Below are 264,306 nucleotides of genomic sequence, written 5' to 3' on the forward strand. Positions count from 1 at the left end.
ATAATTTTAAATATTGGCTCAACTCTTTATAACTTAAACATGGAGAAAAAAATGCACACTGGCTCCTTTCAAAGAAGAAGGTGGACTGCGTAGAGCTGGGCCCAAGGCCTCTGCGGACACCTCAGTATATCTTCCAAGGGGAGCTCCAGGTCCTTGTCCCAATGCCGTGGGGCAGAGGCATACCGATCGCGGCCGCACGCCCCGGGCTCTGCGCCCCCAGCACTCCCTTCTCTTCCCCTCGCCCGGGCCCCACCGACCCCAAGTCCCACCAATCGCAGCCCGCTCCTTTCGCATTTGGAACTTCAGAGCGCCCAGCGTGCAAGGTCAGTAGCTTTCCTCCGGAGAAGCGCGTTAGGGGATATTCCACCAGCAGCCGAGACTTGAGGGGGAGGGGGACCCAGGCGCCAGGGGTGCTGGTTGCTGCGCTCCCCGCTCTAGCCCAGAAGGGCCGCCGGCACCCCTGTTCCCCAATTCCCCAGTCGCTCCTCCGCCCCGATTCTCGGACAGGAACCAGTTCCCAGTCGGCGGCGGCCCGCCTCGGAGCGCTCTGGCCGCGGCCAGGGACTCGGGTCCTGGCGCCCAGCACCCGCCTGAGGCCCCGCGAGCTCCAGGGGGCGGAGCCGAGGATCGGCGCGGGCGGCTACGGCAAGAGGCGCCACGGGGGCGGGCCGGGGGCGGGCCGGGGCGGGGCGGCGGCGGACTGCGGAGACGCGGCGGCGCGCGGGGCGGTGCAGAGCGTTCTCGGCGCGGCGCGGAGCGGAGTGGCCGGCACCGGGCCGCAGGGGGCGCGGGCCGGGGCCGGAGCGGAGCCGGAACCGAGCCCGGGGTCGGGCCCGGGGAGCCGGAGCCGGGGCCGGGCGGAGAGCAGCCATGGCGCCGCGCAGGGCCGGGGCCCGCGCCGCTGCGGGCGGCCTGGGCGCCGAGTAGCCGGGCCGGGCCGGAGCGCGGGCAGCGGCGGCGGCGGAGGCAGCTGCGCCCGCGCCCCCCGCCCTCCCAGGCCCCGCGCCCCGCGCCCGGGCCGCCGGCGATGGTGACACATGCGGCGGCGGCGCGCCGGCGGCAGGACCATGGTTGAGCGCGCCAGCAAGTTCGTGCTGGTGGTGGCGGGCTCAGCGTGCTTCATGCTCATCCTGTACCAGTACGCGGGCCCGGGGCTGAGCCTGGGCGCGCCCGGCGGCCGCGCGCCGCCCGACGACCTGGACCTCTTCCCCACGCCCGACCCGCACTACGAGAAGAAGTACTACTTCCCTGTGCGCGAGCTGGAGCGCTCGCTGCGGTTCGACATGAAGGGCGACGATGTGATCGTTTTCCTGCACATCCAGAAGACCGGTGGCACCACCTTCGGCCGCCACCTCGTGCAAAACGTGCGCCTCGAGGTGCCCTGCGACTGCCGGCCCGGCCAGAAGAAGTGCACCTGCTACCGGCCCAACCGCCGCGAGACCTGGCTCTTCTCCCGCTTCTCTACGGGCTGGAGCTGCGGGCTGCACGCCGACTGGACCGAGCTCACCAACTGCGTGCCCGGCGTGCTGGACCGTCGCGACCCCGCCGCGTTGCGCACGCCCAGGTGAGAGCCCGGAGCGACGGGGTCCCAGCTAGCGGCTGCTGCTCCAGCCCGTGCCCCCGCCGTGCTCCCCTGGTCCCGCTCTGCCCTCCTTGCCCTCCCTGCTCTCCTCTCCTGTACTCTTGGGGCTCCCACTCGCCGCAGCCGCTGTGGACCTCCTCCCGACCTGCTGGGCGACCGGAGCTCCCAGTTCCTCCGCTGCGGCCCGTTGTCACCCTGCCCCCTATTCTCACCTTCTTCACCTCGCCTTTCTACTTTTCCCCCTCCACCACCCCTGCCTCCCAGGCTGCGCAGTGCCTGGGCTTCCCTCGGGTCACAGCCCACTGTCCTGGGGCCGTGACTTGCCTTGCGTCGCGGGCCAGTGTAAAATCTGGCCCGCCCCAGCTGTGGGTCCGGGCTAGCCTGGTGTCTTCGGGCGGGAAAGTGGGTTCTTTTGCGTGTGTAGCCCACCTGGAGTGTTCGCTTGCCTTGGCCGCACACACACCCGAAGCGTAAGTGAGAGAAGTGAAGTGCCTCTCCCCCTGCACCTGTGAGGCCCCCAGCCCCCCAGCCTGCCTGGAGAGGGCTGGGGAGGAGCTGCCAGGGAGGGGGGTGGGCTCTGCCTGCCGGTGTGTGCAGGTAGAACAAAGGCCTGAGTGTGACCTGGGGCTGGGGGCGGGGAGGAGGCAATGCTGCCTGCCCTCACCAGTTGGGCCAGAACCGGTTGTAAGTTCCCTCCGAAAAAGGAGCAAAAGCAGACCAACGGCTAGATTGGGGGAGCTGAGTTGGTCAGGGGTACCTATGCAACCAGACACTTTCCTTGGGGGTCCCCCATTTCTGTGGAGGTTGGAGGCATAGGGCTGACTGTGTGGGGGGCAGCTCTCCTGGGAGGCACTTTGTAACCACAACCTCAGAGGGCAGGCTGGGTTTCCAGTGCTTAAAAATCGGATTCTTTTCTCCTGTTCATATTGGTGCCCTGGGGGCCTTCTCCCCATGATATCTGGGCTGGGAAGGGCCAGGAGTGAGGTCTTCTTGCCTGTGCCTTGTTTATATTCTGTATTTGTCTTAGGACTGCACTTACAGACAGGCTGGGGGTGGGGGAGTTTATGTGAGCTATGTAGCTGTGTTTGTTGGCACTCTTCTGGGTCAAGAGAGAGCAGGGTCTCTGATGTGTTTGGGGGATAAAGGTTGAGGATCTGGCCAGTCCACGGTGAAACGTGGTCCATGGCATTGCTCTCCTGCTCAGTTCTTCAGTCCTCCTGTGGTCTTTCCCTGTCAGGAAATTAGGGCCCTAGAGCTGGGGACAGAGGTCATCTTACTTTCCCTTGGCTGCCCCACCCCCTGCCCCCAGATGGCAGCTCGAGCCTGCGAGGTGATGTTCCAGGTCTCTTAAGGCCCAAAGCCCTTAAAGCCTTGCTTCCTGTTCAGCACTTGGTCTGCTTTGCATGGGTGCGCTTTCCTGGTGTAGCACCCACCTCCCACGCCTTTGCCCCTGTGGCCAGCCACTCTATGCTAGACTGAGCCAGGTCTGGAGTTCGCAGCTGCTGGCCTACCAGGACTGTAGTCCCCCAGACCTGGGCACGGACCAACCCAAATAGGCCCGGGTGAGCACCTCCCTGCCTGCGGTAGTGGGGATGGGGGTAGTCACCATCCTGTCTGCCAGAGGGAATTAGCGTGGGAGACTCCCAGAGGGGACAGTGTGCAGAATTTGTTCTGGGGGCTGCCAAGACCAGGACACTCTCTGCAGCCTGTCTCCTGAGGCTGTTTCCCTTTGGGTCACCAGGATGAAGGGCCCCCTGATCTCCCTTCTCTGGCGTTTGTCCACCAGAGAGGGAGGCCCAGCCACCCTTGCAGACAAGAGCCCGGAGACCAAGTGGAGCAGACAGAGCCCCCAGGTGCTGCACGAGGGAGGCCCAGCACCCCCTCCTCAGGGTGGGTGTGTGTAGCAAGAATAGAAAATGCCGTGCCTAGTCAGCCGGATGCCACTTGCTATGGTGGGCTGCCAGCCCCTCTGCCTCGAAGTTGCTGAGCTCAGCAGCATGCAGGCCAGGTGGAGGAGGGATTTCCAGGGTCCTCAGGAGGCCTTCCCTCTCCTGTCCACTTTGGAAGTGCGCTGTGCCGTGAGGCAGGTGACAGAGCTTCATCTTCTGTGCTGTTCTCCCCCGCCCCCTTCATTTCTGTTCCAGGCGCTAGGTAGATTGCTTTTTTAATGAGCTTCCCTGAGAGGCCCGGGTAATATTGGCTTTGTGTGTTTATAAGCCTATTGGACTGAGGTTCACCTGCTGAGTGTTCCCCTAGTCTGGGGCTGAACCAGGATGCTTTGAAGGTCAGGATGCAGTTCTCCCACCTGCCCCAGGGACCCAGCACCTCTCTGGACAAATATTGTCAGTGGCCAGATCCATGGAATGCCTGGTTTCAGGAGCTCCAGATGTTACCCTCACTCTCCTTCCAGCAGACCAGGGCTTGCCCTCCCCCATGGCCCTGTGGGTGCTGGAGTGACCACCTGGCTGGGTAACTGCAGAGGGGATGGGCCTGGCTCCAAGAGCCACCCTGACAGGGCCCTGGGGGTCTGGGCTTAGGGTGAGGACCTTTCCTTCCTCCCTGGTCCCCCGGGCCAAGCGTGTTACAGGGTGTGAATGAATGCTTCCCTGCCATAAGGAGTGCTTCTAGAAACTCCACCAAGCCTCTCCCAGCTCCTGGTGCTAGTGTCTGCAGTACTGGGGGGCCTAGGAGAGGCAGGCCTTGTGACTCAGTGGATTGGGGTTTCCACAGCTCCAGAACCTCCCTATCACACGGCATCAGCTTTGGGGGTTCTAAGCTGGGCAGGTGTTGAGGTGACAAACTTCAAGATGAGGAGATGTACCTTCCTGGAATACAGTTTGCAGCTTCTAGCAGTGGTTAGTATTTCCTAAGTTGAAAGAGAGAAAAAGGTGCGTGAGCAAAGCATCAGTAGGTCCCTGTTATGGACTGTGTCCATTGAGGGGGCTGTCACACCTGCTAGCATCAGCCAGTGTGCTTGAAAGGCCCCCAGGAAGGACTGACCTTGGAGTCGTGAGGCTGCCCACAGGCAGCAGGCGGGTGGCCGGCCAGCTGTTGCCGAGGGCCACTTCAGTTAGTGTCTCTGCACCCCATGCTCCATGTTACTTCATAGAATCAGGATAGCGCTCCTAACAGCCAGAATGTCTCTCCTTCCTCTCCCCATCTGCCTAAAGGGGACAGAAGAGGAGACACGGATCTGGCCTGGGTGGCCCTGGAAATGTTCCTGAAATTGTGTAGCCTTCATTCAGAGCCACCAGGGGCATTTGGGTCCCCAGTATGGCTTCCGGGAGCCCCTTGTGGGCTTCCAGCATCTGTGATATTGCTGTGTAGGAGCCCTAGAATCGATGGCCTGTACCCTCCCAGTCCCCAGCCTCTTTTCTGGTCACATACCCTCCGCTCTCCTGAGTTCCTCTGTGTTCCAGAAATCTGCCAGTGCTCTCAGCTGAGCCTTTGCTACCTTCTGCCCCAGGATGCTGTCCGCTCCTCCCACTCCTCTGCTGGCTCCTCCTCTCCCCTCAGCCCTGCTGCCCCTTCCTCCAGGAAGCCTTCCCTGGCAGCACCCTGTTGCTTTAGATGCCCTTGGCCATCCTGACATGTCCACAGCATGTTGGCACTCTTCGGATGCTGAGTGGGTACTGCCCACATGTTGGCACCAACTAGAATGTTCTCTTCCTGGCCCCACACCCTCTCCAGGAGCCGTGCCCCTCCATGAGTCCTCTAGTGAATGAGATTCGAGTCAGCCTTGAGTGCAGTGCAACCTGCCCAGCCAGGTTGGGCAGACTTAAAATTGGGGCATTTTTGTAACAATTCTTTCTGCGGCACTCAACAATTTCCAACTTGCCTTCACAATTACTCTCTTACATGTGATCAAGGGACAAAGCCCGCATTTGCCTACGCTGGGGCAGATGTTACCTAGAGCACGTGACTGGAACCCATGAATGGGCCCAGCCACCTAAGGGATCTGGTTGGAGTGTCACCATGGCCTGAATCGCCTAGGGAAGCCTTGCATGGAGATGAGGGCACTGTGAGGTCACGATGTTCAGAATTAGATTTACATTCATAGCCAAAACAAAACACATCTTTTTAGGCAAATGCGCAAGAAGGCAAACTTTCAAGTAGCTTACTGAAAATTATGTTAAATGGTGCTCTGGCTTGTGAAATTAGCTATGTAACTCATGCTTTCTTTAAAGCACCAAAGACTTGCAAGACCAGGGCTTCCTGACCTTCTAGACCCCTCACTTGTAAGAGCTGGGGTCACGCAGAGTGGGCTGGACCACTGTGCTATAGTGAGGCTGGCTCTGATCTGGGGACTGTCTGCTCCCGGGTCAGAGAGCCTACCCCTGGGGCCTGTGAGGCCCCTTGTCTTTTTCTTTCTTTCTCAGTTGGTGGTGTGAGAGATTTAGCTGCTGTATGTGGGGAGTGGCAGGCGGTCAGCAGAGGCCCGACTTTGTCATCCTTAAGGGACCCTGAGTCTTTTTCTTTCACATCTTATCCTCTTGTTGTTTTGTTGTTGTGATGATTATGTGATAATTGGGAGGAAAACATAAAAGAGAAAAGAAAACTGACTGTGCCTCGCATATGCTTTTCTTTTTTTACTATAATTGAAACCGTAATATGAATTCTCCATAAATGTTGTTACTTCTTATTAAAAACTTAATATTTTAGTAGCTGCAGACAACCCCCTCCCCCTGGGTGGGTTGTTAGTTCTGCTGTGTTGTTGAACGTGCAGATTTCCCGTTTCTGGCTCTCGTAAGTAATGCTGGAGTGGATGTCCTTGTGTGTAAATGTTTTACCTAGCTCTCATTTCCTTTGTAAGTTCCCAGGAGTGGATTTCTGAGGTGAAAGGTCTGAAGGTTCAAATACTGTCAGTGTAAGTGTGAAGTTACTTTTCAGAAAGTCTGTGCCTTACGATGTTGCCACGTGTGGTATTTGAGTGCCCGTTTAGTATTGAATAGTGTTGTGGGTTTGAAAAGAGTCTGCTTTCTTAAATCAGCAAAATACGTCTCTCTGTGGTTTTTATCAAAAAGTCCTGCTTGGTGCAAGCACTCTCAGGGCTGGTCTAAACTTCAGGGGGTTTGGGAGGATCCAGGCCCAGTCACCCCAGTACCTGCTCATCTGGTCACGGATATCTGCTTTTTGGCCCTGCCCAGAGAGCCGAGTGGTGGGCTATGGGGGACCCAAATCTGAGGAAGCCAGGGTGCAGAAAGGAGGCTGGCTCTTGTCCCCCAAGCACTCAGTGGGCACTTGGAATGGGTCATCTCATTTGGCCCCACCACCCCCAACAATGCAGATTGTCCCAGTTTCCCATATAAGGAAGTCAAGGCCCAGAAAAGTTGGGGAACTTGCAGAGTCTCGCAGCCTGGAGAGTGTCCTGAAGCCTGTGTGCCCCACCAGCCCTCTGCTGCACCAGCTCCCCGCCCCAGCCGGGAAGACTGTCGGTGGGTGAGAACAATAGCCAACCGTTCAGGCAGACCAGCCAGGTTCAGCACATGCAGCTTCCAAGACCCTGGGCAGACACGGGCAATTTCACATGCAGACCTGCGTCGTTGCTTTACTGGAAAACATCTGGCGGCCTTCACCAGAGTAGCAGTAAGACAAGAATCAGGCCACATCCACTTGGCTCTGGCAAGGTAGCACCGGCAAGGTTTGCTGATGTGCGTGCTGCTGGCTGCCATCTGTGGCAGCAAGCAGGGGCCTCCAGCACCGCCCCCCATGCTGCCACTCCCATGTGATCGGCTTGTCCCCAGGTGGTCCTGAGGGCCTGCAGCCACCAGCCTGCCACCTGGCCCTGTTGGAGGGGCTGTGTGATTCTGGCCAGGACATGATTCCGCTGGTCTGTGGAGAGTTCGAGAAACGGGAAGGGCACTCAAGCTCTCTCCTGAGAAGGTGGTTTCTGAGTCCTTCTCCTCAGCAATTATTTATAACCACATGGATACTTCTTATTGGCAACTCTGCTCTCCTTTTCCTTGAGACCTGTACCTTAGGCTCACTTGCCGGCACTCACAGATGAGGAAATAGGTTTGCAGGAAAATTTCTGTCTCTCCAGACTCTTGTTCTTGCCCTTCCAGAACTTCATTGGCTCTTTTTCTTCCTATTAAGTTTTTGCTCTCTGTTTGGGTTGCCAGGACCCTTGGGGTGAGATGCTGTCCCAGCTACAAAGATACAAACAGAGGCCCAGGCGCTGGTGTCCAGGCTGTCCTGGAATGTGGTCTGATGTCTCTCTTCTCCCAAGGTTCCTGGTGTGGCTGTGTCCCAAGTCCCTAGCTTGCTGGGCTGGTTATTCTGGAAGTGTGGCGTGCACATAGACACACACTGGAGAGTTAGCATGCTGATCCCAGGCCACCCGCCCGCCATGGGCAGCTGTTAGAGGACATCAGGACCAGCCGGGTGGCGGTGGGCATAGGCTGCCCAGCCACTGAAGACCACACACAATCCTGCCCCAGCCTGGGCCTGGGGCCTGTTTTCCTCAATGGGGGAGCAGAAACCAGCCAGGGCAGCCCTTCTCTCCCATGGCACCCGCTGCCCCTGGCCAGGCTCCGGCCACCTCTGGGTGCTAGAAGCTCTGCTTCGGAGGCACAGCCCCGCAGGCCAGCCAGCATCCCTTCCCTGCAGTGCTGTCTGCTTCCACCTCTCTCGAGGCTTCCTCCAGAGCGCCTGGACCGCTTGCAGGCCCCACCCCAACCCCAGCTGCTGGTCTTTCATTCGGTTAGCCAACCATCCTGGGTCTGGGGCCTCTGTTCACCAGGGCTGCCTGTGGGGACTGACATGCCCAAGTTCCACAGGAGCTCATGGGCTGTCTCTATGTAGACGGGGGCTCTGAGGCCCCAGTGAGGACAGAGAGACGGGTGGGACTCGACTTTGGGTTTTATCCAGAGGGTCCAGGCAGCAGCTTCCTCCACAAGGAAGCAGAGGAGGAGAGAGGAACCCCCTGGGCAGCCTTTCTCACCTTAGGTCTGAGCCTGTTTCCCCATCTCAAAAATGGGGCATGGAGTTTGTCATTTGGTTCTCTAGAGGAACCAGTGACTTATTACCCATGACTTCCATGACTGCATAGTCCTTCCAGCCCCAGATTGTGTCTGGGTCTTAAAGGAGCCGCTCTCTAACCCCTTAGAATTCTGTGGTCCGAGGTGGAGCACGGGCCTCATGGCCCAGAAGCGGGGCCCAGGCCCTCGGGTGTAAAGCGGGCTGTCAGTGGCTTGCCACAGCCCAGCGGGAGGCTGGCTGTGGGGACGGGACAGGGGCTTCAGTAAGAGGCGGCCCCCGACAACTGTGCATCTGGCCTGGCTCTGAGGGCCGCACGTGAGCTGCACAGCTGCCTTCGTGTCTTTACATGGGGAACGTTAAAAGGCCCAACGGGGGGAGGGAATCACAGCAAATCAGTAATTGTCTAGAAAGATAGTAACTAGAGAGATTAAAAGTCTGGAGCTAATTGTTTATAAAGCTGTAGAGTTGAAGGGAGTCAGTGGGCAGGCAGGAGCTGGGGACTCTGGTGTCTCTGGAGACGGCCCCGATGCACCAGGGTGGACATTTGAACATCTGAGCTCTTGAGTCACACCAGTCTGGGACCTGGATATGCCTGGAACTCTCTGAGCCTTGTTGCCCTTGCCTGCCTGGGTGTAGCAGAAGGCGTCGGACAAGCCAGACCCCAGCAGGTAGCCAGCGCCATAAGCTTCACTCTGCCCACCGTGGCATGGAGGGACAAAGGCCATCCACGGGCAGGCTGTCCACGGGCAGCCCAGCAGCGAAGAAGCCAGCGGGAGGAAACAGCTCAAAGCAGGTGGGAGAACAGGAACAGTGGGTGGTCAGGTTGGACAGCAGAGCAAGGGTGGGGGCCCAGGCTTGGAGCTGGACCCATCTGGGTCGAATCCTGGTTCTGCCACTCACAAGCTCTGTGACCTCAGTTTCCCCATCTGTAAAATGGGCATACTGATAGTGCCTGCCTCAGAGTTGGAACTGTGCCTGGTGCTAGAGACTTTTTTACAAGAGGCCACAGTGCATCCCCTCTCTCTGTGGACAGGGAAGGGCCCTTCAGGGCCAGCTAGGCATTTAGCACCTGTCTTGGTCAGCTTAAGGGCCAGCAGGGGCTTCCTTACAGCACCCGAAGTCTGGGTAGCTAGGGTCCCCTTATGTGGGACATTCACCAAGCATCACTGGCCTTCTGACATGACAACCTGAGATGCAAGATGTGCCGTGCTCTGGCCATAGGGGCGTCCTGCTCACCCCGGGCTTTGGCATTGGGGACCACCCTGTTCCTTCCCGTCAAGGGCTTCACTTTGCTTCCTCCGTGGATGTCGAGAAAGCCCCGGACTGTGCTCACCCTTCCACTGGTGTTGATGTGTGATGTGGCGGGCCTGTGTTTTCACTTGGTGATGGCCGTGGTCTGTGCCACCAGTCCCTCTGTCCTCATTGCGAGTTTAACACAGGGGCACCAAGGCAGCCTGCTATGGCTCCCCTCTGCCACCCTGCCCCCCTCACCACTGTGTGCATTTCGTGGTTTCCAGCCCCCTTTTTTAGATTTTCACCGCAAACGCGTATCCCTTAAACAGCACCCAGCACTGTTGACACACTCTCCAGAACCTGCATCAGACTGTACTTGATCTTCTTGCTTTCTTCACTCAGCCTTGTTGTTGAGATTTATCCACATTGGCCCATGACATGCATATTTAATTCGTTGACTGCTGGACTTAACATCGTTTGTCTAGACGCATCTCTTTTCCTCCCGTGCTTTGTTCCAAGAGCAGACAGGAGTAGTGTTTCACAGACCAGGTAGTAGTGGCCAGGCCTGGCCTCCCGTCCTCGCGTGTCCCTAGGAGTGGGCTGGAGGGCAGGTGGTCCATGACTGGTGCTCTCCAGTCTGGCTCCTCAGACTCCCAACACTGTGCCTGAGGTTCATCCCCCACACCATGCCGACGTGCCCCCACCGTGTGGCCTGTAAGACACGGTCATCTTTGTCAGGCCAGCAGCTGTGAGATGGACCGCTGTGGTCTTAGCGCCTGACCCTGTGGCTGGTGAGACAGGCATCCCAGGCATCCCATTACCAGGTTGCCACCACTGAGGTTCCCCCCCCCGCCCCCCCACTTACCTGTTTGTGTCTCCGGGCTGTTTTCTGCCCTGAGGGGTGGTGTGTCCTCCTCGCGTCTCCTGGTACTAAGTTCTGTGGGTGCCGTGCTTGCCAGGCCTCTCCTCCCTACTGTCCTTCCACACTGCAAGTCATTCTGAGCGTTTGGTTTACTGATGCCTTCGCTGGTGTGGGCCAGGCAGGTCCTCCAGGCCTCTTTCCTCCAGCCAATGGCACCGGGTGCACGTGCAGGGGATGGAGAGAAGTGAACCCCTGTGGGGCCCCATGTGGTTGGAGCTCAGCCAGAAGACTGAGTAGATAGACAGATGGCCGACTAACCAGCCATCCTTCCTACGGGAGGAACACCCCCAGGGCCTTCCTTGGAAGCCCTCAGCAGCAACGGGCAGCCGCTGCCTGAGCCCCGCCCAGAAGGCCAAACAAGTCCACGGTCCTCCTGCCTGTCGTCTCGCACCCATAGATCCTGGTTGTTGGGGCCCCTGTGAGACTGGATTGGGAAAAGGATCCTGCAGTCAAAACCAGAGCCTGGAACCCACTGCTCTGAGGTCACAGGAGCCTCCTTCCCGCCCAGTGGAAACCTAGGCAGGGCTTCCCCAGAGCGAGGCCTGTGTCACTCCCCAGCCTGGCCAAGGAGCCAGACACCACTGCCTTGGCCCCAGTCTGGTGCCTGGTCCCTGTCTGCTGCAGCCACACCCCAGGGCTGTCCCTGCATGGCCCTTCTCTGTGGATGAGGTTCCTGCACCCTCCTCTCGTCATCCCTGGGCCTTCAAATGTACCCCACCCACACTTAGCCCCACATGGCCCCAGCCCTGTATGTGCAGCATTTGCTTCTAGACCACATCCCCAGTTGGCCTATACATCACTGTCCATCTGAGAATTAGCTCCTGCCACCACAGGGCTCATGGGGCCCCAAGAACAAACGTGGGCAGCGGGTGGGCATCTCCCCTCTGAGTTATGAGCTTGAGAGCCTCATGTGTAAATACTGACTTTTCTGGAGCACTGGTGTCCTTGGGAGAGGAGGACCAGCAAACATTGAGTTTGGCGTCTGCATCCCAGCAGCAAGAGGTGGCATGGGGGTGTCGTCTTGGAGCAGTGAGGCCTGGTGAGGCCCCGTGGCATTTTCTCTGGAATCTTGCTCCCTATTCCCCGTGGGGGAAACTTTGCACCAGTAGGAGGAGGTCCTCCAGCCAGACGGCAGCTAACGAGGTGGGGGGCTTGTGTGAAGTGAAGGTGCTGTGCCGTGTGCACCCCGCTTACAGGACAAGCAGGTGTCCTCGCCTGGAGGGCACAGGTCAGGAGCAAAGAGTGATTGTACTGACCACCACGTCTGCTCATTGCCAGGCCATCCTTGCTTTCGCCTCTCTCTCAGGGGCCCCACTTGGCAGATGAGAAAACCGGGGCTCAGAGAGCCTGAGTAATTGGTCACTTGGCTGAGGTGGGATTCACACACAGGCCTCTGGCTCTGGGGCTTCCCGTTAACCCCTCCCCAGGGTCCCCACCTGGAAGGGGAGAGCCAGGCATCTCCTGGGCACAGGGTTCAAGCCCAGCACTCCGCCTGCCATGGTGAAGGGTAACAGGGCTGCTTCAAGGGTGGGCTTTTCCAGGAGCCCAAGATGGTACAATGGGGATCAAGGGCAGGTGGAACAGAGGAAGGGCAGAGCAGATGGCTTCCCAGGGGAATTTGCTGTGAGGCGAGGGCCTGCCCAGTCAGGCACAAAGCCAGGGAGGAGGTAGGCCACTGCTGAGGGCGCTCCTGCCCTATGTGGAGAGCCGAAGCCTCACCTGTGCAGCCTCAAACCCTTGCCACAGCTCTCCTTCCTGCCCAGCCCACTGCAGCCCTCCGGGACCCCTCGTCCCAAAGAGGAGTGACCACAGCCCCAGGCACAGGCCCCCTCCGCCTGTCCTCTGTTCCCTTGTGGCCGGCAGGCAGGCAGGCAAGCAGGTCTGGGCAGCTTGTTCTACTCGTACAAGTCCAGACAGAAGGCTGCTTGCCGGCCCACCATCTGAACCCTGGAAGTCAGGGCTTACCGAGTCCTGCTCTAACCCATTCAACACAAGCGTTCAGGAAGCCCAGTCTTGTAAGGGGAAGTTTGTTCCTTCGCTTTCCTGGAAACTAGGCTGACAGTGTGCCCAGTGGAAAATGCCATTTTTATCAAGTAAAAAGTGGTCAGGTTTTAGCCAAGTGGATAAAAGGAGGGTGGTGGGATGGATGTGGGGCTCTTCAGAGCAGAAGCAGACCCCTGTCCTCGAGCAGTTGAGTGGGAGGGGAACCCAATGAGCATCAGGCAGGGCTTCACCCAGAGGCACAAAATGCACACCAGGCCAGCAGAATCCCAGAATATGAGAGCTTTGCAGAGGCCCTGGTGTCCTTCTGGCTCATGGGCCCTCTCTCACCTCAGGGAGGTTAGATGCATAGAAGACTCGAGAACCAGAGACCAGCAGCCAGTGCCTTGGGCTCCCTCACACACCACCACGTCTGTCTGGAGGATGGGCACTGTCCATGCAGCCCAATCTGAACCACAGAGCGGTTCCGCATTTGGCAGGGGCTCCCAACAGACCAAAGAACCCCACCTGGCTGAGGGAGATGGGCCTTGTGTGGTGCGGCAAGGTTGAGCAGGCTCCTGTCATCCCTCTCACCAGCCCTCTGTTCTCTGCATGCTCCCCAGCCTGAGCCCTGCCGTCTCCGGCCACCGTGTCTGTCCGCCCGCCAAGCCAGAGGCAGCCTGTGGTGGGGCTAGGCATACAGGTCTGGTCCTAGAGCTGCAGACAGGGTTGACTTCACGGCCCTTCCAGTGCGCCACGAATGGGATGGCCGGGTTGCGGTGGCATTGCAGCCCAGCCAGCCTCCTGCAGAACAGTACCCTGTCCATTCAAGACACCGTGTGAGCTATTCCGGGTCATTTCCAGGGGAAATCCTCCCCGGGAGGATCAGTGAGTTACCAGAGAGCCTAGGGGTGATGGCTTCCCCTGGCCTGCTTCAGCTCTGAGCCCTGGCCAGGCCACACAGCCAGTTGGTGTAGGAGCCTGAGCCTTGTGGGCCGGCAGCTGTTGCCTACTGAGGTAACAGGAAATCCCGGCCTTAACCAGCCTGGGCTTTGTGCATGGAGCCTTGTGAGTTGTTTTAATTCGTTCGGTAGGTTTTTCCTGAGCCCTAATTCCGTGCAGTCTTGAGATGGACACCAACATCAGATCAAGATCGCGGTCCCTGCCTTTCCCTGCCAGGGCTGCCCAGCTGTGTCTGACAGGCAGCCCAGATGCAGGAGGGCCCAGGGGTCTTGGTAGTAGGCACATCCCATGGCTTACACTGTCAGCTCCCTCCAGTTCACAGGGGCAACATGAGGGTCTTGACCCCCTTGGGTAGCGTTTCTGCTGTCCGTCTGTCAGGCCAGATGCAGGTTTTCTCCAGGTTATACCAAGTTAGGGTCTTTTGACATCTTGCTCTGGCTTTAATCTGGATGTACCCTGGACCCCCACTCACCCTGCCAGGGACTTGGCACTGGCCTGCAGGGACCGAGGGGCAGGCACTGCCCAGGTCACTGGGAGGTGGCTCCACTTCTCCCATCACAAATGCCGAAGCAGAGGCTCAGAGAGTCCAGGTGACTTGCCAGAGGTCACATGGCTTAGGTAGCAGACCCGGGACTTGAACTCAGGTGTCCTGGAGCCCCGTCTGGACCCTAACCACACCCGTGGCTGCAGCTGCTTGGCAGTTGTCATTGTAGAGCGTCCTCAGAGAGGGAGAGACAGTCAGGATGGGCTCAGGTGCTGCCCCTAAGGTGCAGCCCCTTATTGAGGGCAGACCATTGTGGGAACGCACCTAGCCTCCTGGGCAGGGTTAGAGGTCACCCATAGCTCACCTGGTCGATCTCACAAGCAGCAAAGAAGAAACTCAAGGCTATGGAAAATTTTGTGGTAGACCTGGAAGCCATATTTTAAATATTTATCTGCAGGGTTTTTGCCTAGAACAGTAGTACACGCTATAGCTGAGACCTGGCCTGGGCGTCTTGGGCCCGGGACCAGGCATTCTGCCCTTGCTCTGCCTCTCTGAGTCTGTGGGACCAGGCCCCAGCTGAGAGCGCAGGGCCTGGCTGAAAGCCTCCGCACTGGGCCGGGCAATGTGCAGCAAGGGGTCAGGAGGGCCAGCAGCCTTCCGGGTTCCCGGTGCCTGACTGGTTTCCAGGTGGCCGGCAGGCATTCCTGAGGGACAGGGTTGGCTTTGTTGCTCAGGCAGGAATGTTTTCTCGTTGGGGCTTGACTTTAGCAAGGGAGAGGACCCTGAGGTCAGGAGAAACCCATTCGCCTCCCTCCTCTGCACAGATTATATACACAACCGGCAGCCACTGGGCTGATAACCACAGCATCTCCCCGGGCTCCCAGCCCCCTCCAGGCCTCATGCCTGCCGTGCACATCACCCAGGAGAGGAGGTGACAGGCACGTGCTCCCACAGCAGGTGCCTTGGCCTTTATCATGGCCTGTGCCACGTGTCACTGCCGATCACAGGCCATCCTCCGGCTCCCAGGGCCGCAGCCTCAGGCTGGGGCTGTGTTCATGGGGGCCTGGGGGATGCCGGCCCCTCCCCAGGAGGGAGAGCGGCTGACCACGGGCCACACGAGGCACCACACTCACACAGCCACGCAACGGCTGCCCACCCACACTCACACACGCTCCGGGCAGGAGCTCGAGCTGGGGAGCCAGCAGTGACTCAGAAACATCCTGGAACAAGAATTCCTTTTTTCCTTACGAGTGGTGGGCCCTTGGGGACGTTTCCTCCCATTTGAAATTCCTTTGTGCTAGCCCCCTTTAAGAGCTGAGGGATTTTTCCACTCCGTGGCTGGGCCATCCCTCCGTCCTCACCCCCTCAGAGCAGGCCAGGACTTTAAGGAAGTGTCTTTTCAAGGAAGATTTGCTGCCATTGCAGAGGGGTGGAGGAGCAGCCTAGAGCCAAGGCAGGCCACCCCTCAGGTGCCCTGTCCCAACAGAGAGGTGGGAGGGCCGGGCTTTGTGGGAGCCTTTGTCGGGGGTCAAAGACCAGACTCCTCAGACAGCTGGACCCTGGGGTTCCCTTCCTCCTTCCTGCCCTCCCAGGAGAAGGGGCTCCGGCTATGACAGTGACAGCCATCCTTGTTTCTTAGGCAGGCAGGACGGGCAGGGTACAGTGGGTGCTCTCTGTGGCTGCCATCACCACTGTCCTCACCCCATCTGCCACATGGTGGTTGTGCTCCCATGGGCAAGGACCCCAGGCCAGGACAGGGTAAGAGGCTGTGCTGCGTTTGTGGGCTGAAGCTGGAGTTGCCACCCTGGGGCTCATCCCTGGGGTGGCCTCCTGGAGTGAGCGTGGGGGCCCCTGGCACTGAGGGTCCTGGGAGCATGTATGTGACTGCGGGGCTGAGGGCATGGGTGACTCTGCCAGGCAGGAAACCAGGCTCCGGTCATGGAGCCTACCCTGAGCACCTGCATTCCCCCAGGTGTTTTTCAGGCCTGCTTGAAGAGATAAATACAAACAGGTAACTGGACAGATAGTTGGGTCTGAAGGCCCAGCTACCTCTCCCTTCCTCACTGGAGGAAGGGGACAGGGTGACTAGAGACAGGCCTGGGGCAGGGGTTGTAGACCTCCAGCCACAGGAGCTGCTCAGCTGCTGGGCCAGCAGCCCCAGAGACACCCCACACCACCAGCCCCCAGCGAGGCACACACCCACTATGCCCACATATAGCCCCCGAGGTAGACACACCCACTGCTCCCCATACCCCCCTCCCTAGTAGACGCACACCCACCACCCCCAACATGGCCCCCCGCAGTTAGACACACACACATACACACTACCACACGTCAGGTAGACCAGAGGTTCAGGGTCAGGAGGGCAGGCATCTCCAGGACACCACACCTCCCCGCATGGCACAGTGGTGGGAAAGGCCCTGCAGTGAGGCCAGTGTGGGGAGGGTGAGTGGGCCCACCATCTGCTCTAGTGTGCCCCATCCCTGCCAGGTTCCAGCAGGCTGGTGGTCTTTGTCCTGGGCAGCAATCTCTACTTCATCAATCCCAGTGTGAGCCCAGGGACTTGAGGGACTTGAGGGGCTGCCAAGTTGGGTTGGGGACCAAGGTCCCAGCTTCCCAACCTAGGAGCCTTCCTGTGCAATCTTGCCTACACCAGCCATGCCTTCAGTGCATGCCTTGTGTGCCTGTGATCCTGTGCAGAAATTTGGGGTTGAAATCTGTTTGGGGTCCCTGGAAGAGTCCCCCGTTTTGCATAAAGGTGTAGGAGAGAGCCAAATGAGGTTGGCAGAGCAGGGCATAACTCAACCAGACCAGGGCCTGACATCTCCCGCTGTCCCAACCTGGACCTCAAAAGAGAAACCTGATGTTGGTTGGATGGGAGGAAGGGGGCCAGTGGTCCCTAGCCCCAAGATGCAGTGTAGGCTTTTTGCCTGCTGGGGGCTGGTGTTTTTGCTGTTGTCGACCTTGTTTCTCTGCCTGGCAGAAGGACAGTGTTTGCGGGGCTGAGCGCGGGTGAGGGGCCCTGAGCTGCTTTCCACCACAGCCCCCACCCTGTTGGCCTCTGCCCCACCAACAGCTGGAGTCCTTCAAGGCAGGCTGGGCCACCATGATTCACTTACATGTCCTCGCCCTTTGCTGAGGACCTGGCACAGATTAGGTCTTGACCTTCAGAGACAGCCCTTCTTAAGCCCCACTGTGCCCCATACCAGTGTGTGACCTCAGGCAGGGGTGATCTACCTGTGCCTCAGTTTCCTCATCTGTCAAATGGGGCTGGGATGGACGATGCAGCCTGCTGGGGTGCCTGGAACCCAGGGAAGGGTCCTGGGTAAGAGAGCTGTTCATTCGTTTTCTGTAAGATGTCTAGTTTGGGATAAGATTGAATTCGCAATTTTTGTAGTTGGTAGTGCCTTCTTGCAGTTTGTTGAGAGCTGGGACAGAGGGCTGTTTCCTGCTGGTGGTACTACAGCCAAGGGCCAGACCAGAGCCTCCCAGAGCCTGTTCATTCATTCCATTCATTTCATAAATTCATAGGACAGGGGAGCAGAGCACCACCTCAGGGTTGTTAGGGGTGTGAGGCCCCCTCAGCCAGTGGACTTCGGGTCATCAGTATCACATCTGATGTGAGGTGTGGTACAGAGGCTGAAGAGCGGTCTGTGTGCTCCCTTGTCCTCACAGGGAGGGATGGGTGCTTGCTGAACTCCTGCTCTGTCTAGTTAAAGAACAGAAACGGGGTTCTCAGGTCACACCCGAGTCCTGGGCTGGGTCTTTGTGCATTTCTGCCCCATCCAAGGCCAAGCCTGGTGCTCTGGGTCTTCCCTTTGGTCCTGTTATTCCCCAGAAGAGCTGAGGAAGTACCCCTGCCTCCAACACACTCCCGCTGGGGGCAGGTTTCACTGCGTGAACTCCCTTTGTCACGCAGTCACTGAGGGTCCCTTGGGGTGACTCTACCCAGAGAAATGGCTTCTCTCCTGAGAAGCCTGCCATGGTTTTGTTCTTGAGGACTTGGCCTGGCCTGCGGCTGGCTGCAGATGCCCCATCATGGGAAAGCCTTTTTTTTTTTTTAATTGTGTTCGTATATGCATAACATAAAATTTACCATTCTAACCATTTTTTATAAGTGCACAGTTCAGTGGTTTTAAGTTCATTCACATTGTTGTACAACTATCACCACCATCCATCTCCAGAACTTTTCCATCTTCCCAGCTGAAACTGTGCCCATTAGACACTAACTTCCTAGTGACCCCTCCTCCAGCCCTTGGCAACCACCGTCTACTCTCTACGTCTGTGAATCTGATGACTATATACCTCACGAAAGCGGAATCTGCAGTATCTGCCGTTTTGTGGCTGGCTTATTTCACTTAGCATCACATCATCAAGATTTATCCACGTTGTAGCACGTGTCAGGGCTTCCTTCCTTTTTAAGGCTGGTCAGTACGCGGTTGTATGCATATATCACATTTTACTTATCCACGGGTCTGCAGATAGACACTTGGGTTGTCTCAACCTGTCTCTGTCATGGATCGTGCTGCTGTCAACATAGGTGCACACGTTTCTGTTCAAGTCTCCGCTTGCACTTCTTTTGGGTGTATAGCTAGAAGTGGGATCACTGGGTTATATGGTAATTTGATGTCTCATTTCTTGAGGACCCGCCGTACTATTTATATTCCCACCAGGAATGCTTCAGGAGTCCGCATTCTTCACCGGAGCGAGTTGGGCAGAGAGCCCTGACTTGGGGCCTCAGGGGAGGAGTCTGACAAAGCCCGGGCCAGACTCTGGGCCCAGAAGTTGGGGAAGGCAGAGGCGCAGGACAGCTCTCAGTGGAGTTTGGGACAGGTGTTTAGCAGAGGGGACGGGGTAGGTCCCCACCCTTGGGCCCACTGGCCACCGGGCAGAGCTGAGGAGGGGCCGCTATCACAGTTGGCTTGTCCCTGCAGTGGTCTCAGGCGGACCCCTCACTGGGCCCAGCCCACTGCCACCACCACCGCCTGAGAGGTCTAACGTGGCCATGCAGCTTCTGCCCAGCTCAGCATGGCCACAGACCCCTGCTCACAGAACCCTCGCCTCCATGTAGCTTCCCACCGCGGAGGGTTGATTGTCAATTCCCAGCGCCCATGGGCAGCCCTGAAAATGTCTGCGCTCAGGTGTATGAGGTGCCGCCTTTCACCAGTGGCCTAAGGCTGCACACACATGGGCTCTGCATGCCAGGCCACTCTGAGGTCCTCTCCACCTGTCTGTCCTGTAGGCCCTGTGCAAGCCAGCCTGCAGGAGGCTGGGGGTGCATGCCGAGTTCTCATGGCCTCAGAAACCCTGGATTTATGAGGGAGCCCTGCATAGGGTCATTTATGGCTCTGGAGGCTCCCGGGTCTCAGACGGTAAGAGACTCAGTGCTTCTCTCCTGGGTGCGGGGGCTCCTCATGACAGGCAGGATGCTTATGGCCCAGCTAGTGCCGCGTGCCGGCCTGCCGCCTTCACACTGCTGTGTTTCCTGATTCCCACCGAGGTTGGTGTCAGCTCGGGGATAGTGCAGTGGCCTTTGCCTCTGGGGACACCGCTCAGCAAACGAGGCCCCAGATGCACAGAGGGGAGCCTTCTCAGCTGGCAGGAAGGACCACGGTAGCCCCCTGGAGGGATGGAGGCCACCATCCTCCGGCTAACCTTCTAGACACTCTGTGGGCTGTGTGTTTATTCCCCCACTTTGAGAAGTTTTAGGAGTATGTACGTGTTCCCACCTCTGAGTGCCCCCTGGGGCTGGTGAGGCCACCCCTCCCTGTGGACTTCACCGCAGAGCCCCAGGCGGGACCAGCCGTGGTGCATGGAAGGTGTGGGCACCGTAGGGCATGCAGTGGGGCTTTCATGCCGCCCTCCAGCATGTCCTGACTCATACCCCATCTCGCCAGGCCTTCCTCTCCTGGGTCCCCTGGATACCATGCATGCCCTCAAGCTGTGGCCTCAGCAAGCAGAGGAGCCATCCCTAAGTCCCTCGGGGCCTATGGTTTGCTGCCGCTGCTGTGCCTTCCTCAGCAGAGAGAGGGCCCCTGCTCTAGTGAGGGGCGGAGCTGTGGCTTCTGGGAAGTCCAGAAGCTGCCCTGCTGACCTCCCCAGCTCTGTGCGAGGAAATTGGCTGATAGGTGGGTGACGGCCACCAAAGCAGCCACCACTGCCTGCTTTTACTCTTGGTTTTATGGAGCAAATGCCTGCTCTTTTGTCCATCTTAGTCCAAGACTTAAAGCCTTGGCTTTTCTCTGAGTCTTCACTCTGCCCAGGCCCCAAGTGGTCCTAGAGCCAGTGGGGGACAGGCCAGGAGGGGAAGAAACACCACGTTGTGTGACATGCCCGTGGCTGAGAGGTGGGTCAAGGCAGGAGGGTCAGAGGAAAGAAAAGGGGAGAAGGAGGTTTGCTAAAACTGGACTGGGACAAACAGTGCTTTTTGACAGGAGGCCAAGTGTGCAGGGGGCACTGGAAGAAGAGGAGAGCAGCTCCGCCGGGACCAGGAAGACAGAAACCCACAGGCCTTGCACAGCCACACAAAGGACCCCACACCTGGGCCTGGGCCAGCACCCAGGGTTGCCTCGGGGGCTCATTTGCAGCAGGAGTGGGAACGGAGTTGGAAGGGCAGGCATGGGGCAGGGCGGGCGGATGAGGAGAACACAGGGCCAGACAGGAGGAAGATACCCAGGGGAGGGAGGCCAGCCTGGACTCAGAGCCCTAAGGAGCTCCGCTCTGCTGGGGGCCTGGCAGGCAGAGGGAAACCGTTGGCCACACCCGATGGCTGCAGCTGTGCGGCGCCCCCCCTTGATGTGTCAGGCCTTGCTCCCAAACGGGTGATGTGGGGCTGATCGGGCACCCGTGGCACAGGCTGGGACCTGGTCATGAAAGGGGTGCGTGTCTTCAGATAACTCCTGAGACCCCCTAGAGCCCCGCAGAAGTGCTGAGAGGGCCTGCGTTCAGCTGCACCGGGCTTAGCGGCAGTAGGGGTGGCTCTCCCTGGACCCACCCTGAGCTCCCGGCCAGCCAGGCCCACAAGGAATTCCACAGACAGGCCTCAGCCATGGGCTTTGCCCACTCGGAAGCTTGGGGAGACACACATGTTCAGCTGGGAACCTTGGTGCGAGGGTGGGGCCCTCCCTCCAGGGTGTGGCCACTCTGTGCTGCAGCCCCTTGGTCTTGTCTGTGGACACCCTGGGGTATGTGACTTTCCGTGGTCAGGGCCCTGCAGTGTCCCGCTCGCTAGGTCCAGGCTGTGGCCCTCCTTCCCCGGCTCCCACACACTGGCATACCCCCAGTCTCTGAGCCTGGGAGGGAGGTGCCCATAGTTCTGTCTGCTGCCAGCAATGGGGAGGCACGGTGGGCACCGTGTGGGTGCTGGGGACCTGTCATTACCAGAGAGGAGGAGCATTGGTGACCAGGGGCATTCGTGTGGACAGCAGAAGCCCTTCCGCAGCCCCGCTGGGAGGCTGCCTGTTTCAGAATCTCCTGCGATGCATGCACCCTCCTGCGTGAGTCAAGCCATCTTTTCCAGCTGGAGCCCGTCAGCTGACGGCACCCCACCTGCCCCCTGAGCCAGCCCCCCATGTGCCCACTGAGTCACTGGCCCTCTTCCTCGCACCACGTGCCCTAGCCTTCAGCCCTTGGAGGGCCCTGACTTCTTCAGATGCTGCTCCTTTTGCTTCAGTGTCTCTACCCATGTGCTGGGCCCAATCCCTGCAAGGTGGCCTGGGCTCAGTACCCACAGCCAGGAGAACTCTGGCCCCGCTCTGCTGCCACTGCCCTTTACTGCAGGCGCCTCCCCCACCCCCGACCCTCCACCATCCTCCCCTGTCACCCTTATCACCATGCCCCAGAAAGCCCGGCTCATGGGCACTTCCTGCCTGCTTCTCATAGGAAGCAAGGTCTCTGAGCTTCTGGGCACAGAGGACACTCTCCCCTCCAGTTCAGGACTTGAGCCCTGGCTTGTTTCTGTGTTCAGGCTGGTATGGGCTGAGGCCTGCTTCTTCCTTGTCTGCACATGGTATGGGTGTCCCTGCCCCATGGGCTGCCGGGTTTCCTCAAATCCCAGCCTAGGAGCCTGTCCTAGCCAGTGTCCTACTGGGCTTGGACTCCAAGAAAGGATGGGCAGGTGGGGCACCTGGGTGGCTTAGTGGGTTAAGCGTCTGACTCTTGATTTTGACTCAGGTCATGATCTCCAGGGTCATGAGATCGAGCCCCACATCAGGCTCCACGCTCAACAAGCAGTCTGCTTGACATTCTCTCCCTCTCTTTCTGCCCCCCCCCCCAGCTCTTGCGAGTGCACGTTCCTTCTCTCCTTCTCTCTCTCTCAAATAATAAATCTTTAAAAAAAAAAAAGTGGGGGGGGGGATAGGCAGAGCCTCTGGAAACCGTCCCTCTCAGGCCCCTTGTCCCACCCCTTTCACCCAAGCTGATTCCTGTGCTAGTGGGAGGACCTGGGGTTTATGTGGCTCTGCCCTGCTCTCCTCTCCCAGCCTCCTCCCCCGCCTGGCTCCCTCCACTCCAGACGAGGTCTGGCTCCTCCGCCAGGAGCGCAGGGGTCTTCTCCTGGGATCAAGGAGCTTGGCAGGGTTTCACCCAGGTGGGCCTCAGGAGGACTATGCATTTGGAGGACCCTGAGCAGTGAGAGTTGGACAGAGGAAAGGGAGGATCAAGAACCATTTTCAAGGAGATGAGCCTGTGGGCCCCTGGCTAACTGAGATAAAAGTGTGAGCGGGGCCCAGGGCCTTTTGTGGTCAGGGCCCTGGGGCAAAACTGTTATAGCACATGTCCTTTCAGGGGTGGTCTTTCTGCAGGTCTGTCCAGAGGCCTTTCTCGGGATCCTGCTTGCCACCTGTTCCTGAGCATACCCACACCTCCCACAGACAGGGAAGGGTCCAGCTAATGTAAAGCAACAAAGGCTGGTGCCATGAAACAGGGAAACTGAGGCTTGAAGAGGCCCTGGCCCCACATCCTGCCTACATTGGACCCTCCCAATCTCCTTTGCTCCAGGAAGGCATCGGCCTCTGGAGACCCCATGTCATACAGCCAGGGGTTCCCCCTTGGGGCCGAGGCCAGCTAAGCTCACTCGGAAGCAGACACTCTGGCTGACGCACCTGCTGAGCTCACCTGGTGCCTGGGGCCCTTCCTGCCAGAACCTGGACCCCGGGAGGCTGGGAGCAGGGAGGATGCCAGCTGATGAGGCCGCTGCCTCTTGCCACTCGTCCGGTGGTTTGGCTGCCCCAAACCCCAGAACCTGCAGACCTCTGAGAGCAAGCCAGACCTTTTCCTGTCAGACCCTCTGGGACTCAGGACAAGGGCCCTGGATAGGGGAAGTAGGTCCCTCCTGCAGCTGGGACTCTGAGGGTGAAGCCCCCAGCCCAGTGCCTGCACATAGGTGTTTAGCAAAGATGAGATGGACAGACAGGCTCCATCTTGTCATTTTATTGTATGAGGTGAGACACCCCACCCCCGTACAGAACAGGGCGTGGGCATTTTCACCCCGTTCCTGTCTTAGAGGGAATGCATCTGACTCTTCCCTGAGGACTGTGTTGCTTCTAGTTTACTTTGTATGCTTTATCGGGTTAAGAGAAATATCATCCTATTGCTACATTACTGAGAGTTTTATCAGGAGTAGGTGTTTCCGTTAGCAAACGTCTTTTATACATCTGTCCAGATCTATGATCTATTGGTATGATGAATCTCATTAAGGAATTTTTTGGCATTAACCCATCCTTGCATACCTGGGGTAATGTGACTTGGTCATAGTGTGGTATCTTCCATGTGTTTTGCTGGATAGGATTTGGTAAGGTTTTTGTGTGGGTTTTTTACATCTGCATTGTGAATAAAAAGGGCTGTAATTTTCCTGTCTTCTCCTGTGTTTGTCTGATTTTGGTGCTGGGGTAATGTTGGCCTCTTAGAACGGGTTGGGCGGGGTTCCCTTCTTTCCTAGAAGCGTTTGCGTAAAGTTGGATAATCTGTCATTTAAAAATTTGGTAGAAATAGCCTGGTATTTTCCTTGTAGGAGTTTCTCCCCCCAACACCCACCACCTTTTTATTTTGAAAAATGAGCCTACAAAGTAGTAAAGCCTTTGACCTTACACCAGACACACCGAATGTTACTGTTTGGGCATTTGGGCACGCGCTCGTGCCCGTGAGCTCTCTTGCTCCACGTTTTGGCATGTATCTGTATATACGTACTTACATGTACACGTGTAGGTGTACTTATATGCGTGTCTGCTTTTTCTTTCTTTTTGGCAGAACAGTTTCAAAGTAAGCTGCAGGCATTTCTCAGTGCTGACTACTCGTAGGAGGATTTTTAACTACTGTTGTGATTTTTTTGTTGTTAAGGTGATAGGGCTACTTACACTTTATATATTTGACTGATGGCTTTTCTCTCCGTCTCTTGCATGTTCTCCTGGTGCCCCCACCCACGGCTGGCGAGAGCAGGTGAGTCCATTGTGGCTGTTTGTTCTCTAGAGGCCTTTCTTTCCTTTCCTCATGGCTGGGTCCAGGGGCCCTGGAATGGGCTACCTGTCAGGGCCACACAGCTGCTAAGTGGCAGAGCCTTTGGCAAGTTGAAAGACCACACACTCGGTACCCTGTGCCTTGCCCACCCCTCAGAGACCCTATGTCTGGGATTGCTCAGTGGTGTGGATGCCCCTGGTAGCTAGGAGACTTTGGCAGAAGAAGCTCTCCTGAGCCTCAGTTTGCCTATCTACAGAGGGGGTCTAATGGTGGTACCTACCCCAGAGGTTGTAGGAGCAAAGCTAGTGAGTGCCCACTAGGCCCCACTCCTCACACCAAGCATCAGCCTCTCTTCTCCCGCCCCCATAGAAGCACCTGTTGGAGGGGTCCGTGGTTCAAGACAGGTTGGTGTCCCCAGCCCCCAGGATTAAGGGTCGCTGCTGAGATGGCAGCTCTCCCAACACATCAGCCGGAGGTGGCCGCCCTCCCTGGGAGAGCAGAGCTGGGTCAGCAGGGACCACAGGGTGGAAGAAAGAAAGTGGGACACTGCAGTTAATTTGGGCCTCAAATGAGTCTGTTTAGCATGTGCTCTGGGGAAGAATAGTTTTCAGAGAACACACAAAGCTGCATCATTCCCTGGCACACTGTGTGCTTGTGCAGGTGAGGGGTGCATGTGGAAAAGGGAGTGTCCACCCGCTCCTGTCCATTCAGAGGCTCTGTGGGGTCAGCGGGTTGAGCCTCGAGGAAGTCCCAGTGGTCCTCAGACCAGCTCCGGCCCTCCTGACCCCTAGAAAAGCAGACAGCAGGTAGTCTCATGGCTTCAGAGATGTCCTAGTGGCTGCTGGGGAGACCCAGAGCTTCCCAGGCCTCTGACTCTGTACCTCCTATGAGAAAAATCAGATTGTATCAGGTGTATAAAAGGCTTTTACTCTTTGTGTCTTGTTTGTTTCATAATACACGCCTGGTCATATGGCAAAAATAGGAGAAAAATGAAAAGCAGAAGAAAAAGCTGCCCAGGGCACTAGGCCCTGGTACCAGCCCCCTTTGCATTTGCATTTCATCCGGTGCCCGGTTTATGTGTTTTCCAGAATGGCATCAAGTTGTAACACGGGCTCTGATGGGGTGCTTTTCCTCATCATGCACACACATATGCTCCCATGTTACTGCAGAGTCCCCAGAAGGGCCGCGTGGCCCGGTTGCCATGGAGCTGCTGGGCGCAGGTATCAAGCTGTGTACCCCTGAGCTCAAGTTAAGCCCTGAGCTGTTTGTAGCCTGTCAGGGACCGTACCCACCGAGCTGTATCATGCTGCATGGGCCTTCCATGCTCGGACTTAGCTGTAGGAGCTATCTTGGCACAGAGTCCCAGAAGCTGCTGTTATTGCCTGGTGAATGGCAGGAGCAGGTTCAGCCCGCACGCATGCTGCCCAGCCTGGTGGGGCCCAACACTGCCTCCTGCCTCCCTCGTGGGCCCCCGCCTCGTCCTCCTTGGGTCCAGGCGGCTGTGGCAGATCTGCAGGTCCGGGCTGTACGGATGTGGGGGAAAGAGCCTCAGCAAAGGTCTGGAAGCTGCAAGAGCAAGCCCACGAGCCCGGCTGGGATTCAAGCTGATGACAAGCAGAGGCCGAGGCTCTGGAGGCAGGTCTTGGGCTGAGTCAGCAAGCACACGGCCCCACCCAGGGAAGGAGTAGGGCACAGTCACCTTCCCTTTACCCCGAGGTGTGAGTGTGTGTGTTCAGGCAGAAGTCTCACCTGCTGGGTGTCAGAAGCCAGGAAGTGCCAGGCAGGCAGGCGTGAGTTATGAAGGGGCAGCCAATGTGCACCGTGAGCAGCGCGGTGGGGTCTGGAAGCCTGGCTGGGGTCACCTGCTGGTCAGCCCCCACTTCACTGGAGCACTGCCCGGGAGGGCAAAAGGAGACGTGAGGAGGTGGCTCTCACCCCTGGAGCAGAGCACCACTTGTGCTGCTCAGGCGAGAGTCCAGGGCTGGGGCTGACCCCAGCCATGATTGGTTTGGGGACCGCAGGCAGTCTCCCACAATGCTATCAGCCAGTCCTTTGCTCATGGGAGAAGAGCTCTCTGAAGAGGTCCACGCTTGGTTTGGTGGAGAGCAGCCCCAAGCCTGGCCTTGCTGGGAGGACGTGGCCCCGCCCTCCAGGGCAGGGCTTCCAGAACCCCGAGCAGCCACAGCCTTTCTGGTCACCTGCCAGGCGAGGCACTTGTGGGCCTGGCATCCCAGCCCCCACTGTCCAGCCCCTGGGCACCTCCGGTGTCAGTGCTGTCAGGAGAACAGCTCCCCAGCAAGAGGCACGTAGCCCTGCACATAGCTGGGAAGTACGTCTCCAGGGAAAGCAGCCCTAACCAGACTTCCTTGGCAGAGCACCCCTAGCCTCAGGTCCTAGATGTGTCCCCTGAGATGCTCTTACAGGGAAGGGGGATTATACCTGGTCAAGAATGGAGAGTGACTGACGCACAGGCTGGAGCCAGGAGGGCCCCTCATGGCACCCCAGCCCTGGTGTAGGACCTTCCCGCAATCTGTGGCAGCTCATGTGTGGTGGGTGTGGCACCCCACAGAGCATGTTGGCCTGATGGTTAAGTCACCTCCTGCCCCCCCAGGCCTCCCAGGGGCCTGGTGAGAGGCCCAAGGATCACAAAGGTCAGGGGCCTTGGGGAAAAAAGCTTGGGCTTCCCCAGGCGTGGAGCCGCACTCCCTGGTCGGTTGCCCCAAGGAAGAAGGTGAGGGCTTCAGGCTCCAGGAATGCACTGCTCTGGGGTCCAACCAGGGGCATGGTGCCTGCCCAGCCAGTGCCTCAGATTCTCTGTGCCACAGAGCCAGGGGGCTGAGGTCGCCTGCTCTACTTTCCTAAACCTTGGCTAACCTTGTTTGTAAACAAGGGAATATTTTCCTCTGCTACAGATGTTGTCAGGGGAGGAGGAAGGGGCTGTTGAGGTATTTCCTAAGCCCAAACTAACCCACTTGTTTTTCTTCACATTTTGTCAACAACTTGGAATTTCTAAACAAATTTTATTTTTCCCACTGTTTAATAACAGTGTCCTTACCTTACTGAAATCATGAACTCCCTTCTGCATTTGTGCGTTGCCCTTCCCCATCCCACCTCCTCTTCCTCTGGAGATTTGTCAGGAATGCTTGCTCCTCCCTGTCCTTCAGATGTCACACCTCAGAGGCCTCATCAGACCGGGAGCTGGGATCAGGCACCCACCCTTTCCGCTCCGGGCACTGGCCACTCTTCCAGCCCTTCCGGTGCTACAGGAGGGCAGAGCTATACTCGTCCTGTATGCGGCAGGTGCTCCTTTGAAGGAGAAAAGAAGAAGACCGAGGGGACCATGGAGCCCAGGACGGGGTGCTGAGCCCTGAGGCAGAGAGCTGAGGTCACCAGGCTTCCACCTCCTGTACCTGCCTGCGCTCCGTGCATCTGCCAGGGGCTCGAGGCTCCTCACCATCCGGGCTGTAATGCTCTTTTACCGAAAGCCTTTTACCAGGCCTTTACAGGAGGCTGGAAGGTCCGGGAGGTGGTAGGTAAGGCTCAGAGGGGTCCTCACTCTCCCCAGGCCTCATGGTAGGGGAGAGAGCCAGCAGAGTCTGATACTGGAACAGCTCCCTCCGTGAGGATGCCTCCGACCAAATCGACCTGAATGCAGAGAGCTCCATCTGACCCCAGTCTCCCCTTTACATTCCCAGCCTCCTAACCAGGAGGAAGCCTACCTGGGGGGCACGTGATGAAGGGAAGGGGTGGGGGCTCTTAGCTCCCAGTACCACTCTCTCTGGGGAGCAGGGCCTCACTCAGCTTGAGCTGGCAGCAGGCAAGAACTGGCAGTCAGGGGTGCCCATGTGCGTAGAGGAGTCGGTGCATGCACCTGCAGGCAGGGGATGCCTGAGGAAGGTCCTGGAAGGAGGATGCTTGCTGGAAGGCCCCATCCTCAGTTTTCATTGGTCCCTGGTCAGACAGCCCCCGTCACCCTGGCCTGCTGACACCCCCACGCAAGAGCCCTGCTTCTGTGTCCTTTCATTCTGACAACTCCTCCTAAACAGTAAGGGCCCAGCACCAGACTGAGGTGTGCAAACCAGCCCCTGGGGCGCGGGGGGTGCACAGCATGGGGAGCCATACCACCATTCCCCTACACACCATGCCTCTCTTCAAGACCTTTGATCCCAGAGACCCTGGAAGTTGGTGGGGGCAAGGTCAGAGAGGCCTGTCTGGAGCTGTGAGCCCACATGGCTCGTGTACCCTGGGCACACTTAGGCCTCTAGCTGGGCCCTCTTCCTCCCTCCGGTGGGGGCTCCTCAGGGCACAGACTTCTCCCTGGGAGCTGGACTGTGTGACAGCAATGGGGAAGGCATGGGGGCTCATGGCAGCCCTGCCTCTGCTCTGTGAGAGTCACGCCCAACACCCATGCATCCCGCAGCCCTGTAGGGACGGGTCTCCACCCACCCCACTTCCTGGCAGGGGACACAGTACAGCTCCGTGCCTGTGGCAGTGGCAGTGGCCATCTGCCCTCAGGCAGGAGGAGCTGGAGGGCCCTGCAGGACCTGCGGAGAGCAAGGTACTGCCTGGGTCAGACCAAAGTCCAGGGCTTCGGCTCTGTCTGCTCCCCGTTACTGGCGCCCCAGGGAAACCGTGTCAGGAGGACAGTCACAGCGGCCGTGTGAAGTGTAGTGCTCCGTGTCGGTGCATCCTAGCTGCTGGTCTGGATAGGTGTTTTTCTTTACGAAGACCGCTCTGACTCTTAATGAGCTCACTGTACTTTGAAGGAAAGGGATTGGAAATTGTGTTCATAGTTTACTTTAAAAAATACCACCGCTCCTGGCTATGGTTTGGTGAGTGATCAGCAGGTGGCTGGGGGCCAGCCTTGTTGGGCAACATTTGCATGCCTTCTGGGGGCTGGGGCTCTCTGGGGAAGCAGTTCTCATCAGGCACTTACGATCTGGGTCCAGGTGGGCCTGGGCTCGAACTCCAGCACCACCAGCAGCTAGCTTGGTGGTTAGGTTTGCTGTTTAACCTCTGTGGGCCTGGTTTTCTCATCTGTAAAGTGGGAATACTTCCTTCCACAGGATGTCTCTGAGTGTCCAGGATGACCATGGTAAAGCACTGAGGTACACCAAATTAATTAATTCAGTCGTTACTGAGCCCCTGACAGCCCGGGCCCCACCCCAGACCTGGCTGGCCCCACCCCAGGAGCTTACCCTCTGATCATGCCCCAGTCCTTATGCTTTGGCCCTGAATAGATGGATTAGGTTCAGAGACCAAAATAGAGTAGCCATTTATTCCCCTCCCTTTGAAAAGGAACCCAGTGTAAGCAGGCCTAAGTGATGGTGCAGCCACAGGAAGCACCGAGAACCCAGGCTCTGTCAGTCCCACCATCCCCAGAGAGTAGGGGTTCTGCCTCACGATCCAAGATAACTGTTGGCGCTCCGCAGTCACATCCACATTCCAGCCAGCAGGAGAACGGGGGAGGAAGCTGTCTCCACACACATCCAGAGGGCCAGACTTAGTCACACAGCCACACCTGGCTATAAGACATTTCCTGGGCTTCTTCCTCCTTGGCACTTCCTTGCTGTTTCCTAAGCCTGAGGAGTCACCTGGGGGCCCATGTGAGTGCTACTCCCTGTAGCCAGACTCCCTTCCCACTGGAGGAATTTAGCTCACTGGGTGAGGCAAGGAGGCCCTCCTCACTTTGCCAGAGGTGGGTGCGGCAGGCCAGCCTAGTGTGCTGCGCCCCCTGCTGGAGGGGCATGGCAGGGCACGTGGGTGGAGGCCCTGCTGCTCAGGCCCTGCCCAAGCACAGCTCAGCCTTCGGGGTCAAGTGGTCTTGGGGCCAGTCTTTTATCTCTCTGCACAAGCCACCCCCACCCCCCATCCTCTCCAGCTGGGCCAGTCACCTGGCTCCCACAGGTCACTGTGTGGTCAGTGAGGGGCTCGGTCAGACTTCGCTTACCCCAGAGCTCCCATTCTGGTGTTTCGCCAAGGGTTGTGTCAGCTGAGGGCTCTACCTATACTGGGAGGAGGGGCGGAAAGTCGCCACGCCTGTACTCACAGCCCCTGATCACAGACCCAGGTATTTTTGGGAGCAGAGTCAGTTGATCACAGCTGCTTTGTGGACACGTTACTTAAGAAAGGGATGGCTTTATGTAGGCATTTTCTACCATGCATTTGGAGAGGGGGCTCCCCAGCCTGCCACTGCCAGCTCAGCATTTGGTGATCTAGGTTTCCGCTGCAGGTGCCACGTGGGGCCTGCTCCCACAGCACTGGGTGTGGTGCAGGGAGGTAAGTCATGGCCAGAGCCAGTGGACAATCCGTTTGCTGCGTCAGGTGCTGGTTCACTCTTGTACTGCCTAGGAACTGGCCCATCTCCTCCTGTCCATCCTCCCACTGCCCATGCCATCACTGAGAGGGCCTCACCTCTCCCTCCCACTCTGCTCCCTCTCCCTTCGGCCTGCACTGCTCACCAGCCAGGCCCTGTTGAGGATGCATATGAGCATCCTGGCTCAGAGAGGAAGGGTGACCCAGCTGACAGCCAGCCAGCCAGGTGCTCCCCCTGGGGAGCTGCACCTGTGGGCCTCTTCCTGTCACAGGAAGGAGGCGACCGCCGGCCCCACAGAGGGCAATCTCAGGGAATCAGAGCTAAAAATCAGACTTGCATTTTTGTAAGGCGGTAAATCCCCCATCTGGATTCTGTGCTGGGTCATTTTACTGCATGAGCTCCATTCCCCAGAGGTGGCCTGGTGTACAGGTCACCCTTTCCAAGTCCAGCAGGCCAGTGAGAACAGCAGGACTGGGCTGCTGGGTACTGTCAGGTGTGGGTCTGGGGCCACCAGCACCTGGCCTAGAGTCAGCAGCAAGCAGTCCTGCTGGGGCTCAGCTCAGTGAGCTAACCACAGCAGGTCAGGCCATGGCTCCCTGCTCCGGCCACCCTGAAGGTTGTCGTTTCCTTCCTGTAACGCGGACCCAGGCCTTGGTGGGGGCGCCGGTTGCCCTGCCCTGCAATGCCCCACAGGCCCTTGGGTGAGACGGTAATCAGAGCAAGACTCTGGGGAGGCAGGGCTCCTGGCACACCAGCCCCAGCCAGCCCGTGAGCGAGGGCTGGAGTACTCGGGCCAGCTCTCCTCAGTCCTCCCTCTGAATTCCCAGATACTTCTAAGAGTAGATCCTGGCCTCACAGTGTGGCCTCTGTCCCCACGAATAGGGATTCCTGGACCCTGAGAGGCCAAAGTACACAGTTGGGGGTGGAAGGGGGCATGAGTACCCCTCATGGAGCTTCCCTGGCCACTCTGGGACCCCCCCCAAAGGTCAACCTTAGGGGGGAAAAGGAACTGGTCCTCCAGGGGCTCTTGTGACCCATGGCATTAATTTTCTTCCAGTGACTATGTATCCAGAAGTAATACAGTAGTATATCTTTTTTTTTTCTTTCAAAGACTGTAATTCTGGCTGTAAATGACAGTGTCCTCACTCGCAATTAGGGAGCTACAGCTCTGTTGTCACTGGTTAGACAAATCTGCCTTTATTTCAGGGCATGAGTTTAGAGACTGGTGGGTTGGACCCTCGTTCACAAAACTCCTGCTGCGCAAGCCTGCAGCCCAGGAAGGTGAGCGGCAGCGTGCCCGTGCCTCTGAGATGCCATCCAGCTCACATGTTGTCCCAGAGGATGAACAACGCAAAACTGGCCCTTTCCTGTGGCCTCTCCGTGCACCAGCACCCCATACCAGGCAGCAGAGATGTTTTTATAATGCCTGTTCTTTATTTCAGTTATTTCAACAGTGTGCACTCATTGTAGACAATACAGAAATGTATAAAAATGTTCAAGTAGGGACACCTGAGTGGCTCAGTCGGTTAAGCGTCTGCCTTCGGCTCAGGTCATGATCCCAGGGTCCTAGGATCGAGTCCAGCATCGGGCTCCTTGCTACGCAGGGAGCCTGCTTCTCCTCCTGCCTGCCACTCCCCTTGCTTGTGCTCTCTCTCTCTCTCCTTCTCTCTCTCTGACAAATAAAGAAATAAAAAATCTTAAAAAAAATATTAAAGTAACCCATTTGGGCATATGGGTGTTCCCTTGACTTTCAACTTTGCTGTGAGTTTGAAAATTTTTATAATAAAATGTTAGCAAGAATCCGTAACCTCACCATCCTAAAGCAGCCCCTTAATCGTACACTTGCCTGCTGGGTGGCGATCACAGAGTGCAGCTTGGGGGTTGGCAGGGGCTCTTCCACACATCTTCACCTACAAGTGGCTCTGCTCTGGCAGTCTGTGGTGGGTGTCTACGATCTCCTCCCTCCCTGGCTTACACGTCTCCTGGGTAGCCAACGCACAGCCAACATTCTGCAACAGCTTTGCCACATCCCAGCCCTTCTTGTTAGGGCCCAAAGCTAAAGCCCGACTGGCCCTTTACCCAGCCGTAGAATCCTGTGCATTCACCCAGCTCAGGGCTTCTCTCTGCCTGAGCCAGGTTCAAAGTCTGGTTTCTGGTCAGCCCTGGGCTGCCAGGGGAGGGTCGGGAGTGGGTGGGTTCAGGCATGGGGTTCAGATGAACCCCACACTCTCGGGGCAGGAAAGGGAAAGTGAAGCCGCCTCTGGCCACTGGTGTCACCCGTGGGAGGGGGCAAGGGGGCAGATGCGGGCTCTGGCCTTTGACCATTCATTCACCTCACCCCTGCGAGCGCAGTTGTCACATAATTGATAAAGTTTGAGCTATACAGAGACGGTGGTGGGCTGACTTGCCTGATGCCCATGGGCAGGTGGCGGGAGGGGGAGGGCCTCCTGAGGACAGTGAGAAGGTGCCATCTCCCTGATCCGAGCCCCAGAGCTGAGCAGGAGCCGCCTCTCGGCTGTCACCCACTTGCCCACCACCTCCTCCTCCAGGAAGGAACTCAGAGCTCATTCGCCGCACCTTGCAGAATTTTTCCAGAGACTGTGTTATGTTGTCAACAAAGCAAGGCTCCCAGACAGCAGGGGTAGAGTTGTCCTGAGTTTTTACAGGACAACTGTAGCACCCTGCTACAACCCAACACCCTGACAGCAGTGTTTGGACTCAGGAACAAGACACATTCCTTGCCCACTAGGATCTTACACGATTGTGAGATGCGCTAAACCAGTGCACACGAAAATGTCAGAACAGCTAAGTGCACAGAAAGCATTAAATCTAAGTAATCAAACACAAGAATGCATGGTACAGGCAATAAATCCTGTGGGCTCTTAGTAGTGATTGCAGCCCATGCAGACTAGAATTACTTCACAGCATAAAATTTCTCTGAAGTCCCACGTTTTATCTTTAAAATCCATGTGAATGCTGCACTCCATGCCGTTACCCATCTGAGCTGGTTTTCCTATCAAATGAACAAGACCCCTCTTGGTCTGGCCCTGCCTGCACCTTGAGCCTCCACTGCCCCCCTCAAGTCACAATAGGCTGTGCCCCCACCATCTCCAAGAAGCCCCCCTGACCCTGCCCCATTTGGGAGGAGTACCCTCCACCCTCCCCCCATTTGTCGCCTCCCACTGTCCTTGTGGGTCCCACCCAGCCCAGAGCACTTGGACACAATAACTGAGAGCCATAGCCTGCCTCTAAGCCTGGAACTTGTCCTCTGTGAAAGGGGAGAAAGGCCTGTCCCGCCCCCCCCACCGGGCCATGCCTGGCATGCTGTGAGCCTCAGTGACCATGGCTGCCGTTGCTGGTGTGACGGACCTGGGGGCGTTGCCAGTTTGTATCCTTTGCTATGCAGGGCACTAACTGGATGAGTGGCGGTGAGCACCCCCTGTGCCTGAGGCTTCAGAGGAGAAGATGTGGGCAGGGCCTCCTCGTCACCCCTCCAGTTCCAGTATGTGCCCTGTTTGGCAGTGTCCCAGCCACAGGCAGGACAATCTGGGCTGGGCCGTGCACTGGGCACCTTCCGGGCCTGTCCCAGGGCAGAGCAGGCAGTTGTGCTCCACAGAGACCTGTCCTGAAGGTCAGGGTCCCATGGACACCCATTTAGGCCAGGACATGGTTTAGGACTGTGCTCAGAGAAGGTGCCAGAGCTTGCCACCCCAAAATAGCATCCATCACTTGCCAGCCAAGTCAGTTAAACAGGGTCCCTGCATTGGGACTGGCAGTGCTGAAGGGGAGCCCCAAGAGTGGAGCTGACCCTGTTTTTGCACCCCAAGGCCCTCCTGGGTGGGAAGCCAACCACCAACTGGATGCTCCAGCTTCGGAAAATTGCAGTTCCTTCCTAGAGAGGCCACAGAGCAGCCCGCTCACTGATGCATGATTAGCTCACAAGCCAAAGCAGATGCCCATAGGGGTGCCCCACTCGCTGTGGTAGTGTTAACAAGTAGAAAGGGGGGTGGGTTGCAGGCAGAGGGAGCATGGGAGCAAATGTAGAGGGGACTGGTGCACTTTGGAGAACCGAGGCTCCTCGTTTGACAGAAATGACACCTGCAAGGCCTGCTAAGGAGAATCTTGGTTTGGTTTGTAAAACTTTTTTTAAACTGCTATTTTTTTTTTTAAGATTTTATTTATTTATTTGACAGAGAGAGACGCAGCGAGAGAGGGAACACAAGCAGGGGGGGAAGTGGGAGAGGGAGAAGCGGGCTTCCCGACGAGCAGGGAGCCCGATGTGGGGCTCGATCCCAGGACCCTGAGATCATGACCCGAGCCGAAGGCAGACCGCCAATGACTGAGCCACCCAGGCGCCCCTAAACTGCTATTTATCACAGAGTGTTTTATAAACATACAAAGGCATTTGCTTAATGTTTGTAAGAAGTAAAACATAACATAAGCCCCCACCCCCCCATTGCCTGCCTTAAGGAAGTGGTTGGTGCCCTGGAAGCCGCCATGAACTAGTGCTGTCCCCAGCACCCGCCCAGCCCAGCACACACCGAGGCCAACTTCTGCCTTGAATTTGTGTGTGTATCACCTCATCAACTTTTTTTTTAAATAATTTCAACATTTGTGTATGTATCACTAAATAGTACTTTCTGTGGCTGTGTTTATATTTGGAAACGATAAATAGTATCATCATACTCTATTGAATTTTCTTAATTTGCTTTTTCTTTGCAACATCTTATCCGTCAAACTGACCCGAGCTGTTGTAACTAGAGTTCATCTGCGTTGCTGAGCAGTATTCCATTGGAAGAATATGCCGCTGCTTATGCACAGCAGCCACTGTAGCAGACATTTGGGGTGGTTGTTGACAGGGCAGCCATGGACAGTCTTACCTACACCCAGTGTGCTGGAACAGGGTTTCCCTGGGTCGTGTGCCTACGAGAGGAATCACGGGTCATGGTACGTGTGCCTTCAGCTTTCAGTGAAGACACTCTGTAACAACTGTCCGCAATTCATGGGTGCCTGGGTGGCTCAGTTGGTTAAGCGACTGCCTTCAGCTCAGGTCATGATCCTGGAGTCCCAGGATCGAGTCCCACATCGGGCTCCCTGCTCAGCAGGGAGTCTGCTTCTCCCTCTGACCCTCCCCCCTCTCGTGTGCTCTCTCTCTCTCTCATTCTCGCTCTCTCAAATAAATAAATAAAATCTTTAAAAAAAAATTCTTTAAAAATAAAAAAACTGTCTGCAATTCACGTCCCATAAGCAATTGTTTACAGTTGGCATTGGCCTGCTTCTAGTTTGCCTGTCTAGTGGGTATTACACTGTGGCTCAATGTGCCATTTCCTCAATGACTAATGAAGGGGAGCATCTTTCCATATGCTTCTTTGGGCAGTTTCCTCATTGTTGTATTTTTAATGTTTTAGTTAAAATAATCTACGTACAGGCTTCCAGACAAATCATTCCAGGAGGCTTATAGTAAAAACCAGCAGATCTGCTTTTCCTTTCCATCCTCCCCAAATTATCACTTGCAGCTCTTCAGTATTCTTCATGTATTTACTTCCATAGTTCTAAATAAGTTATGGTCCTCTTTCTTGATTTATTGATTTAAACATTATCTGTTTGCTTTTTGTTTTGGTCGATGAAGATTAAATGTTCTTAAACCTTTGCACATCCTTCTCCATACCCCACCCAGCCTCCAAGTAGAGTAAAAAGCTCAAGTTTTTATTAAATCAGTAGTCACTGTTTACATCGTGATGTCTCTAAAAGCATTGTTTACTTCCTTTGCCTAATAGAATGCTTTATGTTCTTTTTTTATATTCTTGTTTTTTCCTGGAATTAATGATAGCCCTATTTTTTTTACTTGCTTTGTTTTTTATCTTCATAAATGTAGTTTTTTCCATGTGAATTTTTTTCCACGAATGTTCTGATGCAGCAGGTAATCTGTCCATGCCCCTTTTTTCCTGGAACCCCTGCCCCTCTGCTCCTGGGAGGCCCAGTGCGATGCACAGTTGACACCCTCGATCTCTCTCCTGGCTTGGAGTTCCTGTCTCCCATGCAAAATTTTTTGTTGTTATTGTTTACTAAATAAGATACCTAGTCCAATATCTTTCTAAAACAAGATTTATGGAAAATAAATGTCCTGAGTTTTTGCATGTCTGAAATATCTCCAGTCTCCCCTCACATTTGCTTGATGGCTGGGTGGGGTCTGACATGTCACGGGTCATTTTCCCTCAGCATTTTGAAGCCATTGCTTCATTGATTTGTAGCATACGGTATTGCTACAGAGAAAGTGGGTCCCTTTATGACAACCAGTCCTCTTTATGTAATCTGTTTTTCTGTCCAGGTGCTGCATGGGTCATCTCTTTAATCCTGGGTCTGGTCCCCACATTCACTTGCTAGGCACTTGGGGAGCCATTTCAGGCTAAATGAATTATATACTCCAATTCTCATTATTTCCTCAACTCCTCCCCTCTGCCTCCTCACTCCCCTCTTTCTGGAAACCTTGTTGGTTGGCACTGGGACCACCTGAATGGACAGATCCTGCTGGAGAGTGATAGGCAGAAAGCCCCTGTTTTAGGGGGACCCCAGATGTCAGTGCAGGAAGAACTGTGCCCTGGGGCAGGGTCTAGATTAGCCTGGTGGCAGCTCTCTGGGCACGGGAGGGCAGGTGCTGGGGACAACAGTGAGGGTGCAGACTGTTGTTTGGCCCCTGCCCAGTTCTTCATATCCCTGAGTCATGAGCCCCTTGGCACCTTCATAGAATGTACATCAGGTCACATCTTGGGCAGAGAGCTGCCTTATGTGGTGTGTGGTCGGTCATCTGGGGGCGTTCTTCTGCCTCACACCACACTCTGCCCTCTGTTCATTTCTGGACAGGGCCCCCATTCCCTCTTTCATCAGACAATAAACAGAACATAAACAGCCATTGTGTCTGGTGGCGTGTATAATGGGCAGGGAGGGCAGAGTGAGGGAGACAGGAGCAGGGCACCTGGGCAGAGGACGGCATGGGTACAGGCCTGTAGCCAGAGGTGCCTGCTGTGTCATGGCAGCAGTGAGTGAGGACCGGGGTGGACAAGGTGGAGGTGGGCGTCAGGTTCATGAGTTCCTGAGGAGGCCAACAGACTATGGGTGTGTGTATCTGCAGGGGCTCCCGCATTGTCCAGACGAGAGCTGGGGAGTGGCCTGGGGCTGCTCAAGGGGTCAGCAGAAAAAGAGCCCTTTTTCTCCACCATAGGCCATGTCTGTGGGGGGGACAGAATGGTGGGGCACATTCCCCAGGGCATGGCAATGTCCTGCACAGAGAAGGTGCCACATATCCATCCTGATGCCCTTCCCAGTCACCATAGCATCCATCCCAACTGGGCCAGCATCCAGGGATGCAGTGAGGAGAGAAGGCACTCCGCTTAACATGCACATGGTGCACAGGGTGCTATGGGGTCAACGTGAGCCCCAGAGGCTCAGGGGGAGTCAGCTTCTCAGGCTTCACCAGAGACCACAAACAGGAAGCTCCAAGGACCAGAAGACTCATCCACATCTTCTGGAACCTGCCAGATACACCAGGCACCTACTGTACCCTTGGAGACCCCTCAGTGACCCCACCCATGGGGCCTTAAGCCCTCAAACACCCTGGTAGCCCAGCTATCTAACCAGGCACAAGGGCAGCTCACACCACGGCTTCGAGGAAGCAGCCTGAACTCGTCCTGCCTCTTGACTTGCTGTGTGACCCTGGGCGAGTCACACATCCTCGTGGGCTAGGAGCAGAGGGACTTGAAAAGCAGGTGGGCCTGCCTCTGTGGACAGGACTCCCACCAGTCCTGGCTGTCCAGATGGTAGCTGTAGGTCACTGGGTAACCATTACCTCGATGGCCATCAGTGCAACAGGAGAGACTCACAGCCAAGGGCTTCGGGGACAGCCACACCTGGTCTCCCCAGGACCTGGAGGTACCAGCAGTGGGAGGGCTGGTGGCCCTGTTCCCATCACAGGGACCCGTGAGGCTGTGGGAGCAGCTGAGGCTCCGCCAGGCCTGCCCTTGTCGTGGGACACGGGACCTCAGCCTGAAGACTGTGGGGGCACATGCTGGGAGGGGTGCCCATGGTCTGTGTGCACGGTGTGTTCTTGCCCTCAGAGGTCACCTTGGGGCCATGTTGAACTCCAGCTGGCCTTGGCTGGCACCAAGTAGACAAGCCTCTCTATCAGTTGACACCTGACATCAAACTCTGCTTTTCTGTGTTCAGGAGGAACTACCAGGCTGGCCCATTTCCATGTGAGTGATCAGGGCCCCCCAGGCCTCCAGGAGTGGAGAAAGTCCCCATAACCCTCAGCCTGCCCTTAGGGCCTAAGGGCACATGCAGGACCCGGCAGGGCAGGCAGCGGACACCTGCACGTGGGGCTGTGTTTGTTCATAGGTGTGTTTCTGGGTGCATCCCTGTGTGTCTGTCTTGGACTCTTCAGAAGCACTGACATGGTCAGGATTTATAAATGTCTTCTACTTCATTCCTAGAAAGTTGACCCTTAAAATGAACTGACGTTTCTTGTCCTGGCTACATTTAGGGGCTTTCTCACCGAACCAGGGTCTGCAGAGGAGAGGCCACCCACCCCACCCCAGTGCTGAAGCCGCTGGGGACCTCCAGGCAGCGGCTTAACCTCTCAGGCTTGGTGTCCTCCACTGGGGGCTGAGGTGCTGTGTGAGGTGACCTCCCTGAGGCGCCTTCTGTCTTGGATCCTCTGATCATCTCAGTCTCGACCCTAGGGAGTCATGTTGGCCCTTCTGAGCACACACACAGGAGCCAGCTTCCTTCCTGCCCACTCCCTCCCCAGAGGAAGGCTCTGGTAAAGTGAGCTGAGAGGTCAGTGTGAAGTTACCGCTGGGACAGAGGCCCACGGAGGTGGCACCGCCTGAGGTCTGAAGGATGAGCCGGAGTCAGCTGATGAGAGAGAGAGGGAAGAGAACACAGCTTGTTCCAAGGCCCTGGGGTTTCTCCCCAGGAGCCAGGGAGAGGGTCAAAAGGAGGTCCACAGAGGGCCTAGGAGGATGCAGGTGGTCCTTTGTGCATCTGCCAAGGGCAGCAAGAGCCTCCAAAGTGTGTCCCACAGGAGCTGGGGTCAGATGTGGGGTGCAGGGCTCCCCACACTGCAGGAGCTGGAGCACCTGAAGCAAGCGGTCAGTGCCGAGGCTGGGGCCCGGTACGTGGGGAGGGCGCTTCCAGCGCGAACGAGGGCCCAAGGCGGAGATCACAGAGCAGACCCCAGGCCTCAGGGAGGAGTTGGCGGTCAGGATGCCTGCCGTCCTGCCCTCCACTCTCTGCTGAGGAAGAGGCCCCTGACCCCCACTGCCCAGGTGCTCTCCACTGTCTGCCTTGTCCCTAGGGTGGCCCAGTACCAGCCAGTGGGAGCCACAGGGAATGTCAGATGGCCAACTGCTGCCCTGTCTCCTCAGCAGTCTGCATAGAAGGACCAGTCTTTCCCCCTGCTGCCCCACCCCACCCCGGAGCCTTTGGCTGGCTACCCTTGGCTCTGTTTGGGGGATCCCGAGGCCCCTAATGAAGGTGTTTCAGAACTGCTCCCCTGCAGTTTTCTAGATGCTCCCCTCTCAGCCTGGGCTGACCTGCAGTTGTACCCCACCACCTTTGCTTTTGCCAGTTGCCATGCCCACCCCTCAGGGCCCCCTGGGAGTTGTGCAGTCAGATCAGCACACTGCCAGCAGGCCCCTCGAGGTGCTTTGTGCCCCTGCAGCTCTCGCAGGGGGGCAGTGTGAGGGTGGGGAAATTATTGGGTGCTCTTGTTGGGCTTCAGTGAGGAGGGGTAGTGTGGATGCGCTCTCACGCCGCTGTCTGGGGCGGAGAGGGGCAGTTCCTTCCGGAAGCTTCCCCGCCCCAAGAGTGGCGCTCCTTGGCCTGGGACTCCTTCCACCAGGCACAGGCAGCCAGTTCTCCCAGCCCTGGAGGAGAGGCTTCCAGGAATAACCTGTCGGGTTGACCCACCCACTCCAGGCCTGTCACAGGAACATCTGGCAGCTGCCCCACTGCCCGCTGTGTCCCAGTGCCATCAGGCCAGTCATCCTGCTGGGCAGGGACATGCCTGTCATACAGGGAGTCATTTCTCCCATGGTGTGGATGCCCCTTGCATACAACGTGGGGAGGTGGCATCTGGAGGGATGCCGGACTTCCTGGCGTGGAAGCGGTTCCTGGGGCACAAGATGATAAATGGTGGGTCACCCGGGGATCCTGGGTTGGGTGGTCTACTGGCGCCCCTGCCCCACTGGAGCGGGGGTGGAGTGAGCCTGCTGGAGGCCCTGACCAGGCCTGCACGTGCAGCCTGAGACTGTGAGTGACTTCTGCCGAGTGGCCCCTTGAACAGCACCTAGCCAACCACTGAGCAGCTCTTTAAACCACTGGTTCCAGGTGGCATCGGCTCTGGGGCCCCCTACTCCGCCCCACCGCAGCGCAAAGACAGGTTGTCTCTCCTGAGGAGTGAGCAGACAGGAGGGCGGCCTTGGGGCTCAGGAGAAGACCCTGGGCCCAGGGTTCAGGAGGCACTGAGGCCAGGCGCTATGGGACGACACCATGATGGTCATGGCTGACAGACACGAGGGTGACTGTGTACCCTTTGCAGGTTAGGTCACCTCTCCGATCCTGGGTTTCTCACTCGGAAGTGGCTGTTTGGAGGACATAATGGTTGGCCCCCCCCAGGATACACCCAAAGCAGTCAGATTTGTGCCCTTACCTTACCCCCTGTCCCCGTCTCATTACAGGAAGTTCTACTACATCACCCTGCTGCGAGACCCCGTGTCCCGCTACCTGAGCGAGTGGCGGCACGTGCAGCGGGGGGCCACGTGGAAGACATCGCTGCACATGTGTGATGGGCGCACGCCCACGCCCGAGGAGCTGCCACCCTGCTATGAGGGCACAGACTGGTCGGGCTGCACACTGCAGGAGTTCATGGACTGCCCCTACAACCTGGCCAACAACCGCCAGGTGCGCATGCTGGCCGACCTGAGCCTGGTGGGCTGCTACAACCTGTCCTTCATCCCCGAGGGCAAGCGGGCCCAGCTGCTGCTGGAGAGCGCCAAGAAGAACCTGCGGGGCATGGCCTTCTTCGGCCTGACGGAGTTCCAGCGCAAGACGCAGTACCTGTTCGAGCGGACGTTCAACCTCAAGTTCATCCGGCCCTTCATGCAGTACAACAGCACGCGGGCGGGCGGCGTGGAGGTGGACGAGGACACCATCCGGCGCATTGAGGAGCTCAACGACCTGGACATGCAGCTCTACGACTACGCCAAGGACCTCTTCCAGCAGCGCTACCAGTACAAGCGGCAGCTGGAGCGCAGGGAGCAGCGCCTCAAGAGCCGGGAGGAGCGACTGCTGCACCGGGCCAAGGAGGCGCTGCCGCGGGAGGATGCCGAGGAACCGGGCCGAGTGCCCACAGAGGACTACATGAGCCACATCATTGAGAAGTGGTAGTGGTGGCCGGCCGTGGGGGGGTGGTCCCTTGGGGGCGGGGGGTGGGAGAGGGGAGGTGAAATGAGACAGACAGACCACCCCACCCTAGGACTCTGGCGGGAAGAGGGTCCCAGATGCGCTCTCCAGAAGGTAGATGCGTGCTGAACAAGGCTGAGGGAGTGGGACATGGCGCCCGGCGGGGCTGGTTCTCACGGTTCCCTCCCAGACCAGGGCTGTGAGGAATCAACCAGTGCGACTCCCCCCAGGCCGGAGGAGAATATGCTTAGGGGACGCCCCAGGCAGGGACCAGGGGCAGGCGGCGTCCCTGTTTTCCTGGCCTCAGCTCACTCCCAGCGGCCAGGGGTCTGAAGACAAGAAAAAGAGAGTGGAGATGAGACTCGCCCCGCCAGGAGTGCGTCCTACACCCACTGTGCACCCCTGCTTGCTCTCTCACCACCACAGGCCAGCAGCGGCCTGACACCAGCTCCAGGCACCTTCCCAGGCTCAGGCCACCCGGGCAGTCCCTTGGCCTCTGGTGGCCCCGGTGGCCCTGGGCCTGAGTGAACCCCTTCCCTGGGCACACAGGGAGCCCCTTGAGGTGTCCTCAGGAATGGAGCTCCTAGCTTACCCATCTTCAATGGTGAGGGCCCACCTTGCCTGAAGCCGAGAAGACTCTAGTCATTTCCCTGGGAAGCCCACGCTCTCTCTGGCCCAAGGTCAAAATGCACAGTCTGGCTTCATGCTTTGGGTCAGGAGATCAAAGCACACCATCTGGGGCCCCTCCCCACCATTTCCCTTAGTCCTCAGGCTGAGGAGGGCTGCAGGGAGATGGGCCCACATGCACTACCCCCCATTCTGTGAGCAGAGTGCATCCCAGGAGTGGGAAGGCTGTGTCCAAGGATGCTGCCACCTGTGTCCAAGCCTCCCCCCAACTGGCCTTTGGGGGTGACCACCTAGCCAGACCAGCTAGACAGGAGAAGAGTTTCCCCTGCCCCATTTACCTTTCGGACCCTCTGAGATTTGGTAGACTGTCCCTGGCCCCGGGCTCATCGCTTGGACATTTATTCAGGGCTCATACCCCACTGTTCCCACAACCCCATGTGCAAAAGTACAATCAAGCCTCCATTGGCTAGAGCACGGCAGACTGCATGCTGCCCATGAACCATATCTTGGGGCCATGGTGATTCTGTATGGCCAGGAGAAGGGGCTCAGACTCTCAGATTCTCAACTAGAGTTGGAAGAAATGCTCTCGGTGGCTCCCTAGCACCCACATACACGGCCCTTCACACCCCAGGCCCTCCCTGTATTTCCCTTTGCCCACCCCCTGCCCGTGAGCTGGTCAGGCCCTGGTCCTGGCAGCCCTGCAGATTGGAGAAGCCATGTTCCATATCCGTTGTAGAAACATCCCCCCTGCCCTACCCCTCTTGTGCTCCAGGAGGCCAGGCCACTGTCTCCTCTGGGGGTGCTCTCCCCACATGAGGCCCAAGACCTGGGCTCTGGGAGCAGAGTGTGAGTCCCACACCCGAGGTGGATGAGTGCCCTGTCTCTCCAGGAGAGGACCCACACGTGCCTACAGGCACAAGGGCAGTGAGGGCCAGGGCTGGCCTGCTGGAGGGCAGCAGCCTCATGGGCAGATTCTACCAGGGTCTCCTCCCTGCCCCAGGTTCTCTTCAGCCATCACAGCTGCCCACCACAGAGGCGTGGAAGCAAGGAAGCTTCCACAGCACCCGAAATGCTAATGTGCTGGCAAATGAGGTGGCCACCCAGGAAGAAGCAGCCTTTAGTCTTTGCCTGCCTGGCATAGGGATGGTGCCCATACCTCCTGCTTCCTACACCGACCACTTCATCTTGTAGTCCAAGGGCAGTGGTCAGCAGCCTGGGATGGGCACCATGCCAGCCTGTCCCAGGACTACCCCGCAGAGTGGGTACGTCATGCTGAGCAGGCGAGCATCCAGGTGATTTAGTGGTTCTTTCAAGGGGTAGTGAAGGTCAGCATGGGGGATCTGTTCTGACACTCATCCTTTGGGATGGGCATGCTCCAGGGAGGAAGGTGGGACGCGTTCATGAGAACTCTGGGATCCTGCACAAGCACATCAGGTGCTGGGGGCTTGCTGTGGCCTCCATCAGGAGGTGGTCAATTCCAGGGCATACATGGAAAGCTCGGCCCTGTTCTGCCCCAGTCCCTGGGCACCCGGCCCTCCTCGAGGTGGGCTTCCTGTGTGTGCAGGCTTGAGTGTAGGATCTGTTTTGTACATATTGGAATGTTTTAACTTATGATCCGTTGTCCCAATTCACATGGAAACAGGGGTCTCTTCTTGGTTTCTTTGCTGCATCTGGAAAGTGGTCCCATCTGGGGCCAGCACCCAGGCCAAGGTGCCAGAGACAGCCCCAGCTGCCAGTGCCCCTAGGCCCCTCGAGCCTCCAGTCCAGTACTTCGGCTCAGGCCGCCTGCATGGAGGTGAAGGTTCCTCATGCCTGCAGCATCTCCAACGCTGCCCCCCACTGGGGCCCCACAGAAGGGGTGCCCCGCCCAGGGGCTCTGCCCAGGGCCCAGAGGACAGAGGCAACGCGCAGGGAGCAGACAGCCCACTCCCCACACACTGCAACGTCCCCTCCCAGAGGAGGAACCAGGGATGGCAGAACTGTCCGAGCAATGAGTCTGTGACATTTTTGGGAACTGGAAGTGTTTAACTTGAACCCAGGAGTGTTTAAAGCTTTATTTATTTATAGCTTCTTATTAAAAAAAAAAAAAAGTGTTGAGAAGAAATCTTTTGGTTATTCATACAAGACAAACAAGTTGGTGATGGAAAAGCAAGTCATAATCATCTAATTGTTTTTGTCTAGGTCAGGAATGAATGTTAGCAGATGAAATAAACCCTTGACAAGGAGAGCAGGAGTGCTGTGGTCTGTGACAATCATCCGCCCAACACGGTGTGGCCGGACCTTCGGGGTTTGATTGTCAAAGTGAGCACAGGGATGGTGGCGGCGGCGGGGGCCTCCCTCAGGTGCAGGCAGCCCAGGAAGGAGGCATTCACACACTTTCGCACTTACGCAACGCTTTGTGAAAGGCACCTGTCGTCACCACAAAGCACGGTTTAGTAATCACCCACTGCAGCACTTGAACACAGGACCCCGGCTCAAAGTAAGGCTGAGTAATGCAGACACCGTGTGCTTCTTGGTGACCTTTCTCCTCAACTTTTAATTTGGAAAGACTGCCAACGACGAAAGCGAAAGAATAACTCGTGGTCACCCACCAACCCTTAGCCTAGATTTGCCTCAGTCAACATTCTGTCAGGTTTCACTGTCCTGCACTCACACTTGCTCTCTCTGTACACACATGCACACACGAGTCCACAGACACACGTGTACACATTCACACATACACTGAGACGCACAGTTTTCTGAAATATTTGAAAATAAGTTGCAGTCCTCAGAATACTTCTAACCACATCAGCATGTAGCTCCTGAGAAATGACGTTCTGCTATAAAACTCAACCCCATTCTCATCTCCCCAAATTTACCATAAATTCAGCAATATCAGCTAACATACAGTCCGTGTCTACATTTCCCTGTTGTCCCCACAACATCTTCAGGCCGTACTTGTGAGCCGAGGGCTGTGCTATCCTGCTGCTCCGCTCTCCTTTCCCCCAGCCTCACCCCTTTCCCACCCCGCGCCGCCCACTTTTTCCCTTTCTTAGCGCTGACATTTTATCATAGACCAGTTGTCTCTTAAAACGTCTGCAGAAGTCGGGTTGTCTTCTCATGATCAGATTCCATCCAACACTGGGCCACAAATGCCACTCAGGGGAGATTGTTCTGGCCACTGACTCGGATAGATTTTAGTTCTCTGATGAGACAGGGAGAGCCCTTGCTTAACTTCCCAGTCTTGATGTGACCACAGGGCTGATAAAAGCAGTCAGCTCGTTGCCTTTTCTTCGGGGGGAATGGATCTGTTCTGCTCAGAGCGGGGAGCTAGCTGTTGCTGAATGGTGCTAGGGCCAGGGGCCCGAGTGCACCAACTTTGCATTTCCATGCGGGTCCTGAGAGACCCAGCAGGCTGAATCAGTCCCCAGTGACTTCACATGCAAGACCCCAGGAGAGCTACGTTGGAGCTAGTGGTTTGGACCTCAAGCCTTCCTCCCCGTCCCAAATTCTGTATCTGGATGCTCCTACCTCGTCCTGTCCACGTAGGGGGAGGAACCAGGAGGAAGGGCAGGGTGGCCTCATAGAGGAGCCCCTGAATGGCTGAGGGGTGGAGCAGAAGCCCAGGGGCGGGGGGGTCACTGCTGGTCCCCACAGCAGTCCCAGGGCACAAAGGTGGCCGCTGCCTGGTTGCTAGAGGTTTCCCACATGGGGGAGAAGGGTAGGGGCAGACATAGCTGACCCTTAAAACCCCAACCTTCAGATCCAAACAGAGCATTCTTGACCATGTGAATCTGTGAAGGAGCATCTCTTTAGAAACAGAGTCCCGCAAGGGAGGCCTTCCAGGTGGAACCCCAGTGTGGAAAGACCTGTGTGGCATGCCAGCCACAACCCCGTGCCCCCCACACCCCCAGCTTTGGCCTTCCCTGAACATTTCATCTGGAGCCTGCAGCCTGATTCCCCCAACACAGGATGGAAGTGTCTTCCCCTTTCCCGCGGTGCCACTGCACTCTGAGCTCTGTGGGGCCAGGGTCCTGATGAGACAAAGACAGAGTCAGTCCTGAGGATACCTCCCCTCAAAGACGAGACTTTTCATCTTCCTACTTCTGTTTACATTAGAGGCGCCTGGGTGGCTCAGTCGGTTAAGCATCCAACTCCTGATTTCGGCTCAGGTCATGATCTCAGGGTGGTGGGATCGAGCCCCGAGTGGGGCTCACGATGGGCATGGAGACTGCTTAAGATTCTCTCTCTCTTCTTCTCCCTCTGCCCCTCCCCCCTGCCCCCCCTGCACTGCTCTCTCGCTCTCTCAAAAAAATAAAAATGAAAATGAAAATAAAGTTAGAGGCCCCTTTCAGACCTTCCTGAGACTGAGGTGGGGAGGCTCCTGGGTCCTGCCCAGCCCCTCACCCCCTCCCTGCACTCAGCAGTAGCCTCCCCTGTGCCACCCAGCAGGTGGATGCCATCCACCCACTGTGGGCCCCGCCCCTCCCGCACTGCTGGGCAAACTTGAGTCTGACCGAGCTCCCCTGATCTCTGGGTTTGGACCAGGCCCCCTCCCTATCATGGCCAAGCCACCCCGCCCCATCCAGCCCACTGCTGCTTCCCCCACTGTCCCCTCTTCACACCCAACACTCCTACCGGGACCAAGAGCTGCCACTTCCTGGGGTGGGCCTGCTACTAACTTGCTTTCCCTGGATCCTCACCCCAAAAACCTTCTAGCAGGCACTTGTCCTCACATAGTGCTCTCTGTGGTTCCAATCTGTCTTCCTGGAGGAAAGTAGTCTCTACTCACCCCACCTGGGCATGGTCCCCTTTTTGGTGGCACAGGAAGGAGCCCATCTTCCACCCCCCATGCTCCCAGCCCAGAGCACACAGGCTTCGTGGGTGCTGAAGACCAACTCCAAGGGAAGGCAGCCCACAGTCCCCTCCTGGGAGCACACACCTGGTCTCGGCGACCTCCAAGCCTAGGAGGCCTCCAGAGGAAGGCGTGTATATCGATGTCATGGGGACTCTTTGCCCACATCCCCTTCTGGCTGACCAGCCCCCTCCCCACAAGCTCTTGTCCTAGTGCAGTGGGTGGGCACCCAGCCCCCTTGACAAGGCCTAGCTGGAAGGGCTTCACCTCCTTGGCCCAGGAGACCACCCACTACAAGGAGCTGGTCTTGGCTCCTCTCCCTGCTGTGGCAAGGAGAAGCCTACAGCCTGTTGTCAGATCAGGGTTTGGATTCTGACTGGACCACCGACCTGCCTTCAGAGCCTCTCTGTGAAATGAGAAGGAGGAGCCGGACCCGGGCAGGGCACATCGCAGACTGGGTCTTCATCTCCTGCTCCAGCTCTGACCCCGAACAAGCTGCGGGGGAGGGCGCACAGACTCCTGACCCTTCCCACCACCAGCTCGATCACACCGGCTGTGCCGCCCACCATCAAGCAAAGCCACACAGGCCCCAGCCTATGGGCACACGTAAGACCTGCTCTCTCCCTTCCCTTTCTTTTCCTCAAAGGACCATGCAATTTTTCAGGTCCCCTGCCTGCCTGCCCCATCCATCCCCGCCCGGTCAGCACCATCTTGTTTCCCGCTCCTAGAAGTTGGGTGGGTCACCCAGCCTGCCTTCTCTCCCTGCCAAACCGATACAAAGACCCTCCTGGCCCCACACCTGCTGGGCCTCCCACTTCCCTCCATTCCCAGCACAGCCCACCCAGTCCTGGGGCCTCCTCGGCTGTGGCTGTAGGCTCCACAAGGGACCTGGATTCCTGGGCAGGCCCAGGGGAGGAATTTACATGGCACTGCCCACACGTGCCCCAAAACATGCCCTTTGTAAAGAAACTGCTCACAACCTGACTTCAAGTCTCCAGTCCCTCTGACATGGGTTTAATTTTTTTTTTTTTTTAATTTGTTCAAGTTAACAGTCTCTACTGGTTAGAAATGGTGTGTTAGGTCTCTCCCTGTCCTCCCCTGCTTCCCCTCCTCTCTGGATGACATCGGGGCCCAGGGGACACTCCTATCCTGCAGTGATGGGTAGCAGGGTGCTCACACATGTACCCCCCCTTCGATGACCCCCCAGCCACCTTGTCAAGAAGGCCATCAGGTCCCGGTTAGGACCTCCAGCCTCTGTCCTCACCAGCTCCATTGCAGGGTGTCCAGGACAGTGAGGACTCAGGGTCTAACCTTATGTCTTGGGTGAGGCACAGAGATCCCTCCCAAGAGCCAGTCTGTCCCTTCTCATGATCTGCTGATGAGCCCCCACCTCAGCTCTCCCAGCGCTGCCGCCCCTCTCTCCAGCCCCTCCCCATGCTGCGGGGACCCCCACCCCCAGGGCAGGCACGGGTTCTTGTTACCCTCCCATCAGCCACAGGAGGCCTGCTTTCTGTCCGCATTTGCACACTGCCATTTCAACTCCACTGCAGCAGCCCCATCCTGCAAATGCACGGCTCCAAGTTCCCAAACAGGCTGGGGATTATCCCTCTTCCTGCCTCACTCTCAGCCCATCCATGTTGTTTCCAGTGCCTGGCCCTGGCGAAAACCGTGGACACAGAGCATGGAGCCCCAGGGTGCCTTCCCCTTCCTCTCTTCCTGAGTTGTCCCACCCCAGGGCCCCCAGCAGCTTCCCATCCTCCCTCCTGATGGGCTTGTCCTCACCAGCCCCCCCATCCTCCTGCCCCACTCTGTAGCTCATCAGAACCCTGGAGACTTCTCTGTGAAAGGAAGCCTAGGGAAAGAAGCTACTTTTCTTTCTCAAACATAAAGCCAAGCATTCAAGACGCAGGCTCTCCAGGACTCGAGGGAGCCAGCCTGGAGCCTTGCGGTGGGGGCCAGGCAGTGCTGCTTTGTTCTCGATGGTGCCCGCCCTTCCCCAGGAGCCACGAGGCCGGATTCGGGGTCCCGGGAGCTCGGGACGGCATTGTTTGTGAGGAGCTGAACATTTCAGCTTAGCAGTTCCACACTGCCATCTCCAGGGAGTGACCCGCCATGTGACAGAGCTGCACACACGAGGGCTACTCTGAGGGTCCCTGGCAAGAAGGGCCTCCAGGGGAACAAGGCTTCCAGAGCAACCAGACCTGCCTGTCTCACTCACATTGTTCTTGCCGAGCACACTGAGAGGTGACACTCAGGAAGTGGCCTGGAGTTCCTGCCTGTTTGCAGCCAGCACTTCATGCAGGAAGTGGATTTTAAACTCAGGCATCACAGGAGAGCCTGCCAGCTATCCCTTGATACCTTTCCTCCCCTCCTTCCATAGTAATAGAACCTTCACGGATCAATGGGACCACAGCTAGCCAGTGACTACCCTCCCCAGCCCCTCACGACAAGATGTGGCTATACCACTAAACTCTGGCCAACAGTGTGCAAGAGATGGCACTTGCAGCTTCAGGACACAATCCTGAAAGAGGAGCAGTGGACCTTTCTTCCTTCCTGACGCCTACCTAATGGCTAGGATAAGGATGTGATGGCTGGAGGTGAAGCAGCCATTTTGGACCATGAAGTGGAAGCCTCATGTTGAGGCTGGTCGAGCACCAGGATAGGTCCCTGATGATTGTGGAACCACCCTACCAGCTTTGGGCTGCCTGCCTCAAGACACGTAAGAGAGAAATAAACGTGTACCTTGCTTAAGCTGCTGATTGGAGCTTTTGTCTCTCTTAGCAAACCTAATCCTAACAACAATGGGCTACATGGAATGGCCACTAAAGATGGTATATCTGCAAAGGCAACACAGCTGAAGGCTGCAGCCCAAATGACAACACGTCCATTCCAGCAATTGCTGGGGAGGTACTGTTTTAAGACTGCCCACCTGCCGCTCTTGGCTCACACACGTGCCAGGGGGCGTGGGGAAGGGCTCTTTCCCGGGTATCCTTTTGTCTCTTCTGAATTTTGAAAACATGAATAAATTACCTGATCAAAACACAGATGGTTGAAAATTAAAACTAAAGCAAAATGGAAGATAAGAGGTAAATTCATGACAGTGATTTTCTCAGAGTTCACAGAACACAGAGAGAGTGGGACTCAGCTTAGAGAAATATGGGAACTTCAACTTTAGAACATTTTACATATTATAGGGTGAAAACAAGGTAGATAGAGGAATGGCAACTGTCATTTCTGGGTATGTGGGGGTTTGTCATGTTATGCTTTGTACTTTTCTGTATGGTTTTATGTTTTTCAAAATGAAACAATCATGGTAAAAAGCCTGCATGTGAGGCAAATGCAGACACTCGGGCTGCCACTCAGGCTCCAGGCCCCCAAAACAGGAGGGGACACCAGCCAACAGCCTGGACCAGGGTCTCCCAGGCTAGGATGTGGGGCACAAGGATGTGGGACTTTGCAAACATCTGTTTCACATCATTTTGCTGGATTAATCAGAGAGTAATCCTGACCAAGTCTGTCTGTCTGTCTTTCTTTCTTTCTTTCTTCCTTTCTTTATTTATTTATTTATCTGAGAGAGAGAGCAAGAGAGTGAAAGAGAGAGAGAGGAAAGCATGTGAGCACGAGTGTGGGGGAAAGGCAGAGAGAGAAGGAGGAGCAGACTCCCCGCTGAGCAGGGAGCCCGATGCGGGGCTCCATCCCAGGACCCTGGGATCATGACCTGAGCCGAAGGCAGATGCTTAACTGACTGAGCCACCCAGGCGCCCCCTGACCAAGTCTTGATTTTCCCTTCATTCTTGAAAGATATTTTCGCTGGGTCTAGGATTCTGAGCTGATAGCTCTTTTCTCTTTGCACTTGAAAAATATTATAACACTTCTTCCTGGCCCGTCAACTCCTGATGAGAAACCCACTGTCATTCGAATCGTTTTTTTCCCTATAGGTAATGTGTTGGTTTTCTCTGGCTGCTTTTAAGATTTTTTTCGTTGTTTTTAGTTTCAAAAAATTTAATGATGATGTCTCTTGGAGTGAATTTCCTTGTGCTTATCCTGTTGGGCATTCACTCAGCTTCTGGAATTTGCTGTTTTAGGTCTCTTGACAAATTTGCAAGGTTTTACAGCCATTATCTCTTCAAGTATTTAGTGAGCCCTGTCTTCTTTCTTCTCTCCTTCCAGGACTCAAATGACATTAATGTAAGATCTTCTGTTATAGTCCCTTAGGTCCTGAGGCTCTGTTTTGTTTTGTTTTTTTCCCCAGTCTGCTTTTTCTCTCTGTTGTTCTGACTGGGTCATTTCTATTGTCTGTCTTCCCATTCACCGATTCTTTCTTCTGTCTCTTCTATTCTGCTACTGAGCCCATCCACTGAGCTCTGTATTTCGGTTATTGTATCTTCAATTCTGAAATTTCCACTTGGTTCTTCTTTATATCTTGTGTTCTTTGTCAAGACTTTGTTTTTCAATGTCTTTCAAGAGTTCATAACTGTTCACTGAGCATTTTTGTCATAGTTTCTTAAAAAATCTTGACAAGTAATCTCTGTCATCTTGGTGTTGCCATCTACTAATCGTCTTTTTTCACTCAGCTTAAGATTTTCCTGGTTCTTGGTATGACGAATGATTTTCTATTGAAACCTGGACGTTTTTATATTATAAAATTCTGGACCTTATTTTAACTTTCTGTTTTAGCTGGTTTTCACAAACACTGCCGCTAGCAGGGAAATAAGGGGTGCTGCCTCGTTACTGCCAGGTGTAGGTAGAAATTCAGTTTCCCCATTTGGCCTCTCCTAACACATGATGAAGAGGCTCCTCATTACTAACACTCTCAGGGTGCTTTTACCAGCCAATGGTGATAAAAGTCCTGGCTGCCTGCTTGGCTTTCTCTGACCCCACTCTGGTAGGGATGTTGGGGCCTTGTTATAGTCTAGGATCCTCACTTGGCCTTTGTCATTGGAGGTGGGCATGGGGCCACAGATTTTCCTGTTGTGTTTGGCTGGAGTAGAGTGGCTAATGCCACTTTCTTCTGTTCTTCTGGGATGCTCTTTTACTGGTCTTTTGGCTAAGAGAGATTTGTTGTCCATGCCCATTGGCATTTCTGGGTTGCTGGCTGTTTCTGATCCAATTCTGGGACACAGGAGGCAAAAAGAAAACCTAGGGACTCACTACCATTTCATTCCTTAGGTCTCAAGATCCCTAGCTGGTCCATCTTCCCTTCTCTGCTTTCAGGGTCTAGATATGATAGATAGATAATAGGGGCACCTGGGTGCCTCTTGATTTTGGTTCAGGTCTGATTTCAGGGTCATAAGATCAAGCCCCATGTCAGGATCCCCACTCAACAGGGAGTCTGCTTGGGATTCTCTCTGTACCTCTGCCTCTGGCCCCCACTCTCCCTGCTCATGCATGTTCGCTCACTTGCTCTCCCTCAAATAAATCAATCAATCTTTTCTTTAAAGATAGATGATATAGATAGATGATATAAATCATAGATTATATAGTCTATATAAAATATCTCTATCTCTATAAAATATTTAGGGTTTTTAGTTTTACTTGGCAGAAAGAATGGGGAGAAGTCAGTCTGCTCCATATTCCCAGAAACAGAAGTTCCCTAACTAGAAGTATTTTATTTTAGCCAAGCTGCCTTTGGACATGGTTGTTCTTAACCTAGGACCGGCATCAACCTTTTCTTCAATCAACGTAAGGGAGGCTCTGTGCTGATAGACCTCAGGCACGGTCATGGAGAAAGTTGGGGTGAGAACAAACCGATGACCATATCAAGACTTCAGTGCCCAGCCCTCCTCCCCCCGCCAACAAATGCCAACTCAGCAGGACACTCGCAGCAAGCATCGGCTGGAACAGCCTGACCTCTGGCCCCAGCCCTCCTGATACTGCTTCCGACTTCCCGGCCAGAGGGAGGACTGACAGGCCTCACAGGCCAGCACCATCTGTCTGAGGGCCTGGCGAGAAGCCAGACCACCACCGTCCTCTCCCCTGGTTCTTGTTTCAGCTCCTTTAAGGGACCTGGTCCTTGGAAGGCCACACTGTGAGCTATATGCAGCCAGCTTCTCCAATGGGGGGTTGGCCTCCCTTCGGGGCTGGGCCACTGTGGGGCTGTAGGGCCTCATCAGACAGGGTGGAGTGAGGGGAAGGCACTGAGTCAGGTCGTGAGGTGCTGAGGGCTCATGCGGCAGCCCCACCTCTGCTCCCATCCCGGCAGATCAGGAAGGAAGGGGCTCTGGGGGTGTGCCCCACTGCCCTCAGGCAATCCTACACACTCACCTGTGGCCATCCCTGGGGCCCTAAGCTTCCCGGCCTAGTAACCTGCGCAGAAACCAGAGCTCCAGCTCCTCTACTTCACAGCTTTAGGGCAGATTCTTACTTCACTGAGCTTGCATTTCTGCTGTAAAAGGACAGTCAGATTCGACTTCAGAAGAAAGCAACCAGCAGCTGCTACTTGCCTGTGACACGGCATCTCTAGCATGAGAAGGAAGGGACAGACGTCCTGGGGTCCCAAGGGCAGTGACCTCTACGTGCCCTCCCTCACTTCCCCATTCACATACTGGAGCTTCCTGGGATCACCTCCCGGAGCCGCTGCTTGTAGTTGAATCCCTGATCCAGGTCCGCTTCTGGGGAACACAAACCTGAAGACCCTGAGTCCAGAGCAGCTAGAAACCCTCCTTCCATGTTGCCTCTCCCTTGATGGGGCCCCAGCAGGGCGAAGGGGAGGAAAGCCAGCCCACCTCACGCACTCAGCCTGGGGGTCAGGCCTGCAGGGCAGCCAGAGGTCTGGTGCTGCCAACACTGACCTCCACGTGCCCGTCCAGAAAGAGCCTCTGGGGCCATTCTGCTCATAGCCACGTTTCAAAAGGTCCTTCTCCATCCCAGCTTATTCCGGCCACATCTCAGGAAGGAAAGAAAGGGTAGAGCGTAACAGGTGGGGCCAAACAAGCGTGGTTATGCCCGCTAGAAAAAGCTACTCCCTGGCCAGCCCGGCCAAGGCAGATGTCCCTCATGGAAGGGCGAACCACAGCCGTGGGGTCTATGCTATGCATGTGTGATGCTAGATCTGGTACATGTTCTATGTGTTATATGCTATGTGCAACGTGTTATTGCTGTGCATATGATGCATACCTGTTAGAGGCAATGTACATTATGTGCTATAAATGCATGCATAGTATGTGTCCCATGCTCCATGTGCCATATGTTGTGTATGTGGTATGCTATGTGTGTTGTATGTGATGCGTGTTATATACCATGTGTAGCACATAGCACATACTCTCTTATGTGTCACATGCTATACATACTATATGCTATGTATGTTACAGGTTGTAATATTATTCATTGTTACATACTATACATGTGCACATGCTATATGTCACGTGCTATGCATATTTTACACTGTATGTGTTACATGTTATGTGTGTTGCATGCTATAAGTTATATGTCATATGTGTTACATGCAACTCTTTGCAGACACTGGCCGGTTGAGTCCAGTCCCAGGAGGAGATGGTGGCTGTGGCAGGCTGAGCCCTCTCCAGCTCTGAGCTCCCTCTACTCCTAACTATACCCACCAAGGTGCTGCTGCAAGATCCCAGCCAGGCCCAGAGCCTTTTAGCTGTGCTAAATGATGACAGCATGGCCCACAGCAAAGGACCTTTGTTCTTTTTTATATCAGTGACATTTGAATGTTCCATAATCTCTTTATTCATTCTCCTGTTGTTGGACATTGGGCTGTTTCAAATTTTTAGCTATTTATAAAATAGTTGTTATTAAGTTGCTTATGTTTTAATTTCTCTTGGGTAAATACCAAAGAGTAGAATTTCTGGGCCATATAAAAGGACATTTTGACTTTATAACAAATTTGCCCTGTTTCAAAGTGTTTGAACTAATTTACCATCACAAGCTGTTTCCATTGTTCCCTAACCTGGCCAACCTTTGTTCATCAATCTGTTCCATTCTAGTCATTCTACTCGTTAAATAAAGACATCTCACGTGGTTTTTAATTTTTATTACCCAGATAACTGATGATGTTAAGTATCTTTTCATATGCTTATGGGCCATCTGGATATCTTCTTTTGTGAAATGTGTCTTTTGCTCATTTTTTTTTAAATTGGGTTGTCTTTTTCTTATTAATTTATAGGAACTCTTTTATATTTTTGATAGAAATCCTTTGTCAGCTGTATGTATTCTGAATGTCTTCTCCCAGTCTTTGGCTTGGCTGTTTATTCTCTTGATGAACTTTTTTGATGAACAGAAGTTCTCAATTTTAATAAAACCTAAATTATTAATTTTTTCTTTCTTTTGGTTAGTATTTTGGGTCTTTTTGTCCAAATAAATGTAAGCATGAATGATATATAATACTTCCAGGAAGCCTCTTTAAAAGGGATAGGGCATGCTCTTCACTTTTCTTTCTCCTATCCTGCTGCCTGGAACACATATGTGATGGTTGGTGCACTAGCATCCATCTTAGACAATGAGGTGGTCTTGGGAATGGAAGCCACATGATAAAGGAGCCCGAGACATCATGAGGACACCAACTAGCCCTAAAACTATCTACTTCCAGACTTCCTTTATACGAGACAAAAAAGCACTTCTATCTTGTAAAAGCCTCTATGGCTCAGGATTTTGTTCCTCATAGCTGAACCTAATCATAACCGATATATAAAGAAAGATCAATTAGCAAACCCACTAATTATTCATCTGCTTTCACTTTAGTTTCAGAATTTCTCTAAATCAGCAAGTCTTCATCCTCATCATCCATCAGAGTCACATAGTAAGCTAATAATAGCGGGAATGCCCATGATTCAGTTTAGGCCTGAGTGGGAGGCCCAGGCACCCTGTTTTTCAAATAGGATGTAAGTCTCACCAGGGGGTGTCTCCATGGGCTGTCAAGGTTGTGAAAATTGGTGCTTGAAATCCATGCTGTATTCCTGGCTTGAAAGTGTGAGCATTATGATCTAGACAGCTGTGCTTTGGCCTCTGGTGGGAAATGGACCAATACTTCACAAGTTATATGAAGTACAATTGATCACTTAAGTTTTAACACGTGCTTTGAAATACAGGCAAAACCTGCCAGCCGGCCAAACGAAGTAGCTTATTTAGAGAGTATATGCAGTGGGGAGCAGTGGAGCACCCAGATCAGGAACCAGAAGGTCTTGGCTCCCAGAGGAAAGACTTTGGGCCAATTATGTGAGCCTCAGTTTCCTCCTATGAACTATGAGAGTCTATTAGAAATAATAACTGCCTGGTGCCCAGATTATTAGGAGGAAAAAATAAGACGGATGATGGACTTCAAAGGGCCAACATGCAGGCATGTTCCTGACATCTCTGTACTGTGGGCAAGGAGGTATTCTGTTCAGCCAGCATGTTGACGGACCCTGTGCACAGTCATGCTCCCTTCAGAACTTGCTGTGGGGCCACCAGATCTAGGTCCAGCTCCCCTGGCACCCGGAACAATGGTCTCTATCATCTTTTGGACTCAGAGAATCAAGTGAAATCTGTTGATCTTCTCCCTGGAAAATGCAAAAGGCACAGATGTGTATCCCCACAAAATATGCACACAACCTCAGTGCTTACTGACACCAGGAAGCCCACCATGAACTTAAAGTGAGAACATGTGTTCTATCATGTCACCTCCACTCAGGACCAGAGAGAGAGAGTGGCCACTCCAGGCGGTGAGACAAGCTGTTAACAAAGGTGTGGGAGAGAATAAACCAATGAGTGGTAAGTCCTCAGAATGGGAATTGCTCATGGATACCTTGGGGCAGGTGTCCCCCAGCCTCCCCTCTAACAGGAAGCAGCTCTCCACCTTTGGTGCCTGTTATAGACTGATTTATGTGCCTCCCAAATTCATATGTAGAAATCCTAACTCCCAAGTGACTGTATTTGGAAATAGGGCCTTCACGGAGGTAATCTAAGGTCAAATGAGGTCATAAGGGTGGGGCCCTAATCCAGTAGGACTGGTGTCCTTACAAGAAGAGGAAGTGACATAGGGTGCCTGGGTGGCTCAGTTGACTAAGTGTCTGACTCTTGATTTTGGCTCAGGCTGTGATCTCAGGATTGTGAGATCTCACTCCCCATTGGGCTCTGAGCTGGGCATGGAGCCTGCTTAAGATTCTCTCTCTCTCCCTCCCTCTCTCTGCTCCCCCCGCCTCTCCCCAACTCTAAAAAGAAGAAGAAGAAGGAGGAGGAAGAGGAGGGGGAGGGGGAGGGGGAGGAGGGGGGAAGAGGAGGGGGAGGAGGAGGGGAGGGGGAGGAGGAGGGGAGGGGGAGGAGGAGGGGAGGGGGAGGAGGGGAAGGAGGAGGGGGAGGAGGAGGGGAGGGGGAGGAGGGGAAGGAGGAGGGGGAGGAGGAGGGGAGGGGGAGGAGGGGAAGGAGGAGGGGGAGGAGGAGGGGAAGGAGGAGGGGGAGGAGGAGGGGAGGAGGGAGAGGAGGTGACACCAGGGATGTGTGACCACAGAGACAAGACCAAATGAAAATACACTCAGAAGGTGGCCATCTACAAACCCAGGAGAGAGGCCTCAGAAGAAACAACCCTGCCAACACTTGATCTTGGACTTCTGGCCTCCAGAATTATGAAAAATAACTTTCTGTCGTTTAAGCTGCCCAGTCTGTGGTATTTGTTCTGGCAGACCGAGCAAACTGAGACAGTGCCCACGCAGCCTGGGGTTTGCTCTGGACGTTGGGATGGGGCTGGAGCGCAGGCAAGTGAAGGGTCCACAGAGCACAGCTTCACCAGCCCAGCTGCCTCCAACACTGCCAGCCCCAAGCTATGCCCCTCTCCCCCAACTCCATTCACAACACCTGCTCATCTCCCAAGCCTCTGGGTCCAATCTGGGGACCATCATTTCTTCTCTAGTTTTATTCCATTTTTTTAGGATTTTATTTATTTATTTGACTGAGAGAGAGAGAGAGAGAGCACAAACGGGGGAGCGGCAGGCAGAGGGAGAGGGACAAGCAGGCTCCCCGCTGAGCAGGGAGCCATACGTGGGGCTCGATCCCAGGATCCCAGGATCATGACCTGAACCAAAGGCAGACACTTAACTGACTGAGCCACCCAGGCACCCCTTCTCTGGTTTTAGAAGGTAGATTTACTTAACAGCTTTCACCCAGAAGGAAATTATAATCCCATTGTGGAAATAAACAATGACCACCCAAAGAAGAACAGGCAAAGACGATTTACTCAGAGTTTGCTACGTGTTTTGGCTCTGCCAGCCACCATCACATGCATTTGGGCAGAGACTCAAAGGCAGCCAGAGAAGGAAGTGAGAAAGATTTATAGCGGAGCAAACATCAGGCTTCAGGTGCGCCCTGGCGCAAAAGCTGAGGGTTAAATCTGGGTAGTGGGTGCATGGGTGTTAAACTATTTTTTCAACTTTTCTAACTTTGTACACATTAGAACATTTTCAGAAGTTGGGGGAAAATGCTGGATCTGCAGTTTTACTGAAACAGAACACTGACCAGCAGTTGCAGAATGTGAGTCACCAGCTTGAATCGAAAAACCTACAACATTTGTATTTCCATGTTTACATCTTTGTTTTTACAGAGAAGTGCCCAAGCATCGGGGAGTGTCATCTGTGGCCTATCCACGCTGAGAGCCCTACCACTGCACTGCACAGGGCCACCCTGCTTCCCGGCCCCTACATATCCCCACACACTCTACCAAAACCCACAGGCAGCTTCCTGGGAAGCCACTGCTCAGCGCTCAGGCTTCCTGGCCCTGGGCTCCCTCCCACACACACACTCGGCCTCCCTTTTGGGTGAAACTGGCCTCCACTCCTACTAAAGGCATTCACTCCATCTCCAGCCACAGCCGCCCCACCGCACTCCAGAGCAGCCAACTCAACCCTCACGTGCCCCCTACCACAGAGCTCCTTGACCCCAGGCTCAGGGCGGCCACACAGGGCCAAGTGTTAATGAAGCATCTTGACTGGTGTTTCTCTCTAAGTGAATTAATCAATCAAACAATCTGTGTCTAACTTCGAAGCACAAGTAATCCCTCTCAGTCCCAACACCAGCACCCTGGTCCCCCAAGTCATGTCACAAGCCTCCTCCCTGGGCTCTGGCTAACCTCTGGGACCCTCCCTGTGTCCTCCACACAACAGCCAGAACAGCCCTGTCAAAAGTGAGCCATGCTGGTGATTTCTCTGCTCAAGACCCTCCAAGGGCTCTCAGAGGAAAGCAAAGTATTAAGCATGGCTCTCAAGGCCGTATGTCAGCAAACTACAGCCCAGGAGCCAAATCTGGCCCTCAGCCTGTTTTTGTAAATGCACTTTACTGGGACACAACCACACACACTCGCTCACAATTATCTGTGGCTGTTCTCCTGTTACCACAGTTCATCTGGGGCTGCCCTAGATGTCGCCGGGAAGACACTCAAGTGGTCCCAAGGATGAGCCCACTTAGAAAGCAGCCAAAGCCCACAGCCAACAGCCAGTACCACCTTGGAATATGGGTGCCCCACCGGCGAGCCTTCAGATGAGCGGGGCCCCAGCTGACATCTGACACCAAGTGGAAACTGCCCAGCTGAGCCTTTCTGCAGTGCCTGATCCCACAGACTCGCTGAGCATAATACATGGTTGTTGTATGCTACGTTTGCAACTGAACTGCTTGTGATCCCATTCTGCCTTCTTCGTATGGTAAATACACCTTTAATTACATAAAAACATCTGTTTTTCCTTGATAATACATATGTACATCTATACATATGTATAGATAGTGGGTTTTGGTTAGTTTGCTTCACCAAGTGGGATCTTGTTTCACACATTGTGCATATTGATTTTCTCACTCAATATCTTCTACAAATCCCTCAGGAATCTTTAGCCCCAGCATTCCTTTGGTCTCTTTCATGGCTGCCTAATGTTCCAAGTGTAGATGACTGTAATTTGCTCAGCTTTCTCTGGCAGATGGGCAGTCACTTTGCTCTGCTTTGGGGATAGTGGTGCCTTCCCTGTGCACCCAGCTTCATCCAGGGCACTTTATTCTGTTGCCATGGCTGGGCGGGAAGATAGATGGACTTTTAATTTTAACACATGCTACCTAAATGCTTTCCACATAGCCTGATGTCTAACCTCTGGAAGGCTGAGCTCTTCCTCGCTGTGGACACAGGGCCCCCAGGTGTAGAGGGCTGTCACCAGCTACACGGGGTCAGCATGCTCCAGCTCCGAACATATTCAGCACGGCTCCATGCGAACCCTCAGACAAATCCATGTCCCATGGTTTCTCAGACCCAGCTAAACTTCATCAGCTGATCGGCACCACTAGGTGTAGATAAAAATCACAACCCAATTCCTCTGTGGAGAAGAAACACTGCCTATCAGCGCCTGGTGGACAAGAACCCTGGGGACCTCCACCCCTGCTCCCCACTCCCCACCCCCTCATATCCAGGCCCCTCTGGTGTTCTCTTGTGCAGAGGGAACTGCCAGCCCACATACACCTGTGGCCACTCCTTCGGAGCACGACGTTAATTTTCCGAGGCACAACCATCTAAACCGGAGGTTCCCAGCTCTCTCATATCACAGAGCCCTTGGGGTCTCCAAAACACCCAACAAGTATGTATATGCTAATAACTTAGTAGCCGTTTCAAAGCCAAAGATCTAAGCTGAGACGGAACTACTTTATTTCACTCTGAAATAACTGCCTGTTAGCTTCTAGCCGGATATGTGTGCCCATCGGGTGCTGCACAACTTCCCAAGCCTCACAACTGGATGGGACGTCCCCTGCCCCATGGTGATCTCCACGTGCTGCTAAAACCCACCTTTACCAGGATGGGGTCTCCCAAAGGGCTGGGGTGTCATGTAATGTGGAGGCTGTCACAACAGTCCCACTGTGTTTAGCAGAGGGATCTGCATCCCCTGAGGCTGAGCGCCCGTGAGCCCAGAGGCTCCCAGCTCCCACCAGGCTCAGGAACTCCCCACCCCTCGCTCCTCCACCCACCCCTTCACCAGAATCCGGAGCCCGCAAAATCAGGAAAGCTCTGCAAGCAGCAGTGGGTCGTGGGCCAGGGCATCCGCTACTGGGGCAGGAGCCTGGCTCTGGGTGGTCATAGCATAGAGCACGCGTGCCAGGGTTCATGCTCCCAGGACCCCACATGCACATGAGAATGTCCCCGGATGCTTGCATGGCCATCACCCCACAGGAGAGCGTGGGCAACGGCACCGGGACAGCACCACTCTAAGGCGGGAAAGGGACCCCGGTGGTGGGACGCAAGCTGGCAGCACTCCTGCTACTCATGGTCCTGCCACCGCTGGGAACCAGACCCTGATGGACTTCAGGAACAATGGGCAGCCCCGTTCTGCGCCACTTGACACAGAAACCAAGACCAGACCCCTTCTGGCAACAAGCCAGCTGCGGTCCATCGTGTGGTCCCCACACACCAGGGCTGGACCAGGGTCTGTCCATCTCTGCAGGCCCAGGGAGCCCTCCAGGGCTCGGCCACATTCTTGAACACAACTGGGGGCACAGTAGATGCTCTATATAAAGACATTTACAAGAACAGACTACACAGAAAGAAGACAGGAAAAAATACACAAACAATATTCACAGTATTTCTGAAGTGAAAATATAGGCTATTTATTTTGTTTTCCTGCATTTTTCAGATTTTCTAAACTATATAGGAATCATCAGAATAAACTTTTTAAAGCAAGGGTTGACTCACAAAACCCTGAATTCCTCTCCATCTAAGAGGGCTAAAGTCTGAAAAAGGGGATCTCAAACTCACATGCCTCGAGGTGTCTGGCGAGTTGAGGAAATGAGGGCAGAGGTGGGCATGAGGCAATAGGGAGCGGTGCGACTGCAGAGAACCGGCTGCTCTGAGAGAAGCAGGCTACCCCCGTCTCCAGATGTTGCCTCTACCATCTTAAAGCATCATAAAAGCTCTGAAGGCAGGCCTATTCCGCAGACAGAAACAGGGTAGGCAGAGCCCAAGATGACACAGCAAGAAGCAGCGGCTAGGGCCTCTCGGGAGGACGCAGAATATACAGGACAGCGGGGCGCGGGCGCCACCTGCCGGCCACGGAAGGCCCGCCCGGCTGTGGCCGCGGCTGCCCGCGCCACGCCTGCCGCAGGGCTGAGCAGCAAGGCCCAGGCCGCGCGCGGGAGCCACCGACAGGGATGCCCAAGGGCCTCCTTTCAGCCGCTCCACACAGCGGCTGCCCAGCCTCACCGAGGCGTTGCCAGGGAGTGCGGGAGCGGCGAAAGCACTCGAGGGTGTGAAAATCTCCAAGCATCAATATGGAAAGCACATCAGGGAAACTTAAACGGGCACACGGAGCAGAATCTTTCCGGCCTTCGCGTAGGGGAAAAGATTGCTATTTAGAAATTGTCTACATTAAAATTAAGTTCTGGTCTTTAAAAGGCACCATAAAGAAAATGAAAAGAAAACAAGCGGGGTGGGGGGAAAACGATACTTGTGCAATACGTATACTTGAGAAATGATTCACACTCAGAATATATATATATATTCTTAAGTCTGAACCAAAAAGAAAAAAAACACAACTGAACGGCTTAAAACCTAAAACTTGCTACTTCCTAGGAAAGGAGCCAGGAGGGCCGGTAAATGGAGAAGATGTCCGACTTTGTTTTCAAGGAAACATCCATTAAAACTGATAATGCAATTTCCCACTCACTAAATTAGCAAAAATTAAAATCTCTGTTGGTATAGAGTTAGGAAAGAGTTAGAAAAAGAAAGCTTTCATACACAGCTAGTGGAAACCTCAAATGGAGCAATCACTGGAACTCCACTTGGCATTTAATAGAGGTGGAAATCTAACAGAGGGGTTTTCCTATGGCCCAGGACATCTGTCCTTCATGGATATACTCAAGAGAAATGCAAACACGAGTGCATTGGGATCCATGTAAAGAATGTTTGTAATAGCAAAAAAAAAAAAAAAAACTGAAAACAACCCACATGGTCATTTACTGGAGAGGGAAAGGGTGAGCAAACTGCCATGTCCCCATGTGGACTAGTAGATAACAAGGAAAAGGAATAGCTGCACACACATGCATGAACCCCAAAATCGAATGTCCACATACCTGACACATGCATAGGATTTACATAAAGCTCATTTACATAAAGTTCAAAAAAACAGTAAAACTAAATAAAGACAGTGTTTCTCCACCTATATTTCATTACCACCTTCCAAAGGAGACTTTTTAGAGATTTTTTTCCTTAAAATGCCAACCTCCCATGAAATTTTAATTCCACAGATACACTATATATCTGTTCGTAAATTGTGGCTCTTCAGGGCACCACAAATCACTGTGTTAGCTAAGTATTTTTTTTGCCTGTCCCCAACCAAGAACCAGTTTTCACCTCCATGAAATAATATTGCCTCCTTGAAAATGCATGGGTTAAACCATGTGAAATTGTCTAGACTCAATTTCATGTGGTTCAACTAGTACATTGCTTTAAAGTACTAGGCAAAGTAAGTCAATCAGAGGAAGACAATTATCATATGATCTCACTCATCTGTGAAATTTAAGAAACAAAACAGAGGATCATAGGGGAAGGGACAGAAAAATAAAATAAGATGAAATCAGAGAAGGAGGCAAACCATAAGAGAGGCTGAACTCCAGGAAACAGAGTTGCTGGAGGGAGGTGGGTGGGGGGATGGGATAACTGGGTGATGGGCATTAAGGAGGGCACGTGATGTGATGAGCACTGGTGTTATATGCAACTGATGAATCACTGACCTCTACCTCTGAAACTAATAATACACTATATGTTAATTGAATTTAAATAAAATAAAATTTTAAAAATAAGGTATATATGCAGGAGGGGAAACTATAAAGAAAAGCAAAGAATTGATTAAAACAAATTTTAGAAATATGACAACCTCTAGTGGGGGGGCCAGGATCAGGGAGGGGCCCATGAGGAAGGGAGAGATTGCTTCTAAAGTACTTGTTCTCCTTCTCAACCTAGGTGAGATACATTGTTTCATTATGAATCTTTAGACGCACAGATGCGTTTTATATACTCTTCTTTGTATAAAACGTAGTTCAGCATTTAAAATGCCAGAAGAATGTAATTCAGATGTGTACTACAGCACATTTTCTATTTTTTTGGTCCATGTTTTTAGACATAGCCAGGTGCAACAAGCATTTGTTAAACACCCGCCCCCTACCGGTTGTGTAATTGTGAGCAAGCTCCCTAACTTCAGGGTCTCAGTTTCCCCATCTGTCAAAATGGGGATAAAAATAGCATCTACCTAAGTGGGGGTATCATGAAGCTTAAATGAATGAACATCTGTAAGGTGCCTGGCACAGTGCCTGCCAACTAAGCTGCACAATAGAGCCCTAGGGAGATGACTTCCCTGGGGAGTTCACAGACCTCACACCGAGGAGATCAGGCAAGGGTAAGCTCAGCGATCAGAGCCAAGCTCAACTGGGGAGTCCCAACTCCTTTCTAACTAGCAGTCACTATATAGATCTATCAGAACCCATCTGAAGGTCCAGGATGAGGATTATTCTATCAGTCCAAACTTCAGCAGGCAACTTGTGAACTTTAGCCCCAGAAATACACCCGTTTGTTCATTCTTTCATTCCTTCAGCCATCTAGCATTTCCCTCATAACTATTGCTGTGCTCGGCTGGACGAAAGACGGAAAGAATCTTTACAACCCGAACTTCATTCTCAAGAGGCATGCCTGGCTCTCTGGCCCTGGTTCTTTAGTGCCTCCAGTCCCCACCAATATGACAAAAGATGTAAAAGACCCATACACTAACAACCACAAAACACTGCTGAGATAAATTAAAGAAGACCTACACAAATGGAGAGATAATCTGTGTTCCTGGGTTTAAAGACTCAGTCCTGTTAAAGTGTCAGTTCTCCCCAAATTGATCAAAGATTAATTCACTCCTAGTCAAAATCTCAGCAAGCTTTTTGTAGCAATTGACAAGTTGAGTCTAAAATTTACGTGGAAATGCGAAGGACCTAAAATAGCCAAAATATCTCTGAAAAAGAACTAAAAGAATTTATACCACTTGATTTCAGAAAGCCACAGAAATTGACACTGTGATATGGATATGAAGATAGACACGTAGGTAAATGGAACAAAAAAGACCCATAAATATATGATTAACTAATTATCAATAAAGATGCCAAGGCAATTCAATGGAACATCGTCTTTTTCAACAAATAGACATATGCAAGAAGAAAGAGTAGGAGGGTGGTGCGGAGGAGAGGAGAGGGAAAGGGGAGGGGGAGAGGGGAAAGAAGGGGAGGGGAGGGGAGGGGAAGGATCTCAATATTTACCTCACACCATATACAAAAATTAACTTGGAATGGATCGTAGGTGTAAATGTAAGAGCTAAATGTGTAAAATTTCTAGAAGGAAACAGGAGGAAAATTTAGTGGTCGTGTTGGCTTTAAAGAGATGCTCACAAACTCTCTCATCTTCCTTCTTTCAAGATGTGGAGTTTAATTTTCTCCCCCTGAATGTGAGACAGACTTAGTCAATCACTTCCAGCAAACAGAATATGGCAGAAGTGATAGAATGTCCTTTCCAAGATTAGGCTATTTAAAAGACTGTGGTTTCCATCTTGGGTTTTTCCCCTCACCGCCCCCAGCCCGCCCCCGTCTGCCCGTTGCTGGGGGGAAGCCAGCTGCCATGTCATGAGGTAGCCCTGTGGAGAAGGCAGCTATGAGGAGAGACCCATGTGGTGGGGAACGGGAAAAAAAAAATCCATACATCTGATTTTATAAAAATCAAAAACTTCTGCTCTGTCAAGGAAGCTTCAACAGCATTCCAGATAAGATGACACAGACAACATTTTTCCCAGTTCCTTCCACTAAGTACAACTAAAACCCTGGATATAACACAGTAGATGATCATAGGAGGGGTGCCTCAGTCAGCGCAGACTGCCACAGCAGAATACCACAGACTGACTGCTTAAACAACAGACTTCTATTTCTCACAGTTCTGGAGGCTAGCAAGTCCAAGATCATGGTGCTGGCTGATTCAATGTCTACTGAGAGCCCTCTTCCCGAGTTGCAGACGGCTGCCTTCTTGATACATTCTTACATGGTCTTTCCTCAGTGCACACTTATGAAGATTAAGAGAGCTCTGGTGTTTTTTCTTAGTTGTACAAGGGCACTAATCCCATCATGGGGGCTCCACCCCAGACCTCATCTAAACCTAAGCACCTCCCAGAAGCCCCGCCTCCAAATACCATCACACTGGGAATTAGGACTTCAACATACAAATTTTGAAAAGACACAAACATTCCGTCCAAAACAAGGACTCTGAAAGGTGGAAGGCAGATTGGTGACACACTGGTAGGCAGAGAGGCCCAGCCAGCCTAGAGACAGCACTTTGCAGCCCTGGGAACATGCAGTACGTAAGGAATGAGTAGAGAGACCTCCCCCTGCCCAGTAGCAGCAGGTGGCCCTAGATGGAATGCTTTCCTCCCCTCCAGGCATGGCATCAGCACAGACTGAGTGGACTGTACCCCCCACCAAGGGTAGCAGATAGCCTATGGCAGGACAGCAACAGCAGATAACCTGGGGCATTTTCTTCCCCCCTGCCAGCTGTGTTAACCAAGGGGGGAGTCTGGACTTCCACCCACCACTCAGCGGCAGCTGAAACCCCAGAGATTCCTCCCCTGTGGGTAGCATCAGTGGAAAACATGTAGGAAGTTTGGACCTAGCAGTGGTAGGCAATGCCCCTCGCTCTCCAAACTAGGAAATGGTGGGAGGATTTTGGATAGAACAGAACTAGGGAAAGGGATCCTCTAAACCTGTACAGGATATTTTGGCAGACAGCTGATTGACCCAGGTTTTCAGAGCAGCCTTTGAATAGCATACATTCAAAGTAGACCAGAATAGCATTGAAAGGACTCAGAAATGAAATTGTCATTGGAACCACAGCCCACAAAAGTAGACCAAGACCAGCATACTAACCTAAATAGAATGTCTGTTTGCTAAAATAGACTATTTCAACAGGATCCAGAGTCTCATAAAACCCACAATGTCCAGGATACAATAAAAAATCACTCATCATACCAAGAATCAGGAAAATCACAACTGGAAGGGAAAAGACTAACAACAGATGCCAACACTGACATGACTCGGGTGTTAGAATTATCTGACAAAGATTTTGAAGCAGCCATCCTAAGAATGCTTCAAAAAGCGATTACGAATACCTTTGAAACACATAAAGATCAAAAATCTCAGTAAAGAAATAGAAGATATAAAAAGAACCAGAGGGGAATTATAGAATTAAAGAATTAAAGAATCAAAATTAAAACCCACTGGATGGGCTCAATAATAGATCGGAGATGAGATATGAAAGAATATTGAAGACAGATCAATAGAATTTATTCAATCTAGCAGCGCCTCAGTGACTCAGTTGGTTAAGCAGCCAACTCTTGATTTTGGCTCAGGTCACGATCTCAGGGTTGTGAGATCAAGCCCTGCATCAGGCTCCACTCTCAGCAGGGAGTCTGCTTGAGGTTCTGTCTCTCCCTCTCCCTCTGTCCCTCCCCCTGCTTGTGTGCTCTCTCTCACACTCTCTCTAAAATAAATAAATCTTTTTTTAAAATAGGATTTATTCAATCTGACCAACAAAGAGAAAACAGACAGGAAAAAAATGAACAGAGAGCCTAGAGAGTCTCAGAGACCTATAGGACAATAACAAAAGATTTAACATTTGTGTTACTGAAGTCCCGAGAAGAGAAAGTGTGGAACAAAAAACATATATATTTGGAGGCATAATGGTTGAATATTTTCAAAATTTGGTGAAAAGCATAAACCTAATCATCCAAGAAGCTAATAAATCCCAAAAAAGGAAAACCTAAATAAATCCACCCAAGACATAATCAAACTTCTGAAAAGCAAAGAAAAGAAAAAATCCTGAAAGTGGCTAGAAAGAAATAATTCATTGCCTAGAGAAAAATATTTCAAAGGACAGCAAATTTCTTATCTGAATCCAAGGAGACCAAAGGAAGTGACACAACATTTTTCAAGTCCTGAAAAGAAAAGAACTGTCAATGCCGAACTACATGCAGATAATATATCCTTTAGAAATAAGTAGGAATGAAGTCACTCTTAGGCAGAGAAACACTTAGAATTTGTCACCAGTAGATCTACTTCTAAAAAATGGCTAAGGTCAATCTCCAAATAGAAAGGAAATGATAACAGAAGGAAGCTTGGAACATCAAAAACAAAATAGAAAAAAGAAAGAACAGTGAAATGGGTAAAAAAAAAAAATAGGGATAAATATGTTATCCTTCTCCTCATAAATTTTTTTGATTGTGTTTGATGGTATATAATTTTTATAGCACGATCTGATGTGATGTTCAATATATGTAGAGGAAATACTTACGACAACTATATTTTAAAGGTGGGGAAGGGAAAAGTACCAAAATGGAAGTAAGTTTTCTATACTTCCTTTGCAGCCTTAAAATGTCGGTACCAGTAGTCTGTGATAAGTTGTGTATGTATATGTCAGCCTTGGAGCAACCACTAAAATAAAAACATACACAGAGAAGTACTCAAAAAAACTACAGAGAAATCATAACATAGGCCCCCAGAATGTTCAAGTAACCCAGAGGCAAGCATGGAAAAAGGAACAGAGAGGAACAGGAAACAGAAGGAACAAACAGAAAAATATTAGAAATACTGAAATATTGGAAACATTGATGATCCCTAAAACTCTAATTTGGATATGTGCAAAACAATCACCTCCTCTGAGCCTCTTGACTTGAACTAAGCTTTAAAATCATATTTGTATAAGTAAATCAAGGTGGACCCCTAAAAAAATGCTCAGGCAAGAAAAGAGTAGCTAGCAAAAGAATGAAAAACAAAGGAAACAAACACAAGACAAATAAAATGGAAGATTTAAGCCCTAACATAGCAATAATTACTTTAAACATAGATGGTTTAAATATACCAATTAAAAGACAGATTGCTAAGGTGGATAATAAAAAAATACAACCCAACTATATGCTATAAAATACACTCATTTCAAACTTATCCATAGGTAGGTTGAAAGTTAACGGGTGGAAAAAGATACATCCTGCAAATATTATTTTTTAAAAAAAGCAGGAGTGCCTATATGTTAATATCACATAGAATAAACTTCAAAGAAAAAATTGCTAGTGACAGAGAGGAATATTATGAGATAAAAGAATTGATCCCCTAGAAAGATATCATGATCTTAAATGTGTATGCACCAAACAACAACAACAGAGCCTCAAAATACATGAAGCTGAAAAAATAAGTAGACAAATCCACAACCATAGCTGGGACTCAGGCACCCTGTCTCAGCAAATGATAGAACTAGACAGGAAATCAGTGAAGACATGGAAGAACTGAGCAACAGGATTTAACTGACATTTATATAAAACTCTAGCCAACAACAGCAGCATACACATGATTTCCAAGCATCCATGGAATATTCACCAAGATAGACCACTTCCTCCGTCATAGAGCAAACCTTAACAAGTTTTTAAAAATTGAAATCAGGGGCGCCTGGGTGGCTCAGTTGGTTAAGCGACTGCCTTCGGCTCAGGTCATGATCCTGGAGTCCTGGGATCGAGTCCCACATCGGGATCCCTGCTCAGCGGGGAGTCTGCTTCTCCCTCTGACCCTCTTCCCTCTCATGCTCTGTATCTCTCCTTCTCTCTCTCTCAAATAAATAAATAAAAATCTTTAAAAAAAATAAAATAAAAATAAAAATTGAAATCATATAGAGTATATTCCCTGACCATAATGGAATTAAAATAGAAATAAATAACAGGAAAATCTTCAAACATTTGGGAACTAAACTACACATTTCTAAATAACCCACGAGTCAAAGCAGAAGCCTCAAATGAAATTAAAAAACACATAAAACTGAATAAAAATGAAAACACAACATATCAAAACTGGTATGTACTCAGTACTAAAGCAGTACTGAGAGGGGAATATAGAGCACTAAATACTTACATTAGAAAAGAGGAAATGTTCATATCAATAATCTAAGTTCCCACCTCAAGAAACTAGGAAAAGAGCAAATAAACCCAAAGCAAGAAGGAAGGAAATAACAAAAACAGGAGCAGAAATCAATGAAATTGAAAATGGGGAAAAAACAGAGAAGACGAAATAAAAAGCACTTCTTGAAAAGATCAATAAAATTGACAAATACTGAATAAAATTGATAAAAAGAGAAAAAGACAAGGTTACCAATATCAGAAAAGAAAAGGGGGTATCAATATGGATGCTGCAGCCATTAGAAGTATAAAAAAGAAGTATTATGAAAACTACCCACATAAATCCAACAACTTTGATGAAATGCACCAGTTCCTAGAGTCACAAACTATCAAAGCATACCCAGAATGAAATTGATAACCCAAATAAATCTTATGTCTATTAAAGAAATTGAATCTATAAATACTTCCAAAAAAGAAATCTCCATGCCTTGATAGTTTCCCCAGAGACATTTATCAAACATTTAAAGAATTAACACCAATTCTATACACTCTCTTCCAGAAAATAGAAGCAAACACTTCCAAACTCATTTTATGAGGACCTGAAACCAAAACCAGACAAAGACCATATTTTTAGTATCTCTCATGAACTTAAATATAAAATTCCTCAACAAAACATTAGCAAACTAAAATAAACAATATTTAAAAATAACTATGCTCCACATCAATTTATTCAAGGGACACAAGGCTGGTTCAATACTTGAAAAGCAATCACTATATATATAATCCACTATATCAGTAGGCTAAAAAAAGAAAACTCGTGTGATCATATCAATTATGTAGAAAAAGAATTTTACAAAATTCAATATTCATTCATAATAAAAATTCTCAGAAAACTAGAAAAAAAGAGGAACTTCCTCAACTTGATAAAAAGCATCTACAAAAAAAAATCCTACAACTAATATCATAGTTAAAAGTAAAAGACTGAATATTTTCCCCTTAAGATCAGGAACATGGCTCTCACAAATCCTATGCAACATAGTGCTGGAAGTCTTGGCCAGAACAATAAAGCAACAATAAAATGTGTACAAATGAGAAGGGAAGAAATAAAACTGTCCCGATTTGCAGACAACATGATTATCTACATAGAAAATCCTAAGGCATCTATTAAAAATAAAATTCCTGGAATAAGTGAATTTAACAAGGTTGCAAGATACAAGATGAACAAACATAAATCGTTTCTATATATATATGTATAATAGCAACAAAAAGTGGAAACCAGAGTTAAAAACACAAAACCATTTACAATCTATTCAAAAAGTTAAACATCTAACTACAATATAACAAAACATATATCGAATTTGTATGCTGGAAATTACAAAATACTGATGACAGAAGTCAAAACTTTAAATAAATGGAGAGACATTCTATGTTTGTGGATTGGAACACTCACATAGTAAAGATGTCAATTCTCCCTAAACTGATATACTCAATCTATCAAAATGGATTAATTCAAGTCTGTGAAAACACCAGAAAAATTTTTTTGTAGATGTAGAGAAGATTATTTTTAAATGTAAAACCATCTCAAAAAAGAAAAATAGAAAGGAATGACCTAACTGAGGTTAAAACTAACTCATAGCTACAGTGAGTCAAGACTCTGTGCTACTGAAAGGGGGATGGACACAAAAAAACAGTGGAACAGCACAGGCTACTCCAGAAATATGGAACCCCAAATAGATTCATGCAAATTCACCCAAGTGATTTTTTATGAAGGCACAAATTAGTTCAATGGAGAAAGTATAGTCTTTTCAACAAATGATGCCATGACAATTGCACATCCATGGGCAAAAACATGAACCTCGACCTAAGTCTCATGCATTATTAAAAAATTAATTCTAAGTGGACAATGGATTTAAATAGAAAACGTAAAACTATCTAAAAATTTTAAGAAGAAACAAAACACAATATCTTCAGGACCTAGAGCTAAGCGAAGTGTCCTGAGACATGATGCTAAAAGCACAGAGAAAACTGGATAAATTGAACTTCATCAAAATTAACATGTCTGCTCCATGAAATAAGCTAAGAGGATGATATCCACAGTGAGCTATCAATACACATCTATTAAAAAGGCTAAAATTTAAAATAGTGACACCACCAAATGCTGGTGAGGAAGCAAAGAAACAATTTCTCATACATTTCTGGTGGGAATGTAAAATGATACAGCCAATCTGGAAAACAGTTTGATGGTTTTTCAATAAGCCTAAACATGTGCTTACAAAATAACCTAGTAATTGCACTCTTGGACACTTATCCCCCCAAAAATGAAACCTTACAATTACACAAATGATCATCCCACTTTATTCATAATAGCCCAAACCTGACAACAACCAAAATTTCCTTCAGTGGGAGAATGATTAAAAAGAAAATCTCTGGTGCATCCACACAATGAAAAACTATTCAGCAATAAAAAGTAACCATTAATACCCACAACTTAGATGGTTCTCAAGGGAATTATGCTTAGTGGGAAAACGTGAATATCAAAAGGTTGCATACTGGGCACCTGGGTGGCTCAGTCGGTTAAGCATCTGCCTTCGGCTCAGGTCATGATCCCGAGGTCCTGGGATCGAGTCCCATATTGGGCTCCCTACTCTGAGGGGAGTCTTCTTCTCCCTCTGTCCCTCCCCCTCCCCCTCATTCTCTCAATCTCTCTAATAAATAAATGACATCTTTTTTTAAAAAAAGATACATACTGTATGATTCTATTTTCTGTATGACACCATATGACATCTTGGAAATGATCAAACTCTAGAAACGAAGGACAGTTAATGGTTGCTAAAGGACAGGGGCATGGGAATTTTTCATGGTGAGGGAAAGTTCCATATCTTGATCATGGTGCTACATAAACACTACATATATGAGATCAAATTGCATAGAAACACACACACACACCATATGACATCTTGGAAATGATCAAACTCTAGAAACGAAGGACAGTTAATGGTTGCTAAAGGACAGGGGCATGGGAATTTTTCATGGTGAGGGAAAGTTCCATATCTTGATCATGGTGCTACATAAACACTACATATATGAGATCAAATTGCATAGAAACACACACACACACACACACGTACATATAAAAACTGGTGAAAATAGAATGAGGTCCATAGTCTAAATAATAGTACTGTATCATGTCAGGAAAGAAGTTATAATACATAGCTTGTTTCAGCAGTAAACAGCATCTACATAGTCACAATGATTAAATCACTACAGATTTAGCCAAATAGTTAAGCACTGTATTCATCTGCCAGGCCTGCTGTAACAGAATACCACGGACAGGGTGGCTTAAACAATAAAAATCTCTTTTCTCACTGTTCTGGACGCTGAAGTCCAAGATCAAGATGCCAGCATGGTCAGGTGGTTCTGGTGAGAACCCTCTCCCTGGCTTGTAGACAGCTGCCTTCTTGCTGTGTCCTCACATGGCCTATTCTCTGTGTGCACATCCCTGGTGTCTCTTCCTCTTCTTGTAAGAACATCAGTCACACTGGTTAGAGCCCCCTCATTTAACTTTAACTACCTCTTTAAGCCCCTCTCTCCAAATACAGTCACATCGTGGGTTAGGGTTTCAACATCTGAGTTTGGGGGGACACAAAACGTAACATAACAACATAACATAACATAACATAACATAACATAACATAACATAACATAATGGCTACTGTACTTAATGATGTATGAGGGGAATTGGACAGGCAGAAGATGTTACTGCAGAAGAGCTAAATCCTTAATCACCATGAGTGTCAAGAAATAACACTATATATAAGTATATTCTTGAGAAATTTGGAGAGGAATACCTGAAAAAAATAGCTTAAAGAGTTAGAACATATTTGCCTCTGGATGGAGCAGAATGGGTCAGCAACCTGCTGATTTTCCATATACATTTTTAAGTACTATTTGATTTTTTAAATTTTCATTATGGACACTGTGATGGACTTGCCAATAGCCACTCCCACTTTGCCCATTCCCCCCTGAAAAGGCAGTTGGGGAGTTAACCTCACCTCAAGGGGTGGACTTGACTGATACCCAGTGGCTGGCTCCAGAACAGAAGAGGTTTGCCCAGTCTTCTGGAAAATTCCCAATGTGAAAGATTCATTTGTCACTGGGAAGCCAGGTTCTCCACCATGTGGATAAGGAAACAGGCAGCACCATATGCTATGGGTGACTATCTTAATACAAAGCTGATGCTGTGGTTCACAGGGCTGAGAGATGAGAAGATCTGGGACTTGAATGTATCTTTGAACACCTGAATCACTCAGCTGGAAGACTGTCCTCACTCTGATTTCTGATGTGTGAACTAATGTTTTCTTATTAGGTATGCCAGCCCAAGCAGGATTTTCTCTTATATGTACCTTAAAGCATACAAAGAGGGGGCGCCTGGGTGGCTCAGTCAGTTAAGCATCTGCATTCTGCTCAGGTCATGATCCCAGCATCCTGGGATGGAGCCCCACATTGGGCTCCCTGCTCAGTGGAGAGCCTGCTTCTCCCTCTCCCTCTGCTGCTCCCCCTGCTTGTGCGCACGCTCTCTCTCTCTAGTGCTCTCTCTCTCTCTCAAATAAATAAAAGCAGAGAAAGAGGTATAACTCTATTCATGTATAAAATTACTAAAAGTAAAACTGTATTTTAAAAAATATCACATACAATATGGCCTACTTTTGATATATATGTATATGTGAATATATATGCAAATATGTTAAAATGTTAATAGTAGTAATCTCTGGTAGTAGAATATTTTTATTTTTCCTGCACCCATCAGATTTTATATAATAACTAGTATTACTTGTAAGAGTGGGTAACTATACCACATTCTTTCCTTGCCTTGCTGATCAACAACCTTATTTTATTTTTAGTTTTATTAAAATCATATTTCAGGAGCACCTGGGTGGTTTAGTTGGTTGGGCAGCTGACTCAATTTTGGCAGAGGTCATGATCTCAGGGTCCTGGGATTGAGCCCCATGTCACACTCTGCATTCAGTGCGGAGTCTGCTTGAGGATTCTCTCCCTCCCTCTCCCTCTGCCCCCCCACTCATGCTCTCTCTCTAAAATAAATAAATCTCATATATATATATATGTATATATATATATATATATATATATATATATGTATTTCAGAGTCTTTGGTAACAACATTGTAGATGTGGATTTATTTTCTCACAATAAATGCTCCTAACTCCCATTTAGCAGGAGGCCAGTATTACCCTGATACCAAAACTAAACAAAGACATTACAAGAGAAAAATCTACAGGCCAATATCTCTTATCAATATAGACAGAAAAATATTCAACAAAATACTAATAAACCAAACCCATCAATGTACAAAAAGAATTATACTCCATGACCAAACAGGATTTATCACAGGAATGCAAGGTTGGTTTGACATCTAAAAGTTCTTTACTAAAATACACCATTTCAATAAAAAATAAAAACATGATCATCTCAATAGACATAGAAAAAACATTTGACAAAATCCAACAAATTTCATTATAAAAGCTTGACAAACTAGGAAAATAAGGGAACTTCCTCAACTTGATAAAGGGCATCTATGAAAAACCAACAGCTTACATCATGCTTAATGTTGAAAGACAGAATATCTTCCCCATTAAGACCACGAGCAAGGCAAGGTTGTTCACTACCACCAATTCTATTCAAAATTGTGGAAGTTCTAGCCAGGGAAACTAGGCAATAAAAATAAAGATATCCAGAACTGAAAAGAAGAAAGTAAAACTCTATCTATATCTAGTACTAGATATCTATATATATATGATGTGATCCTATATATAGAAAATCCTGAAGAACTCCTCTAAACACTATTAAGCTACTAAACTAGTTCAGTACAGTTGCAGAATACAAGCCTAATATATAAAATCATTTGTGTTTCTAGACATTTGCAATAAATAATCTGAAAATGAAGTTAAGAAAATAATTTCATTTACAATAGCATGCAAAGGAATAAAATACTTAGGAATACTTTTAACAAAAAAGTGCAAAACTTACACTCTGAAAACTATAAAACATTGTTAAAAGAAATTAAAAATCTAAATAAATGGAAAGATATCCCTTGTTCATGGACTGGAAGAACAAATATTGTTAAAATAGCAATGTCCCATGAATTAATCTACAGATTTAACACAACGCTTATCAGAATCCCAGCCACTCTTTTTTTTTTTTTCAGAGAGTGACAAGCTATTCTAAAATTCAAATGAAACTTGAGGGACTCAGAATAGCAAAATAATCTTGATTAAAAACAAAGCAGGAGGACTCACATTTCTTTCTTTCAAAGCTAACTATAAAGAAAAAATAATCAGAATAAGGTGGTACTGTCATAAAGATAGACATAGAGATGAATGGAATAGAATAGAGAGGCCAGAAATAAACCCTCACATACATGGTCAACTGATCTTAAACAATAATGTCAAGGCTATTTAATGGGGGAAGGAATAGTCTTCTCAGCAAATGTGCTGGGACAACAGGAAAGCCACATGCAAAATAATTAAGTTAAGGATTAACTTAACTTAAGGATTTAAATCCTTACCTCACACCATAATAAAAATTAACTCAAAATGGATAAAAGACCTAAATGTAAGTACTAAAAACTCTAAAACTCCTAGAAGGAAAGCATAGAGGTAAATCTTCATGTCCTTCATGTCCTTGAATTTGACATCATCAAATTTAAAATTTGTTGCTTCAAAAGACACTGTCAAAAGTGAAAGGACACCCAATAATGAGAGAAAATATTTCCAAATCACATATCTGATGATAGTCTTGTATCTAGAATATATAAAGAATCCTTTTGATTCAATAATTTAAAAAACAGATTTTTTTTTTAATGGGCAAAGGCATTTTTCTGAGGAATATATTCAAATGGCCAATAAGTACAATGAAGGGTACTCAGCATCATTTTTCACCAGGTAAATACAAATCAAAACCACAATGAGATACCACTTCACACCCAAGAAGATGGTTATTGGAAATACAGGAATATAAGTGTTAATGAAGATGTAGAGAAATTGGAATATTTGTACATTGCTAGTAGGTAAAATGGTGCAACTGCTGTGGAGAATAGTGCGGCAGTTCCTTAAAAAGTTAAATATAGAATGACCACATGGTCCAGCAAGTCCAGTCCTAGATACTCAAAAGAATTGAGAGCAGGCACTCAGCCAGATACCTGTACACCAGGGTGCATAGCAGCATTATCCATAATAGCCAAAAGATAGAAACAACCCCAAATCAACTGACAGATGAATGGATAAAATGCTTTATATACATAAAAAGGAATATTATGCAGTCTTAAAAAGGAATTAAATTCTGATACATGCTATGCTGTGGACTGAATTCTGTCCCCAGCCCCAAAATTCATATACTGAAGCCCTAACCCCCAATGTGATTTTATTAGGAGATAGGGCCTTTGGGGATAATTAGGATTAGATGATGTCATGAGTGTGAGGGCCTAATGATGGGATTACTGTCCTTATAAGAAGAGAAAGGGCCCCAGGAGCTCTCTCTCTGCCCTCTGAGGACACAGCAAGAAGATGACCATCTGCAGGGCAGGAAGAAACCCCTCCCCAGAACCTGACCATGCCTAGCTCTGTGATCTCAGACCTTCAGCCTCCACAACTGTGAGCAAGTAATTTCTGTTATTTAAACCACTCAGCCTGTGGTATTTAGTTACGTAAGCTTGAGATGACTAAGACATACTACAACATGGACAAATATTGAGGACATTATGTTAAATGGAATAAGGCACACACAAAAGGATATCGTGTAATTCCACTTATATGAGGTACCTAAAAGAGGTGATGACAGGCTTGGGGCAGGAGACTATGGGGAGTTGTTTAATGGGCACAGTTTTGGTATGGGATGATGAAAAGTTATGGAGATGGATAATGCTGATGGATGCACATTATGAATGTACTTAATGCCACTAAATTTTATACTTTAAAATGTAAAAATGGCTAAAATGGTAAATTTTATGATATATATATTTTACCACAATAAAAAAATGCAACAAAAATACATGGGATGATAATTGACAGAACTGAAAGTAGATACAGATATTTTACTACATAATTATGGTTGGAGACTTAAATTGAGGTTTTGATTTGCATTTTCCTAATGATTAATTAGGATATTTGAGGATATTTTCATGTGCTTATTGGCAATTTGTGTTTCTCCTTTGGAGAAATATCTATTCAAATATTTTGCCAACTTTATAATTGAGTGGGTTTTTGTTTGCTTTTGTTTTCTGTTGAATTGTACGAGTCTCTATATATTCTGGATATTAATCCCTTATCAGATATATAATTTACAAATATTATTTCTGTTCTGTGGCTTGTCTTTTCACTTTCTATGATGCACAAACTTTAAACATTTTGATGAAGTCCAATTTATTTTTTTCTTTTGTTATCTGCGCTTTTGGTGTCATAATTAAGAAACAATCACTAACTTGGTAGAGTTGAACTTCATTCTTCTGCATGTGGCTGTATAGTTGTCTCAGCACCATTTTTAAAAATATTTCCCTTACCCTCTTAAATTGTCTTGGCACTCTTCTCAAAAATCAATTCATCTGTTTGTGCTTTCTCTCTCTCTTTCTCTCTGACAAATAAATTTTAAAAAATCAATTCATCATAAATGTGAGGGTTTATTTCTAGACTCTCTATTCTATCCCATCAGTCTGTATCTCTAGTCTTATGCTTATGCCACAAGCATATGTTTTGACTACTGTAGTTTCAAATTTGGAAAATGTGAGTCCTCCAACTTTGTTCTTTATTAAGATTGCTTTGGCTATTCAGAGTCCCTTGAAATTCCATATGAATTTTAGGGTGAGTTTTTTGATTTCCGCAGAAAATACCAGTGGAACTTTGATAAGGATTGTTTTAAATCTGTAGATATATTTGGGAGGTACTGTCATTTTAACAATATTAAGTCTTCCCATTCACGAATGTGATATGTCATTCCATTTATTTAGGCCTTCTTTAATTTCTTTTAGCAATGTCTTTCAGCTTTCGGTATACAGTATTTCTCCCCCTTGGTAAGTTAATTCCCGAGAATTTTATTATTTTGATGCTATGTAAATGGAATGGTTTTCTTAATTTCCTTTTGGAATTGTTTATTCCTAGTATATAGAAATACAACTGATTTTTGTGTGCCAACTTTGTATCCTACAACATTACTGCTGGAGTCCAGCTCCAGCGGGGGAAGGGTCCTTGAAGAAAAGGACGGCGTTGGCGAGTGAGGAGACATGGACACAGGATCAGGTTGCAAGCATCTCCCTCCCGATAGCCTCAGAGGGACCTTTTTATTCATTGGTGTTTTCTTGTTTTTCCATTCTTCCATGTGATCTTATTTTTTTTACATTTTATCACAATCATTTCGGATTTAGAAAACAGAGCATGACCTATGAAGGTTATCTATTTTCTCCAAAGGCAGCTTACAATGTACTTAAATCAAAGTACTTATTCCATTTCTATATGTCTCTTGTCCTTGCTCCATAGACACCACGGAGGATCACTCCTTTCCCAGAGGCTGTCACATGATGCCCGCACCCTTTTTTCCTCTAATCTTATACCATTTGTTTATGTCCTCATTATCAACTCCAGTATAAGGAATGGAAGGAGTAGGGGCAAGGAAGTTATCCTACACCAGGGGCTTGCCTCGAGGGGCATACCAAAGGTGGCCTCCTATTTTGTATACAACATAGGGAGGTTCCTGTACTGTGGAATGTCATGAGATTTTTCTTTCCTAGAATCCTAATGTTTGAGGTGCCTGAGGAACCTCCCCATCAATAGGAATTTTTACTGGGCCTGGATCCAACAGCTCCCTTACAGATTGGAGGACATTGGGTATTTTTACTTCTTGGCCCATGGTCGGCCTTTTTGGAATCAGTTTCATTATGATTGCTTGCATAGGCATAACTAAATTTATAAATCATTTTATCATGAAACCCCAGAATTGATTATAAAGATTGCCGCAAATAAAATGAAAGGAAGTAACAGGAGCCAGCTGTGGAGTCTCCTGATTTTTCAGGATTGTCCCTCATACTTGGACTTTGTCTAACAGCATGAGTAGCTTGGCTCACGCCACATTACTAAATTCAACCTTTTTTGTGGATTCCTTAGAGGTTTTCTACATATCATATTGTCTGCAAACAAAGATAACTACCTCTTCTTTTCCAATTTGGTAACTGTTATTTTTTCTTTCCTGACTGCTCTGGCAGCAAGCAGTATGGTGTATAGTGACTAGTGGACATCCTCATCTTGCTCCTAATCTTGGGAGAAAAGCTTTCAGACTTTCACCAGTGAGCATATTAGTTGTGGGTTTTTCACATATGGTCTTTGTCACATAAAGAGCATTTCCTTCTATTCCCAGTTGAGTGCTTTTATTATGAAAGGGAGTTGGAGGGTGCCTGGGTGGCTCAGTCGTTAAGCGTCTGCCTTTGGCTCAGGTCATGATCCCAGGGTCCTGGGATCGAGTCCCACATAGGGCTCTCTGCTCAGCGGGAAGCCTTCTTCTCCCTCTCCCACTCCCCCTGCTTGTGTGCCTGCTCTCGCTATGTCTCTGTCAAATAAATAAATAAAATCTTAAAAAAAAAAAAAGGGGGAGTTGGATTTTATCTAATTTTTTTTGCATCAGTTGAAATCATGTGGTATTTTTCCTTCATGTGGTATATTACAATGAATAATTTTCATACATTAAAAATTCACACAGAGGGAAAGGGAAAAGCAGACTCCCTACTGAGCAGGGAGCCCGATGCAGGGTTGGATCCCAGGACCATGAGATCATGACCTGAGCTGAAGGCAGACGCTTAACCAACGGAGCAACCCAGGCGCCCCTCCAGTTTATTCGTGATTTCAGTAGTAATGTCCCCACTTCATTTCTGATTTTGATTAAGTCTCTCTCTCCCTCCCTCTCTCCCACTTTCCCTCTCCTCCCTCTCTCTCCCTCTCTCTCCCTTCTCCCTCTATCTACTACATTTCTGATTTTGATTAAGTCTCTCTCCCTCCATTCCTTCCTCCCTCCCTTCCTCCCTCCCTCTCTCACCCCCCTCCCTCTTTCTCCCACCCTTCCTCTCAATCTAAGGATTTATCAAATTTGTCAATATCAAAGAACAAACTTTTGGCATCATTGGTTTTCTCTATTGTTTTTCTGCTAACTCATGAATCTCCACTCTGATCCTTATTTATTTCCTTTCTTTTTTTAAAGATTTTAAAAGCGAGAGCACAAGCAGGGGGAGTGGCATAGAGAAAGGGAGAAGCCGGCTCCCTAATGTGGGGTTCAATCCCAGGACCCCAGGATCATGACCTGAGCTAAAGGCAGATGCTTAACCAACTGAGCCACCCACACATCCCTTATTTATCTTCTTTCTTCTGCTTCTTTGAGTTTAGTTTGCTCTTCTTTTTTCTAGTTCTCTAAGATTTACTGTTATTAACTTAAGTTGTTCTTCCTTTCTAATGTAGGTATTTACTGCTAAAAATTTCCCTCTTAGCTCTGCATCCCATAAGTTTTGGAATGTTGTATTTTCATCTTATCCATCTCAAGGTTTTTAAAACTTTCTCTTGTGATTTTTTGACCCATTGGTTAAGAGTGTGCTAAATTTTGTGAATTATTGTGAAATTTCCAGTTTCCTTTGATAATTGATATATAGTTTAATCCAGGCAACCACCAAATCTGAACTTTTAGAAGTCTGCTACCATGGGGGTATGCCTGACTTAAAGGTGCCTAGGTGTTGAAGAGGGGAGGAATCCCAGGAGTGACAGGGTGGTCTGAGGATCCCCTTGACTGCAAGAAGAATGGGTGCTGCCAATGTGTGGTGTTGTTCTCAGGCATAGGAGTGGGGAAATTGACTGAGAACAGCGGGTCTTGGTGCTGGCTTTCTGCTCTGTTTTGCCATAAACTGCAAACTGCTACATGGTCATGTGACTGCTTTCCTGGGATCAGCCAGCAAATAGCAAAAACATGGTGAGAACTCTCCCTCAAAGGAACACCATGGGTTGTGCCAGGAGTCCCTAAAATTTGGAGTTTTGAAACTCAGTCACGTGCCTGAGTTAAAAAAGCTTGGACACAGGCAGGGTGAATGCAAGGTTCAGATGGAAACCAGGGACACAAGAAGGGCAATTGATTGCTCTTCCATGGGAGCTCTCTGAAGAGTGGGGGGCACAAAGTTTCAGCTCCTCTGGGGCTAGAGAATGGGGTGCTGCCACATTCACCACACCCATCAGTGCTGAAAGCCTTCAGGGACCAAAACAGTTCCACCTTGGGGCGGCTGGGTGGCTCAGTCGTTAGGCATCTGCTTTCCGCTCAGGTCATGATCCCAGGGTCCTGGGATTGAACCTCACGTCGGGCTCCCGGCTCAGCGGGAAGCCTGCTTCTCCCTCTCCCACTCCCCCTGCTTGTGCTCCCTCTCTCACTGTGTCTCTCTCTGTCAAATAAATAAATAAAATCTTAAAAAAAAAAAAAAAAAAACAGTTCCACCTAGTGGAGGCCAGCACACTTGCACCAAGCCCCAACCCCCTGCACCTTTGAGGAACCTTTCCACTGAAACAAATTAGCCGGAGAAACAGCCTGAGAATCAGCGCAGCAAGCCTCTCCCCGGAAGACCAGCATAAACAACTCCCCTGCGCGAAATCTACTGATCATAGAGTGCGGCAAAACTCCAGCTCTAGGGAAAATAAGATCTAGCTTCCTTTTTATGTGTATTCTTTATTTTTTATTATTAATTTTTCATTTATTGTCTTATTTTTTCGATTCCTTGTTTTATTTTTATTATTAATTGTTTAAATTTTTATTTTTACATATATTTTTTATTTTTATGTTCAGTTTCATTTCATTTTATTTATTTTGTGGGTTGTTGTTGTTGTTGTTTTTTCTGTTTTTTCTTTTTGGAGCTACAGTCTTAATAAGCAGACCAAAACAAAACACACCCAGGGTCTAGTTCCTTTGGTTTGGGGGGGTATCTTTATTTTTTTGGTTTTTATTGTTTGTTTGCTTTTTCTTTATTCTTTCCTTTCCTGAACAAAATTATGAGATGGAGAAATTCACCCCAAAAGAAAGAACAACAAGAAGAACTCACAGCCAGGGATTTAATCAATACAGATATAAGTAAGATGTCTGAACTAGAATTTAAAACAATGATTATAAGGATACTAGCTGGGCTTGAAAAAAGCATAGGAGACACTAGAGAATCCCTTAAAGCAGAGATAAAAGAACTAAAATCTAGTCAGGCTGAAATTAAAAATGTTGTAACTGAGATGCAAACACAAATGGAAGCCACAAAAACGAGGATGGACAAAGTAGAAGAGCAAATCAGTGATATAGAAAATAAAATTATGAAAAATAATGAAGTTGAAAAGAAAAGGGAAAGAAAGATAATGGATCATGAAGGTAGACTTAGGGAACTTAGTGACTTATTAAAATGTAATAACATTTGTATCACAGGAGTCCCAGAAAGTGAAAAGAGAGGAAAAGGGGCAGAAGGTTTATTTGAAGAAATTATAGCTGAAAACTTCCATAATTTGGGAAAAGACACAGACATCAAAATCCAAGAAGCACAGAGAACTTCCATTAAATTCAACAAAAGCCAACCACTGTCAAGGCATATCACAGTCAAATTCAAAAATTACACATACAAGAATCCTGAAAGCAGCAAGGGGAATAAAAGTCCTTAACCTACAGGGGAAGAGATACCAGATTCGCAGCAGACCTGTCCACAGAAACTGGGCAGGCCAGAGAAAGTGGCAGGAAATACTCAACGTGCTGCACGGGAAAAATATGCAGACAAGAATTCTTTATCCAGCAAGGTTGTCATTCATAATAGAAAGAGTGATCAAAAGTAAAAGACACAGGGTATCAGATGGATTAAGAAAAAAACAAGATCCATCTAATATGCTGCCTACAAGAGTCTCATTTTAGAGCCAAAGACACCTACAGATGGAAAGTGAGAGGGGTCAAGAACCATCTATCATGCTAATGGACATCAAAAGAAAGCTGGAATGGCCATACTTATATCAGACAAATTAGATTTTAAAACAAAGACTGTAAAAAGAGATGAAGAAGTGCATTATATCATAATTAAGTGGTCTATCCATCAAGAAGATCTCAGGAATACCCAAATACACAAATCAATTAATAATAAACATAAAGAAACTCATTGATAATAATATAACAGTAGGGGACTTTAACACCACACTGACAGCAATGGACAGATCATCTAAGCAGAAAATCAACAAGGAAACAATGGTTTTGAATGCCACACTGGACCAGATGGACTTAACAGATATATTCAGAACATTTCCTCCTAAAGCAACAGAATACACATTCTTTTTGAGTTCACATGGAACATTCTCCAGAAAAGATCACATACTGGGTCACAAATCAGCCTTCAACCAGTACAAAAAGATCAAGATCATACCATGAATATTTTCAGACCACAACACTATGAAATTTGAAGTCAACCACCAAAAAAAAAAAAAAAAAAAAAATTGCAAAGACCTCAAATTCATGAGGTTAAAGAACATCCTACTAAAGAACGAATGGGATAACCAGGAAATCAAAGAAGAAATAAAAAATACACGGAAGCAAATGAAAATTAAAACACGACAGACTAAAACCTTTGGGATGTAGTAAAAGCAGTACTAAGAGGGAAGTACATTGCAATACAGGTCTACTTCAAGAAACAAGAAAAGTCTCAAATACACAACCAAACCTTACACCTAAAGGAGCTAGAAAAGGAACAGCAAATAAAGCCTGAAGTCAGCAGAAGAAGGGAAATAATAAAGATTAGAGCAGAAATAATAAAAGATACAGAAAAAAAAAGAGTAGAACAGATTCATGAAACTGAGAGATGGTTCTTTGAAAGAATTAATAAAATTTCTAAACCCCCAGCCAGACTTACCAAAAGAAAAGTTAGAAAGGACCCAAATAGACCCAAATAGATAAAATCATGAATGAAAGAGGAGAGATCACCACCAACACCACAGAAAGACAAATAATACTATGAAAAATTATATGTCAACAAACTGGGCAACCTGGAAGAAATGGGCAAATTCCTAGAAACTTACACCCTACCAAAACTGAAACAGGAAGAAATAGAAAATTTGAACAGACCCATAACCAGCAAGGAAACTGAATCAGTAATCAAAAATCTCCCAACAAACAGAAGTCCAGGGCTAGATGGCTTCCCAGGGGAATTCTACCAGACATTTAAAGAAGAGCTAATATCTATTCTTCTCAAACTGTTCCAAAAAATACAAATGGAAAGAAAACTTCCAAACTCCTACTATGCCAGCATTACCTTGATTCCAAAACCAAATACCCTACTAAAAGAGAATTACAGGCAAATCCCTGATGAACATGGATGCAAAAATTCTCAATAAAATACTAGTAAATCGAATTAAACAGTACCTTAAAAGAATTATTCACCACAATCAAGTGGGATTTATTCCTGGGCTGCAGGGGTTGTTCAACATTCACAAATCAATCAATGACAAAGCACATTAATAAAAGAAAGGATAAGAACCATATGATCCTGTCAATAGATGCAGAAAAAGCATTTGACGATATACGGCATCGTTCCTTGATAAAAATCCTCAACAAAGTAGGGATAGATGGAACATGCCTCAACATCATAAAGGCCATATACAAAAGACCCATAGCTAACATCATCCTTAATGGAGAAAAACCGAGAGTCTTTACCCTATGGCCAGGAACAAGACAAGGATGTCCACTCTCACCATTACTATTTAACATAGTACTGGAAGTCTTACCCTAAGGAATCAGACAACAAAAAGAAGTAAAAGGCATCCAACCGGCAAGGAAGAAGTCAAACTTTCATTATTTGCAGATGATGTGATACACTATGTAGAAAACCAGAAATACTCCACCAAAAAATTGCTAGAACTAGTACATAAATTCAGCAAAGTTGCAGGATATAAAATCAATATCATAAATCTGTTCCATTTCTATATACCAATAACGAAGCAGCAGAAAAAGAAATCAAGGAATCAATCCCATTTGCAATTGCACCAAAAACAATAAAATACCTAGGAATAAACCTAACTAAAGAGGTAAAAGATCTGTACTCTGAAAACTATAGAACACTTACAAAAGAAATTGAAGAGGACACAACAAAATGGAAAAGCATTCCATGCTCATTGATTGGAAGAACAAACATTATTAAAATGTCTATACAACCCAAAGCAATCTACACATTTTATGCAATACCTATCAAAATACCACCAGCATTTTCACAGAGCTAGAACAAACAATCCTAAAATTTGTATGGAACCACAAAAGACTCCAAATAGCCAAAGCAATTCTGAAAAAGAAAAACAAAACTGGAGGCATTACCATTCCACACTTCAAGCTATATTACAAAGCTGTAATCATCAAGACAGTATGTATGGTACTTGCACAAAAACAGACACATAGATCAATGGAACAGAATAAAAAACCCAGAAATGGGCCCACAACTATATGGTCAACTATTCTTCATCAAAGCAGGAAAGAATATCCAATGGAAAAAAGACAGTCTTTTTTTTTTTTTTTTAAGATTTTATTTATCCATTTGAGAGAGAGAGAGCATGAGGAGGGGAGGGTCAGAGGGAGAAGCAGACTCCCCGCTGAGCAGGGCCCCGATGCGGGACTCGATCCCAGGACTCCAGGATCATGACCCGAGCCGAAGGCAGTCACTTAACCAACTGAGCCACCCATGTGCCCCAAAAAAGACAGTCTTTTCAACAAATGGTGTTGGGAAAGGTGGACAGCAACATGCAGAAGAATGAAACTGGACCACTTTCTTACACCATACACAAAAACAAATTCAAAATGGATGAAAGACTTAAATATGAGACAGGAATCCATCAAAATCCTAGAGGAGAACACAGGCAGCAATCTCTTTGACCTTGGCTGTAGCAACTTCTTATTAGACATGTCACCAGAGTCAAGGGAAACAAAAGCAAAAATGAACCATTGGAACTTCGTCAAGATAAAAAGCTTCTGCACAGCAAAGGAAACAATCAACAAAACTAAAAGCAGCCTATAGACTAGAAGATATTTGCAAATGACCTTTCTGATAAAGAGTTAGTATCCAAAATCTATAAAGAACTTATCAAACTCAACACCCAAAAAACAAATAATCCAGTTAAGAAATGGGCAGAAGACATGAAAAGACACTTTTCCAAAGAAGACATCCAGATAGCTAACAGACACATGAAAAGATGCTCAACATCACTCATCATCAGGGAAATACAAATCAAAACCATGATGAGATACCACCTCACAGAATGGCTAAAATTAATGACACAAGAATCAACAGGTGTTGCTAAGGATGCAGAGAAAGGGAAACCCTCTTGCACTGTTTGTGGGAATGAAAACTGGTGCAGCTACTCTGCACAGTGTAGAGGTTCCTCAAAAAGTTAAAAATAGAAGTACCCCATGATCCAGCAATTGCACTACTAGGTATTTATGCAAAGGATACACCCCAATGTTTATAGCAGCATTATCAACAATAGTCAACTATGGAGAGAGTCCAAATCGCCATCAACTAATGAATGGACAAAGAAGATATGGTACATATATACAATGGAATATTACCCAGACATCAAAAAAATGAAATCTTTCCATTTGAACCATGTGGAAAGCTAGAATGTATTATGCTCAGCAAAATAAATCTGTCAGAGAAAGACAAATACCATATGATCTCACTCATATGTGGAATTTAAGAAAGAAAACAGGTGACCTGGGAAAAATGGAGAGAAGGAAACAAACCATAAGAGACTCTTAAGGATAAAGAACAAACAGAGGGCTGATGAAGGGAGGTGGCTGGGGGATGGGCTAGATGGGTGATGGGTATTAAAGAGGGCACTTGTTGTGATGTGTTGAGCACTAGGTGTTGTATGCAAGTGACGAATCACCGAATTCTACCCCAGAAACCAACTGCACTGTATGCTAACTAAAATTTAAATTTAAAAAATTATTTCCTTGGTAGTTATGTTGGATATTACAATTAACATCTTAAACTTATATAGCAACTTAGTTTGAATAATAACAACTTGGTTTCAATAGTATACATTCTGTCCCTCCCCTATTATTTTGCCAATTATATCCTTATACAATTTGTACTAATTAATATAAATTTTCAACTATTGTTATATGTATTTGCCTTTTTAATCAGACAGGGAAAAAAGATGAGCTATAAACTAAAAGTAAATGACACTGGTTTTCATATTTATCTATGTAGTTATATTTACCAATGTTTGTTCTTATCGCTTTGAGCTACTGTCTAGTGTCTTCATTTCAGCCTGAAATATTCCCTTTAGCATTTTTTCATAAGGCAGGTCTACTATTAATGAACTCTCACAGCTTTTGTTTATCCAGAAGTATCTTAATTTCTCCTTCATTCTTCGAAGATAGCTTTGCCAGATATAGAATCCTTGGTTGAGAATTTTGTTTTGTTAAGGACATAAATGTCATCTCTCTGCCTTCTGGTTTCCATGGTTTCTGGAGAGAATTTGGCTATTAATCTAAACTTGTACTTGATTCATTGTTTCTCTCTTGCTGCTTTCAAAATTCTGTCTTTGATTTCAACAATTCGACTATATGTCTTGGTGTGGATCTCTGAATTTATCTTGCTTTGAGTTCATTAAGTTTCTTGGATGTGTAGATTCATGTCCTTCAACAGATTTGGGAAGTTTATGGCCATCATTTCCTCACATGCTTTTTCTGCACTTTCTTCTCTTTATAGGACTCTTATGATGCATATATTGTTACACTTGATAGTGTCCCATTGGTCCCTCAGATTCTTCATTTTTCTTTCAGCTCCCCAGACTGAATAATTTAAACTCCTTAGTCTTTAATTCTCTGATCCTTTCTTTCTTCCTGCTCATATCTGCCTTTGAATACTTTCAGTGAATGTTTCATGTCACTTAGTGTACGTTTGGGCTCCAGGATTTTGTTCCTTTTTATAATTTCTATCTTTTTAAAAATATGTTTTCATTTTGTTCTTATGTCATTTTCTTAATTTCCATTAGTTCTCTGTCCATGGCTTCATTTAGTTCATTGAGCATAATAAATCAGTTGATTCAATGTCTTTAATAATTCCAATGCCTGGACTTTTTCAAGGAGAGTTTCTGTAAATATTCCCGCCTGTGATTAGCCATATTTTCCTATTTCCTTGTATGTTTTTAACTTTTCTTTTTAAAGAAATGGACATTCTGGGTATTATAATATGTCTACTTTGGAAATCTGATTCTCCCAGTCCTCAAGGATTGGTGATTTTTGCTTATTGAGGATGAAGCCATCTGTTTGTGACTTTCCCAAACTATTTTTTGCAAAGTATGCATTCCTTGTTGTGTGTGGTCCCTGAAGTTTCTGCCCCATTATCTCTGTAGTCAAGCAGGGACCAAGAACAATTTCCTTAAATGCCTATCTCCAACAAGGAAAAAAAGAGGGGCCTGTCTTTAAATTTTCAGGTAGATGACACCAGGATAAGCCACTGCTACTGAGGGCCAAAACCAATGCAAGGATCTGTGCCATTTCCTCAGGCATCACTAGACCAGCTCAAATGCACAAATTCAAATATTTTGAGGACAAGATCACCTCTGCCCACACTGGCACAAGCCAACTACTCCAAGCAAGAACACAGGCTGCTGTTCCCATAGCCAAAGTTGTGCCTCCAAAATGGGGAGTGGTAATTGGTTCATGCATGCCACTCACACAAGTTCAGAAGCCTTTCCATGAAGCACTACTCTGGTTGTTGGAAGTGTCCAAATGTGTTCCAAAGTTCCAAAACAGTTTATTCCAATAACTTTTTCCAGTTTAGTCATTGACTCCATGGGGTAACTGAACCCAAATACATTTTAAAGGACTGTCATTAGGTGAATACATATCTAGGATTGTTAATGTCTTCTTGATTGATTTTTATCATTACAGAATGTCCTTTCTTATCCTCCAGTAATACTCACTGTCTTGAAGTTCACTTTGTCTTATATTAACATAGCCACACCAGTTTTCTTATGTTTGTGTGGTATATTTCTTAATTTCATCCTATCTATTCTATTTATTTTTTCCCTTATAAATTATTTTTAAAACATAATTTAAAAATCTCAGCCTTTTATTTAAAGTAGTTAAGACTATTAATATATAATGCAAATCTTGATGTTTTTCAGTTTAAAGTCTGCTATTTGGCTATTTGTTTAGTATTTATCTCCTCTGTACTTGTTCCTTTGTTCCTCCTTTCCTGCGTCTATTGGGTTCACTGATTTTCATCTTTTTTTTAATTAAAAAATTATAAGCATTGCATTCTCTCTCCATCGGTGGGGGGATGCTATAACTGTTGTTGTTTTTTTAATGTACTCTAGAGAAAACAATATGCTCCCTCAGCTTACCAGTTTATCTTGCATTAGTATCATACCAATTCACATATAAGTAAGAATCTTATAGCTCCCATCTTTTGTGAAATTTTCACATATTTTACTTCTGCATGTATGTAGGTATTATTATTATAGGTATCATTTTTGTTTTAAGCAATCAATAGTCTCTTAAAGAAAAAAATAGTATACTTACCCACATATTTACTATTTTCAGTGCTCTTCATTCTTTCCTGTGGCTCTGCATTTCTATCTGGCATCATTTCTCTTTTAGTCTGAGGAACTTTACCATTTTTTATAGTCCACATCTATTGGGAATGAATTCTTTTTGCAGTTACTCTGAAATGATTATATTTCATTTTCATTTTCAAAGAACATTTCTCCCACACATAGAACACTAAAACAGCTTTTCCTTCTTTCAGCACTTTAAAAATGTTATTTCCCTGTCATCTGTTCTTTTTTTCCTGTTGAAAAGTCAGCTATCATTCTTATTATTGTTCTTGTGTATCATGTGTCTTGTTTTCCTGGCTACTTTTTTTTTTTAAAGATTTTATTTTTTATTTGACAGAAAGCGAGAGAGCACAAGCAGAGGCAGTGGCAGACAAGAGGGAGAGGGAGAAGCAGGCTCCCCACCGAGCAGGGAGCCTGATGAGGGGCTCGATCCCAGGACCCTGGGATCATGACCTGAGCTGAAGGCAGACACTTAACTGACTGAGCCACCCAGGTGCCCCTTCCTGGCTACTTTTAAAAGATTTTGTTTATCTCTGGTTTTCAGCATTTGACTAAGATGTGCCTAAGGTGTGGCCTTTATATTTATCCTGCTTCTGGGGGAATGGGGTGACATATAGTTAGAAACCTGAAGAGTGTCACAGTTTTGCGATGTTCACAGTTCACACCATGCAGGATCACTCAGGGGAAACATTAAGGTTGGTCTTGAGGAAAAAGGCAAGGTAAGACCTGGGGGCAAGAATCTTTATTGTGATTTTCCCAGGAATGAATGGGCAAGGAAGGGAAAGTTGGATTAGGACTAGCTAATTTAAAGAATTCCAGTGGGCTCTGGAGCGTAGGAGCTGTCGCTGGCTTTCTGGTATCTGGCCTTGGGTGATTAGGGTGGGTGTATAGTGGTCCACAGTGTGCATGTCCAACCAGTACAGTGGTTGAGGGTTTGAACTTAATTGGATGCTTAAGATAACTCACTAGTCCCTAGCCAGGACCTCAAAACTAGGTAGAGACAGAATTTTTAAGAAACTACATTACAGGGGATCACCGAGTTTCTTGGATCCATGAGTTGATATTTTTAATCACATTTTGAAAAAAAAAAATTGCCAATATTTCTCCCAAATTTTTTCCATGTTTTTTTTCTCCGAATATTTTCTCTTATTCATCTAGGACTCCACTTAGCATTATATCATTTACTATTGCCTCACAGGTTATTACAATTCTGTTCATTTATCTTTTTCCCCTCTTGCTCTTCAATTTGGATAATTCCTATTAACCTGTCTTCAAGTTCACTGACCCTTTCTTTTGCAGTGTTTACTCTTTTACAGACTTTTTTTTTTTTTTTGAAGAGGGAGAGAATCTTAAGCAGGCTCCATGCCCAGCACAGAGCCCAACATGGGGCTCAATCTCACAACCCTGAGATTGTGACCTGAGCCAAAAGCAAGTCAGACACAACCAGTTGGGCCATCCAGGCACCCCTGCAGTGTTTAATCATTTAAGCCCTCCCATGAAATGAATTTTTTTAATTGTAGGTCTCTTCTAAAATTCCCCACATCTTCATCCTTGGTATTTATCCTTTCCTATAGATCCTTTAAGGTATTTATTATTTTTAAATTCTTATTCAATAATGTTAACATCTTGCTTATTTGTGGATCTGTTTTTGTTTTCTTGGTTATGTGTCATGCATTCCTGTTTTTTATGTCTCCTGATTTGTAATTGTATACTGGACATTCTGGATAATATGTTGTAGAGATGCTGAATTGCTGAGATTGGTTTAGTAGACCGTTAAGTCACTAGCAGGTCACCTTGATTCTTTGAAGGCTTGATTTTAGGCTTTATTAGAGTGTGTTTGTTTTAGTTCTGCCCTTAGTCCTCGGGCCTAGACCTGAGTTCTGAGCTGTGGTTCTCATCTGTGGCATGGCATGACCTACTAGGTTTTCAATGAAAAGCCCCAAATATTTACTACATCTCCAAACTTGGTGGGACATAAATTCCAAACGTTCCCTCCCCAGCACCAGACATCTGCTGAAATCTCAGCTGAGCTTTTCCAGCGTTCCAGTCATTGCTTTCTGTTGGGCTCCCTGGAATCCTACCCAGTTCATGCATAATTTAGGAGTCAGCCAAGGATTTAAGGAGAGTGTCAGGCAAACTCAAGGCTCTGTAGTTTCCTCCTTTCTGGGATTTCCCCCTTCAGTTTCCAAACTGCTCCAGTAGCCCTGAATTCTGACTTGGCTCCTCAGCCTCATGAGATTGCCACTTTGTTTTATTCCCTGTGGGCCACAGGAGGAATAGTCACTTAAGTGTGGATCTTATCCAGTGTGTTACTCTTCTTTCAGTGGACAGAATCCCCTCTAGTTTTTGCTGTCTTGGTCACTTTCCAGTGCATTTCAAACAAAATGTGTGTAATTATCGATAGGAGGGTTTGTCTGATACAAGACACCCTTGCCACTACAGGAAGCCAGATGGTAGTAAGATGTTTAAATGTTATTTAAAATAAAATTCAACTTTCTTTTATTTATCTCAGTAATGGTTACACAAATCTTCACCTTGAAAATCCATCAAGATGTGTTTGTGTACTTGGGTCTGTATGTGCTATTTGCCAATAAAAAGTTCATTACAAGAAAAAGCAAATTTCATGTTGGTACCCAGTTAAAAACCACTCAGGCTTTCTCGTGGCCTTGGGATCAAACTCAGATCCCCGCCTTGCAGCTCCCTGAGATACAGTAGCTCCTGCTCCTCCCTCCATCCCTGCCTCCTGCATCCTACGTGGATAACTCCTACTTATTCCTCAGGCTTCAATTTAAGGGTCACTTGTAGCTTTTCCTGACCACCAAATAAATCCCTCCTCTCTTCCACCTTAGGCGCCCTCTGTTGCCTTGTCACAGCCACCAGGTCCCACTCCCTGACCTCCACCTCAGCAAGAGCACTCGTTACACTAGCTGGCAGTGTCCAGTGAGCACGTGAATGTCATGAACCATATCTTCAAGTCTAGCCCCCGAGTAGGAGCTCAGAGAATGGGCAAAATATTCAAATTCTATGCCATCCTCATTATGTTAGCCTTCCTAGGGCAGTTGCCTACAAGACCCCACCTGTGGCAGTTCCCCAAGGCTGGAGACCTTGAAGAGGCATGGGTGCTACTGTGAGAATCCCGAGAATTGGCAGCAACTGGACCCAGCTCCAACACAAGAGGAGACATTCAGGCAAAGCTCTCCCTCCTGTCTAGGCCTGCTTCTTCTGTCAGATGAAAGGGTGGAACTTTGAGCTCTAATGATTACATCCTTCCTAAACATAAAAGCTGAATGACTGACCAGATAGTTTTAAAGAAGACAAGAAAAGTTTATTGTTTTGAGCAGACCTTATTTTCATTACAGTACCGGGAAATTGATTCTCAGTTCACTTCAGGTGCAGAGGGCTCTGCAGACATTTAGAGCCCCGGTGCTTTGTTCCCAAGCAAGGGGCAGCACCTGGACCTATGTTGTATTTGACGGAACAGGATTACAGTAAAACAGAATAGTTATAAAGAAGGCTTTCTAATACATAGTTTTCTTTAAAAACTCTAACATTTTTCATTTTTCTATGTTTACCTTGTTATTACCAAGGATAACAGGTTGGAAAACATGGTACTCGGTAATCTTTTGCTCAAATTGTTGACCTTAGATTTTGCTACTTTTATTTCTGAAGAGGAACTATGCCCCTTCTCTGGAAATCTAAATGGTGACAAGTAAGGCAATGCATAAATTACAGGTGGGATGGTCTTAGCTAATACCCTAACTTGTTTCCTCTTAAATCTTCCATATTTGGCCTCTGTGTTGCTAGGCCATTTAAGACTCAGGAGATAGCCTCTTGCTTGCAAAATCATTATTAGGGAGTTTAAACTTAGTGCACTACTTTTGGGGAGCATGCAGCTTCTTGAAGCTGATTTTGTGGTTTCTTTTTATAAACTCTCAGCACTCAATGGCACCCTGAAGAGGAGAGATCCCCTACTCCATGCACTGACTCACCGCTACCCAGAAGTGTCATTCCTGTATTAGATCAAGAGATCAAAGGACAAATGAAAGAGAAATTGGTATCCTCCAGAGAGCTTGAAATATCAATTAGAACCTGAGTTAATGAAGTCTAATTAGCTTGAATTCAATCAGGTAATTACCAAAGTCATGACTGAGATCTTCCCCCATTACATCAAGGCAGGGAAAACATGAAGTAAAAAATATCATCCCACCAAACTAGACACGATAGCTATTTTTAACTCTTATCATCCCACAAAAATATCCCCATAAAATCAAATACTTAAAACATTATACACAACAATGGAATAGATATTTAAATAACTTTGCACACAATGCACCTTCCATTTGTTGTTACCAACAGCTTCCGTTAGGTGACTTTACCAAAATTATTTCCATTTCCATGAAATTTGATGCCATAGCACTAACACTGTATTTAAAAAAATGCACTAAAATTCCCTTGTAACTCTTGAGTTGAATTATTTCTTTTAATCACTCATGGCAATTTTAGAAAGGGACTGCTTTTAAGTACCCAAATTTACTCCTAGGGTAGATGTGGGTAAGGGGAATAATTTTACTCATTGCTAGGAGGGCCGTGTCTGACTTATTCCAAATTTTGGTGTCCTTCAAATATAACTCCCAGCTAAAGGAAACTGGGATTTCCTTCCTATTACCTGGGCCAGTCTCTTCTGAAAACTGTAATGCCACCCCAAGCTTTCAGCCCTTCATTCAGGGACTGAGTCACTGCAACCAGACAAAAGTTGTTCATTCAAGCAGAGCCTCAACACAGTTCATAATGTGAGGACTTGAAGACAGCAGAGTTCATTAAGCTCCGTTCCTGGAAATGATTTCTTAATCTCTGCTCTCCCACAAGCTGAGTTCACAAAACACACGGGCCTCCCATGAGGCATGTGCGTAGTACGTAAGCAAACATCTCTATGTTTCCATTTGAAATGCCACATTTTGAGATTCTACACTTTATAAACCTTATGGAAAACTAATGTGTCATCATTCTCAGTGTGGTAAGTATTGAGTACAATTTTAAAACAAACATAGCCATGTCCCCACAGCTCCGGCAGCAGGCTGTGTGCATGGGTTTTGATCTCAATCAAATACCACTGTTCATAGAACATAAAAACTCACACTGTTGCATGCCACTCTGACATGTCATATTATTTTACATCATTCTGGCACTGATTCAGAAAGAAAATTTTCCATTATGGCATGATGAGAGAAAAAAACTCCATTACATATATATAAATAAATGATGGTTAAAAACAATGCACTGTGAATAGTTTCCAGAAGCTTGAGCGTTTCAGTGCAATGAGCTCTTGCTTCTTGGGAAGAAAAAAAAAAAAATCTATCTCTTCGGTCACAATTTGCTTTCACGCAATAGAGACACAGACAAAGCTGACCACGACCAAATTTTAGTGGTATTATTATTTCCTAGGGCATTAGAGGTTCATCCTGAAAGATGCTGATGACACATGAACCAAGAGAAGGAAGGAAGGAAGGAAGGCCCTAGACTACTTCAGAAGCAAACTGGGTCTTACAAAGATTCAACTACTGGTAAGACTTATGTTTAGGGTGGTGATGGATAAGGGCAGTGAGGACACAAATACTACACAGAGAACAGATTTCACACTGCACCTTCCTCACATGGAATATGCCTAAGACATTTGGTGGAAAGACATGAAGAAAGGTGGCCTGTTCCATGTCCCAAGGGAACCAGCACCTAAAAAGCACACTCAATGACTTTAGTATTTCTAGCTCAATCTCCCAGAAAATAAACTCGAAAAATGCACAATTCTGTTTACGGTTGTAGACTGAAGCAGCAGCAGCAGCCTCTCTGAAGGTTTAATTAAATCTAAGATGAAGCTGAAAAAATGTTTTTTGCTCTCATTGATTCTATCCCTTCAGCTGCTCTGACCATGTGAGCAACAGGGCAGGGGGAACTCAAGCTACAGCCTTTGTCAAAAGCAATGATTCTGAGGGACCTTTCAGTCTTGAATCAATTTACCTAAAAATCTCTTGAATTCCCCTCTTCCCAATTTTTAATTTAATTATAAAAGCAAAATGAGAAGCTCCTTCAGACTGACTCTTATGCTAACTTTTGCTTATGTGAATATGGAAAAAATTAATTACTTAATATTTGTCATAAGACTTTGATTTTTAAAAAAGACTGCAAATCAGTGTTCCCTGGCATGGAAGAGTAAGGATTCGGCTATCCATCTGCAGCCCTTCCTCACATTTTTAAAAAGGAGGCGAAAATATTAGAGACAAAAACAGTTTGCACTGGAAGGAGGTGCAGTTCATGGGAGCGCTCTCGCTGCTGTACCCTGCAGCCTGGGCAGATGGAGGGAAGGACCGAGAGCCTCACGCTCATGCAAGCCAACAACACACCAGAAGACTCCCTTGCGGGTACCTCCCACATTGCCTACTCACCAGGAGAGGCTACTCCAGAAGGTCCGTTCTGTGCTGCTAAAGTAAAGACACTAAAAGCAGTGGCTAAAGGGCTAATGCTGCTTCAAGATGTGATTACGTGCAGTCAGAACAGGTGGTGCACCAGCAATTTTGGCAAACCAAAGGCAACCCACAGCGCTAAACTAAAAGGAATATAGAATAGTGTATAGAGAAACACGAATTACACAGTCAACAACTCTCCTGTTCTCAGCTCTGGGAGTCCTTCATGGAGAAAAGTCAAAGCCAACTTTTCCTGAGTCTGAGAGAGGAACCCCCCTCCTTCCCCAGGAGTACAGGGATGGATGATGCCATGACCTTCCTGAGGGAGCCCCGAGCCCTGCGAGATGGATCGCCAGAGGGGCTCACTATGGCTGTATCCAGTAAGGAAATCAATAACAGACATTTTTTTAGAAAGTGGGAAGAAAAAGCAAAGACTTTCACAAATACAAAAACTGTTTACAAAACAATTACCTAAAAAGTTTACTGGGGCTGGGTGGGGAATAAGAATCGTTTTCATTTCAAATTAGTCACATGGTACTAATGGTTTATAAAAGAGAATGGCCAATTTCTGTCTTCCTCACCTCCCCCGCAAACACCTCAGAGTCCTCCTACTTCTGATATTTTCCCTACCCTCACCCCAACCCACCCCATCCTGTCCCCAAATTAATTTGCCACAAGCCAACCCTGAAGACACATGATTGTTGGTTGGGTTTCAATTCGACAATGAACCTAATGCTGGGGAGGAGAACAAAAGGACACAGGAGCGCACTGGCATAAACCTCAAGGTGTGTGGACCTTGGACAAGGCTTCTGCCACACAGAAACTTCTGCCACCAAAGCGCAGGCTGCAGACTGAGCTCCGCTGCCAGTAAACTGAGGTAAGGAAGAACACGGTGGCTCTGGCTGGTTGGCTTCCTGTGGTGGTGCAGCATGTATGTGCTCTTGGGTGTGGGCACCACAGGACTCATTTTCTTCCAGTTGCCTTTGCCATTTTCCCTTCTGGTTAGAAGATTGCTCTTTACAGAGTCTCAAAAGATCAGCCACTTGTCTTCCTCTGAGGTACAAATCCAATAGAGCCTTAACTCCAAAGATCCAGAGCCCACCAGTGTGCAGAAGTCAAAATCAAATGCTCAGAATCAAAAGGTGTGGCACACCTGCCCAGCCAGTTTATCAGCAGTTGTAAAGACAGATCAGAAAAAACTAGCATTTAATATAAAAAGTGTTTTTCAAATGGTGTAATTTCCTATCCTCTTGTGAATGAAGATCATAACTCTTCTCGTTTCTGAGGTCCTATGGAAAAGGAGAACAATTGAAAATAAAATGGTTTACCTTCAAGTTGCAAAAATACAGCCTGGATTTTTTCCCCTGACATTTTAACTTATTAATTATGGTCCTACCTCCCTTTTATCTCTCTTTTTATAATCTTAGGAGCTTTGACTTGGTGTGCTTGTATTATATTTTGAAAACAAAAACAAAATTAAAAAGGCCTTTTTGTTTTTAAAAACATTGAAACTACCCGCATACTCTAGCAGAACTGTTTTCACAAATACAATATTTACTTCTGATAAAAACACATATATTTTTAGTCAGGATTCTTTTCTCGCTTAATAACATAGAAACATTTCCCTAAGTAAAAGTGCAGCTCATTTACCATTCTCTAGTCTTGGATATTTAAACTGTTTTTAATGCTTTTGGTTTATAAATAATAAATCTCTCCATGTATATGACTTTTTTCTTGTGTGGACTTATTTTTTAAGGTAAATTCTCAAGAAAGGAATTACTGAGGGAATAAACATGTTAATGGTTCCTGACAGCTGAATTATTGCCTTTTTTTTTTTTAAGAGAGAGAGCAAGAGAGAGTTGGGGGGGGCAGAGAGAGAGAGGGAGAGAATCTTAAGCAGGCTCCACACCCAGCACAGAGCCTGACTCGATCTCACAACCCTGGCATCATGATCTGAGCCAAAATCAATGTTAGACACTTAGCCAACTGAGCCACCCAGGCACCCCAATTTATTTATTGCTTTTTAACAAGGACTGTTCTAATGCAAGGTAGACCCAGAGCAGTTTCTTCACCGTCTCCCCAACAAATGGCATTATCAGTATCAATATGCGTATTTTCTCAATGGAGTATATATTAATGACAGATTCCTTTAATGTAATTATTGTTTCCTCAAGTCCACTTATTATTTGTGTTTTCCTCTTATTTGAACAGTGTGTCTACATTCTTTACCCATGTATCAACAGAAATCCTTCAGGTTTCACTACTGAATTTCAATTATTTTTACCCTGAATATTTAGCCTCTTGGCTGTGATACATCATGGTACAGTCTTCAGGATGGATAGGTGAATCACTCAAGATCCATGTTCTATAATTCCTTTTTTTAGAATTAGTTTTGAGCTGAATAAATGTTAAAAATCCAGATCTCAGTATTAATAGTTTTAAAAAGGTCACTTTTGTACTCTAATGATTTGTGTCAACTGCACACCATTTGAGATGTACACAGAGTAGGGAAAATTTTACAGGAAGATTTAGTCACTCCTATTCTTAGTCTAAATTAAATACAAACACTCCATTCTCCACCCCAATATGCTTTTTTGAAAGAACACTTTTTTCAAATCAGTATGTACTTTGTCTTGATCCTAAATGTGTTCATTTACTAGTACCTGGAGAGATTTAATAAAAAACCAGGGAATCTGACAAGAGATCCCCAAAATAACATCAGGCTTGTCAGATGGAGGTAAAAACCTAGAGCCTTATGCCCAAGCAGGCCACCAACACACCAGAAGACTCCCTGTTTGTCTTATATATACAAAACTCACAAGCCTAAATAACAGTAATCTCAATTAAAGCACCTTTAAGCAAAAAAAAGGGCAAAGAAAAGAAAAAAGGGCAGCAATTGTATTAATACATACCACTTAGAAGGCCAACTAAAAAAGAGAAAAATACACACTGGTTGATGTCAAGATAGAAGGGCTGAGATTCCTTTTATTCATTATTCTATTGTTTTTGCAATAAACACCAATCAGAAACTCTGAATAAGTACTTCCCTAAGGCCAAAGGTTAGACCTACCTTCCCAGCGTGACTCTTGTGTTGCCTTCTCCTTGTCCAGCATTCCCATCTCTTTCTCCCTCTGGAAGCGGGTCTGTAGCTGCTTGATCTCCTGGTCATAGTCCTGCCACTCTGGGACAATTCGAACAGCTGCTTCCAGCTTAGGCTCTTTGGTCATTGGATTATTACACTGTGAAAACCCAAATCGCATTATTTCAACCAAGCTGAAGACAGGGCACATTGTTCGGAATTCAAAGGTGTGTGTGTTCTTGGGTTATAAATCCCAACTAAACAAAAAGAACAACACTGAGGAACCAAATGACAGATTAGCAGAAGCAATGTGCTAGTGGGTCACACAAAGCTTCTACAAAGTTGTAGGGAGTGACAGGAAAACAGGAAAAGAAAGTTCCTGTGGTAAAATCACAAGGCACAGAGATAATCCCATAAGAGAAGTAGTAACTTCACTGATTTTAAGTAGTGAAAACAGCCCCATCAGACACTAGAGGACTTGGCTGCCTGCTGCAAGCAGCAGAGATCTATGGATGTTACCGTAAGACATGCTGCAATCCCCAACCCGCACAACCACAGAGAAGACTAAATAAGATTCTGTGTGTTAATAATGATCTAGTCGTAAACCACACTGGACTAAGAAGCAGAAAAGAACCACAGAGAGCTTACCAAATCTATTGTTTTTGCCCTTTTCTTAGAGGCATCATCACACCATGTTTCACACCAAAGCCACTCTTGAGGGAGTGATTTAATTGGCACCTGATGGATCATGTTATTGGGCAAATCCTGTTTGGTAAAAAGAAAACAAAACACAACAATCTAAAGTTCTCGGGGAAATTTAAATGCATGCATAGCAAATTAGTGAGGATAGCCACTCATTACATATCACATGCCAATCACAAATTTTTAGAACTGAAAAGGTCTACTAAAAACCTTAGAGAAGCTAAAATATTTGTGATGTTTTTTTAAAACCACAAAGTTTAGAAGACTCAAAACATCTACCCATGATAAGCACTTGAAAAACTTTAGCTTAAAACTCGCAAACTGCACCTAGACTTCCCTCCATGAGGGCAATTCTAAGAAAAAATACTGCTGCCTCTTGAAAGTTAACTAAGCATAGACGTGGCTTTTACACTTCACAGTTGTGCATAAGGAAGCTCTGAATCCACCTTGTCAAATGGGGCTTGACCCCAAGTGGATGAAGCTCATGTTTTTGAGCCAACTGTATGCTTTGAAGCTTTTTTTCTCAGCAACCCTTTTGAGTTTGACACAATAAAATGTACCATTGTCTTAAGACACAACCAATATGATCCAGAAATTCTACTTCTGGGTATATGCACAAAGGAATTGAAGCAGGGACTCAAACAGATACCTGTATATCAATGTTCAGAGGCATTATTCACAATAATCAAAAGCTGGAAATAAGCCAAATGTCCATCAACAGATGAATGGATACACAAAATATGGGGTGTGTGTGTGTGTGTGTGTGTGTGTGTGTGTGTACACACACACACACAATGGAATATTCTTCCATCTTAACAGGAAGGAAATTCTAATAGATGCTATGACATGGATGAAACTTGAAAACATTATACAAAGTGAAATAAACCAGGTACAAAAAGGAAAAATATTGTATGATTCCAGAAGTATCTAGAATAGGCAAATTCATACAGACAGAAAATAGAACACAGGTTGCCAGGGGCTGGAAAGAGGAAAGAAAAGAGAGTTATTGTTTAATGGGTACAGAGTTTCAGTTTGAGATAATGAAAAAGTTCTGGAGATGAACAGCTGCACAACACCGTGAATGTACTTAATGCCACTGAACTGTACACTTAAAAATGGTTAAAATGGTAAATTTTATGTTACATTAATTACTAATAATGCAGGTAAATAAAAACACTCACAGACAAGAAAAACTGAAAAAAAACTGTTACTAGTAAACTTACACTAAGGAAAATTAAATGATATTCTTTTTAGGCAGATAGAAAATGATCCTATATATGGAAGCCCAGAAATGCAGGGAAGAATGCAGGGTAACCATGTAAGCAAATCTAAATCTTACAGATAGATAATGATTGTATTGTAGGAGAATAACTTCTGGGATTTAAAATATAGAGAAATCTAAAATACAAATTAACAGCCATTCAGGCTGAGATGAGGATAAACGGAGTCAGCAAATTCTAAGGTCAGTACGACTCAAACTGTGGTATGCAGACTGCAGCAAGGAGCTTGCTAGGAATGCAGGTTCTTGGACCGGACCATATACCTACTGAATTGGGCGGTGGGGATGAGACCCAGGAATTAATGGTTCAACAAATTCTCCAGGTGAATCTTTTATATATGATAAAATTTGAGAAGCACTGTTTTTGCACTATCTGGTAGGTGGATAAAATATACTGATTAATATTAGCCTTTGCAATTCAGAAACACATATTATAATCTCTAGGATAATCACTTAAAAAAAACTGTAAAAAAGTATATAGTTTAAGGGGCACCTGGCTGGCTCAGTTGGTAGAGCATGCAACTCTTGATCCTGGGGTTGTGAGTCTGAGCCCTATGTTAGGTGTAGAGATTACTTAAAATTTAAAAAAATCTTAAAAAAAAGAAATGTGTGTATAGATAGATAGATAGCTAATAGAGGAAAAATGGAATTATAAAAAACCCTCAATCTGAAAGAAACTGACTAGGAGAAAAAAGAAACAGAACACATGGAATAAGCAGAAATACGAGAAAAGCCTATTTTACTGGTGAATACATAAACTATAAATGGACTAAATGTTCAAATTAATGACTGTTATACCAAACATAAAAACCAACAGACATAAGCTATTTATAAGAAATAGAACTAAAACATAAGGATAAAGAAAAACTGAAAATAGAAGGATAAAAACAATACATCATATAACAATAACCAAAGGAAAACTAGAATAGACACACTAATATTAGGTGAAGCACACTTTAAGAACCCACTTTAAGAAACCAGGGCCCCCCAAAATCATTAAAGTTTCATTTGTAGGAAATATATGACTTCTAAGTTTTTAGGCACCTAATAATATAGTCTAAAAATACATAAAGCAAAATCTGACAAAATCAGAAATGAAGATACCACAATATAGAAAAATATTTTAAACACAATTCCCTCTCAGTAACTAATAGAAAAACAAACAAAAACCACATAATTTGACCTAATGGCCTATATCTAATATCTACAGGATACAAAACCAAATGAAATGTTTACCAAAACTGATCACATTTGGGTCAACAAACTTCATACACCTGAAATCATACAGAAGAAATCCTCAAATCATAAAGGAACTGAGCTAGAAATTAGTAACAATATAACTAGAAAATTGGGGGGCGGAGCAAGATGGCGGAGGAGTAGGAGACCTAGATTTTGTCTGGTCTCAGGAATTCAACTGAATAGGGATCAAACCATTCTGAACACCTACGAACTCAACAGGAGATCGAACAGGAGAGTAGCAACAACTCTCTGAACAGAGAAGCGACCACTTACTGGAAGGTAGGACGTGCGGAGAAGTGAATCTGAGGCGATATTCGGGAGGATAGACGGCGGGGGAGGGGCCTCCGCCGGCCGCTTCTGGCAAGTGCTAGAGCCGCGGAGCACAAAATCGGACCTTTTAAAAGTTGGCTCGGCGGAGGGACGTCGCTGCAGTGGCTAAGCGGGGGGTGGAATCCTCCCGGGACAGTGTGGTCTCAGGACCCTTGGGGTCACAGAGAGACCAGGGGGGCCTGAGTGCGCCAGAGCTCCCAGGTGTCGGGGCGGGGAAGCCGGCTGCAGATACGGAGCAGAGTCGCGGGCTCTCAGCTCGGGGTTGCCATAAACTGTGATCTGCGGCCCAGTCGGGGCACGGCTCCCCCAGCAAGGACCCAAGAAGCAGCAGATCCGGGGAGACTCCCCTTCCTTCCCGGGGAGGAGCGGTGCGGGAACGCACTGCAGGGATCTGCTGGGTTTGGAGACTCCGAGCGGGGTCGGGTGCCAGAGATAGCAACGCTCGATCACAGGCCGGGTGAGCACGGAGTGCGGCCAGAGACCGGGGACACGGGAGTGACTGCTTTTCTCTGGGGGCGCACTGAGGAGTGGGGCCCCGAGTTCTCGGCTCCTCCGGGCGGAGACTGGGAGGCCGCCATTTTCGCCCTGCTCCTCCAAAGCTGTACCGAGAGCTTGCAGGGAACAAAAGCTCCTGAGAGCAAACTGGAGCAGCTTCCTTAGCCCGGACCGACAAGGGCGGGGCAATTCTGCCTCCGGCAAAGACATTTGGAAACCACAGCAACAGGCCCCTCCCCCAGAAGATCAACACAAACAGCCAGCAAGCCAAGACCAAGTTGATCGATCAAGGAGAATAGGAGAACTCCAGCGCTAGGGGAATACTGCACATAGATTCATGGCTTCTTTTTTTTTTTTTTTTTTTACCATGATTCATTATTTCATCAAAGTTAATTTTTGTTGACTTTTTTTATTTTTCTTTTTCCCTTTTTCAACCAACATCTTATAAATCCCTTTTTTAAAAAAAAAAAACATTTTTTATTTTTTTTTTTTCATTTTTAGAGTCATATTTTATCCCTTCATAGTAGTTATCCTTGTTTTTGGCATATATATATAAGTTGTTCTCTCTTTAAAATTTTGAGGTACAGTTTCTTCTAACAGATCAAAATATACCCTAAACCACTAGTGTATGGCTTTGTTCTAGTCTCCTGCCTGATCACATTCTCTCCCTTTTTCCTTTTTTTTTTTTTTCCTTAAATCTCCTTTCTTTTTTCAAACAACTTATCTTACCAAGTCCTTTTATAAAATCTTTTATAATTTTCATCTTTACAGTCATCTTCCATCCCTTCATTGTATCAACCCTTATTTTGTACATATATGTCTTTCTTCCTTTAAAATTTTAGGAGGCACTTTTTTCTAACAGACCAAAATACGCCCAAAATCTAGTGTGTGGCACTGATCTATGCACTAGCCTGATCATATTTGATCATATTCTGCCTTTTTTGAATTGTTTTGTTTTTGTTTTTATCTTTTTTTCTTTTTTTTTTTTCTTTTTCTCTTTCTTTTTTCTTTCTTTCCCTTTCTTTTCCCCTGGTTTCAGGTCTTTTCTGATTTGTATACAGTATATTTGCTGGGGACGTTGTAAACCTGTTAGCCTTTTGTTCTCTCATTCATCTATTCTCCTCTGGACAAAATGACAAGACGAAAGAAATCACCTCAGCAAAAAGAACAAGAGGTAGTACCGTCAGCCAGGGACCTACTCAATACGGACATTAGTACGATGTCGGACCTAGAGTTCAGAATCATGACTTTAAAGATACTAGCTGGGCTTGAAAAAAGCGTGGAAGTTATTAGAGAAACCCTTTCTGGAGAAATAAAAGAACTAAAATCTAACCAAGTCGAAATCAAAAAGGCTATTGATGAGGTGCAATCAAAAATGGGGGCACTAAATGCTAGGATAAATGAGGCAGAAGAGAGAATCAGCAATATAGAAGACCAAATGATAGAAAATAAAGAGGCTGAGAAAAAGAGAGAGAAACAACTACAGGATCACGAGGGCAGAATTCGAGAGATAAGTGATACGATAAGACGAAACAACATTAGAATAATTGGGATCCCAGAAGAAGAAGAGAGAGAGAGAGGGGCAGAAGGTATATTGGAGCAAATTATAGCAGAGAACTTCCCTAATGTGAGGAAGGAAACAGGCATTAAAATCCAGGAGGCACAGAGAACCCCTCTGAAAATCAATAAAAATAGGTCAACACCCCGACATCTAATAGTAAAACTTACGAGTCTCAGAGACAAAGAGAAAATCCCGAAAGCAGCTCGGGAGAAGAGTTATGTAACCTACAATGGTAGAAACATTAGATTGGCAACAGACCTATCCACAGAGACCTGGCAGGCCAGAAAGGACTGGCAAGATATCTTCAGAGCACTAAACGAGAAAAATATGCAGCCAAGAATACTATATCCAGCTAGGCTATCATTGAAAATAGAAGGAGAGATCAAAAGCTTCCAGAACAAACAAAAACTAAAGGAATTTGCAAACACGAAACCAGCCCTCCAAGAAATATTGAGAGGGGTCCTCTAAGCAAAGAGAGAACCTAAAAGCAGCAAAGAGCAGAAACGAACACAGACAACAGACAGTTAACAGTCACCTTACAGGTAATACAATGGCACTAAATTCATACCTTTCAATAGTTACCCTGAATGTAAATGGGCTAAATGCCCCAATCAAAAGACACAGGCTATCAGATTGGATTAAAAAACAAGACCCATCAATATGCTGTCTGCAAGAGACTCATTTTACACCCAAAGACACCCCCAGATTGAAAGTGAGGGGGTGGAAAACCATTTACCATGCTAATGGACACCAAAAGAAAGCTGGGGTGGCAATCCTTATATCAGACAAACTAGATTTTAAAACAAAGACTGTAATAAGAGATGAGGAAGGACACTATATCCTACTTAAAGGGTCTATCCAACAAGAAGATCTAACAATTGTAAATATCTATGCCCCGAACATGGGAGCAGCCAATTATATAAGGCAATTAATAACAAAAGCAAAGAAACACATTGACAACAATACAATAATAGTGGGGGACTTTAACACCCCCCTGACTGAAATGGACAGATCATCTAAGCAAAAGATCAACAAGGAAATAAAGACTTTAAATGACACACTGGACCAAATGGACTTCACAGACATATTCAGAACATTCCATCCCAAAGCAAAGGAATACACATTCTTCTCTAGTGCCCATGGAACATTCTCCAGAATTGATCACATCCTAGGTCACAAATCAGGTCTCAATCGGTACCAAAAGATTGGGATCATTCCCTGCATATTTTCAGACCACAATGCTTTGAAACTAGAACTCAACCACAAGAGGAAAGTCGGAAAGAACTCAAATACATGGAGGCTAAAGAGCATCCTACTAAAGAATGAATGGGTCAACCAAGAAATTAAAGAAGAATTAAAAAAATTCATGGAAACCAATGAAAATGAAAACACAACTGTTCAAAATCTTTGGGATACAGCAAAGGCAGTCCTGAGAGGAAAGTATATAGCAATACAAGCCTTTCTCAAGAAACAAGAAAGGTCTCAAATACACAACCTAACCCTACACCTAAAGGAGCTGGAGAAAGAACAGCAAAGAAAGCCTAAACCCAGCAGGAGAAGAGAAATCATAAAGATCAGAGCAGAAATCAATGAACTAGAAACCAAAAGAACAGTAGAACAGATCAATGAAACTAGGAGCTGGTTCTTTGAAAGAATTAACAAGATTGATAAACCCCTGGCCAGACTGATCAAAAAGAAAAGAGAAATGACCCAAATCAACAAAATCATGAATGAAAGAGGAGAGATCACAACCAACACCAAAGAAATACAAACAATTATAAGAACATATTATGAGCAACTCTATGCCAGCAAATTAGATAACCTGGAAGAAATGGGTGCATTCCTAGAGATGTATCAACTACCAAAATTGAACCAGGAAGAAATAGAAAACCTGAACAGACCTATAACCACTAAGGAAATTGAAACAGTCATCAAAAATCTCCCAAGAAACAAAAGCCCAGGGCCAGATGGCTTCCCAGGGGAATTCTATCAGACATTTCAAGAAGAATTAATACCTATTCTCCTGAAACTGTTCCAAAAAATAGAAATGGAAGGGAAACTTCCAAACTCATTTTATGAGGCCAGCATTACCTTGATCCCAAAACCAGACAAAGACCCCATCAAAAAAGAGAATTACAGACCAATATCCTTGATGAACATGGATGCAAAAATTCTCACCAAAATACTAGCCAATAGGATCCAACAGTACATTAAAAGGATTATTCACCACGACCAAGTGGGATTTATCCCTGGGCTGCAAGGCTGGTTCAACATCCGCAAATCAATCAACGTGATACAATACATTAACAAAAGAAAGAACAAGAATCATATGATCCTCTCAATAGATGCAGAAAAAGCATTTGACAAAGTACAACATCCTTTCTTGATCAAAACTCTTCAGAGTATAGGGATAGAGGGTACATACCTCAATATCATAAAAGCCATCTACGAAAAACCTACAGCGAATATCATTCTCAATGGGGAAAGGCTGAGAGCTTTTCCCCTAAGGTCAGGAACGCGGCAGGGATGTCCACTCTCACCACTGCTATTCAACATAGTATTAGAAGTCCTAGCCACAGCAATCAGACAACAAAAAGAAATCAAAGGCATCCAAATCGGCAAAGAGGAAGTCAAACTCTCACTCTTTGCAGATGATATGATACTGTATGTGGAAAACCCAAAAGACTCCACCCCAAAACTGCTAGAACTCATACAGGAATTCAGTAAAGTAGCAGGATATAAAATCAATGCACAGAAATCAGTGGCATTCCTATACACCAACAACAAGACAGAAGAGAGACAAATCAAGGAGTCTATCCCATTTACAATTGCACCCAAAACCATTAGATACCTAGGAATAAATCTAACCAAAGAGGCAAAGGATCTGTACTCAGAAAACTATAAAATACTCAGGAAAGAAATTGAAGAAGACACAAAGAAATGGAAAAACGTTCCATGCTCATGGATTGGGAGAATCAACATTGTGAAGATGTCAATGCTACCTAGAGCAATCTACACATTCAATGCAATCCCCATCAAAATACCATCCACTTTTTTCAAAGAAATGGAACAAATAATCCTAAAATTTGTATGGAACCAGAAGAGACCCAGAATAGCCAGAGGAACACTGAAAAAGAAAAGCAAAGCTGGCGGCATCACAATTCCGGACTTCCAGCTCTATTACAAAGCTGTCATCATGAAGACAGTATGGTACTGGCACAAAAACAGACACATAGATCAATGGAACAGAATTGGGAGCCCAGAAATGGACCCTCAACTCTATGGTCAACTTATTTTTGACAAAGCAGGAAAGAATGTCCAATGGAAAAAAGACAGTCTCTTCAACAAATGGTGTTGGGAAAATTGGACAGCCACATGCAGAAGAATGAAACTGGACCATTTCCTTACACCACACACAAAAATAGACTCCAAATGGTTGAAAGACCTAAACGTGAGACAGGAGTCCATCCAAATCCTAAAGGAGAACACAGGTAGCAACCTTTTCGACCTTAGCCGCAGCAATTTCTTCCTAGAAACATCGCCAAAGGCACGGGAAGCCAGGGCAAAAATGAACTATTGGGATTTCATCAAGATAAAAAGCTTCTGCACAGCAAAAGAAACAGTCCACAAAACCAAAAGACAACCGACAGAATGGGAGAAAATATTTGCAAATGACATATCAGATAAAGGGCTAGTATCCAAAATCTATAAAGAACTTACCAAACTCAACACCCAAAGAACAAATAATCCAATCAAGAAATGGGCAGAAGACATGAACAGACATTTCTCCAAAGAAGACATCCAAATGGCCAACAGGCACATGAAAAAGTGCTCAACATCGCTTGGCATCAGGGAAATCCAAATCAAAACCTCAATGAGATACCACCTCACACCCGTCAGAATGGCTAAAATTAACAAGTCAGGGAACGACAGATGTTGGCGGGGATGTGGAGAAAGGGGAACCCTCCTACACTGTTGGTGGGAATGCAAGCTGGTGCAACCCCTCTGGAAAACAGTATGGAGGTTCCTCAAACAGTTGAAATTAGAGCTACCGTTCGATCCAGCAATTGCACTACTGGGTATTTACCACAAAGATACAAATGTAGGGACCCGAAGGGGTACGTGTACCCCAATGTTTATAGCAGCAATGTCCACCATAGCCAAACTGTGGAAAGAGCCAAGATGCCCATCGACAGACGAATGGATAAAGAGGATGTGGTATATATACACAAAGGAATATTATGCAGCCATCAAAAGGAATGAGATCTTGCCATTTGCAACGACGTGGATGGAACTGGAGGGTGTTATGCTGAGTGAAATAAGTCAATCAGAGAAAGACATGTATCACATGACCTCACTGATATGAGGAATTCTTAATCTCAGGAAAGAAACTGAGGGTTGCTGGAGTGGTGGGGGGTGGGAGGGATGGGGTGGCTGGGTGATAGATATTGGGGAGGGTATGTGCTACGGTGAGCGCTGTGAATTGTGCAAGACTGTTGAATCACAGATCTGTACTTCTGAAACAAATAATGCAACATATTTTGAGAAAAAAGAAAAAGAAGAAGATAACAGGAGAGGAAGAAAAGGGGAGTATGTCAGAGGGGGAGACGAACCATGAGAGATGATGGACTCTGAAAAACAAACTGAGGGTTCTAGAGGGGAGGGGCGTAGGGGGATGGGTTAGCCTGGTGATGGGCATTGAGGAGGGCACGTTCTGCATGGAGCACTGGGTGTTATGAACAAACAATGAATCATGGAACACTGCACCAAGAACTAATGATGTAATATATGGTGATTAACATAACAATAAAAAAATTTAAAAAAAAAAAAATATAACTAGAAAATTCCCATGTATTTGGATAAAACTTCTATATAACTCATGAGTCAAAGAAGAAATCATTGGAAACGAGAAATACATTGTACCAAATGACAAGGAAAATGCTACATATAAAATGTGTGGAACGCAGCCAAAGTTCTGCTGAGATAGAATCTGATCATTTCAAATGCATATATTAGAAAAGACTAAGAATCATGAACTAAACACCCATCTCAAGAAATTAGAACAAAAATCAACAAATTAAAGAGGTAAGAAAAATAAAGAATAAATTAAACAGAAAAGAAACATACAGACAGGATGAAAAACATTAAAAGATGCTTCTTTAATTCTTAGTGAGGTGATAAAGGAAAAAAAGCACAATAAACAATGTCAGGAATTTTTCTTTTTTTAAATCATCATATTTATTTATTTTTTATCAAGTACAGTGTTTCTGATAGGAATGCCCTTGGAAAAAGAAGAATTGATTTTTTTATAGATTTTTTTATTATGTTAATCACCATACATTACATCATTAGTTTTTGATGTAGTGTTCCATGATTCATTGTTTGCATATAACACCCAGTGCTCCATTCAGTACGTGCCCTCCTTAATACCCATCACCAGGCTAACCCATCCCCCCACTCCCCTCCCCTCTAGAACCCTCAGTTTGTTTTTCAGAGTCCATAGTCTCTCATGGGTCATCTCCCCCTCTGATGTCCTGCCCTTCATTTTTCCCTTCCTGCTATCTTCTTCTTCTTCCTTTTTTTTAAACATATAATGTCAGGAATTTTTAAGAGAGAAGACACCAGTATAGATGCTATGGGACTTTAAAAAGATAACTGGAGTGATGAAAGCATTCTGGCTCTTGATACACATTTTCTTTTTTGATACACATTTTCTAAAACAGATTATACAGTGTACTTACAATCTGAGCACGTCACTATATATAAATTATATTCAGTTTTTAAAAAATGAGAGGATAGTACAAGCAACTTCATGATTCTATGTTAGGAAATTTAGAGACAACAAAAAACACTGACAAAAGAAGTAAAAGAAAATGCCAACAGTCTCATAACTATTAAAGAAACTGAAATCATAATTTAAGCACAAAGCAATTAGAGGCTTCACTAGTGAATTCCACCAAACATTTAAGAAAGAAATAAAGCCAATTTTATAAAAACCAATTACAGGTAAATTAAAAAAAAAAAAAAACGCAACCCAACTCATTTTATTAAATCTCAATACCAAAATCTTTTTTTTTAATATTTTACTTCTTTATTTGAGAGAGAGAATGAGATAGAGAGAGCATGAGAGGGGGGAGGGTCAGAGGGAGAAGCAGACTCCCTGTTCAGCAGGGAGCCCGATGCGTGACTCGATCCTGGGACTCCAGGATCATGACCTGAGCTGAAGGCAGTCACTTAACCAACTGAGCCACCCAGGCACCCTCAATACCAAAATCTGACAGAAATGTTACTACAAGCCAATGTCACACAAAAACATAAGTGCAAAATTCTTAAACAAATACTCGCCCCCAAAATCCAGGACTATCTAAAAAAAATAATAAATCATAATCAAGTTGGATTATATAATTCAGGAATTATATTTAGGTATAAAATTAACTATATTTACAGAATAAAAGAAAATCGTATTATTTCAGCAGATGTCAAAAATTTACAGAATTTAACACAAGAGATCTTTTTTTTTAAGTATCAAAAAAGAACTAGAAGGAACTTCCTTAATGTGAATAAGAGGTATCTACAGAACATCTATAACAAACATACTTAGTGGTGAAATGCTGAATACTTTTATCATTTTGAGTCAAGAATGTCCACTATCAACATTTCTATTCAACATTATGGAAGTCCAGTAAATAGTGGAAGAAAAAAAATTTTTTTAATGTAAGATTGGAAAAGAAAAAGTAAAACTGCCATTATCTGTAGATATATGATGCTTACATATATACAAAAGATAAAAGTATATATACATATATATATATATATATATATATATATATTAGCAGGGTAGCTGAATACAACAAAGAACAAAAATCAATCACAATTCTAGATACCAGCAACAAACAGAAACAAAAGCTTTTAAAAATAACTCTAACAAAGATGTACAAGATCTCTATGAGGAAAACAATCTACATTATTGAGAGAAATTAAAACACAACCCAAATATAAAATCCTAGCAAGTGTTTTTTTCCTTCTGAACTTGACAAGTTCGTCTGAAATGTATATGAGAAAATAAAAGACAAAGAATACTCTAAGACATTCTTCAAGAATGAGGTCGGAGGATTTGATTTACTGGGTATCATGACTTATTACAGAACTATAGTAATCGAGCGATTTGTAGTATGGACGTGAAGATAGACAAATAGACCAATCAAAAATTAGAAGACCCAGAAATGGATCCATACATACATGGGTACTTCATAACTGACAAAGATGGTATTATAGAGCAGTGCACTTCATTAAAGAAAAAAACTGATATAACTGTATATGTACATAAAAAGTGGAAGTTGAACTCTATCTCAAAAACAAATTCCTACTGGAATAATGATTTGAATGTGAAAGAAAAAAACAATAAAGCTCATATAAAAAAAAGTATCTTTGTAACTTTAATAGGGGTCAAAAAGCATTAACCATAACAGAAAATAATGACCAGTCTGACTACAAAAGATACCATTAAGAGAGTTAAAGTGGGAAATTTTGCAACATATATAACAAAGGATACACTATCAGTATATATAAAAGAATGCCCATAAATCAAGAAGAAAAATTTCAAACAACCCAAATACTTAAATAAGCATATCACAAAAGAGAATACCTAAATGGCCATAAACACACAAAATGGTACTCAACTTCATTATATTAATAATGGAAATGCAAAATAAAACCACAATGAGGAGCAACATCAGCAAAAAATGGTAGAGTAAGGAGATCTGAAAGTTCACCTCTCCATAAAAGCAGCCAAAAACATGATAAAAATAGAACCAACTTTTTTCAGAATTCTGGAAATTAACCAAAGGTTTGCAGCAACCTAAGGAGTAACTAAAAGTCAACAAAAAATGGTTGAATGTTGATAAGAACAGTGAATTTTGAGGCATCTGAACTACCCTATTCCTATTCTCCTGCTCCCCATCAGCCTCAAAAAATAACAGCCTGAACTCCCATACTGGAGGAAGGAGAACAAGGCTGGAGGTCTTTCAAGCTTCATTCCCAAAGCACAACCATTATTTAAAGATTGTACTATATAGGCCCGTTTATTCAATCTCAGTTGAACTTAACCCAATGATAGAAAGCTTCTCCTCAGCAGCACTTGAGGATTGTACTAAGCTTTCCAAGGCTGTCTAAAATGGAGCAAAGAATATACTAAGCAAAATTCTTAACAGGAGAAACCAAAGAATTAGATATCCATAGAAGGCTTTGAAAAGAAAAGATATATTCCTGGGAAAACAGAAAGCCATGCACATGTATAAGGCTCTGAGCATGCTCAGTGGTGTGTGCATAAGCAAGAAAGACCTAATAAAGCCATAAGCTCTCATCTCTGGTTGATCCTGAGGCTCTATGCAACAAAGAATGTAGAGTTGTAAAATGCCTGGCTAACTGTTGAGGATGTGTCCCAACATGCACCCAGAGGCCGCTGGCAAAGAATGGAAGTCTTAGGGGTTCTGAACACTTAAGGAAATCACTGTCCAATTTTAGCTGACCACTAAGCTAATCAGGCAGACCAAAAATGCAGACTTTACAGAACTGGTTTAGAAGTCCAAAAACAAACAATTACTACCGCAATAGGCAGCAACAATAAAGCTTGGGGACGGGAGAAAGTCTGATTTCCAGAGTTGCCACACTATATTACCTGAAATTTTCAGTATTCAACAAAAATGGAGAGACATGCAAAATACCAAATATACAAAACCCATATACAGGGGTAAAAAGTAATCAATAGAAACTATACTTCTGGAGGCCTAGACATTGAATTTACAACACAAGGACTTTATATCAGGTACCTTAAATATGTTCAAATAGGAACAAAGGAAACCAAGTCTAACAGAACTAAAGGAAAGTATATTAATTAGTAATTAATATTATTAGTAGTAACTGGTATTATTAATTAGTATAAATAGTAAATGAGAGAATAAAGAGGTACAAATTATACAAAAGAAGCAAACAAAGTCTACTGTTGAAAAACACAATAATTTAAATGAAAATTCACTAGATGGGTTCAGCCACAGATTTGAGTAGCAGAAAAAATAATCAGGTCAACTGTAGATAAATCAATTGAGATTATCCAGTCTTAAGATTTTCCAGGAGCAGAAAGAAGAATGAAAAAAAATAAACAGAGTTCAGAGAACTGTGGGAAACCGTCAAATATATGAACACATTCAATGGGAGCCCCAAGAGGAGAGAAAAAGAGGCAGAAATAATAAAGAAATAAAACCTCCCAAACTTGATGAAAAACATTAACCTACACATTCAAGGAGTTCAATGAACTCCAAGTAGGATTAACTCAAAAGAGACCCAACCTAGCTACATCATAGTCAAAACTATCAAAAAAAAGACTGGAGATAGTGACTTGTCAGGTAAGGGATTCTCAAGATTAACAGCTAACTTCTCATCACAAAACATGGAGGCTAACAGTGTGTGGGACAATATATTCAAAGAAAAATATGAGAAAAAGAAAAAAATGATAAGAATTTTATATCCAGCAAAACTATCCATCAAAAACAATGAAGGAGAAAATTACCCCCAAGAGTTTGTAGCTCCAGAGCCATCCTATCAGAAATACTAAAGGGAGACCTCTGGGTGAAATGAAAGGACACTAACCAGTAACTCAAATCTACATGAAGAAATAAAAAGCACCAGTAAAGGTATGTAGGTAAATAAAAAAGATAATTATCAATGTATTTCTTATTTAGAGCTCCTTTTTCCTCCCTGGTTTAAAAACAGTTACAAACAGTAGTAATTATAAATCTGTGTTGATGGGCATATAATGTATCATACAATATATATACAATGTATCATACAAACTGTATGATAATAAAAGTATGGGAAGGAGGGGAACAAAGCTATATAGGAACAAAGTTTTTGTATACTACTGAAATTAAGTTGTTAGTAACCCAAACTAAATTGTCATAAGTTAAAGTGTTAATGATAATCAGCAGGACAACCACTGAGAAAATAACTCAAAAATATACAGTACAGGAAACAATGGAATTAAAATGACAGATGTAAATCCTACTTGATTAATAATTATAGAAAATGTAAGTGTAATAAACTCTCTAAATGAAAGCCACATAGGATGGTAGTTCACATATACCAAATTAACAGACTGACAGTGAGTACTGGTCAAAACACAGAGCAACAGGAATTCTTACATGGCTGGTGGGAGTATAAATTAGAACTTTGGAAAACTGTTTAGGATCATCTAATAAAGATAAACATACAAATCTGATGACTTGGTAATTCCACGTGTAGTTGTACACACAACTGAAATATGTGCACATGTGCATCAAGACAGTTGCATGAATGATCACAGCAGCATTATCCATGGAAGACAAAAATGGAAAACAACCCAAATGTAGTATAAACAAAACACAGTACCACTACACACAACAAAATGGATGGATTGCACAAACGTAATGTTGAGCAAAAGAAATTAGATTCAGAAGAGTACAGCTTTTAAGATACAACTGAGGTAGTGAGAAAAAAAACAGGCAAAACTAAACTACAGTATTTAAGGATACACGTTCAAGTAGTAATTCTATAAAGAAAAGAATTGAGGTAATTACCACCAAAGTCAGGATGCTAGATACTTGTGTTAGAGAAGAAAGATGGCTGCTGGGATGCTAGTAATGTTCTATTTCTTGAACTGGATAGTGGTATATGGGCATTTACTTTGTGGTAATTCATTGATGCATATGAATATGTATATATCGGTATAATTTTGTTTTGTATGCTTTCCTTTATGGGTGCTATATATCACAATAAGTTTTAAAATGTTTAAGGCAGACTTAAGCAAAACAAAATATGTAAAACTAGGTATCTAAAACAAACTATTATCTCACTTCCAAAAATATTTAGCATTAATAAATTATTTGGTTAAACTTCTTTAAAAAAAAAAACACCATGGAGAATGCAAGCTGGTGCAACCACTCCGGAAAACAGTATGGAGGTTCCTCAAAAAGTTGAAAATAGAGCTACCATACAATCCAGCAATTGCACTACTGGGTATTTACCCCAAAGATACAAATGTAGGGATCCTAAGGGGTACGTGCACCCCAATGTTTATAGCAGCCATGTCCACAATAGCCAAACTGTGGAAAAAGCCAAGATGTCCATCAACAGATGAATGGATAAAGAAGATGTGGTGTGTGTGTGTGTGTGTGTATATATATATATATATATATATATATATATACACACACACAATGGAATATTATGCAGCCATCAAAAGGAATGAGATCTTCCCATTTGTAACGACATGGATGGAACTGGAGGGTGTTATGCTGAGTGAAATAAGTCAATCAGAGAAAGACATGTATCATATGACCTCACTGATATGAGGAATTCTTAATCTCAGGAAACAAACTGAGGGTTGCTGGAGTGTGTGGGGGGTGGGAAGGAGGGGGTGGCTGGGTGACAGACCCTGGGGAGGGTATGTGCTATGGTGAGCGCTGTGAATTGTGCAAGACTGTTGAATCACCGATCTGTACCTCTGAAACAAATAATGCAATATATGTTAAGAAAAAAAAAAAAGAAGAAGAAGATAGCAGGAGGGGAAGAATGAAGGGGGGGAAATCGGAGGGGGAGACGAACCATGAGATACGATGGACTCTGAAAAACAAACTGAGGGTTCTAGAGGGGAGGGGGGTGGGGGGATGGGTTAGCCTGGTGATGGGTATTAAAGAGGGCACGTTCTGCGTGGAGCACTGGGTGTTATGCACAAACAATGAATCATGGAACACTACATCAAAAATTAATGATGTAATGTATGGTGATTAACATAACAATAAAAAATTTAAAGAAAAAAAAACCACCAGGTTAGAAAAAAAAACAAAACACAAAAAACACCATAGTTTCTGACATAGGAAAAAAAGGAGGGATGCCTGGGTGGCTCAATTGGTTAAGCGTGGGCCTTCAGTTCAAGTCATGATCCCAAGGTCCTGGGATTGAGTCCCACATCAGGCTCCTTCCTCGGCGAGGAGCCTGCTTCTCCCTCTGCCTGCTGCTCCCCCTGCTTGTGATCTTTCTCTCTCTCTGACACATAAATAAAATCTTTAAAAAAAGAAAAGAAAAAGAAAAAAAGGGAAATTGTGAGACTATCTACTGTGAATCTTTGCTAATTAGTTCCTAAAAAGAAACAAATTGCTCCTAGCAGGCAGAGAAACAAATTTATCAAACAAGATAACTTGGGTGCAAAATTAAAAGATACGGTAATGGTTTGAAGAGGCAGCATCCTCCTTCCATCTCCCTTCCAAACTCACATCAGGCCTACGACATTTTTCACTAGTATGTCTTCTCTTGAGGATAAAAATGTCACACACACACACACACACACACACACCACAATTCCTTTCCATGAAGAAACAAAACATTGTCCCAACGGAGGAGAGAATTGAGAGGAAAATAAAAATTTAATTCCTGACACAATATTGCATACCCATCACTGAAAGTGTTAACCAAAAAAAATAGCCACTTACTTGATCAAGATTTGAAAGGCTGTTAGGATCCTGACTCAGACCTTGGTACTGTCCCCTGAGTCTGTCACCAGCAGCTATTTTCCTAAACTTCTTCAGATCCACGACATATAGTGCACTGGATAGAGAAGAACTACTTGTTATAACCATGGATTGTGGCAGAAAAAGTAACCTCGCTGAATAATGTTCACCAGGTAAACATCCTGGCCTCTCTTTGAGAAAGTAAACTGTGGCCTCAGTGTGGAGCTCAGGGTCAGTATGTGCTCCTTCAAAGATGGCTCAGGAAATTATTGCAAAACCCATATTCTGCCACCACAAGCTCACTTTGTCACTTTCCCTTATTAAATTGCCTTCCTTATTTAGCTACCTTAAATCTCTGACAAACGAAAACTTCTACCAAATGTCAGCAGATTAGGTAATAAAAGCTAACCATCAGTCAAAGATATCCTGATGATGTCTTAAATGCTGCAGGGAAAAAAACCCCCAAGGTTACAGATCTTCTGGACCAAGAGCATTAACTGATGACAAAGAACTCACCAAACCCCAACATTTATCTCTGTAAATAAATGCTGCTACCTACACGTCCCCAGACCTTCCAGATCTTCCAAACCACACTCGGCCCAGAGCAGATAATGTAATGTTACACAGTTCATCCTAGGAGTTCTACTTCTAGGAATTTGTCCTACAGATATATTTGAAACATACTAAATGATGTATTTAATTACTCACAGCAACACTGTATGACACAGCAAAATGCCATAAATAACATATATACTGGAATAATACGTAGACGTAAAAAGGAAGGTCTCTCTCTCAGTACACTGATGTAAGATCTACTAGAGATATTAAATAAAGCAAGGCACAAAACGTAAGTATGATGGTATATTTTGTGTAAAAAAAGAAGTTCAGTTGTTAATGTAAGAATCAAGAAACTCTGGAAGGACATATAGTAAATTAATAAAGTAGGTTATCTGTTGTACAAATGGGAACTGCGTAGAAGACAGAAAGGACTTGGGAAGATTATTTTTCACAGCAAATTTTCATAATTTTTATTTTTGAACCATGTTAGTTTATTACCTGTTCACAAATTCAAATATGTAAAATAAATTCTTTAAGAAAAGAAAATCAAACAACACTGAGAGTACTCCTTTTTCAATACCTGATATGATACTTTCGCCCAGCCAAATGACTGGCCCAGTACCCTGATTTCCAGAACCGGTAGCCATCCATTTCTTTTCGGCTGTCACAGAAAGGAGTATAGCCATAAGGAGCACCATCCAAATTGAAATCTCTTAACTCTTTCAGATCTGTTCGTACAATCTGGAAAAAAGATCACAAGTCATTTGTTTTGTTTTGTTTGTTTTAGAGGGAGGGAGGCGCAGAGGGAGAGGAAGAGAGAGAATCTTAAATAGGCTTCATGCCCAATGCAGAGCCTGACACGGGGCTCCATCTCACAATGCTGAGATCATGACCTGAGCCAAAATCAAGAGTCAGACACTTAACCAACTAAGCCACCTAGTCACCCCACAAGTCATTTGTTAAAAAGCCATGCAGATAGCAGTTTTCTTAAAATACAGACTGCCTCACTGAAACATTACAGAGGGCAGCTCTGAGGTTAATGGCACAGGCTCCAGTGGTAGACCCAGTCTGAGCCTGGATTCTTACACTGATTAGCTGACTGCCTTCACTAAAAGGTAAGACACTTGGCCTAGTGCTTGGCACACAGTATTCTAAGTATTCAAAAAGGTAGAAATAAAACAGATTGACACTACTTAGCCTCTCTGTGACTGAGTTTCCTCATGTGTAAAACGGAGACTTCACAGGATTACATGAATCAGTATGTGGACAGCTGTGTAAAGATGCCTGACACACAGCAAGTACTCAACAAGGAGTAAGTGTGCTTATATTAGAATCCAGAAAGCATGCTTTAGGTCAAGCCAGCTGTGATACAGTGAGTCTGATGAGGCAGGTAATTCCAAAGAGGTGGATGAAGCCTCTGGCCACATGACTTTTGCACATATTATATATCACTTCCATTCAGATGATTACCTCAGGTTTCAGCCAGGTCAGGGGAAGGTTGTAAAGGACAACTATATTCACACTTTTTGAGTTTGTATGGTCTGAAACCACAGTGTGTTCCTTTTAGGTCAAATCTTGACAGGAGGAAGAATATCTGAAGAGTTCCAAATTATCAAGGCAGGCATCTATCTACTAAAGTTTCCCCTCTCTTAACCATGTCAATAACTCCTAGCTTTTGGGCAAATAATTGGAGATAATGGCAAGCATTATTAAACCTCAATCTTCCAGTTTCTAGTTTGTATGTTAAATGAATTAAGAAACAAAACTGCATACATGATATAATCACAACTGTGTAAAAGAGGCATAGAAAAAAAGATGAAAAGGAAATACTTCAAATGCAAATTTTAAAAGTGATCACATCTGAGTGTAACTTTCCATATATTCTAAATAATGTAAGCATGTATTTTTCTTTAACTAGAAAAATAAAATCATTTAAAAAGGAGAAGGAGGGGCGCCTGGGTGGCTCAGTCATTAAGCATCTGCCTTCGGCTCAGGTCATGATCCCAGGGTCCTGGGATTGAGCCCCACATTGGGCTCCCTGCTCAGCGGGAAGCCTGCTTCTCCCTCTCCCACTCCCCCTGCTTGTGTTCCCTCTCTCACTGTCTCTCTGTCAGATAAATAAATAAAATCTTTAAAAATAAAATAAAAAGGAGAAGGAAGTCTAATGCCTTTAATACGAACTGTTTTTGTTTTGTTTTAAGATTTTATTTATTTATCTGATAGAGAGAAAGACAGAAGGAGAGGGAACACAAGCAGGTCTCCCACTGAGCAGGGAGCATGATGCGGGGCTTGAAGCCAGGACCCCAGGATCATGACCTGAGCTGAAGGCAGAGGCTTAACGACTGAGCCACCCAGGCGCCCCAATATGAACTGTTTAAATCTGGCTTGTAAGAGCTTACCTGATCAGCATCCACAAACAGGAATTTGTCAACAACTAGTGGGAAGAGCACATCCAGGAAGAGGATCTTGTAACCCCAGATGATGCGCTGTTTCTCAGTCTGTTGATGAAGCCACCGAGGCCATTTGTATTGAACAAGCTCATATTGGAAATTGTATTCATTTGCCATATAAGGTATGAACTCCTATTTTTGGACATAGAAAACAACAAACGACCACTTACTTTGATGAAGAAAATCAACTCGATAATTTAAGTCAGCCATCATGATTATGGCACAAGTAAAACACATTTACCATAACAGTGGTCTAATAACAGAAATCTGACCCTGACTCACCTGTGACTACATAAAAAAAAACAGAGAATAACTTGTATTGTGCTTTCTAATTAAACTATAATATACATGCTCAGAGGAAGAGAATGTTATTTCATCAAAACAAAAGATAACAGATTTTCCTCCAATGTTATCCAAGCTTCAAACAGGTTATAATTTTGTGTTTGGTTTTATAATGACTATTCCTCCAAAATAATCCATCTGGAATGAACATAGAAATATGCAACTAGGGGCGCCTGGCTGGCTTAAATGGAAGAGCATGCGACTCTTGATCTTGGGGTTGTCAGTTCGAGCCCCACGGTGGGTGTAGAGATTACTGAAATAAATAAACAAACAAACAAAAATATATGCAACTGAAGAAGGGAAACCTAATTAAAAGGAAAAATTTTAAATCATACAAATAATACTGAAGCAGTAAAAAAGTATATTATACCATACATATCTCCTTAATAAGAATCCTTTCCTTTCTCCTGAGGAACAAACCTTAAATGTGGGAGACAAATAATTCTTCAAGAACCAGAATTTCACAGGAGTCTTGGTATTCTTCAGTACTGACAGCATCATTATACTGTCAAACAAAAGCAAATAATAATCAATAATAATTTTCCAATGCTTTTTAATCTCAATGAAATCAAATAGAGTCAATCACGAGACTGCTGAATGTTCTTCATGGCAGAGCAAATTGATGGCAAAGAGAGACCCTTAGTAATGGAAAATGGAAAACTGCACTTATTATAAAGTTATCACTGCATGGAAAAGAAAGAGTATTCCTCACCCATAAAGATATTCCTGATAAAGGCAAATGTTTTAATCATGTTACATCTTTAAATAAACTGCTTCATGAACTGCTATCTTAATTATGATACAAATGAATAATGGAGGTTGTGGTTCACTGATTACAGGGCTCTGAAAAGAAAACCTGTAAGGCCACAGGAGCTCTGTGTCCCTGCACTGCCCCCCACAGCCTCAACTGGAGACCCTGCCAGGGAGGAGAGCAGAGAGAGGTTGGGGAATAGCAAATGGCTATAGCGTCAGGATTTCCTAACTTCGAAAACATACAAAAACAAACTGAGTCACGGAATTGAATTAAATTGAGTTACCAACATTTGACATTAACTGTTTTACAGGTCAGTTACTTCTTGGAAATGGGAGGCCTGAAACTGAGTAAAATGACAGTTTAATTATTTGCCATACTAGATTCGTCATGGAAAATTAAAAGTAAAATGAACCCTGGCATTAGGAAAGTCACTCTCAAGCAAAGGAGCATATTCATAGCCAAGCCTTCCCCTGGCAGCCACTGCATCAACCAGCCCAAGGCTGTCACCTCTCTTTGGCCCTGGCTGTGTGACCTCAGGCAAGTTCCTTCACCCTCTGAATCTGTCTATAAAACAGAGGTGTTCTTCTGTGAGAACTAAGATCACTCCTGGCTCTAAACTCCTATGAATCTTTGGAAGGCAGGTCCATGGCCCTACTCCACTTCTATTCTCTGTGTTAACCTCCTAATTTCTGATTTAAGCAATGCTTGGTGGCCAATAAACACCACTATTTATAATGTGCATGCAGTAGTATTAAAGGTATATAGCCTTGTGATATCCACAAGATGCATTTATTATACAGCCAGACTTCATGAGATAGGCAGACCAAAACAAATATAATTATATATTCACAATCTTCAGAGTGCTTCAGATACACAGAAGCATAATGGACAGAAACCCGTAAAACATTTACTCTTTAAATAAGAATACTGTGACAAACCCATTCGTATATACTGAAATAATCAACACAACTAACCGAAGAAATCTTTCATAGAGATGACCAGATGCCACGGAGAAAATATTAATTATGTCATCTTTATCTTGTTTCACTTCCTCAGTCTTCTGTCCTCCCGTAAAGCCCCTATAATAATAAAGATAAAAACAAGAACACTTGAAATGCTGGTACAGACACACAGCCCTTTAAGGGGAGAGCTACAGAGATGTGTTTCCCATGCCCATTCCTTCCCTAGGGGTGATGCAGGAGAGGCCGGTGAAGCATCCACTGGCGCCCTGAGAGGGCACAAGGCAACCAAGCCACCATAGGGGAAAGAGAAGGATGCTGCCTGCAGGGTACTGCATAGCTTCAGGAATACACTGAACAGAGGCAATTCCACAGAACATGATCCGCTCAATGGGAAGTAAACTGAACTCTCCGCAAGGCAGGCACAACCCAATGAGAGTCAAGAAGTAACTTCCGCACAAGGGGACGTTAACCTCCTTCACTCAGTCAGTGGAAAACACTCATCTACTCTAAATAGAAGTGCAAGATGTGGTGGCAGAGTGCAGACTCTGAAAGGCCCAGATAGGATTCTTATACTCAAAAGAAGGGAGGGATGGTGCTTATATCTCAGTTTTTCCTTAAAAGATACTATTTTTTTTAATGATGCCAATTTACCATTTGAAGGAGTCCCAAAATCCAGATTCATTCTCATTAGTTCCATCACTCAGCAAGTCTTCATTTACCATATCTGCCTTCTTCTGAACCTGCAACCATATGCGAGGAGTGCTGTCAACAATAGGGAATGAATTCTCCCACAAGCACAACAATCCACCCAGAGTCTAGACAAGTTCAATACAATGATCTTCAACATATCACATTAAAACTTCAGGTGATGAGCCAGCAACCTCTCTTAATTAGATAATAACCGTTTTTACTTTGAAAAATGGTCAAAGAACCTCAAATTCAACTATGTAGGAAACAGAGTCTAAGCAAAACTAGAAACCTAATCCACCAAACTGACAGCTGATTTTCCAGGGGTAGAGTGCAGGCCACATGAGCGCTGTCAGGAAGAAGTCACTTCACATCACGGCCTGTTTTTAGGATTAACCAGGATAAAGATGGGTTGAATCTTCTCAACAACATAGGGACCAGTTTTCTGCTCAATCATGTGTGGTCTGCTTTAGATTTTACTGTGTGTAATGATTATTTATTCCATAATACCTTTTACTTGAATTTAAGGCACTAAGAACTTCAAAATTCTGAGAAGTGAAAAGAAATGAAATAGGGCTACCAATTATTATTGTCGTTGAAATTTTCACTGGCATTCTTCCCAATTTTCTGAGAAAAGTCATCAATAATAATGTGAACGATGGCTATGTAAGCAAAACAGTATCTGTGAAAACACTTCATGTAAAATGAGACTTGTATTGCTCAGAGATTACCTAAAAGGTGCAATCTCTCAGTTGAAGAAAACCACAAATGTGTATTTACAAAAGACATCTTACATTTAAAGAAGTATTCTGGGGTGCCTGGGTGGCTCAGCTGGCTGAAGTGTCTGACATGTCAGGTCATGATCTCAGGGTGGTGAGAACAAGCCCCACATCGGTCTCCACACTGGGCATGGAGCCTGCTTAGGAGACTCTCTTTCTCTTTCTCTCTCCCTCTCTCATCTCACCCCGACCCTGCCCCTCATGATCTCTCTCTCCCTCTCTCTCAAAAAAAAAAAAAGGCATTCCAATAAACACTAAAATTCCAAAGGTGAATTAAAGTCTTAAGCTGGTTTTTCTTCCCCCCAGCTTTACTGAGATATAATTATTGACAAACAACACTGTATAAATTGAAGGTGTACAATGTGATGATTTGATATGCATAAATATTGTAAAATGACCACAGTGACAGCATTATCAGTTAATACATCCACCTATTTCTAGATAAGAGCTACTGAATGCCAGAATACTGCTACTTTCACCCTCTATTAGAGTGGCTGCCTTAGTATTACCAAACTCACCTTCACTTTAATAATTTTGCTCTTGAAGTTGTTGAGAACAACAACAACTTCATCAGCATCAGGAGGAGAATCTGTACCATCGTGGCTTAGAGAGAAAAGAAACGGAAAGAATAAGACAGACATTACAAATCACAATTCTCAAAATACAGTAAGTGGTCTGACATCAATCTGCCATATTTGTCCATCATCTTTATCATAAAGGAGTTTTCCAGAACAAATTATTTTCTCACAACCTACAGGAAGTCCCTTCAAGCTACACAGAAGCGCTTGTCAGAATCTCTGTCCTTCAAACACTGAACATTCTAGTCACAACCCAAACTTCCTTCTTGAGACTCCTCTTTAAATTACCTTTCACAGAGTAAGAGGCTCCCAGTGCTGGCAAGCGCATGATGAGCACTTAATCAACACCTGTATTCACAAAGTCTGAGCCAAGTTCAGTATCAGCAATAAAGGACTGCCCAGGAGCATGAGCCACTCTGCACCATCACCAGAAACACATCACTTCTACTCTTTCATGGACAAGTAACAAAGCATGGCTCTACTTCAGAGTTCTGAAAAGGCATCTACTCTATCCTTCTGCCTGGAGGCACACAATCAGCCAACTCTAGGCCCTGTACTCAATCTGGTGCCCATATTCTGGAGAAAGAACTATAACAAGCTCTATTTGCAGGGAGGGCTGGGGCAGAACAGGAAACATTTAAAGTTAAAAATAAGATATCCCCACTCAACTGTAATTCCTAAAATTTCCAGGCACCAATTTTCAAGGTGTTAAGTGCAAAAAGCCATGATAAAATATGAGTTCACTGCATTCATTCACTGTCATCCAGCATAAAGCAGAGTTCTCAGGCAAGGTAAGATTCTGATGGGGAAGCATGAAACACTACAGAGTCTGGAAATATCCAAGACGAAGGGAACTCTAGACAGTAGAAAGAGAGGAGGACTCCACACTCTTGGGAAGGGGGTTAGAGCAGCCAGGGAAAGGGCACACGGAAGGGATGGGGTTTAGAAGAACAAGTAAACTTCTTATGATAGGATTAAATTCTGCAAAACCGTATTTAGAAAAACATTATTTGGAAGAAAACATGGTATTTACAATAAATATGTTATTATAATACAGCTTCAAGAAACCACGCTGCTCTATAGATCCTATAGAACTAAGATGACACAACAAGAGCGTGTTTTAAATACCCTGTAATGGAAATTACTCCCTAAAAATTGACATAAACTCTCTTCACATTGCTTAAAACTAATTTAAATTGTGTTAAACAGAATTTAGATTACACCTTTTAAAAGGCAGTATAATATTTTTGTTTCCCCCTTTAATTTTTTAGCCAACATATAGTACATCATTAGTTTTTGATGTAGTGTTCAACGATTCATTAGTTGTGCATAAACCCAGTGCTTATCACCACATGTGCCCTCCTTAATACCCATCACCTGGTTACCCCATTCCCTGACTCCCCTCCCTTCTGTAACCCTCAGTTTGTTTCCTGGAATCCAGAGTCTCTCATGGTTTGTCTCCCTCTCTGATTTCGTCCCATTCAGTTTTCCCTCCCTTCCTCTATGGTCCTCCATGCTTTTCCTTACACTCTACATATGAGTGAAACCATGCTCATGGATTAGAAGAATAAACAGTTAAAATGTCTATGCTGCCCAGAGCAATCTACACTTTCAATGCAATCCCTATCAAAATACCATCGACATTTTTCACAGAGCTGGAACAAACAATCCTAAAATTTGTATGGAACCAGAAAAGATCCCGAATCACAGGGGTATGATGAAAAAGAAATCCAAAGCTGGGGGCATCACAATGCCTGACTTCAAGCTATATTACAAAGCTGTGATCACCAAGACAGCATGGTATTGGCAAAAAAAACAGACACATATATCAGTGGAACAGAACAGAGACCCCAGAAATGGACCCTCAACTCTATGGTCAACGAATCTTCAACAAAGCAGGAAAGAATATGCAATGGAAAAAAAGTCTCTTCGATAAATGGTGCTGGGAAAATTGGACAGTCACATACGCAGAAGAACGAAACTGGACCACTCTCTTACACCATATACAAAGATAAACTCAAAATGGCAGTATAATTTTTTTAAACTAATAGGCAGCCATAGCAAACCTGAAGGCAAAAACCTGGTGACTGACGAAATGCTCTGGAAGTACTTCCATACTACCACAGACCAAGAAAGCCAGTGCTAGCACCAAGATTTCATGGCCAAAGCTTACATCTACTGTGTACCTGCAATTCACCCAGGGTCAAGAAATACACTGTCTATGTAGAAAAGTTTGAATGTTATTCGTTTCTTTTCTCCTTTCTTGAAATGACTCAATTTCTCATCTGCCTATGGTTTTCATCACAGTGAAAGAATAATCTGATTCTGAGATGCTGTTAGCACAAAGGAAAGACTAAAGAGTGAAACTTGACTATACTTACTAGTATTTATACCACTTATTGCCCAATCATACCCTGACAATTCTTCTATACTCAATTTCCCGGAAAAGCATTGTTTCATCACACATAAATTAAATCCTTATTCCCTGGCTAACTGCCTGTGTAGTACCCAACTTAAGCTGATTCTCTGTAAAATGTTCTGGAAGAAAAGCACCTACATCACTTAATCCTACCTGTAGATTCTATAAATATCTTCAGACCGACCCTTCCTTAGTCTGAGAATCCAAGCTCCTGGGTTGGCTTTTAACTGAAAGTAGCCCTAAGTAAGAAGAAAGACAAAGAAACATCAAAATGCTGTTTCTGAGGGACAGTTATTTCCTTTTCTGAAATATCACTCATATTTTAAATAAAAGTTATAATTTCAGTGCAATTCTTAAAAAAAAAAAAAGAAAGAAAGAAATCTACCCATTTGAAACACTAGCAAAATACAGACCAGTGAAGCCAAGAAGAGGGTTCTTGATCTGTAAGTGAGTGAAGGATCAGTGCATCATGTGTGAACAAGCTAAAAACCTCCAAAGCCAAGAAAAAATGCTGTCAGCTCTTAAGCAATGCATTTGCAGGGGCCAATTTGATTAGAACAGAATATTCAGAATATCCTAGCATTTTTTTTAGGCTAACATGTAATTCCAATCTGTAAGTTTAACTTTCGATTTTTATATTGACCAAATTCAGTCAGTCATGAATTTTAATCTCACTCATGTCCAGAATGCAAACTGTTCATCATAAACTGTAGTGCCCAAATTAACATGACTCAATGCCACCACCTTATGTACTGATTATTTACCAGATTGGCCATAACAATGGTATCCACAATGACTGGGTTGGCTGAAGTTCCTAATGTAAACTGCAGTCCTCGTGGGGGCTGGCCTGTGGTGATGTCATAGCAGTGACCTTCCAGTAAGAGGTACTCCAGCTCATACTCAGCAGCCACCACACTATCCACCTGCAAGAGCAGAATTAAATCACTTGAAAATTACTCAGCAATAAAAAGAAGCAAACTGTTGAGACATGCAACATGGATTTCAAATGCATTGTACAAAGTGAACAAAGCCAGATGTAAAGGGCTGCATACTGTACAGTCATATTTCTAAGAAATTTAAGGAAAGGCAAAACTATAGTGACAGAATGGGGAGGGGACTGCCTGCAAAGGGACACAAGAGAACTTTCTGGGGTGATGGAAATGCTCTGTATCTTGATTGTGCAAGGAGGTTTTGTACAGATGTACAGATGAGAGGATGAGGCTGTCATCTAGGAAGTAATATTGGGAAAACCATGTAAAACACACTGCCAAAAGAATGAACTGATCTAGGGGCACCTGGGTGGCTCAGTCATTAAGCGTCTGCCTTTGGCTCAGGTCATAATCCCAGGGTCCTGGGATCGAGCCCCACGTCAGGTTGGCTCCCCGCTCCGTGGGAAGCCTGCTTCTCCCTCTCCCACTCGCCCTGCTTGTGTTCCCTCTTTGACTATGTCTGTCAAATAAATAAAATCTTAAAAAAAAAAAAAAAATGAACTGATCTAAAAGCTAAAGAAGATAACAAAGAAACAATGAGAAACAGCAGAGAAAAACATAAATTCATCTTGGCCTACAGGATATAGCTGAAAATACTACTGCCGTTCTAAAGGCAAATATCCAAAATGTATGCGATGACTCCATAATGGCACAAAACCATTCATGTTCCACATCAACTGCCTAAATTATTATTGATTCCTTACAGAAAATACGATATAATTGCAAGGTATTGGGGCAGCTTGGCTTTAGTTAATTAAAGGCTTTTTATCCCAGGCTGGTTCACACTTGGCTCTGTAATCCTATCTAATGTTAATAACACACTATTTGGAGCTTAATATGTTACTGCAACACTAAATTCCAAAAGCGTAATAATAAAAGCTAAGGGCTAAACCTCCACACGCTCACCAAGTCCCAGGCTCTATGTTTTCAGCAGATACAGAGAAAGCAGAGAAAGTCTAGGAAAGAGCAGCAAAAACTCTAAGGACATGGAAGAGAGCTGCTCTGCATCTGTTCTGTGCCTCCTTACGCTGCTCTTTAGTGCTTTCTGTGGCCATCTTACTATCTCCGAAGCAAAAGTTGGTTCTTCAAGGGCAAAGACATCATTTCCTGTTTGTTAACAAACTTGGTGGACAGGTTTGAGGTGGGGAATAAGGCAAGTGTGTACACACACTCTCCCCTAACTTAGCATTCTTGGGATGTAAAGAATCATGGAATTCTTCTTTACCCTTATGAAAAGAAGGCTGAGAAGTCCCTTAATAACTATCTTCAAGTTCCTGGTCTCCCAATTCCCAAGAAGAACCAGGAAACAGGCTTCAATTGTAAGAAGAGATATTTAGGACAGACACAGAGACAGTGGTCTTAAAAAGGAAGGAGGCTCTGTAAGCTCCTTATAAGGAAAGACCATGTGTTTTAATTCTTTTGTTAATACACTCTGAACTAGGTACAGAGTGAGGGCTGTGAAGATACAGCAGCAAAACTACGCTTGTGAGCTCTCAATCTTTGAAAATGGACTGGGGGAAGGACCACTTACCTTAGATACTCAAAACAGCTATATGAACATAAATGAAATAAAGAACAGGAAAACAGAAAAACTGATGGAGCCGGAAGTTGGTTCTTCGAAAATATCAACCAACTGACAAACTTTTAGTTAGATTGACCATAAAAAAAAAGATGAGCCAACTCACTGACATCAGCAAGGGAAAAGGAGACATCACTCCAAAACTAAATTTATTTTTTTTTATTTTTTTAAGATTTTTATTTATTTATTTGACAGAGAGAGACACAGTGAGAGAGGGAACACAAGCAGGGGAGTGGGAGAGGGAGAAGCAGGCTTCCCAGCCAAGCAGGGAGCCCAGTGCAGGGCTCGATCCCATGACCCTGGGATCATGACCTGAGCCGAAGACAGACGCTTAACGACTGAGCCACCCAGGCACCCCTCCAAAACTAAATTTAAAAGACTGTAAGAAAATGCTATGACTAACTATAGGCCTACAAATTATAACCTGGATAAAATGGATAAATTCCTGAGACACAAACTCCAGAAAATGACTTAAGACGAGAGAGAAAATCCAAATAAATCCATAACAAGAGACTGAACTGGTAATTTAAAAATTTCCCAATTAGGCAAGAAAATTAAATAAAAGACACCCAGTTTGGAAAGAAAGAAATAAAACTACCTCTATTTGCAGATGACATGATCTTTCACAGGCCTATATACTAAGACCTATAAAACATTGTTGAAAGAAATTAAAGACCCAAATAAATGGAAAGACATCCCATATTCATGGGTCAGAACACTTATTAATGTTAAGACGGCAATACTCTTCAAATTGACTTAGGGATTTAATGTAATCTCTATCAAAATCCCAACAGCCTTTTCTACAGATATTAACAAGCTGATTCCAAAATGCAAAGAACCCAAAATAGCCAAAACTACCTTGAAAAGTAAGAATAAAATTGGAAAACTAACTTACCAATTTCAAAACTGACAACAAAGCTAAGTAAGACAAGTGTGGCTGAAGGATAGACACACAGATCAAGGGAAGAGATCTGAGAGTCTAGAATTAAATTCATTCCGGGCTAATAGATCTTTGACAAAGGCACCAAGACCATATAGTGGGGAAAGAACAGTCTTTTCAACAAATGGTGCTGTTACAAATGGCTATTCACACGCAAAGAACAAATCTGTAACCCTACCTCACACCATATATAAAAATTAACTCAAAATGAATAAAAGACCTAAATGTAAGAGTTTAAAAATTTGAAAGTCTTATAAGAAAACACAGGAATAAATCTTCGTGACCTGGGATTAACACTGATTTCTCAGGTATACTACCAAAAGCACAAGCAACAAAAGAAAATAACAGATTTCATCAAGATTAGGAACATTTGTGCTTTAAAGGACATTAACCAGAAAGTGAAAGACAGCTAACAGAATGAAAGATATTATTTACCAATCATATATTTGAAAACAGACTTGTATCTAGAATATACAAAGAACTCTTACAATTCCACAATAAAAAAAACCTGGCAATTTTTTTTTTAAATAGGCAAAGGATTTGAACAGACATTTCTCCCCAAAGATGATATACAAATAGCCAATAAACACATGAAAAAATGCTCAACATCATGGGCAGGAATGAAAAATGGTGCAGTCACCCCGGAAAATAGTTTGGCAATCCCTCAGGATTAAACACAGAATTCCTGTATGATCCACCAATTCCAAGAGAAATAAAAGCACACATCTATAAAAACTTGGACATGAATGTTCATAGCAGCATCATTTATAATAGCCAAAAACGTAGAAACAACCCAAATGTCTATCAATGAAAGGATAAACAGAATGTGGCATATCCATACAATATTTTCTCACAACAAAAAATAATTAAATACTAATATATGCTACAACATGGATGAACCTTAAAAATAATAATTTAAGTGAAAGAAGCCAATCACAAAAATGTATGATTCTCTTTAGATCAAACGTCAGAACAGGCAGATCCACACAGACAGAATGTAGATCAGTGGTTGCCAGGGGGTCATGGGGAGTGACTGCTAATGTGTATGGAGTTTCTACCTAGTGGTGATGGCTGCACAATTCTGTGAATATACTAAAACTACTGAACTGTATACTTTAAAAGGGTAAATTTTATGGTATGTGAAATAGATCCCAATGAAGCTGTTATTTTTTAAAAATACAATTATACATGAACATGGACATTTCAGAGGCCTGCCTGGACTGTGATCCAGTCTGTTCATTCAGAAACTACCACTACTTCATCTTAAACAGGTTTTACACAAGATTATATATGTAGAAGCAATGATATTCTTACCTCTTCTAAATAAATATTATCAAGATCATATGGCGTTCTGACAGACTCCACCATCCAACTCTCAGGTGTGTTCAAATTCAGGGTGAACAGAGGAGACTGTGGCATATCCAAAAATTTTGCTATTGGACCCTTAGCAAAGCTATTATCTGGAGCGAAAGAAATCTCTGGCTCTAAGACATAACGGTAAAAACTGAAATTTAAAAAAAATAAAATAAAAAGTGAGTACTTTTAATACACCCACAGTCCTTAAGTTCACAGATATCCACACAGGTAACTAATTGGCTTAAAATAAAACAAACTAGATTTGGAAGGGTAACCTCCCAGACTGGTAAAAATGTTTCCAAAGCCATCTCTTGACCTAATTTATGCCTCCTATGGTTTTTGCAGATGCAAGAGAAGAGCGGGAGGGACAGAACTGAGAGGAGAGGTCATTCTTTCTGGTACTGCTAAGGGTGGCTGTTGTTGGAGTCACAAGGTTTCCTGAGCACATGCCTCCCTTCAATGAGGAAAAGTTATTTTTCTCTTAAACACAAAGTCCTAAATGGTGGCTGGGTTCTCAGGTGAGCCCTGAAAACACCATACACAGTAGTTTAAACATTTCTCCTATTCAAGGACAATGTAGAAGCTGAGAACCATTTCAAACAGTATTTGAATTCACTTAGAATCTAACTTAAAAAAACACGGCACATTTTTACATAAGAAATTTCCTGTAGACCCAGCAGATGCTACCCTATTACTACTGCTTTTTATTTAACTTTCTTCATAAATGACCATTCCAAGGTTCAGAAAATATACAGCTAAGCCTGCCCTCCTTCTCAAGATACATGCAAATGAGCCTCAGCAAGCTTCTTCTGACAAATATACTCCAACTTGAAATAACTGCTCCACTTTTAAGATAAAACGGGATAGACAAGTTTCTTTCTGTACCACAGCATATTTTTTTAAATAACTAGGTAAATTTAACAGTTATATTGATCCAAATGCTCTAAAATTAAAGAACTACATAATTCCAAGGGAGGGAAGGGCGAGAGAGGGAGAGAGGGAGAGAGGGGGGGGGGGAGGGGAGAGGGGGGAGGGAGGGAGGGAGGGAGGGAGGCAGGAAGGCAGGCAGGCAAGCAGGCAGGCAGGCCGGCTGTCCCAAGTAACTTGAGTTAATGCCACCTAAATGCTTCCAGACCCACCCTAAATTCTTAGAACTTCTGATTAGAGCAGAAATTTAGCAAAACTGAACATTCAGTAAATGATCTTTTCAAACATGAAGTCCACCTATAAACCCAATTGTTCCTTAACATTCAATACCAGCTTTCAGATTTAGTACCACGTTTTCGATTGATTTCTTCAACAGCTTGTCTTACCTTTTTAAAGGCATGTCAGAAAGCTTAGATTGGCAGTTCATAAACACTCTTAGATTCATGTTGATCAGCTGGGTTAAAACCTAAAAGAGCAAACCAGAGACAAAACATAAAATTTTCCTACGGAGAAAGTGACTGCTACTTGAGACAAAATATTTACATTTTCTCTTCAGAAACTTATCACTCTGACACGGAGTTGAGAGAACATCTCTTAATATCTCAAGAAAGACAAAAAGATAATAAAAGCCATAAAATCTGCACTGGAGAAATTTCTGGAAATCCCAACTCTGGCATACAACCTAAATCACACACACATATCACTTGGCAAAAACATGGCAAGTGGGCTACTGCAAATCACTGCTCCCCCTTGTGTGGTGAAGCAACTGATGGATAATGGAGAGCTGTCTACACAAGGAAAATTTTAAAGGTTCATCAGTGCAGTTGTTGTTGTCCAAAAGTGTTTATTTAGAACAGGAACAGAAAAGGGCTTAAACTTCATCACCTTTCAGCTAATCCACCTCAAGCAGGACCATGAGGAGACCTAACCACCACTGTCCTCCACTCCTGGGCCAGGACCTCATCTATCTACCCACCTCCACTGCAGCCTGACCCTGAAGCAGGCAAGGCCCACACACCCCTGGTGGCCACAGCTGAGGAAAGGGCAAGAGGACACACTTGTCTCTCTGTGAGATAATCGTGTTCTGCCTCTAAGCCTCCAGTCCTTGTGATGTACAGTCCCACTCCAGGGTCCCATCCACATCTGGTTGAGGGAAGGTACAAGATACAGGGTAGGCTCCAAGGCTACAAATCTGATGAGAAGGCAACTCATAAAGGCTTGAAGTAGAGTGATCACAAAGAGGAGAGCCCAACCCCGAACCCCCTGTCCTTGAGCCCCAGCTCTCAGTGTCAGTGGCCTTGGGCCCCCTCCCCCCAAATAGAAGAGTCGCCCTCAGGCCACCCAGCCCCTTTCCCAGGGGTGCAAAGAATAAGTGCTAGACTGTAGGACTCTTTTGTCACCTTTCTACCTTCAGTTGAGCTCTGCTTCCCCCAGTGACTCACCCCAACCCACCCTCAGATGAAACAAAGATACTCAGGGCTTTCCTCCACCTTTCCTGGATCCTCAGGCTGGCTTCCTGACCACAGAGCTGTCCCTAGACCTGAGTCCCAACTGAGGCCTAGGGACATGTTCATATTCATTCCAGGACATGGGAAAACCCTGTTCTCTACCCCCCAGTCCTGCTCAGCATCAACACTGTAGCCCAGCCCCTCCTTACACACACACACACACACACACACACACACACACGCACGCACGCACACACACAGCAGGGAGAGAGGCTCAGGGGCAGTTGAATGGGCAGTGGTGCCAAGGTCTCATCACACCACAAACTTATTCTTGGCTAGAGAGTATGCGTATTTACACACATCCATAAAAATGTTAGCTGATTATACACCAATAAAACTTCACCTTAAAAAAGAAATACAACTCAAAAAAAAAAATGTCGAGGCAACTGTCTTTTTGGCAAAGCTCTTAAATTTTCTTAAAATTGTAATATACAAATCTACAAGACATGCCACAATTTGAAAAAATGCTAGTTTTAGAAAAGGAAAATAAAAAAGCAAAATTTTACCTTTTTAACTCTCATTCATTATAAATCAAAATATGGCATAAATCAATTTAATTAAAAGATACCTTGCTCTAAATAGGACATTTTTTAAAAATTACATGAGGAAATCAACCAAACTTCTACCAACTTTCTAAGGTTATGAGGCTGTTTCCAGAGCCATTACCAATCTTTATGAAGACATTTGCTCTGCCAAGATGCCCTGTAGCATTTTCCAAAGCCCTTTGAAGATAACTAGGGGAACAATGACACTCTCAGGGAGTCACAGGGCCTGTGACTTCAGATAAAGAGATGCGAACTGCCTCTTAGGCTATGCCTACCAAGAGCAATGGGGCAAGTCTCTGTGCTTCTCTGGTGACAGGGTCAATGACAGCCACAACATCAAAGTATGTCTCCCCTTCTTTCGGCCTCATTTTAATTGCACTACAGAGATCAAAAAGACAAAACATTAATCTGGTGGAAAACAGAGAACAAAGTTAACCTTTTTTATTAAGACCAACATAACCTATCAGCTCTCTCAGCATTTCCAAAAACACTTCAGATCTAGAACAAGGCTACATGCTGGTTAATCATGTTAATTATGTCTACCTCAAAGTCTGCAAAATCTGCTCATGACTCAAGTTCACTCAAAATGAACAAAAGATGAAAACCAGTTTAAAATTGTATTTAACCAAAACCTGCTGCTTAAAAGCTGATGTTTGTTTTTGACAATTACAAATACTATGCCAACTTTTATTTCCTGGCAAGAAGGGTAGGAGAAGAGAAGAAATAAATGGATTTTTAAAAATAATACAAAGAACATTACAGAAAACTTGTGAGAGAAAAAGGAAATAATCATAAAATCTCACCATCCCAACCCAACCATGCTGTGGCATTTTTCTCTGTAGACCTTCTCAAATGCCTCTATAAAGAGCAGCTATACCTAAAGAATATTAGCAATTTTATAATTCCTTCCTTCCCCCACCACTTTATCATAATGATTTTTACATATTGTTACAATCAAATATCCTGAATAAAAAATAATCTTCTATTTACCAAGTGAATCTGCCATGTTTACTTAAGCTACTCCTTATTGTTGGGCATTTAGATGGCTTGCAGCCTGTAAGTAACTTCATACATACAGTTTTTTTCATACTTGGAAATTTCTTTTAGAGTCGACAAAGTCCTAAACATGAGATTACAGAGTCACAGGATACAAATATTTTTGTCGATAACATGTACTGTCAATTACATTTCCAAAAGAACTGAATCAATTTTCAAGGACATTAAGTTATACATATTCTGTCTTCTTAGTAAGTTAAAAATAGCAGCTGTTTAGGTTTCAGGTTGTCCCTCTCGGGTTTCTGAGGAGAATGTACATTTCCCCACCCGCAGTTTCCAGCTGCACAGCCTCCCTCCAAAGTCATATTGATTTAGATGACTTAAGAGGAGCAGGAGCCTCTGATATATTTTGAAAAGGGATAAACTTGGAAGGATTTTAAAATACATCCAATTTTCGAATGCAACCTGGTGCAGCCACTCTGGAAAACAGTATGGACGTTCCTCAAAAAGTTGAAAATAGAGCTACCCTATGACCCAGCAATTGCCCTACTGGGTATTTACCCTAAAGATACAAATGTAGTGATCTGAAGGGGTACATGCACCCCAATGTTTATAGCAGCAATGTCCACAATAGCCAAACTATGGAAAGAGCCAAGATGTCCATCAACAGATGAATGGATAAAGAAGATGTGGTGTGTATATATATATAATGGAATATTATGCAGCCATCAGAAAAACCTGAAATCTTGTCATTTGCAATGACGTGGATGGAACTAGAGGGTATTATGCTAAGCTAAATAAGTCAATCAGAGAAAGACATGTATCATATGATCTCACTGATATGAGGAATTCTTAATCTCAGGAAACAAACTAAGGGTTGCTGGAGTGGTGTGGGGTGGGAGGCATGGGGTGGCTAGGTGATAGACATGGAGGAGGGTATGTGCTATGGTGAGTGCTGTGAATTATATAAGACTGTTGAATCACAGACCTGTATCTCTGAAACAAATAATACATTAAATGTTCAAAAAAAAAAAAAAGATAGTAGGAAGGGGAAAATGAAGGGCAGGACATCAGAGGGGGAGATGAACCATGAGAGACTATGGACTCTGAGAAACAAACTGAGGGTTTTAGAGGGGAGGGTGGGTGGGGGGCTGGGTTAGCCTGGTGATGGGTATTAAAGAGGGCATGTATTGAATGGAGCACTGGGTGTTATATGCAAACAATGAATCATGGAACACTACATCGAAAACTAATGATGTAATGTATGGTGATTACCATAACATAATAAAATAAAATTTAAAAAAATAAAATAAAAAAAATAAATAAAATACATCCAATTTTCGAAAATCTTAATTGGTCAAATCAATGCCTATCTTTGTTTGCTCTGAACAATGTTTTAATATAGTTCTGGTGCTAACCACTACTGTTCTGTGCAAGAACATTTATCCAGTGAGAGGAAAACAAAAGTGCAAAATAAAATATAACTACCAAAACTGGGTAACTATAGTTTAAATGGGGATGAAGGTTATTTCAAATCTTAACTCCTTTGGAAATAACCATCAAAATAGCTTTGTGCCTGTTATTAAAGCAGAGGTTTTCAATTTTTGATAAAATTAACAATTCCAGCTGTCAATAATTATTCCAAAATAACATTTTGTTTTTTACTCTAATACAGCTGTTTTCAAAGTGTGGCTCCAAACCAGCAGAATCAGCTTCATCTGGAAATTTGTTAGAAACAAACTGTCAGCCACAACCCAGACTTCCTGAATCAGAAACTCAGGGGGTGGGTCAGGCAATCTGCACTTTAACAAATTTTCTAGGTAAAAGCCAAAGTATGAGAGCCACTGCCCTCAGATAACCTGGACTTCTGTGCTTGTCTAGAATTCCAGAAGGAAAAAGCTCACTAGAGAACAGCATTATATAAATTCTCACAAAGGGAAGAAGAAGAGAAGTCCCAAAAAGAGTCCTATAGAGTATAGCATCTGAGTCAGGCAGGCCCAGGCCAAAACCTGTGAACCTGGCAGGTCTGGGCAGAGTTCTGTGTGACATGTTAATGTTCTGACCCACTGTTCTAAGTGATCTGCAACAGGCATAACCAGAAACTGATCCTGGTTGACCTTTTAACCACTCTATATCTCTATAACAAAAAAGAGTAATACAAAAGCCAAGATTAGAGGAACAGTGGTATGGAAATGGAGAACAGTATAAACTAACAATATCATGTGGAAACATACTTGCTGTATTAGAGAAAAGACCAGAGTAAGGCCAAAAGTGACAGACACAGGAACAAGACTTGGGGGTCATACACATTTTCATGAGGTGAGTAGAGCAAACATCAAAGAATACAGTGCTTCCCCAATCTTAAGGTACACAAGCGTGACCTGGGGGGATCCTGTTACAACGTAAATACTGACTCAGAAGGTCTGGTCTGGGGCCAGATATTCTGCATTTCCAACAAGCTCCCAGATGATGCCCCACTGCTGTTCTGTGAGCCACACTTTTAGGGCAAGGATATACATAACCAATAATTCAGACCTTTTTATTTCTCACATAAATAAGAAACGTCTGATTTAAGTATAATGCTCATTTAACTAACACAACCCCAATAAGAAGAATTTCTCTAATTATAATTTGTCTCACAACAGAATTTGTAATTAGAGCATTTTAATTATATAAGACTCATGGAGAAAATGATGTTCTAAAAAGGGAAGAGATTCTGGCTCAGGACTCACTATCTTGGCCCTGAAAGGCAAACAGGATAGCAAGCCAATTGGGAAATATGTTTCCTGTGGTAATAACTAGTTGGGTTACTTCCTGAAAGTATACAGTGATGAGAAAATGGGTGCTAATGGGCAAAATCCAACTAGGATTAGCAAAGAGCCACAGAAGTCTTCACTCACTGGCAATGTAAGAAGTTAGGACACACAGCCAGTGAGAAGGGAGAGAGTCTCCATTCTAGCTTGGATCCTCAAACAGTCTGGTCAAATTTGATCCCCACAAGAACTGGCTGTAAGAAAGCATGGATCAATGAAACCAAAGTCCAATCTACCCCAGACTAATTAAATCAAAATCATAATGGAGCAGGATGCAGGCTTCAATATCTAAAGCCTCTAAGGCACAATCAAGATACATAACCTTGCCTGACTACATACATCAACTGTAGGGGTTCTTCCTAAAAACAACTTAATCTTAAGTCTAATCATGAGGAAACGACCCAGACTATGGACATTCTACAAGATAACTGGTCTGGACTCTTTAAAAAGTCAGTCATAAAAGACCAAAAAAAAACCCCAAAGAACAAAAAACACAGGGAACTGTTCTGGATTTAAGGAGACTAAAAAAGACACACAACAAAGAACTGCAACATGTGATCTGGACTAAATCAAAGAACACAACAGTTTTCAAAGGTCATTACTGGGGCCTTGGAGAAATGTGAATATGGACTGTGTACTACTAAATGTCACTGTATCAAGGTTAAATCTCTGAGGTATACCAACAGTGGAGACACTCCTAGTGCTCAGGAGATACATGCTGAAGAATTCAGGCATGATGTGTAATGATGTCTGCAATGGACCTTCAAATAGTTCAGAAAAAATTTAAGTACATATAAGTTTGTACACAAACATATACATTATATGTACTATACATACATACATATACACAAACCCACACATAGATGACAGATAAACGTGGCATAATGTTAACAACTGGTGAAGCCAGGTTAAAGATATCTGGATGTTCACTGTAATAATCTTTCAACTATTCTTTAGCTTTGAAACTTCTGAAATAAAAAACTCAAAACCAAAAGGCAAGGACTTTTTCATAATGCTAAACTTATTTTTATTTTATTGAAAACAAAACCGTTTTCAATAAAAGATGAACAATACAAGTGCTCTAACAATCTGTTTATTTTTGAGTATGAGAAAACTAAAACTGTTTCATTAAATTCTTTCTGTTTTCTAAAAGGGTACAGTCAGAACTGTGTCAGATTTATTTAGAAATAAATGTCAACTTTTATGCAACTGAGCTCTGTATATGAATTCGGCATATGAAAATGAGTATATATGAAAACTGCACACTGGACAAATTTTCCATTCCAATAAGAACTTATGTACACACTTCATATGAGGTAAAGACAACCTTAGGATTTTATTCAAGAATATGCATAAATTCAATATTAATTCTGTACCTATGTCTGTCTTCAAAAAACTGGTACTCGATTCTTGCATCTCCTTTTGGTTGAGCTGACAGGAGAGCATCCACCTTCATTACCAAGTCACTTGCCCTGAAAGACATGGTTGGTGAAAATTTAGCATCTTTAACTGAAGGTTTTTCCAATTATTGCTGAACATAATATAATCAGCCTAAGTACTGAATGCCAACAAGATGGTTTGAAGAACATATGAACTTTATACCAAATGGCAAGAGAAAAACTGGCAATTATATAGTCCACAAAGACTCCACAAAGAGGGGGGGGTGGTCCAAGGGCACATCACACCAAGCCTATGCCATGATATGATGGCTTCAAGTCTTGGGAACACCTCCTGACCTGCATCAGGGAAGTGTTTCATAGGCCAGAACAAAGGGCATCACTAAAAAGCCACTGAGGTAGGAGGAAACCTCTTTATCTGTAGCCTCATTATTGGTTGAGATGAAAAAAGATTCCTTCCTCTATCACACAAGACTTGGCAAAGGAACTACTCTGGCAGCTATAAAGGTCAATATATCACTAAGACATGCATCTTAAACTCTGCAGCATGAGGGTATATGAGATGAAGAGAAAAACCGTAAGAACTTTTAAATTTTATATCTTCCCACTTATTCACCAAAGAACACTATCAAAAGAATGAAAATGCAACCCATGGAATGGAAGAAAATATTTGCATATCATCTATCTATAAGAGATTGATACCCAGAGTATTTACATATTTACATGGAACTCCTATAGCTCAATAATAAAAAAACAATTAAAAATGTGCAAAGTAGGGGCACCTGGCTGGCTCAGTTGGTGCAGCGTGCAACTCTTGATCTCGGGGTTGTGAGTTCCAGCCCCACTCTGGATGAAGTGATTACTTAAAAAAAAAAAAAAATGTGCAAAGCACTGGAAAGATATTTTCCCAAAGATATACAGATGACTAATTAGCACGTAAAGAGCTGTCAATATCACTAATCATTAGGGAAGTGCAAATCAAACCACAAAGAAATACAACTTCATACCCATTAGGGTGGGTTATTACCAAAAAAAAAAAAAAACAAAAACAAAAAACAAACCACCACCAGAAAATAACAAGTACTGAAAAAGATGTGGAGAAATTGGAACCCTTATGCATTACCGATGGAAAATAAAATGGTATGATCTCTGTGGAAAAACATACGATGGTTCCTCAAAAAATTAAATATAAAAATACACCTTTCAACTATATTCATTTGATATAAAACCATGTGTATATGACTTATAGGCTCTAGTTATATAGCAGGTACATGGACCAGTTAAATAATTCATTTTCTTCCACTGGGAAATAACTCATTAAAATACATTAGTTAGGGGCGCCTGGGTGGCTCAATCAGTTAAGCGTCTGCCTTCAGCTCAGGTCGTGATCCCAGGGTCCTGGGACTGAGCCCCACATCAGGCTCCCTGCTCAGTGGAGAGCCTGCTTCTCCCTCTCCCTCTGCTGCTCCCCCTGCTTGTGCGCACGCTCTCTCTCTCTGTCAAATAAATGAATAATATCTTGAAAAAAAAATACATTAGCTAATAATAACACTGAAAGAATTAAAATAAAAATTAAAAACCAACAATAACCAAATCATCACCTTTGGAGGTTGCAAGAGAAACAACTCATTATTCTATACTAGTAAATAAAAGAAAAGCATTTAACCTGACTTTCCTTTCATGAACAAAATAAAACAGATAAGGGAAAATATCTCTTTACAAAAGTATCCCAAGATAACAAAAACAAAAACTCACCCCTCTATTCTTGCATATGTTTGAATTTTCCACAACCAAAAAAATGAAATGGAAAGACCTAATTCAGTTCTTTAAATAAATTAACTTGTTTCAACAGAAGCAAAAATAAAGACCTGAATTGAAAAGCATTATTATGTGTTCAAACTGGAAATAAAACACCACGAAATAGGTAGCATGAGGAAAGTTCAACTAACACAGTACCTATGACATGCACTAATTAATTTTTTCCTTGGGAGAACTTACACATCTTCTTCTACCCGAAGCTGTTGAATATGGGATTTGATTTTCTGTCCTGAAGTTTTTAAGATGATATTTTCTAGGAGGTGGAAATCGTCCTGATTAAAGAGTTCACTGTCCTCCAGTGGCCCAATGATCTGTGAAGAAGAACAGGTGGTCGGTGCTAGACTCACAGCTGGAAAGAAGCCCTCTGCTGTCCTCAGGCTATCTTACAAACCTAATCACTTTAAAGACCCAAGACTTGTATACATCGAATAAAATCAATGAAAAAGGTAAAAAGAGAACCCAAATCAACTCATCCAGTTATTTATTTACTTATCAATTTCTCAACTACAGAGGGTAGACTTGTATACTTCACAATATTTTTATAGTAAGCAACTCTGAAGTAAAACAAAATAGTGACATAGTTTCATTAATTCTCGCTGAATATAAAAAAACAGAGCCAAACCAGAGATGCAGTGTAGTGAATGACAGCAGAGATTTCACCCTCAGTGCTAAGAGATTAAAGTTTGGTATATCCCCCCCAGTCTCATGTCCCTGGCTGTAGATATGTATGAAATAGTCTAACCCTGCGCCAATGAAGGTGACAGAGACTACACAACTATGAACACAGTCCCCACAGGGGATGAGTACTTCGTGTATCAAAGACTTATCAACTTATTCTCTGAGAGACACCACACTCTCACTGCCACCGTACATGTGGCAGGACATAATTATACAGCAGGAAGGTTTTACACAAGGATGCTGTGAAAAGCAAACCTCCTTTGAAATAAGGGTGCAGAAATTATCATCAGCCCTGCATATGCCCAATCCCCTTTGGAAAGAGTGGCTCTGTTTGAAGAGTTTACTAGCTTTGGACAACACTGCCAAGCCTGTTCACTGATCTAATTTGAGGTCAAGTTTGTCTCAGGACAAAATCCTCACCCTTCCATTGCTGATCACTGCCCTCTGTCCCTTCTTCAGCTTCAGAACATCCCTGCAGTACATGGCATGAGACAAAATGAAATCCATTTTGGAAGACTCAAAGACCTCTTTAAAAAGACTGAAATCCATGCCCTAGGAAAGTAATTGTTATTAAGGAAAAGTAATTGTTATTAAGCAAGCCATAAAATGAATAATCATAATGAATAAATCATAAAATGCTCTTTCAATGGAAAGTCAGAACTAATTTTAAGAATTAACATTATGATGTCTCAATTCTCCACTCCTCCCATTTCCTCCCACCCTCCCACTTATCAAGTAATGCTTATTTCCTGCTCCTATTGTTTTATGTGGTTGCGCCACTGGCAAATTATTCTTCATTATACCTTTATTCTGCATTTTAAAATCTTGCTAATTTCAAGGGCCTTTTTTCTAACGGAAACATCAAGTATACTCATCATTTTATAAGAATTTTAAATCTACAAAATAGTCCAAGAGGTAGTAACTTACATAATGAATACATGTGGGGGCTTATATCAGAACACATCAAGAACACAAAAGCTCTAACTCATAAGAAGCTTCAATCACAGTTTTTTTGCTCTATAACAAATCAAATATTGCCTGTCTTTTAAAAACTATATAAAACAAATGGCTTTGTTCTTAAAACATGAATTTATATGAGTCATATCTTAAAACTTTATTTAAAGGTATTAAAAGTGGTAAGGGGAATGTGGCAGAATTGTTATATCTTGGAAAGATTCTTCCAAACTAAGAAAAGACTCTGAAACTCAGTACTAAAATCACAAATCCCAATCATGAACAAGAGACATCAGACCATGGGAATGAACTTCTGTGGAAAGTAACCCCATGCAACACACAGAGACTTACCCCGACAGAGAACCCCCCAATGTCAGCTCCTGCAGCCAGGGCCTCTGCAGTCTCCTCCTTGGCCATTTTTGTGATGAAATTCTTAGCAGAGTTGGAGGTCTGTGTTTGGAGAGCTGCCCAGATTGCTCTGGAGATCTGAGTGTTCTTATAACTTATATCTTCACTAGGATTATTGATCATGCTTATTCTAACATTGTTACTGGATTTCTATTTACAAAATGGGAAATAAGAGTTATATGGTAGATGTTTTGAACTTAAAAAGTGGCATTAACATCATCATATTCCATTAAGTAGCAAATACAACCTCTCTTCAAGGTCTTCAGTCCTCTTCTGTATACAGAATAAAATTAAAATGCTATAGCCAGGCTTTCAAACCCCTACATGAACTGGTCCCCAGTCTACTTTTCCAACTTCATTTCTTACCATCCCTATATATATAGCTCCATTACAGACCATCAGAGTCCTGTATTTCCCAACACATTTTGTATTATTCTAACACACTCCACGCTTCATGTTGGCATACAAAACCCCAAGTCCATCCCATATTTCCTCCCCTCAGTCCCAACCAATCTTCAGGCTTCTATTCAAATACTTCTTTGTTCACATGGCCTTTCCAGATGCCTTGCAAAAAATTAATCTCTCCCTGGGACGCCTGGGTGGCTCGGTCAGTTAAGCGTCTGCCTTGGGCTCAGGTCATGATCCCAGGGTCCTGGGATCAAGTCCCACATCGGGCTCCTTGCTCAGCAGGGAGCCTGCTTCTCTCACTGCCTGCTACTCCCCCTGCTTGTGCGCTCTCTCTCTCTCTCTCACTCTCTCTCATAAATACATACATACATACATACATAAATTCTTTTAAAAAAAAAATTAATCTCTCCCTGAGTAAAAACATAAGAATCCATGTTGGAAAAGTTATCTGGGACCCATAAAACCTTGTGTCATGAACATAAGCAACAAAAAGTCATACTAATGTGTATCTAAGGACGCATACAAGAATAGTGATAGCAGCATCCTTCAGAATAGCCCCTAACTAGAAAAAAACGCCACTGTCCATCAAAAAGATTGAACAAAGTTTTATAACTTTGTGGTATAGCCATACAATACAATACAGCACAATGAAAAAGAACTAACTACCACTACTTGTAATATCATGGATAAATCTCAAAAATGTTGAGTAAAGAAGGCAAACATAAATAGGTGAAGGGGGTGATGGAGACACAAGCAGGAGAGGGCTTTCTGGAATTTGATAATTCTGTATTTCTTGACCTGGGTGTGGTCACCTGGATGTTCCCTTTGTGACACTATGTAACCTGTGATTTGTGTACTTCTTTTGATTCTATATTTTATTTCAATTAATTTTTTTTTTTAATTCTCAGGGCACTTGGGTAGTACAGTAGGTTAAGCATCCGACTCTTGGTTTCAGCTCAGGTCATGATCTCAGGCTTGTGAAATCAAGCCACGCATAGGGCTCCGCTCTCAGCATGGAGTCTGCTTAAGATTCTCTCAACCTCTCCCTGCCCCTCCCTCTAAAATAAATTGAGAAAAAAATTTTTCAATTCTCCCTTCTTGTTCTCCCACTCTACCACCACTCAAGCATTTATAAATTTGAGTTAGAATCTTATGTATCTACTTTCCTTCATCCTGATTTAACTTTGTTTTGACCACACCATCTGGTCTACTCCTTTAGACCATAAAGGCACTTAGCATGTTAGTGAAGTTGAAATCACCTTGATATTTTAGTACTTCAATAAGCCTCCTCGGGACACAGGGTGGTAAGGGGACATGGGAAGGGTATGAAATTTGGATGAAGAGTCAATCTGAAACTGCTCAGGAAAAGGAATTGTAACAGCTCATTCTCTGACAATAACACTCTCTAGAGGAGTCCATTTCTTCCCAACCATTCACCACTGCCATTCACTCAAGTTCTACAATTTATGTGCTATGTGTATTTCAGACCATCTATATGTGCATCCCTCTGTGTGCCTAGATCTGCTTCTATAATATGAGGACTAAGGTGTCTGCATGGTATTTCCCCACATCTAGACCTCCTTCAATGAAAAGGCCCTGCCTTCCCCATGCAATATACAGCATGATCTTTGCAGCATCTCTGCAGCAAAACATGAAGTCACACAATAAAAACTTGTCTATGATAAGCATCTCATTTTTTTTTTCTCTATAAGAATCTATACCCTTAAATAAAGTCAGAACACTGCAGTCTCCCCTCTTTTCTCACTATTGGGCAGACCTTCGAAGAAACAATGGTCCTTTCCCTCAAGTACTAAAAAAGCAGGACTCCCGCTTCCCACCCAGAACAGTAACATCAGCACACAGAATGGAGGTGCAGATACTTGCCTGATGTTTAATAGCATCATACAGTAACTGTCTTCCAGAAGGGCTATCAAAATCCCCAACAATCCAAAAAGTTACAGGCCTAATAAAAGAATCATCTGTAGAAAAACAAAAACAACACACTGAGTCGGAGGGAAGAAAGCACATTCTATGTTTCAATATTGTTATTAAGCCAAATAATTTCTGAAAACCATGCAAAAAATAAGAAAATGACAAGTTTAATAAAGATACAAAGCAAAAGTAGTGAAACTTCTATACTAGAATGAAAGAAGGGTAACCTTCCATGTGGCTTAATTACAAACTAGGAACATGCATTTATTAATTCTACTATGGCTCAGGCAACTGTTAACATATACATGAAAAAGAGCCTTTGAACATGTGGGTAACATATCACAGTCTTTAATCATACTAATTTGTAACTTTCTGAAATAGAATTCTTCGCAAACATTTATACAATTTATACAAATTTTATCTGCATTTGACAAATTATCTACTGTTACCCACAGGTTCCAGAAATGTCACAATAAAGTGTCAATAAATTCTGAATCACAACATTGCCTGGAACCACATAAGATAATTAAGAAAAGAACCCAAACATTCTGAAGTTTAAAATTACCATAGATTTCCTTGGAGGACATTCCTAGAAAGAGGTAAAGGAAAAAGAGTAGAAGAAAATGTCATTGCTATAACTGATGCCTACCTTAAGAGTCAAAATTTTAAATAATGCCTAATATGATCAATCTTCTCTCTGCCCCGTAGTCCCCTTAGCTGTATAGCACTGTTCCAGGGCCCCTCGGAACCAATTTCTTTGAGGAACCAAATGGAGCAATTGCTTTTATTTACACAGATATGGGAAGCCAGAAATTCTCCCTAGGACAAGGCTACAGCATAGATAAAAATAGCTGCCTTAAATGACAGTCAGTGCTTTGAAAGGATAGTAAGATTGGCCAGAGGGGGAAAGGATCTGTCTGCCATTAAAATATCATTTCACACAGTATTAGCCTAAATAACTGACTCCATATTAAAAATCAGTTTTAAAATGTGCACAAGGATTCCTAGGACCAAGTTAATCTTATAAACCCTAAAAAATTTAACTCAGTGTTGTCACTGAAGAGGCAAGTCAAACCAATTTTCAATCCATTAACCCATGTTTAAATCATAAATGTTTTCACATTTTGAATCATGAAAAAATATTTCATTTCACCTTAATAGCTAATAAATAATATCTAATAAAAGAAAACAACATTTGAATTTTCAAAAACTCCACTTTTTGGTGTTTCAAAAACTCCATAAAGAATTGAATTTTAAACAGGTATTTTCTGGGTTCAAATCATTAAGAAATAATTAAAAAAAGAAATGATGAAATCTCTTTCTAGCAGACACTGAAGACTGAATTATTTCTACAAATACCAAAAAATAATAAAAGAAATGATAAAATCTCTTTCTAGCAGACACTGAAGATTGAATTATTTCTACAAATACTAAAAAAAAGAAAAAAAAAATGTTGAATCCAAGATAAGCCTAAAATGGATTACCTTTCTTGGTCAGATAGTTCATACTATTGGCTATAGCAGCAGTCTTGCCTTGGGAATCCAAAACAGTAAACCTAGCATAGTCATCCACAAAAAAGTTATCTGGAAGAGAAAGTTGAAATAGATTCATAATTAACGTGCCTAAATTCAATCTAATGTTAATATTCAACTGATAATCTGATTTGTCCATAATACAAGATATATAAAAATACATGAGTGAAATCTATTGTTTCAGGTTTATTGAACAATTACTGCCCTCGGACCATGCTCTTACCGTTCACTTCCCCTCGAGTTACTTTTGTTAAAATCCCAGTTTCATGTAGTCATTCCTTTGATCTAAACTACCCAGTAATTTCTTCCTACCTACAAAATGGTCTCCATCCTGTATCAGAAACCCTCTATCTCTAAGAATCTCCCCAATCTTATGCATTCTTGCACTCTAACACTCTTCTCTCACCATCCTCCAAGCATAGGTGGCTCATCCACCCCTCCCTCTATGTCTGTCCACCCACTCACCCATCTACCCTTTCACTCAACAGACCTTACCAAGGACCTACTATCCTTTAAGTCAATATTCCAGTAAAAGGAAAGAAATGGTAAGTAAGACAGACACAGCTCATGACATCATGTAGGGGAGGGGAGAAAGCACCAAAAGTCTTAAAGTCTTAAAACATAGTATCCTTCTAAGAAGGTCCCAGGACAATAAAGGCCAAGAACAGTGTAGGTAACAAGGGAACCAGGACCCCTGGGTGAGAAGGATGCCAGCTGCTCCTTCACAGACAGCTCCAAAATGTTCACCAGGCAAACTACATTTTAGCCCCTGTGAGCCAGCATCATTCCACAGCTGGTCACTTCAACATTCAGTGGAGAAAGATATCCAAACACACAGAACTACTGTTGTGCTCCTTATCCATGAATACTCCAAAGAGAACTCTTTATAGTTTAGTTTAAAATGATGGGGGCGCCTGGGATCGAGCCCCGCATCGCGTTGGGCTTCCCTGCTCAGTGGGGAGCCTGCTTCTTCCTCTCCCTTCTGCTCTGCCTCCTTGTGCTCTCTCTCTGTCAAATAAATAAGGAAAATCTTAATAAAATAAAATAAAGTAAAATGATGGAAACAACAAAAACTTAGGACAAAGACTCCCAATACTGCTTGACTTGCTCTATTAAAACTTCTGGTAAAAAGCTAAAACCTAACTATGAAGAAACAGATTATGTCACTTTCTGACTACTTCCTTTTTCAAATATAAGCAGAGATGTACATCTTCCTCTATCTAAAAGAAAGGGAATTCAGCTTCAAGGAGATTAGAGACAGGTGCCATAAACTAACAACCACACCTAGTGGAGTTCTGTGTGCATCACACCCTACCACAACAGCAAATGCCCGTGGTTTGTACTTCTCTGTTACACCTATCTTTTCTCACCCAGTGAGACTTCCGCAAAGTGGCCACAGCTCCACCTTATTTCCAGCTGTTTGCTGAAATGGCCTTCAGAGCAGCAAGGAAAGGCATAAGGAACAAATTGGCATCTGGGCTTCACACAACTACCTCTGAAAAGGTATTCTTGTGAAAACAATGTAAACACTCATCAACTGAAGATTAGGTAAGCCAAGTGTGGACTGTGTGGACTATCCATACAAGAAAATATTAGTAAGCCATAAAAAGGCAAAAAAGTACTGAGACATGCTACAACACGGATAAAACTTAAAAACATTATGCTAAGTGAACAAGAAGCCAGTCACAGAAAGCTCCTAATTATATGAAATACCCAGGAGAAAACTCCCTTAGAAACAGAAACTAGATCAGCAGCGGCGGAGGGGATAGGAAAAAGGGAAATGGAGAGTGGCTACCAATGGATACATGGTTTCTTTTTGGGGGAATGATATATGTTCTACAATTAAACAGTGATGATTAGACAACTTTGAGAATAGGCTAAAAATTGTAGACAAGATTGTGAAAGACTGAGTTTTACGGCATGTACACTTTATCCCAATGAAGGTTTATTTTTAGATAGGCATTCCTAGCCTCTCAGAGTCAAACCACCTGGGGTGTTTGTCCACATCACTGCTAGCTGATTCCAGAACAAGGATGAAGAAAAGACAGCTGCTTAACAGCTTTACGACTGTAAGAAAGTCAACAATACAGATGTAGTCTCATCACCTAAGGCCTAAAAAGCTGGCATTTAAAAGACAATGGAGGGGTGCCTGGGTGGCTCAGTCAGTTAAGCGTCCTACTCTGATTTCGGCTCAGGTCATTTTCTCAGGGTTTTGAGAGGTTCTGCACCAGGTGTGGAGCCTGCTTAAGATTCTCTCTCTCTGGGGCACCTGTCGGCTCAGGTCATGATCGCAGGGTCCTGGGATTGGGCCCCCGCACCGGGCTCCCTGCTCCACAGGAAGCCTGCTTCTCCCTCTCCCACTCCCCCTGCTTGCGTTCCTGCTCTTACTATCTCTCTCTGTCAAATAAATAAAAATAAAAATAAATCTTTAAAAAAAATTTTCTCAAAAAAAAAAAAAGATTCTCTCCTTCCCCACCTCCCTCTCTAAAAAAAAAAAAAAAAAAAATGGATATTTTTCAAAGTTTACAAGGATTTATACACGAAGAATTTCTCTCTTTTTGGAGAAAACTCTTATGAATTTAGAGACTCATGTTATGAACTAAAGGTGAAATGAATTAAAACAAGATTGTGTCATAATCTTGGGTTATCTTTTAAACACTGCAATCCAATAGATGCAAAGATTCTGAAACACAAATGAAAAAAAGCCCAAAGTTGTTCCTGAAATGCTTCTTACTGGTTGCTGTTAAATCCAGGTATTCTCGCTCAGATGTCAAAATCCTAGAATTGATTCGTGGAACAACATTTGGCTGATTCATGATATACTCTACCACATCCTGATCATGGGACAGTTCACCCTACAAGAAAAAAAATTAACAGGGTGGGGGCAGGATAAGAGTTAAACAAATTAGAGCAGTAATAATTTATTAGAAAGTAAAAAGTCATTAACTTTACAATCAATAGCTTCTTATGTATTGATAACACTTAAAAACAGAAGTTTCCATGTTATAGGTTCCTATCATTGCCAAGCACAGCTTGACAGGTTATGTATGTATATTATCTTTAACTCTTTCAACAACATGAGACAGATGTTATTGACGATCCGTTTTAAAGATGGAAGCTGAGGTACAGAAAGTTTACATAACTTATTCAAAGTTACAGAGCTAAGGAGATTCAAGTATGGAATGCAAAGCCAAGTTTATGTAGTCTCTCCACACACTACTGTGCTTCCCCAGAAATCAGCAAGCCCTACAAATTAGGTAAAAGTTACCATAACCAAAAATCCATCCTGAGAGCTGTTCATAGTTAGCCTCTCTCTAAAGGAAAAAGCCAAATGCCTTCTCTCAAGCACTTAATGTGCTTAGAGCACTTAGTAAAGCACTTAATAAAAATCACTCCAAGGAGCATCTGGGTGGCACAGTTGGTTGAGTGCCTGACTCTTGGTTTTGGCTCAGATCATAATCTCAGGGTGGTGAGATCGAGCCCCGTGTCAGGCTCCATGCTCAGCATGGAGTCTGCTTAAGACTCTCTCTCCCTCTGCTCCTCTCCCCTCCCGTACATTCTCTCTTTCAAATAAATAAATCTTAAAAAACAAAAATCACCCCAAGCTTTTTTCAATCCCAGACATCAAAGTAATGCTACATTTCCAGAGTCACAATTATATTTCAGGGAGGAGAAATCATTTCTCATTTTTTCTTCCCTTTCATACCTCTCAGATATATAGAAATATTTGTACTTCATTAAGGTGATCTCAAAGCCATGTGTAAATGGCTATAGAAACTTGCAAGTTCTTCACACTCAAAATATTTCATATAAAACCATATTTTAAAGCAATTTTCAAGGGAGAGATAGATGTAAATCAAATATACACAGTAAAGTCTAAAAAACTCCAATTAGGCATCTTCTGTGGCTACTTATCCTGAGAGACAGAGAACTTGTATGCAAATTCTCAAACTATAAACTAATAATGAGCATATGAACCAACCATACAACTCAAAAGACCACAAAGTTACTACATGACTTAGTATAGATGTACACCCATGTATACAACTTTGGTCTCTCTGATAAATCTGAATTGATGCCACTTAGAAGCCTAGTTAGCTCAGGGAGGGCAATTTGGCAATATCTATCAAAATTTTAAATGTACATACCTTTTAATACAGCCCATCTACACACATACACACACACACACACACACACACACACACACACACACACACACACACAATGGTTGTTTCTAGAAAGAGAAGATGACTGGCAGGGGAACAGGAGTGAATGGGTGAAAGTTTCTCTTCATTTATACCTCTATACACATTTGAATTTCACACCATCTGCATATCATACCTTTTTATAGTGACTCTAGTTCAAAATTTTAAATGTACATTACCCTGTGACCAATTCCAATAACTGGTATTTCTCAAAAAAAAAAAGTTACAAAGATATACATGTAAGACTATTCATTACAGCACTATTTATAACAGTGAAATTCTACAAGCAATGTCCAACATAAGGGGATGAAATAAATTATTGTTCATTCTCAGAAAAAAAGAAAAAACTATGCAGCAATCTAAAAGTACTAGCAGAGTTATATGCTCAGAAACACAAAGCAAAGATATATTCAATTAGAAAGGTAAGCTAAAAAATACATATGTAAATATCTATTTCTATATACACGGGGGCACAAAGGGCTATTTCTCTAGGGATTCTGATGAAAGGAAGAACCCTCATTTTTACTTTAGACACTTTAATATTCTCCCAATTTAGTATTTTCTAAATATGTATAGGAGCACATATGACTTTTGTCATAATATTTCAAATAAAATTTTCTTTAGCTAAACCAAACCAAACTTCTCACTGGCGATATAAGTAGAAACAGAGGAAAACTAGCATTCAAAGGGGGACTATTTAAAAATGATCATTCTTTTACACAACAGATATCTGAAAAACAGAAAAACTCTTCTGAATTTTTACATCCCACAATGTTGAAAAAGAAATGCTTTAAATGGATGCTGGAAAACCAAAATGTTTGAATTATCTTTTATCTTTTCATTAATATCACTTGAACAAAGAAAATAATTATCATTTCTTCTAGACTATTCTTAACTTTGGAAGATAAGCCACACTCATTCAAATAAAAATTGTTTTCACCTTTTATCCCAGTAGCTGCATGAAGAACAAACTCCTTAACAAAACTACCTTATTCATGAGGGAGCATACAACAGAATTTAGCCAACATTTTTTTTGTTTGGGGGTTTTGTTTTTTGGGTTGGTGGGGTTTTTTGTTTTGGGGGGGTTTTCTGGTTTGTTTGTTTTTTTATAAATGCATTAACAATCAGCATGGTAAGTAGTTTTTAAAACTATTTTTTTTGGTCTTTTCAACAAATGGTGCTGGGAAAACTGGATATCCACATGCAAAAGAATGAAGTGGGACCCTTACATACTCACACCACACACAAAACTCAAAATAGATCAAAGACATAAATAGAAGCGCTACAACTATAAAATTCTTGGAGAAAACATTGGGGAAAATCTTCATGACATTAGATTTGACAATGATTTCTCAGATATGATAGCAAAATCACAGTCAACAACAACAACAAAAAACAGGTAAGTTGGACTTCATCAAAATTCAAAACTTCTGTGCATCTAAAGACACTATCAAAAAAAGCAAAAAGACAACAGAAGAGAAGAAAATATTTGCAAATCATGTCTCATAAGGGATAAATTTGCAAAATACATAAGGAACGCTATACTTCAACAACAAAAAAAGAGCCTAATTCAAAAAGGAGTAAAGGACTTGAAGAGACATTTCTCCAAAGAAGATAAACAAATGGCCAATAAGTACATGAAAAGATGAAGATGCTCAGTCCCATTAGTCCTTAAGGAAACGCAAATAAAAACCACAATGGATAAAAGTGGCGTGTGCACGCGCACACACATACACACACACATACGTACACACACACACACACACACACAAAATGGAATATTATGCAACCATCAAAAAATGAAATCTTGCCATTTGCAACAACGTGGATGGAAGTAGAGGGTATTATGCTAAGCAAAATAAGTCAATCAGAGAAAGACAATTACCACATGATCTCACTGATATGTGGAATTTAAGAAACAAGACAGAGGATCATAGGGGAAGAGAGGAAAAAATGAAACAAGATGAAACCAGAGAGGGAGACAAACCATAAGAGACTCTTAATCACAGGAAACAAACTGAGAGTTGCTGGAGGGGAGGGAGGTGGGGGAAGGGGGTAACTGGGTGATAGACATTGGGAGGTTATGTGTTGTAATGAGCACTGGGTATTATATAAGACTGATAAATCACAGATCTGTACCCCATGAAACAAATAATACATTATATGTTAATTAAAAAAAAAAAAACAGGGGCGCCTGGGTGGCTCAGTTGTTAAGCGTCTGCCTTCAGTTCAGGTCATGATCCCAGGGTCTTGGGATCAAGCCCCACATTAGGCTCCCTGCTCCACAGGAAGCCTGCTTCTCCCTCTCCCACTCCCCCTGCTTGTGTTCCCTCTCTCACTGTCTCTCTCTCTGTCAAAAAATAAACAAAAACCTTTAAAAAAAATGTTTTTAATTAAAAAATAAAAATAAAAAAAACACAATAGGATACCACTTCACACCATCTAGAATGGTCATCATTAAAATAATAGAAACTAAACAACTATTAATGAGGATATGGAGAAATGAAATTTTTGTATATTTGGTGGTAGGAATGTAAAATGGTATGGCTGCTTTAAAAAATAATCTGGTAGTTCCTCAAAATGTTAAAGACAGAATTACCATACACAATCCAGCAATTCCACTAGGTATATATCCAAAAGAATTAAAAGCAAAGACTTGAACAGATATTTGTACACCAGTGTTCACAGCAACATTATTCACAATAACCAAAAGGTGGAAACAACCCAAATATCCAACACATGAATGGATAAATGTGGCATATACATATAATTCAATTTTAATAGGAAGGAAATTGTGATACATGATACATGTGACACACATGAACCTTAAAATAAGCAAGACACAAAAATGACAAATATTCTATGATGCCACCTAGAACAGGCAAATTCATAAACACAAAAAGGAGAAGAGTGGTTACCAGTGGCTGATGAGGGCCAGTAATGAAGTGTTACTGTTTAGTGGGTAAAGAGTTGCTGTATGAGATGATAAAAATGTTCTGGAGATAGCGGTAATCAGGTAGCCAATGATTCTATCAATCACGGCTACATACGAAGCCCCAGTAAAAATTCTTGACACCAAAACTTGGCTGAGCTTCCTTGGTTGGCAATACCCCATGTGCTATCACACACCAATGAGCAGGAAGAGCAACGTATCCTTACTTCATGGGGGGAAGATAATAGAATCTTTATGTTTGGAACCTTCCCAAACCTTGCCCTATGCACCTCACTGTTTGGCTGGTTCACATTTGCATTATTTTATTATCATAACACAAATTATAAGCATAGAACTATCCTGAACTCTGTAAGCTATTCTAGCAAATTACCAAAATTGAGAAGGGTATTACGTGTCCCTGCATTTTTAGCCAGTTCATACTAAGTGACAGTGACTTGGGGATCCCCAAACTTATGGCCAGTGTCTGAAGTAAGGGCAACCTTGTAGGAAACTGTGTCCTTAAACTGTCACATTTGGCCTAATTCTGAGTAGTTTGGTGTAAGAAGTCATTACAGGCAGAAAGACTATTAGAAAAAATGACTGGAAGGAAAGCCCCTAATTTTGATATTTAAGAAATGTAATGTACTCCATGTAGGATAACTCATAGTTCCATACCTAGACAAATTGGTGAAATGTCCAAAATGAAACACAAATAAAGGACCCTGAAAACAGGAACAAGAAGAGATTCCTAACACAGACTGGATCCTCAATAAGATTAACAGCTGTTTTCTCAAGAGAACCCACAGAGATCAAATGGCAATTGAATGACCTATTCAAACTGCTAGAAGGAAAAGATAATCAACCAAGAATTCCATATCCAAGCAAACTATCACTCAAAAGTGCAGGGTAAATGAACACATTCCCAGAAAAACAAAAAGAATTTTTCACTGGCAGATCTAACCCAAAATAAACACTAAGAAGATTTCCTCAGGCTAAAATGAAAGGACACAAGACACTAACCTGAATCCCCACAAAAAGATTAAGAGCACAAGTAAAGGTAACAATATAGATAAATATAAAAAGGGTCTGAATATATTTTTGTTTGTAACTCTTTTTCTATTTCACTTATGAGACAACTATAAAAGGCAATACTTATAAATTGGTGCTGATGGGCAAATAATATAGAAAGATATGATTTGTATGACCATAACAACATAACATGGAAAATAAATAGAGCTATATAACAGCAAAGATTTGGGATACTAGTGAAATTAATTGATATAAAAAATGTAACAATTATATAAATACATAAAAATCACATAATATTAACAGATAAAGGACAAAAACCACATTATCATCTCTATAGATATAGAAAGAGTATTTGACAAAATCCAACATGTTGATGATAAAAAAAAATTCAATAAACTAAGAATAGAAGAAAACTTCCATAAACTGACAAAGGGAATCCACAAAAACCCTGTAGCTAATATACTTACAGGTGAAAGACTAAAGCTTTCCCCCCTAAGATTGGGAACAAAACAAGGATGTTCATTCACACTACTTCTATTCAGCATGGTACTAGGAAGTTCTAGACAGGCAATGAGACAAGAAAAGAAAAAATAAAAAAGAGATAAAGACATCCTGATTGAAAAGGAAGAATCAAAACTATCTCTAATTACAGATGACAGTATTTTCTATATAGAATTTTTTCAAAAAAAGCTTTGGAATAAACAAGTTCAACAAGGTTGCAGCATATAAGATCAATATACAAAAATCAACTGTATTTCTATTCACTATCAACAAACTAGCCAAAAATTAAATTAAGGAAATAATTCCATTTATAATAGCATCAAAAAGAACAAAATAATAACAAATAAACTTAATGAGAGAAGTGTAAGACTCCTTTCATTGGAAACTACAAAACATCACTGAAAGAATAACAAGACGTAAATAAATGGAAACACATCCTGGGTTCATGGGTTAGAAAATTCAATATTGCTAAGATGCCAATACTCCCCAAACTGATCTAAAGATTCAATGCAATTCCTATTGAAACACAGTGGCCTTTTTTTGCATATACTGACAAACTAATCTTAAGATTCATATGAAAATGAAGGGGACATAGACCAGCCAAACAATCTTTATAAAAGAAAACAGAGAAAGAAAAACCCAAAATATGGTTTTGGGAACCATAATGTGGAAAATTCACACTTGATTACAATAGTAATCAAGACTGTGAGGTACTTACATAAGAACAAACATATAGGCGAATGGAAAACAATAGGCAGTCTAAAAATAAACCTATACATTATTGGTTAATTTATTTTTTACAAGGGTGCCATGATACTTTAATGGGAGAAGAGCACTCTTTTCAATAAATAGTACTGGGACAACTGAATATCCCAAAAGACATTCAGTTGCATTCCAAACTGTATATGAGAAAAAAAGGTGGACTTCTACATCACACCACATATAAAAACTAACTGAAAATACATCCAAGAATTAAATGTTAAAGAGAAAAAACTTTAACACACAAAAGAAAACATAGGTATAAATCATCATAACCTAGAATTAAGCAATAATTTCATACAAATAGCACAAGCAACGAAAGAAAAAAAAGTAAATTGGACTTAATCAAAATTTAAAGCATCTGTCCTTTAAAAGATTGACCACCAAGAAAGTGAAAAGACAAACCATGAAATTAGAAAAATACTGACAAATCCTATATATAAGGGATTAGTACCCGGAACACATACAGAACTCATAACAATAACAAAACAAGTAACCCAATTAAACACAGGCAAATAATTCTAATAGACATTTCTCCAAAAAAAAGATATAAATGGTCAATAAGCCCGGGAAACAATGCTCAACATTATTCATGTTTGAGTAATGCAGGTCAAAACCACAATGAGATACCACTTTATATCCACTAGGCTATAATCAAAGAGACAGTATCAAGCGTTGGCTAGAATGTGGAGAAAATAGAACCAGCATACATTGCTGGTAGCAACGTATAATGGTGCAGCCGCTTTGGAAAACAGCCTGTTAAAAACAGAATTATTAAACAGGCAATTCTCCTCCTAGGTATACACACAAGACAAATGAGAACATATGTCTACACAAAAACTTGTACAAGATTGTTATTATTCATAGTAGCCACAAAGTAGAAACCTAAATTTGTAACAAATGATGAATGAATTTTTAAAATATGGTATATCCATTCAAGGAACTATTAATTGGCCATTAAAAGAAACAAAGTACTGACACATGCTCCCACTGGGTAACCTTGAAAACATTACACTAAGTGAAAGAAATGAGACACATAAGACCACATATTGTATGATTCCATTTATATTAAATGTCTCAAATAGGCAAATCCACAGAGAAAGAAAACAGATTTGTAGTTGCCAGGGTCTAGGGCAGAAACAAATGCAGAGTGAATGCTACAGGGCGTTGGATTTTAGGGGTGATGATAATGTTCTAACATCAGAGGTTATACTTGTATAAACTCTGTGTATACACTAAATACACTGAATTGTCCACTTTAAAAGACTGAATTTTATGGCATGTGAATTATGCCTCAACAATAACTATTTTATACATATATATAAATTATATGAATATTATATATATAATATTTGAGTCTTTCCAAAGTCAAAATTCCTTACAAGTAGAACAAAAGTCTCTTAAATATTTAATCTTGACAACAATAAACTTAGCTATTTCAAATACAATGCACAAAGTCTTGTGAATATTTTCATTATAGCACAACTTCCTGGGAATCCATAAACCAATTACAAGTGGTGTATAAAAAACAGTAATACTTAAAGAATCTTATTGCTTACTACAGAGCCTACAAAAACATAAGCAAACCATTCTCTTTCAAAATCACCCTTGATACCACTCACCAAGTACACTGCTCTTTGGAAGAAGGTTGTGGTCTCCAGGATTTTATGCATTGTGATGGTTTCCAACTCATCGGGATCTAACTGTTCCTTTTCAAACGGCATTCCATTGAACAGAACAACAGGCAGTGGCCCAACCCCAGTCTGCTCATAGTAGCCTCTTGCTTCCTGAAACACAAGGGACCACAAACATTTTTTGTCCTTTATGAGACAAATGGACAAAGCATAGTTTTCATACATGCATGTGCTAATGAGAAAAGTAAAATCAACAGAAATATGGTCACCAAGAAATAACAAAAGAAATGCCTTTAAAGAAATATCAGAAGAGACACAGTTAATATCCTACTGGGTAATTTGAAACTGATTACTGAGTTTTTGTAAAACCACAAAACGTTGCACATTAGGAAGTGATTTGGGGGTGAGGGTAATTTGAAGCTGCCCAGGCTACCAAACTTTAATTACATATACTCTAGCCAAGACGTATAACAGACCTTTCAACAATGATGGAGATATTCTATCTTTGCTGTCCAATGCAGTAGCCACTAACCACATGTAACTACTGAGCACTTGAAATTAATTAATTTTCATTTTAAAAGCCACATGTGGCTAGATGCTACCATAATGGGCAGCACAATGACAGACTGCCATAAATTATGAGTGCTCCTGGGCAGATAGCCTGAGATGAAATATTTACACCCCAATTTAAACTTGAAAGGATCCCTATCACTAACATAGAAATTACACTTTAGAAAACAAAACAAGGCTAGTGGTAAAACAGCGCTTGAAAATTGCCCTAAAATATACTAAGCCCAATCTTTTTCCTTCTCCAAGACAAAAGAGGTTCCTTAGCAAGGAAATGTCAGGCCAACAAAAAGGTAAATATATCTAAGATGAACATTCTTCTCTGGTGGTCAGTATAGGGGTACATTCCCCCTACATATCAACCAAAAATTCATAACTAACTTGTCAAAGTAAAACATATATCACTACCCAAGATGTAAAAAGGATTCCTTAAAACATACTTGTTAGACATCTTTTAACTAATACTTTCTGAAAATAGCAGAATTATATATATTTATATATAAATAGAAAAGTACTTCAATTGGGTAACTGACAATCATCAACAGCAACAGACTACTTAGTTTCTAATCAGATCTAGCCACAAATAGCCACAAAATTTATCAATTTGTCCAGTATTTGTCCAATAGCCACAATAGTAACTAATGGTACAGACTTTCTGCACAGGCAGAAAGGCCTTCTATGTTGATTTCTGCCACTTCTATATATCATAGTTTATACTTTTCTAAAATTTACACTTCTAAAATTCTTACCATGTTAATTCTGTTCTTTGATGTCTCAACTATTTCCCAGACATTCATTAAAAACTCAATTTTAACATACTTTCAGTTTTGAAAATTATCCCCCAATAAAACAAAACAAAACCTACATTATACCTCTTAAGTGACAAGAAGAAATGACACTGGTTTTCTCTGGAAATGGCAACTGAGTGAAAATCAGGAGTGGGAGGGAGATGTTTTGACTATATATACCTTCTTTTCTTACAAACCATAAAAAACTTACCAGACCAAATAACAGAATGCAGCCTAATTACCAAAAAGGCAAACTTAAAAATTACATGAGAATTTCTACCAATAACTAAAAATGTTAACTATAAATAATTTAAAAACCTTAATAATTACAGGCAAGATCTTATGAATGAGCTACTCACAATGATAACTGAAATTTATAAGGACTCGGAGTTAACATGCCAAACGCAAAATGTCTACATGTGTAAGTTAGGACTTTTCTTAAATATCATTATCTATCTTATTAGCTTGAAAGATATAAATACACACCTATCAGACTACATTATCTCCTGTTTAAAAATGCCACTTTAATTATACTGCCTAGTACAAATAATTACAACTTTCAAATATCATATACAGAGGATATCATAGCTTCAGATTTATACAAAAGGTACAGATATTTATTTAAAGATTTTTATTTACTTATTTGAGAATGAGAGAGAGAGAGAGAGAGAGAGAGAGAGAGCATGCACGCACATGCACAAAGGGGGAGGGGCAGAGGGGGAGAGAATCCTAAAGCAGACTCCCCGCCCAGCACAGAACCTGATGCAGGGTTTGATCCCAGGACCCCGAGATCATGACCTGAGCTGAAATCAAGTCGGCTGCTTAACCAACTAAGCCACCCAGGCACCCCAGCACAGATACTTATAAGTGTAGTAACAATTGCTAAATGATATTATTCCTCCTTAAAAATTTTTCAAAAGAATCTTTTTCTTGGGCTTTTTCATGTGGAGGCACAGCTGCTACAGTTTTGAAAATCTTACTAATCATTAGATTCTTAGGACTTCTGGGAATCTCACAACATCCTTGTCATGAAAGTATGTTTACTCAAATAGGAAATTAAGTGGCCTAAGATCATCTGCTTACATAGGAAGGGCCTCTAATCAGTACAGATGAGGAAAAGAGCCAAGACTGGGAAATTACTGAGGAGCTAGGTCTGTGACACATTTATTTGATTCATCAGTAAAACCAAGATTTCAATACATATAAAAATATCCTTTTTATCAATTTGTCCAATATTTCTCAAGAAAATACCTTTGACATAGCAATCATCCACAATGAAAAGGAAATGTGTACTGTTTCTTCAGTAGGATGAGAAAATTAAAGTGAAACGTTTTCCAGGTGAGGAGATGAGTGAAATAGATAAAGGGGATCAAGAGTACACTTATCATGACAAGCACTGAGTTGTGTACAGAATTATTGGATCATTATACTGTACATCTGAAACTAATATAATACTGTTATGTTAATCATACTTGAATTAAAAAAATTTTTTAAAGCAATGTAAGATCTAATGTTAAAATGGTAAAGAGCAAGCAAGCAAGCACACTGGGGTAAAATCAGGCACTTCTCCCTTCCAAGGGAAAAAAAATAAAATTAAAAATTAAAAAAGAAAGTTACACATTTTCCAAATGTAAAATATGAGAAAACTTCATGAATTCCCTCGATTCTTTGGTATTCCCAAATGGCCCTTCTCTCCTTTTATTTCATCTATTCTTTTTCTACGGAGTATTATTCTTGCTGTTTGTGTCTATCTAGAAAATCACTGGGTACCTTATCATTTTATTTTAAAAAACACATAAGGCAAGTGAGTGAATGGAAGTATACAATACAACAATGGAACCGTGTTCAGTCTACCCTGAATAGACCTCATGACCAGCTGCAACACTAAACCTGACTTAATACACTTTAAAACAAGGGGACTTAACACTAAAGCAGCAGTGCCATCAGTATCATGGCTGAAGAGAACATAACTCATTGGTGCTTCCCAATCCTGAACAACAATTTGGCATCTATCCACAGACAAAAGTGCCTTTGTGGAAGGTTTCGGATCCAGCACCATATGCCAAGGAATCCAGAAGAAGGTTCACCCACCCATGCATCATGTGACAGACATACAGATTTCAACCCTGTCTGTGGACCCTGCATTGGCTCATCAACTGGCTCCAGTCCCTCCTAGCCATAGTCTGAGAACCCACTGGAGCAAAAAAAATATGAGGGCGCCTGGGTGGCTCAGTCGGTTAAGCGTCTGCCCTCGGCTCAGGTCATGATCCCAGGGTCCTGGGATCCTGTCGGGCTCCCGGCTCAGTGGGGAGCCTACTTCTCCCTCTGCCTGCCACTCTCCCTGCTTGTGCTCTCTCTCTCTCTTTCTCTCTCAAGTAAATAAAATCTTTAAAAAAATAAAATAAATTTTTAAAAAATATGAGATTGAATGCATTGGAAAAGATAAGAAGAACAATCTGACTTCACTCCCATCAGCCCTCCCCCAAAGCAGCACAGCTTAGGGCCAAGAGAGATCTTCTGGGCCCATGATTTCTCCTGCACGGGGGAAACTGAGAGCAAGTGAGCAGGTAGGCAAGCACTCAACTTCCCCCACTATAAGGAATACTGCCAAAGAGGCTCATTTCCCTCTTACCCCATCTAGAGTATTGAATTGTGAACTGTGTGACTGGGGTAGAAAGAAGCTGGAAGAGGGCAGCAGACAGTACCAAGAAAGCATTTAAAGGGGATGGATCCTACTTACTGCATCACGGACTCCATCAAGAAGCCCACCCATGAGCCACTGGGGACACTTCATCCATAGATCCCACCAAATGGTTCATGGACACACTCCACCCACACTCACCCTCACCTTGTGGCCAGTTCCCTGTATATGCTCCTGACAGTGGTGGCAAGAGTGAGCTTTAACCTGATGGCTAGTGAGCAAGCACAGAAAACCAGCCCAAACGTGTGGGCCAGAGAGACAAAACATTGGAGCGTTAGGGCCACCTTGGGGAAAACAGAAGAAGGGCAGTCAGCATCCAGCCTTGGGCACTGCAGAATCGAAAATTACGCATGCTTAAGAATTCTGTACAAGAAAGAACAAGAATGGAGTATATGTATCCACAGATGGCCTGAGAAAGCCTCAGAATTCCTAGCAGGTCTGACAAAAGGCACTTGTCTCCCAAAGGCAGTAGGTAAAGACTGTAGGAGGTGACTGCTACCTCAAATGCAAAAAAGCAACACGAAACTGCAAGGAATATCAAGAAAGCATGATAGCACCAAAGGATAGCAATAATCTTTCAGTAACCAATTCCAAAGAAACGGACATCTATGATTTACCCAATAAAGAATTCAGAAAAGTTGTTTAAAGGGAAACTCAATTACAAGAAAACATAGAATGATAATGCAACAAAATAAAAAAAACACACACATAAAATTTAAAGTTTAATAAGAGAGAAATAATAAAAAAGAACCAAACAGATATTTTGGAGCCAAAGAATGCAATAAATGAAAGGAAAAATGAAACAGCATTATTATCAGAATGGATCAAGCAGAAGACAGAATCTGTGAGTTAGAAGACAGGAACTTTGAAATTATCCAGAGGAGAACAAGAAGAACAAAAAGAATGAAAGAAATGTTATCTAGATGATTTGCAAATTACTAGAGTTCCAGAAGGAGACAAGAGGTTTGAGAAGGAATCAAATAGCTTATTTAAAGAAATAATGGCTGAGAAGTCCCCAAATCTGGGGAGAGATTTGATTATTCAAGTTCATGAAGCTTACAGGTCACCAAACAAAATCAACTTAAAGAGATCCTCTGCAAGACACATTATAATAAAACTGTTAAAAATCAAAGACAAAGAGAAAATCTTAAAAGCAGCAACAGAAAACACTTGTAACAAATCTCAAGGGAGAAACAGACAACAACACAATGTGAGTAGAGAAATTCAATACCTCATTGTCAACAACAGATAAATAATCCAAACAGAAATTAGTAAAGAAACACTGGAATTTAATTATACTTTAAACCAAATGGACCTAAAAGACATATATAGAATATTCCACCCAACAGCAGCAGAGCACCTGGCTTCTTAAGCACATATGAAATATTCTAGAAATCAGTAACATGAGGAAAGCTGGAAAATTTACAAATATGTAGAAATTAAACAACAAACTCCTTAATCATTGAGTCAAAGAATAAATGAAAAGTGAAATAAAGAAACATCTTGAAATAAACAAAAATGGAAATATAATGCACCAAAACTTAAAAGGATGCAGCAAAAGTAGTTCTGAGAAGGAATTTCATAGTGATAAATGCCAACATTAAGAAAAAAGAAGGATCTCAAATAAAAAGCCTAACTTTACACCACCAGACACTAGGGGAAAAAAAGAACTAAACCCAAATTTAGCTGAAAGAAAGAAAGAAAGAAAGATCAGAGACCAGAAAAACAAATAGACAAGTTAACTAAGCTGTTTTTTAGAAGATATACAAAACTGGCAAACCTTTAGCTAGACTAAGAAAAAAGAAAAAAAATTAAGTAAATAAAATCAGAAAACAGGAGACATTACAACTGACACCACAGAAATGCAAAGTATCATGAGACTTCCATGAACAATTTATATACCAACAAACTGGGTAACCAAGAAGTAATGGATACATTTCTAAAAACATACAACCTACCAAGACTGAACCATGAAGAAACATCTCCTTCACTTAAAAGTAAAAAAGTTTGTAAATACATTTTTATTGTTTTAAATTAAAATGTCTCAGAAATGTATTTAGATTCCTTGCCTGAACATTTATTTTCAATAAACTGACTACCTTGTTCCTGCTTGCAACAGATAAAGGTCCTCTTACTGTATTTAATATCTCACAAAAAATAGTATTATCTTTAAATAAAATTTTAAAATATTTCCCTGTATCCTTATTACCACACTTTGCCATTCTGTTTTATTACATTTCTTAATATATTTTTATCTTTAGCCTAAACATCAATATTGTAAGTCATATCCTGGCAAGCAGACATTATACACTTCTAATAGCTTTTATGTGGAATATACATCACACAAGTACTACCACTGCACTGTGTAAAAGAAATTTGTTTTTCAATTTAATAGTTAATATGCCAGCTAAAAATTAATGATATTGTCACAAAATTGAAATATAAACTGCATTCACAAACACAAAAAAGTAACCTGGTTTCTAAACTGTTAAATGCTAAGTACCCAAATACTTTAACCACCACTACCCTTATTAATAACAACTCCCCCAAAAAGGGAGGTAAGGAAAGCATAGCGTTGTGGTAAAATGAGAAGCACAAAAGAATTTCTTACCTTCCGATTTTGATCATAAGCAGAGTCAATCCCCAAAATGCTATTCACTTCAACATATGGATACTTCTTCTCTAGGACACTGACCACATGTTCAACTTTTACTTTTTCTCCAGTCCTTACTTTGTTATATATCTGAAAAAGAAAAATCAGGCAACCAAACACACTTTTAAATCCAAATTTCAGAATTTTTATTACAAAAGATTTCTGAATGTAGAGAGAAAACATGGCTATTTTTCTTGAAAGGTGAAATGGAACAGATTAGCAATTCTCCCTTTTTCATATACTTCCTTAAGACACCTTCTTATATTAGAAACTACGTATTCTTAAAATGACCCAATCAGCTCTTACTCACATTAAGTCCCAAATGCAAAAATGTGTTAATTTTTTAAAAATCTGAACACCTTTACATAATCCTTGAAATAAGAATTCATAGCCATGATGTTTAGGGGGGCAAAAGTTATAAAATATGTATGGCAAAAACCTTGTTTTTAAAAAGCAGATATAAAACAAATAACAACACAACTGTGTCTGTATACAGTTAAACACCTAGAAAGATATATATAAGACAATCTTCTAATAGTGGCTGTCTTTAAGGAGCAGGATTAGGAAAGGGGAAAGACAGAGAAATTTTAAATCAATACTTTAATATTATTTTTTAAAAAGTTTACAATGAACACACAATGTTTTTGCTGTTGCAAATAAAAATTTGAAAAAATGAAAACTCATATACATATATATCCTTCATATACACAGCTATGGGAGTGGGGGAACAACTTTAAAAAGCAGACTTTAAAACACATCCTCAGCAACTCCTTCTGAACTTACTTCTTTATCTATGGCCCTATTGCTAACCACCTTCACCATCATCTCTCACAGAGATCCCAGCAAGAGCTCACCAACCACTAACCCTGCCACTGTCTACCCTCCATCAGACCTGTCTCTATACATGCATCAGAATGATGTTTTTAACTCGAGTTTAACCTCTGCAAGCTGGACACTCATTGCCTGGCCTGACAGCCTCGACAAATAGGTTCCCCTCTCAGCCATACGGACATAGGAAATCACTACCTCTGATTTGCAGCCATTATTCAACTGACTCCTGTTTTTCCTCCTACACTCAGCTGGGACAACTTCCCACTCCACAACAATGCCATCCCTAGTGGAGTGAGGTCTAGTGCTGCCACAGTTGGCTGTGCTTCCCACAGTGCATTAACCATCTGCATGGACATGTCCCCCACTAGAATATAAGATCTTTGAGGACAGGGGTGAAGTCTTATTCTTGTTTGTATCCCTTGCAGCTAGTACCAGGCCTGGCAAATGGTAAGTCTTTAATAGATGTTAGCCAAATAAATAAATGAACATTTTAACTAATAAAAAATGCTCCAGACTGAATCTCTAAACAATAAATATAACAAACATAATAAACAGCAGGCTGACATGTTTATAGGTTAAAAAATAAGTGGTGAAAATCAACTGCTTTAAAGATGGTTTTCTAATAATTACCACTAATCTGTAAGCAAAAGAACTATTACTTATAAATTTTTTATATTCAAAAATAGAAAAAAAAGAAGAGAGTTCCTTGTTTGAACTGGAGAAAGTATCTTAAGTATATATAAAACTCAGGGTAGTTCAGTTCCCAAGGTAAAAATATGGAGAAAACAGACAATAAGAATTTATGATTTCAATATTAATTAAATGAAAATATAAAGACCTTAAAAGGAAAAAAAGCAAACATTTTTTTAAACAAGCAGAGAACATCATACTTACAAAAAAAAAAGAAAAGAAAAGAAAAATTAATTAGTGATTTCAAGTCACCAAAAGGCAGAAGACTAATAAGGTACATTAGTAGGGCCCCTAAGGAATCTTAGCTGAGATCACAGCAATTTATTATTAACATCAGTAGATCAGTAAAAGCAACTCCTTAAATATAGAACACAAAGGTTGAGAGAATAATTTATCATGCTTTTTCTCTTTACAAAAATATAAAATCCTCTTAACTCATACTGTTTTTTAGAGTAAGTTAAATTAAGAAAATTATTCGCCATTTTGATTGAAAACATACATGTATCAGAGTTTGGAAGGCATGATAATCATCCACTTCTTGGGCAACATAATTATACGCTCTCAGAATAGCCACTCCAGCATCTTGCATCCCATCAACGTCTTCAGAGTCATTAACCACAAAGATTAAACCAATTCTGGGGAGAGGGGGAAGGGCAAAAAGAAGAAAAAGAAACTTATCTCAAAAAATGCAACTGGTTGAAAATAGAGCTACCATACGATCCAGCAATTGCACTACTGGGTATTTACCCCAAAGATACAAATGTAGGGATCCGAAGGGGTACGTGCACCCCAATGTTTATAGCAGCAATGTCCACAATAGCCAAACTGTGGAAAGAGCCAAGATGTCCATCGAAAGATGAATGGATAAAAAAGATGTGGTATATATACACAATGGAATATTATGCAGCCATCAAAAGGAATGAGATCTTGCCATTTGCAACGACGTGGATGGAACTGGAGGGTATTATGCTGAGTGAACTAAGTCAATCAGAGAAAGACATGTATCATATGACCTCACTGATATGAGGAATTTTTAACCTCAGGAAACAAACTGAGGGTTGCTGGAGTGGTGGGGGGTGGGAGGGATGGGGTGGCTGAGTGACAGACATCGGGGAGGGTATGTGCTATGGTGAGCGCTGTGAATTGTGCAAGACTGTTGAATCACAGATCAGTACTTCTGAAACAAATAATGCAATATATGTTAAGAAAAAAGAAGAAGAAGAAGATAGCAGGAGGGGAAGAATGAAGGGGAGTAAGTTGGAGGGGGAGACGAACCATGAGAGACGATGGACTCTGAAAAACAAACTGAGGGTTCTAGAGGGGAGGGGGTTGGGGGGATGGCTTAGCCCAGTGATGGGTATTAAAGAGGGCACGTTCTGCATGGAGCACTGAGTGTTATGCACAAACAATGAACCATGGAACACTACATCAAAAACTAATGATGTATGGTGATTAACAATAAAAAAAAAATCAAAAAAAAATGCAACTGGTTAAAAAGAATGGCATCCCTGTATCCCACTCACGTATTGTAACTTCCTCTACTGAAAAGCACAGTTCACATCCTACTCTAATGCACTGGGCAAAGGCTTTTACCGCTTACAGAATAGAAAAGCAGGTTCCCAAAGGTGGCTTAGACTTTTCAACTGTTAAACCACACTGCTTCCACAATGGTGAAAGGCCTTTACTGACATGAAGGATTCTGTTACAGTTTTAGATGGAGATTTTGTTGTTTTTAAGCAAAAACTGGGGGAAGTAAACATTTTCAGAATGTGAAAATATACAAAAAGGGGGGTGGATTTTGAGATTAACATAGGCAAGATGAAAATCATAGGTAAATGGAAAACATAAAAATGTTTACTATTATCTGTTGGCAAAAAGCTATAACCAAAGTTAATGTTTATTACATTTTAAATTTTAAATTAAATTATAAGAATGAACCACAAAAAGATACCATTACACATCTATAAACTGGCAAAAAAAAAGGCGAAAAACTTGCACTGGCCAATACAGAAGTCACCAGCCTACATATTGGAGCAAAATCAATTCAACTGAGAATGGACAGTCTTTTTAACAAATGGTGATGGAACTGGAAATCCACAATGCAAAAAAACAAATCCGGGCAGAGAACTTATACCTCTCACAAAATATTAACTCAAAATGGATCATAAACATGAATATAAAACACAGAACTATAAAATTCCTAGAAAAGAACACAGAAAATTTAGGTGATCTTGGGTTGGTCAATGACTTATTAGATCTAACAAGCAAAAACATGATCCATGACCCAAAAAAAAAAAGGGATGAGCTAAACTTCACTGAAACTGGGACTTCTGCTCTGTGAAAGACACCATTAAGAGAATGAAAACAAGCCACAGACTGGCAGAAAATCTGTGAGAAACTAAGAAACACATATCTGATAAGGGACAGATATCCAAAATATACAAAGAACTCTCAAAACTCAACAACAACAAAAAGTTTAAAATGGGCAAAAGATCTGAATTAGTACCTCAGCAACCAAGGCACAGAGTTGGCAAATAGCAAAAAAAAAATTTGTTCAACATCATGTAATTAGGGAATTTCAAATTAAAACCACAATGGAAGGCGCCTAGGTGGCTCAGTCGTTAAGCGTCTGCCTTCGGCTCCAGTCATGATCCCTGGGTCCTGGGATCGGTCCTGCATTGGGCTCTCTGCTCAGCGGGAAGCCTGCTTCTCCCTCTCCCACTTGCCCTATTTGTGTTCCAGCTCTCGCTATCTCTCTCCCTGTCAAATAAACAAAATCTTAAAAAAAAAAAAAAAACACAATGGGATCCCACTACAAAATTATTAGAATGGCTAAAATCAAAACACTGACAACACCAAATTCTGGAGAGAACCTGGAGCAACAGGAACTCTTACTCACTGCTGGTAAGAATGCAAAATAATAGAACCACTTTGGAAGACAGTGTGGCAATTTCTTATAAAACACTTTTTACCATAAGATAAAGCAATTGTGCCCCTTGGTATTTTTCAAATGAGCAGAAGACTTATGTCCATACAAAAATCTACACACGGATGTTTACAGCAACTTTATTTATAATTACACAAACGTGGAAGCAACCAAGATGTTTACCAATAGGTGACTGGATTAAAAAAAAAAAAAAACACTAGAGCACATCTATCTAATGGAATATTATTTGGTGATAAAATGAAATGGTCTATCAAGCCATAAAAAGACAAAGACAGGGGCGCCTGGGTGGCTCAGTTGTTGTCTGCCTTTGGCTCAGGTCATGATCCCAGGGTCCTGGGATTGAGCCCTCCATCAGGCTCCCTGCTCCACAGGAAGCCTTCTTCTCCCTCTCCCACTCCCCCTGCTTGAGTTCCCTCTCTCGCTGTGTCTCTCTCTGTCAAATAAATAAATAAAATCTTAAAAAAAAAAAAAAAGGCATGGATAAACCTTAAAAGCATACTGCTAAATAAATTTTAAAAAAGCCAATCTAATAATGATATATATATCATGAGTCTGGAAAGGGCAAAACAATGGAGACAGTAAAGAGACCAGTGGTTGCCAGCAGTTGAGAGGGAAGGACAAACAGGTGGGGCACGGAGGATGTGGAGGACAGTGAAACTATTCTGTAGGATTGTGTAATGGTCGAAACATGTCATTACACAGTTGTCAAAACCCACAGACTATACAATGCAAACAATGAACCCAAATGTAAACTATGAACTTTAGTTAATAATAATGTATCAATACAGACTAATTAATTAACAGAGCTCTAAAAAATACAAAGTCTATTAATTAAAAAGAGAAAGAGGTAAAGCCTAAAAATAGAAGAAAATACAAAAAGATAAATATCAAACATCATACTCTCCTGAGGTACGTAGAGAGTGTGTATATGTAGATGGTGGTGGCAAGACAGTTCATTTATAGATAAAAATTGTTTTTTAAAATCCCACTTAAAACAGAAATCATATGAGTAGGTTCTAGGCAGAAATGACTTAAATGTTATTCTTATGAAAACAAAAATAAGAGCTAGGGACGCCTGGGTGGCTCAGTCGTTAAGCATCTGCCTTCAGCTCAGGTCATGATCCCAGGGTCCTGGGATTGAGTCCCACATCAGGCTCCTTGCTCAGTGAGGAGCCTGCTTCTCCCTCTCCCTCTGCTGCTCCCCCTGCTTGTGCTCTCTCTCTCTCTCTCTCTCTGACAAATAAATAAAAATCTTAAAAAAAATAATAATAATAAGAGCTAAGTATCTCCTCACAAAGGAACTCCCCTTTCCACGTTTCCAATTTCTAGAAAGGGCATCAGAGTTTTTCTGTTAGCTAGGCCCCTTCAGACTTCTGTTTCTCTCAGGCCCAGTCTCTTATCAAGTACCACTAGGGAGTCTTCCAGATTTGTCCCCTCCTCTCCTCAGCCCCTGTCAACACCTTGGTGTACCACATCAAAGGAAACAAAGACTAAAACCATAGCCAGTCTGCCTTGGGTCTCTCCACCAACTATGTATGCCAATACTCCTCTCTACTGCCAGTAAGTGTATTCTCACCTACCCTCACAATGTGAAAACCGCATTCCCTCTTCTTGTCCCTCAATGAAATTCAATAAATATTTACTTAGTGCCCATCGTGTACCATGGGCCAACTTCTGTGTTCTTTTATTTCTCTTTTCATCAAAATATAGCTCTGGCTGCAATCCAGTAGTTCAGTCGGGTATGCATGTTTTACATGAAAAATTTCACTAAAAAAAATCTCTACTTTTCCATCAATAAAAACCCTCTATTTTCTTCAAAGCTTAACTAATATCCAACTGTTCCATGAAACCTTTGTCCCTCCCAAATATCTTAGTTCATAATCTTTTACTTCCCTGAAATTCTAAAGCACTATGACTAGGATATAACCTAGCATCTGATCAAATATTTTCTTAAAGTGTCTGAAAGTATGAACAGTATTTTTTCCAAGAAGGTAGGAATACAGCTTAGATACTATCCACAGCATTTAGCTCAGTGCTGGGCACAGAACACACTACATTTGTTAGCTAGACTTTTCTTCTTCTCTATTTTCATGTTTTCTAAGAATTCAGATTTTGGTCGACATTACTCAGAATATAAGTGAAAATGGGCACCTGGGTAGCTCAATGGGTTAAGCGTTTGCCTTCGGCTCAGGTCATGATCCCAGGGTCCTGGGATCGAGTCCCACATCGGGCTCCCTGCTCAGTGGGGAGTCTGCCTCTCCCTCTACCCTTCCCCCTTGCGCGTGATCTCAATCTCTCACTCTCTCTCTCTCTCTTTAAATCTTTAAAAAAAAGAATATAAGTGAAAATATCTTAGCATGTATTTGTAAAGCATTAAAATGCTGTTCTTAAAAAAGCACAGTGAAAAATCCAGCCATTCAAGTACCCTGTTGGTAGATTTGGCAATGCAAATAAAAGAAGTATGTCTGCATCTACAAAAAGCTACAGGTACATTTAGTCCTTGCCAGTCAAAAAAAGTTGTTGGCAAAGCTCTTTATCTCCAGTAAAAGCAGAAATAGGCTTTGTGATCTGGACACTTACCTAGGAAAATTCCCTTTCACTGGGAAGCAAGCTGAGACCACAAACTATTTTTACATGATCTATTTATTAATAATTCAATGGTGGTAAGCTTTTATTCATTGAGAATCAAATTTTCTACCCCAAAAGATACTGCTTCATACTTAAACAAAAGATACAACTGCCATTAATGATCCGACTATTAATTATCCAGTAGCACCAGACTTGCATTTAAGAATGACAAAACCTCTGCTAATTAGATATATATCATTCAATCAATACCAGTGTTACCTTAGTGGTATATGATTACTGAGGAACATCTCAGCTGTGTTAATCAACTCTGCTGTGGTCTCATGAGCAGGATCAACTATGAAAACCTATAAAGGGGAAGGGGGAACGGAACACATAAAATGAAATTTATTCTAATGTCACATAAAAATGCTGTTACACTTTGTACTTCCAGCAACTCTGAACCACATGAAAGAGGAGTTACACAAACAGCAGTTTCCCTCCTTAATGTTCAAAACAATGCAGTACTCTCATGATATTCTGCTAATAACATGGGAACTGTGTTCCAGATTACTAACATCCATAGTTTTACTACACCTAAAAAAACCCAAGTTTTATGAACTCTCCTACCTTAGAAAACTGAGATTATCTTTTCTGTGTATTCATTTCTAAGCATTTCTGAATTAAGAATTCATTTAAAACTCAATTTTTAGATCACAATAATAGCTATCATGTATTAAGATCTCATGATGTGCTTTAAATACATATATAACCCCGTTTAATAAAGTTCAGATATATAGTAAGAAAAAGAGAATGAAATTTTGACCAGGAAGGAAAAAAGTGGTTTCAAAAGTGAGACAAGTATAGAGGGCAGTTTCCCTTGCACGTTCTGGGGAAGGAGACCTGCCCCCAATCTCTTTAAGAATAAATGGTGGGAAAAGAAGAAATGACAGGGAAAAAGAGGGCCAACTAAGAAAACTCCTCCTCTCTCTCTCTAAAGCAGTGAAATAAGGAATAACAAGTAGGAGCTCACAGAAAGATTTATTTAAGTTTTAGAGATTAAGATATTAAAGGAAAAGAGTAGTAGCATATTCATCTTCTGAGTAAAACTATCTTTAAACTAAAATAAGGGGCCCTGGGCTGCATAGTTGGTTAAGTGTCTGACTCTCCATTTCGGCTCAGGCTGTGATCTCAGGGTCATGAGGTCGAGCCCCACGTCAGGCTCATTGGAATATGACCCTTCAGTTTGAATATGGAGGTAGAAGAACACATTTAGTGGTGATAGTGATGGGAGAAGCAGCTAGTATAGGGGAGAAATGAACAGTCTAGATATGGCTTAAAGGTAGGGGAGAGGGCAAGGGAGAAACAGAGCTCATCACCAGACAATAAGCAGTTTTACTCACCATGTTATGCAAGTTTTTCCTGATCTGCCGGATAACACCAGGAAAGGTGGGTCGAAGCAACTCTTGTAGACTAGAAGGCCATGAATTGTATCTGCTGTCAACCTCCAAGTTGTTGATCCACTAGGAAAAAAATGCACATCATGGTGCATATACTTTAGTCACTATTAGTAAAAATACCAGAAATAACAGTAAAACTTGAAATGATTTTAAGGAGAATCACATGGGAAAGACCATTTTCAAAAATACAAAGATCAAGTAGAAAAATGAGTGACTAAAACACAAGCCACAGAAGATATTTGCAACCTACAAAACCAATAAAGGACTAGTATCAAGACCATGTATAGAAATCTAACATATCAATAAAAAAAGGTCCGCAACATATGAGAAAAGAAAATAAGCTACTGATACGAAGAAATTTACAGAGGAAATTCAACAGGGCAATTAACACAAGTAAAGATGTACATCTTCACTAGTAATCTGAGGATTAGAAACCAAAACCACAGTGAAATTTCACAATCATTAAATTTTAAAGTTTGTCAATATCCAAGAATAGGCAAGGGTATAGAGCAATTAGAACTCTCACCCAATGCTGGTGCCTGGAATAGTCACTTTAGAGAAGAAAACAGTCACTTTAGAGAAGTATTCTAGTTCTAGGTATACGCCCCAAATAAATTCTCACATATATGCACAAAACACAATGAGAAAACTGTAACAAAATGCCAGTGCCCCTTGGACACTCCAACAGAATACCTACTGAAATAGCAGGACTCCGGATGTCTACAGCATAGTCGGCCTCAGAGGGCTGGATGTTCAGTTTCAAAACATTATGCAGAGAAAGGCCTTCTATTCCCAATCTATGCAGACCCTCCATTACCCGAGCTTCATTCCTCAATATATCAAACAGACTGGGGGGAAAAAAGGTATTTAGTAGAAAAAGTTTAAAAAAAAAACACACACAAAAAAACCTCACCATGAAAAGATTTATCATTTCAAATTCAATGCCCTGTTCAAACTAGCCGAGAAATCAAAAAAGGGAGCTCTTCCCCTTGCTTCATCTCGTCAAAATATAGAGAACGAAGTAGGTAGGACTTGCTTCTTATTAAACTTATCAATGTATCTATCAGGTATAAAATTATCTCTAAATATAAATACACAATTTGAGGATGAAATAATCCTCATCTGAATTTTGCACTGCATGTTTTAAAAAAAAAACTATGGTAACCTCTCTGTATTATCTCTACATAAATCTACAATTATCTCATAATTAAAAATTTATTTTAAAAACTACATTATATAGATTTAACATAGGTTACAACATCAGTGTCAATTTACAAGATGCACACATATACAACCACAGTAAAAGGTCTGGAAGAATTTATACCCAACGTAAAGGTTTGCTAGGGAAAGTAGAAAAGATGGGAAGGAAAAAGAAATAAGAAGCCAGAATGAAGACTCTCCTTTTCTTAGTTCTTTTATCCGTCTATCACTTAAAACTGTTAAAATAAGCAAGTAATCAATTTGTAAACTCTGAAAAATTAAAGAGATAGGCACATATTTTTTACTTAAAAAAAAATTACAAATCTGGGCAATCTTTTTAAAGCATCCACACCATTTTTTTACTAGCTCTGAAAAGCAGTAGGACATAAAAGGCTCAATTAAAATATCTTATTGGGGCAACCCATTCTTCTGAAGCATTAGCAGTAGCTTTTGTTTTCACTATTATGAAGCCACAGTGTCAACTGTGTCAATCTTAATTCCAAGGACAAAATCTGAATTCTACCTAACTATCCACCCCCCCTCAAAATTCATAAGGTCAATTTAGAGCAAGTTAGTCCTGAACTATATTTTAACAATACAAAGAGATAGATACTCTTTTTTTTTTTAAGATGTATTTATCCATTTGAGAGAGAAAGGAGAGAGAGAGCAAGGGAGGGACAAAGGGAGAGGGAAAGAGAAACCCAAGCAGACTCCACATGGGGTTCAATCTCACGACTCTCAAGATTACTACTCTGAGATCATGACCTGAGCCAAAACCAACAGTCAGCTACTTAACCAACTATGCCACCCAGGCGTCCCTAGATATTCAAATAATATATGTAAGATGGAACACCTTCTGAGACACGGGAGGCAGAGGCAGCATTTTGGATAAACATACTGCACACTGTTTCCATAAGTAAAAGAACCCACTCGCACTCTCTCTTTTTTTATGGATAAGAGGAAAACTATAGCTCTAAAAGGGCATCCTCGAAAGACACTTAGGCCTTCAATGTCCAAGGTCTTGAAAGTACATTATAATAACAAATGACAGTATTATTGTGTCATCCCAGTCATCCACTCATGACTCAGGACTCATTACTCACTCCACCTGGTAAGCTATTAGGCTTTGCAACATGCCACGTCAAGTAGGAAAAACAATCTGAACATGCTATAAGAAGCTAACATTATAAAACCTTTTCAGAGAATAAAAAATATTATCCATACCTGAATATATCCTGTGTATCTAAATCAATATGAAGTCCATTGATAAACAGGGCGGAATCTCCAGGCTGTAATCCTAAAGTTCCTTTGAAATACTAAAATATTAAAAAAAAAAAAAAAAAGTTAAGGAGCAGAAGAGAATGTTTAACAAAAATTTCCATGTTTCAGGGGTGCCTGGGTGGCTCAGTCGTTGGATGTCCGCCTTCGGCTCAGGTCGTGATCCCAGGGTCTTGGGTTCGAGCCCCACATCGGACTCCCTGCTCCGCGGGAAGCCTGCTTCTCCCTCTCCCACTACCCCCTGCTTGTGTTCCCTCTCTCGCTGTGTCTCTCTCTGTTAAATAAACAAAAATCTTTAAAAAAAAAAAAAAAAAAACCCTTACCTTTAAAAAAAAAAAAATTTCCATGTTTCTGACTTTAGTATATGTACAAATGTTGCATCCTCTTATTTATTATAGGAAACCCTAAGGCTGGGTTAAGATTTCCTTTTATGTACCCCACAGACCATTCTTAGCATTTACTACATTGTAATGAAACTACTGTTTCATGTGAAATACACCTCTCCTCCCTTTCCTCCTTCCAACTACGATCAATACAACTATTTCCCATAATGTTGGAGGAAGGAGGATGAGGGAGATTGATTAAATAAGCCAAGTGCTGAGGGTCATTTTCATAAAAGGTGACTTCTTTTACTATTTACTGTTTGTGATGCCAACCAAGGTGGTGATAGCAGTCACTAACAGCTGGGCCTTCTTGATGAACTCCAGGGATCTAATCTAAAAGGGTTTCAAGACCCACACCTCCCTTAAACCTTCAAACTAAGGCACACTAAGAAACTGAGTTGCTGCCCTGGAGACAGCACCCACATGCACCTAACTGTCCAAGACCTGGTCTCCATGGGGCCTTCAACTGCTGCTCCCTGAGACAGTGGTTCCCTGACACACGGGTGACTGTGCAGTCCCTGCAGCCCTTCAGACCTGCCTGACCCATCAGACACACTGCTTGGATGCCATGCTGTAGCTTCTGCTGACTTCTATCTTTCCATTTAATTACTCTTTCCTTCCAAGGAAACTGGGACTACTATTCATATTCCACACCACAGGGAGCTAATCCACTCAGCAAAGGGAAAAAACTACTCAGATACTAGGGACAGAACTTAAGTCCTTAGCTCTCACAGGAACACGAAGGACAGGGACTGTTGAGCTCCCTTCATTTCCCAGGAGTCAGCAGACTAAGAGAAGTAAACTTTAAGGTTCAGTATTGCATGGGTAAAGCATAAAACGACGAGGAAGCCACAGCTTCTGCTTCTTTGCCCTGCAAGGATTAAATTGCAGATAAAATAAGGGGAAAATGGAGACTTGCATCAAATCAGAAATGGAATTTCTTAAATGGGAAAGAAAAACATCCATGTCCACTGACACCCAGGCTGTATACCCTCTGACTGTAAGAAACACTGATTCTGAGCTGCTAAACACGACTCCTATCTATTTCAAAATCTGGGTGCTGGTAACAGAGCAAAGTTCACTTTGTGAAAATTCATCACACTAAAGATAGAGGATTTGTGCACATTTTTGCATGTGTTGTATGTTTTTGTGCTTTATACTTTAACAAAATATTTAATAAAAAAAAAGAATCCAGGAAATACTACAATCTATATAATTTAATGTTTTGTTCTCTTGTGGGGGAAAAAGGCTTAAGTATTGGTACTATTATTCTGGAAATCAAAAATAAAGTAAATAAAAACTGTTAATAAGGTTTCTTCAACTTAGTAAATATTTGAGATAAATTTGGTTTACTTAGTCCTCAGATCTATTTAATTAATATCTCACATGTAAAGGTTTAAAAAATCTGGGGTAAAGTTAGTAGACTGAACACAAGCATTTTTTTTCCCTCCTGAAACTCTGTTGAAATGTCAGTTTTTTAAAAAGGGACTTTTATAAAGTTATAAATCCACAACAACAAAGAGAACAAAAAAGAAAAAGGGCAATTAATTTTGGAAGGTGGAAAGGAAAGGCATGAACAGTAACTGTCTTAGCAACCCCAAGAAAGCTGAATGGCAAGCCAACGGAAACCACAAGTTATCCTGTGGAACTCTTCAAAAGGCTCAAGAATTGACAGCACAAAGAACACATGTATGAGGGGGTAATCACTAGGCTAGAAAATGAGTTCTGATGGACAGCCTTTTAAAGATAAGAGCCCTCAGACTCCCCTGCTGATTTCACACAGTAAGGTAACTGCTGTCATGACTCCCTCTACTCCAGAAAAATGGAGGAAAATTCCCTGGAAAGAGTGAAAGAGAGAATCTGGGAACTTGGGGAAATGAAGCACAGCTGAGGGCAGCGACGCCTCAATGAAAACTGGGGACTGGGTGGAAGTTCCATTCAGGCAGCCAGACTTCACCGTCCAGGCAGAAGATCAGAAGATCCTTTTCTGGAGACTGAACAGCTCAAGAGGAAAGGTATCAGGATACTGACACCTGAGGGTGAACTGGGGTGAACTAGGAAATTGTCATACCAGGAGAGCCTACAGTCAAAAGCCTCATTCTTAAGGCTTCCCATCAGCTCATTATTGCCTCATTCTCTTCAATATGAGCAGCAGATCACCAAACATGTAAGGAAAGCCTCTAACGTTAAAAACAAGAGACCAAGACAAAAAGAAAGTCAACTTAAGAGGAAACAGATGGTGTGAGAGAGAAGAAAACAGGGGCGCCTGGGTGGCTCAGTCGTTAAGCGTCTGCCTTCGGCTCAGGTCATGATCTCAGGGTCCTGGGATCAAGCCCCGCATCGGGCTCCCTGCTCAGCAGGAAAGCCTGCTTCTCCCTCTCCCACTCCCCCTGCTTGTGTTCCCTCTCTCACTGTGTCTCTCTCTGTCAAATAAATAAATAAAATCTTAAAAATAAATAAATAAATGGAAATTTTTAAGTAAATAGAAGAAAACATACACATGCACCACTGATAGCTTCAGAAAGATAGAAGAACACCATAAAAAGAGGAATCTAAGAACAATAACCCTTGGAAATTAAAGATTTGAAAACTAAAGGAAAAATATCAACAAAGGAGTTGAAAATCTTTCCCAGAAAGTTTAAAAATAAAACATAAAAGAACTGGAAAATAAGAAATAAAATGCATTTTTTAATTAGGACAAACTAGTCGAGGAGATGCAATACCTTAAAAATGAAGAATTCCAGGAAAACAAAAGAGAGAAACCAGAGGGAATGAGGCAAAGAAATAATTCAAGCAAATTTCCCAAAACTAAAGGAAATTGTTTTCCAGATTTGGAGGGGCCACCATTCACCCAACAGTACAGAGATTTTCTTAAAAGGCACAGCATTGTGAAATTTCAGATTATAGGGCTGAAGAAAAGATCCTGAATGATTCTGGAAAGAAAAAACCGATCTCATACCAAGGGTTCAGATTTCTCAATATCCATAATAGAAATCAAAATTCCAAGAAGCAATGCCTTCAAACTGTCACCCTTGACCCCCCCTAAACTCAGGACTGACCTACTGAACTCAGGAAACTCCTAAAAGGTTCAGTCTGTCAATTTCATCTTTTAGAAACTAACAAATTGCTGGAACAGAGAAAGAAACTTGAGGATGATGCATGACACCTGTGCAGATAATCAGAAAGTATTCCTTCCTCAGCCTCATTATAATGTTAAAGTCCCCAGTTTGGGGAACAGTCATCCCAAACCCTAATAAAAGGAGGCAGCCTACCCCTATTGGAATAGTCATGGCTTTGGAAATTATTCCCTGTGATCTCCCTATTTATACAAATAAAGATGACCTCTGAAGGCAACTCTACCTGGTATAGTCTCTGTCTTACTACTCACCAAGGAGCAGACCCACTTTGGTCCGGTAACAAAACTTCTAAATGACTTCCAGTCTAGAATTCTATACCCAGCCAAGATATCAATAAAAACAGAAATGGAGGAATGCCTGGGTGGCTGTCAGTTAAGCGTCTGCCTTCAGCTCAGGACATGGTCCCAGGGTCCTGGTATCGAGCCCCACATCAGGCTCCCTGCTCAGTGGGGAGACTGCTTCTCCCTCTCCCTCTGCCCCTCCTCCCTGCTTGTGTTTTCTCTCTCTCTCGCAAATAAATTAATTAATCTTTAAAAAAAAAAACAGAAATCAGAAATTTGATTTCTCAGAGTCTGAAATTTACCTCACATGTAACTCTTCTCATGAAGAATGATGTGCTACATCAAAATAAGGGAGTAAACCAAAAACAAAGAAGACCTGGAATCCAAGAACAGGAGATCCAACAAAAGAGATTAAAGCAAGGTCCCAGGATAACTGGTATGCCCTAGACATAAAGAACCACCAGACCACAGTGGAGCAGAACAAAAATCGATGAAATCACAAAAATATACAGAGAAATTGGAAAGACAGGGAAGTACCAATATGGAGTAATGGCAGACATAGGGGTGAGGGGCAGTGAAAGAAAGTTAAACTTCATCCTTGTAATGGAGGCCAAGGCATAAGATTGAAACTGGAAAACACCGTACCAGTTCAAACTTGCTAAAAATCTGGGGATAAATATCAAAACAATTAGCTAAGTGTTGAAAGCAGATACTTCTAATAAGGGGGACAAAACAGGGAGGAAGTCATATTATGAGGATGCTGTTTATCTAAACAAAGTGGTGGCACCATCTGATTTTTTTTTTTTTAAAGATTTTATTTATTTATTTGAGAGAGAGAGAGCACATGCACAAGCAAGCAGGAGTGGGAAGAGGAGCAGTGGAAGAGGGACAAGTAGACTCCACACTGGGTGCAGAGCCTGACATGGGGCTTGATCCCAGGACCCCTAGATCATGACCTGAGCCAAAATCAAGAGTCGGACACCTAATCAACTGAGCCACCCAGGCACCCCTGATGTTTGAATTATATTCATATTCAACTCTGATTAAAAATTAAAAATATAAATGCAACATATTAAAAAAAAAAAAGAAAAAGAAGAAGATAACAGGAGAGGAAGAATGAAGGGGAGTAAGTCAGAGGGGGAGAGGAACCATGAGAGATGATGGACTCTGAAAAACAAACTGAGGGTTCTAGAGGGGAGGAGGGTAGGGGGATGGGTTAGCCTGGTGATGGGTATTAAAGAGGGCACATTCTGCATGGAGCACTGGGTGTTATGAAGAAACAATGAATCATGGAACATTACATCAAAAACTAATGATGTGATATATGGTGATTAACGTAACAATAAAAAAATTTTAAAAAATTAAAAATATAAAAAATGATTACAGAAATAAAACACCACCATCTTTACTAAAAGATGCAATTTAACTGTAAAACTGTTAAATGTCACTGATGTAACTCAGATTTCCTCATCTTTAAAGATACAATACAAAACAGAAAAGAAAATAGTGATTTTTCACTGGGTAATACCTTCTGATTCTCTTCCACTTCGGTTCTAAGTTCTGAACTCACTGCTGTTTTTGTTATTGCTCTAAAGAAATAAAAATGTTATTAGTGTTTAGTTTAACATTTGATATGTCTTCAGTTTCCCTATATTTACATATAAAACAACACATTGCTCAATACATTACAAAAAACTAAAAGAAAAAAAAAACCTTCACCTTCACAAATAATTAAATACATTTCTCCATTCAGGTGTACGTATATTTTCATTTTACTACAAGATATGATGCCACAGAAAAGTAGCAGTTGTAGCAGCATTTTAAAGCAAGTGCAGTTATCCCCAAGATCTTAGGTTAAGTATGTGTAACTCTATTCCTATATATGATCTTTACTGTTCACAGGCTAAAGGCTAATGTTAAATTAAGGTGAAAGACTCCTCATACTATTTGAGCACTTTTGGTGGAGCTGTAATCCTACATGTATATCTTCAATAGCCTGCTGAACTAAATGAGAATGTACTATATGATTTATAAGTCCTAAGAAATATTTTCCAAGACTAATCAAATAAACAAACTTATTTATAAAATATCTCACATCAGAAGTCAAAACACCTTGTTCAGTTATTCAAGAAAAACACTGACAACCATTTAAGTCATTAGTCTCTAAAAATTTGGCTTTTAAAATCATTTATTTAGAAGATGTGGAGGACCATTATACAACTGAAAGCAGTATCAAAAAAGCTGCATTCAAAATCTTATTGTGTCACCATGAAAAAGCCTCTAGAACTCATTTTCCTCATCAAGTTTGAATAAGATGATGTATATAAAACCCTTCAGGAACAAAACATTATAGTCCATGCCAGACCCTAAATTAGTTATATCTGCAGACATCAGATTTTGTTAACTCATCCAATCCTGACATGTAGGTATCATTATTTCCATTTTACTGCTGAGGAAGTGAGGTAAAGAGAGGTTGCTTATTTGCAAACATCATGCAACTAGCAAGTGGCAGAGCCAAGGACACAAGCTAGATGGGTCTCTCCAACCACACAATGTATGGTAGTGCCATCTTCCCAAAAAGACAGCATCATTAGCAGTATGGTACTGGTAGTAAAACTTTAATTTTCTAAGCATTTTCATATTTTACTCACCTCATTTTGCATGTACACATGAAGATAATTATGTATGTGTCAAAGAGAAAAATGTGTCAGAGCCTTACTCTTTATTACCTGGCTTTGGTAGGAAAATTTTGACTAAGATCCTTCATAACTACCAAAGCTAATTCAATAGGAGCAGCCAAGATTCGGGCAGCAGTCTGGAAACTGAGATCTGCAACAAGGTCAAATACAATTTAAAGTGCATTAATCTAATGCAAAGAGAAATAAGAAAAAAAATTTCTTTCTCACAATTTTCTTGGTAATTGAGAATGCAACCATTTCAGAGTGTGCTCATGATTTAATTTCAGGTTTTATTCACTTCATAGGTCCCCACAAAGTAGAGCAAAAGACTTTAGTAAATTATGTTGAAAAAAAATACTGTGATAACTAGATCTTTGGACCAGAAAAGCTAAAATATATCCTGCCATGTTAATGTCTTTAACATTCAACATATACACTGTTCAAGAAACTTTAATATAAACATAAAGACTAAGACAAACTTGTTTGTACTATTACCCACTTATGTATCTGTTTACACAGATAAAGATCTGGCACTCATTTTTATATCTACTTCTGCATAGTGTTAACTATCTCCAAAAGGACTTCCTTTCTTTTCTGATTAATCATAATTAATGCCTCTATATTGAAAATCTGTGGTAACTTCAGAATCTGGCAAATAGATAACATTAATTTCAAATTCTACATTTTTTTTAATACCATAAAATTTAGTCAAAAAGTAGGCCAGTGATTCCTCTACATGTTTACTACCTTGCAACTGCCAAACTTTTAAAGGTGCCATTTCATTGGTGCTTTCCACAAGATGTTTTCTGAGTTCTTTCAACTGCCCCTTCAGGTCAGGGTGCAGGTCTCTAAAAGAAACATAAAATCAGTCTTATTAACCTGTCTTTCCCTTCTCAAAGCACACTCAGAAGAAGGCTCCAATTTTATCTTCATAATTTTCCCCTTAGCAATAAGAAAATTCCTACAATATAGGAAAAATATTAAAGCATAATTATTTTTCTTAAAAATAAGCTAATATAGGGGCGCCTGGGCAGCTCAGTCGGTTAAGTGATTGCCTTCAGCTCAGGTCATGATCCCAGAGTCCTGGGATGGAGCCCTGCATCCGAGCCCTGCAGGCTCCCTGCTCAGTGGGGAGTCTGCTTTCCCCTCTGCCCCTCCCCCTACTCGTGTTCTTTCTCTCAAATAAAATCTTTAAAAAAAAATAAGCTAATATAGAAAATTACAATTTTAAAAACCATAAAATTTACAGATTAAAAAAATGAATCACTACAATAGTGATTCTCTGTGTCAGGGAGGGGGAATGGGACTGAAAATGGGGGAAAAGGGGACCCCAACTCTACCTGTAGTGTTTTACCCTTTTTTTTTTTTTAAGTAAAAGAAGGCGTATGTTGGAAACAAACTTGATAAAGAGTTCTTTGGAACCGAAAAGCAAGTATGATTACAACCATCAATTGTGGGTGTTAAGTACATGTGTACGTTCTATTATTTTCCATACTTTACTAATTTTCCTAGTTTCTCAAAATAAAACTGGAAATATATCGCTGCCAGTCCCAAAATGGATTTCTTTCAGCTCCATGCTCATAAATCCTTTAATCACATGAATAATACAACTTAAGCTAACCAAGATTATTGGGTTTCCTTTAGTTATATCTTGAAATATAGTACATTCTATTTAAAGCTAGTAAAACAGAAGTTTTAAGACGCAGATATGTATCATTTAGATCAGACAACAGATGGCTGGTAGAGTAATTCTGTTCCTTTAAATGCTAGAAACTCAAAATTTCTTAAATGCCATATAAAGTAAAATATTTACTCAGATTCTTCACCTTCTGACCAATTCATTTTCAATCAGTTACTACAAAATCTTCTTCATGATAAAAATATCAGAAAATGGTCCCATTACTTTAGATAGCTAAATAACTATTCTGAATGTCCACAAAAGAAAATGTCTTCAATACTCTACATACTAGCTCTGTGCTCTAAATACATAAGATCATAATGCTATCCAAAAAGCAAACATAAAAAACATGAATATGAAGAGATTCTGAAAACCTGGGTTCAATAAAAATGGAATTTGACTGCATACTAATGAGGCCCAAACTGATGTTAAACACAAAGAAACATGCATATGCATAGGATGAACTGAACTTGTGCACAGAAATTCAACATGAACTGAGTCATCTCTGCTAACCTGTTAGCCTGATTAAGTCATTTCACTGCGCCAAATATTAAAGCTCAAGTATATGAAACTGGACCTATACATATATTTTCAGGATCCATTCCTTTACCAACAACAACAACAACAAAAAAGCCCAAACAAACAAAAACACAAAAGCCGAAAAACCTCACTGGGGCTGTCCTAATTAAGATTTCCAGATAAAGCAGAATTCAGGGCTCTAAACAATTTTCAAGGCTTAATAGAAAAATAACTATTCAAGACTCTAAACAATTATCAAGGCATAATAGAAATAACTACAACATTTAAAATAACAACTAAGAAGAATTTTCAGCTATAAATTTCTATGATACTTCCATAAAATGCCTATGAAATTTTCTTCAAGAAAGCATCTTTTATCCTCTTTCATATAAAGGAAAGTCTAATATATTTCAACTGAATATACCTTTTTTGTATTGTTTGAGGCTATGCTTAGCTTAAGTAAACAGCTATGACCTCTCTCACTTAAAATATTTTTTATCTTGAGAAAAATTGAGTGAAACAATTAGATGTTCCTATTATGTGAATCAAAAACTGGAATGTAACTTTATGTCATCAACTGCAAGGCCCAGAAACGGAAATCAACTAAAGCCATAGGCAGGCCACCTTAATATCATTTAATAATAATGTGCTTCGGATACCTGGAGATCATAAACTATACAGTAAGTGAAGTGGTAATTGCTTCGTATCAGATTACATATATAAAGTACTACTGAGAGATCTGTAACTCGGACAGTAATGAGAAAGATGATGCTTATTAATGGGAGGAAGCCTGGAGCTTTAAGAGAATAAGGGCATTTCCCAAAACAATATGCCATACCTTAATTTTCCAAAGAGGAACCCCTGAACTTCATCAATGGGATCATTTTCACCAATCACTGTGGTGTTTACCTCAGTTCCTACAAAAGCACAAGCAAATACATGTCTAATTGTTTAGAAGGGAAATTAAAATGTTATTAACCTAATAAAATTTGAATAATGGAAAGCAAATTAGAAACACCTCAAATTATAATACCATTTAAAGCACTGACTACCTCAACAAACATTTTGCAGGGTATTTTTTTAAACAAACAGAATAAATGTGTTTTTCAATATATCTTGTGTTCTGGAGAAAGTAAAAATGGATTTTTTCTTTACACTTTGGAAAATTTTATATGTTAAAAAGCTCAAAATTAATACCCTTAAAATTATGAACAGTGGATTTTTCAGTATCAAAATTCTGAAGAATCTGCAATTAAGCAACTTAATCCTAAGTATAATTATTGAGAACAAATGATGAAATACTAGACTATCCTCCATTTACTCAAACCAATCATTAAAATGAGCGCATAAGGAAGAAACAGACTGCACATAAAACTTGTGGTTGAGGGCACCTGGGTGGCTCAGTCGGTTAAGTATCTGTCTTTGGCTCAGGTCATGATCCAAGGGTCCTGGGATGGAGCCCCATGTCAGGTTCCCTGCTTGACAGGGAGTCTGCTTCTTCCTCTCCCTCTGCCCCTCCTTCTGCTCATTCTTTCACTCACTCTCTCTCTCTCAAATAAATAAAATCTTTGGAAGAAAAAAAAAACTTGTGGTTGAAATAATGAATTCAGAACTCTAGGGTAGCATGATAGGAAGTATATCCATTAAAAAAAAAAACTATTCCAAATGCAGAAAATAATAAAAAACACAAAATTATTCATTAAGTATAAGATAGTTTTAAGATTTCACACTGGGTCACATATCAATGGCTATCTGTGAACTACATATCATCAATAACAACAGCTACAATTATTGAACTTTTTGTGCAAAAACACTGTGCTACCTTCTTTACTTAGACATCTTATTTTCTCCTCACACTTTAGGAGGCATATACCATTATCTGCGCTTTACAAAGAAAAAATTTAGGACCTACAGAATTCACTTAACATCACCCAATTCAGAGGTAACAGAACCAGAATTCAAACACAGGTTCATCATACTCCTAAATCTGTTATTTTGCATTAAGGAAACAAATTCCCTTTCACTCACATTTAAAGAAAAGAAAACACATTGGTCTTAATTTACAAATTCACCTTTCACCTGAGTATCATCCTTGGCCTTGTACTCAGTGCTCTTAATTGCCAACTCCACACCATAGCCAGAGAGGTAAACAGGCTCCTTCCCGGGATTCTGCAAGCAGAGTAAGTATTCCACCATTACTATCTGGTTCTTTACATGTCACAGTGTACAGGACATGAGGATGTTAATGTCACATAGCCACCACCCAGGATTATGCACTCAAAGTATATTTAAACTTCCATGGGAATCCCAGCCTCCTTTAGATTTTGTATCCTGCCACAATTATGGCAATGGGAATTCCAAAGTAGAAGCAAAACCAGATGAAGGGACAGCTGACAGGGCAAAAGTAGCCAAACCATGTGAAGAAATGGAGAAAAAGAAAAGAAAGTTCCAGAGCCTACATAGCAGGGTTTAAAACTGATGAGGTTTCAAACCCTGAAGTACTTTGTTGGGACCATGTGTGTTATGTGTTCATTTTTAATTGAAATTTAAATGTCTTCAGGTAGGGTTTGGGCTGACCAACTATCACAGGCTTACCATCATCCTGAATGAGGATGGCGCTTTAGATATTTTAATCTTTAGTAACAGCAATAAAGCCCGGAAAGCAGGGGGAAGGAGAATAGTTGCCAAAAACTGGATATTAAAAAAAAAAATCTGTTTCTATTCATACAAATTTTCATTTAAAAATTTCATTTTACTTGTATGGACTTACCACTCAATTTTACTGAGCTTATTATGACACAGAAACTTTAAAGGCTGATATGTTTACATACATACATACATATATCTATCTATCTATATATATGTAGATATATATAAATGCTAAATGTTACAAAAGATTTTAAAAACTTAATTTTAAATCAACTCCACTTGTTTTTATCTCTTTAGAAATCCTCCCTTTTCCATCAAATGAAAACGTTCCAAAATGAAAAAAACGGTTTGAAAGGAACGGAATTTAAGAATCAGTTTCAAAAAAAAAAATCAGTTTCACAGTATGCTGATCACATTAAATCTAGAAAATATAATTTACAGAGTTCATTTCTAAATACAATGTAAACTTTATAAGCCATTTTTAAGCATAATTGTTTTATATTTCTTCAGAAACGCAAAGTACCTCCTGTGTGCAAATAACAGATATGATAAAAAGTAGTTCAAATAATTTTATAAAGGAGGAATATTATTAGCTTACATGCTAAGGTCATGCTGCAAATTAACATTTATAAAAGTTCTAAAATAAATCAATACTTACAAGTATATAATGTCTGAATACATAATTGATTTTGCCTGCATTGCTTTTTGATATAAATTGGCGGTGGAAATTATAAAATTCCTCATAACCAATCTCAGAGTAGAAAATCACCACTGGGTTTTCAGGATTAGATGAGGGGTATCTGTGATCTCCTTTGAACAATAAAGGTTTGGGTCTGAAAATAAACATTAAAAGCTTAAAACTTTTTTTCAGTTTTTATTTCAATTCCATTTAGTTAACATATAGTGCTATATTAGTTTGAGGTATACAATATAGTGATTCAACACCTCCATACAATACCTGGTGCTCATCACAAGTGCACTCACTCCTTAATCCCCACCATCTATTTCACCCATCCTCCTACCCCCCCTTAAAATTTTAAACTTAAAAAAGTTCTTAAACACTAAAAACAGTATAAGATGTAGCTACAGCAGCAATAACTTAAGATTATAAGCAACTTAATACAAAGACTATCAAAATCTGAAATAGTTTTCAGTTAGTAAGAATACTGTCAGGTATTAGTCTTACTTATTCATGCCTAAAAATAATAAAAGTATATTATATAAATACCAACTATAAAAATGCAGGCTTTGATTCATAATAGTTACCAATTCCTAAAGGAGGATGAAAGGCAGAAAAAGGAAACATATCCACATTTCACAATACTAAAACTTTAGTAAGTTTTTCTGCTATATAGATTATTCTTTTTTTAAAAAAGATTATATATATTTTAGAGAGAGAGAGAGAACGTGAGCAGGGAGAGGGGCAGAAGAGAGAGGAGAGAGAATCTCAAGCAGACTCCGCACTGAGCACAGTGCCCAACGCCGAGCTCAATCCCACAACCCTGAGATGAGGACCTGAGCTTAAACAAGTCAGATGCTTAAATGACTGTGCCACCCAGGCACCCCTAAATAGATTATCCTTTTATCTGAAAACATAAGTACAAATAATGTGAAAAGACAGGATGACTTTAAGCACATAAATGCCAACACAGCATCTCCCTCCTCTATATTTTTACTATTATGATCTTCCTACCAAATGATTTAACATTTAAGTTTTCCTCCTGAATTTTATAACTCCACCCTCAAAAAAAATTCCCTAATAATGGTATCAAGATATTAATAGATGTTGGGGGCCTCAGTGGCTCAGTCAGTTGGGTGTCTGATTCTTGGTTTCTGCTCAGGTTGTGATCTCGGGGTCATGAGATTAAGCACCACGTTGGACACAGAGCCTGCTTAGGGTTTTCCCTCTCCTTCTGTCCCTCCTGACTCACTCGCTCACTCTCTCAAAAAAAAAAAAAGATATTAATCGATCCTATTGCGCAGACTTTATGACCTGCCATTCCCTCTTACAATAAACTATGTTATTCCATCGAAAGTAAAGACATATAAATACAGATGTTCACTATAGTCTTACCATAATAACAAAAACAAAAAAAGGAAACAATTTTAAAAACTATCAATAAAAAATGACAGGACATTCTTACATAGTTATTTTGCACGTGTTAAAAATAATGAGGTGCAGGGCGCCTGGGTGGCTCAGTTGGTTAAGCGACTGCCTTCGGCTCAGGTCATGATCCTGGAGTCCTGGGATCAAGTCCCGCATCGGGCTCCCTGCTCAGCGAGGAGCCTGCTTCTCCCTCTAATCCTCCCCCTCTCATGTACTCTCTCTCTCTCTCACTCTCGCTCTCTCAAATAAATAAATAAATCTTAAAAAAAAAAATAATGAGGTACATCTACATGTACTAATGGGAAGAAACCTCTTGTAAAAATAAACCTACATACCTGTATAAATTTATAACCACAGAAAAAAGTCTAAAATAATATGACAAACCATTAAAAATAGTTACCATCTCTCAGAAGAGGAGACACCATCGCTCTTTTCTTTATGAAGCCCTACATTATTGTTTTAACAAGTTAAAGAGTTTTTTTAAATCAATTATGTTTACTCCAAGGGAACAGCACTTTACCACGCAAGCCATTTAGAATGTCCATTCCTGGACCTGGAGATAGCTGGAAGATGCACCCCATTTTCTGGTTGTCATTCTGAGTAAAAGGCTCTCATGCCATTTAGTGAGCAGAGAACAAGTGCTGGGTAGATAATCTTACTAAAGAAGAACTACCCTGCCTAAAACGCTCTTCTGGTACAGCAGAGCAACACCACAGAACGATCACTATTATACCATTTATAATGGCATTAGAGAGAAGGTACAATGCAATTAATGCCACAGCCAGACAACAAGAGGCACCTATTATATCTGTCCACCACAGGAAACCTACCATTAAGCAAAAAAGCCAGCCCATTAATTACCAATTTAATATTCAAATTAAGCTTGCAATTATCTTTTAAATAGTCTCCTTTGTCTGAAACTAATAATACGCTGAGAGATCATTATCATTAATATCATTACTTCAGGCACCGGCTTTAATACACAGGTATTCTTTACTAAGCTAATGACAAAGCCTATGTAATTTCTCAAACAGTCATTACTAAATAAAAACAGTAACATTAAGTACGCTTATCTCCATTTCAAAATGAGATAGGGAAAGAAAGGTTAAGTAATTTGCCTAAGTTTACAAAACTATTTTAAGTAATGGAGCTGGGATTCAAATCTAGTCAGTCTGGCTCCAGAATCCATACTCTAAGCAACCGTACCTACAGACTATAAAACCCGTAAGAAAAAACCCGTAGATCTGATATACAAGAAAGCATAATGCAATGCGTGACATTTACACGAAGAAACATACAATCTACCTTTCAGATGCTGTGAGGAGAAGAGTCTCAAGGGTGTCAAAATCACAGGTCTTCTTTCCATGCACAGAGAAAAATGAATTACATCCTTCTGGTGGAGGCTCATCAGCTGCTATCTGCCATTTAAGACACGAGATATTCTTGTAATGATCTCTAACCAAAGAGTAAGGACATTAATACTCTAAATAGGTAATTAGATGGCAATGAAATAACATCAGTAAAAGCAAAAATTAACATCTACTGAACCCCCATGATGTGACAGGATTTAAGAGTTTTTATGCATCATTGTTTCTTACGTTTTATTTCATCTAGCTCCTCCCAATATCACCCCAATAGGTAGGTGTTAATATCATCCCCAAAACAGAACTTTAAAATTCTATCTTAGAAAATAACAAAAGGTGTCCAAGGAATACAGTATGTACCTTGAAGAAAACTAAGCTTACAAATTCCAACTTTAAGCATCAAAGTGTAACTACACAGTCCCTATTAAGTATTTTAAGTCCATATAATAAATATAATATGCAAATTAACTTGGAACCCCTCTCTGAAATAGGAAGAATGACATAGAATCTAAAAAAGTAACTGGATCTAAAAAGGAATATAGATGGAAGATAAAATTATCTACGAAGCATAGTAAGATATTCCAGGGAAAGGCTGAATGAGACATGAGTTTATGTTTAAAGTGAAATGCATAAATGCCAATGCATAATGAGACAAGTCAAGCTGCAACTTTAATGAGAGGCATACTGAGAAGAATGAGTATGAGATGGGAAAAGAAAGGATATAGTGACAAGTACTGCTGTGTGCACTGATGTCACTTATGTAATACATTAATATTAAGATGTCGTTTTCTATAAATGTAAGAGAAATAATTCAGAGGTAGAGAAATGGAAAGCTTGCCATGAAAAACTGACATGAAAACTTTTCATTACATTCTTCATTTTTTTGTGAATTATTCTAAAACTTACACACACAAAGAAAAGAAAGAATAGTATGATAAAGCCCCATGTACCCATGACCCAGCTTCAATATTATCAACTCATGGCCAATCTTATTTCATCCACCTTCCTGCCACACTCCAATGGATCATTTTGACACAAATCCCAAATAATATTTCATTTGTAATGTTTCAGTGTGTCTCAATAAAAGAGAAGAGATTTTTTTTTAAATACCTCATTATCACCCTTTTAAAAAGTAATAAAATTCTGCATAGATGGCAACTGGCAATATAGTTTTTCAATCTTCCCAAGTTCCCTCATTAAAACAGAGCAACTAGATAGCCAATAGAACACATATAACAAACTGAACAGGAAAAAATATCCCAATGACATAAGACCTGCAGGTATCAGATGCCATGGAGAAGGAAGCAGAGGGATGTTTAATAAGAGATTCTGATGATCCTGACAACAAGAAAACCAAAGAGCCAACAGGTTTTCACTGTAAAGAATGGTGGGCCAATGCATTTGTTCAATCTAGTACTAGGTGAGCACAAGGAGGCCCATGAAAAGGTTAAAGGGCTTAGGGCAGTTTAGCTGCTCTGAACTCTCAAAACTCACAGGCTAGGAGACTTGCGAGGACAGGACCCCAATGTAAGGAGAAACTGCTGAGGGTCCAATAAAACTTGGAGAGCGCAGAGATATAGAAACAACTAAACAGAAAGTCCAATGAAAGTGCAGGAGGGGAATAAAGGAAATCTCAAAAACCATACCACCATTTTTTTTAAGCCACTGTATTTTTTAACACTACCTACAATCAACAGAAGAGGGAGCCATGCCAACCTTTAAAAGATTAGGAAAACCAATTTCACATCAAAAGGAACAGAAAAGTCTCAATGTCAAATCCCACACAATGCTAAGAAAAGGGAGGGGGAGGAATAGAGTAACATCCTTATTTTTATAGATGAGGACTGTACAACAGAAATTTTGGCAACAACAGAAATCTTCTATATCTACACTGTCCAATGTGGTAGCCACTTGCCACCTGTGACCATTAAACACTTGAAATTTGGCTGATGGAACTGAAGAGCTAAATTTTTTATTTCATTTAATCTTAGCTTATTTAAATTTAAATAGTCACACATGGCTACTGGTTACCATACTGGAGAGCATAGCTAATAAAACCATGTCAGAAAAACACAGCCAAAAAACAGATGGAAATGTGAACGACTATTTCAAACAAGTTAAAATATATCAAGAAAATTATACTAGATGTAAAGAAGAACCTAAGGCAGAATTAGAAAAACTCAGAAGTGAGGCAGAAGACTCAAGAGAAAAGAATCTGTAAAAGAGAAATCATTGTAGAAATGAAGACTAAACTAGAAGGGGCACAAAAACATGAGAAGTAATGATTTAAGAGAAATAGATGATGAAAGGAGGAAATATTTAAAAATCAAAAAGAAATAAAGAGAAAGGAATTCAGAGAAAGTGACAATGAAGCTGGGCAAAGAAAGTTCAACATACAGAGAGAGAGATGATATGAATTCCAAAACAAGGGACTAAAACAAACTATAAGTTTTTAAGAAAACTTTCTTAAAATAAAAAATGATCTGAAACTCTGTATTAATAAGAACATACTGGATACCTGAGAATATTGACCCAGAACAATCACTCATCAATTTTTTCAGTCATAATTCACTAGAATATAGTGTAAGCTATATTAAAGAAAAATTAAAACTCCTTCAGGCCTCTAGACAAAAAGACCAAGAGACTTTAAGGGAAAGAACATTAGATTATCATCCAACTTTCTGCAAGATTTTATGCTAAAAGAAAATGAAATATGTTTTAGTCAAGGAAAAAAGATATAAAGCAAGGACTTTATATCTAACATATATAAACATGCAAAACTGAGGAAATATTCTTCCTATGAGCCCCTCTTGAGGAATCTACCAGTAAGCAAGAGTCAGGAAAGCCAACTGACTAGAGACATGTAGCAAAAGGACTGGTTGTGAGCATTAAAGATATAAATTATTTACAGAACTAAAACAAAATGAGGGTTGAAGGGGAGAGAATAATATGAAACATCTATGCTCTAGGTAGAATATATTTATTTTTAAAAATGGGGATAACTAGGCCAAAGAAAAATTTTTAACTGTTTATATAAAATGTAATTGTGGGGGCACCTGAAGTGGCTCAGTCAGTCTGACTCTTGATCTCAGCTCAGGTCTTGATCTCAGTTCAAGCCCCGCACTGGGCTCCACGCCGGGCGTGGAGCCTACTTAAAAAAAAAAAAAGAAAGAAAGAAAGAAAATGTAATTGTGGAAACGGTATGACTACTGTTATTAAGGTTACTGTGTATGTAACGTGGATAAAACAAACAAACCACAAGATAGTCTAATTCTATCATCCCTTACAACCTTGAGAACCAATATTCTCAGTGTGGAAGAAAAGACAGATGTAACAAAGTAGTCCTGAATTTGAATTGGAAATATCAGTATGAACTCATGAAATATTTCATCTTTGCATAGCTTTATATATTTTGCTTTTAGATATGCACATAGTCACTTCCTACCTCTGCCCATTTAAAAGGTCTAAGAACAAGGACCAACCCATTTGCAATGAGTATCCCTAATGCCTAGATAGTGCTCTTAAAATACCATTCCCACCAAATGAAAACAAACAAAAAATTTTAATGAACCTCCTAGAGAAATAGCTGATCTCAAATTTAAGGTCAGAGATATACAAGATAAATCTGAAACTACTTACTATACCAGATAGCAAGGAAGCAATCAAAGACTACCCGCATTACATCAAAAGAACTCAGTAGAAGACTCATATTTTGTTTTCTGAAGTTAGTACAAAGCTCAGCAATCAAAACAGATAGTAAATACATAAGTATTTACTAGTAAATACATAAGTAAAACATTTACAGATAGTAAATACATAAGTAAAAACATAAGTAAAGACATATCAACCAATGGAGTAGAATAAAGAGCCCAGAAGTAAACCCTCATATATACACTCAACTGATTTTCAACAAGGGTGCCAAGACCATTCAACAGAAAAAACGACAGTCTCTCAACAAACGATACTGGGAAAATAGGTATCTACAGGCAAAAATGAAAATGGACTCCTACTCTATACCATATACAAAAATAAATTCAAAATGGATCAAAGATCTAACTTGAGAGCTAATATGGTAACCATAGAACTCTTAGAAGAAAATATAGGGGTAAAGCTTCATGACAGGATTTGGTAATGACTTCTTGGATATGACACCAAAAGCACAGGCAACAAAAGAAAAAATAGATGAAACAGACTTCATCAAAATTAAAAATTCTGTGTATCAATGACACTATCAACAGTGAAAAGGCAACCTAAAGAACATGAAAAAAATATCTGAAAAGTATATATCTGATAAATGATTACAACAACAACAAAACAACAAAAACAATCCACCTGAAAAATGGGTAAAGACAAATAATGGACAAATCTCCAAAGAAGATACACAGATAGCCAATAAACACATGGCAAGATGCTCCACATCGCTGGTCATTTAGGAAATGAAAATCAAAACTACAAGACACCACCTCCTACCCATGAGGACAGCCATTATCAAAACAAAGAAAATAACAAGTGTTGGGAAGTATGTGGAAAAAGTGAAATCCTGGTACATTACTGGTGGGAATGTAAAATGGTGCAGCTGCTGTGGAAAACAGTTTGGTAATTCCTTAAAATGTTAAACACAGAATTGCCACATGATCCATGAATTACACTCTTCTGTATACACCCAAAAGAACTGAAAACAGAGACTCAACCAGACAGTCATAAACCAATGTTCCAAGCAGCATTATTCACAATAGCCAAAGGAAGAAACAATCCAAATGCCCATCAACAGATGAATGGATAAATCGAATGTGTTGTATACATCCAATGGAATATTATTCAGTTATAAAAAGAAATTAAATTCTGATACATGCTACAACACGGATGAACCTTAAAAACATTATGCTATGTGAAATTAAGCCAGACACAAAAGGACACAGTATGATTCCACTTAAATGAGGTATCTAAAATGGACAAACTCAGAGATAGAAAATAGAATTGTGGTTACCAAGGTGGGGGGAACGGGGGTACGGGAAGTTATTATTTGAGGAGTATAAAGTTTCAGTTTGCAAGACAAAAGGAGTTCTAAAGATGAATGGTGGTGATACTTGCACAACAATAAGAATGTCCTGAATACCACTGAACTGTACACTTAAATTAATGGCCAAGATGATAAATCTTACTTTATCTACATTTTCCCACAATAAAAAGAGTTGAAACAAAAAACTAAATGGTTAAAGTAAAAGGATGCTGTGAATCAAACTCATTCAAAAACCTGGTAAATAGCAGGAAAGACTCAATCACGTATTCTGCCTTCCCCGTGTGAACAGTACCAGGTGAGGATATGTACAACGACAAAAAAAAATGAGCGTCACCAATTCACAACCCCCAAAGAATTAATGGATTAAGCATAGAGCAGTAATGACTGCTAAATCAAAAAGAGAAGAAAGACATTAGGTATCTCCTCATGAAACAGAGCACTACCTTTACACTTGCCAAAAGGATGAAACACAATTCTCATTGAGCCTCTGGATCAGCTGCCAATGTGAAGGAAACAGAGGACAGAGAATAAGTTGAACTGCATCCTGAGTATGTGATCAACAAAATACAGACTGTGAAAAAATTTATTCAAAGAAAGGAAAGGGATAGAAGAAGAACTTGTAAATTCAACGCTCCCCACCAAAAAAAATTATCAAAATTTTAATAACTCGGCAAGCCTAAACTATTGTGTGGAGATGCACTCTTAGGCAATATAATGATAAAGAAGTGCAGCAAGTCATTTCAACAGAGGTTGATAAAGTAGTTCCTGCTGGAGGGTGAAAGGTAGCTGTGATGAGAGCAGAGCACAAGAAGGGCAGACTGCCAGAGGGCCTGGCTAAGTTCTATTTCTTGACCTGAAGTAAAATTACAAGTGCTCACTTTGCAAAAATTCATTACACTATATATTTCTTGTGAGTGGTTTTCTATGCCTGTTTTATTTTATAATAAAATAATGGTTTTAAAACTAACATTTCTTTTACATCAAATATATGATTGGTGTATGCTCATCTTCACTTCTCTCTTTTTTTTTTTATGGGAGTCTGTTCAACTCAAAATCCAACAAGATTCACACAATGCATTAAGTTGACGCATACTTTAAGTCTCTCCTGAAGTTCTTCCTTCCCTCCTTTCTTTCCTTATAACATTTGTTGAAGGAATCAGATCATTTAACTACAAATTTTCCTACATTCCAGATTTTCCTGTTACCCCTGTGATATTGCTTCATATTTCCCATCCCCTGAATTTCCTGTGAACTGCTTTTAGATCTATAGGCTGTGATCAGATTCATGGTCAACTGGTTTAATACGACTATGCCTCCTACACTGTGTTGTATAAATGAAGTCTGGTAGTTTCATTTTTGTGTGGATATTCTTTTCTTCTTAAATGAAAATAAGTGCAAATTATGGTTTTTTACTAAAAAAAAAAACCTGTGATCTGAAGATTTGTCAGCTTTGCTTTCTGTTTATAAAGAAATCCTCAGAAATTTCAATCAGAAAAGTTATAGCTCTGTAACACAATGCCAGGACAATCGCAATATATCCAATCATCATGTTATACAACCCCTAAAAAATACTGTTATCTCTAAGCACTGAACTTACCTGCTGGAAGGCTTGAATTGTAGCTGAATATGAATGAAGGGACAGACAAAATTTCAACAAATTCTGCTGTAGAGGTGACAGAAACTGAAATGCAGCTTCTAATATTGCATGATAATAGGAATAATCAGTACCTGTCAAAGAAGAACATTATCCAAAATAATTATATACAACTAGACATATCCAAATAAGATAGTTCATAAAGTATAAAGCTATGTGTTATAGAGGTATATGGTGGCAAAATTTTACCACTATCCTATCCTGAACTGTTGTCAAATGCTTAGAATTCTCTAGAGTACAGGAAGTAATTGGACTCTTCCTCTCTTCTTCCCTTTGTTCACACTATTTCCTCTACCTGGACCGCAACTGTCCCACTTACCTGGATGACTAACTCCTACCTACCTCCACAAGAGGAATTCAGCTGTGACATCACCTCCTCTGCAAAGTCACTCCCAATCCCTACCCCATGCCTCACTGGACCAAGTACATCTCTTCTTTGGTCCCATAATATTTTTCTACTTACCTCTTTCACTTATCACATCATTTACTAAATTATTTACTATCTACCTCTCCCCAAATAGTTTTTGAGCCCCCATAGGCAGAAGTTATAATGTATTTATCTTTGTATCCCCAGTGCCTACCATATGTTTGTTACCTACTCAAATAACCCAGCAAAACTGAGCAGTGTGATGAGGAAGTACAGAGTATTAAAGGATATTAACAAAATTGTAGTTTGGAAAGAAGCATTTAAAAATTGCAACAAACTATCTGAGAACGAAAAAAAATACATGTACCAGTATCAAAAAATCCCTAGGATATATTGTTAAACCGAAGGTACAAAACAATGTACAGTTGACCCTTGAACAACACAGGGTTTAGGGGCATCAACCGCCCCATGCAGTCAAAAATCCACGTATAACTTTGACTCCCCAAAAACTTAACTACTAATAGCCTACAGGTGACAGGAAGCAATACCGATAAGATAAAAGTCAATTAACACATATTTTGTAGGTTATATGCAATTTTATACTGTAATCTTACAATAAAGTAAGCTAAAGAAAATGTTACTAAGAAAATCATAAAGAGAAAATAAATTTAAGTACTATACTGTGTTCACAGAAAAAAATCCGAGTATAAGTCAATCCATGAAGTTCAAATCCATGTTATTCAAGGGTCAACTGTACACAGCGAGCTATCTTTTTTACTGTAAGAAAAAATGAGAAATAAGAATACATACGATGTATTTGTTGTTAAAAAAAACAAAACACTGAAGGCTAAACAAAATAATTTAAGTAGTTATAAAAAGCAGGGGAGAAACAGGAGCAGGGACAGGGAGAGAACAAGATTTTTCTGTATAAGCATTTTATAAGCTTGACTAGTAAATCATATATTATGTATCAAAAAAAGTTTTTAAGGAATATAACTTTTTAAAAAGCAAAATACAAAAGATTCTATATGGCATTAGCATCTTCTAAGTAGAAAAAGACATCAGAAAGAAATACTTAAGATGTTGCCAGAATGTTAATGGTCAATACCTTTGGGTGGTGGGACAATGAATAATATTTCAAATAAAATATTTAACATATTTTTATGATCACTTCCAAGAATTCATACCCCCCAACTTTAACCAAGAACACATTATCATTTATATTGAGGAAATTTCATTTTAAATGTCAGAGTTCAAATTTCATTATAAAACCTACTTCGATAAATTTGTTTTATGAAATTGTAAACTAAAAGTAAAATGATTTTTTTCAAAAATGCAAACAATTCCAGTTGACTCTAAATTATGTTACTCAAACTACAGATGCTTGCTGAAACCTTTAAATACTAATATCACAAAAAAGAAATTCAGACTTGACTTTTAAAATTTGTAATATTTTTAATAAAAATCAAAAAGTTAAAAATCAATTCAGTTAAATATAGTAGTCAGATTGTTTTCACACATTTGCTCTTCAACAAGGCCTGTCAATGTAACATTCAAGGTTTTAGCTACACGTGTAGCCAGATCTTTGACTAGTAATGTTTATACTACAAACATCTACAAAGCTTACACTGAACTAGAAAGTGCAAATGCACATTATAAACTGTAAACAAGTGATACAGTTGACATTGTCATTCATTTGATATCTTGACACTCAAGTTGTGGGTGGCTGGCAGGCATAACGGAAAACATTTTGGATGGCACTAATTTAACGATACCAAACCTAACATAATAGATTAGTTGTGTAATTAGTTCATAACAAAAGAAAAAGGGAATAAAATCAATGGTAATTAAGTTAATACTTAATACTAAGTAATTTTAAATGAATCTGACTTCTACAAAATATTCACATAGCACTTCTAATAAAACAACACAAAAGAACAAAAACAAGGGAGGTGGGAGAAATCAAAGGCAGTGCTTATAGCCAAAGTTATAACCTGCTTCAAAAGTATTAGTTTGTGTTGGGTCTGCTGGCCACCATCTCAACTCTAGTCATTAAAGATAAAAACATTTTCCATTAATTGCCATGCCACAAATACTGTGAAAGAGACCATTTTTTTCTAATATTTTCCCAGATACCAAAGTCAAAGAAGCATTTGCTTCAATTTTACCGTGATGATCAGATGATCCAATACTTTGACTGGCTTCTACAAAATTCCAAAATTTCTCTTGACTGTCTTCTGCTAAAAACTCACTGGGAGAAAAGGGGGGAAATATCAGAAATAAAACAACTTAATAAAATCTTCTAATATAAGCTACATTACTAAAGAAGAGTAAAAATGGGTTTTTAAGTTTCCAAATGTCCAGAGTTTGGCTTTTATAATATATATTATACACAAGCATGTATAATATATATTCTAATGATAAGCAAGTCTTATTAGCTTATTGGCTATTAATAACTAATTAGCTTAGTAGCTTATTCACTTATTCATATTAATAGCCTAATAGGTATTCCATAAGAAACCTGGAATAATAATGTAACAAGAGGGAAGTCCCAATATAAATAAAGCTTATGAAACCCCATTTTGTGAAAATGCTGTTGGTAGTAGAAGTAGAATTCAGAACTGATAATTCTGGTACTAGTTCTGCTCACTTATTTTCTAAAAGACCTTATAAAGAACAAAAAATATGTTTTGCCTAAGGTTCTCCCAAGGAAAACGTGAACCCTAAAAAAATTTCTAGGAGACTAAAGGAAGCATGTTGTAATCTTTTAACATCCATAAATCCAAATTTTCAAGATCACCAAATTTCAGTTTAATAAAATAAGTTCTTAGAACTTAACGCCACCTTAATTTTTTCTTGACTTTACTCTACGGATCTAAATAATGGCCATTCTAAATTTCCCTTCATTCCAGAGTCTAAAATCCCTAAAAGAAAATGTGTGTACTGATTGAATGATTCATGTAAACTGGTTATCTTCTCCTCTGAGAAAGAATACTAATGTAGTGGTGATCTTTCACTGTCTTAAAGCAAACTACAGATCTGGATCTCAGCTTACCTAGCCAAAGGAAGACTTTCCCATTACTTGTCAACACTGGGGTGTACAACTCTCACTCTACTCCACAGCTAGACACAGAAATATGGGAAAAATAAGAAACATTTCCTGGTAATACACAGCCTCTCTAAAAACAGGTTTCTGAAAATACCCATTATCCTAATGTATTAAATGATTTAGTACCTCCTTGAATGTGGCATTTTTCTAGGCTTTCTAGTAACTAGCACAGACATTATACCAACCCTATAATAGCTTATGATCAAGAAAACAGATACTGGGGCGCCTGGGTGGCTCAGTTGGTCAGGCGACTGCCTTCGGCTCAGGTCATGATCCCGGAGTCCCAGGATCGAGTCCCACATCGGGCTCCCTGCTCAGCAGGGAGTCTGCTTCTCCCTCTGATCCTACCCCCCCTCATGTGCTCGCTCTCTCTCTCATGCTCTCTCAAATAAATAAAATCTTTAAAAAAAAAACAAAAAAACAGATACTAAGACAAATAGATTATGATACGCAAATAAAACGCTAAATTCATGAATTAAAGCTGCATTCACAAGATAAGCTTGTGGAAGAGGGGGAAGGGATAATACACTCAAAGGCCGTAATGGTGAGAACAAGGATTCACTGAAGCTAAGACCTTCCTGTAAAGGCCATCTGCAAATAAATATATGCTCCTCATATAATTACAGGAATCTGAAGTATATGTTCTTCTTCATCCCCACTGCATAAATAAGTCTTACAACATCTAAGTTTCAAACAGTCTTAAGAAAATTATTGACTAGATCCACTGAACTAATCCAGGAAGGTAAGAACAATACAAGACAATATTAAAAGGAATGCTGCCATTTGTTTACAGTATAATTTTTGTTTGCTTTTCATTTTAAATTGTTTTTAGCTTCTTATTCTTATTCCATGAGTAAAACATCTACAGTTTTTCAGATGAAATTATATGATGTCTAGGATTTGTTTTAAAATATTCCAGCAAGATAAGGGAGGAGGGTGGTGGTAGTTATGGATTACTGGACTTGAGTTGATAATTGCCAAAACTGAGTGACATGTAGAGGGAGAGCACATTATATGTACCATTCTCTCCACTTACAAATGTTTTGAAAGATCACAATAAAAAGTTTTCAGTCTATGACAGCAGAAAAAAAAACACAAACAACCTGAATGTCCACCAGATAGCATAAACCTGGTAACAAACTTGGTTTCTAGATTTCCAAAGTTATTGTTGGAGATCAGAATTGGTCTTCCTTCCATAAAGAACTAGAAAGGGAAGGGAAATGAATGTTTAAGGAGGGCTTACTATGCGACAGCCACTATGCTTGGTATATTCACCCATGCCCTTAAATCCTCACAGCCACCCTGATTTATAACCGCTTTTAGAATGAAGAAACTGTAACTCAGAGAGGTTATTGATTTGCGTAAGGGCACAGAGTTAGGAAATGAAAAATCTGGAATGCAAAATCAACTATTTGATTTATATCTCTATCATGCTACATTCTTGGGCCATTATAGTATCTAATACTCAGTAAATGATTATTTGTTTCTATTTTAACAATAGCATCTTTATTTATACAAGATTTCTGTTAGTAACTATGGCTGTTTAAAATATATTCAGTGTTCTACTTCAATTAAATATATATCACTTCATGAACAACCAGAAAGCTACAACTGCTTCATTAGGATCAGGCCTAATCTAAAAATATACATGGGAATATTTTTAGTCCCTAAGGGCTAGATGCAGGGAAGGCAAAGTATCTGTGGTAGCTGCATGCCTCAATGTGTAGAGATGTATTCTGTCCCCTCACCCTCACTTGGATGGACAATGCTGTGATCTGCCATCAACGTCTGCCATGGATCTGGAGGGAAGAATAGTGGCCTCAGCTACTTCTGTAGGGAAATATCAAGGATTTCTAATATGCGCAACTTATTTCTGAGTTGCCTAGATTGCCATTACCTTGGCAAAATGTCTGCAAATAGCCCCAGAAGAGGACTAAAAATAGTCAACCAAAATGGCAAATGGCCAGGAAATCATGAAAAGGGGCAATGTTTGTGAAAGGAAAAGTTGGTAGAGGAAGCAGTATATATCATTCACTTCACAGAGATCAAAGAAACTGAAAAAAATGGGTTAATTAAGGCTGACAGTTTTAACATGCTTTTTCAAAAGTCCCCTAAGTATATGCCATAAGAATCTTAAGACAATGTACAAAACCAAAAAATTAGTGTAAGAGTAACTGAGAACTCAGTAAAGAATGTCAAGCAAAGTATTATAAAACATCTGTTACAGTTAATTGCACAAAATTATTTAGAAAGTATAGTAAACCTCAAACACTTAGATTTACACCAGACAAACCAGCCAAAATAAGATGGGGCGGGGAGAAGGTCAGCTATTAGAGTGCACTCAGGCAGCTTAGATCTCAAACAACCTTCGGTCACTTCACTTTTATAAGTGCCCTCTCTAATAAAGTTCGGACACTGGAAGAGCTCAATCCATTTATCAAATTATAACACTGCTATGAAATAAATGCAGTAGGAATTTTTTCTTTTGGCCATTTTATTGTTGAGAAAAGGGAGGCACAGAGGAGTGATACAAGGTTAAGTCTGATCAAAAGAAAGTCCATGAGGCTCCTCAGCAAGCTAAAATCAGATCCTAAAAGTCCCACTTCCCCACTAGTCCTCTTATCAATACCAAATGAAGCTGTCTCCTTAGGAGATGCAACTATTCATAAACACAGTCACAACAAAAACTCTTCATTCACATTTTTCTAGGGATGAAGGAGGAAATGTTAGAAGACGAAATTCTAAGTTGAAGAGTACAAAGACAGACCAAAGTTAATTGCAGCAATGCAACAGTTCAAATTTCTAGCACTATCAAATTCTGAGATTTACCAACTGCTTGCTATTCAATCTACCTAAATTTATGCTTTAGGATGATTCTCTACAAGTCCTAGCTATATATTATTTCAGATACAATAAAAATCAGTTTCCCTCTATAAACAAAAAACTGACTAAAAGAGAGGTATCTGGTTATTTATATTATAAACACTAACTAAAAAATACAGTTGGAATACAAAATTTCCCAAGAAATCACTGACTATATTGTATTTTATAGATTTTAAGACACTGTCAATTTTAAGACATATCGTTTTTATGAAACACTAAAAAGGAAAATGTTACTGATTTTAACTGTAAGATAACATCTTGATTTCATTAAAATGTATCTTAATTTTGGAGATGTTAAAATGTGGAACATGTAAATCTTAGATAAAATCTAGCCATGTCCTCAGCCTCCCCTCTGCGTTCTTGTATCTCAAGATCTTCTTCCAACTTCTTAGAAGGAGCAGGCCCTCTTTCCCCACATCTTGCCAAACTCTCTTCTATCTCTTAAAACCTTTTTCAAATAGGGGTGCCTGGGTGGCTCAGTCATTGAGCGTCTGCCTTTGGCTCAGGTCATGATCCCAGGGTCCTGGGATCGAGCCCCGCATCGGGCTCCCTGCTCCTCAGGGAGTCTGCCTCTCCCTCTCCCACTCCCCCTGCTTGTGTTCCTTCTCTTGCTGTGTCTCTCTCTGTCAAATAAATAAATAAAATCTTAAAAAAAAAAAAACCTTTTTCAAATAAATAGAAAAATTCCTTTAAGTACAACTTTCTCTTCTTTTATTACCACATGTACACCTTTTTTGGAAGATAGTTTAACCAATTCAATATATTTGTCCAAAGAAGTCCCTAAGTATCTCTACGAATCAGTATTATCTTATCCTACTGACAGATTCTGTGTTCTAACAGCCTCTGACTAGCACACAGCACAATGCACACTGAAAGAGGCGCTGACTAAATGCATGTGATGATAATCTCGCTGCCTAAAAAAGCTCCTGAATACTCACTAGAAGATCCCACATTTTTACTCAAACACGTTAAAGGAAAAAAAGATGTGTTCTTACCTGACTTCTAACAACAACGGAGTGGAAAACCATTTTGTCGTAAGAGAGGTTGTAATGGCTTTTGAATCTGCCTTTACTGAGGAAAACAGCCATAGTCCAGTGAATATAATCAGAAGTCCCATTTTATAGCAAACCCCTAAAAAGGAAAAAAAAAAAAAAGGTTTTGCTACAAAGAAATGTTTAAACCTGAGTCTTGATACTTAGCGACACAAAATAACATGAAAATTACAGAAATGGAAATGTTTCTAAAATGTAAGGGCACCTACTATCTCCATGGTTTCAACTTGCTGAGTGACTGATACATAACTCAAGGAGTGTAGATCATACACTCTTTCCTACAAAGACTCCATTTCATTTCCCAGGGCGCCTATACTATACACAGGTATAAAAGTCAGTCGGTGGCACAGGAGGGTGCACACAAACATACTTTACGAAGCATGACCGTAAACAAAGCTGAGGCAGATGAAAATGTAAATGATGGGTATGAAATGGTGTCCGCCCAAAAGTCCTAAACCAGCACCTCGAAATACGAACGTATTTGGAAACAGGGTCTTAACAGAGGTAATCTAGTTAAAATGAAGTCATTAGGGTGGGCCCTAATCCAATAAGACTGGCGTTCCAAAAAAGGAAAATGTGGACAGAGTGACAGGCATGCAGTGGGAACACCATGTGAATAGACACAGGGAGAATGCCAGGAAAGATGGAGGCAGACACTGGAACTATACTGCAAACCACGGAACTCCTAGGGCTAGCAGATGCTGGAAGAGGCAAAGAAAGACTCCCTACAGATTTCAGAGGGAACATGATCCTGTGACACCTTGATTTAGAATGTGTCTGGCCTCCAAAACTGGAAGAAAAGAAACTGTCATTGCTCTAAGCCACACAATTTGATACTTTGTTACCACAGCCTTAGGGAGCTAACCAATGGGTCTCGAGTATAAATACAAATAGCAAATACCGAGTTCTGAATGAAGAATGTTAGAACTCAATGGGTCCCTATCTACAAAATAAAGAAGTGGGGTCACTGGTAAATTGGCATGGCCATCGAATGCAGGCCTCCTGAACTCAAGCACAGTGAGGTGTCCAGATCATTTCAGAAAAAGGCCTCCAGCTACAGGCTTCTTTGGCCTGATTTTTCATCTCAGAAGTCCGCCTCATAGAACCCTAATCAGACTTCCCCCAGGCTATATAAGTCAGTATCTAAGTTCCACCCATTTGAATGGGAACCCAAAGAGGACATGAATATGTGGGAAACACCAAACCAAAGTTGTGCTTCTGCATGCTAATGTCTGGTAAGGCTCACCCCAGGCTCACCCCAATTCCTTGAGATACTGGTTAGAAAAGCTATTGTTTGGAGGACCAGTCAGTACCCTCTTTTTACAAAAAGCATTAACATTTGTGCCAACATCCTGCTTCATATAACACACGGTATCTCTAAAAAAACAAATGGTCCAAAGCAAAATAAATTAAACCAAATAGAAAAGTTACTTTAGTTCAGGCACTGCGAGCTTAACTAACTGATTTAATTGGCTAATTAATATTAATATCCCATTTATAAATAAGCATGCATAAATAAATAAATAAATAAATAACCAACATTTGTAAAGACTAGGGCTAACCAACTAGACCCCTGACACTGAAACCTGTTAGCAGTGATTTCTGGCTGGGGTGGGAGGTGGGGTGTGGGGAGGGTGGCCCTTTCAGAGTGTAGCAAAAGTTATTGACATTTCCTACAGAGGGGGAAGCAAGGACCGAAACTTTTACATATAACTTCAGACCACTCAAGAACTCTTAGACACCAACCCCTACAGGCCCCTGGACTATAGCCTCAGAAACCTACTCTGCATGATAGAAAAACTTGGTGAGTGAAAAGAGAGAACCTTTCAGAGTCAGAGACTTCTGATAAATTACTGTGTTTGCTACTTACTAGCAGTTTAACCATAAGCAAATTCCCTAGTAACTTCTTCTAGCCCTTAGTCCTCCAGACTCTGAATTAGGAGTACCAGTATCTGCCACACCAGGACACTGTGAGAATGAAAAAGCAACATGAATATCGCTTTCTGAAGTGCCAAGTACTATACCAGAATTAATTGTTCTAATAAAAGACATTCTCATAAGAAACCACCTTCTAGGGTGCCTGGGTGGCTCAGTTGGTTAAGCGACTGCCTTCAGCTCAGGTCATGATCCTGGAGTCCCAGGATCGAGTCCCACATCGGGCTCCCTGCTCGGCGGGGAGTCTGCTTCTCCCTCTGACCCTCTTCCCTCTCGTGCTCTCTATCTCTCATTCTCTCTCTCTCAAATAAATAAATAAAATCTTTAAAAAAAAAAAAAAAAGAAACCACCTTCTAAATTACAGAATAATAATGCATCATCATTATTACATGGGCTCAAAAAAATGTCTTGGAAATACATTTTCTGTGGTTAGGGGAAAAAAAAATCCTCCCCAAAAGTCACAAAACTTCTAAACCGGAGACAGAATACATGAACTATGTTCAAGCAGTACTGCACTACAGCTCTGTTTACAATTTGCCCTGAAGGGGCCTAGACATATAATCCCAAAAGTGGTAATTCTGGACTGGAAACTGGACACCACTGCCAGTAACCCCAGGCAGGCTGCATGCATAGAGTGGGGAACAGGGAGTGACAAGAGGTCCCCCAGGAAACATTAGCATTACTGAGCAACTGCTCTGGCCCAAGCATGGTGTCAGGTACTTTGCATATACCATGATATCTAGTCCTTCCACACAACTATCCAGGAGAAGTGTGGCAGCCATATCTACTTTGTTCACCACAGCAAACAGCACAGTACCCGGCAAACAGTAGATATTCTACAACTATATTGCATAATGGCTGAAACGCTATCATTCCCACTTTAAAAATAAGAAAATGGAAGCTCAGAGAGGCTGAGGAACTTGCCTGACTAATAAATAGCAATGCGTGGAACCCACGTCTGCCTGTTTTTAAGTTCTACAATACCATGCTATCTCCCTGGTTGTCTGGTTTGGAAGTATAAGAATTCATACTGTGCTGACCCTGACTGAGCTTTCTTGTGAGAACCAAAACAAATCCAGGGACTTTCTAGGGGCAGAGTCCTTGGGATATAGGTGACTGAAGAAGGCACAGTTTCAACCTGAAACCAAGCATGACAGCCTGAAGTTGGGACCAAAGCGAACTGACCAACTAGCCTGACAGATCTGTATTCAGGCTTGCTTCGGGGACAGAATGTGAGCTTCCTCAAGAGCAGGGAGTTTTGTCGGTTAGGGCCACACGCTTAGCATAATGCCTGGAACACAGGAGGTACTCCAAATGAAGTAAACAAATACAGGCAGGCTTCTTTCATTAAGGGAAGAATGAAAGCAAATAGAAAGGAGTGTGACACCAAGAGGAAAGATGCTACAAAAAGCCTAGGACTTAAGAAGGGTTAAAATGAAAACTCTATGCACCAAGACTCACCCAGAGATCCCCTTGAACTATTTTTAAAAAAGAGAGAGAGTTCTTGGGGCAAGGTTTAGCACCACTGGAGATGACAGAGAAAAGTGGACATTAAAGGAGAGCTTTCCTGCCTAGACCCCACATCCTTGATGCCACAGGCTAAACTACAGGAAAAGACTGTTTTAGAGAAGAACTTCACTGAAGTAGCCTTTTGTTTGAGAATGCCTTCATTTTATGAGAATCTTATCACTCTGATCCTAGTGGTCCTTAAATGTTGCTAGTAAATATGAATACTGTGAGAAATAATAGCTGTCAGAATCTACAATGTGGCATTGCATGATCATAAGCATAATGCCTGCGGCATGGTGGGTAAATTAAAAAACATTCCATAATAAGTCCTAGGTCCAAATGTATTATCTATAAGATCTAGTCTGTGGCCCATTTTCCTTAGTTTAAATTAATGACTATCTCCTACTCATTGATCTACAGTAAGATATTGGAAATATTAATAAAAATTGTATTATGGCAAAACACTTTTCGGAAAACAGAAGAGGCATAAAATTCTAAATCACCAACTCCTTCTTTTTCCATTTCTAAACTGAAGATAATAGCTGACAAACTCTTAAAAAACCAACTTGCACCCTGCAAGTTTATAGACAGCCATCTGAGCTTCAACATACATAAACAGTGAGGAAAAATATTAAGAAGGACCGTTCTTGAGAAATAAATTTACTTCCCAAATTATTAAACTTAATATGCATTTATACCTATTAGCAAGACCATTTGCTGTGAGTCACATAAATCTAAATTTTTATAAAAGTAGTTACTATACATCTGATATGAAAATGATCACAGGTAACTGCAGGAAAGACCTAACAGAATTTTCTACATAGTTCAGTTTCTTCCCCTCAAGTTAAACGTGGGCTATAACGTTGTCATGCTACTGTACTAAGCAATGTTTATTTCCTTGATTAAAATGAGTGTGGGGCACCTAGGTGGTTCAGTGGTTAAGCTCAGACTCTTGATTTCCCCTCAGGTCATGATCTCAGGGTCGATAGATCAAGCCTCCCCCTTCAGACTCAGCACAGAACCTGCTTGAGATTCTCTTTCCGTCTCCCTCTGCCCCTCCCCCTACTCTCTGTTTGTTAAAAATAAATAAATAAAATCTTAAAAAAAAAGTATCAACTAAGTTTATCAAAAGCAAGCCAAGTGGAAAAGCTACAATTATCCCAAATTTTGTGGTGTTAAGTAACTATTTTAAGTGTCTTCAAACATCACACTAAAACTGGCTGGCAAGTGCATGATGAATGTTTCCAAGATAGTGTAGCACAGTAAGGTATAAGACCTCCGGACTTCAAATGAACAAAATATGCTAGTTCTCGAATCTGGCAAGAAATGCAAAACAACCTAGTGATTTTGGCCAACGAAAAACAGTTCACATCCATAACTTATTGGCGATGTACGCAGATCTTATTCTTCTGGCAGGTCCCACAAAAAGTGAAACCGGATCATCCAATCTCCAGCCAACAGATCCTCGTATTTAAATGAAAACGGCAACCAATATGCATCACGCGAATTCATTTTAGGGAAAATAGAAATCTATAAAAACATCAAGTCGTTCTCCAATCAGAGTCCTGCAAACTGCTGGTTCTCAATCTACTTAGGGTCAGGTTTGGTGTAAATTCAGGTTAGGGCACTTCCCCCACCTCCACGGGTCTCAAAGCTCTTCAATGAAGGCTCAAAACCGCTAAAGAGAGCCCGCGCCACTCTCGCTGAAGCGATACCTTGCCCATAAGACCACTGAGGGCAACTTCGGGGACTCGCAAATAGGGACAGGACTGGGGCACGGAAGGGGAAACTGAGTCAGGGAAGAAGCGGAAGCTCAAGGTGACCGGCGCACGGGGTCGCCTCGCGTCCCAGACCCTGTCCCCGTCCACGAGACCTCCCCACGCCACGCCAGGGGTACCTGTCACCGGCCGCGCAGCCGCGACACACGCGCCGCCCGCGTCCCCCTTCCTGCCCATGCTGGGGCCGCGCTTCGTCCGCGACGATGCCAGCGACAACGCTGGGGCGGGGCGGTGACGGTGGCAGCAGCGGCTGCGCCAGTGAGCGGCCGACACGCGCCTTTCCCGCGGCTCCCCTCACAAGCCGGTCTCGCAGAGCAATAGCCTCGCTGCCTACAGCCTTTTACTTCCGCTTCCTAATGGCGAGGGCCGGAGGACTTCCGGCTACCGAGTCGCGGTCGGGGCAGCCTAGAGCGTCGCATGGTCGCCATCTTGTATCGGAGGAAGGCCTACTTCCGTCTTTGGTCGCGCTGTGTAGTGTAGTTGGGGAGGTCGGCACCTTTAAAGTCTAGGGAATGGGACTAGGGCTGACCGCTGAAACCGAAAAACCGTACCAGGTGATAAAGCCGCGTACCGGTTTCAGCCTCTTTTCCGATTTGGACTGTGGGGCACTTCGGAGTGTACTTCCTTAAACCCTTATGTTAAAAAGCTTTGCTGCACAAGGGGCAAAATTGCTTAATGTTTTGAGCATCTGGGACTTTATCTTAGCCCCTAAATTTTTATAACCACCGTTCCTGGGAGCGTGGGGAAAGGGAGACTTTAAATTTATGAGATGAGGGACGCCTGGGTGACTCAGTCGTTAAGCGTCTGCCTTCGGCTCAGGTCATGATCCCAGGGTCCTGGGATCGAGTCCCCCATCAGGCTCCTTGCTCAGTGAGGAGCCTGCTTCTCCCTCTCTGCTGCTCCCCCTGCTTGTGCTCTCTCTCTCTGACAAATAAATAAATCTTTTTTAAAAAAATTTTTATGAGACGATTTTAGCTTATACTGGCAGCGACAACTTCTGTGCAAAAGACTACTTTGTCCTTGGTTTTTTTTTTTTTTTGGCAAATATACTATGCAAAATTGTTTTAGAATATGTGACACAGGGCAGATCATTTTACCCACCCACAAATGAATACCTCTTTGGAGTATATATTTTAACTAAGTCAAAATGAACTAAAATCCAAAAATACATTGAAAGTACTTAAAAAGTATAAAAGTTTGACTGACTTTTTGGTTATATGACATACACAGTCCTTCCCCTGAGAATGCCAGAACAAGGACTAAAAACACCTTTCTTAATCGAGTAGCTGTATGTCTGCACTGTGCTGGAGAACTGTAGCTATTAGGTTTTCTGTTCTTTGCTGGAACATAAGGAGTTAAAATATGGAATGGAAATGAGTGTTTTAAAATTCATTTCTTGAGGGAGCTTTTGTGCTAGTAGCTTTACATTGTGTGTTTTCTACTCTAAATCACTTAAAGTGATGCTTCTGTAAAAAAGAGCTGTTTTTTAATTCACCACATTATGGAGTTGGGTTTTCACTTTTTTTGTTTTAACTTCGTTTTCTGCTATGAACAACGTTTGGTTCGTGATAACATACAACTACATGATACCGCAAAGCTTCTAAAAAGTTGGGTTTCTCTTTTTCCAAGCCTTTCTCAGAAAATTCAGTGCTGTTTTATTTGAACAAAACCAGAATTTCTATTTTTTTATTTTGAAATAATTACAGAATCACAAGTTGCAAAGATAGTGCAGTGAGGTCCCGTTTACCTTTTACCCAGGTACCCCCCAACGATTATATCTTAGATAACTAGGAGCACAATATCAAAACCAGAAAATATTCATGGATACAATCTGTGTGTACAGTTTTGTCATTTTATTAAATGTAGATTTGTGTAATTACCAAAATCAAGATGCAGAACTATTCCACAAAGATGTCCCTTGGGTTAAGGAGAAGGAGGGACAAATTGGTGGAGCATAGAGGACTTTTGGGGTAGTGAAACTATTCTGTATGATATTCTAGGGATGAATACATGTAATCATCCATTTGTCAAACCTATAGAATGTACAATACCAGGAGTGAACCCTGGTGTAAACTATGGACTTTGGGGGATAAGAATGTATCAGTGTAAGTTTATCAATTATAACAAATGTATCACGGTGGGTATTGATTAGTGAGGGAACTTGTGCTTCTGTGGGTAGAGGAGGTATACTGGAACTCTCTGTACTCCCTGCTCTATTTTGCTGTGAATCTAAAACTGCTTCAAAAAATAAATATTTAGAAGGGGGAAATCCTAAATGTTAAAGATGGAAAAAATATAAGAAGTAACTTACTCCTCTCTCCTCATTGCAAAATGAGAAAAATGAGACTCAGACTTTCGAAAATAATTAATAGACTTTATTGTTAGTACAGTTTTAATTTTACAGAATAATTAAGCAGATAGTACATATCATTCCATGTACCCATCATACCCCAACACCCAATACAGAATTTGCCCTATCGTTAACATCTTGCATTAGTGTAATACATTAGGGTTATATCACATATCTGACAAAACACTTGTATATAAAATATATAAAGGACTCTCATGAACCATGAGAGACTATGGACTCAGAAACAAACTGAGGGTTCTAGAGGGGAGGGGGGTGGGGGGATGGGTTAGCCTGGTGATGGGTATTAAGGAGGGCACGTATTGAATGGAGCACTGGGTGTTATACGCAAACAATGAATCATGGAACACTACATCAAAAACTAATGATGTAATGTATGGTGATTAACATAACATAATAAAAATGCAAAAAGAAAAAGGACTCTCAAAATTCAAATCATGGAAATAAGATTGATAAATTGTTATTAAAGTCCACAATTTACATCAAGTTTCACTCAGCATTGTACAGTTTTACAGGTTTTCACAAATGCATAAAAGCATGTATCTACCCTTTCAGTTTCATACAGAATAATTTGACCACTCAAATAATTCCCTATGCTTCACCTCTATACTTCTCCCCCAAAACCCTGGCAACCACTGATCTTTTCACCGTCTGCTATAGACTGAATATTTGTGTCTTCCCAAAATTCATATGTTAAAACATACCCCTCAGTGTGATAGTATTTAGAGGTGGGGCTTTGGGGAGGTGATTAGGTCATGAGAGTGGAGCCCTCATGAATGGGATTAGTGCCCTCATAAGAAGAGAACAGGAGAGCTCCCTTGTCCTTCTATCTTGCGAGGACACAGAGAGAAGTTCTTGTATATTGTCCACTTTTTCCATTAGAGCCCTTAGCTCGTTAAAGTTACTTTAAAGATCCCACTGTCATAATTCCAAAATCTCTGCCTGTATGCCTGTAAATTTTGCTTAAAACCCATACATTAAACAAACATTTTACTGGGTAAAAGGAACTAAGGTAAAGAGGCCTCAGTGTGAAGTTTTGTGTTTTTCTGGCCAGCAGTTAGGCTGTGTTTACTGTTTGCCATAGCTGTACATGTCAGAGACCTCCATTTCCTCTAGTGTCCTTGTTTTTGTCTTCTCTGTTATATCTGGGTTTGCCTAGAAACTGCTTCTTAAATAGAGCCTGATCATTATAGTTCTGTCAGCTGTAATCTACATTATTATACAGGAGCCCTGTTGATGTGGTGGTACAGTTGATGGGAGGGCAGGCATTCTCTAATCCATTCTGCAATCCTAGGATGAGGTCTCAGTCCTTTAGCAGGCCTGTGCCCCTGGGCTGTGGCAACAGGGCCACCTGGTGCCATCTGATTTATGCAGTGTGCCCTCCACTGAATCATGCCTCCCTATTGCAATGTGATTTTGTCATTCCTTCCATCAAGAGGTGGAGTCTATCACCTCACCCCTTAAATCTGGACTTCCAAGCCCAAACCTTAAGAGGCCTGGCAATTTCTGCTTTTGCTTTCACTCTCAGGGTCCAAACTCCCCACAGAGAAGCCCAAGCTATCCTGCTGGAGAAAGAGGCTGCTTTTTTTCCTTTTTATAATTTTTTTAATTGAAGCATAGTTGACACACATTGTTACATGAGACCACATTTTTTGAAAGCAAGTTGTAAACATGTACCACCCCTAGATAAGAGGGAAACTGTCACTCTGTATCCTTTTATATCACTCTTATACCCTTTAAAATTTAAAACATGTGACATTACCCATCTAAAAAAGGTAAACAAACTTATTTTCAAAACATATTTTAAGGGGTACCTGGGTGGCTCAGCCATTAAGCATCTGCCTTCAGCTCAGGTCATGATCCCAGGGTCCTGTGATGGGGCTCCCTGCTCTGTGGGAAGCCTGCTTCTCCCTCTCCCACTCCCCCTGCTTGTGTTTCCTCTCTCACTGTGTCTCTCTCTGTCAAATAAATAAATAGAATCTTAAAATAAAAATAAAAATAAATTTTAAAAAACATATTTTAAATATGTGGCCAAACAAAGTGGAGGAAAAGGAGAAGAGGCAAAAGAATATGCAGATGAAGGTCCAAAAAGCAACACCTAAAATGTGTCCTCACCTGTGAGACAGGAGAAATGGCTTGACTGGTTTGCGGATCAGGAGCATGTGGGTAGTGAGGTCCACAATTACCAACAAGTTTTACTTTCTCCCCCAAATAAGTCCTCATTCCACAGACTGACTAGCCATGGCCCACTAGGTCTAAAGATAAAGCCCAACCTCTGGGGTAATCATGGCTCTGGGATGTGCAAGCTGTACCATCTCTCAGGACTCAAAGATCAACCCTGGTGCTCACCAGCTCTGTAGGATGCATGGCATGCTCACGCTCCTGAGTGAGCAAGCCCTCCAGACACAGAACTGACTCTCCTCATTGCCAATTCCTCCCCACTCCTCTTGGGAGAGGCTCAGCTAAACCCTCCCCAAACTGAGAAGACACTAATAGTTCCTTGGGGGCCTTTACCTGCACCTGATCCATCTCGGCCAGACCACCTCTATCATCTGGGTGTACAAGAGGTACACATGTACAACAGTCAGGGGTCATCACCTGCATTTTCACACGGCAACTGGAGGTATAATTTCCAACTAGCATCACCCAAACTTCGGGCATTTGGAATGGGAGGGATAGTTTCCAAGTCCTGATTTTCTCTAAGCATTTCTCTGTCTTAGGATTCTTCAATAGGGTGTCCATGTCATAATGATTTCTTACTGTTCTTTTAATATAGGTTCAATTCAATATGGGTTCATCCTCTCACTCCTGGGCTGATTTCAATTATATTCTTGCAGAAACTTGAATAATCACCTCTTGGTAACTATAATTTAGGTCTTTATTCTGCTAAAATAAAGTAAAATAGTCCACTCTGTATATCAGATTGCTTCGGGAGGTTGTGCGGAGGTTTGGAAATGGCATCCAAAGATTCTTGCCCCCTGGTATTCACACCCTGTGTGGCCCCCTCCCATAGCAAACATGGATGACCTGCATTACCAGTAAGAGAGTGTGGAAATTATGGAGTAGGTCTTTTGAGGTTAAGTCATAAAAGACATTGCAATTTCCATCTTGCTTTCTCTTGCATCACTCACCCTGGAATAAGCCAACTGCCACGTTGGTGTTGAGACTCAAGCAGCCCCAAGGAGACATCTACGTGAGCAGGAAATGAGGCCTGCAACCAACAGCCAGCATCAGCTTTGCAGCTTCTTGGAACTGGATCCTCCTGTTGTCAGATGACTGCAATCCTTGCCCATATCTTAACTCCAACCTGGTGAAAAACCCTAAGCCAGAATCACTCCTGTTAAGCCACTCTCTAATTCCTGACTTACAGAAACTATGTAAGACAATGTTTCTTTTTTTTTTTTTTAATGCCCCTGTGTTTTGGTGTAATTTGTTACACAGCCCAAAGCCACAAAGAAGTGTGACCCTGTGCCAGTGCACGTAGAGTGGCCTTGGGGACACCAGCTGAGGCAGACCTGAAGTTGGATGGGCAAGGGATCCCCTTGCTGGGAGTAAAGACAGCAACTAAAAATTGTATCCTTGTTACCCTGATCAGAAATAGAAGTTTGGAGGGGAGAAGTTCCATGATTGTTTCATGTGCTTTCTGAGGAATCTCTACCCCATATGATAGCTTGAGGCCTATATCTCAAAGATACTTGGAAACAAAACCTCTAGTCACTGGGAATTCTTTTTTTTTTCTTAATATTTTGTCTTTGTAAGCAGTCTTGTAACAACAACAACAAAATCCCAACACCACAGATTGTTTGACCATGATATAAGGTTTATCCATAGCAACTGCATCCTAATGAACCAATCTAGAACAGTGTTTAGACTGCAACACACAGTAGCACATTTCGCATCCTGACCTAGCACTGATAAACATATCTACAAAACTGAGAAATAGTTCATGAAACAATACTTTGCACTTGCACATTCAATCATGTAAAACCATTACAAAGTTCATAGCAAGCATTATTCTATTCATATGTATATAAGACCCGGGGGGAGGGGATTGGGAAAGTAAACAATACAATAGCTAAAAATTAGGAATGACTTTGTTTAATGCCTGTTCACAAATTTATCCCATCCCAGAACCCTCAAGGACAAAGTCACTATACATATACCTGGTTGAAACTTATGTGAATGTTCATAGATTAACTCAGTGGGAAATCTCATACTTACTAACTGCAAGTAAAATTCTCCTGCATTTCACAGCTGTAAATTACAATAATATTAAAATTAAACTCTACAAATCCACCTCCTCCATTTTGTTAATGGTAAAATGGATTGCCATTTACTACTGAACCAAGTGATATCAGTAAACAAGAGCTGGAGACATGATTTGTAGCCCACCTACTACACCCCTTGTACTGTCTCCCTCACTAATTTGTCACAATTGGTGTCAATATTTGTCACAATGGGTACAGTTTTGGGATAAGAGTCTGTGAAATGCACTGTGATATTTTGTTCTTTTTCTTTTTTTACTGAGGTATAATAAAGACAACTCAAAAAATTTAATACTTGTTACAGCCCACAGATTAATGGGTTGTGGTCCACAGATTTAAAAACACTGGTTCAGAAGCTTTCACCTCTTAAATAGATGCAGTGTATGATTTCTTGCCTGTATTAGTTTTCTATTGCTGGTAGAACAAACTGCCACAAACTTAAAACAACATATATTTATTACCTTAAAGTTCTATGGATCAGAAATCCAACATGGTTCTTGCTGGCTAAAACCAAGGTGCTGGGAGAGCTGCCTCTCTGGAGGCTCCAGGGAAGCACCCATCCACTTCTTTGCTCATCCAGGCTTTGGCAGAATTCAATTCCCTATGGCTGTTGGACTCAGGTCCCCATTTCCTTGCTGGCTGTCATCTCAGGCTGTCCCTAGACACTAGAGGCTTCTCTTTGGTCAATGCATGTAGCCCCCTACAGCTCAGACCAGTAACAGGGCACTGAATCCTCCCCATTCTCTGACACTTCTGTTGCTGTGTCTCTCTCACTGCAATCGGAAAGATTTACCCCTTTTAAGGACTCATGTGATTAGATCGTGCCCATTTGGATAATCTCCCTGTCTCAAGGTCCATACTCTTAATCACATCAGCAAAGTCACTTTTGCCTTGTAACATTTACAGATTCCAAGGATTTGAGCATGAACAACTCTGAGGACTATTATTCTGCCTACCACCCCAACACACAGATGCATGCTTATACATGTACATTTTATCAATAGCAAAGCCTAGGATTGCTGAATGATTTTTTTTTTAAATCATATGGCTGTTTTAGATGCAGAACTTTTGGGAGCAAGAGCCTTATAAGCTTCTATCTGGTGCCTTCTGCACAGACTTCAAACAGTTATTTGCTTTTCCAGATGCTGTTTTAACATTTCTACATAAATCTGGGTACACACAATAGCATACGAGACTCAGGTGTAAACTCAGAAGACTACCAAAGATAAGAAAGAGACGGATCCCTGCCAGTCTTTACTTGTTATCTGTTAGATGTGGAAAGGAAAACCTGAAGGTGACACACAGCAAATCCGCAGTGTAGAGTTGGCATCCACCTGCAGTTTCGCCCAGGGTAACTGTCACTGAGCTCTGTGCTGTGCTGGTGATGTGCAGCTTGTGGGTCTCCTGTGCTGGAGCAAAGTTTTGGCCACACAGCATTAAAATAATGCAGCAGTACGTTGGCCAGAGGGCTATGGAAGGGCCTCCTACTACTTGAGTTATTTTCCATTCCGGGCCAGCTCTTCCATCCCTTATTCTTCCCCTCCAGAACTCACACTCATCTTTCTTAGCACGGACCCAGCTTGCACCTTCAGGGGCATCAGCCTGGGCTGAACTTCCTCTGTGTCCCTGCTTAGGAACAGTTAGGGCCCTGGTGTCCCAAATGGAAAGGCAGTTCTTAATGTTGTACCCAAAGAAACTTCCTTTAGGCTCCAGGCCGTCTTGTATTAGCTTTGTAGGAACCCTCTATAACTTATCAATGTCCATGGCTCAAGCCTCCAACATCCCTTGTTTTGAGATCAAACTAGTCACTGGCTGGTTATTATGGGATAGGTTAAGCTTGGTTTTGTCATAGTGTCTGGCCTCTGTGACCAACATCCAGCAGCCTCACCACTGGTTCCATTCCAAAGTCCTATTTCATAGAATTCCCCTCACATTTCCTGTTTATTGATGTAAGAGGGATGGTAATCCAACCTAATCTATGGTATATCTATGGTTTAGGGAATATAGATGTTATATCTAATGTTAAATGGTATATTTAACATTCTTTCATTCATCCGGTAAACTAATGCTTACTCTGTGCCCAGAAACAATCTTTGCCTCAAGAAGCCCAGACTGTGAAGAGAGAGACACAGACACAGATGATTATAAAACAGGTGAAAGGCTAAGACAGAGGCCACCTTGGGTCATGGTGGTATGCAGAGAAAGGGCATGAAGCCAGCTAGGAAAGTCGAGGAAAGCTTCATGGAGGAGGTAACTCTCCAGCTGAGAGCTGCTTACAAGTTCTTTGATTACCTCAGACTTTTGTGTGCAATGCTTTTCAATATTAAAAAATATAACCTGGGGCACCTGGGTGGCTCAGTCGGTTAAATGTCTGCCTTCGGCTCAGGTCATGATCTCAGGGTCCTGGGATCAAGCCCCAAATCCGGCTCCCTGCTTAGCGGGGAGTCTGCTTCTCCCTCTCCCTCTGCCCGCCCCCCCGCCCCCCCGCTCATGCTCTCTCTCTCTCTCAAATAAATAAAAATTTTTTAAAAAATAAAAATAAAAAATACAACCTTTAGCTAAAAACAATTTGGAAAACTCAGATGTAGAAAAATTAACCTACACTTCTATCACCCAAACATATCTTCATTTCTAAATTCCCATGTATTTCCTTCTACTCTTTTTTCTATGCATAATTTTTTTACTTTGGGAGATTTCGTTTTAACAAAGAAATTTTACATGCAAGCACCACCTTCTAGGCCTGGAAAATTTAGCTGATCACTAGTACATAGATTTGGAAATGCGTTTGACATTACTTCCCCTAAATTCCTTCACTAATTTAATTTCCAAATATTTGGGGATTTTCCACATATCTTTCTGTTATTGATTTCTAATTTAATCCTGTTATAGTCAGAAAGCATACTTCCTATGATTCAAATTGTTAAAATTTATGACTTGTTTCACAGAAAACAATATGGTTTATCACAGTGAATGTTCTGGGTATACTTGAATGTGTGTATTCTGCTCATGCTGGTCAGAATACTCTAAAATATCAATTGAATCATTTGGTTACTAGTGTCATTCCACTCTTCTATATTGTTATTTATTTTCTTATTTTGCTTTCTTTTATCCAAAAATTAACATATTTTAGGTTTTCTTTCGCACTTTGTGATTTTTTTTAACTTTTCACATATTCTAGAAATTCTCTACATGTTCATAAAAACTTCCCCATTCATTTTTCCTTTCTTTGAATTGTTATAATTTATATATAGCAGAATTAACCCTTTTTAGTAAATAATTCTGTGTGTTTAGATGAACATATTCAGTTGTGTAATGACCACTACAATCCCAGTATAGGATAATTTCATCACCCCATAAAATTCTCCCTTGCCTCTTTGCAATCAAATCCCTCCCACTACCCCAGCCCCTGGCAACTATGGCTCTGTGTTTCTATCCTTATAATTTCACTATTATCAAAACATTGCAGGGGTGCCTGGGTGGCTCAGTCGTTAAGCGTCTGCCTTCGGCTCAGGTCATGACCCCAGGGTCCTGGCGTCGGGCTCCCTGCTCAGCAGAGAGCCTGCTTCTCCCTCTCCCACTCCCCTTGCTTGTGTTCCCTCTATCACTGTGTCTCTCTTTCTGCCAAAAAAAATAAATAAAATCTGAGAAAAAATTACAAAAATGAAATCATGCAGTATGCAGAAAGAATCTGACTTCTTTCACTTAGGATAGTCTATATGAGATTCATACACTTGGCATGAAACAGTAGGGCATTCCTTTTTATCACTCAGTAGTATTCCACTGAGTAGATGTAACACAATTTGTCCGTTCACCAGTTTTTTAACATTTGGGTTGTTTTGGTGATTATGAATAGAGCTATGATAAACACTCATATATACATTTAGTATGAGCATTTGTTTTCATTTCTTTTGGGTAAATACATAGGAGTAATATTACAGGATAATACTGTAAATATATATTTAACTCTATAGGAAATTGACAAACTGTTTTCCAGAGTGGCACAACACTTAAGAACCATTCACTTTCTGGGCGCCTGGGTGGCTCAGTTGGTTAAGCGACTGCCTTCGGCTCAGGTCATGATCCTGGAGTACTGGGGTCGAGTCCCGAGTCCGGCACTGGGCTCCCTGCTCTGCAGGGAGTCTGTTTCTCCCTCTGACCCTCCCCCCTCTCATGTGCTCTCTCTCTCTCTCATTCTCTCTTTCAAATAAATAAATAAATCTTAAAAAAAAAAAAAAGAACCATTCACTTTCTTTAATTAGGGAGATCCCAAAAGTAAATACCTCCTCAAATTTGGTACCCTCACTTAATCTCACACACCTTACCTAGCACAAACCCTGTCCTAATACAAGTAGGACTATTTGGGCTATTTCTTTTTGTGCAATAACTGGTAATTTGAGTCTTTCAAAGAATTTGTCTAATTTCATTTAGGCCAGGTGCCAGGAAACTTTTTATGTAAAAGACCAAGTAGTAAATATTAAAGCCTTTGCAGGTCATATATATTCTCTGTCACATATTTTTTTCTTCTTCCTTTCCTCCCCCTCTCCCTCCCCTCACCTCCTCCCCCTCTCCTCCTTTTAACAACCTTTTTAAAAATGTAAAAACAATTCTTAGCTCATGGGCTCATTAGCCCAGAAACCATAACATGCTGGCCCCTGTCCTAAGTTGTCAAATTTTGGAGCATAAAGTCTATAATATTCTTTTTTTTTTTTTTTGGTCTGTTTAATAACTGTAGAATTGCTAAATATGCCACCTCATTCCTGGTATTGGTAGTTTGTGTATTCTCTTTTTCTCCTAGTCAGCCTAGTTAGAAATGTATCCATTTTAGTTGCTTCTTCTTACAGAACCAGCTTTTCCTTTCTTTGGCTATCTCTATGGATTTTCTATTTTTACTTTTACTGAAGTTTGCTCTTCATTTCCTTCTTTCTGCATAATTTGGATTTAATTTGCTTCTCTTGGGGCACCTGGCTGGCTCAGCTGGAAGAGCATATGACTCTTGATCTCAGGGTCATGAGTTCGAACCCCACGTGGGGTGTAGAGATTATTTAAATAAACAAAACTTAAAAAAATAATTTGCTTCTCTTTTTCTCATTTCTTAAAAAGGAAGCCTAGATCATTGATTTGAGGTCTTTCTTCTTAATGCTTTGAATATCCCTCTAACTACATCTCTGGCTGTGTTCCACACATTTTGAGATTTTGCATGTTTAGTTTCATTCAGTTCTAAATATTCTCTAAATTCCCTTATTTTGTTTTTGACAAAACATATTTTGATAAATATGTTCTTTAACTTCTAAATATTTTAAAGATCATCTAAACATCTTTCTGTTTAACTCCATTATGCTTTGAAAACTTAATTTGTGTAATTTCAATTGTTTTAAATTTTTCAGAGTTTGCATTATGGCCCACAATATGATCTAGAGTGGTGAATGTTCAGTGGGCCATTGAAAAGAATATGTATCCCGTTCTTTGTGGATGGAGTATTCTATAAATCCCAGTTAAGTCAATTTGACTGATGGTGCTGTTCAAGACTTCTGTACTCCTTCTGACTTTCTGTGTACTTTTCTTATCAATACCTGGGATATGTATTCCAACTATAATAGTGAATTTGTTTCTCCTTTTAGTTCTTTCACTATTTGCTACATGTATTTTAAAACTCCATTGCTAGGTGCAGATATCTTAACATTATGTCTTCTTGGTGAGTTGACCATTTTATCAAAATATAACATCCCTCTTTATCTTTCCTAATATTCCTTGTTCTGAAGCATATTTTTTATATTAGTGTTGCCAATACAGCTGGGGTTTTTGTTTACCATTTATTTTTAGTGTTTGCCTTGTATATCTTTTTTGATCATTTACTTTTAACCTACCTACTTTGCTTTTATCTGTAAATTAGGTTTCTTCTAGACAGCATATATGATCTGTCTCCACCCACTCTGTCCAAGAATTTAAACTCCCTAAGAGCAGAGATTTCATTTGTTTTGTTTGTAACTGTATTCCCTATGCCTAGAACACTTGAAGTACATATGATTAAGTCTTTACTGAAAGCATAAACCAGTTTAAGTATGCTTCACTGGAGAAGTTCCTTTATTTTAAGGTATAATATGGTTCTTATTTTCATCTCTCTAGCATTTATGTTAAGAGTCCTCATTTTTCTTTCTCTCCAATATGATAAATGCAGTATCTTCACTGATTTGGGGGTGGGGGGTTTGGTTCGTTTTGTCTTCTGTTTTTTTCTTATTAGATTAACTTCCCAATTGAAAATTTGTTTTTTGTCTTTCAAGGTGATAGTTGTATACTTCAAATGAATTTCCCTTTTATTTTTCTCTCTCCTGGAACATCTTAAGGTCATGATCTATTTTATTGTCCTCCAGTGTAATAAGAATTCTTATCTATTAAAATTTTATTTCAACATTAAAAAAAATAAAGAGGAATATCAGGCCTAGCCAGGGGTCCCTAGAATTGCCCAATAGAAGGCAGTACACATGCTTCAGGGCATTTTTAATATTAAGAAGTTTCATTAACATTAGATACTATCAATGTGTACTTTATTGTCTGTCATAAGAGGTTGTCACACACTGTCTCCAAACATCCTATCTCTCTACTGCTCTTACTCCAGAGTAAGAGCCAAAACCGTGGGAGTGCCCCCATAAAGGCACCGCCAAGCCCTCAGAATGCTGTCCTGGCATTTGTGCCCCTGTTCCTCTGGTCCTGTGGGGACCCACTGGCAGCTCTGTTAGTTGTTAACTGACCTTAGCTATGTGCCGGGTCCTCACAGCTCTGCAACCCCAAGATCCCATGCAGAATACTGATGGTTTTACTGGGAATAAGATAGAACATTGTCCCTTCCTTTGCCATCACTATCTTTTTCTCCAAATTTTTTTATTGTGTTAAAATACATATAACATAAAATTTACCAGGTTCTGGTTCAAGATGGCAGCTTAGGAGGATCCTCAACTCACCTGCTCCCAGGGACACACCAAATCTACAGCTACATATTAAAGAACTTCTTCTGGAAACAACAACCACCACAACAACAAAAACAGGCTGAGTGATCCTTATGGTCCTACACATAGGGCCAATAAGAGAAGGCCCACATCAAAGCAAGCAGGAGAGGCTGGGGCACAATCTCACCATATCTCACCATAAACCCCATCCCTGGCACAGTGACCAGGGAGGGAACTCAACTGGGAGGGATTTGGGAGGAAACTCAAAACCTGGAGCTTCTCCCCAAGAAGAAAAGGATTTTGCTTTTACCCACATTAGGTACCCCCATTTTATGACCTAAGCCTGAGAGACAAGCCCCCCAAGACATCTAGTTTTGAAAACCAACGAGGCTCAAGTCCATAAAACTCACAACGCTAGACCAAACTAAAAAACAGCTCTTGAAGTGTTCACATAGACTCACCAACCCCAAGGCTCAGCACAGAGACTGTTGATCAAGAGGCACCCAGACTTTCTGTGAATGAGGCTTATTTGCTAACTTCAATGTGTCAGTCTGAGAGGCAGGCATCTGATTTAGCACACATCTAGGGGCCTGCTCTCTGGCAGGCACTATCTTTTTTTCTCTTCTTCTCCCACTGCCCTCCAGTGAAGAAGTGCCATCTTCACTCTCCCTCTGCCATACTCCAGAGCTCCAGGATCTCCCCATTTGGAACTTTTACATGAGTCTGGTGCCCTGGTTTTTTGCAGCTACTGCTTAGGAGACACCTCTTGATCACCTGTCTCTGGAGGCCAGAGGGAGTTTCCAATCCCAGGTGCCATGGGACTGTAACAATCAGTTATACTCCAAGGGCACTGCACACACAGCAGACTGAGACACAAACCCAGTCTTTCTGTGAAAGAGGCCTATTTGCTTGTCCAGCAGCTCCAGCCTGATGGGCAGGCTTCTGGATTAGCAAATAACTAAGGGCCTACTAAGTTTCCCTCAGGGAACGGAGGCTGGCGGACACAGTTTTTATGCTCTTCCTCTGCCTTGCTCCAGCTCACCAGTATCTCCCAGAGGGAAACTTATAGTCTCCTCTAACACTCTGATTTTTGCTGCTGTTGCCAAGGGGACACCTCTACATCACCTGACTCTAATAACCAGTGAGGCTTACACTCTTGGATCCTACAGGACTGCAACCAAAGGAGAAAGAGTTCCTTTTTTCCCCCCACCCATTTGTCCCCACCCCCAACCCCCTGCCTCTGGTAATCACCAATACGTTCTCTGTAACTATGAGCTTGGATTTTTGTTTGGGTTGTTTTTTGTTTTGTTTTTTTTTCATTTTATTCTCATTTATTATTTATTTATTTTAACTGTAGATTTTCTTTATTTTTTCAATTGAAGTATAGTTCATATACAGTTTTATATTAGTTTCAGGTGTACAACATAGTGATTCAATAATTATATACATTATAAAATGCTCACTGTAAGTATAGTTACCATCTATCATCATACAAAGTCATTACAATATTTTATATAGTCCCTATGCTGTAGTTTTCATCCCAGCGAATTATTTATTTTATAACTGGAAGTTTGTATCTCTTAATCCCCTTCACCTATCTCACCCATCCCCCCACCCCTCTCCCTTCTGACAACCCCCATATTCTCTATATTTATGAATCTGTTTCTAGTTTTTTTGTTTTGTTTGTTTTGCTTTTTAGAACCTGCATATAAGTGAAATCATAAGGTACATGTCTTTCTCTGTCTGACTTATTTCACTTAGCATAATACCCTCTAGTTCCATCCATATTGTAAATGACAAGATTTCGTTCTTTTTTATGGCTGAGTACTATTTCTCTCTGTATGTATACACTACATCTTCCTTATCCAGTCATCTATCAATGCACACTTAAGTTGTTTCCACTATACTATAAATAATGGTGGCTACTATAAATAATGGTGCAATAAACATAGGGATGGAGGGGTGCCTGGGTGGCTCAGTCGTCAAGCATCTGCCTTCGGCTCAGGTCATGATCCCAGGGTCCTGGGATTGAGCCCCGCATTGGGCTCCCTGCTCGGCAGAGAGACTGCTTCTCCCTCTCCCACTCCCCCTGCTTGTGTTCCCTCTCTCACTGTCTCTCCCTCTCTGTCAAATAAATTTTTTTTTAAATCTTTAAAAAAAATAGGGATGGATATATCTTTTGAATTAGTGTTTTTGTATTCTTCACAGAAAATACCCGGAAGTGGAATTACTGGGTCATATGGTATTTCTATGTTTAATTTTTTTAGGAAACTCAGTACTGTTTTTCATAGTAACTAAACCAATTTACATTCCCACCAACAGTGCAGGAGGGTTCCCTTTACTCCACATCCTCATCAACAATTGTTATATTGTTATATACTTTTGGATGGTAGCCATTCTGACTAGTGTGAGGTGGTGGTTTTGATTTGTGTTTCCCTGATGATTAGTGTGATGTCAAGGTAGTGTCTGTTGTCCATCTGTATGACTTCTTTGGAAAAATGTCTATTCAGGTCCTCTGCCCATTTTTTAATCAGATTGGGATTTGATGGTATCGATTTATATGAGTTCTTTATGTATTTTGGATATTAACCCCTCATCAGATATATCATTTGCAAATATCCTCTCCCATTCTGTGGGTTGCCTTTTCATTTTGTTGATGGTTTCCTCTGCTGTGCAAAAGCTTTTTAATTTGAAGTAGTCCCCATTGTTTCTTTTGCCCTTGTTTCCCTTGCTTGAGGAGACAGATCAAGATGAATATTGTTAAAGCCAATGTCCACGAGTTTACTGCCTAAGTTTTCTTTTAGGAGTTTTATGATTTCAAGTCTTACATTTAGGTCTTTAATCCATTTTGAGTTTATTTCTGTATGTGGTATAAGTATTCCAGTTTCATTCTTTTGCATGTAGCTGTCCTGTTTTCCCAACACCATTTATTGAATGGACTGTCTTTTCCCCATTACATACAATTCTTGCCTCCTTTGTCATAAACTAATTGACCACATAAGCGTGCGTTTGTTTCTGGGCTCCCTATTTTGTTGTATTAATTTATGTGTCTATTTTTGTGCCAGTACCGTACTGTGTTGATTACTATAGTTTTGTAGTATACTTTGAAATCTGGGATTGTGATACCTCCCGCTCTGTTCTTTCTCAAGATTACTTTAGCTATTCAAGGTCTTTTGTGGTTCCATACAAATTTTAGAATTATTTGTTCTAGTTCTGGGAAAAATACTTCAGGTATTTTGATAGGCATTGCATTCAATCTATAGATTGCTTTTGGTACTATGGACATTTTAACAATTAATTCTTCCAATTTATGAGCATGGAACGTCTTTCCATTTGTCTGTGTCATCTTCAATGTCCTTGAGTTCTTGTATCCCATAGGATTGTAACAATCAGAGAGACAGTTCTTGGCAGGGTACCATAACCAGGACACGGCACAGACAGCAGACTGAAATGCAGTCCCAGTCTTTCTGTGAAAGAGGCCTATTTATTTGTCCAGGAGCTTCACCCTGATGGAGAGGTTTCAGGTCTGGCACACATCTAGAGGCTACAAAGGTGCTCTTGGAGAACTAGGCCAGTGGATGCCATCTTTGTGCTCTCCCTCTGCCTCACTACAGCTTACTGGTATCTCTCAAAAAGGAACTTACAGGGGCACCTGGGAGGCTCAGTCGGTTGAGTGTCTGACTCTTGATTTCAGCTCAGGTCATGATCTCAGGGTCATGGGGTCAAGCCCCATGTTAGGCTCTGGGCTCTGCAGAGTTTGCTTGGGGTTCTTTCTCTCCCTCTCTCACTGCCCCTCCCCCTTCATATACATAAATAAATAAAATCTTAAAAAAAAGAACTTACCTATCTGGAGCCCCAATTTTTGCAACTGCCTCCAAGGAGGTATCTCTAGATCACCTGGCTTGGCGGTCTGCAGGAATTATGCTTGTGGCCCCACAGGACTCTATATATTTGCATATATATGTTTCAAAAGCCACTTCCTGAGGGTCTGCCTTCCAAACATCCTGAATCTAGGTGCTAGATGGGATCCTTCCCTTTGGGACACTGATTGGTCTTGGCACACCCTCAACAACAGGAAGCTATTAAAAATAAGACAAGGGGTGCCTGGGTGGCTCGGTCGGTTAAGCATCCAACTCTTGATTTTGGCTCAGGTCATGATCTCAGGGTCATGAGATCGAGCCCCACATTGGGCCCCATGCTCAGCAGGAAATCTGCTTGAGATTTTCTCTCTTGCTCTGCTGCTTGCTCTCTCTCTCTAAAATAAATAAATAAGTCTTTTTAAAAAACAGGCTGCTTGGAAAAATTACAAGTTTCAGAGACAACCAAGAGCTAGGGCAGGATTGAATGATAAAGTTCATCTGCTACACAAAATCACTCCTTTTGAGATTGGAAGACGTGGCTGTTTCATCTAATGCATAGAAACCAACACATAGAGTCAATCAAAATAATGAAGCAGAGGAATATACTCAAAATGAAAGAACAAGTAAAACCTCAGTAAGAAACTTTAATGAAACAGAGATAAGTAACATACAATTTACCATCTTAACCATTTTTAAGTGTGTAGTTCAGTTGTATTGAATACGTACATAATGTTGTGCAACCACAACCACCATCCGTCCCCAGAGCTCTTTTCATTTCGTAAAGCTGAAACTCTATACCTAAATCATAACTTAAACCATAACTTCCCATTCCCCCACCACCTAGCCCCGGCAACCACCATTCTACTTTCAGTCTCTATGATTTTGATGACTCCTAAGTATTTCATATAAGTGGAATCATGCAGTATTTGGTTTTTTGTGACTAGCTTATTTCACTTAGCATGAAGTACTCAAGTTTCATCCAGGTAATCACATATATCAGAATTGCTCTCCTTTTTAAGGCTGAATTACTATATGTAATTATATGTATTGTATGTATAGACCACATTTTGTTTATCCATTCATCCCCTGATGTACACTTGGGTTTCTTCCATATTTTAACTATTTTAAATAATGCTGCCATTGACATGGGTGTACAAATATCTCTTTGAGACTCTGCTTTCAGTCATTTTGGGCATACATAGAAGTCAAATTACTGGATCATATAATAATTTTATTTTTAATTTTTTGAGGAACTGCTCTACTGATTTCCACAGTGGCTGCACCATTTTACATTCCCACCAATACAGCACAAGGTTTCCTATTTCTCCACATCCTCCAACACTTGTGTTTTGCTTCTTGTTTTGTTTTTTTTTTTTTTTTTTTTTTTTTTTTTTTTTTTTTTAGGTCGTCAAGCAAGATTTTATTTTATTTGATGGTAACAATGAAACCTGCAGTAAATGGTGACTTTCCTATCCAGGCAGAGTAACTAAAGACAGCTATGAAATCTGCACAGAAAACTAGAGACCAGGCCAAAGAGGCAGCGTTCGCCGGACTCCTGCAGGCCAGGCACCCACGCGTCTCAGCAAGGGCAGGTCAGCCAGCTGCAACCACTTTCCCTACTGACTTGAACTGACAGTTTGTCCTCCGAGAATCTTGTCAACAGTTGCACTCCACTGCATCTAGTTAAATACAAAGAATTACCCCTCACACTAAAATCGCATTTTTCAGAATCACTGATTGCTTTTTCTTCGTCTTTTTTTCCTCGAACGTGTAGGTGTTTGAGTCTCTTGTGTTTCTTCTTTCACACCAGGTACGGGTTGTTTGAAAACTATTTCGTTATCTTGATCATCAACGTTCATTTTAGCCACTTCAGATTTTCGTTTCTCCAAAAACGTTGGCGTGCAAACTGGTGTGGGGCCCTGGCTCTCCACAGTCTTCTCAGGAGTGGTAGGAGTACGTGAAGCCTTTTTCTTCTTCTTTTTCTTTGATAAGACCTGGCTATTTGCAGATTTCTGAAGCCCAGTATTTGAAGCATTTCTTTTGTCCTTTTTATGTAAAATCAGTGAAGGAAAATCATAATCAATTCCTTTTTTAGCTAATTTCTTCCTGAGTAATTTTTCCTTCTTTTTAAATCGCTCCTCCATCTGTAGCTTTTGAAGAAGGGTCCGATTCTGATTATACCGTTTCACTGCTGGGTATGATGGCTTTTTAAATGGAACATGCCACTCTCTAAAAAGTTCTTCGTGTACTTTTTCGGGTGGTATAAAATGACACTTTAAGAGTCTTTCACCAAAAAGGTAGTTGTTCATTGTATCAGCAACTATCTTGGCAACATCTTCAGATGCAAACTCCACAAAGGCATAGCCTTTACTATTACCAGTCCTTTTACTTCTAGACAGTCTGAATCTTGTAACAGTGCCAAACTGGGAGAAATATGCCCGGATCTGGGTTTCGTAAAGTGCTGGAGGTAAGTGGCCCACATAGATTACTCCAGGAGTCAGTTTTTCTTTCTCCTGTCGCTGGGTTGCGCGTCGGCGAGCCTGCGCCACCTCCTTCTGAAATTTGGCCTCTTCCTGCGGGTTCAGCGACAGGAACGGCTTGGCCGGGCCAGCAAAGACCGCCATGGCGACGGCCTCCAAGCCGAAGAGCTCCACGCGGCGCCGCCCTTGTTTTGTTTTTTTTTTAAGATTTTATTTATTTATTCATGAGAGACAGAGAGAAAGAGAGAGAGAGGCAGAGGGAGAAGCGGACTCCCAAGGAGCCGGAAGCCCAATGCGGGACTCGATCCCAGGACCCTGGGATCAGGACCTGAGCCGAAGGCAGATGCTTAACCATCTGAGCCACCCAGGCACCCTTGCTTCTTGTTTTTGACAGTAGTTATCCAAATGAGTGGGAGATAGTTCTCATTGTGGTTTTGGTTTGCTTTTCCCTGATTATTAGTGATGTTAAGCATCTTTTCATGTGCTTGTTGGCCATCTGTATGTCTTCTTTGGAGAAATATCTACTGAAGTCCTTTGTTCATTTTCTTAATCAGGTTGTTTGGTTTTATTGTTGTTGAGTTTTAGGAGTTCTCTAGACATCCTGGATATTAATCCCTTGTCAATATGTGATTGGCAAATACTTTCTCCAATTCTGTGGGTTGCCTTTTTGTCCTGTTGATACAGCCTTTTGATGCACAAAAGTTATAAATTTTTGTGAAGTCTAATCTGTTTTGTTGTTGCTGACTGTGCTTTGGTGTCCTATCCAAGAAATCATGCCAGATCCAATGTCATCAAGTTTTGCTCTATGCTTTCATAGTTTCAGGTCTGATATTTAGGTCTTTGATACATTTTGAATTAATTTTTGTATATGGTGTTAGGTAAGGATCCAACTTCATTCTTCTGAATTTGGAAATCCGGTTTTCCCAGCACCATTTGGGTGTTCTTTTCAAATTTTTATTTAAATTCTAGTTAGTTAATACACAGTGCGATATTTGTTTCAGGAGCAGAATTCAGTGGTTCATCACTTACATACAACACCCAGTGTTCATCATGCCAAGTGCCCTCCTAAATACCTAGTCCCTATCTAATCCATCACCCACCCACTTCCCTCCATCAACCCTCAGTTTGTTCTCTATTGTTAAGCGTCTCTTATGGTTTGTTTCCCTTTCTCTCTCTCTCTCCACCACCCCCCCATATGTCCATCTGTTTTGTTTCTTAAATTCCACACATAAGTGAAGTCATATATAGTATTTGTCTTTCTCTGAGTGGCTTATTACACTTAGCATAATACACTCTGGCTTATTACATTTAACATAATACACTCTAGCTCCGTCCATGTCATTGCAAATGGCAAGATTTCATTATTTTTTTTAAAGATTTTATTTATTTATTTGAGAGAGAGAGAGAATGAAAGACAGAGAGCACGAGAGTGAAGACGGTCAGAGGGAGAAGCAGACTCCCTGCTGAGCAGGGAGCCCAATGCGGAACTCGATCCCGGGACTCCAGGATCATGACCTGAGCCGAAGGCAGTCGCTTAACTGACTGAGCCACCCAGGCGCCCGGCAAGATTTCATTCTTTTTGATGGTTGAGTAATATTCCATTACACACACACACACACACACACACACACACACACACACACACACCACATCTTCTTTATCCATTCGTCAGTCAGTGGACATTTGGGCTCTCTCCATAGTTTGGCTCTTGTAGATAATGCTGCTATAAACATCAGGGTGCATGTATCCCTTCATATCTGTATTTTTGAATCTTTTGGGTAAATACCTAGTGGTGCAATTGCTGGATCATAAGGTAGTTCTATTTTTAACTTTTTGAGGAACCTCCATACTGTTCTCCATAGTGGCTACACCAGTTTGCATTCCCACCAACAGTGCAAGAGTGTTCCCCTTCCCCTGCATCCTCACCAACACCTGCTGCATCTTATGTTGTTAATTTTATGTGAGGTGGTATTTCATCATGGTTTTGATTTGTATTTCCCTGATGATGAGTGATGTTGAGCATCTTTTCATGTGTCTGTTAGCCATCTGGATATCTTCTTTGGAAAATTGTCTATTCATGTCTTTGTGCCCATTTTTTAAACTGGATTATATGTTTTTTGGGTATTCAATTTGAAAAGTTCTTTATAGATTTGGGATGCTAACCCTTTATCAGATATGTCATTTATACATATCTTCTCCTGTAACCTGCTTTTAATTTTGCTGATTGTTTCCTTTGCTATGCAGAAGCTTTTTATTTTGATGAAGTACCAACAGTTCATTTTTTCTTTTGTTTTCCTTGCCTTCAGCAATGTGTCTAGTAAAAACTACTACAGCCAAGGTCAAAAAGATTGTTGTTTGTGTTCTTCTCTAGGATTTTGATGGTTTCCTGTCTCGCATTTAGGTTTTTCATCCATTTTGAATTTATTTTTGTGTATGGTGTAAGAAAGTGGTCCAGTTTCATTCTTCTGCATGTGGCTGTCCAGTTTTCCCAACACCATTTGTTGAAAAGACTCTTTTTTTTCCTTTGGATATTCTTTCCTGCTTTGTCAGAGATTAGTTGATCATCCAGCACCATTTGTTGAAAAGACCTTTTTGTAATACTTTTTTCTTTACTTTTCACATTAGGGGTCATGCCTTCCTCTCACTTTGTTATCAGGAAATGTGTGTGAGTGGGGTGAGGAAGGTAAAATCCAGCCTCCTTTGAAAGACATCAATCTTCCACAAATTCTTATACTAGAAGTTATAGGGTAAGAGTTCCTCTGATCTGTATTCTGCTCATAGTGTCTGCTGTTGCAACTGGCCTCTAACATCTCTTAGAGTTGAAGAATCTCAGGGGTGGAGGGCATTTCCAAACAGCCTGGTCTGCTGGGAAAGATTATTTGGATGCATGAAGATGGAAGCTGTAGGTTTTATGATCTCCACAGCTTTGATTAGTCCAGACAGCAGTCTCCTAGTTCACAGAAAGGATATAGATACAATCCTGACAAGATGGCTGGTCAACCAGGATTCTATCAATAAAACAGAAGCTACTCTAGATGGTCCAAGAAAAAAATTAGAGGTTTACACAACTGTGCTGGAACACTGTAAAATGGACCCAGTGATCCCTCTCTTCCGGTATTTACACCCACACACAATTTCCTTTCCATAAATGTGGACTGACCTAACAACTTGCTTCTAACCAATAGAATGCAACAGAAGCATATCATATGCTAAGGACATCAAAGGAGGTCACTTTGGTGAGTAGGTTATATGAGACTGTGACATCAGCCTGCTAGCAGACTCTGCTGCCTTCTCTGATGAAACAAGCAGCCATGTTGGAAAGTTTCACATGGCACAGTGCTGATGGTGGCCTCCAGCCAACAGTCAGCTGGGAACTGAAGCCCTCCCTCCAGTGAGCCACAAGGAACTGAATTCTGCCAACAACCACTTGAGCCTGGAAGTGGACCCTTCCCAAGTCAATCCTTAGATGAAACTCCAGTCCTGAGCATCACCTTGAATTCAGCCTTGTGAGAGACTCTGATGCAGAAGATCCAGTTAAACCTTGACAGACTGCTGACCAAAGAAACTATGAAATAAGAAAGGTGATTTGTTTGAAGCTATAGGTTTGTGGTGATTTATGATGTAGTGATAGAGAGCTAATACAACAATTATTGGAAGGCTCAGGGAATGAAAGTCCAGGAGGCTGATACTGACTCTTTCAGCTGCCTACAGCACTGAAGTGATTTAGAACTCATCATCAGCCCTCTATCTGCCTGAAATTGCCACCATAGATTCTCTTCTGCCTTCAAAATCTTATACAAAGGAAAATATAGGATGCATTTTGAATACCTTGTGATGTGATAAAATAAGGAAGTGGGGGCTTTGGGGTTTTTTAATTTATTTATGAGAGAGAGAGAGAGAGAATGAGCAGGGGGGAGGGGCAGAGGGAGAAGGATAAGCAGACTCCCTGCTGAGCAGGGAGCCAGATATGGGGTTTGATCCCAGGATCCTGGGATCATGACCTGAGCCAAGAAGGCAGACACTTAACTGACTAAGCCACCCAAGTGCCCCAGGAAGTGTTTTAATAAATTTGAAGGGATGTCAATAGGACACAGAGCCAAACAGAAGGAGTTATCAATGGCCAAAGCTGGGGCAATATGGGAACTAAACTAAAAAATAATAGTATTGGATAATAAAATAAATATCCATGAATCCATACTAATACAAATTAATTAATTAAGTAAGTAAGTAAGTAATGTGAGAGAAGGGACACTCTTCTTCATGGAAGAATACCAATTGTAAATGTAGAAGGAATAAGAAAAATTTCATATACCCATCAAGCAAATGCCATAGCAATTGGAAGCAAGTTTTACCATGTGATACTAAAATCAGCAAAACAGAATGTTAGCATAATCTCAGAGTTATCTACCCCAAGACATTTAATAATTACACAGGGAAAAATTAGTAATTTTACATTGGAGAAACCCAGCAGATACCATCTTAATCAAGTGATCAAGATTTACTTCCTGATATGATGCACTGGGAAGGACACATTCCATGCATAACTTCGATCTAACCATGAGAAAATATCAAACAAACCTAAACCAGGAGATAGTCTACAAAATGCCTGACCAACACTCATGGAAAGTGTCAGCATTATGAAAGACAAGGAAATGAATTGGGGTAAAATAAGGAAACAAATTGGAGGAGACAAGGGTATACAAACACTGAATGCAAATGTGGTATTTTGGATTAGTTCCTGGAACATTAAAAGGACATTGGGGGAAAACTGCTGGGATTTTAAGAAGGTCAGTGGTTTAGTTAATAGTATTGTATCACTGTTAATTTCCTGGTTTTAATCATTGTACTATGATTATATAGTTGTTAATATTAGGGGACGATAAGTGAAAAGTATATGTGAACTCTATACTATGTTCACAAATTTCTGTGAGTCTAAACTTTTTCAAAATAAAAACTTGGCATGCATGAATACCCTTCCACTCCTATTTAAAATGCCAACAAACAATAATATTTCCATCATCCTGTTCTGCCAAACATCCTGCTACCTCATACCATCAGAGATGTTCCTGTGTTTTCCCTACAAAAGTAAGATCTTGAGTCCTTATAAGTCATTATATCGCTCTCTAAGTGATGTTCACTTCCTTTTCTAGATCAATTACAATCCACTTTTGATATACTGCAAACTCTAAATTATAAGGTTAATATTAACAAATACACCTTAATGGGGTGCCTGGCTGGTTCAGTTGGTAGAGCACACAACTCTTGATCTCAGGGTTGTGAGGTTAAGCCCCATGTCAGGTGTAGAGATTGCTTAAAAAATAAACAAAAATGGGGTGCCTGGGTGGTGCAGTTGGTTAAGTGTCCAACTCTTGGTTTCAGTTCAGTTCATGATCTTAGGGTCATGAGATCAAGCCCCTCGTCGGGTTCCGTGCTCAATGTGGAATCTGCTTAAGATTCTTCCTCTGCCCCTACCCTCCTCTTTCTCTTTCCCTCTCTCTCTCTCTCAATCTTTTTTTAAAAAAATAAACAAAAATATGGGATGCGTGGGTGGCTCAGTCAGTTAAGCATCTACCTTCAGCTCAGGTCATGATCCCAGGGTCCTGGGATCGAGTCCCGCATCAGGCTCCTTTCTCAGTAGAGAGTCTGCTTATTCCTCTGCCTGCTTCTCCCTCTGCTTGCTCTCTCTCTCTCTGACAAATAAATAAAATATTTTAAAAAATAAAAAATAAATAAAATAAAATATACCACACAAATTAAAAAAAAAATACACCTTAAGATCATTACTAGCAAATCACGCAGAACCATACCTAGACCAATCCTGAGAAGGAAACTAGTCTTTCTCAATTGGTCATAGGAAACTCCCCATGAGGCCATAATGTGGGCTGAGAGAAAAATATCAGTACAGCAGGAGTAACTACCATGCAAATCCAAGCCATTTGCTCACACAACTTACTCCTTCAGGACATGTTCATGCACAATCTCCTATATACTGTTCCACTTGATGTTGAATTATCAGTATGCATGACCAACTTTATGGCTTCACGGATCCAATAACACCCAGATCAGGATAAGCAACTGAGGTCAGATGATAATTGAGTTTCCCTTTGGTCTCTACCAAGGCTAAGAAGTAAATCAGGAGCTGTTTCTCAGAAAGGGAATCTCTGTCTTCACAAGATGGCATTGCTTTGCTCCAAAATCCTAGAAGTCTTAGCTGAGATCCTCTATTGGGATTTTCCAGAAGCTCCATCATATCCATCAAAATATCAGAAATACTTTGGGAACTACTGTATCTGCTGGGTCGTTAGGCTCGAGTGGCAGGGCAGCCAGCAATAAAATTGAATCAGTAACTTCTCTTGCTCTGAATTTTTGTCTCAAAACTGAAAGATTATGTGTTACTCAATAATCAGGTCAGACAACACACTCAAATGTATATGTTCCCTCTAGAATCGATCCAAAGTGGCCCACCAAAATGTTATGCCTGTTATTAGTGCAAGGTGCAATAACTTAAACTCACTTAAACTCACTACTAGATTTGCTTCATAAAAAGAATAAGCATCAACAGCACCACTCCCTGAAGGCAAACCCTGAAAAATGAAAAAATAAACAACCAAAATTACAATTGAAAAAAGTTTATCGAGTTCCTTTGAAGAAGTTTGCAGCAAAAGTAGAGAAATTCAAAGAGATTCTAATAGCCAATATTCCTGTCTCAGACTTTCCTTCTCCAGAGCTTCCTCCCCCTACAGCTCTCAGAGGAGGGTTTTAATGGATGTTTCACATTTACATGGAGGACCATAATAAAGAGAGTAGGTAAGACAATTAACACAGTCAAAAAGGGAAAACACCAAGCCAGTGATGATTCAGGGGAAGCACCCCACCCCCAATATTCTAAGTGAAGAGACCTGTCTGGAATTTAGGAAATGGTCCCTTTGTTTTATTAACAAAAACAAAGTCTGATTCATGACTCATGCTAACCGATTTGGACCAGGTAGACACTAAGATCTAGAAGACTCAATTTCTCTGGGAAAAAAAGTGGCTACTGGGAATAACTTTTTTCAAGCAACTATTATATTTATTTTCTTAACTTTAGGATTATAAAGTAAAAGATTGCTACATGTAATAATCTATGATGTCATAAAATATAATGCAAAACTTAAATGATATCAAAGGTTAAGGGCTACCCTGGACTTAAAACATTCTTTCCATCATACAATGGAAGTGTGGTGCCCTTTGGCATGAATATTTTATTCATGCATCTAAGATAAGTAAGTTACACATTTTTAAAGTAGCTTTATCGTAATATAATTCACATAGACTACAATTCACACTTAAGTGTACAATTTTGTGGTTTTTACTATATTCACAGGGTTGTGCAACCATCGCCCACAATCAATTTTAGAATATTTTATCACCCTAAAAGCAACCCTGTACTCATTAGCAGTCACTTCCCATTTCCCATCAACTCTCCACCCCATCCCCACTAATCTATTTTCTGTCTCCATGGATTTGCCTCTTTTTGACATTTCATGTAAATGAAATCATAAAATATGTGGCCTTTGGTAACTGGCTTCTTTCACTTAGAATAATGTTTTTAAAGTTCTTCCATTTGTAGCACTTCATTGCATTAAATGCAGTGTTTCATTGCTTTTTATAACTGAAAAAATATTCCATTGTATCACTATACCACATTGGATTTACGCATCTATCAGCTAATGGACATTTGAATTGTTCCCACTTTGGGGCTATTATGAATAACACTGCAAGTTCACGTACAAGTTTCCCGTGGACACATATTTCATGTCTCCAGGATATATACATAAGAGTGGAATTTCTGTTCATATGGGAACTCTGTGTTTCAGAAGATGACAATCTTTTTTTCGAAATGTCTGCACTGCTTTACATTTGCACCAGCAGTGTATGAGGGTTCCAAGTACACCATACCCTCACCAACATTAGTTATTTTCCCTTTTACTGTACCCATCACAGTGGATGTGACTCTTTTGAATTGTATTTCCCTAATTACTAATGATGCTGAATATCTTTTCACATGCGTGTCTTCTTCAGAGAAATGTCTGTTCATATCCTTTGCCTACTTTTTATTGGGTTGTCTTTTTATTATTGAGATATAAGACTACATATTTTTGGGTATAAGTTCTTTATCGGATATGTGATTTGAAAATATTTTGTTCCACTCTGTGGATTGTCTTTTAATTTTTTTTTAAGATTTTATTTATTTATTTGACAGAGAGAATACACAAGCACGGGGAGTGGCAGGCAGAGGGAGAAGCAGGCTCCCCACTGAGCAAGGAGCCCAAGCTGGACTCCATCCCAGGACCCCGAGATCACGACCTGAGCTGAAGGCAGATGCTTAACCGACTGAGCCACCCAGGCGCCCCTACTTTTTTTTTTAAGTAGGCTCTACACCCAACATGAGGCTCAAACTCACAACCCTGAGATCAAGTTGCATGCTTTACCAACTGAGCCAGCTAGGCACCCCTGTCTTTTCACTTTTCTGATGGACACCTAAGAAGACTTTGCCTACCCTAAAGTCATGAAGACGTACTTCTGTCTCTCAGACCCCTACGTCTAAGAGTTTTATAGTTTTATATGATCCATTGGGAATTAATTTTTGTTTGTGATGTAAGCAAATGATCCAACATCATTCTTTAGCATGTGGCTATCCAGTGACCCAGCACCATTTGTTGAAAAGACCATGCTTTCTCCCATTGAATTATCTTGGCACCCTTTTAGGAAATCAACTGACTACAATGTAAGGGGTTATTTTTAGATTCTCAGTTCTATTCCATTGATCTATACACCTATCCTATGCCAGTACCATACTGTTTGATTACCATAGCTTTGTGGTAAGTTTTGATATAGGGAAATGCAAGTCCTCTAGCTTTGTTCTTTTTAAGATGGCTTTGGATATTGTGAATGCCTTGTATTTCCATATAAATTTTGGCTTGTCAATTTCTAAAAAAAAAATCTAGCCAGGATTTTGATATTGTGTTGAATCTGTAAGTTACACCTTTTTCTAGACAGAACTAGGTGCCATGCTCTTTACTTCTTGTAACGGAAGGAACATCTGAAGACTACTAAGAAAACAGTTAAATTTCCCTTTTATGAGTAAAGAAATCAAATGGTTAGCTCTGCTTTTTCAATTTTAAATGTTCAGTTTACCTGATAAATCAGCATGAATCAAATTCATTGGCTTTGACTCTCATTTTGCCATTTTGTCCTGGGAATAATTTAACTTAATTTATCTAGTATTGGACAGGCCATTGCAATTCTCCCTTGTACTCCACCTACACAGATATATAACTTCTAAGTAACATTCAATTGAGATGTTACCATATCTTCCTTTAATTATATAAACTTCATGATTGTTTTAAAATATAGGTTTAAATATTATTCAGGCATTGTGAGGCCAACAGACCAGGAAATGGTTGCCATTGAAAAGATAGGTTTTTTTTTTCCTCCCTGGCTGCTTGAAGCTTGACTACCATCATCAGTAACTATCCAGACCAGGAAGTTCAGGACCAACAGACTATTTCGGCAGAAACAGATGGTCATTGATATTCTTCACCCTGGAAAGGCAACAGTACCTAAGACAGACATTCAGGAAGAACAGCCAAAATGTACAAGACCACACCAGATGTCATCTTTGTATTTGGATTCAGAATCCATTTTGGTGGTGGCAGGACTACTAGCTTTGGCATGATTTATGATTCTTCGGATAACGCAGAGAAAAACGAACCCAAACATGGACTTGAAAGACATGGCCTATATAAGAAGAAAAAGATGTTGAGAAAATAGTGAAAGGAATGTAAGAACAGAATGAAGAAATTCAGGGAGACAACCAAAGCCAATGTTGGTGCTGGCAAAAAGAAGTGAGCTGGAGATTGGACAACAGAAGGAATAATTTTCTTTTATTTATTTTTTAATTAACATATAATGTATTATTTGTTTTGGGGTAGAGGTCTGTGATTCATCAGTCTTACACAATTCACAGCGCTCACCATAGCACATACCCTCCCCAATGTCCATCACTCAGCCACCCCATCCCTCCCACCCCCCTCCAGTCCAGCAACCCTGTTTGTTTCCTGAGATTAAGAGTCTCTTATGGTTTGTCTCCCTCTCTGGTTTCATCTTATTTCATTTTTCCCTCCCTTCCCCTATGATCCTCTGTCTTGTTTCTCAAATTCCTCATATCAGTGAGATCATATGATATTTGTCTTTCTCTGATTGACTTATTTCGCTTAGCATAATACCCTCTAGTTCCACAGAAGGAGTAATTTTCTACTTTATCTGTGGTGATTGTGCAGATTTTTCATGAGAGGATTAATAAACTAAGAACTTAAAAAGGTAGTTACTCATAGTTTCTAAGAGGCAGGGGCATGTTATGCCATCCAGGGCCATGTGGTAAGCACCAGGTCAGTCAGGAGACAAAGAGAACAAGAGGAAAACCTGGGCAAGAGCTATTATTGTGGTTTCCAGGGGAAGGAATGAGCAAGGCAGGGTAGACAGGATAAGGGTTTAGGATTTGCAAATATAAATTATTTCAGCAGGCTCCAAAATGTAGGAGCTGTCTACTACTTCTATATGTTAAGTTACATATTAGAAAGGGGTACTTAATATGGTATACGTCATGCTAGGAAGATACAGTCTCAGGACTGTATTAGTTAGGGTTATGTTTGGTGCTAGATAGGATTGTCTTTCATATTAGATGCAGTTTGGATTTTGGATTTCTGTTGATGGTGCTTGGCAGGAGTCTCTGGGGAAACCACTTTGTGAGAATGGAGGCTCCCACAGAAAGTGGTGTTTATATGTATGTAACTGTTGAGAAGCTTGAGTACAACAGAGAAGTTTGAACTTAGGTACCAGTTTCAAATATAGGATTGTGCTTATCTTTTAGTTATATATTTTTAAAGTTATTTTTTTAAAGATTTTATTTATTTATTTGAGAGAGAGAGAGAGCACAAGAGCAGGAGGAGGGAGAAGCAGACTCCCGCTGAAAAGGGAGTCCGATTCAGGTCATGATCCCAGGGCACTGGGATCATGACCTGAGCTGAAGGCAGATGACTAACCAACTGAGCCACCCATGTGCCCCATATTTTTAAAGTTATTGATAAACATAGGTGCAGAGCAGTGTGTATAATGTGCTATCATTTCTGTAATGAAAGGGAGCCATTGATATTACATGAATTTGCTTGTAAACATATAAGCAAGCTGAGGAATGGCTGGCAAGAACCTAATAAGTTGGGCTTCCTCCAGGGAGGGGCATGGAGGGGCTATGAGACAGGAGTGAGGGGAGAGCGGGGAGCTTTGCATTATTCGCCCTTTTGCAACATGTGAATGTATTTCCTACTCAAAAGAATAACATTTAAAATATAAAATAGGGGCGCCTGGGTGGCTCAATCGTTTGGGCGTCTGCCTTCGGTTCAGGCCATGATCCCAGGGTCCTGGAATCGAGCCCCGCATCGGGTTCCCTGCTTGGAGGGAAGCCTGCTTCTCCCTCTCCCTCTGCCTGCCACCACCTCCCCCTTCCCCTCCCCCCGCGCTTGTGCTCTCTGTCAAATAAATAAATAAAATCTTAAAAAAAATAAAAATATAAAATAGAAGAATGGGTGGATGATTTGTGCCTGGGAAGCCCAGGCCCTGAGTGTCTGGCTTCTTAATCAGAATCAGGACTAGGCCCCGAGGAACAATAAAAGGCAGGCCCAGGGGCTGGCCCTAGGGAGCAGCCAGAGGCAACAGCCTGGACCCCGGTGCCCACTGATTCTGACACACCTGCTGAGAAAACCAGTCTCCCAGCCGAATAACAAAGGGCCTGGGTTCTTTCTTTGGGGTTATGGAGCTCATCAGAGTAAATCTTATGGTTTAGAAAGTTTTGTAGGAGACAGTTCTTAGGAGATGCATACTGAAGTATTTTAGGATGAAGCATCTTGATGTCTGAACCTAATTTCCAGTGGTCAGCAGGGGAGGAAAGTGAGCATATATGAACAAACACAATCTCCCACACACAAACAAGGAGATGGGTGAGGGTGCAAAGACAGCAGAATGTTAAAAACTGTCATGCAAAATGTTAAAAATTGTTAACTTTAGGTGGATGGAATATAGCCATTATGCGACTCAACTCTTCTGTGTGTTTGAAATATTTCTGAATAAAAAAGTGAGAAAAGAAAAATCATGTATTGAAGCCCTTCTAACAATCAGTGTAAAAGGAAAACAAAACTGAACATGATACAGAGCATTGTTTATTCCTAGATAGAAGCCCAGATGAGGTTAGAGATGTGCATTTGTTCCTGACTGGTTTCTTTCTAGATACACCCATTGCAAACTGTTGGCCACCATCTGGAGCCTCCACTGAGGGAGTCCTTTAGTACTAAGTACTTGGATACTTAGGCCAGGCTGAGCCTAAACTGTTAAGAATGTATTTGCCTTGTGACCCCCACATAGATAAAAGTTGGCAGTGGGCAGAGGCTGGTGGGAGGACAGAAAAGACAGGATACATCAAGTAAGGCATTCCTACCCAAAGAACACTAAAGGACAGCAGTGAACTTAGGATATGTGGCCGAGACATGAGCCCCATTCTCCAGGACAGCTAGTGATTAAAGTTTCCAGATTCCTGCTCCCAGAAGGCTCAGAACTGCTTCATCTCCTCTTCCTCATTCATGAGGATCCCTCTAGAGGCCAAAGTGTGCCACTGACACATGGGTGGTGCAGGAGCTGAATTGCCCCTCCTTCTCTTTAGGATCATCTCTCCCACAAAAAGTGGGTGGTTGGTACCACTGGAAGGTATCGCTCTGTTCTTGGCACAGTGTGGGATTTCCCCCAGTGTTGACCAGGTGCGCAAGCCAGAATGGGAATGCCGTATGCATGGGGAAATCCCAGTGAGTAAAGATCCAAATTACTGTGAACTGGCAGACGGGCTGTGCAAGGACACACTTTGGGAGGTGGACACACCCTATATGGCCACTGATGGTGCAAATGAGCCATGGACATGTGGTGTCTGGAGTCTAGAGGGCTAGACATAATGCTACACATTCAGGTCATGAGCTGGGGAGTCTAAATATGAAATGATGGAATCGGGAAAACCATAAAAGTAAGCCAAACACCCTCAGGAGCCAGGAACGGGTCCATGGGACCTGAACAGAAGGGCTCCCATTTGTGCTGCTGATTATATAAGGTGTTTTTCAAATGGCCATCAGCTCCTTGGGTGGCCTTGGGGCCATGGAACGAAGGCAGCTTCTTCTGGCGGGTGCTCAGCAGTGCTGAGGTCACGGTCCTGGGGGTCACTTTCCTGGCCCTGTTACCAGGGTGGAACACTATCCTTGGGCAGTACTGCAAGAGGTGGCAAATGAAGAGGCAGCCTTTGGGAACAGGACAAGTCAAAGTCAGAACCAAAGAACTCCTCAGTTAAAATAAATTTGTCAGAAGAAGAGTCCTGGTAAAAACCAAAAGGGTAGAAGGTGAAAGAGACAGGTAAGAAAAGACTCAGGTGAAGGATAGCAGAGGGGGGCTATGAGGCCATCAGGACGAAGATGTAGAGGCGATTTTCTTCACCATTTATCTGCCACAGATCCCCTTTGACGGTCTCATGAAGCCTATAGGCCTTTGCCAGAAAAATGTTCTTAAATGCATAAGACAAAACACACAGGGCTCCAAAGGGATCAAACTATGTATAAACATGGTTATTATCAAAATATTTTGGGGGGCGCCTGGGTGGCTCAGTCAGTTAAGCATCCAACTCTTGATTTCGGCTCAAGTCATGATCTCAGGGCTGTGAGATCCAGCCCTGTGTTGGGCTCCACACTGGGCATGGAGCCTGCTTAGGGTTCTCTCTCTCCTTCTCTCTCAAAAAAGTATACATATATATATTTAAAATCTGTGCATTGTAGTAATATATGTGTTTCTTTATTAATATATTAAAAAACAAGTTTTATCAGTAAATCTAATAACCAATATACTTTTTAAAAAATATTTTACTTAGGGCGCCTGGGTGGCTCAGTTGGTTAAGCGACTGCCTTCGGCTCAGGTCATGATCCTGGAGTCCCTGGATCGAGTCCCGCATCGGGCTCCCTGCTTGGCAGAGAGTCTGCTTCTCCCTCTGACCCTCCCCCCTCTCAAGTGCTCTCTCTCTCATTCTCTCTCTCTCAAATAAATAAAATCTTAAAAAATAAAAATAAGAAATAAAAAATATTTTACTTATTTATTTGACAGAGATGGAGAGAGAGTGAGCAAGAGAGAGCAGGAGCAAGGGGAGGGGCAGAGGGAGAAGCAGGCTCCCCGCTGAGTAGGGACCCCCCCCCCACAGGGAAGGCAGACGCTTAACCAACTAAGCCAGCCAGGTGCCCCACCAATATACTTTTTTTTAATTTTATTTTATTATGTTATGTTAATCACCATACATTACATCATTAGTTTTTTTTAAATTTTTATTGTTATGTTAATCACCATATATTACATCATTAGTTTTTGATGTAGTGTTCCATGATTCATTGTTTGTGCATAACACCCAGTGTTCCATGCAGAATGTGCCCTCTTTAATACCCATCACCAGGCTAACCCATTCCCCCACCGCCCTCCCCTCTAGAACCCTGTTTGTTTCTCAGAGTCCATAGTCTCTCATGGTTCATCTCCCCCTCCGATTTTCCTCCCTTCATTTTTCCCTTCCTACTATCTTTTTTTTTTTTAACATATAATGTATTATTTGTTTCAGAGGTACAGGTCTGTGATTCATCAGTCTTACACAATTCACAGTGCTCCCATAGCACATACCCTCCCCAAAGTCTATCACCCAGCCACCCCATCCCTCCCACCCCCACCACTCCAGCAACCCTCAGTTTGTTTCCTGAGATTAAGAATTCCTCATATCAGTGAGGTCGTATGATACATGTCTTTCTCTGATTGACTTATTTTGCTTAGCATAATACCTCCTAGTTCCATCCACGTCGTTGCAAATGGCAAGATTTCATTTTTTTGATGGCTGCATAATATTCCATTGTGTGTGTGTGTGTGTGTGTGTGTGTGTGTGTGTGTGTGTGTATACCACATCTTTTTTTTTTAATACCACATCTTCTTTAACCATTTATCTATTGATGGACATCTTGGCTCATATACTTTTGATATAATGATGGTTGTAATTTGTCTATTAAGGTACAGTTTGTATGACATGATATGAAAACATGTCTGATTTCTACTGGTGACAAAGTTACAGGTACTCCTAATATTACTGAAATCTGTTGCTTCCATTTATAGTTGATAGAAAGGCTAATTTTCAGATACACATTAGTAAAAATAAATATGTACATTTTCCCCATCCAAGTTAATAAACCTTGTACATTCTAGCCCCAAATTCCACCCTAGAGTACTATTCTAGAGTTATTTTCACAAGGAGCACAAAGCCTAGGCAAAGCCATTTCTTTTCCCTAGCTTCTCTGTGAAAGATGGGGCCAGTGTTTCTCCAAATTTGCCTAATACAGGTATCTAGTTCAACTGGCTTGTGTTAGAGCTGGGAGGCAAAATCCTTCATTTCTTCTAATTCAATGTTTTTCAAATATTTAAACCTATAACCCATAATAAGAAATGCATCTTGCATTGAGACTTAGTACCCATACACACAACTGAAACTAAGATTTCACAAAACAATACCCTTGCCAACATATTGTCTATATATCATATATAGTTTGCTCAAGCTGCCAAACAAAATATCACTGACTACATGGCTTGAACAGCAGAAATTTATTGTCTCACAGTTCTGGAGGCTGAAAGTCCAAGATCAAAGTATCAGCAGGTTTGGTTTCTACCGAGGGCTCTCCCCTTGGTTTGAGGATGGCTGCCTTCTCACTGTGTCCCCATATGACTTTCCTCAGTGCACCTGAACCCTTGGTGCTTGTCTGTTCTAATTTCCTCTTCTTGTAAGGAAACCAACCAGACTGTATTAGGAAACCACCCCAACCATATAGTCACATTCTGAGGGACTGGGAGTTTAGACAACAAGATACGAATTTGTGGGGACAAAATTCAGCCTATAACATATAGTAAAGTGAAATCATAACCACACTTACATAAGATCTTATTTACTAATACTTAAATGTAACAAATAAATCCCCTCAAAATTAAGAAAAATATATTGCAATGTGTGAGTGTGCTAATTGGTAGGCTTAATATGGCTTGAAATACATGGGACAATGCAATGTGCATAGCTGATGGACTGTCAAGTCCATCTTTTGATTTTTATTAGGTCAGCATTGAAAATTATAGTTCACACTAATAGAACAGTGACTACAAAAACAATAAAACAATACATTCTTTTTCCTTGACAAACAAAATTTTTTCATCTTAACATCTTAGAGTCATCCTTCAAGATAAATATGAAACCAGCTCATTCTTCAAGCTGAAAATTTAATTAAATTACCAGCAAATGGATATTTTATCAAACTACATTTCCTTAATGTTTCAATTTTTTGTAGAAAATAACAAAAGTTTGAGACACATAATGTGAGATATAACAATATCTCCAATTGTGTTTGTTCAAACTAATCTTCATTGTAACATTTTCTTCATATTGTAGCTAGGGCAATCATTTTTTTTTTTTTTTACTTTCTCTAACAACGTTTTTGAACCATTAAGTATCTTGAATGTGTGGAAATCATGCTTCTCCTGTGGTTTCAAATTTAGTTTATTAAGAATGCCAAAAATATTATGAACAAACAATGAATCATGGAACACTACACCAAAACAAATTATGTAATATATGGTGATTAACATAACAATAAAAAATTTAAAAAAAGAATGCCAAAAATATTAATTAAATACACCAATTTTGTTGCTCAAATCACATCTTTAAAATATTTTCCAAATGAGATTGCTTTTCAACTAGAAATAAGGAACTCTCAACTCTCACTCTTGTACTTTTGTGGAGAGGAGTGAATAATAATAATTAAGTGCTTTTAGGATGTGTTCAAACTTAAACAACCATCAATCAACTTAATAGAGATTGCTATATACATAGGATGTTATATATGGGCCTCCTGGCAACCACAAACCAAAAATTTATAATAGATACACAAAAAAATAAAGAAAGGAATCCAATCCCAGCACTAAAAAATGTCATCAAATCACAAAGGAAGAGAGCAAGAGAAGAAGAAAGGAAAAATGAAGAACTACAAAACAACCAGTGAACAGTTAACAAAATGTCAATAAATACATTCGTATTAATCATTACTTCAGGGGCGCCTGGGTGACTTGGTCGGCCTTCAGCTGGGGTCATGGTCCCAGGGTCTTGGGATCGAAAACCCCATCGGGCTCTCTGCTCAGCAGGGAGGACTGCTTCTCCCTCCCACTCTGCCTGCCACCTCCGCCCCCCCCGTTTGTGCTCTCTCTCTCTATCAAATAAATAAATAAAATCTTAAAAAATAATAATAAAATAATAAAATAATTACTTCAAATATAAATGGTCTAAAAGATCCAATAAAAAAACATAAGGTGTCTGAATAGATTAAAAAAAAAAAAGACCATCTATATGCTGTCTACAGGACACTCACTTCAGACCTAAAGACACATACAGACTGAAAGAGAAGGGATGGGAAAAGATATTCCATTCAAAGAGAAGTGACAAAAAGCTGGAGTAGCTAAACTTATATTTGACAAAATAGACTTTAAAACAAAGGCTAACAATAGAAAAAGAATGGCATTATATAATGATAAAGGAATCAATCCAATAAGAGGATATAACAATTGTAAATCTCTATGCACCCCACATAGGAGCACCTAAATATATAAAGCAACCATTAACAGACATAAAGGGAGAATTTGACAGTAACATAATAATAATCGGAGACTTCAACACTTTACTTATATCAATGGATGTATCATCCAGACTGAAATTCAATAAGGAAAGAATGGTTTGAATAGACCAGATTGATTTAACAGATATATACAGAACATTCCATCCAAAAAAACAGCAGAATACACATTATTTTCAAGCACACATGGAGCATTCTCCAGGACAGGTCACATGTTAGTCCACAGAACAAGTCATTAAAAAGGTTGAAATCATATCAAGCATCTTTGCAAACACAGAGATTCAAACTAGAAATCAGTTCCAAGAAGAAAACTTGAAAAAGACCACAAACACATAGAGGTTAAACAACATGCTACTAAACAACCAATAGATAAATGAAGAAATCAAAGAGAAAATAAAATAATACCTACACAAATGAAAATGGAAACACATGGTTCAAAACCTTTGGGATGCATCAAAAGCAGTTCTAAGAGGGAAATTTGTAGTGACATAAGTCTATTTCAAGAAACAAGAAAAATCTCAAGCAAAAATCTAAACTCACACCTAGAAACTAGAACTAGAAAAAGAAGAACAAATGAAGCCAAAAGTTAACAGAAGGAAGAAAATACTGAAAATCAGAGTGGAAATAAATTAAACAGAGACTTAAAAAAAAGAAAGAAAGTTCACTAAAACTAAGAGACGATTCTTTGAAAATACAAACAAAATTGATAAGCTGTTAGAAAGATTCATCAGAGAGAAAGAGAACCGAAATGAATAAAATCAGTAATGGAAGAAGTGAAGTTACAACTAACACCACAGAAATACAAAGTTTTATTAGATACTACTAGGAAAAATTACATGCCAACAAATTGGACAACCTAGAAGAAATGGATAACTTCCTAGAAGCACATAAACTTCCAAGACTGAATCAGGAAGAAATAGAAAAACTGAACTGAAGGATTACTACTGACAAAATTGAATCGGCAATCAAAAAATTCCCAACAAAAGAAAGTTCAGAACCAGATGGCTTCAGTTGAATTCTACTAAACATTTAAAGAATAGTTAATACCTATCCTTCTCAAACTATTCCAAAAAAATAGAAGAGGAAGGAAAACTTCCAAATTTATTCTAGGAGGCCAGCATTGCTCTGATACCAAAATGAGACAAAGATGCTACAAAAAACAAAACAAAAAAACCTACAAGCCAATATCCCTGATGAACATAGAGGCAAAAATCCTCAACAAAATATTAGCAAACCAAATTCAACAAAACATTTTTAAAAAATCATCCACCACAATAAAGTGGGATCTATTCCAGAGATGCAAGGATGGTTCAGTATCAGCAAATCAATCAACATGATACACCACATTTCTACAAAGATAGAAATCATATAATCATCTCAATAGATGCAGAAAAAACATTTGACAAAATTCAACATCTGTTCATGAAAAAAAACTCTCAACAAAGTGCATTTAGGGGGAAATACCTCAACATCATAAAGGCCATATATGAAAACCCACAGCTAACATCAGTGAAAAATTGGAAGCCTTCTTCAAAGGTCAGGAACAAGACAAGGATGTCCACTCTCACCACTTTCATTTAATAGAGTACTGGAAATCCTAGCCATAGAGGTCAGACAAGAAAAAGAAATAATACATCCAAATTGGTAAGGAAGAAATAAAACTGTCACTACTTGAATATGACATGCTAGTATAAGTAGATAACCCTAAAGACTCCACCAAAATTATTAGAACTAATAAATGAATTCAGTAAAGTTGTAGGATACAAAATTAACCTATAGAAATCAGTTGAATTTCTTTTTTTTTATTTTAAAATGTTTTAGTTATTTATTCATGAGAGTCAGAGGCAGAGGGAGAAGTAGTCTCCCTGCTGATGCAGGACTCGATCCCAGGACCCTGGGATCATGACCTGAGCCAAAGGGAGACGCTCAACCATCTGAGCCACCCAGGCACCCTAGAAATCAGTTGAATTTCTATAACCTAATAACAAAGTAGTAGAAAGAGAAATTAAGAAAAAATTCCCTATAAGCCAAGTTGGAGAGGAAGATGGTAACAGAGTAGGAGGACCCTAGGCTTCCCTCATCCCATGAATATAACTAGATAACTATGAAATCATCCTAAACACCCTAGAAATCAACCTGACAGAACAAACTCCTGAACTAAAGGGAGAGAACAGGCCAGACTGAAGGAGGTAGGAAGTGTAAAGGAGAAACAGATCCTGACTGCTGAAGAGGGAAGGGAGCTGTGGTCATGGAGAAGGCAAGGGGGGTGGCGAGAGAAAGAGAGAACGAAGAGCACATAGGGGAGTTCACAAGGAGAATGTTTCCTGGTAGCTGTTGGCTTGGAAAGCAAGAGGAGTTGAATTTTGTGAGTTCTTGCAACCAGTGGGGCTTAAAGCCTGGAGTTTTAAAGGTTAGTGGACTCAGATGGGAGAGAGCCCTGAGGGCACAGTGCTGCTCTTAGAGATAAGGCAGGCAAACAAACTGGGGGGCCTATAGCATGTAAACCGTGATCTGAAGAGCACCTGGGGCACACAGTGGGGAGATTATTCACTCTTCTGGGAGCATGTCCCCAAGAAGCAGTATATAGCAATATAGCCCTACCTAAAGAAGCAAGAAAAATTTCAAATAACCTAACTTTATACCTAAAGGAGCTAGAAAAAAGAACAACAAATGAAGCCTAAAGCCAGCAAAAGGAAGGAAATAATAAATATTAGAGCAGAGGGTGCCTGGGTGGCTCAGTTGTTTAAGAATCTGCCTTCGGCTCAGGTGATGATCCCAGGGTCCTGGGACTGAGCCCCACATCAGACTGCCTGCTCAGCAGGGAGTCTGCTTCTCCCTCTCCCACTGTGCCTCGTCCCCCAGCTTGTGTTCTCTCTCTCACACTCTCTCTCATAAATAAATAAAATCTTAAAAAAAAAAATAGAGCAGAAAAAATGACATAGAAACTAAAAAAACAATAGAACAAATCAATGAAACTAGGTGCTTGTTTTTTGAAAAAATTAGTAAAGTTGATAAACCTCTAGCCAAACTTATCAAAAAGAAAAGAGAAAGGACCAAATAAATAGAATCACAAATGAAAGAGGAGAAAAAGCAATCAACACCACAGAAATAAAAACAATTATAGGAGAATACTATGAAAAACCATATGCCAACAAATTGGACAACCTAGAAGAAATGGATAAATTTCTAGAAGCATATAACCTCCCAAAACCGAAACAGGAAGAAATAGAAAATTTGAACAGACCAATAACCAGCAAAGAAATTGAATCAGTAATCAAAAAATTCCCAACAAAGAAAAGTCCAGGGCCAGATGGCTTCACAGCTGAATTCTAGCAAACATTTAAAGAAGAATTAATACCTGTTACTCTCAAACTATACCAAAAAATAGAAAAGGAGGGAAAACTTCTAAATTCATTCTATGAGGCCAATATTGACCTGATACCAAAACCAGATAGACACCACGAATAAAGAGAACTACAAGCCAATATCCCTGATGAACATAGATGCAAAAATCCTCAACAAAATCCTAGCAAACTAATTCCAACAATATACTAAAAAAAAAAAAAAAAAAAAAAAAATCATTCACCACAATCAAGTGGGCTTTATTCCTAGGTTGCAAGGGTGGTTCAATATTTGCAAAGCAATCAACATGATACATCACGTTAATAAAAGAATAAGAACCATATCATCATTTCAATAGATGCAGAAAAAGCATTTGACAAAGCACATTAATTCATGATAAAAAACCCTCAACATAGTAGATTTAGAAGGAACATATCTCAACATAATAAAGGCAGTATACGAAAAACCCACAACTAATATCATCCTAAGTGAGGAAAAACTGAGAGCTTTTCCTCTATAGTCAGGAACAAAACAGGGATATCCACTCTCACCACTCACTCAACATAGTACTGGAGGTCCAAGCAACAGCAGTCAGGCAACAAAAAGAAATCAAAAGCATCCAAATCATGAAGGAAGAAGTAAAACTTCCACTATTTGCAGATGACATGATACTCTATGTTAAAAAAATCTGGAAAACTCGCCAAAAAACTGCTAGAATTGACCAATGAATTCAGTAAAGTCATAGGATACAAAATCAATGTACAGAAATCTGTCGCATTTCTATACACTGATAATGAAGTAGCAGAAAGAGAAATTAAGGAATCAATCCCATTTACAATTGCACCAAAAACAATAAGATACCTAGGAATAAACCTAACCAAGGACGTGAAAGACCTGTACTCTGAAACTATAAAATGCTGATGAAAGAAATTGAAGATGACACAAAGAAATGGAAAGACACTCCATGCTCATGGATGGGAAGAATAAATATTGTTAATATGTCTATGCTACCCAAAGCAATCTACACATTTAAAGCAATCCCTATCAAAAAAACAGCATTTTTCACAGAACTAGAACAAACAATCCTAAAATTGTATGGAACCACAAAAGACCCCACATAGCCAAAGCAATCTTGAAAAAGAAAAGCAAAGCCAGAGGTATCACAATTCCAGACTTCAAGTTATATTACAAACCTGTAGTAATCAATACAGTGTGGGACTGGCACAAAAATAGACACACAGATCAATAGGACAGAACAGAAAGCTGAGAAATGAGCACATAATATATGGTCAATTAATTTTCTACAAAGCAGGAAAGAATATCCAATGGGAAAAAGACTATCTCTTCAACAAAGAGACAGTTTCTTACAACATACACAAAAGTAAACTCAAAATGGATTAAAGACCTAAATGTGAGACCTGAAAACATAAAAATCCTAGAGGAGAACACAGGCAGTAACCTCTTTGACATCGGCCATAGCAATTTCTTTCTAGATATGTCTCCTGAAGCAAGGGAAAGAAAAGCAAAATAAACTATTGGGACTACATGAAAATAAAAATCTTCTGCACAGTGAAGGAAACAACAAACAAAACTAAAAGGCAACCTATAAAATGGGAGAAGATAGTTGCAAATGACATATTCAATAGTTAGTACCCAAAATATATTAAAACATAAAACTCAACACCCAAAAAACAAATAATCTGATTAAAAATGGAAGGCATGGAGTGCCTGGGTGGCTCAGTCATTGTCTGCCTTCGGTTCAGGTCATGACCCCAGGGTCCTGGGATCGAGCCCTGCATCAGGCTCCCTGCTCCGCAGGAAGCCTGCTTCTCCCTCTCCCACTCCCTCTGCTTGAGTTCTCTCTCTCACTGTGTCTCTGTCAAATAAATAAATAAAATCTTAAAAAAAAAATGGAAGACATGAATAGACATTTCTCCAAAGACAACCCGATGACCAACATACACATGAAAAGACACATATCATCAGGAAAATGCAAATCAAAACCACAATGAGATATCACCTCACATCTGTTAAAATGGCTAAAATTAAAACCACAAGAAACAACAAATGTTGGCAAGGATGTGGAGAAATAGGAACACTCATGCACTATTGGTGGGAATGCAAACTGGTGCAGCCACTGTGGAAGACAGTATGGAGGGTCCTCAAAAATTACTATGATCCAGTAATCGAACTACTGGATATTCATCCAAAGAATATGAGAACACTAATTCAAAGGGATACATGCACCCCTATGTTTATTGCAGCATAATTTACGATAGTCAAATTTTAGGAGCAACCTAAGTGTCCATCGATAGGTGAATGGATAAAGAAGATGTGGTTTATATATACAATGGAATATGATTCATCCATCAAAGAGAATGAAATCTTGCCATTTGCAAGGACATGGATGGTGCTAGAGTGTATTACACTAAGCGAAAATAAGCCAGTCAAGAGAAAGACAAATATCATATGACTTCACTCATATGTGGAATTTAGGAAACAAAAGAAATGAACAAAGGGGGAAAAAGAGAGAAACCAAACACAGACTCTTTTTTTTTTTTAAGATTTTATTTCTTTATTCGACAGAGACAGAGAGACACAGTGAGAGAGGGAACACAAGCAGGGGGAGTGGGAGAGGGAGAAGCAGGCTTCCTGCTGAGCAGAGAGCCCGATATGAGGCTCGATCCCAGGACCCTGGGATCATGACCTGAGGCGAAGGCAGCCAATTAACGACTGAGCCACCCAGGCGCCCCACCAAACACAGACTCTTATCTATAGAGAACAAACTGATCGTTATCAGAAGGGAGGTGCGTGGGGGGATGGGTGAAATAGCTGATGGGGATTAAGAGTACACTATCTTGATAAGCATTGAATAATATATAGGATTGTTGGATCACTATATTGTATACCTGAAACATTATAGGACTGTATGTTAACTATACTGGAATTAAAATGTTTATAAATGCCGTGATTAAAAAAGTAAATAGTGAGATACACTCAAATACTGGAAAGCAGGCCTGCCAGCTCTAGAGCCATCCGAGGACTGTTCGCAAGGATGCTGAACCCCAGACAGTCAAGCCTCCAAAGGTGACCTTTATGGTAAGGACTTCCTATTCCCAAAGCAGAGAGTTTTTCTCAAGGCCAGCTTCCCAGAAAGAGAGGCTCGAGAACAGTGGTCTTTGAGCTGGATGGCTCAACCTAGCATGAGGTGATTTTGAGATATGTGGATCAAGAAGGAAAAAAGGGCCCAGACAGGTCTGGCAAGCCACCTGAGCTTTTCCCGATTCCAGATCCAAGAGGGGCTTGCAGTGTCTCCAAGTCTACTCGTGGCTTGCCTTCTTCCTGAAGGGGCTGTACTCCAACTAATAGCTTAGCTGACCAAAGGTATGGTCATTAGAAGTAGCTAGGCAGTGGGGAACTCCAGGGGATTTGCCAAACAAAGCTTTGTAGAGGGGGCAGGGAGCAGACCTGGAGCAAGCACCTGGGGAGAGCGCCCACTGGACTTTTATATGGCACGTGGCTTCTGTGTGGAAGGGGGAAGGGACGTAGGGAATGCGTCCAGGAATGGGATCACCTCCCAACTGTTCAGAGGGCCTGAGGCTACAAGGCCACCAAGAGTCAAAAGGAGCCAGACTGAACATCTCAAAAGGCCCATGCAGTCTGCAGAGGCCTTAGGACCAGGGAGTAGGTATGAGATCTGGCTCTGCTCCCTGTAGGCCTGGCTGTGCCCTGTTGCTGCCTGACTTCCCATTCACGTTGTGCTGCCACTAGGCATGGTAGCCCAGCCTCTTCCTTTCTTCATGGAGAAGCCCCAGTTCCAATGCTTCTGTTCCTCTCTGGCTTCTCCAATTGGCCCCATGGCTCTCTTCCTCAGGAGCAGCTCTGCTTTCACCCTCATAATCTACCCTGATTCCACCAGGAAACAGACCTGTTACATTTGCCCTGTGACAGCCTGTATGGCAGCTCTGCCAACAAGGCTTACCAAGACAGGAACTCCTGGTGTGACCTGCTAGCATAAAGACAGAAGTGTCTGGTCCAGTGTCAGACAGCTGACTAGAAGCAGAGTCAGGATACAAATCAGATCCCTGACCCTCAGGAATTAATCAGACAGGTAGCGTGGCACATAGAATAACAGCCTACCAAAGATGCCCACCATCTGTCTAATCCCTAGAAACTTACATGGCAAAAGAGAATTTGCAGATGTAATTAAGGGTAGAAAGCCCAAGATGGGGAGATTATCCTGCATTATCCTGGTGGGCCCAGTTTAATCATAGGAGTCTTTAAAAGCAGAGAAACTCTCCTGGCTTGCTCAGAGAGATGAGATGGAAGGAGAGGAGATTCAAAACATGAGAGGGACCCAACTTGTATCGCTGGATTTAAAGATGGAGGAAGGGGCCCAGGCCCAAGAAATGTGGGCCCTTAGCTGACAGCAGCAGGAAAACAAGACCTTGGTCCTACAACCACAGAGAACTGAATTCTGCCAACAACCCAAATGAGCAAGGAAGTAGATACTCCCTAGAGCCTCCAGAAGAGAAAGCAGCCTGCCTGACACCAGGTGGGATTCACATTGGACAGATGACCTGTGGAACACTAAGACAATAAATGTGGGTTCTTTCAGTTTGTGGTAATTTGTTATAACAGCAATAGAAAACTAATTCAGATACATACTGAAAAGCTCAGATAGCTCAAAGAGCCCAAGGAGCAGATTCCAGAAAGGGTGGGAGCCCAGGCATCTCTGGCATCTTGTGTACCAGAACCTTGAAGGGCTGCCATGCGGTGTCTGGGCTCCATTCTCATTCAATCTCTGCATGTCTCCACATAAGTTTCCAGTTTGAGGGAGAGAATTCTCGCTTCCAGCAGGGCCCACACCCATCCTAGAGGTCAGGGGACAGGGCCATGTGATGGTCATCACTAAACGTGGGGTTGTGGAGATGAGTCTTTCCTGAAAGAAAGGACTATGGATCAGCCAAAACACCACTTGCTCACTGTAGTGTTCATTCACATTCTTCTATGAAAAGTGTTTGAACAATGGTTCTTCACTGGGATTTCTATGGCCACACATAACGGTCACCACTTATTAGTTCTGTGATTCTGCCTCTATCCCTCTGCAGGGAAATTTTATTGTATTTATATATGCTTTCCGAGGGTGGTGATGGATATATTTCATTGGGCTCTGCATAACCAGCCTCTGCGAAGTGCCCATCACTCAGTCTATTGGTGGAATGAGTGGTCCATTCTTCCTGTCTGTTCCATGGGATGTGTGCCATTGTCTTCGCCTCTGGCTGCTGGTGTGATCTCTCTTGTCCTTCTTGACACCATAGACAGTAACCTAGCCTCTCATGTGGGCACACTCACAGCTCTGCTCCTGGCAGCCACTGCCAGATCTCAGGGTTGGGGGCCAGGACACTGGCATCTGTTACCATGGAAACTGTTCACAGCTGTGTTAGTGGCTCCTTGACATCTCAACTTCCCACAGAGGCTGAAATGAAAAAACTTTCTTTCTGCCTTTTGTGTTTCTCCCCATCCTTTGCATGAGTTATGTGCATATACCACCCATTGCCTACTGAAATACCAATCTTCCCTTCTTTCCTAAAAATACTATCTTTAGTTTTTAGCCAGACACATTACTGTTAAGGAAAATGCCTGCAGTCCCCAGAATCCCTTGCAACATGGGGTCCGTGTTCCAGCCGCTAGATATTAGTGGAATAGTCCTGTGCAGCTTCCAGTAAGTGTCTTCAAGTGGAAAGGATGGGGCCTTCTTTGCTCCTTCCTCCTGGCTAAAATACAGATGTAATGCTGTGGTATAATAAATAATTTCTGTGGTCTTTCTGCTGGGTTTCTGGCATCAAGGTTCAAAAACACTTGGGATTACCTGGATGATGAGGGTGATTTTGTTATGTTAATAAGGTGACTCCTGGTGGGCCTTTAGATAGCTTTAAGGATGGGGGCAAAGGGCAGGGACTTTCAGCTCTGGGGATGGAAAAGGGGCTGGAGATTGAGTTCAATCATGTGGGCAATGATTTAATTGATCATGCTTATGTAATGAAACTGATAAAGATTCTGCACCTTGAAGTTCAGAGGAGCTTCCTGGTTGGTGAACACATTGATGTGCTGGGAGGGTGATGCACCCCAATTCTATGAGGAGAGGACATGGAAGATCTGCCCTTCCTCTCAGATCTCCCCCTCTGTGTACCCTTTATAATGAAACATTAGCTGTAACTATAGTGCTTTCCTGAGTTTTGTGAGTCATCCTAGTGAATTATTAAACAAATTAATGGGAACCCCTGAATTTCTAGCCAGTCAATCAGAAGTTCAGGTGCCCTGGGGGGCCCCTGAGACTTGGCGGCTGGCATCAGAAGTGAGGACAGCCTGTGGTGGACTCTGCCCTCCACCTGTGAGGCCTGCACTTACTGAGTGGTTAGTGTCACAATTCACTTGTATCTAGTATCCACTTAACATTAGACCAGTTGGGGTGGAAACAGAGTAGTAGATGGCTAGCGCCAGTGCTGCCAATCTGGATCATGAGGCAGCAGATGACATGTGGCAGAGCAGAAGACAGTAATCTGGATCTTTATAGATGGTGCAACCACTGTATCCATTCTGCACTGCCTACCTTCAGATTTCACACTTCACCTTGACAGCTTTTGGCAGCCATAGTGAGACTCACTCAAGTTAATGTGCATTTATCAACAAGAAGTGAATGACTGTGAAGAAGATGGGTTCACTCTGGCTCATGAAGAGTGGGCTGCAGATGAAGACCCACAAGGCTCCTGGTCAATTCCAGAGACTTAGCTGGTTGCTCTGGCTTTCTAAGAGGCGTTTGTCCATCTCCCACCCACTGCCTGGCAAATTGGCCCCTATGTGTTTCTGCTTCTGTGGGTTTCCCCTGACTACCCATGGTTCTCAGGAACTCCATGCTGCTCTTTTCCGTCTATGGTTTCAGCCAATTTCTGGCTTGCTTTTCTCGGGGCTTCCATGAAGCTCAGGCTTTTCAGCTTCTGCTCCTTCTCTTCTTCTCTATATTTCAAATTCCACTTTCAAACTCTGGAGAGAATTGAAAAGGTTGGGTAATTATATTCCTTCTAGTTTGGGCAGAACATTCCTTTAAGACAGCCTATATAGAATAGATGCCCTAGGGTCAGATGCCACCCTACTCTGGGTGTATTAGTTAGCTATTGCTGCATGTTAACAAATTACCACAAAATTAGCAGGTTGAAACAACACACATTTATTATCTCATAGTTTCTGTGGGTCAGGAGTCTAGGTGTATCTTAGCTTGGTCTCCTGCTTGGAGTTTCATAAGGTGACAATTAAGGTATCAACTGGTCTAGGTTCTCATCTGGAAGCTTAACTAAGGAAGAATCAAATTCCAAGCTCACCCAGTTGTTGGCAGAATTCATTTCCTTGGTGTGTAGGATTGAGGGTCCAAACTCTTGCAGATGTTTTCTGGAAGCCACACTCAAATCCCAGAAGTTGCTTGCAGTTCCTACAGACCACCTACAGTTCCTTGCCATGTCACACGGTTGCTTCATCAGGCCAGGTGGGAGCCTCTAGAGCAAGTCTGACAGCAAGACAGTCTCAAAGAACATAAAATGGTCAAGGAAGTGACATCTCATCACTTTTGCCATTTTCTATTAGTTAGAACACATCACAGGTCCTGCTCACATTCAAGGGAAAGGAATTACACAAGGGAAGAAACACCAGGAGGAGGATCACGAGGGGTCATCCTAGGGTCTATCCACCACACCCGGCATAGGTGCATTTGGGGTAGGGACAGTGGCACAGAACGTGGCACCAGGAGGAAATAGATGCTGAGACTGCCTGAGTAATAAAACAGATGAAGGTTATAAAAAGAATGAATGGGAATGCAAGCTGGTACAGCCACTCTGGAAAACAGTATGGAAGTTCCTCAAAAAGTTGAAAATAGAGCTACCCTATGACCCAGCAATTGCACTACTGGGTATATACCCCAAAGATACAAATGTAGTGATCCGAAGGGGCACCTGCACCCCGATGTTTCTAGCAGCAATGTCCACAATAGCCAAACTATGGAAAGAGTCCAGATGTCCATCAACAGATGAATGGATAAAGAAGATGTGGTATATATATGTGTGTTTGTGTGTGTGTGTGTGTGTGTGTGTGTGTGTGTAATGGAATATTATGCAGCCATCAAAAAATGAAATCTGGATATTTGCAATGACATGGATGGAACTAGAGGGTATTATGCTAGCGAAATAAGTCAATCAGAGAAAGACAATTATCATATGATCTCACTGATATGCAGAATTTAAGAAACAAGACATAGGATCATAGGGGAAGAGAGGAAAAAATGAAACAAGATGAAACCAGAGAGGGAGACAAACCATAAGAGACTTTTAATCATAGGAAACAAACTAAAGGTTGCTGGAGGGGAGAGGAGATGGGATGGCTGGTGATGGACATTGGGAAGGGTATGTGCGGTGGCGAGCGCTGGGTGTTGTGTAAGACTGATGAATCACAGACCTGTACCCTTAAACAAATAATACATTATATGTTAATTAAAAAAATAAAAAATTAAAAAATGGATATGACAAAGTTCAAAAGCATTACACCCTCTATATCTGTAGCTCATTTAATCTATACAGGATGGAGATAAGTAATGGTATTCTCACTTTACAGATGAGTGAACTGGAAGGGACTGTTCTTCTCCAGCTGAAGAGTTGGGCCAAGGGGAGTATCTGGACTTAGAGGAACCACAAAAAGTTTCATTAGACTACCCAGGCTCTTACAGACTGAGAACCACTGAGATCCAAAGGCCTGCTACAGATTCACCAACACTTAGAGACTGGCCACTGACACTTGACTGACCACCACAGGACACTTGCATTGAGAACCTGTCCTCTTTGTTGGAAAAGGGCAGTAGTTACTTGCCTGACTTTAGATAACCACCCAGCAGCTGTGGTACCTGTTGGTGTCTTTGCTCAATCCATCCAAACTATCTTATGTGAGCAACATCATTATCAAGACCCAAGATACTAATAAGCCCCTGAAACTGACAGGGGGCTTGAATACCTGAGATGTATGGAAGATTCAGCCCAGATGGGGAACAAGGAGTGTCTTGGTGTGTCTTCAGCACACCAAGCTCAGTGGATGGGGATTCTAAAACCTAGCAACATAACCATGGATTTTCCTTCAAGTACCCATGATATGAAGGACAGGAGACATACAAAAAAAGCAGCAGAGACTGTTCCTAATAACTAAGGAAAACTCAGATTTCATCCATGTATTATGATGTGTCTGTGACTATAATCAGCATTTATTGAATCCTTCCTGTTGACTGGAGATCTAAAGATGAGTAATTTCTCTCTCTGCCTACTCCAGGAGTAATACAGAGTAGACAGATTAGTGCTGTATCAGAAGTACTGAAGAAGTTCCAGGAAGTATCCTGTTGGGGGGGAGAGGGGAGAAGAGGAATTCAAGGAAGGCTTGCAGGAGAAGATAAATAATTTTCTTTCCAGGTAGGTAGTGTAGAATCGGCAGAACTCTACCAGATGATCGCTGAATGTTGGGGCTGTATAGAAGGCACATCAGCCTTGAGCAAAGTCCTGGAAGTCAAACTGTGTGGAGAATTAGTGGAAACTACTGTTGAGAGAGTACTCTATGTTTGAGTAGGAGGGACTGAAGTATTCAGACCTTGAATACTGGATTTAAAGATTTATTCTGAAGTTATTGGAATATCGTGGATGGGAAGAATGGACTCAGATTAATGTTTTAGAAAAAGAACTCTGTGGAGGACAGATTGGGAGTAGGAAGAGATTCAGGTGCGGGCACTCGATTACAGCACTAGTATAATCCAGACAAGAAATCGTGAAAGCTTGAGCCAAGGTAATGGAAGCCTTTGGAAAGGGGGGACAGAGGTACATATGGTGACACTGGAAGATGGAAAAGTGGAAAACAACAATAAAACCAAAGGCCTCTGGAGAGGATGGTGATGTCATTCATCAAACCCAGAAATCAGGAGGAGCTCATAGATGAGGCAAATCAATAAAGGTGTTCAATCTGTTACCATCCAGGGGTTGTAAGACATATTTGTGGAACTGTAGGTGTACAACTCAGAGGGAAGTCATAGTGTAGATAAGATTTTGAGTCATTATCAAGAATGATAGTTGAAAATGTGAGAGTGCATTAAACCAGTTAGGAAGATAGTATAGCATTATAAGATGGTAGGAGCCTTGGAGAATGCTGTATTTGTGAGAAAGAAAGGGTATAATGGAGCTTGATACAGATAGGAGTAGAACCAGGAGAGAGCGTGGTTATAGAGGAAAAGGGAAGAACGTTTTAAGGAGGAATTACTGTTGGTAAGCTAGACATGAGGAGGGCTAAGCAAGGACCACTGGGTGAAGTAGGTCACTGGCAACTTTCGGGGAGCAGTTTGAGAAGGGTGGCAGGAGCAGAATCCAGCAAGGGTTATAGATTGCTTAAGGAGAGAGGAGGCTACAGTATGTCACATCAGTTACTTTTAGAAGAAATTTGAGAAGGGAAGAAAGTGAGAAAGGAAAGTGGCTAGAGGAAGGAGAGGGGTACTTGAGACTCATCCTTGTTGCTATGAGCTACTGTCTTCCTAGCAGCAGTTATCTTACACGGCTGTGCAGGATAGGAAGGAGGGATTTGACCCCCCCCCCACACACACACTTATTTCTAACTAGTTACAAAACTCCAGGCCTAAATTACCATCTGGGAAAAGAGAAGGGGGACGTAATCTCTATTAACAGATCCAAATTTTGCCTCACCAATTTTGGCTAAGACTTCCACAGGTGTACAAATTCCAATCCTCCACCCCAAACAAAACAACAACAAAGCAACACCATCCCCCTTCTCTTCTTTGTAATCTGGAAAAAATGAGCAAGTGCACAGTGCCCGAGTCCTGTGCCTAGAGCCCCTGAGTCAGCCTGCTTTAACCAGAGGGAGCCCGGCTCTGAAACTGCCGAGGCCGGTGCGCAGCTCAAACCCGAGAGTCGCTCCAGTTCAGCGCACCCGATTCTCCAACGATGCTTAAGCTTTG

The 264,306-nt window shown here is 42.3% G+C and overlaps 3 protein-coding genes and 1 pseudogene across 5 annotated transcripts; 2 read left to right on the forward strand and 2 right to left on the reverse strand.

The window, feature by feature from the left end:
- Positions 1-772: 772 nt before the first annotated feature.
- On the forward strand, positions 773-45,225 carry HS6ST1 (heparan sulfate 6-O-sulfotransferase 1). The gene is made up of 2 exons (XM_027589211.2): positions 773-1,564; positions 41,650-45,225. The coding sequence occupies exons 1-2, from the start codon at positions 1,038-1,040 to the stop codon at positions 42,356-42,358; spliced, it is 1,236 nt and encodes a 411-aa protein (XP_027445012.1). The 5' UTR covers positions 773-1,037; the 3' UTR covers positions 42,359-45,225.
- A 49,454-nt stretch (positions 45,226-94,679) lies between these two features.
- On the reverse strand, positions 94,680-212,538 carry UGGT1 (UDP-glucose glycoprotein glucosyltransferase 1). Of its 2 annotated transcripts, XM_035726581.1 has the most exons (41): positions 212,322-212,538; positions 206,924-207,059; positions 202,105-202,187; positions 199,513-199,643; positions 192,837-192,949; positions 190,083-190,257; positions 188,848-188,944; positions 187,614-187,692; positions 185,326-185,426; positions 184,630-184,729; positions 183,429-183,489; positions 178,046-178,137; positions 176,319-176,469; positions 175,565-175,684; positions 174,444-174,529; positions 169,149-169,284; positions 167,087-167,218; positions 160,408-160,572; positions 152,094-152,214; positions 149,312-149,410; positions 148,393-148,416; positions 147,780-147,874; positions 145,431-145,637; positions 144,546-144,677; positions 143,628-143,758; positions 141,609-141,704; positions 136,699-136,801; positions 134,757-134,836; positions 133,402-133,591; positions 129,344-129,502; positions 128,733-128,818; positions 126,101-126,185; positions 124,768-124,856; positions 124,129-124,233; positions 122,821-122,905; positions 122,008-122,190; positions 120,189-120,349; positions 119,033-119,147; positions 101,554-101,670; positions 100,897-101,065; positions 94,680-99,115 (listed from the first exon to the last, which is right to left on the reverse strand). In XM_035726581.1, exons 1-41 carry the CDS (start codon positions 212,377-212,379, stop codon positions 99,090-99,092), a joined length of 4,674 nt encoding a protein of 1,557 aa, XP_035582474.1. In that variant the 5' UTR covers positions 212,380-212,538; the 3' UTR covers positions 94,680-99,089. The 2 variants fall into 2 exon arrangements, with proteins under 2 accessions (XP_035582474.1, XP_035582475.1); XM_035726582.1 differs by lacking the exon at positions 148,393-148,416.
- Positions 212,539-231,040: 18,502 nt separating this feature from the next.
- Positions 231,041-232,295, reverse strand: LOC113919683 (MKI67 FHA domain-interacting nucleolar phosphoprotein-like). Of its 2 annotated transcripts, XM_035726721.1 has the most exons (2): positions 232,157-232,295; positions 231,041-232,018 (listed from the first exon to the last, which is right to left on the reverse strand). In XM_035726721.1, the coding sequence occupies exons 1-2, from the start codon at positions 232,258-232,260 to the stop codon at positions 231,367-231,369; spliced, it is 756 nt and encodes a 251-aa protein (XP_035582614.1). In that variant the 5' UTR covers positions 232,261-232,295; the 3' UTR covers positions 231,041-231,366. The 2 variants fall into 2 exon arrangements, with proteins under 2 accessions (XP_035582614.1, XP_027445018.1); XM_027589217.2 differs by having other exon boundaries at positions 231,041-232,295.
- Positions 232,296-241,618: 9,323 nt separating this feature from the next.
- LOC113919687 lies at positions 241,619-242,007 on the forward strand (annotated as a pseudogene).
- The last annotated feature ends 22,299 nt before the right edge of the window (positions 242,008-264,306 follow it).

Source organism: Zalophus californianus, chromosome 3 (genome assembly GCF_009762305.2).
Source record: "Zalophus californianus isolate mZalCal1 chromosome 3, mZalCal1.pri.v2, whole genome shotgun sequence".
Classification (NCBI taxonomy): domain Eukaryota; kingdom Metazoa; phylum Chordata; class Mammalia; order Carnivora; family Otariidae; genus Zalophus; species Zalophus californianus.

Excerpts from the sequence above, each read along its gene's own strand:
- HS6ST1 (XM_027589211.2), top strand. The coding sequence starts at position 1,038 with ATGCGGCGGCGGCGCGCCGGCGGCAGGACCATGGTTGAGCGCGCCAGC. Across the intron at positions 1,565-41,649 it reads GCCGCGTTGCGCACGCCCAG|GAAGTTCTACTACATCACCC; the intron begins GTGAGAGCCCGG and ends GTCTCATTACAG.
- LOC113919683 (XM_027589217.2), bottom strand. The coding sequence starts at position 232,260 with ATGGCGGTCTTTGCTGGCCCGGCCAAGCCGTTCCTGTCGCTGAACCCG.
- UGGT1 (XM_035726581.1), bottom strand. The coding sequence starts at position 212,379 with ATGGGCAGGAAGGGGGACGCGGGCGGCGCGTGTGTCGCGGCTGCGCGG. Across the intron at positions 176,470-178,045 it reads GATACACAGGATATATTCAG|TCTGTTTGATATATTGAGGA; the intron begins GTATGGATAATA and ends TTTTCCCCCCAG. Across the intron at positions 133,592-134,756 it reads TCTGACATGCCTTTAAAAAG|TTTTTACCGTTATGTCTTAG; the intron begins GTAAGACAAGCT and ends TTTAAATTTCAG.